Genomic DNA, 272,202 nt, shown 5'->3' with positions numbered 1-272,202 from the left:
GTCTGGCATGGTTTCCAGTGCTTTAAAACTTTCATTCATTTAGTCTATTGTAACTCTTTAAGGTAGGTACTGTGATCATTCTTTAAAGATAAAGAAATTGAGTCTCTTGGGCCCTAGTCAGGGTGCCTGCAGACGGCCCTGGGCCCAAATACTGCTGTGTGACCTCAGGCAAGCCTTCATGCTCTCTGAGCCAGGAAGCCAGAGGACTAAGTGGAGGGTGTAGATGGAATGGAGAAGGCCCTCAAGTTGACAATGGGCCTTCCGAACAGCCCCACCCTGCCCTGCTCCAGGCTGTGAATGGAAACAGATGTCGTCTGGGCCGCCTGTTCCTGGAGAGACAGACCCTGACCTCAGCTCACCCGCCGCCTGTACCGCCCTCCACTCACTGTCCGTCTGTCCCCTGAGCACTCAATGATGCCCTCTCAGTCAGGGGACTCCCAGCTTCTCTCTCTGACTCCAAGGAGCCTGCCCACCTTCTCCCCCCTGACCAGAGGGACAGGCCCGGGGCCAGAACCCCAGGAATCCCTCCCATGCTTCCTTTTGCCGTTTGGCATTGCTGTGGGGAGAGGGGTCCCCTTTCAAACAGTAGGACTCCATGAAGCCACGGTGCACAGCAGAAAGGTCAGGGCTGAAGGCTGGCCTGGCCCTCCGCCCACTTCTCCCCAGCTGAGACCGACACCTTGCTAGCCGACTGAGCGCCCCTCTAGCTGCTGGGCTAAGCCTTTGCTGGGCTTCTCTTATTTTTTTCCCGTAAGACTAGGACCCCCAAAGTAAGGTTTTCAATGTGGCCACTTGTTTTTGTTTCTCCCCCAAAAGCGAATTTGATTGGGAAACCCCCACTCCCGCCCCGTGTCCCACCTCTCAGGCAGGAAGCCCGACTATGGCCCTGTCAGCACAAGCAGGACAATAGCCCAGCCCTTCTCAGCCTGGCTGCTCATTCTTTAGCGTCCACCTCGGCAGGCGGTTTCAACCACACCCACACCCAGGTCTAGCCCAGACCAAATAAATCAGAACTGGGATGAATGACATCAGAGCTGGCTGTTTCCAGAATCTCCCATCTGGTTCTAATGAGAAGCCAGGGCCAGGCCCCCTGGCGGATGGCCTCTCCCTGACCGTCCCCAAGCCCAGACCTGCAGGGGCCTGTGCCTCCACACACCCTCCTGCCTCCCCCACTGCCGCACACTGGCCTTCCCATGGTGTGCCCTGGGCACACTTTGCCACAAGGCCTTTGCATGTGCTGTTCCCTCTCACTGAGGCTCTGCCCTGTCTTCTTTGCTGAGTATACTTGTTAAGGCTTCCTCACATCTCAGCTCTCAGAAGCATTCCCAGCTCTGGGGACCAGCTTGTTCCCCTAGAGCAGACGTTCATGGCCCCGTGTCCCTCTGCTTGACGGGACCCATGTAAGCCAATGTGGAAGTGAGATTTCTTTGTGACAAGGTGTGACTCTCCCAAGATGACAAGGACTCTACAAGCAGGGATTGTGCAATGATGGTTTTTGGTTTTTTCTTTCTTACCTACTATGCACTTGGCACATAGTAGGAGTTCAGTGAACATTCATTGAATGGCTAAATGGATACGCCCACACTCCCCACACAGAGCTCCTGCCCAGATGACTTCGCTGGGCCTTCCTAATGCCAGGGTCATCCACCACCTGGCACCAAACCCCTGGACCTGACTGGACTGATGCCAATCCCTGCAGGAACTCCTGCCCCCATCCCACAGCCACTGCCTGTGCAACAGCATCCCAGGAGCTGGGGACCCGCATACCCCCTCTGCCCGCTTCTCCTCAGCACCCTTGAAATTGGGGCTCTCTGCGCTCTGCAGGATAGTCCCCACCTGCTAGAGGCCAGCTGTATTTCCCCCACCCCACCACCATGACAACAAAAATGTCTCCAGACAGTACCAAACGCCCCCTAGTCTGGGGGCAGAGTCTTCCCCCTGCTGAGAACGCCTGCGCTGAGCATCTTATCGTGAAACAGAGTGGAGCTAGCATGTTGGTTTATGGTTCTCCATAAACTGTCCACATATGTTCAGTGCACTTTTCTGTATGTATAGGAACATGGGACAGATTTACTAATTCACGCACACACGCACACATGGTCATACCACACACACAGGGTTAAAAGAAAACAAAAAACAAAAGACCACCAGCCTGTAATAAACTGCCAAGAAGCACGAACCCCAGGCTAAGGGCTCCGAAGTCTAAGTTTCCTCTCCTGCTTTGCCCTGTGAGTGTTGTGAATCGCTCTGTCTTCTCAAGGCCTCTCTCCTCGTCTGTAAAGCACAGGCCACAGCAGGCTGGGTCACTGAGCCCGTGGTGGGCATAGTGTGACCTGTCCTCAGTGTCACCAGCACTACTCCAATATTGTCAACCATCCTGTCCTGAACATATTGTAGGTGTGGAGAGTCACTGTTCAAACAGAGTAGGTGATGAAACAAATGGGGTAAAATGCAGCGTTTGGGTAAAGAGTAAATAGAAGTTTTACAGTATGCTCACCATCTTTCTCAGCTTGAATTATATCAAAATAAAAGAAGTTAGACGGAGAAGAACCCAGGAAGCCAATCGATAGAGACAGAAAGTAGATGGGTGGTTTCTGGGGGCCGGCGTGTAAGGGGACAGGGAGCAACTGCTAACGGGCAAAGGGTCCCCTTCGCGGGGGCGATGGAAATGTTTTGGAACCAAACAGAGGTGATGGTTGCATGACCTTGTGAGTGAACCAAATGCCACCAAATCGGGCACTTCTTAAATGTGAAATTTACCTCAATAAAAATAAAGCTGAAAAAACTAAAGAGGACCAGGAGAGCAGAAACACCCTGATGCTCTCCGGGCCCCACCCCGACGCCGGGGCAGAAAGTGCGACAGCCCGGACGCCTGCGTGGGGCAGCTTCTTTTGACCGGGCACTCAGCCCCCTGCTTACTGGCTGCTCCTTCGTTCTCTCCTGGTCTTGCGGTCAGGGCGGAGGCTCAAGGTCAGCCTCATGGGGGAGGGTCAAGGTCAGACGATCCAGGGAGATACTGATGTTGGTGCCACAAAACCTGGGCCAGGAAAAGCCACCCAAAATGATGTTTGCTAAGGATGTCACTACCAAAAACACAAAAACAGAGCTCGGACACCAGGACAGTTAGATGTCGGGACATTCCCTTCGGCTGGTACATGGCCTGGGAAGTGAGTAGCAGACTTCACAAACCCTTCCCCAGGGGAAACTCTTAACTTGCCAGGGAAGTAAATGCATCCTATGTTCCTATACACCGGCCTCATCCGGTGTTTTCCTGGGTTACCCTGGACCACAGGTGGCCCTGGTGACAGTCCTGCCGCACAGTAGGGCCTGCGTAACATGTGAGAGAGATCCCCTCTGTCAGGGAGGGGACAATCCCCTGGGAGGCACAGGTCAATGGGGCTAAATGCTGTGAGGGCACAAGAGTCTGAGAGATAGTGGGGTGACACATGGGATGGGGTCACCCTCTAGGGAGGGTGTGAGGAGCAGTGTCCAGTGTCCATATCTAAACCCAGAGGTGAGGAGGGGCCCCACAAGTCCAGGGGAGGGTGAGGTGGGAAGAACCTTCCAGGCAAGTGCCACCAGCCTCAGTCCCCATTCTGCTCGACTGCAATTGCAGGAGGTTCTTGAGGGATAAGAAGAAGGCTCTCAGCTGTATCCCGAGATAAGGGGAGGAAGCGGAGGAAAGGGTGGATGGAGCAGGATTTCTAGGAGATTTCACCTAGTGATCAGGGTGGCTGAGTCCCCCACAGTCCTCACCACCCAGATGATTGACCTAAGCTAATCATGTATTCCCAATCCCACCCCCTTTATTGATGATTGGTTCAGGACTGGGTCTGTCATCTGATCTAGACCAATGAAGTGTGAGGGGAAGTCAGGTAAGGCGCTTCTGAGTGGTCCTCACACCTAAGAGACATGCAGGAAAGTGGTGGTTCTTCCATGTGTCTGGACTTTGCCCAGTCAAAATGCGATGCCAGGATATGCAGCAGCCACTTTGCCACCGTGAGGGGAGCCAGTTGGAGAGTGAGGCCCACACTGAAATGACAGCATGGAAAAAAGCAACACCTGAGTCCCTGGTGAACTGAGACATTGCTGAACTGTTGAATTGGGTCCATCCTGGAGCTATCTTACCTGGGCATCTCTTTACATGGGACAAACCAATCTTCCTTAGGATTTAGCCTACTGAGTTGGAGCTTTTTGCTACTGACCACCAAGCGCATCCTGACTGATATACAGGTTCACATCCACCCGGGTTGATGAGCATCTATGGAGCAGAGACTGTAGGGGAAAGAGGATATGGATACTCACATTTCTTGAGCACCTATTACGTGCCACACTTTGTGCTAGGTCTCGCCACCTTACGCAGGTCTCTCCTTAATCCTCAGCTTTTGAGGCAGCTACTACAACATTATCCCCCACTTGTCAGAAGAGGAAGCTGAGGCTGAGAAGTGAAGACAGCACTGGCCTGATTCCAAAGGCTGGGACCAGGATGTGATCCAGGTCTGGCTTGGCGCGGGGCCCGTCGCCTCCTGGGGAAGCGATGGTGCCGCCCTGGTGGGGGGGCCTGATCGGGATCAGCGTTTTCTGCAAACGTCCATCACTACCTGAGCGCTCAGGGCTCTGATCTGCCCAGTGGCCCGCTGTCCCCGGAGCCAGGGGCTCATCCGAGACTGAGGGCTTGACTGGGTTTTGTCTGACCAAGGGGACACACTGTCAGGACCCATACAATCACTCCACGCCAACCTTCCTTCTCCTCCTTCCGCCCTGAGGGTGGGTGGCTCAGGCCCCTTGGCCAGGGGCAGTCACCAGGGACAACAAGACACCCTGGACTTCCTGGCAGGACCTCGGGGAACACTTCAGCTTGGCAGCAGTTTGAAAAAAGAAGAGAAAGACTCCTTGACCCTTATTCTCAGTGCCTGGTGCAAATTAATTTATCATTTGGCAAAAACAAGCTGTCCTGTTGTAAATCACAGTGTGGCAGGAGTATTAATTCAGAAAGCGATTTCTGCCTGGCTGGGCATGCAGGGCCCTAGCCCTGGAGGTGGGTCGGAGAGGTGACTGCCTGGGGTGCCTGTTGTCCCAGCCTCCTCTCATCCATTCCTCAAGAATCAGCCCCCAGCAGCTCTTCGAACTTTTATTTATTTGTTTTTCATATTACAAAGGCACAGGTTCTGTTTCAGTAGGAAAACAGAAATAATGATGGATATTTAACACAGAGGGACTAATGCAGGGACTTGGTTATAGGGCTATAGAAAGGCTGAGAGAGTGAGGTGACTCAGAGCCTGACAATTACAAGATGCGAATGCCCTGCCCCCAGGGGTTGGGGGGATGATGGAGGGGGGCGTGGTTCTGAGCCCAGGATCTGGGGTCACTAGGAAGAAGCCAAACAACACACAGGAAGGCTGCCTGGTGATGCTGGAGCCACGGAGGAGACACAGCCGCTGTTTGAGGCTCTGTCCAAGTCACAGAGACATCCAAGTGCACAAGCCCTCTGAGCCCCCAGCCTGTCCATCAGATGGCCTCATAGTGGCAGCTGCCCCATAGGCTGCTGTGCAAATTAAAGAGAAAACCCACAGGAAGTGCTCTGCCTAGAACATGGCACAGAATCAGCAGGTTTATTAAATATAAATCATGGTCATCTCTTTATAGGGAACCCAAAGGTGAGTCTTTGGTGCTTATGATTTGGGGGCGCACGGCAGTGACATCACAGAGGCGCTGGGAAAACAAAAGCCAAGGCTGATCGCCGGCTTGCAGATCAGCCAGAAGGAGCCCGACGTCAGACAGGAGCGGGTGAATGACGAGCCCACCTGGGGCAGAGACGTGTGTGTCACTGTGACAGGCACCGGCGAGCAGTCGTGCCCAAAGTTGGAAGCTCAGTGTGGAAGAGCTGCTGCTATGCAGAGGTGCTCCCCACCTCGCCCCCGGGAGGCAGGCAGCAGCCCGGATGCCGAGGGCTTCCAGGGGGAAGACACCAGGGGAGGGGTCCTTGTTGAACACCCGCCTGTTGCTGCCCACACCTCTTATTCCCCAGGGGTGGCTTCAGCCCTCCGGTGGGGAAGCTGTGAACTCTGCACACACTGGGGGACAGGTCAGGGCACAGGACCATGATGGTTACGGTAATGATTACTCCCACTGGGAGAAATGCCAGTAATCGTGCCCACAGGGTCTTACTCTGAGCCGAGAACTTCACATACTCCCTGAGCCCATATAGGTCTATGAGCAAGTACTGTTATTTTCCCCATTTCACTGATGGGGAAACTGAGGCTCAGAAATAGCTTGCCCAAGGTCACCTGGCTGGTTAACCGCTGAGCTGGCTCCATTATAATCAGATCTTGTCGCCCGAGGTGGGGGTGGGGGGTACTGTCTATCATTTGCTGCCCTGACATCTCATCATGGAGATGAGCCCCAGATCACCTGACCCCCAAGACCTGGACCACACACACACACACGGGTACCGTTAATCACCTGGGCTCTGGCTTCTCGAGGGTTCCACCTGGACACAACCACCCAGCTGGGGAAAGCTTTTCCTCCCGGGACTTGGCCGAAGTGTCCCCGCCCCTGCTCTGCTCCTGTTCCGGCTCTCTCTGAGCGTCTTCCCGGTAGTGAGGCCTCCCTGGGTGCCACGTGTCTGATGCCGGGGCAGCGCGGTTCTGCTCGCCGTAACTCACCTTCAATGGAGCCCCGACCTCCTTCCTGAATGCCCTTCCCTGCTCCCCACTAAATCCTGCTTCCCGTTGTCAGGGCCCAGACCCCCTCAGGGTTGGGGAAAGAAGGAGGTGGCAGGACCTGGGAGGACAAGTGGGTGAGGCTCTCAGCCACACCCTGAACCACGGAACCACTTTCTTCAACCTGCGCGGCTTTGCTGTTACCTGCTTCCAGCACCACCTGCTCCCTGAACAGGACCAGCGCCACGCACCTTGCTCCCAGCCCTGCCCCTGCAGCCCGGCTCTCTCAGCTTCCTCGTCCCACCCCGGGATAAAATGTGGCAGTTTCCTTGGTAATAAGAAACAGCCTCATAGGTACTGTTTAACCCTGGCCTGGCCCTCTAGCCATGCAGAAGCAGCATCCCCAGATTCTCAATGAGCGTGTCTAACGTAGTCCTGGAAAACTGGTCCAGGTGGGTAAAGTGGGCACAGCTGAATTTCCAGAAAAACTAAGAGAAAGAGGCAGAAGGTAGGAGGGAGAAAGAGAGAAATGAGAGGAGAGAGGGAAGGAGGGATATTTATCTGAGTTGGAGTTGCCAACAGACACTGAGAAACCTAGGAGCCCCAGGTAATGTCCAGGGGGGACTGGAACTGACCATCAGTCACCAAGCCCGGGCCCTGGTCAAGGGCTGACGTAGGACTGGCTCGCGACGCCCCCTGCTGGAAGCAGCCAGCGCTGCAGTGAAAGAGTCGGGTGTTTAAAGGAGGAATAACACCCGTCTGGTTCCACACTAGGTGGTCTTCATAACTAATTTCTACCTTATTAAACTGAAATTGGCCATTACTTGGCTAGAGTTTGTCCGGCTTTAATCTATTCCCTCCGCCTGGTTTGCTGAGCAATAGCAACAAGGATGCACGCTCAAAGATACCCATCGCCACAGTGCATAATCATAAAACATGGGGTTTTGAGGACAAATGTCCAAGTGTAAGGACTTAGCTAAGAGAATCACATATCTGCAGATAAGGAATTTCATGACCTATTGGAATGATGCAGAGTTCTATTTATTAGCTTGGGGAAAGGTTCATAATATATTGCTAAGAAATAAAAATGTATTCTGCAACAGACAGTATAGTGTATTTAATTTTTGCATAATTTTTTTGTGTGTGTGCATAGACCATGTGTAGAATACACACTAACATACTAACATTGGTTATCTGACGGGTGTCACCATGAATTCCCCCTTTCTGTTCTCCCATGCTTTTCCATGTTCCTACAAATTATATAGTTACCAATGTAAAATGATCAAGTTAAGTCTTTGGTATTGAAAAGGGTGTTGGGCCTACCCAAAGGAATAGAAAATTTTGCGAGACTGTAAAATTTTTTGCTTTGGGGCAGTTCACTTATTCACATTAATCAGCTCCAATTAGGTCCGTGTCTGGAATCAGATCCCCACGAGGCTGGCCATCTGACCAAAGTCACCCCTGACCTGCTGCCTCGTGACACTCAGCTCTCCTAAAAGTGGTGGAAACCAAGAAAGAGAGGGCTGGCCAGGGCAACCCCTCCCGGTCCTGAGAGAGATGTATGCACACCCCCACACACACGGCCCACACATCTGAACAGCTGAGCCAGGTGCCACCTTCTGCCCCAGTGGCCAGGGATGCAGCCGCACAGCAATCCCATTGAGCACCAGTGCCTGCAACGTCACAGGCACAGAGTAAGAACTGAAAATATGGATTTAGTTCAATAAAAAGATGGGAAGGAGTAAATACCTGGGCAAGTGGAGTACAGGGAATGAAAGGGATGAATGAGGATGGGATGCTTAAAATGAAACAGAGTGGATGGCATGAGTAAATGAATGAATGAATGAATGGAAGGAAGTGGGATAGGATGAGTGAATGAATGGATGGATGAATGGAAGGAGGTGGGATGGGATGAGTGAATGAATGGATGGATGAAAGAAGCTGACCCCAGGCAGCTTCTGGTCCGAGGAGAGGGAGGCCTGTAAGCCAGGATTTTCAGGAGCGTTTGGCCAGTACCATCCCCCTAACAGGCCGTGGATGGAGTGAAGGGTGGTCAAGCCTCAGTGCCTCACTTTACCCTCCCAGCAGGTGGCTCTGTGAGGCAGGCTCCTCCTCACAGAGGAGGTTTCATTTTGCAAACCAAGAAACAGAGACTGGGGAAGCTTTAGTCAAGCCCCTGCAAAGCAGCAGTTCCAGCTCAGGTTCCCAGAAGCAGACTTTGGGGGAGCTCTGCTGCATGGGGGCATCAGCAGCACCTTCAGGAACCAGGCCGAGGACAGGAGGTGCGGGCTCAGGACCAGGCAGAGACTCACTGAGGGCCTCAGTGAGACCCATGGGCAGCCCTGAGCTGGGCCGGTCCTTACGGGCTATCCAGGGTTGGGGCCAGGGGGCCCGGCCTTACACACCTTGCATCCCTCTCCCCACTCACCAGTCACGGGCTACAGGCCCTCTTTCCTCAGAGTCGTGAGGGCTTCTGGCCTTACTCCAGGTGTGCCGGGAGAGTTGTTCCTCCTGAGGGCTCAGAGAGAGAACCTGGTCCAAGCCTCCCTCCCAGCCTCCGGTGGGCACATCACCCCAATCTCTGAGGACATTTTCACATGGCCTTCTCCCCATGGGTCTGCCTCTTCATAAGACCGCCTTCTTAGGAGGACACTAGTCATCTCGGACCAGGGGCCCACCTGCTGCAGTGTGACCTCATCTTAACCAACTCCGTCTGCAGCAACACAGCTCCAAATGAGGTCAGATTTAGTCCTGGAGGTTAGAACTTTAACAGACCTTGTCTTTGAAGGGGGAGGGGGCATAAGACGAGCCAAAGAATATTCCAGAGGGCTGGTAGCTGAGCGGCATGCGCCACAGGCAGCTATCCCTCAAGCTCCTCCTGAATCAAGCCTTCTCACTTCCTAGTCTCTCCACCTAGAATGCTGTCCTCCCCCAGGGAAGTGGTTTTGCATGTCTGTCCCCTGGTCATTTAGGTTTCAGCTCCAATGCCCCCTCCTCAGAGAGACGCTGTCCCACCCACTTAGCTAAGGCAGCCGCCCAGTCCCTCTCACCGCCCTGTGTGAATTTGTCTGCCGCACCCACTCTCATATTTTCTCCTTTACTTTGGGCATTGCCTGTCTCCTGCAAAAGGTGTTCAGCTGCATGAGAAAACCCTTGCCTATCTAGTGCACTGATGACTCCGCAGTGCCCAGGACAGGACCTGACATACAGCAGGCACGCACACACAGCAGCTGAATGGATGGGAGACTGAGGGCTAGAGGGGAAGACGAAGGGATGGGTGGGTGGGAAATGGGTGGAGAGGGGGGGATGACAGATAGAAGCATGGGTATAGAGAGTTGGATAGAAGGACAGACAGGTGGAAAATGGATGATGGGAGGAGAGAAGGAAAGGCTGAAGCAGGGATGGATAGGTGGCTGGAAGGATGAGTGGATGGAAGGATTGGTAGTGGGTGAAAAAAAGTACAGATGGAAGGATGTTTGGGTGGGTGAAAGGATAGAAAGATGGTCCAATGGAATGATGGGAAGAATGAGAGAAGGGATGGATGGGTGCCCAGAAGGATGGGTGGGAATGGGGATGAGTAAACAGATGCAAGGAAGAAAAGATGTAAAATGCCAACAGGCGGCTACCAGACTGAGCTGGACTGACGTTGCTGATGCTAAATAATCTCCCGTCGGTGTTTGAAGGGGCCTGGCTGCCCCACCCCTTTCTGACAAGGACTTTTATTGCCAAGTGACAGAAGCCAACAGGCTGTTTGCACCTTTAATCCTCTGAATCAGACTCCATAATCACCTTAACTCATCATCAAATATCTATATTTAATGAACTCCCCACCTGATGCCCAGCTCCCCATGCCCAGCTGCTGATTTAGCTGCTTGATCACAGGGCTTGAAAATCCCAGTTCAAAGCATTAGCATCAGCATTAACTTCTCTCACCACCAGCAGGGGCCCTCTGTGCCCTGGCCTCCTTCCAAAAACAAAGACTTGCTCACATCACTTCTCTGCTTAGCACCCTCAGGAAGCGATCTGGGGCTCACAGGGCAGGTGCAAACTCCAAGACATGCAAAGTCCTTCACAGCCTGGCCCTAGCCTAACTCACCACCCTCATTTTGCAGCTTTCTCCTGGTCCTGTCACTTAAGGCCCCTGTGTTGCCATCACATGAAACTCCTCTCTGTTCTGAGAAGAGATCCTGCCCCCCGAGGCCTCTGAGCACCAGTACATGCCATTCTCTTGGCCTAACATGCTGTTCTCTTATCCCTCCTGTCCACCTAGGGAATGCCCCTCATTCTGAAACCCAAGTGTCACAACATTTAAGCACCACTGGTCTCTCAAAGGCAGTGTCTTCACAACTGAAGCCATCATTGTCTCCTGCCAAAGCTGGTCCTTCTCTATTGTCCATGTCCTTAAAGGGTCCTCCTGTCCCCCAGACCGGAGCCCAGGAGGAATCCAGGATGCTGCCCTCTGCCTCGTCCTTCAACCCCATCAAATGCTGCATCAGCAACTCCGTGAAGCCTGTTCCCTCTGCTCACCCCAGTGTAGACAGCAGGCCTCAGCAGAGCATTAACCTGGTCCCAGTGGGGCTCTGCCCCAGTGCGCCAGCAGACCCCTAGAATAAAGCCCCCAGTACTTTCCGTGCCTTACAGTGGCTTTCTGGTCGACTCCCTGCCTAGCTCTCCAACATCCACCCCACCCCTAACTCTGCCTGCTGTTATGTACTGGTCTCCCTTTAAGTACTTCTGGGCATCAGGTTCTCTCAGCTCCTGGCTTTAGCAGAGGCTGTTCCCTCTGCTTCGGACACTTTTCCTGTCCCTCTTAGCCTGGATAATCCTCTCATCATCAGTATCAGAAGCGAAGCACCCTGCCTGCCACCACACCACTGGAGGAGCTCGCTGGCCTTTCTGGGTGGGGCTGTCCAGTTACCCAGGGCTTAATTGTACTGCAAATTCTGCCCCATTAAGCAACAGTTACTATCTCACCCTATAAAAATTATATCAACCCCAGGCATTTAATAACTGTGAGCCAGGAAGACAACCAGGCCTGACAATATTGAGCTCAAATGGAAATCTGGCTTCTCCACATACACGAGCATCAGAATTAGGCTGTGGGAACCCATTGAATTGCCTTGTTCCAGGGCTACCATCATCAATGGATTCCATAATGAATAGTCCACTTTTTACCCAAAGCAATCGTCTTCCATGTAATTTCTGATAACTTAAGTGTCCCCAACAGTATCACAGAATTTATTTTTCTTTCTAAACATATTTGCAAATGGTTTGAGGTTTCTCAGCCTCAAATTAATATATCATGAATAGAAGAGGTCAGCCACAGAAAGCCTCACTGAATGCTTTCTGCAGTAACAGGTACATCATCCTATTGAACCATCGCGAGAGGAAGAGGGACCTAAAGTCATAGAGACTTTGAACTTGGGTTCCAATTCCTGTTCTGGTTTTTTTGAAGCTGTGTGACCCTGGGCCAGGCTCTCAGCCTCTCTGGGCCTGGGCATCCATATCTGTGTGATTGGAGTGCTACACCCTTACCAGAGACCTATGGAATCCAGCAGGACTGAAGCACGACACGCTTATTTAGAAACTATAATGCATTCTGCAGATGTAGGCTGCAATCCATCTTTGGTGGGGCATGAAGGGCACGCTGCCAGGGTTTGACAATTTGAACCTCCTGGTTTTTAATCTAGGTTTCTTGTCTCAAGTTCCCATGCTTTTCCTTAAGTAATTGCTTTCTCTTCTACTTTCATCTTCAAAGCCCTCCCTACCTGCGGTGGAGGAAGGCAGTGCCACAGAGAGCAATGGAATGCCCACTGCTGCCAAATTGAACTCGACCCACTCAGCCTGGGAGTAGGCTCTGGAGGTGTCAGAATGACGCTCGTGGGAAGGAGCTCCAAACGACGAGGGGCAGGCTGCACACTGGGGCCAGGGCTTGGGGGAGGGCCGCCCCTCTGCCCCTCAGCCCCCTGGGTGCGCCCCTTGCCCTGTGCAGCTGGAGCTCTGCATGTACAGGGGCAGCGGGCGGCGTCTCAGAGGTCAGCCTACCTCTCCCAAGTGCCCATGGGCACTGTGACCTCTTGTGCCTTAGTGATGTAGGGGTCATGGGGGTGAAGGAGGTCCCAGAGGTGCTCTGACATGTGACACAGAGGTGACAAAGGACAGCCTGTGTGCAAGGAGAGCAGAGTCCCTGGAAGAGGTGCCCATCCTCGTCTTCCCAGCCCCACAGTCCGGGCAGTACGTTAGCCCCTGTACTTGGGTCACACGCTCTGCATCGCAGTCACTTTGATCCAGCAGAGCTGTTTCCCAAGGTGACCCCATGCACCTGGTTCCCGGGGTGTTCCAGTGCCCCCCTTGGGCAGCTGGTCTCATCTTTTCAGCCATAGGAAGAAGACATCAGCAGGCCCTCTGCACCCATCAGATGGCCATCGTCCTCACCTTTAATTGAAAAAAAAAGAAAAAATTCACCTTTTAAGACACAAAAAACATTTGCACGTTAACTTTGCTGTATTATGTTGACAAGGATGGAGCAGCGCATCCGGTGTTTAATGGCATGGGCTGGGGTGTCAGACCCTCCCTGTCCCCTGCTGAGTGACCTTGGGCACGTTGCTTCACCTCTCTGATCTTCTGTTTCGGCATCTGTGATAAGATCACACGAAGAGTCCCTATCTGTGAGTTGCTGGAGGGTTGACCGAGGCCATGATGTAAGGCGTGCGGAAAGCCTCAGGCATTTACTACGAAATGTGTGGAAATGGGTCTGGAGAACATGCACCACATGATGGAAAACAGTGATCCATTACTAAGAAGAAAGGGTGCATTTGGATTTTTTTACATCAATTTCATACAGATATATGAAAACACACATGCTCATTGTAGGAAATTTAGGCAATGTGGAAAATTATGGGGAAGAAAACAAATCTTAATTTCTATCACCCCGGAGCCATATGTCCAAGGGAGAGATGATAGATCATTAATAAGTATCCTTACCATTAGCCAGGGGAGCCCTACCTGGAATGTAGAAATGTGAACAAAAACCATTGTTTCCTTTGCATTCTGGTCCGAGCTGCCAAGCACAGTCCCCAGGAGGTCAGAGGTCAAGAAAGTGCCTCCCACTCCATCTAATTCTCTGTTTGTCCATCCATCTACTGCTTACTGTATGCCCATTCCATGCCAGCCCCTATGCCAGGAGCATAATTGAAAAACCTCCAGCTCTGGCCCGACTTTGCACTCTGCAATGGAGCTTGATATGAGCTGCTTCTCAGAGCCAGGCCGGCCCTGCTCCCGTGACCTGACCAAGGGCTGCCATGGTCTGCCATCCACTCCTGCTGGGGTGAGGCGACCATCACCCCACTTCTCCACCACTGTTTGCTCTTCCAGACTTGCTCTACGTAAACCCGATAGTCCTGCGTGTTCCTCCCATTTATTTTGCCATGGAGGTTGTTGAATGCAAAAGCCAGAATTTCTGCTGACAGCAAAACAAGTCAAACAAACCTTTCCTTTTAGGGTAACAAAGGTTTTGCATTCCAGCAGAGAACAAACTTCTGCATTAAAATAAAATCAGGTCAATTACTCTACGGCTTTTAGCATCTGTCTTTCCTGAGTAAGTACTGACTCCAGAATATTGAGGATCCACAGGGCAGCATACTTTTCTGGCAACCTTCTTGCTCCTCTCTAAGGAAAATCACTGCCCTAGATTTTTCAAAATCTTCACGAAGGCAGAATATGTCTGGAGCAAATGGCTCTTAAAAAGTATGGAAGCAAATTATGAGATTTTTTCCAGCAGTAAATCTAGGCTTATTCTCCTGATAAAATACACACATGTACTCATACAAGATGCTGTTGTTAGGGCCTTAGAGACCCAGTTGTCTTTTTTTTTCCTTAAGGGTTCTGTGTGTATTTACAGCTTTTTGCCTTTTTCTAGTGTAATTACATAAGCTTTTCTCTGTTTAGAAAGTTTTTAATAATACAACTAAGAATAATCCCTAACCTTGACTTCCTACTTTATGCCGGACACTATGCTAAAGGCTTTGCATGCATTATCTTACTAAATCCTTACAATAATCCCACCTTTGAGGCAGGTACTATTGTCCTATTATTAGCCTCATTTTACAGCTGAAGAAACAGCTTCAGAGAGTCAAAGTGACTTGGCCAAGGTTACCAAGTTAGAAATTGAAAGAGCTGGTATTTGGAGACAATCTGACTCCAGAGCCTGCCTGCTCAATCACATGATACTTTAACTTTGCACGCAAAATAAAAACATGGATACACGACAACAACATAGATCACATCTAGGCCTTCCATTCAGAGATACGCGCTTAGCCCCTCGACAAATATTTTTACATTTTATTTTTCCCTCGATTTCACTTATCAAATGTAGCGTGAACATTCGCGTCTGTAGGCACATTTTCTGTTGTGTTCTGGGGCCCATGGGCAGACCTGTATTACCAGATGCTCCACCCCAAGATCAGAGGGACTAAGAAAAAGAAGATACCCTGACTGGATGAGGACCCCCAGGACACAGTCAGACCCTCCCCTTCCTGCAAAAATCTTCCTAGGATTCTCCTAATTAGAATCAATTTCTAATTGGTAATAGCGGGGTGATTGGTGATTCCCTAACAGGTTGTTCACCTAGGTGGGAGGGGACACGGGGTTATGCATCCCCTTCCCAGTAACCCCTCCTCCTGAGTTCCGGTATCCTCTCCACCAAAGAATTAGAAGTGTTTCACTCCAAAGAATAAAAAGTATTTCACTCCAAACATCATCCCAGAATACTTGCTAACTGGAAAATGAAAGGCGGTCCCTTACAATGGACACGTCTGCTGTGGCTGCCTTACCCCAGCAATACATCTTGGCGTCACCCACAGGGGACAGCCAGGCATCGGGAACTCCCAGCATGCCCACCTATGAAGCGTGCTTGCCAAAACTATCTAACCTGAGTGTAATCAATCCTTTAGACCTAATTTCCAGAAATAGGAGAGATGGGCTCTTCAGAACAATGGGGTAAATCCAGGGGGAACAGTCTGCAGGCAACCTGGCCTCATCTCTTTAGAAAGTCGATGTCATGGGGGCGGGATGGGGGAGGGAAAGAAAGTTCTGGGGTGGCACAGGAAGACTGTTGGAATTAGCAGAGGAAAGGAACACAATCAGCAAATGTTCATTATGTGTCATCCTTAATTGGATCTTGGTCTTCGAAAAACAACTATCAATTTGGAGACACAGAAATTTGCTTATAGACTGGGCAGTAGACAGCATTAGGGACTTAGTAACTGTTGTTAATGGTGTTAGATGTGGTAATGGTTCTGTGGTTATGCAGAAAATTACTTTTATTTTTCTGGATGTCTGTGCTGAAGAATTCAGGGTGAATTGTCCCAGCATCTTACTGTGTTAACTTACGGTAGTTTACTTTGAAATGTTTCAGAATAAAACATATATATTGATATAAAAGTCAATATGACAAAATTCTAGTAATTAAGAGCCTAGGCAGTGAATAGGGACATTCTTTGTATTCATCTTGCAATTTTTCCATTTGTTTGAAAAATGTCATAATGAAAAGCTATAGGCACTAGGCGGTGGGGGGAGGTGAGGTTTCAGCATGGGCTCCACTCTGTAACCCCCAACCAGAATATAATGACATTCCTGTCTCCTTGGAGAGTAACCCGTCCTTCAACAGAAAGACCTCAGCATCCAAAGGGCCCAGCTGCCTGACACCCAAACATCTCTCCTTTGTAGCAGAGACTGGCCCTGACAGTCCACCACTCCTGCAAGGTCCCTGAGGACAGACACACGTTCAGAAAGTGCCTGCATCTTTCACCGGAGAGTGTTACATCTTGTGTGATATTTTCAAACAGAAAGCTTAAGCCGCTGTAAGTGGTCCACCCATCTCTCTACCCCCTTATGAAAAAGGAAGATAGAGTGTGGTGGACGGTGGTAGGCAGACCTTCACCGCTGACTTCTGTGCCCTCAAGGACCTCAAAATCCCAGGGGGTGGGGTGGGAAGGGGGTGGCACAGTCCAGGGAAGACACAGAGCTGGGCATACACACAGGCTTCAGGGGCCTCTTCAGAGCCATTCACTGTGACCACCGGGTTGTCGCACACCCAAGGCTGAATCCAGCCCGTGAAATGCTTTATCGGACCCTTCATGGCAATGGTTGTTTAAAAAAAAAAAAAGCTTTTTAAATTTAAATACAGATTAAGTGCACACATCATTTGCACGAATTCAACACAATGCAGTCAGCCTCTGGGGGAACAGATCAAGCAACATGATCAGCCCCCAGAATCCACTCTGTACCCCCAAAGGTAACCATTCTTCTGGCTGGAGCATGTGAATTCTCCTTGCTGGACGGCGTTCCACTGTGTGAATGTACAGTTTCCCTTCTCCTGGTAGTGGGTGCTCCAGTGGGGCGCCCAGCCGTGTAGTCCATGCTTTTGGGTGAGCACAGGTGACGTTTCTCCTGGGTGTACAAGTAGGAGCAGAATTGTTGCATCATCAGATATGCCTGAGTCCGGCTCAGGTGCTTTGCAAACTTCTGGGTTCGTTGGCAACATTCAGAATGTGAGAGATTTAGCATAAAAATCAGGATAACAGCTCTTCTTCCCAAAGGGAAAGCGACTCAACATTGGACCCACATTCCACCATAGCACAGCATGCACCCAGCCTGTCTCATGTCATCTCTGCCTGGCTCCTGGAGGCATCATGATGTTGGAACTCTCAGGGGTGAATGATCTGAGTGCCCTTGTACTTCGAGTTCATAATGAAAATTACTGAGTTGCTTGGTACCCCCAGTGAGCTCATGCTGAATGACCCCGGCAGCCCAAAGGCTGCGATCAGGTCTCTCCAGTGGGGTCTACAGCCTTGGCCACCAACAAAATATTCTTGATGGGGTGTGCTTGAGGTTGAAACAGCTGAAGGCAGGGCAGGGCAGGGCTCACGCACTACTGTTTATCCAGCACTTTCCACTTGGTTCCCACGTCCAATGGCTCCTCTCCCAGCCTCCCTCCCCTCCAGCCCCACAACCCCTGTCTGTTCACAGCCTTATCACCTCCTGCCTGGTCTGATAAATGAGCTCTTTTCTTCCAGGCTGTCTCGTCCTCCCCATTGGTACCAAGGTGTCTTTTAATTTAACTTTTTAAAAACGTTTTTTAAATCAATACATGCTCATAATTTTTTTAAATTAAACAATACAAAATGATAGAGGAAATGAAATTTCCCCCTTGCCTCTCCTCAAGACCCCTCAGTTTCCCACCCTAGAGACAAACCTAGTTTCTAGTTTTTTACCCATTTTTCAGAAATAAATATTCTGTGCATACACACACCCTTCTTGTCTATTTTTTACGTAAACTGGGGCATTCGGTCTGATCTTTCTGCATCTTGCTCTTCATGCATCTTGCTGGTCTTCCACATCAGTACATGTAGATTCCTCTCTTAATGGCTGCGGAGTTTTCTCTTGCCTTAATAACGATTTGTTTAGCTAGTCCCTTAAGGAGGGATCCTTTGGGCATTTTCAATCCACTGCCACCACAAACAATGCTGGAATGAATATCTTTATACATATATCTTTGTACACACGCGTGAGCATATATACAGAATAGATTTCCTACATGTGCAATTGTAGGTCAGAGAGCATCTGCATTTGTTATTTTGATCAACAGAGCCAAACTGGCCTTTAAAAGGCTCGTGCACGGCCTCCAGCAATACTTGAGTGAGCTAAAGTGGGTCTGGAACTTGCAGACCTGATCCTGTCACTCCCGGCTCCAAGCTCCCACCCCAGCTGCACATCACAGTCACCTAGGGGAGCTTGTGAAGCAATACTACAAGTGGGGCCCTGACCCTGGAAGTTCTGATTCTACTGATCTGGTTGTGGCCCAGTCACTGGAGTTTTTAAAAAGATCTGAGGTGTGATAGTAGAATATCCCAAGATGGAGAACCGCAGCTTTCATCGCCAGTGGCTCCCACAGCCAGCCCCCAGCGACGTAGAGAGCCCCATCACTTCTGCATCTCTGTTCTTGTCCTTCACAGTCCTCGCTGCTGGCCCATGAGGGCCCACTCGGGGTCCCGCCTTGGGGAGCGCTGTCCTGGCCTATGGGTAGGCTGTGTGCAGTGACGGACTGGAGCCCACGGCCAAGCTGGCCAGAGCCAATCATTAGCATCTCTTCCCAACTCCACGCTGAAGATGCTAAGGGTTAGCAGCATGAAACTGGTCATGGCGGGAGGCACCACTGTTAACCGGCCAACTCTACACAGCAGGGCTTTTTCCCCCGGAAAGCCAGTTGTTACCAATAAACCGCACACCACCAGTTATCTGCCGCCTGTGCTTGCTCACCACCCACTGGGGTCTGGCTGCTCGGGCTCTTCTCATGCTCCGTTGTCAGGAGACTGGAGCTCTGTCAACAATAAATAACAGTGATGATTAAGAATAATTTCGTATTGAAGGTTTACCGGGAGCCAAGCCCTGACATCAGTGCCGCCCGTGGCCTAGCGCATGTGTTCCTTACAATGTGCATGTGAGGTGGGGCTTCATCTCCCCCACCCCGCTCAGGCACACAAGGGAGGGTGACTTGTCCAATGTCACATGGCCAGCAAGCAGCAGCCCCCACAGTAGATGCTCAATAAATGTCTCCTGCATGGCTGGATGGGTCCTGCCTTCTGAATGCAGATGCCGCTGGGAAGCCTGGCTGTACAGATAGGGCAGGACTTTCCCCTCAACAAATGGGGAGTGTCTCTGATGGTCAGTTTGTGACCTGCACCCCCACTCCCCGCATCAGGGCTTGCATGGGTCAGCCATCACTGCCATAACAAATACCATGCACACACTCAGTAGTTTAGGACAGCACTGATTCATTATCTTATACTTCTAGAGGTCAAAAGTCCAAAATGGGTCTCACTGAGTTAAAAAATGTCTACATCTCAATCCCCAGGACCCGCAAATATATTACTAACATGGCTAAAGGAACTTTGCAGGTGTGATTAAGTTAAAGACCTTAAAATTCAGAGATTATTCTGAATTATCTGGGGGGCTCAACGTCATCACAAGGGTCCTTATAAGAGGGAGGCAGGGGCCTCGTAGGAGGAGATGCGAGGACAGAGGCAGAGGAGGTGGGATGCAACCACGAGCCAAGGGCGGCAGGGAACCCCTACGTGCTGGGAACAGATTCGCCCCCAGAGCCTCCAGCAGGCCTCAGCCTGGGCAACACAGTGATTTTAACCCCTTAAGGTCCATTTGGGCTCTGGCCTCCAGAACCACAAGTAACGAACGTGTTGTTTTGAGCCACACTGTTTGTGGGTTTTGTTACAGCCGTGCTGGGAGACATACATGTTCACTGTGGCCCGACCCTTATCAGAAGCCATGGCACATGGCAGTCCATCAGAAAAATCAAGGATGAACTGGCACAGGCGTTCCTGTGTCCCAGACCTCCAGGATACTGGAAAGAGAAGGAGGCTGGGCTACCGTCCCTGGAGAGCTGAGCTCCTGTGTACACAAAAGGGAGGGACCCTGGGGGCAGGAAGGCAGGGCATTAAGCTCAAAGGTGACTGGACTTTACCAAGCCCTGGGGAAGGACTCAGTGAATGCCCTGGGGTGGGGCTGACCAGCCAGGGTCCTGTGGCTAAAGCCACGGGTCCTGGGGCCCAGGCAGAGTGACAGTATTGAGGGAAGACCCAGAGGCTGTGGCAAGGGCACTGGACTAGGAGTCCCACCCGAGCAGGGCCCTGCCATCCACTGGCCGTGAGCGGTCAGACAAATCTCTGCACCTCTCTGAGTCTCAGTTCCTCTTCGAGTTATGTGGGGCTTGTACTAGATCAGTGCCTCTCAATTTTTCTCTTCAAAAACTTATTTAACAGCAGGCTCCTTTCTTCAAATAAAACCCTTGTTGTATGATGTGGACAGAAGTTAAGGTGATGATCTTAATAACAGCAAGCACTTAAGTGGGACCTGCTTTGCCCCAGTCTCTCTTCTCAGCACCTTACATATGAAAATGGATTTGTTTGACAGTCAACAACAAATCAGTAGGTGGGCGCTAGCATCTTCATTTCACAGATGAGGGAAGCGAGGTACAGAGAGGTTAAGGAATTTGCTCAAGGTCACCCAGCCGGGAAGCGGTAAATTCTTGATTTGAAAACATGCACTCCAAACCCCAAGAGAACTGAGAGGCCCAGGTGTGGTGGGGGGACATTTAGTCAGAGGTTAAGGTAATAAAGAGCTAGGGGAGGCAGAGAGAGGGAGAGCAGCATGAGTTGGAAGAAACATTTTGGAGTCCAGCCCTTGAGACGTTGGACCAGCTTTAGGAGCTGAGAGAACTGGGGGGTCAGGGGAAGACGGAAGAGTGTCATCCTCACCAAGGGGCCCCTGGGTCTCTCTGATCGGGCTGAGGGTGGAGACTGGGCCACGTGTGGTTCCACTTACAGACTCACTGTGCAAAACCATTCAGAGCACAGCTGGCATGGTGAGTGCACCCCTGTGTCGCCCCCCCCCCCATTCCAGGCCCCTCCGTTATTTCTGCAGAGACCTTGGATTTCAAGCAAAACCACTACCCTAGATCACCTCCACTCAGCCAGCTCCTCTGCTCCTGCCTGAATTCGCCCCCATTTCCCAGGCCACGGATTGCCCACAGAGACTAGCAGCTCCTGCCTCCAGGTAGCTGTGGATGGCTTGAGCTCAGGCCTTCCTCACTCCCAGATCCTTGCATCACAACTCAAAGTTCTGTGGGTGCAGCTTCCCACCAGCAAGGTGACCGTGAGCAAGCCTCTTCCCCAGACCTCCGGGCCTCATCTGCAAATGGAGCTGATGGTGATAACTCACCTTTGGAAGCCAGGAGACGGACTCAGAACCTCTTAAGAAAATTAAGAAGAGCCAGTGTATGCTGAGCACTCACATGAGAAAACGGTTTTGCAATTTCAGCTATCACAGCCTCGAATGCCCTCACTTGACCAGTAAGGAAACAGAGGCCCAGAGAGGTACGGGGACCAGCTGGGGACACACAGTGAGACGGCGCAGGGCTGGGGCTAGAACCGTGCCTCTCCCTTCCTCCCTACCACAGCAGGAGCCGGCTCTGGGGCACACGGTATGACGTCCCTGAACCCCTTTCCTTCTCATATTTTTTACAAACGAGGAAACTGATGCTCAGAGGCAGTAAGTCACCTGCCTGAGGTCACTCAGCCATTCACATCAGAGCCGGGGGCCAGGTAGGTGTGACTCCGTGCTCACACCTCTCCCTGGTCCATGATGTAGCCCCTGGAACAACCACCCAGCACTCTGACACTGGGATTCTCCAAATCTGTCCCCAGACTGGTTAAAAGCAGCAAAAAGGTCCTCAGCCTCTACCTGAGCACCTCCCCATCCCAGCACACCCCAGGAGCCTCCAGGGTACTGGGGACAGCTAAGCCAGATGCCCTGGCCCCAGAGGACAGAGCGCCTTGCCTTCCAGAGCTGCGGCTACTCCTGCTGCCTGGCTGATGGAGAGATTATTTCCAAGCCCTTCCCACTCCACCCCCACCACCGCTGCTGTCTCTTGCAGGACCACACTGGCTGTCCCTGTGGGACTCCGAGTGCAAAGGCCGTGGCTAAGGCAGGACAGCCGGCCCAGCTCCCTCCTACCATGAACCCCTCAGACCCTCACCTCTCACAGGGGAAAGGGCTTCTGGGTCATTTTAAAAGCCCCACCCCACTCCCCCAGGGCTGCTGTGCAGCTGCTGGAGAGAGAGATGCAGAATGAATGGACTTCTGGTTTCTGGAGGAGGAGAAACAGAAGAAAGGTCGCAAAGTAACTCTGCCAGAACCTGCTGTGTTTGGGATTTTTCTTTTCTTCCCCTTCATCTCTACCACAAACCTGTCTCTTTCCTGGGCATCGAGACATGGGCTCCCCTTGCCGGGCACAGACACAGCTGGAGACGGGCTCCCTGAGACAGAAGGGTGAGTTAAACTTGGGGGCAGGAGTTTGTGCTTGCTGCAGGGGTGGGTGTGTGCTGTTACACAGCCTTGGCCAAAACGCTTTTTGAGTGACTACCTTTCCCAGGCTCTGGAAGGAGTTTTGTGTGCCGGCTATGCTGTCTTGGGGGCAGTGCATTGCAGAGTTGGGTTCGTGCAGGGAAAGCAGAAAGGGCAGTTTGGTGGTCGGGGAGGTTCTAAGAAGAGCCCCAGCTGGGAGACGGAGTCCTGGGTAGGGTCTGGATTCACTGTGTGACCTTGGACAAGTCATTTCAGCTCTCTGGGTCTGGGTTTTTGCAGTTGGAAAATGCGAAAGCTTGGGAAGGACTCCCAGGATTTCAAAGCACTTTTCTCTCTGCAGGCTGCCTGTCTTCCTCTGGCCGTACATTGTAAATGAAGTAATGCATGCGTGCAGAATAACAGAGTGCGCGGTGAGCAAGAGTGAAATGCATAGGCTGTGATTCAACTCTTCACTGCCTGCTGGAATCCAACCGGCTCTGAAATTGAGAGGAATTTTTATTTCCATTCAGCTGCCGATTTTTTCTCTTGATTGGTGTGCATCTTGGAATGTAAGGTTATAGATGCTTTGGAATCAGCTCTGGTTGGAATGAATAACGTAGGAAATGACTGCAGGATGCTGAGGATGAGAAATACTGAGGTGATTTTTGAAATGTGTGGGCTGAATCTGAAACTCTGTTCTAAGTCAAGTGCCCCAATAGGTCTGAAATGAAGAAGGCATTAGAGGCCCCTTCATTTGGCAGATCACAAGAACCAAAGCCCAGAGAAGGGGAGTAACTGGCTCAAGGTCACACAGCAAGGGTTGCTGAGGCAAGCACCCAGTGAACAGGGAGGACCATTGCCAAGAGAGCAAAGTCCTCCAAATGAGGGTTGAGGTGATGGTGTGGAGCTTCTGAGAGTCACTAGACGCTGTGCTAAGCACAATCACATTCCTTGTTACTTAACCTTTCTGTGCCCCAATTTTCTCATCTGTAAAATGGAGATATAATATGCTGCCTCGTGGGGTTCTTCAGATGAGTTAACATAGGGGAAGCATATAGCTCGGTGCCCAGCACTTCACATATGTTAGACTGCATGTACGCGCTCACAGTGCCCAGTGAGGTGGGCACTCATACCACCTCAGGTGTAGACAAAGTGAAAGGCTCCGGACAGCCAGCCTGTTAGGGATCATATCCCGGTGGTGAACTTGAGACCGTCTTACACTCTTACACAGCTTTTACCAAACGAACCTTGCAAAGCTGGCACAAGTCTTGTTACAGGGAAGAATGGTGCTGAGATCAGAGAGGTTAAGCCATATGCCGAAGACCACACAGCCCAGAAGTGGGGTGGCCCTGACTTGTTCAGCCAGGATGGAGCTCCCCCAAGTCCCAGACCACATACACCCGTTCCAGGTGTTATGGAAGAGCCTTCTGAGATGTGAGTAGGTGCTCCACCAGAGAAGGGATGTCATCATCTCCTTTTGTTCCCTCATAGGCCCCAAGGGCATAGCAGGTGCCCAGTGAGCCTGTGTTGGATGGAAAATGCAAAGAATGAAGGCGCAGATGAGGTCGTGGGAAAGCAAACGTGAGGACGCAGCCCTGTTGTCGAGGACTCTGCCCCGACTCTGATTTCTCCCGTGTCCTTGCCTGTTTCCTTCTGGGTGCCAGGAAGTCTTCGGCAATGCCTGTGTCTTTCAGAAGCAGGGGCCTGCTCCCCGGACACCATCACCCTGGCTCCTACAGCCCCTTGGGTCAGTTCTCGCCCGGCCCCGTGGGGCCCCCGTGCATCAAGGGCCTTTACTACCGCAGGGCGCGGAAGGTGGGCGCCCGGGCCGCCTCCCCGGCGGCGGACCTGACGAAGGAGATCCTGGTCAACGTCGGGGGCCGGAGGTTCCTGCTGCCCTGGAGCACGCTGGACGAGTTCCCGCGGAGCCGCCTGAGCAAGCTCAAGTCCTGCCGCAGCCCCGAGGAGATCGCGCAGCTCTGCGACGACTACGACGAGGACAGCCAGGAGTTCTTCTTCGACAGGAGCCCCGGCGCCTTCGGCATGATCGTGAGCTTCCTGGCGGCCGGCAGGCTGGCGCTGCTGCGGGACATGTGCGCGCTGGCCTTCCGGGAGGAGCTGGCCTACTGGGGCATCGAGGAGGCCCGCCTGGAGCGCTGCTGCCTCCGGGAGCTGCTCCGCAGGCTGGAGGAGCTGGCCGAGCTGCGCAGGGAGGGGGCGCTGCATGGGCAGCCGGGGGCCTGCCGCCCGGCCGCCGCCCCCTCGCGCTGGGGGCTGGTCCTGCACTGGCTGCGGGAGACGGTGGAGAACCCGCATTCGGGGCTCCCCGGCAAGGTCTTCGCCTGCCTGTCCATCCTGTTCGTGGCCACCACGGCTGTCAGCCTGTGTGTCAGCACCATGCCCGACCTGCGGGCCGAGGAGGACAAGGTGAGTGGCCTCTGACCCGGCCCGTGTCTCTGCAGGGCCCCTGAAAACACTTAAATTTCCTTTAAAACCAGAAAAACCACGAAAATTACTTATCAAGGATGGTGTTCATTTGTAAACCAATGCAGACATAAAAGATCATGTTTAATTTTGTGTTTTGGAGGAAGAGGCCCGTGAGGGCAGAAGGACCTAGGGCCTGCAAGTTGGGGAACCTCAGATACTGATACAGTCGCCCCTGGTCTCAGTGGGCCCGGCAGGCTCAGACTTGCCTCTCCTGCTCTGTGACCACAGGCAAACTGCTCCCCCCCTCTGAGCCTCTGTCCTCCTCTGTAAAACAGGTAACCTTGCCGTGAATGTTCTCAGAGAGCAGGGCCTGCCCTCATGGTTGCTTGCCTGCAGACTCACCCGCGCCGTGCATTGATCAGTGCACTCCTCAGGCCTTACTGAGCAGCGACCCTGGGCCACGAGCTATGGCAGGCCCCAGACCCCTGCCCTCGCAAGCCAACATCCTCGCGGGCATCCCGCCTCCGTCTTAGATCAGGACACTGAGGCACAGGACGGTTAGCTTCCTTGTGGTTACAGAGCAAAGATGCAGATGATCCAAAGATTCTCAGACCCCACCCCCCAGATCTCCTGTTTGTTCCTTCACTCCTGAAACCTAAGTGACTCTGTCCTAGAACGCCAGAGCAAAAAGATGCCGTGCCCACTCCGGCACTCTCTTTCCAGGGGGCCAGGTGGTCTGAGAAATGGGTAAGAAACAAACGTTTTGTTGGGAAGTCTATCAGAGAGCTTCAACCTGAGAACTGGAGTGTTTTCCAATTTAAAACACTGTTTTTGTCCTGCTCCATATTCCTCTATGGTTCCCCATTGCCCTAACCTATGAAGCCTATATCAGAGTAGACAGAAGGGGCTGATAAATGAAACACATACATAAGATAGTGTGCCTTGTATACGGACCATAACCGTTGTCAGTTGATGTAAGTTCTCTTCCCTTAAGGATATATCCCAGGGCAATATGGTAGGATCAGAGAACTTTCCAGATAGAAAGGGCTTCTTCCGTGGAGAACCAGCCCAGGCCTCCCCAGAGTAGGTTCTCAAGGAATATTTGTTGAATAAAATGTACCTTGTTCAATTTATATATGTTTTGTCCTATAGCAAACTGAGTAAAATATTTCCACTTTCAGCTTTTTTCCCCCATAGAGAGGCATTTTTTTATTCTTCAGCACAAAACCTTGTGATTTTAAGAGCTTGATTATTCAGTTTAATTTACACGTGGACACTGCAGTAAAAAAGGTTAGGACAAAATAAGTGGCCTCTGTCCCAGGCCCCCAAGGGTGCCCTTGATCCCAGTTGCTGAGGAAGCACCCCTGAATTTTCATAAGCCCGTTCCTCTTAGGGGTTTCCAGGGAGCCAGGATTTAGATTATGCAGAGGGACAAAGCCTAATGCTTTGGAAATTACCCAGGACAAGAGCCCAGGCTTGGTTTAATAGGGAATCAGGAAATCAAATCAGAGGTGGGCACGAGGCCCCTGACCCAGGCAGCCCCGAGTCTGAGTGCAGGACGGGTGGCCATTCCTACCCCTGGGTTAAGAGGCGCTGATGCCATGGCCAGTCGAAATCTCTGCTTTGACCTTGTGAGTCCACCTTTGAGCATCTATTTCCATCCAGAGAGTGATTCAGAGAGCCGGGAGGCTGAGGACAGGGCAGTCTTTGTTCCTTCAAGACTGTGTCCTCACATTTACATAAAAAGATGATGTTCTTTCCACCGACACGTGCCTGGTATTCCGTGTTCGCCCTGGGGATGTCAGTCTGAAAGCAGCCGATTCAGGATTCAGGATTCAGCACACAGGCTGTGAACACTGGCCCGCTGCTTCTAAGGGCAGGCTGAGCCGTAAGGCCTGGAGCCTGAGTCCTCCGAGGGGCCTGGTGCATGGCTGGTGGCTCCCCAAATTAATGTCACATGAGGGGACAAACACCCCAGGTCCAGGACCCATAGAACTCCACCAGATAGGGGAGGGGCATGACGGTATAACTCTGGGTTGGAGAATTGCAGCACACGCAAAGAAGTGGTTTGCGCTCTGTCCTTCTTCTAATGTCCTGCAGCAATATCCCTTGGAGTAACTTGGTAATAAAGGTAAACTGAGGTAAAAGGTCTGCACCAGGAGATTGCAGGTTAAAATGGAGCAGGGAGGAGGCAGTATAGACAGAAAGGACTGAGTCAAGTGCCTCAGCACCAATAAGAAGCATTCGGACTTGCTGGAAACCTTAGAAGAGCACATCCCCAGAGAGATGAAGGCACAGATGATTATTAAGCACCCCTCACGACAGAATGGACTTAATCCTTGCACAGCTTTGGGAAGCAGATACTACTGCAAACCCATTTTACAGATGAAGAAATTGAGGCACAAGGGAATTTTATCACTTTCATGAGCTCACAGCGAGTGCCAGAGCCAGGATTTGAACTCACCTCCACTGGACTCTAAAACCTGATGCCTTATGACCACATGACAGCATATTCCCATGCTGGGCCATCTGCCTCTAGTCTGGACCCTTGGCCTGGTGGCCCTTGGGGCTTCTGCGGCAGCTGGACTTCATGAGTGTTTCTCTGTCCAGCATGATCACTCCGAGTGCAGACACCCTGGGCTTGAACCTTGGCCTCACCCCTCGCACACTCAGTCATTCTTGGGAGAGTCCTGTTGCGTCTTTGAGCCTCCGTTTCCTCATCTGTAAAATGGGGATGCCGTCAGCCCTTCCCTGAAGGGGTTATGGTAAGGACTACGAGAGTCACTCATGCGAAGCAGTTGGAGCAATGCAGGCACATTCGAAGTCATGATCAGCAGCAGCCGCTTATTAGGTGCTAATTTACAGCAAGTCACATCATTAGCCTTCCCGTCACCCCTACAAAATAGGCATGCAATTTTTCTAGGTACTGGAGACAAGACAAATTTCTTACCTTCTTGGAGCTTTTATTCAGAGCATATCTGCTCCACTTTCTGAGCTGAAATTCACACAACAGAATTAACAGTCTTAAAGTGAACGATTCAGTGACATATTAGCGCATCCATAATGCCACGCAGCAACTACCTCTATCAGGTTCCGAAACACCCAAAACCCCAAAATAAAACCCCGTACCAGTTAGGCAGTCCCTCCCCACCCCTCTCCCCCAGCCCCTGGCAGCCACCGTCTGCTTTCTGTCTCCATGGATTTCCCTATTCCAGACAGTTCATATAAATGGAATCAAGCAATATGTGGTCTTCAGTGACTGCCTTCTTTCACCCCTTGTGACATTTCCAAGGTCTATCCCCGTTGTAGCGTGTCAGCACTTTATTCCTTTTTATGGCTGAATAATATTCCACTGTCTATATGTGCCACAATTTGTTTATCCATTCATCCAGTGATGAATGGTGTAATTTCCTAGTGCTTTGCTTCCCTCTGCCCGAGTCCTCCGCCATGGTTGTCCACCCTGTGATTCGTCCCTGGTGTCCTTTCCACATGGACTTGGCCGCAGGTGGGCAGCTCTGCTGATCAGAGCACCTTCCCTCCCTCTGGGGGAGGCTGAAGGTCACTGCCAGATGCAGGTGAACACTTGCTTCTCCTCTTCTGACCTCTTTCTTCCTCTTTACTGCTACCAAGATGTCTGCAGACAGTATCACTTCATGGAAAGAAGCCAGAATCTCTAGTTGGCTGCTTGTGGGTTTGAATCCCAGCTCTGCCACTCCCTGGTCCGGCCCTTGGACAGGTCACTCTATTTTTCTGTGCCTCTATTTTGTCATCTACAAAGGTAGATAGAATAGCACCTACTCAGAGGGTGGCGCTGAGGCTGAATGATCCTAGTTACATGTGCCGGCACAGAGTGAACCCTCGCCGTGTTCTCACTCACCCTCTCGGACTCGGCCCGCACTCCTGCCACCTGCTCCTCTGCTTTGCTCATCAGCCTCTCTCCCAGCTCATGGGAACCAATGGCAGCGGCCAAGTCAGAGGCCACTTGGCTCAAATAGAATGTCTTCTTGTCCTTTCTGGTGCCCAGCATCATCCTTCATTCACTTGTGTCCTCATCAGACCTTTCCAGAAGGCCTGCTCTGGGCTGGAGCCCCAGTGGTGACCAGTACAGGCACAAACCAGCTCTCTACCGCTTGCTCGGCCTTTGTTGTGCGTTCGGGGGCGTTGCAGAGGGACACGCCGGATTGCAGCCGTGCAAAGCCCTCCCTCCTGTCCCGGGCTGTGGCTTCAGCATCTCACTAAGGTGCAGGGCTGGAAGGAAGGCACAGGGAGGTTTTGAAAAGATCAGGTGGAACTACTGGGGACACCTCCCAGGAACAATGCCCCCCTTGAGAGGGTGCGGCTCACCTTTTGGGCTGCAATTTCCATCTCCCAGCCTTTAATAAAAAGCCTGGGGCTGGAGCCAGCTTCCCCTCCTCCCGCGTCCCTTTCTTGAATCGTGAATCAGCTCTGCTGTCTCCTCTCTGTAGGTGCTCCGTCTTCAGTGACCTTTGGTAATTGCTCTGGGAATTCTTCTTAACCTGGTGTTTCTGTTTTGGGGGATTTTTGCCCCTCAGCTGAGCCTCCCATGTGCCAGCCAACAAGAAGTATTCCCTGTTTCCTGCAGGGGATTCACCTTGCCTGACTCAGTGTAGTTCCCACCCCCTGTCCCCATGCCCGACCCCTAGCCCTCATCCCCTTAGCTGTACACACTTCCAGAGCCAGGGCTGGCTGGAGGAGGGGGCGGAGGGGCTCAAGGGGTATCGGGAGTCGGGAGAGGATCCTGAAAGGGGCACAGTGGCTGGAAAGACGGCCGAGAGGGAAGCGGCTCCCAGGGAAGGGAGAAGCTGGGGAGCAATGAATCAGCACACAGGCCCAAGAGAGGAGAGAGTCAGGACCGGGACCAGGGCCAGAGGCGCAAGCAGGGGAATGAACAGGAAGGAGGGAGGGAGACCAGAGCTGCCCAGGAGACAGGTGGGACCTGCACGGACCCAAGAGGAGGTGGGAAGTGGCCGAGTCTGGCCATATTCCCAAGGGCGAGCTGGCAGGTGCCGCTGCAGGAAGGAGTGGAGAGAGCTCCAAGGTGAGGACCGTGGCCCCGAGTCCCTCCCCAGTGGGCTCAGCTGCACCTGCAGCCAGCAGCCTGGGCAGACAGGCCCCAGGGACAGTGGCTTTGTCCTTGGAAGCCCTGCCCACCCTCTGATCTGACCTCAGGGCTGTGGGAGAGGAGCAGGGCGCGGCGGTGGGGCTCACTCCCTGCCTCACCCGGATGCACTCAGCCAACTTTGACTCAGACTCCAATTTCTTTTTGATTAAGACAGAACCCACATACCATAATTTTCCCCCTGGTTTCTTTTTTATGAAGCTAGAACTTACATACCATACATGATATTCTCCTTTGTAAGGTTCACAGTGCAGTGGTTTTTCATACACAGTTGTGCAACCATTCTCACTACTTCCAGAACATTACATGATCCCTAAAGAAGCCACACACCTGCTACCAGCTCTCAAATCCCCCAATCCCACCAACCACAGGCAACCACGGATGTCATTTCTGAATCCGTGAATTTGCCTTTTCTGGACATTTCACGTAAATGGTACCAGACAATATGTGGTCTCTGTGTCTGGCTGCTTTCATAAGGTTTTCAAGGTTCATCTACGTCGTAGTGCGTCTCAGGGCTTCATTCCTTCTATGGCTGAGTAATATTCCATTGTTGGATGGAGTCATTATCCAGTCACTATTGGTAGGACTTGGGTCATTTCCACTTTGGGGCTACTGTGAACAGTGCCGCTATGAGCATGTGCATAGTGTTTGGGTAGAGGGATATTTTCAGTTCCTTCTGGAATATGTCTGGGAGCAGAATTGCTGGGTCACACAGCAAATCTATGTTTAACTTTCTGAGGGACCACCGCCCTGTTTTCCAAAGCAGCTGCACCATTTTACATGCCCACCAGCAGTGTTAGGGGGGTTCTCATGTCTCCACGTCCTCACCAACACTTGTTATCTTCAGCCTTGATAACTGCAGAACTCCTAATGAGTGTGGAGTGGTAGCTCATTGTGGTTTTGATTTCTGACTCTGATCTTTTTTTTAACCTGTTCGCGATGGGAAATTTCAGGCATTTACAAAGTAAACAGGACAATAATATAATGAACCTCCAAGGGCCCAGGACTGAGCTTCCACCACATCCTGTCATTCTCATTCTCTCTCCCCACCCCTTCTACCCACGATAGCTTATTATCATTATTCATTTTGTTTTTACGTTACTGTTTTATAGGTAGGATTTAAATACATTGAATGCACAAATCTCAAGCTGTATGGTATGACCCACACTTCTGCTTACTGTGGAATATTCCCGCCCCCAGAAGGCTGTCTCATGCCTCTCATAGCCAGTCCCTACCCCACCCAGAGACAGCTGCTATTTTGGGGATTCTGTCCACCACAGGTGAGGTTTGCCTGTTCTTGGACTTCACATACTAGACACGTACAGCATTGGCTTTTTGCATCTGGCTTGGTTTGCCCCACGTCCTGTCTGTGAGATTGGTCCACGCTGACGGACCATCGCTCACGCTCCGGGCTTCTGAGGCCTGAATCAGAGCAGATCTCATTCCACCTGTGACAAGGCCCATGGAAGGGGTGACCGGCCATTCCAGGCTGCCCAGGTCTGAGGGAGTTCTGGTGACCTGGGACTTTCCGTGCTCGCATTCGGAAGGTTCTGGGCAAGCCAGGACAAGGTGTTCGCCATACCCATGCAATACAACCAGAGACATCGTCAGAGGGAGGAAAAGTAACTTTTTCTTTCCTTCTTTCCTGTTTTTCTTCAGGTATTAGCTGGCCTGGGAATTTCCTCAGCTCGAGCCCCGTAAATCCCCACCGCTCCTGGGCTGGCCTCTAATGGGGCCTTTCTCTGAGGACCAGTTCTGGAAGGTCGGTTAAGGATGCAGAGCAGAGCTGCAGTGCAGGGAGGTAGCCGGCAGGCCAGGCCAGGAGGGAAGTGGGTGGCTCGTGCCTTGAATAGCCAAGCACCAGCACCGGAGGCAGAGGGAGGGCGCACCGAGCCTTCTCTGCCTCTCAGGGGTCACCCTCTTGAGCGAGTGGGTCAAGGAAAGGCTACCCCTGGGCTACAAGAGTGCCTTAAGCCAAGGGGGAGACACTCAGGATGTCAACGATGAAAGAGGCCTTGAAGAGAACACTCACTCTAGGCCCAGGGTGAAAAACTTTCAGGTGCCTCGGGGCCAACTGGGGGGCTTGCCAAGATGCAAATTCCAGGAACCAACCCGCCCTCCCAGGTTTTGATTTTGTGATGAGAGCCCAAGAATCTGCATTTGTAGCAAGCATTCCAGGGGATTCTGATGCAGGAGGTTCTGAATCAGCTTTGAGAAATACTGATTCTGTTCCCACCTATTCATTGGAAACTGGAGCAGAGAGGGGCCGTGAGCACTGCAAGGTCACACAGCAGTTTCATAGCAGGACTGGGGAATCAGGATCCCAAACTCCCGAGTCCTCCAAGATCCTGATGCAAACCCCAGGCAGTCATGGCAAAGACTTCTTGGTGTGCTGGAAAATTTCCTCAGCTTCCTATAAAATCCAGTGATAGGAGAAGGGTATGCCTACCCTTATACTGACCAGGCAGGTTGTGTCTGTGACCAGTGAAGCATCTCATAAAGGTAGCTGCCATGTATCTTGTGCCTGCAGGCTCAGCAGGCTGCTAACTTTTCCATGGGTCATTTCACCACCTCCCACCACTTTGGTAGATCAGAGAAAAGTCAAGGGAGAAAGCTGCCTCGCTCTGGACAGGCAAATAGGGATCAGACAGTCCAACAAGTTTCCCTGCCTCCAACAGCCAGACATAACAAACATTTTAATTCAGTAATTCCTGTGGGCCCAGGCACTGGAAATAATTTCCTTTTCCACTTCAGAGCTTTTTAATCCAAAGAAAACTGCTGTTGTCAACATTTTGCTTTTTCATTCAAGCAGCTGTCTTTGGTCATTCATTCACTCATCCATCATAGATACATATATATATGTAACAGTTAGAATTAGGTTCTCAACTCTGGCTCCACATTAAACTCATCTTTCAGGCTTCTGGAAAGTTCTCCTTCTCAGGTACAAATCTAGATCAATTAAATTAGAATCTCTGGGGTCCTGGCCTGGGCATCAGCCTATTTCAAAGCCCCAGACCAGAGCCTGTCAAGCCTTAATGTGCATGCAGATGATTCGAGGGTCTTGTTAAAATGCAGTTTCTGATTTCAGGGGGATGGGGTGAGGCTCAAGAGTGTGTTTCTCACAGCTCCCTGGGGAGTCTGATGCCTTTGGTTCAAGGACTGAACTCTGAGGACAACACATTTTTGTTGTATGAATGAGTGAAGTATGACAGGCAAAGACATTACACAACGGCACATAGTGGCTGAGAGACCACCTACTATGTGTGTGAGCTCAGGCAATTGCCTCACTGCTTGGAATCATTTCTTGGGCCACAATGAAGTCACACTGCCTGCGCATGGCATCACTTTGTGGCATAAGCAACAGCCCTAGAGCAGTGCATGGAGCACAAAAAGGGCTTCTATCAGTAAAGGTGAAGGTTGGCTGCTATGACAAAGAGGCCCTAAACCAGAACGGCTTTAAACACATTAGAAGTTGATACCTCTCAAACAGAAGGATTGAGGTAAATGCACTGCTCTCATTCTGAGACCCAGATTTTTCCCACCTTGATGCTCCATCCTACCCGGGGGTATTGGTCCAGTCTTCAGGTTCTAAGCTGGGGTGCAGGCCCATAAGGGTTGTTGTGGGTCATAGGGAGAAAGAGTGTCGCATGGAACTGGATGGAACTGCATCACATCTGCTTACATTCTGCAGGTGGGAACTTAGTTATCTGGCCACACCTACCTGCAAGGGAGGCTGGAAAGAGTGGTCTCTGATCTAGATGACCAGCCATGTGCCCAGCCACGACTTGAGAGGTATGCAAAAAGGGGCATTTGGTGGACAACTGAGAGTCCACAGCATAGAGCCCCATCAAGATGTATAAGGTAGATGGATAGATAGGCTGTAGAGAGACTATATTACATATAGACTGTATACAGAATATATTTAATATACAGAATCTATATATGGGATCTGTGTATATATGAGTTCCATCTATATCTATGTCCCCATCAGTATCGATGCAGATACAGATGGAATCGCCTTCTGCGTGGTCCCTTGCGCATTTCCAGCACGTTGCCTGTCCGCTCTCTAGCCTGTATTTCGTTGTCTCCCTAGGGCGAGTGCTCTCGAAAGTGCTACTACATTTTCATCGTGGAGACCGTCTGCGTGGCCTGGTTTTCCCTGGAGTTCTGCCTGCGGTTTGTGCAGGCCCAGAACAAGTGCCAGTTCTTCCAAGGGCCCCTGAACATCATCGACATCCTGGCCATCTCCCCCTACTACGTGTCCCTGGTGGTGTCCGGCGAGCCCCAGGAGGATGGCGAGAGGCCAGGCGGGAGCTCTTACCTGGAGAAGGTGGGGCTGGCGCTGCGCGTGCTGCGGGCCCTGCGCATCCTCTATGTGATGCGCCTGGCGCGCCACTCGCTGGGGCTGCAGACTCTGGGCCTCACGGTGCGCCGCTGCACGCGCGAGTTCGGCCTGCTGCTCCTCTTCCTCTGCGTGGCCGTTACCCTCTTCTCCCCTCTGGTCTACGTGGCTGAGAAGGAGTCCGGGCGGGTCCTGGAGTTCACTAGCATCCCGGCCTCCTACTGGTGGGCCGTCATCTCCATGACGACGGTGGGCTACGGGGACATGGTGCCGCGCAGCGTGCCTGGCCAGGTGGTGGCCCTCAGCAGCATCCTGAGCGGGATCCTCATCATGGCCTTCCCAGCCACGTCCATCTTCCACACCTTCTCGCACTCCTACCTGGAGCTCAAGAAGGAACAGGACCAGGTGCAGGCTCGCCTGTGCCGCCTGCGACACGCGGCCATCGCCAAAGAACACGGCCTCCTGAATGATGCTGACAACCTGGTCCCGGAGAGATCCGGCTCGCCCACCAAATACGTTTATCTCAAGACCCCTCCTGAATACAGGGAAACCCCCCACTGCCCTTGGCTGGCAGGCTCAAGAGCACCAGGGCACAGACGGTGTGGTGGTGGTTTCTAGAGCTCAGGGAGTTTTCCTGACGGAGGAGGGGCTCAAGGCCAAAGGTACATGTTCTTTGTGATTCTTGACACGGTGGCCACGCCAGCCCCAGCTGACCTTGTCTGTGTCACCTGCCTTCCCTCCCTCCCCACCCGTTGCTGAGCCCGTGTGACTTCGCTGGGTCAGAGCAGCCTCCCTGCACCCTCGCCTGCTTTCCTGAAGAATCTCCAGCATCCCACAGAATTCCACTCTTCCCCTAAGACCCTGTTTCCTGGGCCACCCACTACCAGGAACTGGAGGATCCAGGCACTTAAAACCCTTCTGACCGGATCTCCCACCCAGCCCCACCAGGGGATCCGGGAGGGGTCCTCTCTCTGCTCACTCTTACCAATGGCATTTTCCTAACCCAGCTGCCTGCCCCCAGCCCTGGGAGCTCTTAAGCCGAGAAGGCAGAACTAGCCTGTGCATTAAATCCTGCAGTGGGGCTGGTGGCCTGCCATCCCCCCGACATCCCTGGGCCCCGGGCAGGAGCCCCACCTGCCAGCACAGCAGGCCGTCCTTGGCCAATGGATCTTGCTGGAACATTCTCCAATTGTCCAGTTCTTGGAAGTGACAGAGGCTAATCTTGCAGGCACTGCGTTGTCCCTTGAGAGGACCATTCCTGCTGCTGGTTCCTCCAGCCCTGTGGAGACCTCAGCTTCCCACCTCAGCTGCACCACCCCGGCAACAGTGTAGCTTCAGTGCAGAAATGAGGGCAGCCTTAGGCTCTGCCCTTTGCCGGCGCCCCAGCTTAGGCCCTTGATGCCAGAGCATAAGTCCTCGGCTTAGGTTTAGATGTATTTATGTCCTTATCCATTCATTCACTAATGATTCAGCCCTTTGCATCCAACAGAGGCTGAGGATGTAGGACCAGGTCACCTGAGGTAAAGGCAGGGTGTGCTGAGGCCAGGGGGGAAAGGGCAATGAACCTCGAGCAACTGCCACCAGGGGGCTCCACGGAGACGGTGCAGGGCTGGAATGCTGACGGAAGTGGGGCCCCGAACCTGAAGGGGGTCAGGCTGAGAGGGCGGTGGGCTGAGGAGGTTCTGCAGAGGATTTGGACTCTGACAGGTGGAAGGTAACCGTTGGAGACACCAGAGGAAGGCGCGGCATGACCAGGCAGCTGATGTGGACAATGTGCCTGGACGAGACTCCACAGGACTGTGTGCAAGGAGAGTAGCCGCTCTGCAAGCTGTGAGGGCCCAGCAGCTGTCCGAGGCGGGGCCACATCCTGCTGTTTTGCCTTTTTTTCTTAGGCGCCAGGCAGAGCACACCTGAGAGAGGTCTCGATGGCACCTCCCATGCGTGACACGGACACAAGCAGCAGTTCCTTGCCTTCGGCTGTAAATCCCCGGGGAGAGTGCACGGGGATACAAATGGGTGATGGGGAGGGGAACGGGAGCCACGGATCTGGTGTAGTATATGCAAAAGGGCATCTGTGTTTCATCACCGTTCATTCAATCCTCTAGTATTTATCACAGGCCTACTATGCGCCAGGCACATGCCCTCCCCTGACTGTCGCTCCAGGCATCAGCGTGGCCGCCAGCTCTGGCCCAGCGGAGCCCCCCACACCAGCCTCTGGCTTCAAGTTGGCTTTGCCTCGTGGGGAGCCCCCGCTTCTCTTTGACTCCTCTGGCTGCCCTCCCAGCTGACCGGGGTCCATGTACCCATCCCTCTAGACCCCAAAAATCAGAGGAGCACTTCCCCCGAGTCCTTCTCACACTGACATTTCACCCAGTCGGCTCTTTGCAGAGTGGCACAGCGGCCAGGCACACAAGGAAAGCCCCTCTTCCTGTAAGAACCCCGGGACTGCTCCGTGCCCCCAGTGACTAGCAGAGGCTCAGGAGCACTGGGGGCCCATGACTTGGGTGCTGCCTCAGGCCCGGATTTTCAATCCCTGTGTGACCTTGGCCCTTGCACTCTGTCAACTGTGGGCTTTGGCTAGATCTGTGGTTTCTGTTTAGGGGTTCCACGAAGACCCTCAGGACCGCTATGTGGGTAGAGGGCTCAACATCCAGATGTGTAACGCTTGCAAATAACTCTTTTTAAAAGAATATGTAAATTTCCAGACACTCTCCCCACCTCCAGTCAGTGCCCACCCGAGGCCCATTGCACTGAGGTGGTGAACTCACCCTCGGAACCAGGGAAGAGACCTCAGCAACCAGCAGAGGGCCTGGCACCCACGTGGGACCTCACAGCCAGCCCTCCCTCTGCTGGCTGGAGGGCTCCGTGCCGCGCACCTGGGGGCACTAATTCCCCCCTCCAGCTCTGCCCATCCTGTGGCTGCCTTCCACTCAGGCATCTCCATTTTCCTGATTCACACACCAGGCGTCTGGACAAAAATGGGCCAGAACTCAAAGGAAACTAGGTGAGCCCACCACCACCATCACGAGATTCTATAGTGTCTTAACGCCCAGTGGAAACCCTCTGCCAAATTAGAAGTGGAAAATTGGAATTGTTTGTGCATTATGTGGGGCTTAATTAAACGCTGTATTTTTTCTCCCCAGGCATAGCCTGGCAGAGCAGCCCTTCCTCCATGCTGATTGGATGGAGGTAACGTTGCTAGGAGATCTCTTCATACCCATTGGCTGAGAGGAGTCTTGCCATTCCCAGAAAGGCTTTTTTTCCCTGCGGCCAGTGGACATGACCGCAGCCAAAGGTAGACATTTCCAGCTGAAGGCAAAGAGCAAACAGCCTTTAACCTCAAGCATTTTCGTGCTGTGTCACAGATCCCACAGGTAACTTCAGCCCACCCCAGATGCAAGTCTAAGCAGGGAGTTTCCATGAGGGGTTCTGTGAACCTCTAGAGATTATGTGCATCTCAAGTGCACAGCTTTGAACAATTTAATCAGATCTTCAGAGGAATCCATGAGCCCTCAAAAAGGATAAGAAATTTTCAAGCAAATCAAATCCTGCATTTTAAGATGGAGAGCCCAAGGCTCAGAGAGGGAAAGCCACCTGCCCAAGGCCACACAGCCGTTTGGTTTTGTTAGATCTGAGTATCCTGATTCTGGCAGAAAACTCTTCCTAGTTTCATGCCGCAGCTCTTAGACTCATCTGAAACAGTGCTCAAACCTTTGAAGAAAATATTCAAGGCAAGATTGTAATGCTTGGCCATGTCCTCCCAAGCAGAGTAAGCAGGCTGTCTTGAGGTACCTCGGGCACCAGCACTCACCCTCCCCTGGTAGAGCAGTGGATGTGAAAATTGACTTTGCTGGCCCTTCCTTTTTTCATTGATCCCGCGGACAGGTTGGACTATGTGGGTGTTAAGGTCCCTCTGTGCTTCACAGTCTGTGATTTTGGGAAGAAGAGCTCATTTCAGCAATGTAGAAGAGCAGGTAAGAAACAAGAAGAGAGAAGGGAGATAAACAAACCATGGTCCCTGACTAGCCACAGGATTGCTGCCTTAGCAAAGATCGGCAGGTAGTTCCAGTTTGATAGAAGTTCACTAAGATTTCTGTCTAGCAGCTACTGGATACATTCCTACCCATCCCACCTGGGGTCCTCACCTCCACCCTGCAGCCTTGCACCCCCTGTGTCTGGCTGCATGCCTTTCTTCGGTGGCATTAAACTGCCCCCTGCTTTTCCTCATATTGATATGCTAATGATAGGCATCACTTATTGAATGATCACTAGTCACCAGGCAATTGATTTTTGAACATTTTATTTGCAAAAATGTCAAACTCACACACAAAAATTGCAAGAACAAAACTTGTATATAGAATACCTGAATACATCTCTTATTTTTAAACATTTTGTCCCAGTTGCTTTATCATTTGCTCTGTTTTTTGTGTTATTTATACATAGTGTGTCTTCCTGGACCTTTGAGAGCAGCTGGCTATATCATGGCCCTTTGCTCGCAGAACTTTAGACTGTGGGAACTGGAAGGCCCCCCAGAAGACTGTCAGTCCCAGAATCCTTTGTGAGAGTTTCCACAAGGGCTCTGTGAACCTCTGGGGATGATGACAGCAGCGCATGTGTGTGTCATGTGCAGTGCAGACTGTTCAGTGATTTCATCCGATGCTCAAAGGACTCCATGACCCCCCCACAGAAATAAAAGGATAGGAAGCTCTGAGGTCTACCAACTCCTTTACTGTAGATGAAGAGCCGAGGAGACCCCAAATACTTTGGTATTCTAGATCCTAAGAATGAGGAGATTCTCTCACAGAACCACAGTACAGTTATCAATGCCAGCACCTGTGGCTTTGATGCAATATTTTAATATAATCTATTGTCTGTTCCAAGTTTGTCCATTGACCTAATAATATCCTTTACAGCCTTTCCCCTCCAGGGCAGGTCCAGCCCAGGATGGGGTATTGCATTTATGCATCCTATCTCTTTAGCCCCTGTAATCTGGCCCATTGCCACAGCCTCTTTTCAATGTAGTGACATTGAAATTTTGGGTGACTATAGTCCTGCCTTTTGAGTAGAATGTGCTTCATCTTGTGTCTCCTTGTGTTTAAACTGAAACTGTGCATTCCCTGCCAGAGACTGCATCATGAGGTTGTGTCCATCTAGGGATGTCACAATTGGGAGTGCCATGGCCCTCACTGGTGACACACAAACCCCTTGTTTGGGAGGTGACTTCAGGAAAGGCTGGCAGAGTTGTGGAGAATGAAAATGGGAAGGTGAGCTAACAAGTGCCAGCCTGGACATTAGCCCAATCTGATCCACGTAGACCAGAAAGAATGTGCCAGAGGGTGGGCATGCACAGGCCACCCCAGGTGGCCTCTGTAGGGAGGAGGTGTGTCCCCTTAAGGAAGAACTAGTCTCCAAGGCTCAGTGCAAATTTCCAGCTCCAGGCGATTTCCATCTTCTCTGCTGCTAGGGGGCTGGCCCACAGATTCTTAGAGCCACAGGACTTCTATGGTCAGTGGGTGCAACCTGCCCACTTTACAAGTGTGGATGTGAAGGCTCACAGAGGTGATGTAATGTGGCCAGTCACACAGCCCTAGAGGTGACAAAGCCAGCCCAGCCAAGTGCTTCAGCTCCGTGCCGCTGATCCCTGCCCCGGTCTGCCTCACCCAGCATCTGACAGCTAACCAGGGGCACCTCCAGAAACACAATGTCAGTTAAAAATAAAACAAAACAAAGGTCCTGTGGCTGCCACCCAGCCAAGCCCGGCCTCTGCAGCAGACTTGCAGAACAGGCATGACTTCCACAACTCACCTTTGCTCAGAGGAGGACAAAGCCGAGGGCAACTTGGGAATGGAACAAATGTGTGTGCTCCAAGCTAAAATTAGCCAGTCCTGCTGTTCCAAAGGCTTCCATTGTACTCGGCCAATGACTGACTTGAAATAAGCCCCCCTGGACAGCTCAGCGGTTTCACCTGGCACCTTCCTAGCTAAGCTTCAGGCTCTTCCACCCTCAGCAGCTCTGAGAGCAATTAAACAATATTAAGAAGTGATGTTGTGGCTTCTCCGGTGTGTTGGGGCACGTCCAGTCACAGGGCCTGTAGGGGCCCTTGGGATGTGGGGGAAGGTGGGGCGTGGGAGGGTGCCACAGAGGGAGGGGTGGAGGGTCAGGGGTCATCCACCTCTGGGTTACTGCCAAGACCCCCTCAGAAGTCCAGGGGCGGGCAATGGTTGGAGTCTGGGGAAGAACTTCAGTGCCTGCCATGCGCCCAGTGGTATTCTAGCATGGAGGACATGGCCACTTGTGAGGCCGATGCTGGTGTGGGCCTGAGAGGGGTGGGGCGGGGGCAGGAAGGCAGAGCCCTGAAGTCGGGAAGGAAAGGAATGGGACAAGCATAGCGTATGGCAAGTTGTAGGCAGTAAAAGGGCAGCAGAATGATGAAAGTCATGTGCAGACGCAGAGGTGCAGCATTTGGACAGGCTTCTAAGGTCTATCTTGGTTCTCCCAGAAGCAAGCCCTGAGACAAAGACTTTTGTGCAGGTAGTTTATTTGGGAGGAGACCCCAACAAACTCTGGTTGGTGGGAGAGAAGTGAGACAGGGAGGGGAGGGGAGCCAGTCTAGGGCGTGGGGCCCTTCAGTTCTCTGGGAAGCAGTGTACCCAGGAAAATGCCAAGGACTTATTGTATGAAAGCTAATTTCACCCTCATACCAGACTCCCATTCCAGAGTCCCAACAGTAACAGCTCTAAACACTGTCTAGAACACACCTATAAATACATTAGGAATGTTTTGTTTCCAAGTACAAGAAACCTTATTCAGACTTCATTAAACAAGCAGGCAAACAAACCAAAGGAGACTCAGTGGCTCTTATAACTGAACAACCATATAGAGATCAGGTGTGGTTTGTTCCAGGTGTTTGATCAATGTCAAACAAATGCTTGGATTCTCTGCATTTTTCCTCTGCCTCCGTGGGTCTATCAGTTTCACCCCAGACTCTCCTCATGGCCACAAGATGGTTGCACAAGTTCCAAGTCTCACACCCTCATTCCACCAAGCCTATAGAGGAGAGAAAACTTTTGTTCCCCACAATCTCGAGCATGTGCTTTCCCTGAGTCTTACAGGCTCAGAGTGGGTTATGGCTGCCTCCCTGAAACAGCCACTGTGGCTTTACTGATTGGATTATATGAGTCAGGGCTCACCCTGAAGCAGAAGATAGGCTCAGTCCCACCCAATCACATGGCTAAGAACAGGGAGGACAAGGTTTCCCCAAGGAAAATCAGGGGACCATTTCAGAAGAGACAGAAATAGGTGCTGTGCAGTAACTGCATCTATCGGGACAATCACAGCATCTGTGGTGTTGGCTGCATGTCACTTCCTGCCCATCACTTCACAGGCACCTTCCGTGATCCTCACAGACACCTTCTGAGGAAGGTACTTGTGGGGAAGTTGGGGTTCCTATGGCCAGGGTCCTCACTGAACTTAAACCACCTGATGATGTAACTGGCCTGTCTTGCTAGGCTACCGCTTCCCCACCTTTGGGCAATAAGCTATTATTGTGCTATATAGAGAGCTCGGCCCAGGTGCTCTGGGCGGAGGCAGAGATGCTAGCGCTCAACCTACCGCCGGGAGAACAAGCTGGCTAATAAACCCTTTCACCCCAAAGAACATTTGCTGTCAATTTCTTCGGTCACGTAGAATCCATAGCGAACTTGCCTGGGGCTGAAACCCATTGGCAAGGCAGCACTATTATCCCCATTTCACAGATGAAGAAACTGAGGCACAGGGAGGTTAGATGAATATTTCAAGGTCACTGGCTGTCAGTGATGGATTCAGGATTCACATCCAGCCTGTCAGACTCCTGGCTCCTTGCTCTTAATCTCTACTTCCTACTGCCTTTGTGAAGTCCCTGTCCATACACGTATTTTCCCAAATGGGCTCTTTGGGGTTCTGTCTCTCACTACAAAACCAATGCTAAGATCTAATAGTCTCTGTAAGATAGTGTTCTAGAGCTAGAATGTTTGTTTTTTATTAGAAGCAGGCTTCCTGACACAGAGGAAGGCCCTGGCTGACCACTGGCTCTGCGCTGAGTCTCACGCACTCACCTGCTCAGCTAGCCGGTGGGTTTTAAACACCTATAGAATAAAATCCCCAGTCTCTGAGGATTTCCTCCATGTGAGGCTCTGGGCCAAGGCTTTATTCACCTTCTCTCATTTCTATCCACAAAGCAGCTGTGTGAAGGGGGCCCTGTTAGCCCCCCTTTAACCAGCAAGGAAACTGAGGCACTGAACAGTTCCCACAGACAGTAAGGGAGACAGACAGTCAGGATTCCAACTCAGGGGTGCTGGCTCCAGAACCTGTCCTTAGCATAGACTCGAAAACCTGTCCCGTCGGTGCTGAGCCATGGAGCAGGGTGACCATTGGCAGAGCAGACCCTCTTTCTCTAGGTTCTTATTAACCTACGGACTGGCTCTACGGGACAGAGAAAAAGGGCCCACAATACAGCGGGAATGTTCAAAATGCCTCTTAAAGCCATGTTTTAGAGCAGGGTTCCTGTTCTCTCCGAGGAGCCCACTCCTGGAAAAGGGAGTTGCTGTGACTCATTACTTTTCCATTCAGCACTTGTTTGCCAGGCATCTTCCTTGCGGGAGACCCCTCAGTGGGGGAAGGAGAGATGCCCAGAGCCGAAAGCTGCAGGGAGGGAGGAGGGGGTGAGGGCCAAGGTCGCCCGGAGGAGAGGCAGCTCAAGGGGTGCCCAGCTAGATTACACCACCTCCCAATTTAAATATGCTGTTGTTGGCAAAACTTCACCACGGGGGGATTAGGCCCAGATGACATTAACAGACTTCACTTTAAAACAGCGTTCATCAGGGCCCTGCGATATAAATGAGCTGATTCAAAGGAACTGAGCAGGTTTGTGTAATGAGGGCTGTCTTGGGAGGAAAGGACGGGAAGGGCAGATTTATGCAACGTGGGACAAATATTCCTTACTTGGCAGAACACAGAGCAGTTAATGTCATTTTGAATAACTTGTTTACCCAGTGATTATGTGATGAATGAATACCAAAAGGCTCATTGCATAAAACTGCAGTTGGAACGGCTGGTATATTTCTGGACCTGGTTGTCACCAGTGCAAAAACTAAATCAATTTAAATTATCTCTTGGGGAAAACAATGTGTAATAAATGGGCTAATTAATAGGCTGGGGTGTTTTCAAAATCCTGTCCATCTCTGAAAAAAAATAACCATGAGAAATCATTCTTTCAAAGTTGGCCTGAGAACTTAAAAAAAAAACACACACACAGTAAATAACTTTGCAGTTTTCTCAGTTAAACAGAAAAATTAGTGCTTAGCTGGCTTTTGAGACCCTCCCTCCCAGCTCAAATTTGCCTCTCTCTAATCCACTCCCTCCATCACACCTGCTCACTCTGACACCTGTCCTGCCTCGGCTCCCCAGCAGCCACCTTCCCGCCCTCCTGCAGCTACCACTCAGTGGCAAAGATGGCACCTCCCACCTTCAGAGGCAGCACAGCAGGGCTTCCGGGCCGCCAGGAGCATTAGGAGCCCTCCTGCCTTTTCGAGAAGAGCTTGGGAGTTCTGTGCCGGTACAGAAGCCCGTCCAGCGGCAGCCGAGGCCTTGACTGGGGCTGCAGCGCTCTGAAGTCAGAGCCTCCCAGGGACTGCTGCCCTTCCTGACGTTCCCCAGCGTCACCCTGTGAGTTTCCTCACCTGTGAGATGGTGGGGATGTGGGGATAGTGGCCGTACTGTGCACAGCTGGTGGGAGGCTTACATGTAACCGTAGGGAGGGCCCAGGGTGCGGGGCCTACTGGAACCCTCAAACTGTCAGCTGTTTCCTCTACCGCTGCCTCCCTGGGATTTCCCCCTCCTTGGCCAGGGTGTTGGTTCAAAGTCAGAGAGCAGGAGACCAGCGCACAAGTGGAGGGAAAGCCCAGGCCCGCAGGGGGCACACTGCCTTCCATACTTTCCCTGGGTGAGGTGACCAAAGCACATGGAAGTTAGGCTGCTGGCCAGGCCACACACACCGAGAGGCAGAGAGGCGGCACAGAGACATGGAGGGAGGAGGCACCGGGGCAGGGCATCAGCACCGGCCTGGTGTCTTGCCAGTGGGTTTCAGCCCTGGGCAAGTTCACTATGAACTCAGTGAGACCAAGGAATGACAGTGGAGCGTTCTTGGGGTGAAAGGGTTTATACCCAACTTTATTTCCAGGTGGCAGGTCAGTCACTAGAATCCCGTTCACTCAGAGCGAGTCTGCATGCAGCAAGCTGGTCTCTGTCTCTGGGCCTCTCTGTCCCCGCAGCTGTCTCAGTGTCTGTCCTCGGCACTGCCACCACTCCAGTCTCTGCCCTCCATCAGCCCTGCAGCCACGCAGCAGCCATGCAGTAGCTGTGCAGCCCAGAGCACTGGGTGGAGCTCTGTACATAGAGTCAATAACAATGTATTGTTCATACATGTGCAGTGAGCAGGCCAACCAGGGCCAGGTGAGAATTGTGGCCATAGGAACGTTCACTTTATCTACTCCTGGCTGAATGCTGACCCAGCTTCCCAAGGCCCACCTGGGAGAGCAGTCTCTAGTTCTGAACCCCGAAACTGCTGGGGGTACAGGGCGCCTCAGGCCACAGGGTGGGAGCTGGGGCACTGGCAATGGTCCTCGACCACCTGTGGCTTCGGGTCCCCAGACTTCGAAGCTGCCTGTGCCCCTTCTCTGCAGACACTGCCCAGGCTGGGGAGGTACCCAGGTTTGCAGACACGTGCATACGCTGTGTGTGTGTGTGTGTGCACATGTGTATGTGCCACGTACACTGTCTTCTCTGCCCACCCAAGGTCCTCAGAGAGCCTGACAGTCCCCCACTCACCGCAGCCCCTGGAGGAGGCCGGAGAACCACTAACCTGGCCTTGTGAGGCAAGCGCTGGCCTCCCCACACAGGGCAGACAGGCTTGGGCAGGCACGCGACTTACCTGGTACACAGCTGGGGCTGCACAGAGAAAGGGCTGTGTGGATAAAACAAGAGTTCCTGTGGCCAGGATTCTCACCTGGCCCTGGTCGGCTAACTCACTGCACACTTGTGGGCAATACGTTGTTATTGACTCTATATAAAGGGCTCTACCCAGTGGTCTGGCTGACAAGGTGGCAGGGCTGCAGGGCTGCAGGAGAGCAGAGCAGAGCTGGAATGGTGGCAGCGCCGAGGACAGAGGCCCAGAGGATGGCTTTATGGGCAGAGGGGCCCAGAGGCAGAGACTGGCTTGCTGCATGCAGACTTGCTCTGAGTGAATAGGATTTCAGTGATTGACCTGCCACTGTGGAAATAAAAGTTGGTATAACCCTTCCACCCGGAAGGAACATTTTACTGTCATTTTCTTTGGTCACAGTGACCCCATAGTGAACTTGCCTGGGGCTGAAACCCATTGGCAAGACAGGCTGACATCCAAGTCCGGACAACCTCCTCTGTTGGCCTCCCAGGGCCGCCGTGGCAAAATACCACCAGCTGGCTGCCCTGAAGCAGCTCTGGAGGCCACAAGTCTGAAGGCAAGATCCTGGCGGGGCCGGTTCCTTCTGGAGACTCGAGGGAGAGAGCCATGCACGCCTCTCCCCCAGCTCCAGGTGATTTCCAGACTCCTTGGCCTTCTCTGGCTTGTGCAGCCTCCCTCCTGTCTCTGCCTCCATCTCCATGTGGCCTCCTCCCCTCTGTGTGTCTCCCTGTGCGTCTCTTCTTATAAGGACCCACTCATTGGACGCAGGGCCACCCTACTCCAGTGTGACCTCATCTTTACTTGATGGCATCTGCACACACCCAACCCTGAGCGAGGTCACTTTCACAGCTTCTGGGTGGACATGAATTTGAGAGGACACTCTTCACCACAGGCACCTGCAAGCCCAGTGGAAGGGTCTCTGGGCCCTACCTGCTGGCAGAAACCCAGAGGGCCTTAAGGACAGGGGCTGGGGCTGCTGCCTGCCTAGGGCCCTGCCTCCCCTCCTGACTGGGCCCACCCATGCCTGCACACCCCACCCTGCCCCCTCGCCCCAGGGCTGCTCAGACCCATGAGCTAAGCCTCTGGCTTGTCTGCCTGGGACCCAGAGCAGGAGCCACCCTTCCCAACCACTATCCAGGTCTGAGCCCTGGGAAGAGACCTAGAGCCTCCGTCATGCCCAGGGAGGAAACGCTCCACCCTCATTGCCAAGAGCCCAGCCCCAGGACAGCACAGTCCCTGGCAGGCAGGCTGGCAGGAGAGGGAACCAGGTGGGGCAACCATGAGGCAATTCTGTGAGGAGGGGATGCAGCCGAGGGCAGCCACAGGGGCTTCCTTCTTCACAGACCAAAGGGCTCCAGGCTGCCCCATCACCCCAAAAAACCCATGACACAGAGGAACACCAGAAACAACTTCTTTATTGAAGCCCAAATGTGCAGCAGCCCCGACCCCTCCAGGGCCCTCTCCCCTCTCTAGTCCCAGTTCCCCCATCTCTCCCCCACCCCCCGATCAGTACGCCTCCAGTGGGCTCAGGCTTGGCTCGGGGACCCCCACTCTCTGGAGGTCTGCTTTAGTTTCTGAATTTGCCCACCAGGGGTTTCGAGGGCCAAGCACCCAGGCCCTGCTGGTCCAGGAGCAGAGACAGCTGCCGGCGAGCTTCTCGGTAGGACCCGGCCTAGGGTGGGAGAGGAGAGGATGTGGAGGGGGAGCTCCCTGGGTGCAGGGGGAGGAGGGCTGGAGGGGCGGGGCTGACCTTGGCTGCCTCGTAGGTCTCCAGGGCCAGGAGGTGGGTCCTCCCGAGCGCCTGGGCAGCCTGGCGGAAGGCGCTGAGGAAGGCTGCCTTGCAGAGGCGGGAGGGAGGCCCAAGGTCAGCACTGGAGGTGGAGAGAAACAGAGTGGAGACCCCAGGAGGGAGGGGAGGGCTGAGCTGGCAGGCCCGAACCATGACCCTCACCACCTCCTTCCTCGCCAGGACCATCTTAGAGGAGCAACGGGGTGGGTGCCGAAGCCCCAGCCACAGTCACACAGCTGCTAAGAGGCTGAGCTGGGACTGGAACCCAAGCTGGCGACTAGACACGCCCTGTAACCCACGGGGAGTGGGGTGGGACCCCGCCCATGCGACCCCGCCCACCCAGCCCACCCACACGTCCTACTCACTCGGCCTTCACACGCCCGGTGGCTACATCCACAACCTCGACATCTGGGTCCCCCAAGCTCCAGTTGAGGCTCAGGCCGTGGCAGGTGGGGGTGGGGTTGGAGGGGGCCACAGAGGGCCCTGCAAACAGGTGCAGCATGGTTCGGGCATAGGGTGGCGGCACACATGGCCCCGAGACCCCATCTAGGCAGGGCCGGGTGTGGATGGCCCTGCTCAGAGTCTGCGGGTCATGGCAGGGGTCGGCTGTGGGGACAGAGACATGGGACAGAGTGTTGAGTCTCTCCCACACCGCCCAGAGCCCACCTTTTGCCCTCAAACCCCTCAGGGCCCTCACCCAGGACAAGGCTGGTGGCATAGAGCGGAGGCAGGAAGTGGCCCAGCAAGGCACCGCCCAGCCCCAGCACAACCCAGCGGGCCAACTTGTCACTGGCTGAGAGGCAGCCAACGTGGGTGTAGCGAAGCGCAGGTGCCACGTAGCACACGGGCTTCAGGTCCCCCCGGATGTGGGCCTGCAGGCGGCAGGGGCTGCTGTGCAGGAGTTGGCCCTCGGAGGACGGCGGGAGGCTGCAGAGGCAGGTGGAGGGAACGGGGCGCAGGATGCAACTCAGAGCCACCCTCTGACCCCGCCGCACCTGCTCTCCCCCCTCAGCCAAGCCGGGCCCCACTGGGGCTCCCCACATACTAGATGTCGTGGGCAGCTCCCTTGGGGGTGTTGCTGATATAGAGATGCAGGAAGATCCTGGGCTTGAGGGCAAAGGGGGGCCCTGGCCCAGGCTGGGGGGCCAGCACGGACTTCTCCTTGCCCTTGGGGCCCCCCTGTGTCACCAGCAGAAGCTGCCGAAACAGGAACCTGGGGGAGAGGGCAGAGGAGTTGGGCGCTGCCTCGTCCTGCCCAGGGTTCTGGCAGGGTGCCTGCTGTGCCCGTCCCTCACCTCACCAGGGCCCGGCGGGCCACAGCCAGACCGTGGCAGTCATGCAGCTGTCGGCCTGAGAACTCCAGCCGGCCCGTGTAGCTGCCGCCACCAGTGCCCAGTGCCACCAGCTCGTAGATCTCGTGGGCGTGGGCCCTGGTGCCTGGAACCTCTGGAGGGAAGGAAACAGACACGGCCCTCCCTAAGGCAAGGAGCCCACAGGGGCCTGTCGACACGGGGGGAGCAGGGCAACCCCCACCTCTCTCCAGGATGACGGCAGCCACAGTCCCCCTACAGGCCTGGTAGGGCGATGTCTCATCCACCAGGCGGTCAAAGCCAGCACTGACCACGGCCGCGCAGCGCTGCTCATGGGTCAGAATGTTCTCTGCACAGAGGGGAGAGGGAGGAGGTGGGGCACCGCAGGCTGTGCCCCTTCCCTCACCACGGGGATCAGGTCAGCAGGGGCCTACCTACCTATACTCAGGGAGGTGAATGGAGGCCTGCCGGGGGTCTTTGAGGGTTCTGGAAGAGACAGGGGACGGGTCAGGCGGGAGGGGGTCTCAGGGACAGGTTCTGGAAGAGACAGTGCTGGGGTCTGCCCTCCTGTCCCTTGGGAAGCCAACAAGGGCGGGAGGCATCTTCCAGAAGGTAAAAGTTCCTAGGCTGCCTCTCTCACAGTCTCTGCCCCTAGGGTGGGCAGGCTTCCAAGGATATCAGGAGAGGTCAGCCAGGTCCCCTCCACCCAGCTCCCTGCGGGCCAGCTCCTGATGTCCAGATGGTCACTGCAGGTACCCAGCCCTCCCCCCCACCCAGCTGGCACTCAGTCACCTGGGCCACCTGTCCCCCTTACCTAGGCTCCCCAGCTGACTCCGGATGTAGTGAAGGGCAGAGACAGCGGCCTGCTGCTTGGCCTCCAGCTCGCTGTTGGCGGAGCCCGAGGCGCAGACCACCCCGTCCAGTTCAGCGCACATGGAGAAGGGGCAGCAGGGGTCTGCGGAAGGAGGGGGCTGTGAAGCGGCGAGCTGCACCCCCTCCCCACTGTGGGCCCTTTCTAGGAGCGCCACAGCCCCTGCCCCATCTGAGGCACAGCCACTCAGCTACGTTGCCCCAGACCCTGTCTGGTCCTTTCCCAGCCAGAATCTTTGCTGAATAACTAATTGGCTGTGAGGCAATTTTGCCCTAAAAGATAAAATGACAAAAAAATGAGAGGGACATTCATTGAAAAGGGCATAAAGAAACATGAAAACAAAAGTAAGATGACTTTAACATGAATCCAAGATATTTGAATATGTTCAGAGGGTATTGTGTAGCTTTGCAGCAACTCTGGGCAAATAACTGACTTTATTTTGTGCATCACACCTGAGCCCTTGTCTTCAGAGCCTGCCCTTCACAGCATCACATTATATGGTTTTGCTGCCTATTGATGGTCTCCTCTTTCAGCATCGCACTTTCTGTTTTCACTAAAATAACTTTCTTCATTAAGAGGGGTGTTGGTTTCCAAGTACTAGGATGCATATTTGCAACAAGCTTTGTATTGCATTGTCAAAGCCTTCCATGTGGTTTCTTTCTGGTCTCTTGTCCTGTGTCCGTTGATAGACATCCCAGAGTTCTTTGGAAAAGGTGGGTTCAAACTCTGTGCCACTGTACAGACCATTGTGAAGGCTGAGATTTATATCATATGAAATGAGAGCACTGCATCAGTGGAGCAATGAAACCAAATTTTCACTATTTTTCTATCTTTTATGGCCATAGTCATGCGGTGAAAATGTCTGGGGTAAAAATGCTTGCAGCAGAGATGTCTATAGCAAGAGTACCTACCTAGAAGCCCTCCTGACCCCCCCCAGCGAGGACCACCAGAATGACCAGGAGAGTCCCTTCAGGTGGTCCCCTGCACGGGGCACAGCATGTGCCTCTGAGGCCCTCAGCCACTCAGAGATCTCAAGCCCCTCTGAAACAGGTCCATACAACCCCATTTCACAGAGGAGGCACACCAGGGCAGGCAGTGGGCCTGGGTGGTGCCAGGAACCAAATCAAGGGCCACACTATTCCCAGGATGCAGGCCCTGGGCACAGCACACGCCCTACCTCCCCCAGACACACTGCTCCATTTCTTTCCTACTTTGGAAAATTTTCTCTACCAAACACTATCCTTTCCAGGGTAACTTATGACACAAAAGAGACAGGTGACAATCCTGGGCCTAGGGTGACTTGGTCAAAGGGCATCAACTTATTTCAATCCCTGGTGCTTGCAGACACTTGCTGCTATCTGTTTCCCCGAAGGACTGCCCTTTTAGCAGAGGACCCGCAGTTCAGCTCTCCCCACCAGCTCTGAAACTCACCTACTTTAAAAGGGCAAAACGAATGCCGACTAGATGTGGAAGGAACACAGGCACCGGAACACCACCACGCAGCACCCAGCGTGGTGATGCAGTAGTCAAGTCTGGCGACAATCCTCGGAGGGTGCTAAAGCCACAAGCTGACGGCATGCTGGGAACAGTACCCTCACGCTGTCCCTACATGCCCCCCATGGACAACTGATGAGCCACAAAGGGGAAGACACCTGGGGCGCCACCCATCAAGCCCCCGCAGCTAGCACGGTCAGCGGCAGGACAAACACCCCACAGATCTCGGGGGCTGTACGGCCTGGGACACAAGGTTACCACATGCGCTCCTGCCCTAACACGCAACCTGAACCCCAGCCTGAGGAAACAAGCCCACGTGGGAGGCCACTGAACAGAACCACCACCCTCACTCCACAGAAAACATCAATGTTCTGGAGACAAAGACAGACCCAGGAACTGTTTCAGATAAAAGGAGATTAAAGACGTGTGACAGCCAAACGTGATCATCCATGCTGGATTGGGAAAAAATGGTCATTATTGGAACAATGGACAAAATTTGAATGTGAGTGGTAATTAGGTCAATGCTCCATTTCCAGGATTTGATCATTGTACTGTAGTTACATAAGCCGATATCCCTGCTCTTAGGAAATGCACACTGAAATGTTTAAGGGGTAAATCAACTTTCAGATTTTTCAGAAAAAATGGGGACACTTTTACATAAATAAACATACAGGGGGAGAAATAGACACATATGCAAAGCAATGTGGCAAATATTAACTGGAGAATCTGGGTGAAGAGGTTGTAGTTCTTTTATACTATTCTTTGAAATGTTATCAAAATAAAATGAATGATTAAAGACTTTGGTGGTGGGCTCTCAGGGGAACAAGGGAAAGGGGAAGGGAGAGGTGATACAGTCCAGGGGTTCAGCTCTGAAACCAGCCTGCCTGGGTTCACACTGCCGCGCAGCCACACCTCTCTGGCCTGCCTTCCTGTCTACGGAGTGGTGGTAACAACTCTGTGCGCCTCTTAAGGAACGGCTGTGAGCACTCAATGTACTGATGTGCCTGAAGCCCTTCAAACGTGCCTAGCCCATCATCCAGAACTCAGGAATGTCAGCTATTACCATCTATACGAGTCTATTTTCTTACTTTCTGTATTCTTGATGCCTCTAAATTTGGGGCCTTAATCCTGGAGGACTGCTGCTCCCCCAGGGCTAATTCCTAGAAATAGCAAATGACTTCCCTATGAGCACACCTGTGATACCAAAACCAGCCAATCCAGAGATCACACCCCAACTACCAAACTCTCATACAAACCGGTATCTGCCATACCCTAAATCACCCCAGGGCCAGGTACTAGGTGACTAGGGCCACCCCGATAAACCCCTAAGCTTACTCAGCGTCTTCCTTACTCAATCCTCCCTTAATTTACTCAGCCTATTTACTCTGCCTCGAGAAAACCCCATTCCTTCCTGAGAAAACCCCATTAAAGCCTCTGGCTTCTGGCTGTGCTCTCCCCTCTCGTCTGCCCCCTGACCCACTCCGGTCCTTTCCCATGTGGCCCTGCATGGCAGGCTGTGCCTCCTGCTTCTAGGGATCCGTGTGTACAAACTTCTTCCCTCATGCAATCATCTCTATGTCTGCTGTCTTACCATACCTGATTAAAATAAATCCCAGGTACATTTTTAATACATTCTTTCTTTCTGAGCTGTTCATTTGGGGTTCTCTTAGGTAGTTTTACAAATGCTCCCAACAGATGGAGGAATAATTCTCGTGCTATCTCCTTAGAAACTGGGAAGGCTTACAGCTGGGAACCTACATTTTGGACCTGGTGTATGGCTCTGTATGTCTGTGTCTGTCTGAGCCCAGGGGTGGGACGGATGTGCTGAGGAAGAGGAAAGAACATGGTAATCACCACACCTCTATGCCCTGTTGTTATTATTAAACTGTGTTTGACAGTGTCTTTTAAGACAGGCTGGCCCTCACTCAGGTATCTCCAATGCTGGCAAGGCAACTGTAATTGCATATAACTGGACCTGAAATAAACTTGCTGAAGGCTGGGTAGCCTGGGGGCATGTCCTTTAAATTCCCCCAAGCTGGAGATAGTGTTCACCCTGCCATGACCCTGGCACAGTTAGATGCCTGGTGTAGCGAGGGTCTGTCTCAGCCCGAGGGTCACGCCCAGCCCACGGTCCCCCTGCTTCACCTGGGGTAAGCGGGGGGAGCTCTGCCGTCCCAGGGCCCCAGGCCTCACCTGCCGTGTGGTCCTCTCTGAAGATCAGCGAGATGCCCAGACTAACCGCATACTGCGTGAGCAAGGCCACAGCCTGGCCGGGCGGCGGGTCTTTGAGCTGCAGGCCCAGCTGTCTGGCCGCCGTCAGGAAGTCCCCGGAGGGCCCCGCGGGCAGGACAGAGACCCTCGGGGACCTCCCTATCCCCTCCACGGAGTCTTCCTGCTCTAGGGCCGCCCCCAGTTCCCCGACTCCGGGCCCTGCCCCAGGCCCACCGTCCCTCGCCAACGAGGCCTGGGGCTGCCCGCCCGCCTCATCGTCTTCCGCGCTGGGGGCTGGTGCAGACTCCGGCTCCCAGGGATCTTGGCCCAGGCCGGCCGAAGGCCGCCAGGGTCTGGGCCCGGGGCTGATTTGCAAAGAAGCCGCCAGGCGGGGCTTCCTACGGCCACTGTCATCCGCGCCTGGGACCGTGCTGGCCAGCGAAGCCATGGCGGGATGCGGGCAACAGGGGGGAGTGGGCCCTGATGTCGCGCCACCCGTGACCTTTTACACGCACTGGTCTGGCTTTGCTGGAGAAGCACGAGGCTCTGCAGACGGCGCATGGTGAGCTCCGCCCCACCTCACCGCTGGCCAATGAGAGCCCAGAGAGCAGTGGCGGACAGTGCACCCAGCCAATGGGAAGGCTAGTCTCTTGGACAGCAGTGGCCGGATGTAGAGGATGGGTTAAGTGGTCACCTGGCCAACATCACACTTTCTGCGTGGAATTTTGGGTGTGAGGCTGGGGACCCGGAAAGGAGGTGCTCCTGTCAGCCTTTGGTGGTCCTAGGAAAATGAAGACCAGGGAAGGGATGTAGGGTTCCAGATTGAGTGCCTTGCCCTGCTCCTACCCTAGGATGCCCCAAGCCACACCTGTCACACCAGCCTGCCCCCAACCACACAGCTGAGTCTGGGGTCCTCATACCATAAATGAAGGTGTTGTCAATTGAAGCAGCCCCGCAGCATCTTGAGGATCGACATTTAAAAACTGTTCACTGTAGTTTTTATAAAGCCAACCAGGAATGCTCTCTGGCCAAAATTAACTATTTGACAGCCCCCCATTCCCCCTTTTTTTCCCAAATGGGATTTTAAGTTGGCTCAAAAAAACCCAAAAACCAGCAATTCTCTAAGATGAGGGACTGGAGACGAAGGAAAATATGATGAAGTTAGACATGAAGACAATTTAGATACTGGCCTAGTATGAGGCCAAAGGTAATTCAACAGATAATTGCTTGAAGGGGGCTGCATATTTGACTAAGCCTTATAGGAACTGGTGAACAGAAAATACGACCAATCACAGAATTCACAGTGTGTGAAATTCGTTGCCATTGCTGCTGCTGCTGCTGCTAATTATTGCTGCCTCTGGGTCTGATAGTGCTGACCAGGATGGCACCAGAGTGGATGCGGGGGCACAGGAAGAGCAGCTGGTGGAACTAAGAGGTTGAAAGAGAAGATGTGTGCGGGGTCAGGGTAGATTAAACCTCCCAAACGTTTCAAGGATTAACATCAGAAAGAGCAATTCTGGGTGTGGTTAGGAGAGCAGAATTTGGCCTGGTAGGTAGAAGGAACTGCACAACAGGTGTGCAGAAATGGAATGATGGCCGCACATATCCACAGAAAGAGGTGAACAGAATCGCCAATTCCAGGATGTCACGGACAGAAAATGGCATTAATAAATGGTGATAAATTCATACAGTGGATTATCACTCAGTGGAAAAAAAACAAACTGCTGTTATACATGCATAATGTGGCTGAATCTCATAGGAATGATAGGCATGTTGAATGATAGATGCCAGACTAAAAAGAGTAACTTCTGTATGATTCTATTTATACAAATTTCTTCACCTGGTAGAATTAATCTGTGCTGTTAAGAGTCAGAATCGTGGTTACTTCTTGAAGGGGAGTATTGATGGGGAAGCGGCACCAGGGAATTTTCAGGAGTGATGGAAATGTTGTCTTGATCTGAGTCATGGTTATTTATGTGGGTATACATGTACGTAAAAACTTGAGGAGCTGTATGCTAAGACTTGGGTGCCTTACGGCATGTTAAGTCTATGTCAGTAACAAAAGGAAACAGAACAGTTTGTTTAGAAGAAAGAAGAAAGGGAATTGACCTTCCAGTGCAGAAGCCTAGTGGGTTTCTCATAATGGGGATGTAGAACTGTGGTGTGGTAAGCAAAATAATTGTCTCCCAAAGATATCTGTGTCCTGATTCCCAGAGCCTATGACTATGTTACATCATACGTCAGGGGGGAATTATGATTGCAGACGGAATTTAGATTTCTAATCAGCTGAGTTTTAGACAGGCAGATTATCTTGGATTCTCTGGGTGGGCCCAGTGTAATCATAAGTGTTCTTCGATGGGAAGAGGGAGACAGAGTCAGGATCAGAGAGGTGGCATTTTGAGAGAGACTCAACTGGCAGTTGCTACCTTTAAAGATTGAAGGAGCCGTGAACTAAGGGATATAGGTGGCTTTCAGAAGCTAGCTAGAAAAGGCAAAAAACTGGATTCTCCCTTGGAGACTCCAGAAAGGAACACAGCCCTGCTGACACCTTGATTTTACTCAGTGAGACCCATGTCAGGCTTCTGATCTCAAGACTGTACAATATTGTGCTGTCCTAAGCCACTAAATTTGTGGTAATGTGTTACAGCCACAATAGGAAACTTAGATAAATGGCATTTAATTTTTTGCATACATAATCTGAAAATAATGCTTAAAAACTAAGTATCCCCAATTTTTTAAGTCACAAGTTGAAATAGTTAACAAAAGGTGAAATTTATTACAGATTAAATAACCTTTCCAATATATTTTCACCAAAACCATGGAGATGCAGACCTAGCACATTCCATTTATGAAAAACTTGCTCCAAATGATCCAAGCGTCCTCTTAATCAAACCACTCAGCCAAAAGAGAATTACTTCCTCTCAAAACAATCTGAAACAGAATTGAAAATTTTTTTCAATATCAATAAATGTGTTATTTTCTCAGAAGACATCTCGTTTTATTCCGTTTCATTGATTAAAATATTTAGTAAGCATCTACTCCTCTAGTTGTTGGGGATACGACACAGGCAGAAGAATTTCTGCCCTCCTAGAGTGACTACTGAATTCTATTTCTAAGATAGCTGAGAAGGCATGTAGCCTGAGAGGTTGAAGTCTTAGTGAGATAAAGTGCCCCAGCTAGCAGTATTTTCTTCTTTTTTTCAAAAAAAGGATCTTTATTGAAGTATAACATACATACAGAGAAGCAGACAGCTCATTTGATGAGCATTCACACTGCACACCCCCACATAACCAGCACTCAGATGAACATAGTACCGCCAGCCCCCAAAAGCCCCCCCTTCTGTACCCCTCCATCGATATTTTTTATTGAGCATGTTTTTCTTAGCTTTAAAGGGACTGTCTTCTGCAGGAACTCCGGTTTTCGGAATCACTCCTTGTTCAACACCCGTCTTAGGAAATACTCCACAGTGGGGGAGAAAGCAATTGTGGATGGGGGAGATGTTGGAAGAACCATTAGATTCCAGGGACCTCCCAGATAAAAACAGTATAGATGGAAGCTAAGAATTGGGAGATGTACTCTTTCAAGTAATGGTTCTCCAACTGTGGTGATTGGACCACCAGCATCAGCATCACCTGGGAGTCCATTAGAAATGCAAATTCTTGGATCATATCCCAGAGCTACTGCCCCAGAAACCCTGGGGGCGGGGCCCAGCAAACTGTTGTAGCAAGCCTCCCGGGGTTTCCTGATGCACACTCAAGCCGGAGAGCTACTGGGTTAAAGAAATTGTAAGATTTATGACTGCGCAGTAGTTCTTAAAGCGTGGCCCCCAGGCAAGCAGAATCAGGGAATCTGGGAATTTAGGTGTGCAAATTATCAGGCCCACCCCAGACTCACTGAATGAGAAACTCTCTATTTTAACATGCCTTCCAGATGATGCTGATTCACGATGGAATTTGAGTTAACTGATGCCTAAAACTATACTTGCCGGATCACTGGAAAAGCCTCCTACACTCCCAGGGGTACCTGAACCCCATTTATAAAGCCCGCTTCATAGGATATAAGAGCAATCAGTAGCATTTCTACCGACTAATACAGTGCCTGGCTCATAGTATGTGCTCAGTGTTTGTTGAGTGAATTAATTTATTACAACAATCCTATGAAATAGGAAGTTAGTTAAGCAGAGGTGGGTTTCGCACCCCTCTCAACCTAGCCTTCACTACTGTGCCTGGATCTAACTTTACCGCCCACGGCGCCGCCTCACTCCCATTGCCCCTCCGCCCGGCAGGTGGCGCTGTGGGGGGCCCGGGAGGCCAGGCTGGGAGGCGGAACTTCCTGCCTTCGAGGGAGCACTTCCTGCCCGACCTGGAAGCCGGGTAGTAGATGTTGCGGGTCTGTCCCGTTCCCGGCGCCGGATCCCGGGTGCTGCCTTGGGGCTCCTTCGTGGTTCGAGGGTCGGGCGGAGCGTCGTGCTGAGGTCCAAATCCCGGAAGGACACGGCAAGGCTCGGGCCACGTAAGTGCGCGCCGCCGGGGCTGGGGGAGAGCTCGGGGTTGCCCCTCGCGGGTCCACGCGCCGCATGCTGTGCAGCTGTGGGGTAAGCCTTCCAGCGTGTACAGAGTGGGTTATTAGCTCTGAGCTTGATGCCGGGGTTCTTGTTTGCGGAGCCGAAGAATGAGCTTCACAAACAGTCAAGGTAGGAGAGCAAGGTACAGGCTTTTATTTAGAAATAAAGTGAGAGAATGGAGCTCCTGGCTCACGCCAGGAGGGGACAAGAGAGCCCGTAGTGGTGCGTTGTCTAGGGGGTTTTCTAGGCAGCTGAGGATTTTTCAAGAACATGAAAAATCTTAGGGGTGTGGACTTGTTAAGTGGTCCCTGAATATTTAGAATTAACTTAACACAAGCAACTTCTGAGATACCAGCATCTTGGTCTGGAGGCATATGAAACAAGGCCACCTGCTCAGCCCCCAAGGTGGGCTGAGGTATTGTTTGCTAAAGAGTAAGTTAAGAATTTTTAACGTCTTAATTTCTTGGGTATTAAAATGCAATCTTGTCTTTAAGGTGGAATCCTTCCTGCCTTTTACTGTATTGTTTATGCCTGGGCTTACTTGCTAAAGTAGTTGCTCAGTTTGCAAAATCACTTCATCAGATCTGAAGGAGGAAAGACAGCGCAGAGGCCTGGGCTAAAGAGAACCTTACACATGATTATAAATGGTCAGCATAATAAAGCATGTGCTACTCCTCTTTATCTGAGGAACATTAACTGATTTCACTGAAGAATGATTCTAGAGCTCAATGTTTAACATAGAGTTTTAGCAGGGGGGTTTCCTTGCGTGTAGTTACATTGTTCTGGCTGCAAATATCCTGCCCTGCCCCCTCCAGAGGCCCTCACCCTACTCTGACTACATCCACAGTCCCTGTCTCAAGCTGACGGAGGGGTGGGGATCCCACAGATGTTAAGTGAGGCTGCCGCTGCCCAGCACACAGCACCTCATGCGAGGCCTCCGCTGTCGGGCTAAATTCGGGGTCCCGGAGGTGGAGTGAGAAGAGGTGGGTGGGGAGGACCGGGCGGGGAGCTGTACGGGAAACCGTCCGGATCCCTTCTTCCCGTCCCCTGTCAGGCTCCGCTGTGCCCGGCCTGGCATTAATGCAGACCCAACTGATTGCTACAGCCTTGGAGGTCTGAAGGGCCCTGGAGAGCCAGGGTGAGGCGGGAAGTTGAGGTTGCCTTGTCTAGGGGCTTTTCTGAGGTCGTGGGCTCCACCAGTGCCCTCTGCCTGCCTGTGCTTGTTTGAGGCTGTTTGATTCCTTTTTTCTCATTCATTCATTTTCTGGACTTGTTCTTTCGTCTTATATGGGCTAATTGGTACCATGTAGCAAATAGCAAGGTACTAGAGATAAAATTAAGTCCCTTTCCCATGAGGACTGTTAGAGCAATTTTGAATCACACACCTTCATCTTTAAATATCTAATCATACATTGCAATGCCTGCCCTGGAGGAAGGATTCGAAGTGGTGTGGAAGAACTAGGAGCAGCTTCCTGCCTTGAAATCTGAAGACTGAGTAGGATTGTACAAGTGGGGAGGAAGGCCGCCAGAGATGGTTCTAAGTGGAGAGAGAGTGTGCAAAGTTCCCTCAGTGGAAAGAATCTGGTGAGGAAGAACCCAAAGGAGTCAGTGCATTTGAAGCTCAGGCACAGAAGGTAAGCTGGAGATGTGTGCGTGCTCACGTGGCCTGCTGGTTAACAGAAATGCAGCCACATCTGGGAGGCTTAGGTGCTCCTTAACTGCAATCTGGACAGTCTGGCAGAAGCTAGTGTTTTTCACAAGGATTACTGAGCATCTCCTTGGCTCCTGCCACTGCCCTCTCCTGTGACAAAAAAGGGAATGACAGCAGCCGTCTGACACCAGGAACTCAAGGATAAATCAAACAGCCCCTACCCTGGGAGAGCTATCAGCTACATATAAACCACAATTAGAGCTAGGCTGACATGCCATGAGAAACATATTCATTCTTTCGACAAGTATTTACTGGCCTTTATTGTGTGATGGACATTGCGTGGTGCTGAGGGTTCATGGCTATACAGAGGTCACAGAATTAACTGAAAATCCAAGGGAAAAGATTTTTGTTACTAAGACTATAATGCTGGTGTTTGCTTTTGGATGCACAGGAGAGTGGTGGTTCAGAACTTGCACTTTGATTGGATGGAGGCTCAAACTGTTGGCTTTGGGCAAGTTGCTCTTTCCTGGGTCTGTTTTCTGAACTCTAAAAGAGGGGCAGCGGAAGAGTAGAAAATGTAGTGCCCTATCTGGCAGATCCTGGTGCTCAGTAAGTGCTGCTATTTTTTTTGCAGTTAATTAAAAAAGAGGGATTATATGGCCATTTAATCTTCTAGAGCATTTTGTATTCAGAAAAGCCCTTTGACATTAATTTATTGTTACTCAACACACATTCACTTGCATATTCTGAAAGATACCGTACTGGACAGTAGGAAGACAGATGAGTAAGACTCAGTCCCTGGCTTTGGAAGTACTTGAGTTGGTTTTGGGATTGTATCCTGGGGTGCAGCGCATAGTCTATAAATGTGTGATAATACACAGGTGACCCCTTACCACTGTCTGACTTCGTCCCCTACCACTCTCTTCCTCATTCATTGTGGAGCCTGCTGGTTGTGACTCACATACTTTCCTGCCCCAGGACTTTTGTACTTGTTGCTCATTTTGCCAGGATCCCTCTTTTCAGTTGTGTGCATGGCTCTGTCAGGTTGTGCCTAATGCCACTGTCTTGATGAAGCTTTCCCTGGCTACCACTGCTAAAGCTACACCCTGGCCCATCGCTGTCCCCTCCCTCATGGTTGGTTGGTTGGTTGGTTTTCATGTAGCACCTACTACTATCTGGCAGTAGGCTAGTATTCATTTGCTCTTTACTATCTGGTTTCTCGAAGAGAATATGCCCCCCCTTAGCACTCTTCACTCTCCAGGAACCCGGGAAACTTCTCAGATTCATGTCTCTGAGGTGGAGTGTGACGTGTGGTTCTTGTCTTCTAGGATGGACTTTCCCAGCATCCTCTGCCCCACACTGTTTACGACCGGCCCACTTGGTCAGAGTGATGTCCCTGACATGTCCTTCATGTGCAGCTGGAGAGACATGCTGACCCTGCCAGAGCCCCTGCCCCAGATCTCGGAGGTGAGGATGGTGGGGAGAGCTTGGCAGTGGCTCCTTCACTGGCTCTCTTTTCATAGCATTCACATCAGTTGGCAGGAGTACGGGGTGGGGTGGCAGTAGCACGAATCTGCTAAGACAGGCTGAGGCAGAATGCTAGCTGGCTGTGGAGTACAGGGGATGCCTACCTGCCACAGAGGAAAGACTGAGCAGGAATGGCCAGCTCTCTCTCCCCTCCCTCCCCCCCGCCCCATCCTTCCTCTGTGTTCAGTGAACACGATCACCCCTGCGATGTGCCAGGTGCTTATCAGGCCCTGGGAACCCAGTGTGGTAGGTCAGGTGTGATCCCTGCCCCCTGGGCCGCAGACCTAGGGTGAGTGAGAACAGGCAAGCCAATGGAGCAAAGGAAAAACCATCCCAAGGTGTGATAGTAGTTTTGAGCAGAAGCAGAGCATGCCGGAACAGCACAGCAGGGTTAGAGGGGCAGCGGGAGGGGAGGGAGACCTCAGGACAGGAGGAACTCTGGCTGGTCTCTGGATGCCCAAGCCTCTGGCTGCCACTCGAAGACAGGCTGGCTAAGGCTCTGCGAGGCAGATGCAGGTGGGCGAGGAAATGGAGGACAGCTCTGGGAGCAAGGGGCTTCTCTGACAAGGAGGGGTGTAATGTCAAATCAGCCCTTTCTGGGAGCCTAGCTTGATGGCTCTTCTGTCCCCTGAGTGTTGGAGCTGAGTTGTCTCAGGCCAGCCTAGCTCAGGAGAGTGGTGCGGGGTCAATTGACTCCCTGAGTTAGTGACCACAGTCTCCCAGGTGGGATTCAGGGTGGCCAGTGATGGCCCCAGCGGGCCTCCTGAGAGCCAGTGCTTCCTGGAGGTCCGAGGCCCCCAGCCTGGAATCTGGCTGTTGGGTCTAAATCCCAGCCTTCTCTTGATTGGCTGTCCCCTGGGGCAAGTGGCCGCCTGCCTGTACCTCCATCCCTTCACCAGTAGGGGGCTGATGACCATCATACTGACTTAGCGGGCCTCTTGTGAGGATTGAATGGGTTATCAAAAAACAGGTGCCAGCAACAGTGCCTGGCCTGGCATAGTGCTCACTGTGTTGTTTCCTCAGAGTGGGGTGCCACACTCGGCCAAGGACCTGCTCTGGGAGCCAGAGACCCCTGGGCCCCTTCCCTTGCTGCATCCCGGTCCAGGTAAGGGCTCCGGGCCTCGGGCCGCCTCCCAGGCTGCTCCCCTTGTGGCCTCTCTACCCTACCCCCAGTCCTGAGACCTTCCCTCTCCCTGTTGATGACCTCCAGTCACCTGGGACGACACCTGGCCTCACTTCCGGGGCCTTCCCCGTCCCTGGCACAGACCCCTTCCTCGGCCTCCCCTCCCCTCAGATCCCTGGGACCCCGGCATGACTGCCCGGGACCTGGTTTTCCGGGGAGGTCTGCAGTTCCGAAAACAGCCCCAGGTCGTGCTGGATGTGACAGAGCAGGTGAGTGGCCCCACGACGGGGCATGCTTGTGTGGCCGAGCCTGTACCGAGTGACCTTACCTCCTCTCCTCTGCAGCTCAGCCGGTTCCTATGGGACCATGGGGACATAGCCTTTGCACCCCTGGGGAAGCTGATGCTGGAGAATTTCAAAATGGAGGGAGCCCCGGTGAGTAACCCGGCCTGTCAGGGGAGGGCGCTCTGCGCGTCATGTTGGGGTGAGACCTGGGGTGTGGGAGCCTGACCAGGCCTTTCCACACAGAGCCGCTCTAAGACGAAGACCGTGGTCAGTGTGAAGGGGATACTCCAGGACCTCGGTGGACACCAGCCTTGGGGGCAAGTGGCTAGTGAGAAAGCACGAGATGGGGAGGCCTAGCTGGTGGTGGGCATGCGGAAGGATCCGGGGCACAGATCTAGGTTTCCATAACAATCGCTTCTGCCACGTGCAGCCATGGGCCATACTTCCCTATGTAAAACTCTCAACTCTGAGGGGAAAGGGGAGTTTGAATTGACGGATTGCAGGCACGGCTGCATCCAGGAGTCAAATAATGTTAGTAGGGCTCTTTCTCTCTTTATTTTCTCATCTGTTTGGCTTTGCCTGGCTTAGTTCCTAGACAGTTTCCAAGTGGCAGCAAGGTGGCTTATGATTTCAAGGGAAGAGCCAGTGTGTCTCCCGAGGCACCAGCACAAGTCCTGGGAGGGGTCAGTGTGATGTGGCTTGGGTGTCGTGCTCTGCGGCCGGCGTGATGGGATGCGCCGGGTGCCCAGGTCTGGGCCGTGTGACTGCTCTGCAGCACAGGGAGTCGGATAGATTGGTCTCCCAAAGGAAGACATTCTAGGGTGATAAAAATACCTGGCCTGGCCTGGCCTGCCTTGGGTGGCTGTCTGGGCCTCTGTCACTGCTGCGACCTGACCCTCCTGCTGTCCTCTCGTCCCCAGGTGTCCCTGGGCTTACCTCAGCTACCGACAACGCCGGTTCTCCATCCTTGGGGGCCCGATCCTGGGCACGTCCGTGGCGCAGCTCCTGGGAGAGCTGCTGCACGAGGAGCTGGCCCTGCGGTGGGAGCAGCTGCTCCTGGATGATGCCTTCACGGGGGGTGCGCTGGCCTGGGTGCCTGGAAGCACGCCTCAGGTGGGGCAGCTGGTCTACCCTGCGGGAGGCGCCCTAGACAAGCTGTGTATCCTTTCCCAGGGCAGCAGGAGGTGCTCTCAGCATGGTCCAGGGCAAGGGCAAGAAGCTGGGGAACTTGCAGTGACCAGAGTGCATGCATTCATCCTTAGTGAGAGGCCCAGATTTCCAAGAGGTCATTCTGACCCCAGACAGTGACCCCCAGGTCCTCAAGGACCCTGGCCACATCCAGCTCCGAGGACCTGTCCGGCAGGTGGTGACCCGCACGGTGCAGGAAGAATGTAAGGCCCTGAGGCACCCCCCACCACTGCCTGACCTGCTGCCCGACTCTGACTCTCACCCCTCCCCTCAATCCCCTCAGCTCTGCTGGCTGTCCGCTCTGACTACCACTGTGCCGTATGGAAGGTCAGCAAGCAGGGGCGGCCGGCCCCTCTGCAGGTGCTGCAGGTTGGGAAGGGGGCCACCGGGATCAGCCTCAGGTAAGGGGGCTCAGCCGGCTGGTCTGTAGGGAGCTGGGCATGGCGGGGGTCGGGGGGTGGCAACGTTAACCACATTCGTGCCCTGCAGCCCTCACCTGCCTGGGGAGCTGGCTGTCTGTAGCCGTTCAGGAGCCATCTGTCTGTGGACCCCCCAGGATGGGTAATGCCCCTTCCCCATGAAACCCTCCACCCCACCAGACAGCTCCCCTAGCAGTGTGTCCTGGTCCCCAGGCCTAGGCACCCTGGGCTCCGCCATCAGCCCGTCTCTCCCCACACATGGCTGGCATATCTCCCCAAGGCTGCGGCAAGTCTACAAGGACCCTGAGACCCTTGTGTTCCGGGACCCTTCTCCCTGGCGTTGGGCAGACTTCACTGCCCACCCTCGGGTGCTGACTGTGGGGGACCGCACCGGAGTGAAGATTATTGACACTCAGGTGAGGGGTGGGACCGTCCCAGGCCCAGCAGGGGGACAGAGCTACATGAGGCTGGGGTGGGAGACTTGCCCCGGCAGCCTGGCGGGGATGGTGCCGCTGATCTTGGACTGTGGGAGGGCTGACCCTTTCTTCCCTAGGGGCCCCCAGGCTGTGGTCTGCTGCTGTTCCGAGTGGGAGCGGAAGCATCATGCCAAAAGGGGGAACGTATCCTACTGACCCAGTATCTGGGGGAGTGCAGCCCTGCACCCCTGCATCCCACGCTCCATCTCGTCTGCACCCAGGTGAGCCTTGCCGGCGTGCTGACCCGCACGCTGTGTCAGGCGGTTACTGGAGCCGTCCTGGGACTACAGCAGGCAGAACAAGAGTCATGAAGCTGGGGCTTAGTGGGTCTGACGCGCGGGTGAGAAAGGCCTGGCAGGGAGGTGATGTCTGAGCAGGACTCCAGGTGCCACTAGGGACAGACCAGGCGAAGGTGGACTGGCACAGGTTCGGGTGGGGGAGCAGTCTGTGCAGAACTGGACAGTTGCTTGTGTGTTGAGCAGAAGAGGAGGTTAGGATCCCCCAGGGTTGGCCCCAGGATCCTGGGGTGTTACCAGGTGTGTCTGAAGTGTAGCTTCCAGGGTTGGGTGGGTTTGGGGGAGGCTGGTAAAAGCCAGGGGGTGGCTTCTATGTGATAAGGCTCCTCTACTAGTGTGGCTGTCAGGACAAGTGATGGTACCACCCGCTCTGGAATGCTGCCCTTTGGGGCTCGGCAGGTGTAACTGCAGGTGTAGTCAGGGTGGCCAGTGCTGTGACCGCTCAGGGGTTTGCACTCCCCCTGAGAGCCTTTTGGGGCTGGCAAGGGCTATGGGAGCCGCCCAGAGAGACATGTCTCGTCAGACTCTTGCCCCACACCTTGTCACGTCTGCCCCATCTTGCCGCCTGGCCCCCCGCCCCCAGTTCTCGCTCTACCTGCTGGATGAGCGCCTCCCCTTGGTGCCCATGCTGAAGTGGAACCACGGCCTTCCCTCCGCCCCACTGTTGGCCCGGCTGCTGCCTGCGCCGCAGCCTGGCTGCCCACGGCCCCTGCTTCTGGGTGGCCGGGGCGGGGAGCTGCAGCTGCTTCACATCTCAGGTGAGGGTTGGCCGGGCTGGGAGGCACGTGGGAAGACGGGTGGCCTTGGGGCTGGGCAGAGCCTCAGCCGTCTGTCCTTCCTCAGGAGAGGGGGCCTCGACGCCCCGCCTGGCAGGACACCCCCAGTCTCTCCCTTCCCGGAGGGACTCCCTCTCTGCATTCCCCCTGCTGGAGCCTAAGAGCCAGTGGAGGCTGCAGGAGCGTCTGAAGGCCCCAGCCATAGGTGCGCTGGGGCAGGGAGTGAGTTGGGAGGGCTGTACCCCATAGGGCAGGCCTTCAGGTTACTGCCATTCCCGCCCCCAGGTCTGGCCGCCGCCATCCCACCCTCCGCCTCCACACCAGCCCTGTTGCTCTTCCAACTCTCTGCAGCTGGAGATGTCTTCCACCAGCGCCTCCGCCTCCAGGCGGACCCTGGGGCCCCCAGCAACCATGGGCCCAACTCCTCTGCCCCTGCGGCTTCCTGGAGCCCCCAGGACACAGCCTGCTGCAGCCAGTGGCTGAAGGCCTTGCTGGAGGTGCCCACAGCTCCCCCTGTATGGGCTGCACCCACCTTTTCCCACCGCCAGCTGCTGGGCTGCTTGGAGCAGCGGAAGGTTGAGGGGAGAGTGCCAGAGGGTCTGCGTGCAGCCATGGCCCAAGGGCGGCTCCTGCGGCAGAGGGACCTGGGTTCACTTCCTGTTGCCCAGCTGCCCCCTGCCTCTGAGTCAGGCCCTGAGGATATGCTCACTGGGCGCCTGGAGGCGGCCTGGAGAGGGCGGGCAGCTGCCTGGTGGGAGAGGCAGCAGGGCGGGGGCTCGGGGCCTGGGAGGCCGCCCAAGCGGCACAAGCGCCGGACTCTGCTGTCCAGTACCTTCTCCTCACTCAGCCGCCCTGACCTCTCTGACGCCACCCCCGCTCACAGCCCAGACCGGACACCCCCTGAGGCCAGGCCTTGCCCTCCTGTGACCCTGCCCTCCCAGGAGGTGACCCAGGAGCTGTGGACCATCCGGAACTGTACCACTGGGCTGCTGTCCCAAAGGGACACCCCGGGAGGCTCTGAGGTGCCCTCATCCCAGAGCTCTGGCGTCCGGGCCCCATGCTCCGGGCAGCGGGCGCCCGTCCTCTCTGGCTCTCAGCCACATCGGAAGAAGCCCCGCATGGGCTTCTGAGGGCCCAGGGAAGCTGCTCCCCTGCCTCCGGTAAGCCCTTTCTCGTGCACCAGCTGTGCCTTCCGTGACTGGAACTTAGGAAATAAAGAGAGAACAGTCTCCAGGGGTCAGACCTTTTACCATCTGAAGACTGCTGTGACTAGGCGACCCCCAGAAATGATTCAGAACCATGTCAGAGCAGGGACAGCGACAGAGTTGTTTCTCCCGTGGTTTATCCTGCCTGGAGACGTGTTGGAAAGGCCCTGGCAGTCCTGTCCTGGGGCCAGTGTCACTGGGTTTCCTCCAGCCAGGCCACAGGGCTGCGCGGTGCAGGAGCCAGGCCCCGGAGCCCACCAGTGACGGTACCAGCTCCTCCCCATGGTCAGTGACGGTGAAATGAGACCCAGAGAACTGCTGGTGCTGGATGTTTGGTTGGTTGAGCAGTTTCTGAAGTTTTGGACCCACATTTAGGGTTTGAATAAATTGTCAGCTGAGCATGGATTTGAATGATCAAGTTTCTTGGACTGGGCAGTGTCCATGTACAGCTTTTGATGTGTAATGCGTGCTATTCACTGCCTCCAATATCTGTGGCTCCATTGGAAGGCTCTGCCAAATGTCACAGGACATCAGGACCCACCCTAGCTCTAATCACACGTGAAGAGAAGAATAGTTCTTAGGGTACCTGATGAAATGAGTCACATGTGACTCATGGATGTTGAATAAGCCAGTGACACATGGACTCGTGGATACTGAAGTGTTTATCATGCTCAGGGACATTTGCGGTTACAGGTGGCAGACCACCAATACCTGGGGACCAGCTGTGCCCCTGCAGGGGCTGTGGGTGGGGGAGGTGAGCCGCCTGCCGGCCTGTGACAACCAAGTAACCCCAGGTCTTTGGAAGGAAAGGGAGCCCAGCTAAAGGGTAGGCCCGCACCCGCTGGGATCAGGCCTGGCTCGGCTGCCGGCTCCCTGTGCCACCTTGGGCTTCAGTCCAAGCCAAGTGCGATGTCCTCTCGGTCTTCTCCCGCCTCGGGCTCCATCTCAGACTGCACCCCCGTCTTTTCAGTGCTGTTTCCTAAATGGGGGAAGGAAGGTAACGGTTTCTTGAGAAGTGTGATGGGCCTCGTTTCTTCCCACTTGCAGGCCATGAGTCAGCCACGCAAGCTGGTGTTGACAGAATCCTGGTGTGGGATGAGAGCTGGAGTCATGGAAGTTCAGCAGATGCCCTAATCTAGATAGGCAAAGGCAGGCAATTGCTGGAGCAGGTATCCCAGCTCCCCTTGTTACCAGGAAGCGCCAACCAGCTTCGCTACCTAGGCATCTCCTGGTCATGCTTACCATGTTCACGGGCCCCAGTGCCTGGCTGACCCATGTGTCAGCCCCTGGCTTCATTTGTCCCATCCAGCCTGGTGCTCTAGATACTGTTCCTACCAGCACCACCTCGGTCCTCAGCCGTTTCCGTACCTTCAGCCGGTCCTTGTCCCATATTCCCAGCCGGGGTATCAGGTCCTCGCCCTCCCTTAGGAGCCATGGTCTGGAAAGGCCAGGGATCGGGATGGCTAGGATGGGGCTGAAAACTCGGGTCTCCCGGCTCACTGAGGGAGACTTTGTGGCCATAAGCAGCCCAGGGGATGCCGACCTGCCCGCCTGGGAATGGGGCGGCTCTGTGGCTTCGCAGCCCAGGCCACACCCAGCAAGCGGTGGCCTTAGAGACATAAAGTTAGGAGCATGGTCTCAGCCACCTCCGTGGTCTGTCCAAGGACATGGAGTTCTTAGGGCACTAAGGCCCAGCTGGCTACCCTCTGGATCTGGGCAGTCAATGGTTCACTTCCCCAGTGTCTAAGAGTTTCAGCCCCTGTTACCTTGAAGGTGGGGGGGCATTACCTGGAGGGGAGGATGGGAGTCCGGCACCGTCCCTGTCCTTGCTGGAAGGGGCTGGGGTGGCATTCCTTTGGTGGGTGGGGGGCTCGCCTGAGGGGTCCTCGTTGAGTTCCTGGATCAGCAGGCGCGGGGACTTGGTGTCTCTACCTTCAGTTTCCAGATCCTTTGCTGCTGCCTTAAATATGTCTGCAAAGGCCATCTCAGTCTTCTGTGAGGTGTCCTTGGAGATGGCGAATATGTTTGAAAGGGTGTCTGTGCCCGTGTTCTCCTGCCCCTGGAGTGAGGTGTAGTCTGGCTCAGGGTCACTGTCATCACTCAGGCTCGAGATGGCTGTAATCTTTGGAAAACACATCTGGTAAAAGAAAAAAGATGTGTTTGAACATTTCTGATCTTACAAGTCATTCTGAAATGCACAATGTTAATTCTGCTTTTTTTCTCTATCACAAAATACTCCGTTGCTGGGTACAAAAGAGGCCTGAGGGAGCCCAGCACTGTGCCTCAGGATAGACACCCCTTGGCGAGCCGTCTCTGAGCCCTCCAAGTCATGTGAGCGGGACGCCCAGTCTACACTCCTTTCCGCCTTGTGCTGGGTGTCCATGCCGCTCTCCCTGCCCACCCTGTTGTGGCTACACCAACACCCTCCGGGGCCTCAGTCGGCCCTTCCCTGAGCCTTGGCCTCTGGCTGGCATATGCCTCACCCCAGCCCTCTGGACCCAGGCCCCCTCGGGGACGGTTGTCATATGTCTCCTTCCTGTGATGATGCTCCTGCCCAGGGAGTGTGGGACGTCCTCCTCCTGAGTGGCACACAGGCTGTCAGAGGGGCAGGCCGTTTGGGAGAAGTCCCGTCAGGCCCGTGCACTCTTCTCCCTCCTGCTTCTCCTGTCCTGCCCTGTCTGTTGCTATAGTACAGACCTTCATAAGGTGGACATAAAAATACAACGGAAGGATGGAAAACTCTTGTCAGGCACTTATGTACAGCACAGTTATTAAAAACCAGTGATGAAATATCTGTTGAAGAAAACCCAGTGGTTATTTATAAAACCTTAAAGAAGTAAGCAATAGAAAGCATTTCCTTTGCTAAGGTGAAAATGGGGGTGTGTGATGCCTCGTCACAAAGAGCATTATCCTTTCACGTTAAGGAGTCGGACTGTAAATGACAAGACTAGACGTGAGAGCAGAATTACACTGGCAGAATGTGTGTGATCACCTTGTCCTGGCCCTCCAAGGATTCGCCTGTGTCAATATCCTCCAAGTCAGGTAGGTCCTGAAAAAGCAAGCGAGCCCGTGTCAGCAGGAGGCTAATGCTGAATGTCGCATAGAAGGGACATAGGCACCCACAGTCCTGTGAGCTGGGAGAAATGGGGAGCCCCATGCACACTCATGCCACACGTGCGCACACTTCAAGTATCTGGACCTGATCAGTGAAAGTGATCTACAAGGTGTGTTTGAAGAACACTCACCCTGCTTCACACTGTCATGAGACACACAGCCAGCCCGTCTGGGGGACACGATGCGGCCCAAACCAAATGCATCCCTCTGTGCAAATTAGTCTTAGGACTCTGGTACAGAAGGACTGTATTCTGGATCTCCCCGAACAGGGAGGGCTTCTGTGTTGTGTTGTGTCGGTTTCTTCACCTGCAGCAGCGGCCCGTCAGGTGGGGCAGGAGCATTGTGTGGTTACAGGCGTGGACTCCAGGGCCACACTGACGGGGCTGGTATTCCTGCTCCACCGCCGACTAGCTGTGTAGCCTTGGGCAGGTTGCTTAACCTCTTTGTTTATCTATTTTCTCTTCTGTAAATGGGAATGCTAACAGCACCTACCTCTAAGAGTTATTGGAAGGTAAATGAAATAATACGCAACGTGTTTAGAACAGTGCCAGGCAACAATAAGAACAGTATTAGCTATTAACTGTCCTGTATACAGTTGGCTCTCAAATGTTAGAAATTAATTGTTCAGTTTAGAATCCCACTCTGAAAATTGACCACTAGAGAAGCTTATCAAGGAAGTTGACAGAGGCAGACCAGGTACTGCATGTGGGTCTAAACTCACACGATGAGGGCAGATAAGAGGGCTGACCTGGGGGAGCAAACAGCACCAGCTTGCCCACCGGGTGTGAGGCTAAAGGTATGAGAGAAGCCCCCCTACTCCCTGCCCCACACCAAAGTGCAGTTCCTGGGGGTTGTGACAAAATGTGTGAATTCCCCTGGAGCCCATTCCCCTGGGCTAAAGCGTTTCTAACTATTACCAATGCAGGAAGAGCTTCCAGGAGGAGGGACGTTGTCAAGGCCATGATCAGTCATAAGGTCAGACAGCCCCTCACTGAACCACCCCCAGGGAACAGGATGCTGGACAGTCACATCAGGAAGCCGGGGGCAGCGAGAGGCCGGGCAGCTGGCTGTGGACTAGAGGCTCTGATGATAAAATCTCTCGGCGGTTTACATAAGGCTAGCTAGCAGTGTGACTTCTTCAGGGAGAACAAATCAAGAGTTTGTAGACATAGTTCAAGGGGAATCATTTGGGCCAGCACTTCTCAGCCTTGAATGTGCACATGTATGAACCACCTGGGGAAGATCTTTTTAAAATGCAGATTCTCATCAGTAGGTCTGTGTAGGGCCTGGGATTCATATTCTAACCAGCTCCCAGAGGATGCCAAGCCTGCTGTCCAAGGACCACACTTTGGGTGGCAAAGACTGAAGGTTTGGATCTGATAGGATACCAGCTCTAAAGCAGGTAGCTATCTTCGCATGCAGCTATTTACATACATCGATGAAGAGCTTCTCCTTCATCTCCAGTTTAGTGGTTTCCAAATCTCCATCAAGTTCTGCACCGAATGCATGCTCAAGGGCCACACTCAGGGGGGTAGATTCTAAGGAACAATAACAAGAAGTTATTAATCTTGGAGTTAGTTTTATACACAGTGGTCAGACTGTCAAGCCCAAGGCTGAGGTGAATTCCAAAAGCGGAGGAAGAGCACACCCTCCAGGTCTGAGGCCGGCCCCCGTGACAGACGCCGCAAGGGTCCCCACGTGAGGATGGGGTGTGTCTGAAAGGAAAGCTTGGTCCCAGGTGTCCCAGAAGCTGGAGATGGATGGAGCCTGGAGCCTTGGGAAAGGTCTGGCTGATGGGCGGGGAGACCAAGAAAGGCCAACTGGGTGGCTGGCAGGCAGGTGACAGCTGTGCCCAGGAGGGGTGAGCCCACCACTCCCTTGGGTGGCCTGTGCCCTCAGGGTATTCGCCCCCAAACAGGGCCAGGAACACCTGTCAATAATCTCAAGGTTGCCTGGAGACTGGAATAGAGGTGGGGCTCCTGTCCCTCCTCCAGGCACCCATTTTTCAAGGTTCCCAAGGCCGTATCCTCAGGTCCTGTCCTCTGCTCTCTGCTCAGCCTTGCAGCTCCAGCGATTAGGAGTTCATGGCCCAACTCTCCTCATCACACACGGGTCCAGTGTATCTATACGCTGAGGACTGGCCAGGCCACTGTGGGCACCAGTAAAGGATGAAACATGGAAACAGATGCTGTTGTGGCTGAGCTGGGCCCACACTGCAGCAACCCCCTCAACCTGCACCCACAAGGCCCAGTTGCCGTGGGCTTCCGCACGGGGCCTCCTGTGGCCTCTTAAATTTGGAACTTCTAATTACAACCACAGCTGCTTTCCCTCTCAGCAGCCCATCCTCCCGCACCCCTGCCTTGTTCACGGCACTGTGGTCTCAACCTCCCAGTCAGCTGTTAGGAGCTTGTACTTAAGGCTGCTACCAAGTCTGCTTGCTTCCAAACACCCGTCTGCTTAGGCTCTATTTTACTTCGGGAGACGGTGCAGTGGGAAAGAGGTGAGCAACTGTCAGCTGCATTGCTTAGGTTCCCTCCTTCAGTCCCTGTCAGAGATCGTCCCCATTTCAGGGGCTGAATGGGGCTCAGAGAGGCTTGTGGTTTGCCCCGGGGGCATCCAAGGTGCTGGACTTGGGTTTGACCTCCGGGTGCCCGTCTAGAAACTGCACTGTCATGTCTGCACACAGTGTGCTCTAGTGAGACACTGATCATCTCTGTACCATCCTGGCGACCACAGGAAAGGAGCTAAAGCTCTCCCAGAGACAGTGTTATTGAAGAGTTGGAAATGTCTGTTTCCACTGTGGCAAGCACTCACGTGGTGTGTCCTCCTGCCCTGAGATTTAGACTCATTAGAGCATCTGAGTCCTGACTGCTTCTCAGGCAACCATCGTTGGTTCCTGGTTCCATGGCAAGATCTCAGCACTTGCAGAGGAAGTCCAGTGAAGCTGGTCAAACTGTCTCTCATTTTCTCTGTCCTCCACTAAGGTCTCGTTACTTGCAAGGAAAGACCATGTCTCATGCAAGAAAGGTAACTGGGAAAGTAAGTTTTAAAAACATGATTTTTACTGGGATTTGCCTTTCCCTGGGGTTGAGTGCCTTCAGTTGAGGTGGAAGTCAGGCCTCTTGCTCTGAAAACCCAGGACCTGGGAACCCAGTTCACTTCAGGACCTGGGACATGCAGAGGGGGGCTCAGGCAGAAAGGTGGGGGGCAGAAAGCAGAGGTACGAGCGGTAGAGGAGGGCTGATGGCGGTGATGCAAGACTCAGTCCGAGGCAGATGGGCCTCAATCCGCACCTCTGCCATTGGCTTGCTCTGTGGTTTGGAGAGAATTATTTCACTTCTCTGAATCTCAGTTTCCAACTCCATAAAATGGGGTAATGACGATGGCAACTGCCTTTCAGGGCAGTTGCCAAGGCTGAACAAGATGTGGCCTGGAAGTCGGCCCTCTCAGAGCACCCCCGTGTGCTGGATAAACCTCTTTCCCAGCTACAGCCATGCACCAGCTGCTCTGAAGATGAGCCCTTGCCTGGCTGGCGTCCTCGGTGCTGTGGAGAACAGGTTACTTCTCAGTCTCTCCCAGACATGGGGACCTTCGTTCTGGGGACCTTTTGTCCTGGGCCAGGCCAGCTCAACTCCCCAAACAGACCCCAACTGCTGCTCAAGCTGAGGACAACGTTCTCCGTCAGCCAAGGCCCTCCAGACGGCATGGTCCAGGTCTGGCTCACCCTCACCAATAACACAGCAATAGGACGGCGACCCCAGTGAGTCCTGGGTTTATGTTAGTCGGCAAGACCCAAGGAACTTGGCTAGAACCTGCCAGGGGCTCCTTGTCCTAGATCTGTGTCACCCACTATGGCAGCCACAGCCATGTCTGGGCTTGGCTGTGTCAGTGTCTGGCTGTGCACCTGGAGTGCAGCCCAAGCTCCTGAGAACTGCATTTTTAGTTTTATTTAATTGTTTTTATTTTTAATTAATTTAACTTTAAAAACTGAGCAGTATAAAGCAACTCGCTCCTTTTGTGGGACTACACTTGAATGGCTGGGAAGTTAGTTTCCAAATTGAGAATGTGCTGTGCCAAATACACGCTGGGTTTTGAAAACTTAGTGCCACAGAAAGCAAAGCATCTCATTCAGAACTTTACAGTATCTGCATTATTATATTTTGGACATAGTGGGTTCATTACAACAGTGTGTTCTCAGCCTTTTCTTCTCACCTTGTTTAATGGGACTCCGATGCGGCATAGTCGTGGCTCACCTTCCGGGGCGGAAGACCACCGGCCGGCCGCAGGGGGCACAGCAGCCCGGGTGCCGCGGCGGCTTCCCACGCGCCTTACCTTCCAGGGCGGCTGCCGGCTGTGCGGCGCCCGCTGGCTCCGGCCCATCGGCCCCTCCGTGCGCATCCGCCGGCCGCTCCTCCGCCGGACCCGGCTTTTCCGGGAGCAGCTCGTCCCTGGCCTCGAGGCCTTCCTCCACGAACAGCTGCATTTTCTGCCGCCTTCCTGGGTCCTCTCGAGGCCCTGCCTTCCCCGCCGCTCCGGCGTCCCGGTCCGCCTTCCCGTCTGGCGCGGGCCCCTCCCCTGAACGGGAGAGGAGCGCAAGGGAGGCGGAACGTCCCCGGGGACCCGCAGCCAAAGGCTGAGAGGGAGCCCGGGGACCGGCAGGGTCACAGCCAAGAACTGCCCGTCGCGATGTCCATCAAGGTGCGCACAGGCCCGAATGATCGGAGCTGCCTGTCCGCAAGAGGGGTCGCTTAGCAAGTCGTGGGCTGGAACAGGACAGAGCCACCAAGACACCCCGCAGGGGTTCTTAGGAGACACTGGAGTAGGTGGGCTTCGGGACGTCTGCCTGCACTTCCAGATGGTTCAGCACAACGGGAAAGTGTCAGTGTGTCAAAATGTTAAAAACCGTCCCACCTTAGTGGGCACAATACAACTGTTTATCTTACTGTTCTTTAAGCTTTCCTGAAAATTTGAAAAATGTCAAAATAAAAAGTTGGGAAAAAGAAAAAAACATGCTTAGGAGAAAGTCTATTTTATAGAAAATGTATTATGCTAATTCCAAACAGTAGGCAGAAAGCACTACAATTATATCATTTTTCTATTAAAAATGTGTTGCTCTCATGAGAAGCCAGGAGACACCACACTAAATATTGCGTGGTTCCCCCTGTAACTGAGTTATTACTTGGGCATGTATACGTTTTCTGTGTGTGCTGTACGCCACAGAGGAGGCTGTGCAGCCACCCTGAAGAATGAACAAATTGTCAAGGGCGGCCATAAAAAGGAATGAAGACTGATCTTGCTACAACGTGGAGGAAGCTCAAAAACATGCTGAGTGAAAGAAGCCAGGTGCAAAATGCCTCCTATTATATGGTCCCGTGTAAACAGAATGTCCAGAGGATCGGGGAAGTGTGGAGAGGGAGTCACTGCTAATGGGTATAGGGTTTTATTCTGGAGGAATGGAAATGTTTTGTAACTAGAGTTGCTGATTGTACAATATCGTGAATGTGCTAAATGCTACTTTAAAATGGTTGATTTTTATGGATTTTAATGGTTCATTTGATTGATGTGAATTTCATCTCAATGAGAAGAAAGATCAAGGGCCTCCATGCTTTTCTGTGGTGATTTTCATGGAAATCACGCAAATCTCTGGGGCTGCAGCTCCCTGAGACACCCCAAGGGCAGGCCAACCTTCTCCCTCACCTTTATCCTACAGTGCCCACCTCCAAGCTCATGCCACTGCCATGGTCTCCACAACACTCATCTTCTTCATAGCCCATGACTTCCAGTCACCAGCCACGTCAAGGCTGGTTTTCAAGGCCCTTCTTGATATGATCTCACCCAACTCAGCTAAGCTTATATGACTGCCCATTTCACAACTTAATTCCCAATATGGGCATCTGGTGCTCCTCTCTGCCTCCCCAGCGAACTGTAGGCTCCCCCTCTGTCTGGATCCTCGACAGTGTCTGTGTGCTCCACCTGCGTGTATGTGAACAAATTGTGTCTGAATCACTAGACCTGTTCGGAAGCTGCACGGAAGTGTTGGGGCTTTTCACTGATCTTGGCAGGTGGGTGAGGCCAAGGGCAGATGGATCTGCAGGTATGTAAGCAAATGGTCACAAAATGAAAGCTCCAGAGATGAAAGAGAGCGAGTTTGTCAGCCCAGATTTCTAGTCTGAATGGAGCTCTGGGTGCTTATTCGTCTAGGGTGGGGACCTAGGCTCGTACCTCTCTCCTGCCTTTCTTTCTGCTGCCTGATCATCGCCAGGGCCTCGATGCTGTCTCTGATCTTCTTCTGCTCTCTGCTTTCCCACAGCTGCCTCTCCTCTTTCTCAGCCGTGAGCCCTCCCTGAGCCCAGGCCTCTGCACAAGCTCTGTTTAGGAGGATAAAAAAAGAAACAAAGTGGAGAGAGGTTTGCGTTTTCACAAGTAAAAAGTAAATTCAAAACATATTCTATCTGACCAAACTTGCTCATGTTCCCCAAAGTCAAGCTAAAGGCATATGGGTCATGTGACTGCAAGGAGAAGAGTTGACACATGTGCATTTTCGATCTTTAAAGTCTAATAGTTTGCAAAGCCTTCTGGATATGATGCCTGAAGCATAAGTTGACAAAAAAAAAAAAATAGAGAAATTGTACTCCATGAAAATTAAAAAGGTTTGGAATAATGCAAAGAATACCATAAATAATCGAGAAACTATTTGCAGATCATGTACTGAATAAGGGACTTGTATCTAGAATATATAAAGAACTTGTACAGCTCATTGGCACAAAGAGCAAAGACAAGGCAGATTAAATGGGCAAAGGTTAAAAGAACGAAAAGACAAGCTATGGACTGGGAGAAAATATTGGCAAGAAAGATAACTAATAAACAGCTTGTTGCCAAAACATACAGAGATCTACTAAAACTCAAAAATAAAAATTAAAAAACACAATTTTTTAAAAGTGGGTGAAAGATTCAGACACCTCCCCCCAAGGAGATCGGCAGATGGCAAACAAGCTCAACATCACGTGACCTCAGGGAGCTACAAACTGAGACAATGAGACACCGCATTGCCCTATTGGGCTGGCTAAAATCCAAACACTGGCCACGCTGTGTGCTGGTGAGGCTATGGAGCCACGGGAACTCTCATTCATTGCTGGTGGGAACACAAGGTGGTGCAGCCACTTTGGAAGACAGTTTGGCAATTATAAAGCTAAACATACTCCTACCATATAAACCAGCAAGCATGCTCCTAAGTATTTACACAAATGAGGTGAAAACAGATGTCTACATAAAAGCCTGCACGTGAATATTCACGGCAGCATTATTGACAGTAGTAGCCCCAAAGTGCAAACAACCCCAGTGTCCATCAACTGATGAGTAAATAAAACGTGGCATTTCCAAATGAAATATTATTTTCGTTATTATTTTGGAATGGATTAAGGACACGCGCTGCAGTGTGGATGAACCTTGGAAGTATTGTGCTGAGGCAAAGAAGCCGGACACAAAAGACCGCATATTGTATGATTCCATGTAAATGGCATGTCCAGAAGAGGCAAATCCATAGAGACAGGAAGTAGATTCACGATGGCCAGGGGCTGGGGAAGGGCAGGTGGGGAGTGCTCCTAATGAGTAAGGTTACTTACGGGGGTGATGAAAATATGCTAGAACTCAGTGGTGGTGGTTGCATGACTGTGAATATACTGAAAACTTTGAATTGTCCACTTTAAAAAGGCGGACTTGTTCCAGGGGCTGGGGACACAGCAGGTGATGTGAGAGGCGCCACTGCTCACTCTGCTAGAGCTGCCCTTTCATGGGGAAAGACAGGCCCAAGTGAGGAAACACGTATGTCAGAGGCTGATGTGTGCTAAAAAAGAAATTAGGCTAAGGAGACACCAGGGGGAAGAGGTGCTCCTTAGGGTGTTCAGTCCTGGAAATCCTGAGATGACAGGTAAGCAGACACCTGCAAACGCCTGTGGAGAGCACCCCAGGCAGGTGCCCGATGGGGTACAGCTCGTGGGTGGTGGAATCAGGACTCGAGCCAGGTGAACCTGACTTCTGAACCAGAGCCGTGCTGCACTGTACAGGTCAGGGGTCTCGCTGTGAAGGGTATGGCGTATATCTCTGTTTAGACTTTTCTCTCATCAGCACGGCTCTGGGGTGGGGCTCAGAACCTCAGGGACAGCTGTTCTCACCCTCCTCTCATGAGCTCAGTACCTGCTCAAGCCCCACATGTTACTCACAGGTCCCCACAGGGACCCTGCAGTAGATGTGGTCCCCACTTTCCAGGTGCGGAAGGGGAGGTCAGGAGGTGAGTGACCTGCCCAAGGGAATGTAACTGGCAGCCGCAGGGCTGGGCTTTGAAGTCAGTCTGCAGGCTCCACCGGTCCCCATTGCCCCACGGAACTGGGCCCATCTGCCCAACTTCCCAGAATTTTTTCTCACCTTGTCAGAGTAGGGGGTCTCACTTCTATTGGACATATTTAGTAGTCTGACTTTAATGTGTGAGTTTAAAGACATGTTAGCAGCTACATTTCTTTTCAAATGTTGAAAATTCAAAATTCAGATTGCACCTCCCTCTACACAGTCCACATGACTGAGGTTTTATTAGAATAAATAAATCAGAATGAATAGTGACCTAAATTAAAAGTTAACTTAAAAACTGATAAAAGTAGTGACAACACACCCATCGGTCCCTGGTTCAAGATTCTTAATATAAAAGGAGTCTATGAATCAATAAAAACTCTCCAAAGGGAACTGGGAGAAGTCCTGAATGGAGGGCTCACAGAGGAGGAAACACGAATGTCCCACAGCGACGGTAAAAATGACTAATGCCATCGGTTTTCCAAAAATGCAGTTTAAAATGAGTCACGACCTTCACTCATCAATCAACCCGGCAAAGATTTTTTTGCAAGGCTGAGGCTGTGTCTGGTGAAGTTATAAACTGCTACAAACTTCCTAAAAAACAGTTTTAAAATAATTGTAAGTGCATTTAAAAAGGCTCAAACCACAGTCTTTAATCCAATAATACAACTCCTAAAATCCCACCCTAATGAAATACTCAGCAATGAAGTCAGAGACTGAAACACACAGATAGTTCTTAAAGAATTATGAACAAAATCTATGAACAAGTGTCCCAAAATAGGGAGTGTGCTATTATAAACAGCTATGTAGCCATTAAATCTATTTCCTAAGAATTTCATGTGTGAAAATGCTCAAAAATCAGGAATTTAAAAAAGTTTAATATTAAGCGTGCTCAGCTATTGTAAGTTAAAAATGTACTCAAAAGGCTTTTTTCTTCCTTACCTGTCCTTTGGAAAAACTGGTCTGTCATCCAGGTATGTTAAATGTTTTAGCCGAACGGTGACTGTCCTTCGGTAATTAGGGATATTTCTAATGACTGGGTTTCCCATCAAATTCAGCACACGCTGTAAGCACACAGACAAATTACTAAAAATGGATGTGATTAAAATATTTTATATGTGCTGTGCTCTGAGAATAGATAAATAAAAACGAAGTGCCAGCATGGTGAACTGTTGGCTTTACAGAGAAGCTAAGAAGGTTTGCCTTGATTTTGTGTCCTCGGAACTGTCCTGGTAATTGAACAGCCCTTCCGGTGACTTCACTTCTGATCCCAAATCTCACTGTTCTTCCGGAAATGTTGGAAAATTCCCCAAGGCCTTTGCCATGTATAGCGATTGCATTTGTTTTGCTCCCAATCTCTTTTACTGAAATTCATCTCAGTCTGATTGTTTGCTTTCCATCCCAGCCAGGACCCACTTTAAGGAAACTATGTAGAGGCTAGACAGATAAGAAGTAGTGCCTTAAAAGGGAAAAGGGTGGAATGTACAGGTTTATCTAGCCCAAGGGCCTTGCTGCCAGGCTTACAAATCTCCTGGATGTCAGGTGGGGACCAGGAAAGACAAAGGACACTGTGCCATCCCCCTATCTTTAAACGTCGTCACCTCCTCTCCAGCCTGTGACACCCAAAGGAGGTGAAGGGCTAGGCAAGACGTGGATGAGGCCTTTAAAATCAGTGTGACTAAACTGATGAAACACTTTTCATATCTAAAGTGGTTTTGGTTATTGGAGAAAATAAATGCATTGGAAACGAGTTAGTTTAATATTTCGCATCTTCGATCTTGCACAGCCATTGCCATCCTCTTCCTATTGTCCTGTGGCCTATCCTGTGGGGGCTGGTGTGGCAGGAGTGCAATGCCACGGGGGCAGATCCTGCAGGGCCCATTTGTGTGGAGACTTTAAAACCACTAGTTGATGAGGGAAAGTTCCTCTTTGTAGAAGCATTACAGCTAATAAATGCAGAAGGAATACAAAAATCAGAATATGACTGTTGTACAACTCAGAATGAAACAATGCACGCAGGTGATGCTCACCAGTGGCTGCTGAAACAACTGGAGAAAGGCTGATGGGGGGCTTCGTAATGACTGGATCAGGCTGACGACCCCTGAACACCCCAATCAATCTTAAAGTTTGGCAGCCATATGTTACCTACCCCGTGATGTGATGTAACAGCTCACCTCAAAGTTAAACATTGAACCTGGATCCCATCAAGCCTCCAGCTCCACTATCATTTTATAAGAAATATGGGTGCAATGGAACATGTTAAATGACACCATGAGGATGGAACCAACCAAATCAGAATGTGGCCAACACCCAGAGAAAGGATCTAGTCTCTCCGAAAGATTAATGGGGTGGAGGGAAAAGCAGGGAAGGGGAATGTGATGGATCAAGAAATTTGAGAGACGAATAATGGATCTGGTGTGGAAGTAGACAACGCAACAGTCCAAGCCCATTTTTGAGACAAACAGGGAAAACTGTACATGGACTGGGTATGTTAACATGGTTTCATTATTGCAGCAAACTATTATAATAGTTTAGATATAATAATAATAGTATCGTGACTGTGCTAAAAAGGTCCTTATCTGCCAGAGATGCACCCTGAAATATTTGTGGGTGAGATGACATGGCATCTGGCAACTTAAGATATTCCAGCTGAAAATACCAAGAGGAAAGGAGGGAGGAAGGGAGGGAGGGGAAAGAGAAGAGAGATATGGTGTCTAAAGGACATAGAAGAAGGTAAGCTTTGTGTACGTGCGTTTTACCAAGTCAGGCATGCTCTCCAGAATGCTCAGGATTTCGGGATCACTCAGCTTATTGTGGGAAAGGTCAACCACGCAAAGCTTCGGACACTCCTTTAGATGCTGGATGTCCTCCACAGTCTCCAAATGATTGTGGGCCATCTGGAGTGTGTTCAGGAAGGGCAGGCAGGCTGGAAGGCCAGGTCAGCAGAAGTAAGCAGTGATCCTATAAGGAACTCTTAGATCCTCCCCCAAGGGAAGGCCCCTGGGGGCTCTTACAGAGGTTTTCGATGGTCTTGATGTAATTGTTGCTGAGGTTAAGAGCATCCAGTTTCTGCAGAGGCTCTAGGTTCTCAATTTTATGAAGCAGGTTCACTTGCAGGAAGAGACAGCGCATCTCCGTCTGGGCCTCCAGGTTCTCGATTTTCTGTATGCCGTTGCACTCTAGCCAGAGACAGCGCAACCCCGTGTACTCTTCCAAGTTCTCGATGCGATCGAAACCTAGCAGGGGCAGGCAGCGTTCGGTCAGGTCCTCCGCACACGCAGAGGCCCCAGGTCACCTTGGTTTTGCCTACCTGTGTGGCATCCACACCTCCTTCCTCGAGTAGCACTGCTGCCCCTTTGCCTCGAGGAATCTCCCTCTCCTGACCCCACCCTATAGCTCTCTGAGTGGCCAATCAGAGTCACAGCAATTCACGATTCACTCCGGGCTGGTCACAGTTAGCTCAGTAGGGCTGACTTTGCTGAATGCTGGGGAGCTTTGCTGGCTCCACTGGAAAGAGGTGGCCTTTCTGCTGGAATTGCCGGCCTGGTAAGATCGAGCAGGGGCCACCTTCCCTTCATGGCTGAGAGAGGGTGAGGTGAGGGGTGACCCGCCCGAAGTGAGCCAGAGGAAAGCAGGGACAAGAAAAGGACACAGAGAGCCTAGTGAAGTGATGCTCTGAGCGCCAATATCCAGCTAAGCCGGAAGGTCATGCAAACTGTGGGTCTTGTTTTATTTTTCACTGTTGTAAGGCAAATTTAGGATTAGGAAAACAAACATTTTTGTTTCCTTTAGTAACTCATTATCAATTTGTAGTTCATGATTCATCTATTATGAAAACTTAAAATAAGTTATTTATTTTGTCTGGAAAAGTTTTAAGAAATTATAATGTCAGTGGTGAGCCAGACCACTCAGCAAAGTCATTCCCAGATTCCTGGCTGACAGAAGCAGTATCAAATAATGAATTTGTTTTAAGTTGTGAAGTTTGGGGATAATTTGATATACAGTGGTAGGTAAAAAATAGGCACGTCTCCCCAGTTCTTCTGCTTCTCTGACTCTTTCTACTTAGTCCAATTCACTGGGTCCTTTTCTTCTTAAATCTTGCCCTTTTAGGCTGTCTTATTCACTGCTACCACCTAGACATTGAGTGGAGAATTTGGAGGTCAAGTGGAGGTGAGACCAGTCAGGAGTTACTGCAAACCTTTAAGGTATTTGGGTTGCTGGAGCCCTTCACAGACCCTCCTGGCATGGTGTTCCTCACAGGGGCTGCCCCAGCCTGCAGGACACCAAAGGTACCTTCACCATAGCCATCTCCGTATTCAGCACAGAGCGTGTGCCAGGCCACAGAAGACTCTCAGTAAACATTTACCGGCCAAACTAACGACCACACAGATGACCGACCGATGAAGCAGGCTGGCCCTACCAGACTCGGCCGACTCCTCTTTATCATCGCAAGGAGCAGCTCTATGACCCTCAGCTTAAGGTTGTAGGAGTGACTGACATCTTCCCTGAGCCCCAGGATGCCACTGTTCATACCCTCCATTCTGAGAGGCACAAGCCTCCCATCCTTTGTTTTCTACATCAGTCTTCATCCTTCACAACACATTCCTCCCACACACAAAATGTTTACGATGGGCTTTCTGGTTTGAAAAAAATCATGAGTCCTTTAAGACATACCACTGTGTTTCCCTTGTATCTGTCTAGTCAGTCGCTGCCTTTATAAACTCCAGTCAGGTAAGACTTTTTCTTCAAAGGAATATTATTGCTTTTCCATAGATCTCCATCAATGTCTGAAATTCCTGCTCAAATGTAAGTTGAGAACTCTGGGTGACCCATGTAATTTCTTAGATCATGAGGGCATTCCACCTGATGTGAGACATCTCAACTACCAGGTCCCTTACCTTTGAAGTGTAAATACAGTGTATCGTTCAATGCCGGGGTAATATAAAGCTTGTGTTGCTGGCAGAGTTTTTGTAGGAAACTTTTAGTCATTCTGTTAAATGAAAAACATGAGCAAGAAATTTATTTCAATTTGTCATCTATCAAAAATATTCTAAAAATTCTTTACCACTTCCATTCCTTCCCCAGATTCTACAACATCCTATATGCCTGATAGCTATTTTAAGTTCTTAAAATATATATGGCTTTCGGGGCCTCATCCAGTATCATTAGTTTTAGCATTCTTAAAAATTGCAATGCATGTTTTAATAAAAATACTTTAAACAGTTTCATCATGAACCACTGATGTCTCCCTTTCCAGGTTTGGCATTAAAGTTGAATAGGTGGTGGTTAGCTGTGCCATCAGAAGCACTGCTGCCCTGACTCCGCTACAAATTCCCAGACATCAGGCTGACTAATCTCCATAAGCCTCAATTTCCTTCTCTGTACAAAGAGGTGATCACAGCATCTACCTTCCTTGGTAAACGTGAGCTATGATACCTGGGGCTGTGATCCTCCTTGTCATCTCTTTGGTGTGCTAACTGACCATGCGGCCTGCCATCACCGCTCTGTTTCTGCTTGCTTTGGGAGGATGTATCAGGAGGACCTATACACGTTTCTTTAGGGTCATTAATTTCTGTAAGATAAGAGGTTGGTTCTGTAAACATCAAGAAATGTACACAAAAAATTCTCCCAATTCCAACTTATTGCCCACTTTCAGTTTGGTACACCAGTACTGTTTAACTTAACAGTTTTTAAGGCATTGAGAAGGACTACTGAAATTTCATTTCTAGATAGCGCCTCTATAAAAACTCTTGTAGAGGAGCATTAGGAGACATGTACAAAGATATTCCTTTCTGCATTATTTGTTACAGCCAAGAACTGTTAACAATGCAAACATCCACCCATAGGGACTTGGTTAAATTAAATAATGGATTATTCTGCCTTGGAAAAGAATGCCCTGGGACTACCTCCATCAGTATGGACCATTCTCAGAAACATGTATGGAGAGAAAAAAGCAAGTTCCATAATAAGGTCAGTATACCATTTATATAAACTAAAAACACACAAACCAGTGCTATTCATTGTTTAAGGACATGTAATATGTGTGTAGAGAGGAGTGACTGAAAGAATCCATACAGAATTCTGGAGACAAGAATAGGACTGAGAGTTGGAGGGTGGAGGGCAAAAGGAACATCAACGTTATTACATATCTATTGAACTGTTTTATTTCTGTAATTTAAAAAGGACTTCAAGAAATATGATAAAATGGTAATCATTTTCAATTCTTGGTGGTGAAACATGGGTGTTTGTTACAATATTTTCTGTCCTTTCTTCAAAAGAAAGATCACAGGAAAAGAAACAGTGAAAACATCTTTGGTGAAAAGAAAATGAGCCCATTCAAATGCACTTGTTTTTTTAAAGGCCCATTAAAATTGGCCAGTGCAAATGCACTTTATCGCAAGGGCCATTGGCTGCTGCTGAGTGTGCCTGTGGGCTACTGAACTCCGTGTATGGGACTGTGTCTTGCACTTCCCCATTTCCCACTGGAGCCATGAGAGACCAAATAAAGAATAGGTGTTCAATATATACATAATAACTGATTATATTAATAACAAGAACTACCACTTATTCATGGCCCGCTGTATGCCAGAAACTCTAATTATAATTATCCCTGCTTGCAAATGAGGAAGCTGCCCCAAAGGAAGGTTAAGTTCTGGACCAACAGCTGTAAAGCTGGCGAGTTGCAGAGCTGCCAATTGAACCCACCAGGAATGGCTCCAAAGTCTGTCTTTCCAAAGAACATGGCTTCGTCATACAGGGCTTGCCTGGACAGTCGATGCTTAAGATATATTTGTTGACTGGGTTCAAAAAATGAAACAAATCAAGTAATTTATCTAATCATTAAAATATTTCCCTTAGGTCCCCAAGCCGAATGGGAGCAGAGGGTGGAGTCCGTCTTCTAAGCCCATTCTGGGAAACTTTGTTGGGGAGTCACCCGCCGACCCCAGAACCACCAGCTCTTCATTCCCTCTCTACTGTGGTCAGACATTGGACTGGACACTGTGTGCAAAATCAGGATGTTCTGCCCCAACATAGCCTGCAGTCTAGAAAGGGAGAGAACCTTTGATCTTACATGGTGATAACAATAAAGGGTTACATTCATAACATTAAAAAGTTGGGAGGTGGGGAGAATGGTGAGTTAGGTAAGGGCCTGGACTCCGGGCCTCAGAGTCCGGGTGTGAGTCTGTTCTGCTATTGACTGGCTGAGGGTGATCGGTTTGGAGCAAGTTCTACGGACTCTTTAAGTTTCAGTTTCTTCCCCTGTATGAAATAGCGAGAGGAGTGCCCACCGCAGAGGGCGGGCGTATGGCTCAAGTGCGGCGCGTGCTGGGCACGCCTTAGTGTAAACGGTCTGGGCCGCTACCGTTACTATTATTTTTAGTGCCGGCTGGGAAGATCCGTGCGCGGTACGGCACAGCCCGTTGCCCCCTCAGCGTCCCGGGCGGAGGTCCGCACCTTCCTTGCGGGCTCCCAGGCCTGCGTCCTGGTGATCGCCAGCCGACTCCTCCACGCCCTGCTCCTGCGCGCCGTCCTGCTCCGCCGCCCGGTCCGCCACAGGCTCCGAGGCCTCGGGGTGCATGCTTATTCCAGAAACACGAAACACCGAGTAGCAGTGGGGAAGCCCGGTCCTGGGCGATCGCTGCGGCCCACAGCCGGACAAGGGAGCGCCCGCTTTTCTTCCGCGCAGGCCACCTGTGCCTGCTCGGTTGGCGGCCTAACGCTTCCCTGTTTCCACGGCAACCGTCGCGCACGCGCACTCGGGTAGGCAGCACGTCGGGCGCCTGGGCGGATTTGGCCCCGCCCGGGCGCGTGCATGGGTCACGTGGGGCGCGGCCCGCGGCAGCGGCGGCGGCGGCGACGGGGGCGGCGGCCGCGCGGCTCTGGTGGGACCAGCTCGAAGACTGCGCCGGCTCTGCAGGTACCGCGCCCGCCGCGCCTGGCTCGGCCCCCCACACCCTCCGGGCCTCCTAGGCGCCCGCGGGGCCTCGGCCCGGCGCCTACCTCTGCGCCCGCCACGCCCCCCGGGACTCGTGCCCCGCGTCCGTGGGACCCCCGCCCCCAGCACCCCTTCTTCCAGACCCGACCCTTTGCCCCATAGCGCCACCCCAGCTGCCCCCGGCGTTGCGCCCCCCAGCACCCGCAGCCGTGGGGCCCCACCCACCCCGAGCGCGGGCCCCTCCGGGGCCCCTGGCCGGGCGCTGCCCGCGAGGCTCCGAAACCCCCCTTTGTCTTTGCTTCTTTATTCTCATTTCCCAAGCGCTCGGGTTGAGTGGGATTTGTCGTCGTCTTTGTTCTGAATTCAGAGTGACTGAGAATGAGGGCGCTCCTGAGGGAAGGGCACCGCCAGGTCCCGAAGCGGCGGCCGCGTCTCCAGGGAGCCGGCGCTGCCAGGTGCTGGCGGGGAGGGCCCTGAGGCCTGGCCGGCCGCCCTTGTCCCTGAGGACCCGCACGCCGGGCCCGCTCGGTGCTGCCAGCAGGACGCAGCCTGGGCTCTCACGCGGGGCCTCCCCCCAGGGCTCTGGACTTGGATAGACCTCGGTCTGACCCGCCGCTGGCCACCCAGCCTCAGGGTCCCGGCCGTGTCGCTTCACCGCTGTGTCTGTTCCCCGTCTGTAAACTGGGGATGACTATAACTGATTGCTAAGGTTGTTGAGAGAATAAGCAGGGTGACAGGAATAAAGAAAGCCCTTGGCGGCGTCTTGTGCAAAAAGCCCGCTCTCAGCCAATAGCTAACACTGAATTATGGTGGCTAATAGCTAAGGTTTATGAGCACGTAGGTGTGCCAGGCACTGTTCTAAGTGCTTTTATGTGTCGGAGAATTACTGCATTTAATTCTCATTATAATCTTAGGCAGGAACTATTATTCCCATGTTTACAGGTGGTGTAAGGCAAGGTGAGAGGTGAAGTAATTTCACCTTCAGACAAGATTCGGAGCTCCTCGCAAGCAACCTGTCTTCCAATCCAGGAAGTCTGTTGTCAGAGTCTGTGGTTTTGATCATTACGGCAATATTCCAGGGCCGTTGAGTTCAACACATTAAATATATTCTTTTTAGTAAGTTGAAAAATTTTAGGTAAAATCCACAGAACATAAAGTCACCATGTTAGCCATTTGAAAGTGTACTGTTCATAGCAGCTTATTCAGTGTGCAGCCATCTCCACTGTTTAAGTCCAGAACATTCCGGTCAACTTAAAAGAAATCATATCCCATTAGCAGTCACTCCCTGTTCCTTAGCAGCCCTAATCTGCTTTCTGTATCTGTGGATTTGGGCTTTCTGAACAAGCTTTGTCCGGTAGTAATGTATACTTGTGCTTCATCCTTTTTATTGTTGAATGATATTCCATTATGTGGATAGACTGCATTTTGTTTATCCATTCATCTGTTGATGGATATTTGGGTTATTTATACTTTTTACCTATTGGGAATAGTGCTGCTATGAGTATGGCTGTGCAGGCTTTTATTGGAGTGCAAGTTTTCCGTTATCTTGCATATACACTGTGGAGTGGATGTTCTTACTATTTTATCATACCAGCAACAACTCTGTCAAAGTGCTGACACAAAGTTTGAGAAGTTTCTTATATTTTTACTCCTCAAGAGTGAAATTTGAGCTTTGAACACTAAGCAGTATTTGCTTCTATTTAATTAACAAATATTGTATACAGAGCACCATGCCAGGCGTTGAGGAATATTATAGATGGATGTGATCCTAGCCTCACACCATCATGAAGCCTGCAGAAGGAGTAGACTTACATCTGAAAGCAAAATTGTAAAAACTTTTTAGAAAATAATACAGGAAAATATCTTTATGACCTGGGACTAAAACAGGATCTCCTAGAGAAAACATAACAAGGTGCACAGAAAGAAGATTGATACATTTGACTACTTAAAATTAAGACAGTTCATGCAAAGCACTATAAAGAGACAAAATATACAGAGAACTAGTATCTAGAATATAGAAACAGTTCTTAAAATTCTGAAAGAAAAGGAAGGCAACATAGTGGAACTAAGAGCAACAGCTAGAAACAGGCATTTCATAGATGAGGAAATAGCACAGAAACAAAAGAATGCCAGTCAGTCTTAGTAATCAGGGTGATGCCAGGGTTCTTGTTCATGGCGTCAAAGAATGAACTTTGCAAACACTCAAGGTAGAAAAGCAAGGGAGAAGTTTTTATTTAGAGAGAAAGTGAGAGGACCCAGCTCCTGGCTCATGCAGGGAGGGGACAAGAGAGTCTGGGGTGGTGTGTTTAGGGGATTTATAGGCGGTTGAGGATGAGTGTGACAAAGGGCTAGGGAAGCAGACCTGCCAAATGGTTCTAAAATGTTTATCTTTGATGAGACACTAAGTCTCTTTTCCTCATATCAGTTCTTTAGGTAACAGAAGAAATGTATTGCTCTGATTCCTTCCCAGGATAGCAGCTTCTTGGTCTGGAAGCTTATCGATCAAGTCTGCCTGCCCTGCTCCCAAGGTGGGCTGAGTTATTGTCTGTCTGCTAAAGAATATGTTAAGAACCTTACTTTCTAACTTACTGGGTTTTAAAATGTGATCTTATCTTTAAGATGGAATCCTTCCTGTTTTTACTATGTTGTTTTATGGCTGGGCTTGCTTGCTAAATCAATTGCCCAGGTTGCAAATTACTTGATTAGGGACTGGAGGAGGAAAAGCAGCATATGGGTAAAGTTAAAAAAATAAGCTGGGCCTTTTAGCAGGCTAAAGTAAATCTTAGAATGGCATGATTTAATTGACACAATGAAGACATGGGCTATGCTGAGATATTTTCTTACCTGGGGAATATTTGACATTCCAGGTCAAGTTATTCCTGGCTTTTTGAGCTTTAACTGATTAGCTCATTAATTTTGAGTCTTTTCTGGCTCTCTAATTTTAACTAATCTCACCAAAGAATGCCTGTATTCCTAGTTTAATATTTTTACCCTAGAGAATTAATGTGACTGACTTTACTTAATGTTTAATATGGAGTTTTGAGTTTCGGTAGGGGTTTTATTTTGTACCTTGTTACATTGTTTTGACTGTAATTACCCTGCTTTGCTTTACCTGGAGGCCCTCACCCTACTCTATCTAAACCCACAGTCCCTGTCTCAATGGTATGTACACCAAACCTGACCTCCCACTTCCAGCCATCCTGTGGACAGAAGGTGAACTGCTCACACTGCAGTGTTGAGGAGGAGGCATGGTGAACTTGTGCCCTGCTGGTGGGCATGTGGATTGGTTCAGCTGCTTTGGCAGTGTAGTGGAGTGCATGGATGCGCTGCAGCCTGGCAGTTCAACCCTTAGGCATTGATGTTCTTGCACATGTGCCCAGAGATGTGCATGGGATGTTCATGGCAGCAGTGTTCCTCACTGCAGTAAAAACCAGCAAAAACTACCCAGGGTCCCCCAGCAGTAAACGGCGTGTGAATCGTGGTGTCTGTACCCCGAGGTGGTGTGCGGCAGCACTGGTGGGTGGCCTAGGCTACAGGAGCTCTGCCGAGTCTCGAAAACAACGTTGAGTGAAAGGAACAAGCCACCAAAGAATGTGCGCAGTCCGATTGCTTTGTATGAAGTTCAAAACCAGGCAGAACCGAGTACCGCTATTTCAGAACCTGTGCCAGGGGAATAGTACCACTACTAAAAAAAAGGAGGCAAGGGAATAACGTCATAATTTAGGAGAGTGGTTACCCCCAGGGTGGTGGAAGGGGATGCAATCAGGCAGGAAGCACACGGCGCTTCTAAGACTCTTGTCTTCTTTGTAAGGAGAGTGACTATGAGGCTTGTTTTGTTTTATTATTCTTTTAACTGTGTATAACAGGTTTTGACTGTGAATAGTACAGCTTCTGTGTGTTTTTTTCAGTTTTTTTAAATTCCAGGAAAATTAGCTTTAGATATGTTCCCTGCCCTCAAGAGGCCTGTGCTCTAGCTGGAGAACCAGGACAGAGACAAGTTAAACACTTAACCAGAATGTAGACCAGCGTGGTAAGTGCCACATGGGTAAGAGAGAGAGAGGGACTCAGAGGCAGGGGTCGGAGTGCGGCTCTGCGTGTCCCATGACCTGTGTGTCATCTGGGCTTGTCAGCACTGGTTTTGAATTGGGGGAAAACAAAGGGCCTTGAGCTGGTCTGGGGAAGACAGACAGGATCTGGGTGCTGAGAGCAAGGCACCTGCGAACTCTGAAAGAAGAAAGTCCTGAGAAAACGCTGACGGAAGTCAGGGCCCTGGTCCTGCTAGTTGCTGCTGAGCTGGATGGCGCTGGCTGTTGACGAGGAGGGTGAGGGCCACCTCAGGTCTGCCACCCCCGTGACTGGAAGATTGTAGGAGCCTCTGAGGGTACCTGTGGTTCCTGATACATCTGCAGGTTTTGGTTTAAGAGATATGCAGAATTTGCAGCTTGTCCTTTTACTGTCCTCAAAACCAGACCGACAGTTTGTCCATCCGTCATCATCCATCTTCCTGTTGCTGTAACAAATTACCAGTGTGTCTTAAAACAACACACGTTTTCTCTTACAGTCTGGTACTTAGAAGCCTGAAATCAGTCTCATGGGGCTGAAGTCAAGGGTCAGCAAGGCTGTGTCACTTCTGGAGGATTTGGGGACAGTCTGTTTCCTTGTTTTTGCCAGATCCTAGAGGTGATGCCTTCTGTGGCCTGTGACCCTGCTCCCCTTCAAACCCAGCAGCCTAATGTCTTTAAATCTTGCTTGCTCTCTCTGACCTCTGCTCCTTGATCACATCTTCTCTGACCCTCTTACCTTCCTCTAAGGATGCATGTGATGACATTGTGCCCCCCCCCGGATCATCCAGGATCATCTCAAGATCCTTCTGCAAAGTCCTTGTTGCTACATAAGGTGACATATTTAATCAAATATGCAAAGTCCTCTTTGCTCCGGAGGGTGACATTTATGAGGTTTGAAGATTAGGATGTCGACATCTCAGGGCCGTTATTCAGCCGGCCCCACTATCTTTCATCCGGTGGTGCTTTAATGGTCTGTTTCCCATCATACTGCTTTACCTTCTTAAGCAGCATTTCGGCCAGTTTGCCGTATTATGTTCTTTTACCACCCATCCTGGGTCTCACTCATTTAGGTGACTTGGTGACATCTGTGCTCCAGCCGAGACCTTCTCCCAGAACGCTTGATTTGTGGAGGTTTTTATATTAGATTTGGCTGCCCGGTTCCCTGCTGAGTCAGCTAAGCTGGAGGCCAGGAGAGAGAGCATTATAGGCCGCAGCAGGTGCGCCTCGCACACAAGGCTTTGCTCCCTGCAGTTCTGACCATAATTTCCCCATGATGCTTGCAGAGTTGGAACGTTACCTTTAGGGGTTTTTTTAAAGTGTTTTTTTTTTTTAAGACTTTTTCTTTCTGGAGTAGTTTTAGGTTTACAGTAGAATTAAGAGGAAGGTACAGAGATTTCCCATACAGCCCTTACTCCACACAGAGCCTCCCTCATGAACCTGCTCACCAGAGTGGAACCTTTTTTATAAGGATGAACCTACATGGGCACATCGTAATGGCCCAAAGCCCACAGTTTACCGGAGAGACCTTTGAGTGCTCGATGAATTAGCCCTGATGAATATTGTCTTGTAGAAGTAGAAAACACCTAACACAATAGGGACTTGTTCTTTTCCAATTTGGGTTCTGTTTTCCCCCACCTGTTTCTCTCTTGTTCTCTGATGTTTTAGTTTTATGTAGAGGAAAGAAAACAAAGTTGATAATAACTTCTATAGGTAGATTGTATAGGGGCCAGAATTTTGCTGTTTCAGTCTTTCTTTCTGTATAATGGATTTCTTTAGGTGTAGACTCCTACCTATCCAGACAGAAGTGAATCAGTCACTCCGTCCAAGTGCAGCTTGAGATCTAGACATCTCTTAGTAGGCTTCTAGACTTAAAAGTGTCCTTAGCAGCTTTAAAACTGTGTTTCCATGAGCTTGCTTGGAATCTGATGGCTTTGGAGGAAGTCCCAATTTCTTTTTTCATTAGACATTATTTCCACCATGGACCTAAGGGTGGGGAAGAGGATTGAGAGGGTGTGTAATTGCTTGTTATTTTCCACTTACTGTCCACCAAGGTGTGAACAAATGTGGGGAGAAGTCTGGTGCGTCTGAGGAGCAGCAAGGAATCAGTCACAAAGCCACACTCTCTCAGTCCAGCCGAGCCTCATCCCCATCTGGACCCCGTGGGTTTAGCACTCCTCACCTCCTGCCTGCCCTGCTGGGCCACCTTCGCAACAAGCTCCCTTAGCGCCCCCTGTGTGGAAGGGGCTTACCCAGAGAGCAGGCATTTCTCACAGGCGAGACCGTTCACAGTGCTGTGCCCTGACAGGAGGGTCTTACCACACCCTCTTCCACTGTGCCCGCCCTGCTGCGTTCAGTCACTCTGTTTACCTTTCAGGGAATTCTGTGTCCAGGGATGGCAGGGACTCTGGGCTCACTCCTGACAGGTCCTCAGCATCTGACATGGTTGTTTTCTTCATTGCTGTTCTAATGGTTCTGTTTTCCACATAGACTTTCCAGTGACCATCTGTGTTTAGCTTCTTGGCTGTATTGTTTATTACTAGAGAAATTGGCACTTGAATTTATTTAACCAAACCTCTGTGAGTTTGGTTGGTGTGAGTCAGATCTCTCCATGTTGGGCTGCCTCTGATAAAATTGCATTTCTGTACCTCAGGGCTGGGGACCAGACCCAGAACACTGCCAGCCTCTAATTCTCTGTGCTTTTAAGGAAGTATAGCAAAGATACCATATGTTTAAGGTATTTGTATATGGTGGGTGTGTGATGCTAACATACCACCCTGGTCTTCCCCTGGACAAGATGGGGAGGGGAATCTGATGGTGCAGCGAGACGCTGGCCAAACCGGGCTGAAGGCCCTGATGCCTCCGTCTCACTCAGCCCTGAAGCTGGCACACCTCTCTGCGGGACCGAGCGGGAGGGCACTGGAGGGTTTTGTACATGAGGTTTTTCTTCCTGTAAAGGATCAGAGGAGTTTGGTGAGCCTGTCCCGAGTGGGAGAACAAGGTGGTGGGAGCAGGGAGGTCAGCCTTGGTCTGGGCCTGGAGGGACTCAGCCTGCTAGGGGTGCTTCCCAGCTTCTCCCCAGCAGGGAGGGTGTGTGTGTGCCAGTCTCCTCCTCCTCCTCCTCTGAGATGGGTGCGGGCTCCCTGTGCCCAGGTGGGTGGGCGGGCCGCCAGGAATTGGGGTAGAGATGCAGGCAGCTGCAGTAGGGTGGCCGCAAAGTGCTTTGAGCGGGGAGCGGACGAAGGTGGTTTGCAGAGAGGAGGCCCGGAGCAGGCCCAGGCGCCTGGAGAGGGAGGGCTGAGCCGGGGCCCGCCTGTTCCTAGGCGTGGTGTCCTGAGCTGCTGGTGTCTGCGCGGAGCGCCATCACTGTCCAAGCCATTGGACGGGCTTTGTCACATCTCACAGGATGTTCTCTAAGTAAGAAGGTGCAGGAAGGGGCTGTGTTCCCGCTGAGCCTTTCACCAGCCCAAGGCTGTCTCCTTGCTTTATTCTGAGACGAGGAAATGCGTTGCTGCTTATTTAGAGATTCACGACGTGGGGAGTTCTGTTCCTGCGTCCCCAAAACTTTGGTCTTAGTTGTATGTAGGATTTCCATAGCTGAGCTCTGAGGACAAAGGAAAGGAATTTGTGTTGGTTTTTGTTCGCAGATTGGCCTTAGGACGCAGCAGCATATTCGTGAAGGCCCAGAGCTGGCAGAGAGAGGGGAAGAGGCAGCCGTGCAGAGCTAGTGGCCCGAGCCCAGCACTCAGGAAGCTCCTCTGCGCTCGGGCACAGTTGGCTGGGCTTTTCCTTCACAGATGTTGAAATCATTGAAAACAACTGTGTTTGAGGGGGAAGAAGTTCCCTTTAGTACAAGGTCTTTCCATGGGGCGCATCTGACTTGCTCCTTTGAGCAAGAATCTCGTCACCTCGTGCAATTAACTTTTCCACAAGTATTGTTCTCTTCACAACCCATTAGATCTTAATACGTGGTATTTAATTTTTTATTAAAAATGTTGTTTTAACATTTTAGACCTAACACCCACCTGTTACTTAGAACAATAGATTTAATATTCCAAGTTTCTAGTTTTTTTGTCATAGTTATAACTTGGTTATTTCTTATTTTATTACATTTTGCTTGAAAAGTACTAGTGCATAGAATTATTTTTTGTATTCACTTTTCTCATAGCCTAGTATTTGATTAGTTATGACAAAAGGCACTTGTATACTTTTAAAATGTTATTTCAGGCACCTTCAGTTTTGCATGGTTTAGCATGGAATCTCAGTTCTTATAAGAAATTCATGTTTTGATTGTTTGTCTGGGAATCTGGCAATTAGCGCTATTCAGGAATTGCAGCCTGTGTGAACACTGACGCTATGCCAGGTCAGGGGCCTGTCCAGCCAGCCACCTGCCTCAGCAGGACTTGGCTGTGTATTGACATGGCTCAGCAGGGGGCCCTGGAGCAGGGTGACTCAGCACTCCCTCATCTCTGGTGTCTGGAAGCTTGGAGGGTGTTGATGCAGAGCTCAGAAAGAATGACCACGTTGGGACAGGGGATCCTAACTTTGAATGTGTTTCAGGGGGTTTGGGAGCAGCTCCCAGTGGTCCTGCCCGTAGTCTGGCAGATTGATCAGAAAAGCAAGGCATCCTGGGCCCAGATGTCATTTATCCTGAGAGTTCATGATTTAGGGACTCTCAGCCTGTGTGTCCTTGAAGAGAAATTATCCCAAAGGAGTTTATAATTGCTTCTATATTACTAAGTATTTGGGTTCTGTACTTAAAAGTTCATAATGTGGTCTTTTCATGGTCAGTTTTGCCATTCTTACTGTGGGGGTGAGTTTCTATGGACAGAACCCCAGGACATAGCATTTTACCTTTAGGAAAGGTGACCCAACTTCAGACGTTTTTCTATATTGTTACTTGAGAAAAGCATTTCTTTAACTTACCTAAAGCCACATCAACTTAGTTTCTGATTTGGTACCATGAAGAACTTCCCGTGGGGGAGATCATGTCCGTGGGGGGCATTTAGGGATCCTGCCGCCCAGCATTTCTCAGTTTTCTGTCATATTTCTTTGGTGTGCACCGTTGGTTTGTCATGTAGACTGTACCGTCATATATTTGTTTGTATCTATTCCACATACAAATATATGCATATATGCAACAGTTCTCTGTGATTTGGGGTGCCTCTCATCCCGGCATGGTGTAATAAGTCCAGGCCAGTGGCTTATCTTTCTCCTGCTTAGTTTGATTTTTACTCTGCAAAACTTGGCTCAGCTCAAATTACACTGCAGTGGAGTGGGAGGGAGTTCACTTGTTCTTCCTTAAGCTTATGCCAATTTTTGCTGCTAGTGTTGGGGATTTTCTTAGTTTGAGGATTTTTTTTTTCTATTTAAAAACATGAGATTTCTGTAAGAGGAGCCAGTTCCAGGAGTGTTATATATAATTTTTGGCTTAAAATCAATTTTATATAATAAATGTTGTATCCTCGTGTTCATGTATCTCTGAGTTCCGTGTAATTTAATTGTAGTGTCTGTTCTGATCTTTTTGGTATTGTGTCTGTCACAGCACACAGGCCGTCCCGCCTCGGCAGCTCCCCAGGGCGAGTGTGGGACAGAGGCCCAGCAGCCTTGGTCTGCTGGGCCTCTGGCTCCCTCTGCAGGGTTATCTCTGCCTGTAGGCACACAGAACCAGTTCATAGAGCATTTAAAATTGTCTTGTTAAATGCTCATCTCTTCTAGGTACAAGTATTTAGTTCATCTTTGAATCCTTAGCAACTGCCAGTGGTACCTGGAACACAGCCGGTGCTTTGTATATGCTTGCTGTGCAGATACTTAAAAGAGTTGTATAGGATTTGTGTTTCTTAGACATAAGGGGCCAGGCAAGGATTATGATGTCCAAATGATGTTAGTGGGTTGCAAGGGTGCCCACTCTGTTGTTACTTGAGAAAACCATTTTTTCAAGTTTGGGGAGTATCTCTTTTTAAGTGTAGAGTTACATGTATTATACAAAATAGAGTTTATGTTTAGCTTATGTTAAAGTTTATTAAAGCTTAGTTTTATCTCAAATGAATTGTAAGCTCTTTGAGGCCAAGGCCATGGCTTAGTATTTACCTCTGTTTCTCCTACTTGGTCTCTGTGCGAGTAGTGGGCCCTGTGCACTTGCCGATTATGAATAAAAAAATGCCTCTCAGCTGTAATGTGAATTAAACAGTCTGTGCCTGTCGTTAGACTGGGCTGGGAGCTTATTTAGGGCATAGAGAATATTGTGTTTATCTCTGTATCCACAACATGTAGCACAGAACATGAATTTCAGTAGGAATTTGGTAACTCCTGGTAGTTATGTTGACTGATCTCCTTGGAAGAAAAAAGCTTTCTAAGCTACAGATGTTAATGAGGTTATAAGTTTACTGGATCCATGGGCTACATGCATTTGAAAAGTTACTGTTATTTCACAAGGGCAAACTTGTGAAGTTCTGAGGTCCTCACATGTCTTTCCTCACTTAGACTACGCGTGCTCTTTCAACGTACCAAGCAAAGAACGCTTCTCTCTCCCCTTCCTGCAGGCTGCCATGGCTGCCGTTGACAACTTCTACCTCTTGTATAGGGAAATCGCCAGGTCGTGCAATTGCTACATGGAAGCTCTAGCCTTGGTTGGAGCCTGGTATACGGCTAGGAAAAGCGTCACTCTGGTCTGTGACTTTTACAGCCTCATCAGGCTGCATTTTATCCCTCGCCTGGTGAGCAGAGCAGACCTGATCAAGCAGTATGGAAGATGGGCAGTCGTGAGTGGTAAGAAATGAAATTTCAATTATTGCCCAATTTAAAATCAAAATAATCTTTCCTGTTTAAGTTGTGTTTTAAGTTTGACACATTATTCAAGTAGTTACGGAATTTAATGTGATGTTTTCATGAGAACATGCTGATAAAAAATAACATGTCTTGTGATTATGTTTACCTTTTCTTACTGCCCTTGTCTTGGAAGAATGTTTATCTGTTCCCTCTCATTCCCAGTCCTGCTCCAGCCGCTCCTTCCCACCTCTGAGTTTTCCTTTTTGTTTTCTGTTTTGATATTGTCCTTAGAAACTGTCACTGCTTTCAGAGATGCATCTCTTACTGTTTTTAAATATCATTTGAATTTATTTTTGTTTCCCAGGAAAGTACCTCCTTGCACTCATTCAAGCCAAATATAAGTTTGAAAACAGTTTCTACTGTGTCTCACAATGTTTTGAATATGAAACAACTCTTCCTCTGCCTGTCAGGGTGGGAGAGTGACCAGCATGTATTGTTCGTATTATGGATTCGACATTGTGCTTGACTGGTCAATATTAGAACCCAGTTTACTTCTGGTGTGAATCTTTCTCTGAGTAAACCGGAAATGGGGTATTTAAGGTTCATTTTTTCAAAGGTCGCACCATTAAATGAGCGCGCTCACATTTCTTGGCTTGTACTGTAGGTGCGACAGATGGGATTGGAAGAGCCTATGCAGAAGAGTTAGCAAGCCGTGGTCTCAATATCATCCTGATTAGTCGGAACCAAGAGAAGTTGCAGATGGTTGCTAAAGACATAGCTGACACCTACAGAGTGGAAACCGATATTATAGTTGCAGACTTCAGCAACGGCCGTGAGATCTATGACCCGATCCGAGAAGCCTTGAAAGACAAAGACATTGGCATCCTGGTAAATAACGTAGGTGTGTTTTATCCCTACCCCCAGTATTTTACTCAGGTCTCCGAGGACAAACTCTGGGACATCATAAACGTGAACATGGCCGCAGCTAGCTTGATGGTCCACATGGTATTACCGGGAATGGTGGAGAGAAAGAAGGGCGCTGTTGTCACCATCTCCTCTGGCTCCTGCTGCAAACCAACTCCCCAGCTGGCTGTATTTTCCGCTTCCAAGGTAATGCATTCCTGATGAGAAGGTCAAGTCATAATGCAAGAGGACACTTATTAGAACTTATCATGTTTGGTTCAATTTGTTATGCTCTTTGTTAGCAACTCATGTTTGCCTCTGCCGTATTTTTTTCCTGACATGAAAATAAGCCTTTTTCTCTTGAATTTCATTCCATGCTCCTGAAAAAGTAAGTCTTTTCCCCTGCTCCATTTTAACAGGCATATTTAGACCACTTCAGCAGGGCACTGCAGTATGAATATGCTTCCAAAGGAATCTTTGTGCAGAGTCTGATCCCTTTCTACGTGGCTACCAACAGGACCGCACCTGGCAGCTTTCTGCACAAGTGCTCGTGGTTGGTGCCCTCACCCAAAGTATACGCGCATCACGCTGTTTCTACTCTTGGCATTTCAAAAAGGACCACAGGATACTGGTCCCATTCTATCCAGGTAATAGTATGCACTTCACTCTTGTAATTAGGTTAATGCATCTGAGACTTTTCTAAGTGATGCATGGGAATCTGACTGAAGCCTACTGCTCACAAATGAGATTTAGCAGATTCTGATTCTTAAACCTGACACCCTGAATGGTTCTTGTTAGGTCACTAAATTCTCTTTTGTGGAATTATTATATCAAGGACATTTAAAAGTTGAGCCTACATGGCACCAAAGAGATGAAATATGCTGCTTTCATATAAGTAGATGGTAGTAGTATAAAAATACTAAGTATTTATGTGGGTATTTAAAAATTAAAAAGATTCTAGTAATGCTTGTTGGGGTACCGCTAAGCCAAAAGTGTAATCCAGAACATAAACCACAAAATAGGTCAATGCTTCATGTAAGTGTTATGTCCAGTGATACCTCAGTATATTACACTCATTTGTTCAAGAAGCATAGAATTTTTTTTAAGTTTCTTGGCTCAGGCAAGATAAACATTTGGGTCTTTAGTATTTTAAAGAGCAACTTTGTTAAATATTTGAAAATTTGACTAGATGGATGGAGAACTCGCAATGACTTACTCTAATGGACTGTGGTTTCTTTGTCTGCCTAGTTGTAGACGTGTCCAAGTTTTGAATTGTTTTTCTTTAATATGCAAGGTTTTCTTTATTACCAAACAAACATGTTTGGGACTCTTTGAATAAAGATTATTAAAGTTACTTTTACTGAATAAACAGATAAGCAAAGCAACAGTTAATTTTTTACTTTATCAAGAAAATTAGCTAAAAGCTTCTTTAGTAAGGAGGAGCTTTCTTTAAATGGTTATTTCCAGGTCCTTAGTGACTAGTAAAAAGTAGCTTTAGGTGCCCTGACCGTGAAGTTCCCTAAGAAGTGGAGACAGAATGAGGATGGGGTTGAGAGGTCCACTGGATCTGGCCTTGCGAGGCTCCCGCTGGGGGCGGATTGGGGTGCTGTAGGGCCATGCAGAGAGATGGGTGGGGGCTGTTGCTGTAGTCGAGGTAGGAAAAGACTGGCTCTTGAACTTAGGATTGACTGTGGGTGGGGAGCTGAAGAATGAGCTCAACAAGTTAGGCGGTAGAATCAACTGTCTTTGGTGACTAATTTGATCTGGGAGATGAGAGTGGGTATCGGTAAGAGGATAGGAGAGTTGGTTAACGAAGTCATGATTTTCAGGTACCTCTGGGACATCTGAGTAGACTCATCTTATAGCCAGTCACGTGCATTTAGGCCTTAGAAGAGTGATGTGGGTTGGAGTGAGGTGGTGGTAAAAGCTGTGGGTGAGGATAAGATAACCAGGGAGCACATGAGGGAGAAGGCTGAGGCCAGAGCAGAGGGAGGACTGTAAATGTACACGGGTCAGGTAAGTTAGGAGGAGCCACTCACAGAGAATGCTGAGGAGTGACGAGAGACAGGGGAGGCCCAGGGTGGAGTGCTGTCAGTTAACAGGGAATGCTCCGGGTGGATCCAGTAACTCAGGGCCTGGAAAGAGCCCACTCAACACAGCAGCAAGGTGGATTCGGTGGAGGTGGAGGGACAGAGCATGAAGGCAGGCTGCAGGAGTGAGCACACGTGAGAGTGGAGATGATCTGTGAGACCTTTCAGGAAGCTTGGCCATTAAGGGAAGAAGAGAGGCTAAGAACAGAAGCTGGAATGGAAGGAATATGGAAGGAGGTGTGTGTGTGTGTGTGTAATAGAGGGAGAGAGAGGAACGCAGGTGAATGCATTTAGGAAGTCTAGGCAAGGGTGAGATGCAGGAGAGGGAATCCTGAGAACAAGGGAAAAAGTTGGATCCTCCATAACCAGAAAAGGGAGAGAGGTGAATGTGGGTACAGGAGTATGTGCACAGAGGAGCAGCAGTCTTTGAGATCTCTGCCTGTGGGCCTCCATTTGCCTAAGAACCAGGCAGGCCAGGTCTTCTGCTGAGAAGGGGGAGGAAGAGGCAGAGGACCTGAGGAGCATGAGCTCCGTGAGGTGTGCGTCGGGGACATGCAGAGGCATTTCCCAGTGGTGCTGGAGTCCAGGTGCTGTGGTGCCGGCCATCAGTTTGCACAGTGGGGGTTTCTCTGCAGAGCTCAGCCATCGGCGTGGAAGGGAAGAAGTCCACACAATGAGATTGATCTGGTTTGGGGTTTTGCTGAGTGTAGGGGATGGAATGCCAGAGAGAAAGGAAGGTGAAGATAAGGGCTGATGGACATGGAGAAGGTGGAGTAGGAAGTGAGGAAGAAGGTGTGGCAGCGGCCAAGCCGGACAGCACTTCCATGATCGAAAATAATCTTTCTCCACCCAGGTGTGATTGCATTGCGCTGGCTGACAAAGCCTGGCTCTGTGCTCCCGGGCTGTCACTCTGTATTAGGCTTAGACCGTGTCATCCTTAGCTGAGGACTTTCCTAACCACAAGGATAACAAAATAATAATAGACATTGCTGAGCTCTTCAGAAGATTTGTGCTAGGAGCTTCTCATGCTTTACATTATCGAATTCCCGTGACAGTCGTGTCCTTATGTCTGGTATTATCCTCATTTACAGAGGACATTTGGATTCAAGAGTTAATTAACTCCCAACATAATGTGAATTTGGCTAATTTTTAAGAATAACCCCTTCCTCCAAATCAACTACAAATGGGTGTTGGCTTCATCTGTTGGACGTCTACCAGAGTTCCTGACGGCCTCGTGTGTCTCCAGATCACCCAGAGTAAATCCAGAAATCTCAAAGGATACTCACTTAATTTTCATGAACTGAAAGAGTAAGGACAGAAGTGGTCTTTACGTCTGGGGGGACAGGGCGGGGGAAGCAGGGGAAGGACAGGGTGGGCACTACCCTCAGAGTGCTGAGAATCCCCCAGAACTGCAGGTTCCTGACGGAGGTGTTCTAGCAGGAAAGCCCCAGAGTGCCTAAAATCTTGAACCCTTTCATCAGTGGCTTTTCTGAAAATTGTCCCTCCCTCCGCCTGCCTGATACATGAAGGAGTGAAATCCTACCGAAGGCCTTTCAGAAAAGCTCCCTGTGTGGAGCGTCTGCATCCGGTGTGCAGTTCACATGAGAGTGGTCCTGCCCCGGGGGATCCAGCCAGCAGCCCCAGGCTCTGCCGGGAAGACTCGCGGTGAAGGAAACGGATCGGCCTTTTCAGGCCGTGGCTCTGAATCTCATTCCCAGCACAGGCTCCTCTGGTTAAAGTTAAGAAACGGGCTAAAAACCTGCTTGTCGCCTGAATTTGCGTCCCTGAGGGAGGACAAAAAGAGGAGAGTGAGGATGGGTTTAGATGCAGTAGATGCTGTGACTGGATTTGTAGAACACCAGCGTGTTCATTACGGTGGACCTTTGTTCACACTGATGAATTTTTCCTGAGCATGTATGTTTTTTAGCCAAGGAATTCTGTTAAGCTAATTTAACACCTGGAGTAGCTTTGTATGCAAAGCTATTAAAGCCTCCCATTTTTTTCTATTTTTATTTTATTCAAATTATTTTCAACATCATCACTTCTTTTTTCAATTTTACAACAAAGATTTGGTTCATCAGTCACTGTTCCGGCCACAGCAGATTTCTCTGATCGCTCTGCCTTGTGATTTTTGCCATCATTTCTGCTGAGTGCAGTTTTCTCAGGTTGCAAAGATCTAAATTTTGTCAAGATGTCAATCCTCTGTCAGTCATTAGCCTCTGAGAAGTATATTGTATGAAGCTCGATAGGCCAAACAGAAAGTAACAAGTTGTATTTTACGCTGTTTATTCCAGTGAGTCTTCTACATTATGAAATAAGTAAAAATGATTAACTGTTTATATCTTGACAAGATATGGAGGTAGATTGAAAATAAGGGGTTGAAGGAAAGGAAGGAGCAGCCCATATTCTCGAGTCTGGCTGCAGAAACTCAGTGGCACCATTTGCTCAGATAGCATGAGAGATCAGGTTTTGGGAGAAATGAGTTTTACTCTTCTGGGAAATACTTAAGAGGAGTGGGGTGGGCTGCTGCACGGATGGGTGCTGAGGTAGAGGCCTGAATGGAGGTTTACTGATGCCAGGCGGTGGTGGCTCAGGGAGAGGTGGAGCCAGGAAGCCCTGCCCTGCAAAGGCCCTGGGGCTGCTGTGGGTGAGTCTGAAGGAGCAGCTGATAGCGGGATCAGGGGTTAAAGCCCTTCTTTCCTGGCTCCCCGGCAGCTGGGAATGGCACTTTTAATGACATACCCTTGCAGCAGCTTGGTTTACACCTTTGGAATAACTCCAGTTTAGGGATCGACCTCTGTTCTTTGGGATATTCTCCATCCTTTCCATTCCTTTTATTTCTTACCTCTTTATGTCCTACCTGTCTCTGTCCCTGGGGAATGTGTACCATTTGCATTTTAATTGCTAATGCACATTTCCAAGGAGCTGAATGTGTACATTTACTACTGACTCCCTCTTCTCCAGTCAGGGTCCCCAAGTCTTACTACATGGGCTTCCCTGTTGTCAGAACGGTCGATGTCGGCTTTGCTTTTGTGGAGGAGCAGCAACTCCCGTCTTGGGCCTGGACAGATCTGGACTGGTCAGGATCCTTGGACAGGCACCAGGCCTTAGGGAAGCTAGGCCACCCCTCCTCTCCCTCTCTCTGTGTCCCATATACACTCTCCACCCGCCTGCCAACTCACTTCCCTCTGGGTACTCTTCTGCACTTCCCAGTGCTGAGAGACCTGGCACTCCTTTCTGGTAACTGTTGTCTAAACAGGTCAGTGTATCAGCCCCTTTAGTTTACCAGTCAGTACTCAGAGGGTGGTAATCACCCCTCCTCTTCCATTAGCTCCTTCACCCACAGTTTCCACCCTCCTGCCCAGGGCGCTAAAGTCTCCCTGGGATGAGCAGAAAGGGTGTGCCCGTGAGGAGTCCCTGGGCAGAACCTTAGGGAATTGGCTGAATAGGCCTTGAGCCCGGTGCCTCTGCAATAGACAGCTGTTGTGAATGGGAATCAGAAACAGATTTTTAGATGTTGGTCTCTTCTCCACTAAGTAAACACTGAAAATGTACAGTCATTCCCCGTTAGCTGTGGGGGACACCTTTCACCAACCCCAGGGGATGCCTGAAACCACAGATAGTACGGAACCCTTTAGATAACTGTGTTTTCTCCTATACATACACACCTGTGACAAAGTTTAATTTATAAACTAGGCACAGTAGGAGATGAACAACAGCAATAAAATAGAGCGGTTCTAACATATCCTGTTAGAAAAGCTATGTGAATGCGGTGTGTCTCTCTGTCTCTCTCAAAACATTGTTCTGTACTCTTCTTCCTAAGATGGTGTGAGATGATGGAATGCTCGCGCGATGAGGTGGCTGAGGGGAATGACGCAGGCACTGTGACACAGTATTAGGCTGCTGCTGACCTCTGACCAGAGCTCAGGAGGCTCTCTGCTTCCGGACCTTGGCTGCCTGGGGGGAACTAAAACTGCAGAAAGCCAAACCATGGATAAGGGGACCACCCCACCATGAGGGGGAGACCCTGCTGTCTATTCTGTCTTGGAGGTCTACATGTTCGAGCGCCGCCTTACCTACAGGTCCTCCAGGGACCGCAGCTGACTTCTGTTATTTCCTTGGGTTTAGAACCTTTTCTTTTGGGTTAGTAGCTCCAAGGAAGTGTATCCAGGTATTTTTTCCACGAAATCCTGGCTTTTCAAAGAGCTTCAAAGAGACCATAATTACGTCCCTGTCTGTGGCTCTGAAACTGTATCTCACAGTTGATGACACGGGGACCCCTCACTCAGTGTGCTTCCCTCGGGCTGCAGAGGAATCCGGGTCTGTTTATCAAGGAGAGGATGGGTGAGCTCTATTACTATACATCTGTGCAAGGCTAGAATTTCAGCATTTGCCAGGGCCTGCCCATCTCCATTCCTCAACATACAGGTAGGACTTTGTCTCACTGTGGGACAGACCTGCCAGCACAGTACAGGGTTTCTGTACCTTGGTGCTGTGGGCATGTGGGTTGGGCGATTCCTCGTCACGTGGCTGTTCTGTGGACTGCAGGATGTCAGCAGCATGCCGCAGCTCTACCCACTGGGTGCCAGGAGCACCACCACACGGTTGTGACAGGACATTTCTCTGGACATTGCTGTATAGAACACCCGGGTGAAACCCCGGGGGCCGAGCAGCAAGAGCAGGACTCCCTGTCTGGATCCCCAAGCTGGCCTTCATCGTGGCTCAGGACAGCCCCAGGCTCCATTCCCTTGTTTAACCTCACTTCATCCTGTCCCTCAAATCCCAGTGTTCTCACACAGTCCTAACCACCTATGCATTTATCCATTTCAGCTGCCTTTTGTTCTGGCATGGTTTTGTAATTCTTAACCAAGTGAACATATTATTCATATCATGTTAAGGAAAGATGGAATTGTATTACTGCATGTCCGTCTGTCCTCATTATTGAGAGGAAGTAGGTGGGTGGTGATCATGCAGTCTATTCCCAAGAGTCCAGTGTAAGGTCATAGGCAAAAATAGGTGCTCAGTATAGTAGCATCTAAGGGCTTTTCCTTCTTTTATATGTAATGTGATTGGAGACATTTGTTGAATTAAACCATTTCTGTTGGCTTTTGGTTCTAACCTTAAAACCTTTTTCTCTTTAATTTTTAGTTTCTTTTTGCACAGTATATGCCTGAGTGGCTCTGGGTGTGGGGAGCAAATATTCTCAATCGTTCTTTACGGAAGGAGGCCTTATCCTGCAAAGCATGAAACCGGATGATGGTTTGGGAAGTTTTGCCAACTCATGAACCTGCAGTATTCTGACATTTGGAAGAACACATTTGATTTATCTTCTGTACGTTCTCTTATCACTGGTTATGTAGCATACTGCTGACTTATCATTTGCAAAGCAAACATAATACTTTAAGAGAATGCTGTGGAAAAACCTCAAGGGCCACAGGATGGCACAGCATAAATAATGATGAAGGCACAGAAACGGATTGAGGAAACCTAAATTTTGTTGCTTTTTTCTTAAGCTTTTCAAAAGGTGTGTGATTATGTTGTTCTGGGAGCTACAGCAGTCTGATAATGAAATATAATATGACTTTTCAGCTCTTACAATTTCAGATTGTTTTTTAAGGGAAATTATTTCAATAGATACATTATATTGGTTTTCAAATGTTCATCAGAAACGACTATTTAAAAGGTTGTAAGAGCACTGGTATAATTAACAGTAGAAATCTGTGTGTATTATATTGTATAGCTCTAGTTGTTTGGCTATCTGTCTATGAAGATGCTGCTTTTCAAATGGTACTTCATTAGAGAACCATGTATGTATGTATGTTGTGTGCATCTGGCCACTTTATTTATGGGTAATTTACTTTGAAAAAGATTTTTGGTCATGATGGCTTAAGTGGAACCTTTATGGGATGTTAAAATTCTAGTTTATTCCTTTTCATACTGAACAAGCCTACCTAATTTTGTGCTGTAGGTTTGCCATGTGTAATACTGCTTATTACATTCTGTTGTTTTGTTTTTTAATCTGCTGTGGAATTAATTCATTCCTAGATTTGACATGTAATGTTTGACCATTAGTCATCTCTTGACTTACAGTTATTGTGGATAAGTAGTGATTTCTCAGCCTATGACTCTTTTAGTAACTGAAATTTAGCCCATGAGAGCTTGTTATATCTGTTTTTCATACACTTTTCTATGTAATACTGTTCCGTTACAGTACCATTATTGGTGTAATCATCAAGTATTTATGGAATAGTAGTTAAAATATGAACAATTATGTGTGTGATATGCCGTATCTCTTGAAATAAGTTAGAAGCTCATTTTTGGTTCATGTAATGAATTTATGCTTTAGAGTGAATACTTTTATTGGTGTGGAGATAATTGTGCACAACCCCCCACACTATGGGCTAGCAGTGAGGCCTACTGCAAAATGTTCTGATTCAGGTCCTGTAAGCTCAAACGTTTGGAGGCCCATATACCTAGTGCTTTGACAATTGTAAATCACTACATGAGTATGACAAAAATATGCAAATTAAAATTTGGGGCTTAAATATTGTGACACTGATGCAGAGACTAGTGAATTGATTGAAATCAGGACTTCTATGGAATAGTTTTCTCCTGAGATGATACTCCATTATGAGTAGTCCTAAGCATGCATTTATGTTACCCACAATTTTGCCAGTGATGTTGCCTCAGTATTTTCAGATATTGGACTTAGGAGGTCAGTGGTTAAGTTCAGAAGCGTTTCCACTTATAGATCAGGCCTTCATCACATAACAGGAAGACCTTCAGATATGAAAATTTGCCGTCAGTACTATGTAACACTGAAGATTGTGAAGGAGTTAGCCCGGAAGCCTTCATTTTGTCATATGGGTACATTCCCTCCCCCAACAATTAATTTGTGGTCATTAAAACTAGAATAAAACCTGACTTCATGTAAAAATACCATATTTATATCTAAGGTGTTATGTGGTACAGTAATGTCTTATAATTTAGATGTTGAATCGTTATAAGATGAGAATAAGTAAATGATGTCAGTGATGTTTTAAAATTCCCTATGTGGGAGAAATAATGCTGATGCAAAGTTAGTGAAAGATCAAAACAATGAATCTTCCTAGGTTTTCTCTTTCATGAAATACTTGTCCTTAGAGCTCATTTGAGAGTGATTCTGGGGGCACTGTAGACAGGGTTTGTTATTTGGAATGTGAGAAGTAAGAACATTTGAAACAATCTGAACTGTAAGTTTAATAGTAAAAGCACTTGCTTCTGCTTCCTTTGAAAGAAGTTTTGCTCCATGCTTGTAAACTGGTTGTTTGGAATGAGAGTTACCATTTTATCCCAAAGAAACAACATTAAAAAATCACAAAAATTTAATCTATGAAACCTGAGGTAGTAATTTATTAAAAACTGGTAATTCATCAAGAAAATTACAATAAAAAATTATATATATGATAGTTGAGTACAATGGCAGGGTGGTTTGATCATTGACTCTGGCAACGTGGAAATTGCTTGCGTTCTTGCCGTGAGCCATTTTGTCTCGTGGGGATGAAAGGAATGTTGTCCTGGGTTCGAGAGAGTGGGAAGGAAAAAGGAAGACAGCAAGTAGACACAGCTCTTTTGAGCAGTCTTTGTTTTGTTTTGTTCTAAGCCCAGGTACTTGTTACATTTGTGAACCAGAGGGATAGGTGGTATCCTCAGTCTTGACATTGTGTGCCCTCTGAAACCAAGTCCAGTCTCTCTCTGTCATCTCAGTTTTGGCTCTGCTGTTACAATTTAGACAAGTATTTGGTTTGAATAAAAATTTACCTTCCTGTGGAATTGTGAACGCTTTATTACACACATGAAGCATGAGTTTTTAGGATGATATCTTAGAATCTGGAGTCGTGGAAACTGGTAGACCAGGATCCTATGGCTCTCAGCCTTTTTTGGTAGATTTCCAAGCCACCTCTCTCTCATGCCTCAGCCCCCTGAAGCTTATGGGTTTTCAGGGGCTGGCAGCATTCTCCCCTTCCAGGCTTTGGGACTTCAGTGTCACATGACAAGGATGTTTGCAGTTCCCCAGCCTACCCCAGTTCCTAGTAGTTGGGCTGTGTATTCAGTGGCATAGTGACTTTAAAGGGCTGTTAAAAAGAACCTTGGCCAAGACCGATTTACCCCCAGTTGGAACAACACAGTTAAGTTTAAACTCACGTACCTTACTTGGTAGCATTAGGGCGTGCTTTAACTTTGAGGATTTACAAATGCAGGAGTCAAGAATTCTCTTTAAAGTTCCTAAGGTTATGCAGTCTCAACGGGAGACTTCCGTGAGGTGTGGGTTGGTCTAGATAAAACCACCACAGCTTATGAACACGGGAAAGTCGAGCTTTGTGTTTGTGTTTCCTTTAACCCTCATGATCGTGTTGCTGGGCAAAGTTCCAACGAGGTAGAAGCAGTTTTATCTGACTCTATAGCACATCATTTTTTTTCAGCATGAACTATAAATCATGCTTTCAGTCCCCGGGCAGAGCCCAACGCCCACCTGTCAGGGTGGGACTGAGGTGAGGATTCGAGGCCCCGACCAAGCAGCGCCGAGCAAGCAACCCCGCCCGCCCGCGTGTCCGCGACCGCGCGGGTAAAGCGGTTGGAGGTTTGTAGGGCGGTTGCCCGGTGCCGCCAAGACTGGCTCCGGGTCAGCGGCCCCGGAAGGCCCCAGGAGGAGCGCTCTGGAGTACGAGCCTTCAGGCGTTTACGGTCGGTGCTGGCCAGGCGGGCTGTTCCGCCAGGCTCGTCTTTCGCGGGTTCCGCCGGTTCCCCGGGCTCCTGGCCCTGTCAACCCGCGCATCTTACACCCGCCCATTCCGACAGTCTGCGGTGCCCCGCGCAGCCCCAGCCGAAACAGGCTGGCCACGCCTCCGAGCCCACGGGCCGTAGATGTCGCGAGATCTCCGTCCGGCCTGCCTCGGGCCCGGCAGCCTTGGGCGCCCAGAGCGCGCACGCAGGCGCCGCGCCGGGCACGCAGGGCACGCAGGCGGCCGGAGAGGCTGGCGCCCCTAGCTGTGGGTCTCCCCGCCCGGTTCGCGCGATATCGCGAGAGTTAGGAGTAAACAGCCCCCGAATGGAGGCGCGAGGCGTGTTAGCCGCTGAGGCGCCGTTATCCCCGGCCCGTCGGAACTGAGCTTGAGGCAGCTGCAGCAGGTAGATGGGCCGGGCGGCCCCCGGGAGCCGCCGCCCTTCCCCGGCGCGGCCGCCCGCGCGCTCAGGTGCGCCCGAGGCTCCCGGGGCCGGGGTCTGCGCGGGCGGCGGCCGGCGGCCGGGCCCTCCTGGACCTGGACGCGCAGGGAGCGGCGCCGGGCCCGAGGGCGAGGGTGTCTCAGGGTGTGAGGCCGGAGGGCGAGGGCGGCGCGGGGGCCGAGGAGGACGCGGGACCCGAGGACACGGGAGACGAGGGCGCGGGGGCCCGAGGGCGAAGGGGACGCGGGGTGCGGGGCTGGAGGGCGAGGGAGGCGCCGTGGGCGTGGGGCCAAAGGCACTCGCTGCAGACGCGCGTCCCCTTCATTCGCCCCGTTAGCGGCCCCCACTTTAGTCATTGTCGCTTGCCGGCCCTTGGACGTGTTTACACGGTGTAGTAGCCTGCTCAGTGTCACCACGTCCTCCCTGTGAAATGAGCTGGAACGGAGTGGATAACGTGCCGGGCTCTGGCGCTCGGGCCCCGAACATTCTCGTGGTTATAGGTCTGCTCCCCGAGGCGTGGCGGTATCAGATGTTAAATGACCTCAGCCTTCGCCGTATCTGTCTGTACACACCGCTCCACTGATTTTCAGAAACGCAGTGTAAGGAGCTCGCCGGCAAGTTGGGCCCGTGAGACTTGGTTTACAATCAGAACCCGAACGCCTTTCAGACCTGGTGCATCTCAAAGTCTTGCCTTGCCCAGCCATGATTGTGCCACCCGAGACTGTTGAAGATCAGCTGCGTTTTCATTGAGATGTTTACCCCTTGATTTGGTCAGAGGCCCCCTGAGAACCGTGGCCTGTTTGTGCAGATTAAATCAAATGCTTATTTACTTTAGATTCTCAACACTTCCAAGTTAAGTAGACTGGCTTGGATCTCAGAGTTGAACGCTGGAGAACGTAGTTTCTTATGGCCCTTAACCTATTACTGTGCTACTAAGTCGCCCTCTGACTCCATGGTCTGAGTATGGGTGAGTATAAAATGACGGTCTGGGAGAACTGTGATTCTTCACAACTTATGTGCAGCACCCACTATTTCTTAAGGGTTTTAAGGTAAATTTTACATTCCGTAAATTCCACTTGTTTTACGTGTACTTATCAGCGATTTTTAAAGAAGTAAATTTACAGAGTTGTGCAGTCTTCACCACTACCCACCCTTAGAGCATTTTTGTCACCTGGGAAAGATCCCTGGTGCCCATTTGTGGCCACTACCCATTTCTAACCCCAGTTTCAGCCAACTACTTACCTACTTTCTGTCCGCCTAGATTTGCCTTTTCTGAGTGTTTCATGTATTCAGGTGAAATCATATGTGGCCTTTGTGTTTGGCTGCTTTTATTTATAGCACAACACTTTCAAAGCCCTCATCTACCTCATAGCAGGTATCAAGGCTTCATTCCTTTTTATGGACCAATAGTATTCCATTGTATGGATATGACATATTTTTGTTTATCCATTGATGCAGAAGGCTTTTTGCAAGTAAAACTGTATGGTCCCCCTATCGGCTGTGCTGGTGGCAGCTGCCTGATTGGGACTCTAGCCCAGTAGGCCTCTTCATTGCACTCCCCAAGCATCCCTTATAATCAAGAGTTGGTCAAATCTTTGAAAAAATAGAAGTTCTTATTTAGTGCTTGCAGAGCCATTGACAGTTCTAAAGTTCCATGGGATCTAAAAAGATTACTTCTAGTCAAGAGGTTTTTAGCATTCCCTTCAAATTCACATTTTCTTTGATTCCATTTTCTGTCAGCCTGCTGGTATTGCCCTGCCCACTGCCCCTTATTAGTGTGGCAGGCACAGTGAGTGCCACAGATAATTGGAGTAACAAAAGCTAGGAAGGCTGCAGGCTTAGGTAAACTGCCCAGGGCTCTCCTTAGTGTTTTAAGTGGGGTTTTTTGGGGGAGATTCGGAACTGCCTCTTTGCACCAGAAGAGTAGTTACATTTTATTGCAAAAGCTTGGCAGCTCAGACCTGTGGTAGTTTGAAATACCAAGAGGAGGCGGCTTGGCCCTGTAGTTGGCATTTGGCTAGGGGACCTAGGTCTCTTCCAGTGTTTGCCTGAGGCAGGTTAAGGAGGCGGTAGAAAGAGACTGAAGTTGATTTCCCCTTCCCTGTGACCTAGTCAGTTTTGATGTGCTGCAGAACTCTGCTAGATTTATTAATCTTGACAATGTCTTTTTCCTTAAGGAATGAATTGAAAGTAAAGTGAGGGAAGCAGTCAGTTTGGAGGTGCCTCATATGTGCCTTATCTAGCCAGCACCAGATGCCTGAAGGATAAAGAGAATAAGGAGGCCGGAGCAGCATGTGGGAAAGAATGGACAATACGAGACAGTGCAGACCACATTTCTTACCTTTGGCGCTGTTGACTCTTTGAGCTCAGTTATTTGTGTTTTTCCTCTACAAAACTAATGGACACAATGTGCCAGAAGGAGTGATTCTGTCAGGCTTAAGAGTGTACCTTTATTTTAAGGTAGTGTGGTCTGGCTTTGCTGAAATGGTAGCCTACGAAGCAGTGGTCATACAGCCAAGTGTGCAATTAGCTACAAAAGTGGTATTTTTACAGCCAGATTTTAATTGAACCAAATGGTACCCTTTTGTGGCCTAAACACAATTCAGTTTTCTCTGGAGTGATTTCAGTAAAGGTTCATTAAAAAGCAAGGCATATCTGCATAACTATAAGACTGTCAGGTGATAAAGTTAATTTCTTCTCCCCTAAATTGTGTTCTTTAGTTGTTTGCAAAGAAATCATTTTAGGCGTACTTTAGCTATACCCAGATTTATTATCTTAGTTGTATTCTTGTATAATGTAAAGTTGAAGAATCTCAACTCCAAGGACTGTTAACTGTCAGCTAGACTAGTTGCTTGTCCAAGTGATACAGTTCCTTTAGTTTGTCTCTGTTTTTACACATTTCTTTAAACCTTATTCCTGGCTTGCATTATTGGAACTACTTATTTTCCATTTAGCATTTAATGTCAGGTTTTTTTGGTTAAAAAAAACACCTCTGTGAGGCATAATTATGCTTATTTATGGAAAATCCATAATTTGTAAATACCATTTTTCAGGGCATACGTTTGTGTGGACAGATAACCAGGTCTTCTGCATGAAGAATTTATAGAAATTAAGTCCGATAAAGACTTAGTGGATTCAGTAACAGCCCTAAGTAGGCCCTTTGAGTAAGTGATACCACAGATGATAAGCCTGTTCAGAATGAACTAACAAAAAGCTCAACCGTAAGCTAGAAGGTAGACAGAGACAGATATTTGAAAACAGTTCCTAGGAAATAGATCCCTTTTAAGCTCAGCTATATGTGCAAGTAAAATTAAATCTTTAACATATTTTGCATCTTTGTGCCACTGTTTTAATAGAACATGTTTTTCTATGAATCTTTTAAATGTTTATTAAAGTGCTATATTTCATCTAATTACAAAGCTGCAATATATCCTTTAGTAAAAATATAAGTGAGAATTAAGAAGAAAATAACTACGTATAATCATGCCATTGAAAGGTAGAGCCGGTGTCACCATTTCAGTAGATACCTTCTCATGGTCTTTCTTTCCTGTGCATTTAGGTACATACTTAAAATCAAAACTTCGGTCTCACTGTACATGAATGATTTCACTTATTATTTCATTAGCATTTTCTCATATTCTTTGGGAAATACATTAGTTTCCTGTGGCTGCTATTAACAAATTTCTACAAACTTAGTGGCTTAAAACAACACGAATGTATCACCTTACAGTCTGGAGGTCAGTAGGCCGAAGTCAGCCTCACAGGGCTAAAGTCAAGGTGTCAGCAGGACTTCCTTCCTTCTGGAGGCTCCAGGGAGGTTCTCTTTCCTTCCTTTTTTCATTTCTAGAGGCACCTGCACTCCTTGGCTCCTGATTACATCACATCTGCTCCCTGCCCAGAGCTTGCACATGACAAAGACTCTAGTAATTCCATTGGATTTGCCTGGATGATCCAGTATGCTCCCCGCTCTCCAGATTCTTAGTTTAATTACATCTGCCAAGTCCCTTGGTCATATAAAGTAACATGTACAGGTTCCAGGGAAGAGGATAAGGGTGTGAACATCTTTTGAGGACATTATTCAGCCTCCCAAAGGAACATAATCCGAAATTGCTGCATAGCATTTCATGGTGTGGATGAACCATAATCGTTTAGCTGTTCCTCTCTTGCACATTTCGGTGGTCTCTAATTTTCCCTGTTAGAATCCTTAGACTTAAATCATTGTATGGTTTCAGATTCACACCTGTGTGGGATGAATTTCTAGGGGAGATTATTGAAAAGCAGGGAAGCCTGTCTCTTAAGAGTGTGGCCTCTCAGCCAGATTACCCAATGTCCCAGACCAGTTTTCCATCTCTGGGCCTTAGTTTTCTTATCTGAAAATGGTTGTAACAGGTTGTTGGGAAGATTGAGTTCATACATGCAAATTACTTAAAATAACGCCTGTCCCTTCATAAATGCCATGTTAGTTTTTGTTGTTATTACTGGATTTATTAGACCAGAAGAGTTTTTACATTCATTTTTAAGGTTCTTAATACATATGGCAAATTACCATTGTAAAAGGTTGTAAGAGTTTTTTTATATTTACTAGCAACATATAATAGTACCCATTTTATTGGGCTGAATTTTTAAACATAATTTGCATTTTATTCTGGTGGCTCAGTTTATGTCTGTGAAAATGTCACTTGATTTTTGTGAACAAACAAAACAGAAACAGACTCACAGACACAGGAAACAAAACTGTTGGTTACCAGAGTGGGGGTTGAGTTGGGGCAGACCAGATAGGTGAAGGGGATTAGGAGGTACCAACTTCCAGTTATAAAATAAGTCATGGGGTTGTCATGTACAGTGTAGGGAATACAGTTGCTGATACTGTGATGACTGTATGTTGTGACCGGTGGTGACTAGCCTCAATTGTGGGGATCATCTCATAATGTATATAGATACTGAATCACTGAGATATGCCCCTGAAACAGGGTATTGTGTATCAGTTATATACTTCAATTTAAAAAGTTACTTGGTTTTTATGATGTAAATTATAGAAACACTGGGGTTAATTTTAACAGAAATTTACTTTGAACTTTTTCAGGTGTTCTCTTAATGCCTTGGACTGAGAAATACTTGAAATTTCATTTTGACTAGTTCAGTCCCAGCTGTTGGGATGTTAGGATGTCATTCTTTATAATAGCTATTGCTGTAAATCTGTTTAACATGGTGTATGGTCTGGTTATGCACAAAGCGGTCAGCACAGACTGAGTCTAAATACAAGAGGCTGTAATTGGCCCCCAACCCACCACTTCTTAAAACTTAATACTCCTATCCTTCTCCGTGCATTCCTAGCAACTGAGACTTAACATAGGACTTTGTGTGTGTGTGTGTGTGTTTTGGAAGCAATTTCAACTTACTAGAAAGTTTCCAAGAACAATACAGAACCACTTTTCCTCTGAGCCGTTTGAAAGTAAGTTGTAGATCTGGTGCCCATTATCCCCAGGTACTTAGTGGGTATTTGCTGCAAGCAAGGACTTTCTCACATAATCACAGCACAACCTTCAAAATCAGGACACTTGTCCTAATTAATAATCATGGCTCCCTAATCACCCAGGTTTTGCCCCTTGTTCCAGTAATGTCCTTACAGCGAAGGATCCAGTTCAGAAACTTGAGTTGTAGTTAGTGGCCATGTCTCAAGTCTCCATCTGGAGCTGTATCTCAGCCTCTGGCTTTTAGGACCTTGGTACTTAAGAGAATTTCTAGGTCAGTTACTTTGAAGAATGTCCCTTGATTTGGGTTTTGATGTTTCCTCATGATCCGTTTTGGGGTGTGCATTTTGGCAGGAGACCCACTGGTGATGCTGGGCTCTTCAAGAGCACCTGCTTTGTGGCCAGGGGTCCGCTTGTGCCATTGTTGGTTGACTTGGTGAAGCTTCTCTGCTGTGAAATTACCTTTCTCCCTTTGTAAATCAGGGTGTTGTGGGGAGGCATTCTGAGACTGTGTAAATATCTCATTCTTCTTCAAACTTTGAATTTCTTTTGTTACATATTTATCTTATTTACATATGAGTCATTGTGACCTCATGTTTTCCTGTTGTATTCAGTGGGCTAAGATCTATTACTTTCATTACTTTTCTGATGCTCAGATTGTCCCAAGCTGGCCTCTGTGTCGCTCTGACACAACCCCATTATTGAGTATGTCCTCACTTTCTGGCACAAGATTTTTCTAGACTCACCTGTTCTTACCCTGCCCTTTGAGGAGCCTGGTTTCTTTGAGTGGAGAATGGTATTTAGAAAACCAGGGCTGGGCATGGGGTGTACTCCCCTCTGTTGGGACATTGCTGCTTCTGCGTCCTTTCAGTAGACAGAAAGTGTGTGTGTGTGTGTGTGTGTGTGTGTGTGTGTGTGTGTGTGTGTGTGTGTATGCGCGCGCGCACACGTACATTCATACACATGCACACATTTGCATATATTTGTTTCCATATCTCTCTGTATATGAAGAATGAGTTCACACCAGTCCTTCCAATTTCAGTCTGGTCCTTCATGGTGCATCCACGTGTTCCCTTTTCATATTTGTTGCTTCCCTCTCTGACGGTGAGAAAGCTGCCTCCCATTATCCATGAGGTATTTGCTCAAATCAGTTTCCCTTTGTCTCTTCCCTCACCCCCACACAGGCTCTAATACCACTTCCCATGTGTCAGACTCCATCCCTGGGCCACTGCGCTGTCCCCACCTGCGCCTGCCTACTTGGTCCTTGGCTGAGTTATTCAGCAGGGAAGAAGAAAAGGAAGAGTTACAACTCTTTTTAATAGTGTTTTTCGCTTCATGTTTCTATTTTCTGTGCTCATCTTACACTGGTTGCCACGTACCTGCTTGCCACTAGGTGGTGAAGGTGCTCACCAGGTTTGTGGTACGAGTGAGCCAGGAAGGATCTCTCCTAGACACGGGTGAATAGGGGATTTAGGTAAGGGACGGTGCAGTCCTTGCCTTTAAAGCCCCAGTAGAGGAGTCAGTGGGGACTGGTCATCTTTAAAACAAACTGGCTAAGGACGCAGTCTTTTGACCCCATGTGCCCATGTCATCATTCCCCAGCCACTGTCCCTTGCTGGTATTTTTGTTTCCCTTAGAGCAAATTTCTGATTTGAAGCCCTCTTACTCTGGGATTGGGAAACCATAGACATGTCAGTTAGTATCTGTTGGCATATTTTTATGAGCCATAGGTCTTTGAAAAGAGTATCTTCCTAGAACGCAAACTTTAGGTCACCTTTAAAGGACACAGCAGGTCAACCAGATCTGAAAAAACAGGGAGGTGTCTCCTTGTTCCTGTCATTTCCAACTTTATCATTTGGCCCCATGGGATTTTTCTCCCTGAGGGCATCTTCTTTCATCAGGAGCCTGCTGGGTTCACTACTGTGGCCCTTTTCTGGAAGGAGTCATGATCTTTAAATTACTAAACCAATTATCTCAGCTGGCCACCACCCTTCATTATGGAAATCTCTCTCACTGACTTTGGGGGTTTTTGACTTCCCCCTTCTTCTGCCCTGAGTGATGCCCTCCCAGCTCTGGTGCTCATCCTGAACTTCCCACATTCTGAACTCGGCTCCTGCCAGTTTCCAGACCAGCTTTTTTGGTAGCTTTCTTCATCTCAGGAGCAGATGCCACTAGGGTTTGGGGAAGAGGCCTTGTGTTGCCCTTGACGACTCACTTGCACGCCGCCACATCTGGTTGTCAGCAGATTCTGTCAGTTCTACCTTCACATCCTCAATGTGACTACATTGATTGTCTTTCCTGCCCCACCCTGACCCAAGCCGCCATCTTTATGGACCTTCCAGTTGGTCTACTGCTTCTGCTGTGACCCCTTCCACACAGCAGCCAGAGTGAGCCAGTTAATGTGCAGGCCCGTTGGGGTTGCTACTCTGCCCAGCGCCTGCCCTCCCTCCCTCCCTTCACAGGGAGAACTGAGGCCCCTCCTCTGGCCTGCCCACTGCCTCCCCAGGTCTCTCTCATCTCACCTGCGAGTTGCCTTCACTGTGCTCCGGCCACTCTGCTTCTTTGCCTTTCTGGACGCCCCAGGCGCGCTCCTTACCTTAGGACTTTGTCCTTGACTTCCCTAGCGCCTGCAGTACTCCTCCTGGAGGGCTCAGTGAGCCTCCTGCTTCCAGCGGTTCTCGCTCTGCTCAAAGTCCCTTCTCAGAGGCCTGGGCAGCACTCTCTGCAAACTCCACCCTTCCCCTGGCCTGTGAGTCCCCTTCTTTCTTTTTCGCTTCTTTCCAAATACAGCGTTTATCACTACTAAATACCATAAGCCTTATCTTGGATATCACCTATCTCCCTGCCCTGGAAGGGCAGCTCCTTGCAGAGATCTCCATCGTATTCTGTTCTCTGCTGTGTTCCTGCCTCCTGGAACAGCTGTGGCTGTGTGCTGGGTGAGTGGGTGAGCAAAGTTTGGTCAGCAGTCCCACCTGGCTGTGTATTATCTCTGCGCAGTTCACTCCCATTGGGTGAAGAGGGTCTGTTTTTCCAGTTTTTTGCTGGAGTTCTGCTCAAACTCTTACCTGCTTGAGGTCCTTGTCCCCTGCTTTCTTTCATCCTCCAGACTGGCATCTCGTTGCCTCCCTCCTCACACAGGCGACTTAGTGACACTGTGCACACTCTGCATTTTCTGTCTGTGACGCAGCCCTGCTCAGGATGCCCCCCCCTTATTGCTCCTATTTCCACCCTTCCAGCCCTGTTGGCTCAGATGCCGCCAGAGCTGGCTGCCACCCCCTCTAGTACTGGGGCGCCTCTTTACAGCAGGGAGCATCCTGTCGCAGAAGGTCCCTGGCCCTGTGCATGTGCCCTGCTGCGTGCTCTTCACCTGCGCTTTGTCTGGCTGTTTGCAGTTTTGGCCCTCTGTCTTCTGGATCACGCCTGGAGGGCTGGGTCCCTCACTAACAGTCTATGTTTCCTCTGCAGCACCTGACACTGTCTTAACCTTGGTCAGCAGATCTAGAATTGTATGATTTAATGAGTAGAATGTCTTAATGTTATTGCAGTGTCCTATTTTCCGAAAACATAAAAAGTTTTATTTTTCTATTTGGGAGCGAACCGATTATACCTTAAGCACTTTTAAATTTAACTGCCCCCTAACCTTTTCTTTCTTTTTCAGTTACACAAAAGCTTGCCTTAATTGAGTGAAAGACTGATTTAAATCTTCTGACTAAAAGTTCATTTACTATAACACTAGAGCTCTCTTCACCAGTGACTAGTTTTATCTTCTTTGACCAGTAATATTTAAGTGAAGTACATGCTTCAGGTAATTGTATTCTTTGATACCCCATGCCGGCAAATATCAAGTATAAACCAAAGAAACTGGGGCCCATTCCCAAGCAGGTTACTATGAAAGATGTTGACATAGTTCCTGGTTCTCATTGTTTTTCTTCATGTTGATACAGAAATAACTTTAAAACATGTTTTGGAGGATAGCTGACATTGTATTGGTTTTAAGTGTATAGCATATTGATTAGGCACTTACATGTATTATAAAGTGCTTACCGTGATAAATGTAGTTACCATCTGTCACCAAAATTACTATAGTATCATTGGCTGTGGTCTCTACAATGTACTTTTCATCCCAGTGACTGATTTATTTCATAACTGGAAGTTTGTAGCTCTTGATCTTCTTCAGCTATTTCAGCCATCCCTCCACTCCTCTCCCCTTGGGAAACCTCCAGTTCTCTGTACTTATTAGTCTATTTCTGTTTTTTTTTTTTTGTTTGGCTTTTGTTTGCACATTTGTTTTGTTTTTTAGATGCACATGTAAGTGAAGTCATATGGTATTTGCCTTTCTCTGCCTGGCTTATTTCATTGAGCATAATGCCCTCTAGGTCCATCTGTGTTGTTGCAAATGGCAAGATTTCTTTCTTTTTTATGGTTGAGTAATATTCCATTGTGTATATGTGCGACATTTTCTTTATCCAGTGGATACTTGCGTTGTTTCCATATCTTGGCTGTTGTAACATGCTGCAATAAACAGGGGTGAATATACCTTTTCAAATAAGTGTTTATGTTTTCTTTGGGTAGCTAACCAAAAGTGGAATTACTGGATCAAATAGCATTTCTGTTTTTAATTTTTTGAGGAACCTGTACATTTCCACAGTGGCTGTACAAGTTCACATTCCCACCAACAGTGCACGAGGTGTTCCTTTTTCTCAACATCCTGGCCAACACTTTGTTATTTCTTGTCTTTTAGATAGTGGCCATTCTGACTAGTGTGAGGTGGTATCTCATAGTCGTTTTGGTTTGCATTTCCCTGATAATTAGTGATGTTCAGCATTTTTTCATGTGTCTGTTGGTCATCTGTATGTCTTCAGAAAAATGTCTACTCATGTCCTCTGCCCATTTTTATATCAGATTATTTTATTGTTCTGGTGTTATGTTATATGACTTCTTTATATATTTTGGATATTAACCCCTTGTCAGATAAATCATTTGCAAATATCTTCTCCCATTCAGAAGGCTGCCTTTTCGTTCTGTTGATGGTGTCCCTTGCTGTGCAGGAGGCTTTTGGTTTTATGTAGTCTCACTTGTTTATTTTTGTTCTTGTTTCCTTTGCCTGAGGACACATCCAGAAAATTGAGAAGATCAGTGTTTAAGAGTTTACTGGCTGTTTTCTTATAGGAGTTTCACAGTTTCAGATCTTATATTTAGTTCTTTAATCCATTTCAAGTTTATTTTTGTGTGTAGTATAAGACAGCAGTTCTGTTTCATTGTTTTGCATGTAGCTGTCCAGTTTTCCCAACACCACTTATTGACGAGACTCTTCCCCACTGTATATTTTTGCCTCTTTTGTCATAGATTAATTGACCATATAAGCAAGGGTTTATTTGAGGGCTGTCTACTCTGTTGCATTGATGTATGTGTCTGTTTTTGTACCAGTACCATACTCTTTTGATTACTGTAGCTTTGGGGTATAGCTTGAAATCAGGGAGTGTGATACCTCCAGCTTTGTTCTCTCTCAAGATTGCTTTGGCTATTTAGGGTCTTTTGTGGTGCCATACTAATTTCAGGATTATTTGTTTTAGTTCTGTGAAAAATGCCATCAGTATTTTGATAGGGATTGCAATGAATCTGTAGATTGCTTTGGGTAGTAGGGGCATCTTAACTATTAATTCTTCCCATGCGTGAGCATGGTATATCTTCTCATTGTGTCATCTTCAGTTTCTTTCATTACTGTATTATGGTTTTCATAGTACAAGTCTTATACATCCTTGATTAAATTTATTCCCAGGTATTTCATTATTTTTGAAGAACCTGAAACTGTAATGGGATTGTTTTCTTAATTTCTCTTTCTACTAGTTCATTAGTAGTGTATAGAAACAACATATTTCTGTATGATTTTTGTATCTTACAACTTTACTGAATTCATATATTAGTTCTAGTAGGTTTTTGGTGGTCTTTAGGTTTTTTTACATGTAGTATCATGTCATCTACAAATAGTGACAGTCTTACTTCTTACCAATGTGGATGCCTTTTATTTCTTTTTCTTTTCTGATTGCTGTGCCTAGGACTTAAAGTACTATGTTGAATTAAAGTGGTGAGAGTGGGCATCCTTGCCTTGTTCCTCATCTTAAAGGAAAAGCTTTCAGCTTTCACCGGTGAGTATGATGTTAGCTGTGGGTTGTCATATATGCCCTTTATTATGTCGAGGTTTGTCTTGTTTTGGTATCAAGAAATGCTGGCTTTTTAGAATGAGTTTGAAAGTTTCCTTCTTCAGTTTTTTGGAATAGTTTGAGAAGAATAGGTGTTACTTTTTAAAATGTTTGGTAGAATTCTGTGAAGCCATCTGGTCCGGGACATTTGTTTTGGGAGTTTTTTGATTACCAGTTCAATATTGTTACTGGTAATCAGTCTGTACAGATTTTCTATTTGTTTCAGTCTTGGAAGAGTCTATGTTTCTAGGAATTTACTCATTTCTTCTTGATTTTCCAGTTTGTTGGCATACAATTTTTTGTAGAATTCTCGTAATCCTTTGTATTTCTGTGATGTCAATTGTAACTTCCCTTTTGTATATGATTTTATTTGAGTCCTCTCTTTTTTCTTGGTGAGTCTGACTGAATCAGGTTTATCAGTTTTGCTTATTTATTCAAAGAACTAGCTTTTCATTTCATTAATCTTTTCTATCTATATATTTAGTCTACTTCATTAATTTCCTCTTTGATCTTTATTATTTCCTTCTACTAACTTTGGGCTTTGTTCTTCTTTTTCTAGTTTCTTTAGGTATAAGGCTAGATGTTTCTTGTTTCTTGAGGCAGGCCTTAGAACTTCCCTTTTAGAACTGTTTTTTCTGTGTCCCAAAGACTTTGAACGATTGTGTTTTCTGTTTTTGTCTGTCTCCACACATTTTTTTGATTTCCTCTTTGATTTCTTGGTTGACCATTGGTTGTTTAGTAGCATATTGTTTAGCCTGACACAGAAATTACTTTTAAAATTTCGTGGAACACATTCCACCAACTTCAGTCTCCAGTGCCAGAGATGGGCCCGCTTTTCTGGGTTTATCACCACAATCGAAAGTCCTATAAACTTTAAAATATTCTTTTGACACCCTCCCTATACTTTTATGAGTGTTTTCCTGTTTATAGAAGCACATGTGCATAGTTCCAGAGTCCACAAAGGCCTTGTTAGTCTAAAGCACCATTTTGACCAGAAGAATGGGTTTAATGACGTGGCCTGCCTCTCTCGGCAAGGGGCTAACTCCTTGTCCCGTGTGTTCTTTTTAGAGATAAGTAGCAGTACAGGGCCTACCGTGTTTCCGGGATCTGTCATTCCCCTGCTGGATTATTTATGCTCCTGGTGTGATCTCTACAACGGATTTTTCTGGGCATGCTGCAGCCAGCATTGCTTTTTTATTGCTTCTCTGTTTTTCATTGTGAAGAATGGTTCTTTTTCCTACAAGTCAGATTATTTTGAAAGATATTTATACCCACATGTGATTTAACTCTCAAATAACATTTCTTTAGCAAGCTTACCTCACAAACTTCTCCTGTTGCTTCCAGTAAAAAAATAATCTGGTTTTGTAACATTTATTAGCAGGTTAAATTTCTGTATGTTGAGGCTTCAGGTAAAATTGCATGACAGTAAAAACCCTTCTATGTTCTTTTCGTAGAATTGGTAGGAAATATCAAAATCTGGAAAGGCATACTTTGAATAATTTTAAAGCAGTGTCTCTTAAAGAAGATGTGTTACGAACATGATTTCTATGGACATCAGTTCATAGGTATTCATTTTACAGTAGAAAATAAAGATGTATACCAACCTTTTATCTGAAAAATGGGAGAACTTTATTGGGAGTTAAAGTGCTGATTGGGGAAGCACCCTAGGGAGGAAAGCTACAGATGACGGGAAATAGGGAATATGACCTAGAAGCAAAGCAAAGGTTCATGAGTGGACAGTCATTATTCCTCCTTCTCTTTGGCTGCTAGGATTCTCAGGACCAGTATGCTTACAATCCCTGGTGTTGTTTGTGGTCCTTATTTTTCTCATTTATTTTATCCTTTCTTATTTCTGAAGTTGCCTTAAAACTTTTATTTCCCTGAAAGAAGTGAGGAGTAACTAAATAAAAATGAAATAAGATGTTTTGTGATTGTGTCAAACATTCATTTTATCTTATAGCAGGGATGTTTTTTGACCTCTTATTCAGATTGCACATGTCTAAATCCCACTTGGCGCTGTCTCTGTGCTGTAATGTCTCCGTGTGCTTGTCTTGTTTTGTAGAGTGGCTCACAGAGTGAGTGCTCCTTCCTGCTGGACTTCAGTTCTGTGGTGCAAATGGAATATAGGACTCAGTTGTCTGGCCCAGAGTGAGAGGAGCCTGAGGTCCAAGATGGAGAAGAAACGAAGAAAGAAATGAGAGCCTCTGTTCAGGCCGACCACAAAAGGCCATGAAACTGCACTTTTATTTACGTTGGACAGACTGTAGAACAGCGGATCAGTAATGTTTCAGCGTTTAGCTGAAACAAAAATTAACTTATAATCAAGCAGGAAAAAAGTGTGATTTGAATTTATGCAATTTTATGATCACATTCACTTAAGACCATGAAGCTTGTCAACATCTGGCTGCTTCTGCTAGTGGTTTTGCTCCGTGGGAAGAAACATCTGGGTGACAGACTGGAAAAGAAATCTTTTGAAAAGGCCTCTTGCCCTGGCTGTTCCCACCTGACTGTGAAGGTGGAATTCTCCTCAACAGTTGTGGAATATGGTAATGGTATTATTTTGAATGTCAGGGATACCCACCCCACCATACATTTTTTTCAAACTTACTTTAAACATTAGCTTTTGCCAAAAAAACATTTGTCTTTTCTGTAATAAATTTCAAGTGGAGTGAGCGTGTAGTGCTTGGCTGCTAAGTTGGCTGAGGTTTGTTTTCCCAGCACAGTTAGCTGATGCGAAGCAAGGAAATCACACTGAGTCCATTTCCCTAAGACGCAAGTCTGCAGGGCAGATGCCAGTGTGGCTGGCGACGGGGAGTTCGAGGTGCCGCAGGTTACTCTGATGTTCACGCCAGGTGTGACTAACCAAGCAAAGCATCTTAAGTAATCTGCTCTAAATTGTGTTATTCTTTTCTGTAAAATAAAACTGAGCCTTCACTTCTCTGAATTCCTTTTTCCTGTTTGAAAAACTTACATACGTTTCTTTGCCATACATTCAAACTTCTGTTAATATTTGCTTTTTGATAAATAGCACAGATAACTGACGTGGAGTGAGGTGTTCTGTTTGGGGATTCATGCGGATCAGTTTAACTCACAGTTTTCACAACTGCTGCCCAGGGTATTTAAACCGGTTTTTTTGCTTACCATTTCCACTATAGGTTTTAAGATATGTAAGTTTTCTTCTCATGGGGAAATTTTAGATATTCTTTTGTTATGATGTACGTACATAAATTCTTATTTTTTATTTGTGGTTGTTGATTTCAGAATACATTGTGGCGTTCAATGGATACTTTACAGCAAAAGCTAGAAATTCATTTATTTCAAGTGCTCTGAAGAGCAGTGAAATCGACAATTGGAGAATTATACCTCGAAACAATCCATCCAGTGACTACCCTAGTGATTTTGAGGTGATTCAGATAAAAGAAAAACAGAAAGCAGGGCTGCTAACCCTTGAAGACCATCCCAACATCAAACGGGTGACGCCCCAACGCAAAGTCTTTCGCTCCCTCAAGTGCACTGAGTGTGAGTACCAGGGCCTCAGGCTGATCTCTGCGGGTTCCTGCTTCCCGCGGGCTTTGAGAGTGAACGTACATATCACACCTTAGGTGCTCTGCCACCCTCCCCGCCCCCAACCTGATTTGGAAAAATTTCAAACTGGCGGAATAGTTGAAAGATAGTACAGCAAGTGCCCACATCCCTTCATCTGGTTTCATCATTGTGAACACTTTCTTGTCAGGGATTCAAAAAACACAAAAGCGGCTTGGCACTGTCCTGGTAGGAAGAAGACCGGGAATCTGGGATGGAACTGATAGTGAGCTCCGTTTCTGGGAAGTGGTGCCCCCCAGCTCTGTGCAGAGCCGCCATACTGTGAGGCTGTGACCCTGACACGCTGAAACAAGACTCTTTGCTGTGGCATCTCCATGCACGTTTTGCTTCTGTCTGTCATTTTTCAAGGCACCTTGCAAGGGGTTGTTCTGTTCCATTTAATTTTGTTTTTAGTGAGCCTTCTCAGGGCTTGTGAAGTCGTAAGCTGTGCAGGTGTGAGGGTGGAGGAGTTTGTTCTCTTTTCAGCTGGAAGGCTTAGTCCTTCCTGCTTCTTTACAGTGTGTTCTTGTCAAGATTGAGTTTATTTTAAAGTAATAAATGGCATATTTATTACATAATAGTTTCCAAAGCATATGCATTACCATAGGAAAAGTCTTTTTTCCTGTTCTCATAAACTGGGGTAACAAATAACTAGTTCTGTTACATTTACTGGCATTACTTTCATTGGAAGAAAAAAGTTTTGCTTTTCTTCCTTTGTCTGTCATATACTACACCTGAGAACCTCTGAGGTTTAAAAAAACAGCCAAGGGAAAATGCTAACTAATTTGCATTGTGTGAGAATCCAGTTTGCGAGTCACCTTAGACATCAGGTGCCTGACTTGAGAGCTCTTTGGCCCAGATGTTCTGTTATACTTTTACTCTAACAAGCAGCAGCCTCAGAGCAGTCCAGGAAGAGAAAACAAATCAGACCTTGTACAGTTAGCCAAAAATGTACACTTGGCCTTTTTGTTTCATTTTATTTTTTATCTTAAAGACCTCTAGAATCAGAAATCTGGAGGTGCCTGATTTTACCACAGCAGTCCTCAAATCTCAGGGTCAGGCCTCCTTTCCATATACTTGTGGTTGTCGGACTCTGTGCTTGAGCCTGTACAGAAGGAAACAGTTTGCTTCTGACAGGCCAGATCTTTCTTGTTATTTGTGACCTTGTGTGGCAAACAGCTTTAAGTTTCAAGTTTTCTCATCCCCAAAATGGAGATAATACTACCTGCCTCATACAGCTCTTACGAGGTAAAAGAGTGTATATGAAGAGAGCTTCGCAGCACTTAGGATGTTGACAGTAGACATTGACTATTGCTGATTTCTGTGGTGTTACTATTATTTGCTTCATTTGGGGCTGAAACCTGTCTCCCTCTGGATCCTGTCCCTGGCTGTATCCGTGGGCCTTAAGGCAGAGATGACTAGTTTTTCTATAAGACATTATGTAAAGGTGTTTGGAAGATATCCATGGTGTCCCCCTTGACAGACTCTTCTCTCCAGGAAAGTGAAAACCTCCAGTTCCTTCAACAGGTACTCTTAAGACTTAATTTCAAGTCCCCTTGTCATTTGATTACTTTCCTTTCAATCCTCTCCAGTTTTTCTAACTTCCTCTTAGAGCACAGCCCAGCACTGAATTCAGTGCCTCAGGTATAGTCTGGTCTGCCTCAGATGAGGTGGACCAGACCCTCCCTCCCTTGTTCTAAATATCATTCTCCACTGAGCCCCTCCAGGCCTGTCCCTTGCACTTGACTTAAAGAACAGACTCAACACAGGAAGTTCAGTGCAGCATGATTTCAGTTAGACTGTGCAGATAATTGCTAAATGCAGATATTTCCTCAGGTCCCTATCCTTTCATAGACATAGCCTGTAAGACAAGAATAAAAATGATAGTAATTTGCTTTAGAGACAGAACTTTATTAGTCTTTACAGATTTGTTTTTCTTAAAACTGATTTGAAATATGATTTTTCTTCAGTGTAACATAATCTTTGAATAGTAAAGGGACAACTTTGGTGGTATTTCTTTTGCTTTTTCCTCTATTTTTAAAGAAGTAAGGTATTTACAGATAATAAATTCATGCTTTCTAGTGCACAGTTCATCCAGTTTTGATAAGAGTAAGGTCAGGTATTCACCAGCAAACTCAAAATATAACAGTTCATCGCCTTCGGAATCCCCCCAACTCCTTCATAGTTTTTTTTGCTTTTAAAAAGGTGACCCTCTAGTCAATAAGCACATTGCAGAAATCGAGCAATATACAGTGAGGAGAAGGTCCCGTTGATGTTCAGCCAGACGTGGGGTAGTGGGACAACATGTCTTTTCTGTTGGAGAAATCCAGTGTTGTAAACTTCACGACTGGTTAGTGGCCATTTTCTTTTTTTTCCCCTTCTGGTTCAGTGAGAACAAGTTGCTGATGCAGAATTGGACATTTCTTCAGTTTTAGTATCATGATTGCCTTTATTTCTTTAAAAGTGGTCCTTTTACCAGTCTTTCTGTGCCTTACATTGGAGCTAAATGGTGTCCTGTAAAGCATAACCACCTTGAGGAAGCCCCGCTGGCAAAGGCAGACAGTCCCACTTTCTGTCAAGCAGGATCTCAGAGGGCAGCCCTGCCTGTTCATAATGTTGTCTCCCCACCGGGTATCATGACATGGGGCTTTCCCTCTCCTGACCTTCCTCTCCTTGGCTCTAGCTGACCCCGTGGTGCCCTGTAATGGAACCCGATGGAGCCAGAAGTGGCAGTCGTCCCGTCCCCTGCGAAGAGCCAGCCTCTCCCTGGGCTCTGGGTTCTGGCATGCTACAGGAAGACACTCGAGTAGACGGTTGCTGAGAGCCATCCCGCGCCAGGTCGCCCAGACGCTGCAGGCAGATGTGCTGTGGCAGATGGGCTATACAGGTGTGTGCTGTGAGCCTGGGCGCAGTGGAGGCCCAGTGTCCGTGGAGTCTCCCTCTCTCCAGTGCCCAGTGCTGGAGCCAGGTGGCCGCGGGCATCCGCCCTCACTGTTGTTTGGGCTGGACACATTCAGCTGCCTGTAGTCCTTGACTCCTGTTGTGCTGGGCATCTGTTTCTTTGGCTTTTCTAATTGTTAGGTCTTGTTCCCCTTTTGTGTCTTATTTTTCTGTATCGTTGCTAAGGTGAGAAGGGGTAGACTGTGGAGCATTTCTCTCCTGTCGGCTTATTTGGGCAAACACAGCACTGCTTGCAGCCAGAGCCCGCTCGCCATCCAGCGAAGTCGCGGTTACTCAGAGAATGAGAGCAAATCCGAAAATGGTTACCGTGATAGGCAATAACACAAAAATGAGTTTGCCACTCGAGTGTGGTGCTCTGCATGCAGAACGGCTACATGCTAGACTGATGCACTTGGTCCTTGTGTCAGAACAGGAAACAGTAGTAATGACCAACCATATCCTGTGAAATAAAACTCAGGACCAGTACGATTTTTCCCTTACTGTTTCATCTACCCTAGTTTGTCTAGGTGTCTGTACTTACTTCTCCAAAACTTGGAGACCTTCTCCATTGATTTCCTCTGCCTCCCACCCTTCAGAATGTTTGATACACTGAAACTTTAACACCAGGGAGACTGACATTTTATGGAAATGATTGCCACCCCTTGGTTTTATCTTTTTAGGGTGAGACCTCCTTCATGAAACAAATTTTTTAATCATCAGGAAAGCATTTTTCATTCCCCCAAACCAAATGGTTTTCAATTTTATGTGTGCATTTTTAAAAAGTAAGCAATATGTTTTGATAATTATCTCAGTATATTTGATTATTTAGTACAGTATTGATACATAAACACAACTTCTATACCAGAAAGACATTACCTTCATTATGTGTTAGCTGTTAAGTAATACAAGTGTTTTGTATTTTTCCTGCATGTTTTGCAGGATTTCTTGATCTGACATCAATTTTATTTCACATTGGTGCTGATGGCTTGGGCCAGTATCTGAAATAGACTCATTAATTATAGAAAAGTATTAAGGACAGTGGTTTCACTGAAAGTGTGATTACCCCCATGTGTTGTTGATAGCCCCTCCACAGAGCTGTTATGACTGAGCAGCATTTGAGTACAGTCCCCATCCTCATCAGGAACAGACAAGCTTCCCTCCGTCCTGGAGGTGTGTTCTTCGTGGATGCTCATAGCCCTAGAGGCCTCTCTCAGGCTACGAGGGGATGGAGGCCTGGGGGACATCACCGGGAGAAAATGAGTCCCCGGTGGGAGAGTGGGAGGGGTGGTTTGGAGGGGCATCCTGAGAGAGTCTCGATCTATGCTCAAGTTGAGCAGCAGATGTTGCCTCACCCGCTGTCCCCTCTTCTTGGTCTCAGCTCGTCCAGGGTCCCCGGGGCATTGGACCTGAGTTGTGTGTCCTGGCAGGCTTTGGCTTTCCGTGGTCTATCATTCTTTTTGGGTCCCAAGGAGGAATGTACTTCATAGACAACAACCCAAAAGGAGGCCTTCTGTGAACATGATTATGCTTACCTCCTTTTGGATAAGGTGCTAACGTGAGGGTTGCCGTTTTTGACACTGGGCTGAGTGAGAAGCATCCACACTTCAAAAATGTGAAGGAGAGAACCAACTGGACCAACGAGCGCACGCTGGACGATGGTGGGTTCCGCACAGGCTGTGGGTGTGAGAAACACCCCTGGTCTCCGTGGGCTTCGTGCCACCTCCAGTCCTCTTTTCTGTGGTTTGGAGTATATTTTCTTGTGTGCTACTGATTAAGTAGTCCACGTACAATGGTTTTTAGACAAACCCAAGTTTTTATTGCACCTATTGGCAGAGAGACCTAAGTGCCTCAGAGGGTGTTGGGAAGCAGCGTTTGAGGAGGGGGTGCCTTGCAGAGGGGCACTTGTTCTCCGTCTTGGAGAGAGCTGGAGCGCTGGACCTGTGGAGGAGCAGGGGCGTGGGGCTCAGGGGGCAGGACAGTGGCCGCAGCTGAAATTCTTGGTCTGGGATGAGGAGGGTAAGTCGTTTGAATCGATGGTTTGAAATGTGGGTGTTGGTGCCCATTATCAGCTGTGTTCTGTGGCTTTCCTTCCTTGTGGACACAGGGCTGGGCCATGGCACCTTCGTGGCAGGTGTGATAGCCAGCATGAGGGAATGCCAGGGCTTCGCTCCAGATGCGGAACTTCACATTTTCAGGGTCTTCACCAATAGCCAGGTGGGTGTTTTGAGGACCCCTGAAACTTAAGGATTGATACTGAAATGTAAAAAGGAAGAACTCTAGAAGGCACTCATTCCTTTAGAAGCAGTGCGAGTCAGCGGGCTGGCTCAGCACATGCAGCCCCTCCACCGTCCCTGTGTGGCTGGGCTCTCCTACCACCCCCGCATGGGCTTCACTTGACCCTGGAGGCCGCACTCCCAAGTCACTGAGCACAGCAATTCCTTGACTTCCCATTTCTTCCTCCCCATCGGGCTTGCCCAGGGCTCTTGTATCCCCAAGTCTCAGACACATTTCTTACACTTTCTTCATGAGAATAATCATGTGGGTGTGTTTTGCCCCCCTACTGGGCCGTGACTGCCTGAGGGTCACTGGTGTGTCCCAGCTCCTTGCCTCTGGTGCCATGGGTTTCTAAGCTTGTTCCTCACTCTTCACATGGAAACTAGTCATAGGAGAGGGAGGGTCCTATGTTTATTTACTTTGAAATTTTAATTTTTGTATAGATAATACATATTTCAAAAGTATCTAAAGGAACACAGGGAGAATCCTCCCAGCCCCGTCCCCATCAGGCAGCCGTCTGCCTTCCTCCCCACGTCTCCCATGTGATAGTTTTCTAGTTTCTTTTGTCCCTCCTCCTAGAATTTCTTTGGCATATATAAGCAAATATAAATATGTAGTCTTATTTTAAAAGCCTTTAAAAAATAGAATTCTTAATTATTACAGTGATCCTATTTCCAGTTTAAGTTTAATCTTGTTTTTCATAAAAACATCTAAGCTGTGATATGTAAAGTAATTTAACTTCTATCAGGAAACAGGAGGAATTGAACATCAGAGAAATAGTTCTGTGAAATACCTTTTAGTGATGCCATTTATCCTTTGGTCTATTTAGGAATAAAGAATACTCTACAAATGCATTGAACTATTTAGAAACATTCAATAGAAGCATTTTAGGGTAAACCATTTTATAAGAGGGGCAGCTAGACATCTGGTGTTTTACCTAGAGGGGCACACTAATGTCAGGAGCTGTACCTTAGGTGGGGGTGGGGGGGGTCAGCTGCCCTCAGAACATAGCCCTCCCTGGGGTCAGCTCTGGAGGCTGAGGATTTATGGTGTGGTGTGCTAGTTTATATTTCAGGGCAGGTTCTTGGGATTTACTTCTGAAATTTAAGTTAGTACTTCATGCTGCTAAGCGTCTATACTCTTGAAAATAGAAACTGTGTTGTAGCACTAAGGGACTGTTTTGAAATGAACCAGGTATCCTACACCTCTTGGTTCCTGGATGCCTTCAATTATGCCATCTTAAAGAAGATGGACGTGCTGAACCTCAGCATCGGAGGCCCCGACTTCATGGACCATCCCTTCGTCGACAAGGTTGGTTGCTCTGCACAGAAGGATGTGTGTTTGGTGACAGCACCTGTTCTTTCACGTGCTTCATCTCCTGTGTGCGAGGCGACTGCTTTGTGAGGCTGGGCAGACGACGATGGGGACTTTGGTGACTGCATCAGGAGCAGCACACGGGGCCTTGTCGATGCCTTCTCGTTGAAGCACAGAGCCCATCATGGCCGAGCGTCCCCCAGAAGCCAGGGTCTGCCTGGCTCACTGCCTCATCCTAGAGCCAGGATATTACAGGCCCTAAGCAGGCTTGTCAACAGACACCCTGCTTATAATAGCTAGTGTTACATTTTCAGGGGGATCTCTTCTTTAAGACTAATTAATCTTAGAAGTTGTTTTGGACAGTTATATGTTGATAATTTAAAAGTGGCACGCTGTCGTAAATAAATGTGTGCTGATTTTGTAGGTGTGGGAATTAACGGCCAACAATGTGATCATGGTTTCCGCTATTGGCAATGACGGTCCTCTTTACGGGTGAGTATCCCCATGGGGATGACCTTAGAAGTGTTTTTTTCTGTGAAAGAGCTGCAAAGCTGTTGCCTATCTCTGTATCTATCTGTACCTGTTGATACCTAGTTAATTTATGGAGTTTGCAACATACAAAAAAACAGTGTAATGAACCTCTGGTTACCCATCGCCTACTTTAGCAGTTGTCAGTTCAAGGCCAATCTTGTTTCTGTTTGTTTGTTTATTTTTTTGTCAGTGACAATTTGGAGGTATAAAGTTTTTATTGTACTTTTTTTCTCTGCCAAAATCAGTCAAGGAAGTAAATCTGTTAGAGATGATATGTGGATTCCGCAGTATTTATTGAGACCCACTCTGTACAAGCAGAGGGCTGAAGATGTAGATAAGACGAGGTGCTGCCTGCCTCCTTTTTAGGAAAGATGAGATACAAACACAACAAAACTAGCTCAGGGGAGAAAGTGCAGGGTGGTGTAATGGAGTCAGATGGTGCTTTGAGGTTTGCTGAGGGGGATCAGGGAAGCAGAATGGTGCTGGGTTGTGAACTAAAGCAGCGTGAGGGGCAAATGTGAGCTTATTCAGAGTTGGGGGCACGGGGCTTGCCTTGAGTGGGGATATCAGAAACCGGAGAAGTGGCAAATGGGAGGAATATATAAAGCGCAGGCGAGAACCTGGTGAGATCACCTAGTCACTGAATCACAGGCAGTAAACTTCCTACCAACAGCTCTGGCTGTTACTCTTTAGGTCCTGGACATAAGTGACCTTGTGCTGAACCCTTCGTGGTAGGATGCTCTTCAGCCCCCTTTACTGGGTGCCCAGGATATGTGCATTTTGGTGCTGTGACCAACAGTGACCACAAAAGAAAAGAGAAAATACAGAGTCTGCCCTTGCTGCACCGTAATTCATTAGAGGGAGAGTCGAGCACGTGCATTCCCTCCCACATGCATGAGTCTCTGGGGCCCATGGCGTGGATGTGCGCTCTGCCTTCAGGAACACTCACTGCATCTTGCGGTGCCAACCCAGGAGCACATGCTGGGGAGGCAGCGGTCTCAGGGACTGGCTTATTCAGAGTCAGGGCCTAGGATCAGGCTGAATAGGAAACGACTGTCATTATAGATCAGAAGCCGTGAATCTTGGCAGCCATGTTTCCACCCTAATAGTGTGTCAGTCAGTGATCCTGCCTCCTTGGGAGGGGCCTGGGGTTCTAGCAAAGTATGTTGTGACTCGTGGGTGTAAGTGGCAGAAACACCCTAACTGTAGCTCTGCTGGGAAAAGCAGCAGTGGCTTGGTGATCTTCCCGGGGTTCCTTGTCTGCCCTTTCAAATAGCCCTCCTGCTTGCCCCCTCTCCCGTGTACAGCATCCCCACTCAGGCCCAGCCCTCATCAGTTCAGAGGCACCAGGCTGTGCGTGGGTTTCATAGCTGTCTTCCTGCCTGGGCAGCATTGGGTTGTGGGAAGAGTGCAGAAGTGAAGCCAGGCAGCCCCACGAGGGCTGTGGGACCTGTGGTCCTGAGCCTCCACTTCCCTGCCTGTCTCGGGAGGGTGAGGCTGCCTGCACTTCTGTGCCCGGAGGAAGCAGTCAGTGGAGAGGAAGCACGCAGGTGCCAGGTGGCAACTGCTTCTTTCCTTTGTTCTGCGCTTCTCCTCTTAAGGCGATTTCCTTATTCAGGAATCTACAGTGGATCATTATTGCCTGATCAAATTCAGATTTTTCTTCTTGGTTTTCAAGATCCTCAACATACCAACCTGGAGTTGGCAAACTTTCTGTAAAGGATCAGATAGTAAATATTTTAGGCTTTGCAGGCCATATGGTGTGTTCGTTTCAACTACTCAGCTGCGCTTGTAGTGTGAATGCAGCCTCGGCTGTGTGTGAACCAGTGGGTGTGGCTGTGGTCTAGGAGAAGGATCTACAGAGACAGGTGTGGGCCTGTTGTGGCCCATGGCCATCGTTTGCCAGCTGCAGCCTGCAGCTATTGGCCCAGCTGTTGTATCCTCTGCCCTGTGCACATCCTCCTCACATCTAGTCTCCTGGGTCTCCTGTGGTAACAGTGTTTACCTCCTCCTCTACCACCTGTTCCTGCTGCTGGCCCTCCCAGCCTGCCTGCTCTGGGGAGCACCCACCTCTCTTACCAGCTCTTCCACTGCAGTTCTGATTGCTTTGCCACACGAGTCAGCTTCTGAAATCTGCGGCCTCTCTGGGCAGTCACATGCAGTGGCTCCTGTCAAAGCATTTTTCATCTTCAGTGGGTTAGAGGAGAGTCCTGGAAAGCACGGCCCTGCATCCAAGCATCCAAACCGGGTCTGCCCATAGAGTCCCACAGAGGGCTGGCACCTGCCAGCTACTTGGCAGTGCGGGAATAGCTTGTGCCGTTACAAGGCACTGCCTGGGCATCACATAGGGTTAGTCAGACAGCGGTGACATGCTCAGATTGTGGAGCCATTTATCACAAGCCTCACACCACCAGTCCTGCAGATAATGCTCCCATCCCCAGATGTACGCCCTGCTGCGAGCTCTCTGGGGTCCTGCACCCCTGATACACTTAGACTTCATGGTGCTGGGGAGTCTGCAGTTTCAGCTTCCCTCCTTTTCCGCAACAAAGATTTCTTATGCTTTCCCTTATGTTTTAAGGGTTTGAAACACACTTAAGTATTATAGGGACTGACAGGTGGAGGGTGGGAAAGTGGCATTTTTTGTGTGTTAACTTCAGTGGGAAGTTTTGTCAGTAACTTCTATACTAATCTCTGATCCTTGATTTCATAGAAATTTATGACTTTCCAGCATTAGCCAATAAGAAACAGTCACTTTGGTGCCTCTGAACAACCACCTAGTAGCATGTTGGGCCAGTGAGCTAAGAAGGCAGTTTGGGGGTGACTCATTGTTGTTTAACATAGTTGGTTTAAAAGCACACGTTCTAGAATCTTGCTACAATATCACTGAAGTCACTTGAAATCATTTTGTGATCATCGAATTGTCAGTTTTTTCTGTTACACAGCCGTAATAGATAAAGCTCAGAAATGCAATTTTAAGGCTTGGCATTTTCTACTTTCAAATAGTTCAGCTTCTTCCTGACTTTACAGCAGAAGCGTTAGAGTATCGTTCTTCATTCACTGTAACTTCTTGGCAGAGCTAGTGCACCTGAGGCATTGAAGAGAATCGTGTAGTTGTCTTTGGCGTCTGCCAGAGGGCTCACAGTGATGGCATGAGGCAACCCCACTGAGGGCTCATGATCACGGTCGTGGGTCAGCCCCACAGTGCCCATGAGGGTGGTAGCACACCCTACAAAAGACTACTGAGAACTGCCACCTCTTGGCGAGGCAGAGGTCCCTGTGAGTGCCACTTGCTTCCTGGAGAATGTGGGATGTGGCTAGGGAGGCCCTGCGGGTGCACCTGGAGCAGCCTGAGAGTGAGGGTGTGTGAGTAGGCGATGAGCCCTGACAGTGTTAAGTATTATGAAGTTCAGAGAAAGGGGTGAGAGACCAGGGAGTCTTGGGCCAGAGTACCCCAAGTTAGCAGGAGAGGAAGGAGGAGCGGGTGCTCCAGGAACGAGGGAGTGGCCCGGGCGAGCGTGAAGGCAGCAGTGAGCAGCCCTTGCACGGGGCGGACAGACAGCCGGCCGTGAGGAGCCGCACAGCTGCGCGTACCTGCTCGCAGGAGGGCCTGGGACCTCTCAGACTGTTCTGGGAGTATTTGCCTGTATTTGAATTACTTGTTTAAAGTGATTTCTCTGCCTTTGTGTTTGTGCCTCAATTTAGCACCCTGAACAACCCTGCTGATCAGATGGATGTGGTTGGCGTGGGCGGCATTGACTTTGAGGATAACATCGCCCGCTTCTCTTCAAGGGGAATGACGACCTGGGTAGGCTTTTCGTCATTAGTCAGATGTTCCTCACGGAACCACTGGAGGAAGAGCCTGGGGTGTATTTCCACATGTGTAGAAGCGCCGTGGCGCTCACATGTGGAACAGCCTTGAGGACGCCTGCTGGACTGCGGTGCGCTGGGCAGCCCTGGGGTCTCAGTGGTGCTCCCCAGTTCCACTTCTTAATTTATTCTGAGTAAGTCACTCTTCTGGTCAGCTGGATTCATGCCCACTGCCCTAACCAGTAGGAAGGTGAGCAGCCCTCGTCGGTGTTGGTGGGGTGATTCTTCGGCCTTCAGAAGCAAGAGAAGACAGCGAGAATGGCTGAGTGCCACCTCTGCTACCAGGGAAATCGCGGAGTCAGCTAGACATAATTGAAGTGTCTCGAGCAAGTTAATTCATTCAGCTGCCTGGGGTTTAATATGCAAAATCCATCTTCCTTTATCCATCAGAACAGCATTAGATTCAAAATTAGATGCTCCCCGGGGCAGCACTTGGGTACCCTGACCTGCCCCTCTCGGCCCTGGAACCAGATCACCTCTCAGGACCCATGGTGTCATGTCTGGCATTTTGATAAATGATCCTGCATAATCGGCACAGCTGCAGTTGGGGGTACCTTCCGTAACCTCAGTGTCCCCCAAATGGATCCAGCATCCATTTATGTTGGATTCATAGGAAAGCCTTTTTCCACTTCAGATTGGTATACTTTTTTCTTAGAGTGTGAGATCCTACTGTAATTCTCATTTTGCCCCAATTGCCAGGAAATTTAAGAGAATGCTTAGCCAAAATCTTACCTCAAGTTACTTGCACAGTTAGAATTACCATTCTAAGTGGTTTCACCTAACCCCCTAGCAAAAATTAAAAAAAAACAAAAACACTTTTATTTTTTATTTTCTGATTTTTCTGACATATTTCTAATTTTTAAATTATCTAGAGATAAAACAGTTTCCAGTTTCTAGTCTTGCATGTTAGCAGAGTTTAAAATATTTACTTTCTAATTGATGGCATTACTGTTATACTGGTTATAAAATATACCAACAATAATTTTATTTTCTGCATTGTCATTTAAGCTTGTTTTCTTAATAAGTAAACATTATAGTAAATGTCAGCCTAAAACCATTCCCTCACTGAAGTTATGCTGCATTTAAATAACCTATATTTCTCTTTGGGTCTCACTCATTCCTAATTACATGGAGCGGTGTGCCTCGGGTGCTGTGATGGACACCAGGCTGCTTTCACCCACAGGAGCTGCCAGGAGGCTATGGCCGGGTGAAACCTGACATTGTCACCTACGGTGCAGGAGTGAGGGGCTCCGGTGTGAAGGGGGGGTGCCGGGCCCTCTCAGGGACCAGCGTGGCTTCTCCAGTGGTCGCCGGTGCGGTCACCTTGCTTGTAAGGTGAGTGTTGCTCAGCAGAGAGAAGGTGGTGCCAGCAGACCAGGAGCTGAGTTGCTTGCCGCTGAGTAGGTGTGAGAGTTCAGGAGCATGTCACACACCTTGCTCCGTCTTTATTTCTATCTCCATGGAAGAGGTCAAGTCCCTTCTCTTATAGAGGATTCTTGTGAGTTAGGTGGTGTACGTGTGAACACACTGCACCGCAGACTCTAACTGTAAAGCACATTGCGGAGGCACAGTACCTCTTAACTATTTTTTGGTTTGAGTTCTGTTTCTGTTTTGGTATGTTTTGTTTAAAGACTTTATTTTTTTAAGAGCAGTTTTAGGTTCACAGCAAAATTGAGGAGTGCACAGAGATGCCCCTGCGCCTCGTGCCCCCATTCGTTTGTCTTTAATATACCATTTTTGCAGCACAGTTGTACTTGTCACATCCAAACAAGTGTGTGTATCAGGTAAGGAACAGAAAGTGAGGTGTGCTTCCCTGGGGAGTCAGCCCTTAACGGCCGTTAGCTGAGGAGCTGTCAAGCCAGGCGGTGGGCCTGTTTCTCTGTGTAGTTTGTTTTTTCTCTTGGTCTCATTGAGTCCCATTTATAGTCAGAATGGAGGTTAGTGACCGGCCCTTAATTTTGCAGATAGTGAGAAAAGAAAGTCCTCTAAGAGACTTGACCAGAATTGATCCTTATATGCTCTGTCTTAGTCAGATGAGCCATGGCGTCCTGTGTCTCTGCAGCTAATGCTTATTTTATATTTTCTCCCCAAATAACTCTTTCTGTCTAGGTGTGCTTTAGTTGAGCTTTTGTGTTGTGATGACAAAGTCAATTTAAGTTGATTTTAGTTTCTAGTGCCAGGGATTTTTTTTTATTAGTGATTTTTGATAAAGGTAGATATCTGCATCTTCCTTTTCCCATCCTTCCCTTATGATTCAGAGTGAAATTCTTGAAAATGTTTACACTGTCCAGAGCAGTCCCTGGAGAACAGCCATAGCCTTTAGAAACACTGTCTTTTTCTTCCAGTTTTCTCATCTCTGTGTTACATACACTGAAGAAAAGGACTGTGGAGTTCGCTGCCTCATTGAGGCTTTCATATTTGCCAGGAGGAGAGAATTTGGTTGGGGCTTCCATTTCCTGCCTTGTTGATAATGGAATCAGAAACATGGTGCGCTCCTCCACTCGCCCTGGCTCTGGGCAGGACTGGGGTTTCAGGCTCCGTGCCGTGCCCCTCAGATCCCTCCGTGTCCTGTAGCGCCCCTCAGCTTCCCACCCTGCCACCAGCTGTGAGGCACTGGAGCCTGACCTTTGATTTTGCTGTGTCAGCAGGAAGGGCTGAGCTTGTAGCCATTCTTTTATCCTGTCATTCAGACTCAATCCCACTTTACCTCCGCTTATTTCTCCTTATGTCAGATTTTGTATCTAGACCCATTAGAAAAACCTGCATACCTCCTAAGACCAGCCACCACCATAGAAAATATTCAGGAGCTTAAGAGAATGTTTCTTTTTCGCTTACTGGATTTTCTCCCCTGCATTTAGGGGTTAAGATTTACTTGTATTTATACACAGATAGACAAAAATGAATGTTTTAATGCTCATGTTCTTGAGCAGTTGGTAATGCCTAAGTGTTGCTAAGTTCCTAGCCAACCAGAGCTGTGTGTTGGGGTTGGTCCAGATGCATTCTGATGATGAAGCTCTCAGGGTGGCCTGTGGTCTGCCTGGCTCTACTGGGCTTTATCCACATGGGCACCCAAACAGAGGCAGGTGGAGGCGGTGGCTTCACTCCAGTGCTGTGCCTCCAGCCCGTGTCACGTCCCACGCCACTCCCTCGCCAGGACACCTGTGCTCCTTTCCTTCGCCTACCAGGTGTCCCCTTCCTTTTGCCAGCAGGCTTCCCCTCCCCTGAGAAGCCAGTAACTCTTAACCTATCTTGCCTCCAGCAGCCTCTAAGGTCTCTTTAGTTTTGAGTTACTGGAAGAATGTGTTGCTGATAAATTTGGTATGAAGAGACATTAGCTCCATGGAGCACTGCTCACATGAGCTGTGCGGAGGGCTGGTAGGCGGTCAGTCCTGAGGCGGCTGCAGGAATGAGCGCACATTCCTTCTCATCTCGCACAGACTGTACCAACGAAGCTCCCAGGAGGTACACAATGAAGGCAGGTCATATGTTTGCGCATCCATGGGTTCCGGGTAGTCTTCTTTTCATTCTTTAACTGAGGAAAAATGAGTAAATACTTGCTTTTCCCCCCAGCACAGTCCAGAAGCGTGAGCTGATAAATCCGGCCAGTATGAAGCAGGCCCTGATTGCATCAGCCCGGCGGCTTCCTGGTGTCAATATGTTTGAACAAGGTCACGGCAAGCTGGATCTGCTCAGAGCCTATCAGATCCTCAACAGCTACAGACCACAGGCAAGGTCAGTGTGCCTCCCTTGGAATGGGCCTTTTTCTTCTTCACTGGGCTCCTTGGGTGTTTTTCCCTCTGCTCAAAATACTACAAAAACAGAAACCCGTCACTGACGGCACCACACTCGGCCTGCAAGGAGAGGGCGCTGCCCACGGCTGCCGCTGGGGCTTCTGCTGCCAAGACCTCACCTGCGTCCCTCTTCCTGATGTTCTGCTGTTCGTGATGTAAATGTTTTAAAATAATTCCCTATTTAAAAAAAAAAAGATTTTAAACAATTTTTCTATTTTCCTTTTACTCCTTAAAACTTTGTTTTCAAGTGATCTTAGGATTACAGAAATTTGAAGGAGTCTAGAAGTTGTCTTGGCCCAGCTTCCCCTAATGTGATACCTTAGCTGACAGTAACTCTGCTGTGAAGCCCGCCGGGGAGCACACTGGCCCTGCAGACCGCTCGCAGCCCGCCGGGCCCCCATGTGTGCTGCCCGGCGTGTGGCCAGGCCTCATGTGGGTCCCTTGTCATCTTGGCCTCCTCCAGCCTGTGGCTGTTTTGTCTGTCTGTTGTCATTTGTGACTCTGACTCCTTTGGCAGTGATGATTACTTATTTTGTAGCATATCTCTTGATGTGAATTTATCTGATGTTTTTGCACAATTATTTTGAGGTTGTGTATTTTTTTTTTTTTGAGAGGGCATCTCTCATATTTATTGATCAAATGGTTGTTAACAACAATAAAATTCTGTATAGGGGACTCAATGTACAATCATTAATCAACCCCAAGCCTAATTCTCAACAGTCTCCAATCCTCTGAAGCATAACGAACAAGTTCTTACATGGTGAACAAGTTCTTACATGGTGAACAGTGCAAGGGCAGTCATATCACAGGAACTTTCGGTTTTGATCACACATCATGAACTATAAACAATCAAGTCAGATATGATTATTCATTTGATTTTTTTTTTTTTGAGAGGGCATCTCTCATATTTTTTGATCAAATGGTTGTTAACAACAATAAAATTCTGTATAGGGGAGTCAATGCTCAATGTACAATCATTAATCCACCTCAAGCCTAATTCTCATCAGTCTCCAATCTTCTGAAGCATAACGAACAAGTGCTTACATGGTGAACAAGTTCTTACATAGTGAATAAGTTCTTACATGGTGAACAGTACAGGACAGTCATCACAGAAACTTTCGGTTTTGATCACACATTATGAACTATAAACAATCAGGTCAAATATGAATATTTGTTTGATTTTTATACTTGATTTATATGTGAATCCCACATTTCTCCCTTATTATTATTATTATTATTGTTATTATTATTTTTAATAAGATGCTGAAGTGGTAGGTAGATGCAAGATAAAGGTAGAAAACGTAGTTTAGTGCTGTAAGAGAGCAAATTTAGATGATCAGGTGTGTGCCTGTAGACTAAGTGTTAATCCAAGCTAGACAAGGGCAATAAAACATCCACGGATGCAGAAGATTTCTCTCAAAACAGAGGGGCTGAGGTTCTAAGCCTCACCTCTGTTGATCCCCAATTTCTCACCTGATGGCCCCCCTGCGACTGTGCCTGTCTTAGGTTGTTCCTCCCTTGAGGAATCTTACCCGTCTCTGGCTAACCAATCATCTTCCGGGGCCATACAGGGAAATGTTAAGTTGGTAAGTGAGAGAGAGGGAATATTGTTTGAAAAGGTTAGCTTTTTACTTCTTTGCAGATTTATGCCCTGTGGCTTTTATGCCCAGTATTTGTCTTGAGGTATCTTTACCACTTGGAAGAATTATGATACTCGGTAAATTCGATATGGGGCACGAATTCTATTTAAGGGTTGTAATTAGGAAGGAAGAAGAAAAGCTATAGAAGTAGCAGATGGAAGAAAACATGGGAAGATTGATTATTTCTTTGACATATCTTCTTGTAGAGTAACTTAAGCATGTATAGGTTTTAAACTACTAATTAAATTGCGTACACACATTAACATAATAGGAATACAGTTACATAACCAGAGGTTGTGTATTTTTGCTAAGAAATTTTTCCACTTTTTATTTTGAAATAATTTTAGTTGGACAACAGAGTTTCAAGAACAGTTAATGCGGGCTCAGGTCTGTCACCCAGCTTTCTCTAATGTTAACATCTTACCTAGCACAGCACAACCTTCAAAGCCTGGAACTTAGCACTGTGTGCCAGCCACTATGCCACAGACCACACTCCAATTTCCCCGGTGCCCCGCTCTGAGCTGTCCCTGGTGCAGGATCGCATGCGCCTTTAGTTGGCATGTCTCCTTGGTCTCCAGCAAGGACACCTGCGTGTTTTTCCTTCCTCTCATTCCTGGGGATGTTGATTTAGGGGATGGATCTGGGTTCTCTGGGAAGCAGTTGCCAAGACGAGGTGAGATGTCCAGGAGTCTGCTGGGGGAGGGACCTGTGAAGGAAAAGGGGGAGAGGGCAGGAGACAGGAAGTCTTAGCCACTGATTGATGTTGGGGGAGCCCTTGAGCCGAAGTGTGGCCCACAGGATGGGCCTCTCCTAATGCCCCTCTGCTCAGTCATTGGCTCAGAGCAGTGGGGGCCAGCCTGGCCTTGGCACAGACGTGGAAGGTGGGGGCAGCTGCTGGACGGGTCTGTCGGCTGTGGTCCTGCAGCTGCAGGTCTGAGGGACGTGGCTCATGGTGCCGTGGGTGCATAGGCCAGGCTGCCCTCTGTAGTTACCCTTTGGCCCTTTGTGGCTACTGAGTGCTGTGGGGATGATCTTGTCTGCGCATACTTCCACTCCCTGAGTTCAGCTTCCATTGGTGCTTCTCACCTGCCGTGATTCTGCAGTGGGGATCACCCCTTGTGATTGTCTGTTTCTCTCATTCTTTCCATATTTATTGATAGTGATTTTGCTATAAGGAAGAGCTGTCCCTTCTATCTCCTTTATTTATGGATTTCCTACATTATTTATATCCATGCTTACATATGGACCTAATTTTATCTTTTTGCCAGTGGCCACCCATTTGTCACAGCTCCCATCTATTAAGAAGTCCAGGTTTGTCCCACTGACATGACTTGCTGTGATTTGAGACTTTGAGTCAAAGGTATTCATTGGGGCTGGTCACATCCTCATTTTTTGCCAGCCACAACCACCAGAGTTCCAGACTCACAGAAAGGGAGAGGTGTTCCCACATGTCCTGTTTTTTGTACAGTCCAGGCCAGCCAGCCCATGGGCCTTCGCGGTGACGGAGCCTTCCGAAGCAAGGTCTGGGACACCACCGAGTGCCGCCCTGCGCGGCCTTAGCTCAGGGCTGCCATGTTGACACTCTCCTGGGTTCTGTGGCTCCATTGTCGTTTCCTAGTGCGCCTGACTCTCGTGCTGTATTCTCTTTTCTAGTCTGAGCCCCAGCTACATAGATCTGACTGAGTGTCCCTACATGTGGCCGTACTGCTCCCAGCCCATCTACTACGGAGGAATGCCGACAGTCGTCAACGTCACCATCCTCAACGGCATGGGCGTCACGGGCAGAATTGTAGACAAGGTGAACTGGCGCTCTGTCTTGTGCTGAGCTTAGGCGTGGCCCAGGCCTTGGCACCCCGGCTCTTTCTTGGAGGTTAACATAGGAAGGGTCTCCTCCCTCCATCCAGGGTGCAGGGCGTGGTGGCGTGGCTTGTCCCCCCTACCCCTGCCCCGGTCCCGTCACAGATAGGTCAGGGATAAATTAACGAACCAGGCTGCTGCTTTTTGACTTTGGCATCATGAGTTTAGCTTCTGAACTGATTACGTTTCATTCTTCATCTTTACAATTTCTCACATATAGTTAAAGCCCACTTGTATTTCTGCATCTTGAATGAGCACAAATGGGCCTTTGAGTTTAGAAGGTATGTAATGTCTTTATTTTAATTTTATATTTTTTCTTAGACTTATTGAGTAAACATTACAACAGCAGGATAGGGAAAGAACAGAAAAATCACTTCCAGCCCTACCACACTATGGTAGTCACTGTCTTCTAAAATATTCTTTTCCAGACTTTATCTGAAATACACTTTTTTTATTACCTTTGTTCAGTAGGCAAACTTTAGTCTTTTGGGTTTTTTTCATTTCTTATTATGTTGCAGACATTTAAAGATGTAACTGTATTTGTGGCACCAGTGTACTTTTTAACAGTTATTTGATATTACATAGAATTATTAAATCTTAATTTTCTTACTATTTCCTCTTGCTTGAACAGGTAGGTGGTTTTCAACTGTAACTATTTCACTCAATATCTTTGCACATTCATCTGAATTAGTTTCTTAACATACACTCCTTAGGTAGGAGTCCTGCGTCAGGGGGCACCGACAATATTATGACCCTTGGTACTTAAAATCAAGCCCTTTCCAAGAGAAGAGCCACATCAGCTCAGGCTGCTGCCGGCCGTGCTGCCAGTGTCCACAGAGGAGTGGTGTACCCACTGCCTGCAGTGGGTGGTACGTTTTTAAAAAATTCCATGAGGCTCCTAAAAATTGAGACAAAATTCACATACCATAAAATGCACCCTTTTAAGTTGTGCAGTTCAGTGGTTTCTAGTGTATTTACCAGTAGTGATGCCGCCATCATGTACATAATCCCAGAGCATTTTCATCACCCCAGAAAGAAACTACTGTTAGCAGCCACTTCCCATTCTCCCCGTGCTCAGTTCCTGGCAACCACTCATCCACTTCCCATCTCTGAGAACCAACCTGCTCTGGACATTTCGTAGGAACAGAATCACACCGCACAGGGTCTTCTGTGACCGGCCTATTCCACGCTGCATGGCACCTTCAGGGTTCATCCATGTGGTCTCGTGTCAGGGCTTCGTCCCTTTTTGTGGCTGAGAGACCCCTTTTTGTTCATTCGTCCAATGATGGACATTTGTTTTATTTCTGGGCAGTTCATATTTTACTTTAAATTTAGAGGAGGGTGTACTACGGCTTGTTTGTGAGTTGGCTGTCCACAGGTTCATGACCTCATTGTATCAACTTCATTGTGAATTAGCTTTTCGTTTCTTCGGCCCATTTTTCTGCTGGAGTTTAGGATTTTCTTACCGCTCTGAATGGGATCTTTATATCATAGAAAATTAACCATTGTTTTATACAAAACGTTCTCCTAGATTATTGTTTCTTTTCTCTTAAATATTAATGGTGATCTCAGTTTTAGTTTTTAATTTTGTAAAACTTTCACATTTTCATGTATTGTGTTGTCTTTTTAATCTATTGTTTTAAAAATCAGAGAACTTGTCCCTCTGGAGATATAATGAAATCTCTATTTTTTGCTACTTTTCCTTTTATGCTTGTTAAATACCTGATTTTTTTTTCATCTGTGATAACTTGATATGTGGAATGAGAGACAGATTGAAATAGACTCTGCTGAATTGCTGACCAGTGGTCCCAGGGGCATTCATTAAGGACCCCCTCCCTTCCTCAGTGTTCGTGATGCTGCGTCCTACCAAAATTTTTCCTTTTTTTTTATTTTGCTGACTCACTTGGGGAGTATGTTGTCACTCTGTCTTGTGAGGGAAAGGAGTGACCGAGGTTAATTTGAAGTGCTGGTTCATCATGAGAGCTGCCTTGCATTTCTCCCAGCTGCCTTTCGTGCTCCCCTTTCCAGTCTCCGCAAGCCTGGGAGAGTGTGAGGGCCACGCCTGCACTTCTGGGTGCCTCATAAACCTCTGCCCGCCCTGTCACCAGCCTCAGAATCTGGGGACCATTTGCATCATGCCACTTTATTATTTTATTCCTTTCAGTTAATGTGAGTTGTTAAGCATACATCTAATTGGGATCTAACCTCAAATCTGACTGTTTTTGTTCAAGTTCTCTATCAGAGAATTTCTTTGTCAGAGCAGGTATCCCTTTTTTATTTTAATCTTCAGAAAAAATTTCTCTTTAAAATTGGAGGCTGTTAGAAATAGTTTGTAGACTTCTCCAGTGGACAATGTTCTAGACATTCCATAGGCTACCTTGCTCATAGGTTGCTTAGTACTCTGTATACATTTAATTTTGCATTTAATGAATTGGTTCTCAAAAAATGACGCAGGTAATTTAGGAATTGAGTGTTTCCCCTTAACCATTGTTTTTCTCCTCCAGCCTGACTGGCAGCCCTACTTACCACAGAACGGAGACAACATTGAAGTCGCTTTCTCCTACTCTTCCGTGTTATGGCCTTGGTCAGGCTATCTGGCCATTTCCATTTCTGTCACCAAGAAAGCAGCTTCCTGGGAAGGCATCGCGCAGGGGCATGTCATGGTCACCGTGGCTTCACCCGCAGAGGTGGCAGTAAGTGCGTGCAGGCAAACAGGCCTGTGTTTCTTGGCCTCTCTGTCACCTGCTGGCAAGGGCGAAGCAGGCCGAGTGCCTCGGGCTCTGAGGTGGAGCACAGGTGACTGGCGTGATGAGGCTTGGGGGCGTGAGTGACAGTTCCAGGGCCTGTGGAGCTGCACTAAATGAGGGGTGGCCTCCGGGGCTGTTGTGAGCAACAGCAGATTGGGTTCTCTTGGGCCAGATTTCAAGCTCAAGGTGATTGCAAAAAATGGGCACTCTGGAAGGGCAGGCAGGGTCAGTCCTGCGTAGCCCCGTAGTCTTGAGGAGCAAGGTACCCTAAATGTTAGGTCTTAGACTCTTGGGTGGCATTAGTTGTGATCTGTGCATGTTCTTCCCTGTGTTTGTTGTTATTAGAAATTCTTGTGTTCAAATTATGTGAGTTAAGTTGATCAGTAGAAGTGACTTTTTAAACCAGAAAATGTGAAAGTTTCTTCTGGGCATGATGGGCATTTTGGGTTTCTTTTATTTCAGTCCAAAAATGGTGCAGAACAGACTTCAACAGTGAAGCTCCCAATCAAGGTGAAGATAATTCCTGCTCCTCCTCGAAGCAAGAGGGTCCTTTGGGACCAGTACCACAACCTCCGCTACCCACCCGGCTACTTCCCCCGGGATAACCTGAGGATGAAGAATGACCCTTTGGACTGGTAAGCACAGCAGGGCGAGGGGTCACTGTCCCTTTGGGGGCAGGCTTTGCTCCTTGCTGGCCCAGACTGGCTGACGCCTGGCCTTTGCAGGCCCTTGTGCTCTGGAGCCTCCGCTCCTCTCCTCTGAGGCTTCCGCAGTGTGTGGTGAGAAGCCTTGAGCTCATCCTTAGGGCTCCCCCCTCACTTCTGTTGAATCGGCCAGCAGATCCAGTCCCTCCTGCCTCTGAGACACATCCCGAAGCCTGCCTGTCTGGTCGCTGCCGTGCCCCACCCTCATCAGGCCATCGGCGTGTCCTGCCTGGGCAGCATTGGAGACTTCAACAGGCCTCACTGCCCCCAAATTCCAAATTCTCTACCTCACAGCCCTCCTCCCCTTCAGACAGCTTGAATTCTGTCATGGTTTGCTTACAACTCTCTGGAGGCCACCTGTGCAGACTTCCCACCATGCTCTGCACAGCCCTCCGGCTCTGCCTCCGAGCAGCCCCTCACCCAGCCGTCCCTGGCTTTCCCTCCAGGGCAGAGGGTTAGCTTTCCCTTGGCCCATACCCCAAGCTCAGTGCTGTCTTTGTGTAACTAACGGAGTTTCAACTTGAGCATTGCAAGGTTGAACAGGACACCTACCAGGTCAGATCTGTTCTTTATAACAATGTCTCTGGAAGGCCACTGGAGAGACTCAGACGAGAGACAGGCAGACAAGAAAGAGTGAGGAGTTGGTAGACCAAGGTGATGGCCATGGACCTGGACAGGGGCCTGTGGGTCCAGCCCAGTTGAGGAGGTAGACTCTGGAGGGCTGTGTGTAGGGTGGTGGGTTGAATGCCCCCTGGCTGTTTCCATGGCCATTTGGTGGGTGACTCACAGGGAGCGCACAGTAGGAGGGACAGGGCAGGAAGGTGACCGGCAACAGTGCTGCAGGCTCCCTGTGTGCTCATCCTGGCTCACTCCCCTGCATCCCTTGTGCTGGCATGTCTGCCTGCCCATGCCTATATGGGGTGATTGCTAGCTGTTTCCATGTGTGCCGCCGCTAAAGTGTTGGTTCATGGTGTTTCGCAGAGCATTTCTTTGGTTATTTCTTCTCATCCTCTTACCCGCTCCACACCTGTGCCATGTGTACAGTTCTTGTTACTGCCCTTTTTATTTGTGAGCACAGAGAAAGCTGGGCTGCAAAGGCGCTTTCTGTGCCATGGGTCCAGCCCCCAGCCCTGTGCTGGTGACAGGCTGTGCTCCTCCAGATGCCACCGGGGGCTAGCTAAGCCTTGGTGACCTATGGAGAAGGATCATTTTAGTGCCGGGTTTACTGTTTTTCAGGAATGGTGACCACATCCACACCAACTTCAGGGATATGTACCAACACCTGAGAAGCATGGGCTACTTTGTCGAAGTCCTGGGCTCCCCCTTCACGTGCTTCGATGCCAGTCAGTATGGTGAGTGGAGAGGTGCCGACCAGGTGTTCTTTCTGCTCAGTTGGGTGTTGGTGAAGCTCACAAGGTGAATCCAGGGCTAAATCAGAGTGGAGGGAGCATGTGTAGGGGCTCCTGGTCCTGGTGGAGGCTGGAGCAAAGCTCCAGTACAGAGTGGCGTGTGCTCCCATGTGGTGGGGGTGGTGAACCTGCAGCTGAAATTTGGAGCTATCACACCAGCGTCAAGGACATTGGTGCTTCTGAATGTACTTCAGTGAAGAATCCGTAGCACTGGATTTGCTGCTTCTCCAGTAAGTGAAGTAGCCTCTGTCGGCATCACAAATGAAGGGGAAGGCCACCCAGCCGTCCCGTCCTCGTCCGCCCACTTCTGGAGCAGTGTGGGCACCCAGACAGAAACAGTAGGAGCCAACAAGCCGAGATGCGGGTGCCAGAAAGCATGTGCTCCTGACACGCTGTCCTGTGGCTCAGGCTCAGTTCAGCCTGCAGTGCTCACGGCTCGGCCCTTTGTCCTGCAGGAACCTTGCTCCTGGTGGACAGTGAAGAGGAGTACTTCCCTGAGGAGGCCGCTAAACTGCGGAGGGACGTGGACAACGGCCTTTCGCTCGTCGTCTTCAGTGATTGGTACAACACGTCTGTTATGAGGAAAGTCAAGTTTTATGATGAGAACACAAGGTACTGACCTGAATTAGTGTTTGGATAAGAAATTTAGCTTTTGGGGAATTAGATTCTACCCAGCAAATACTGAGTAGCCAGCCTGCTGGCGGTCCTTCCAGGGGTCAGAGACAGGTTCAGACGCCCGGCAGGAGGAAGTTTCTCATGTGATAGAGATGAGAGATGGTCTTGAAAGTGGCTTATAAAGGTAGTAAAGTGCCTGATTCCCAGTACTGGGGACAGGGTTAATGGTCTTACTTGTTGATCTTAGATACTTGAGTTTTAAGTTTCCGTGGAGTTCTCTTCCATTCTCCCATCTACTGCCGAATCTGTGCAAGCGTCATGGCACCAAAGCGCTGGTATTTAAAGAAGGCTTCCAGTGAGCTAGGTATCGACCAGCGATTCCTGGTGCGCCACATCAGCCTTAAAATTTGAACTTTACTTTTAGAGCCTGCCACGTGAACTTTTAAGTTCTTATCTCTTTTCTTCTCACTGACCCCCTTGAGGTCTCAGCTCTACATGCAGTGCATTTATGTCATATGTGGTATATTCATGAAATAAATGTAGCTTTGATTTTTCTGCATACCTGGCTGAAGCATTTACATGATAGTATTAGCCAGACCCAGACAGCGTTAGCTGAGACCTTAGAGTGCATAGGGTTTAGTTATGGCATGAGAAGACTGGGTGTAGGAGGGCGTCTAACCTCCCCGCCCCGTGCCCCTCTGTCACTTTGCAGGCAGTGGTGGATGCCGGACACCGGAGGAGCTAACGTCCCAGCCCTGAATGAACTCCTGTCTGTCTGGAACATGGGCTTCAGCGATGGCCTGTACGAAGGGGATTTTACCTTGGCAAACCACGACAGTAAGGTTTTGCATTTGTTCTCTAGTAGGGCACGTTGTTCCAAGAGATGTGAGAGTAGAAGCCATGTGTCTTTGAAGTTGAAGTTTCAGAGACAGAATGAGGTGTCTCCTAAATAAGCAGGTCTGTGGTGAGACCTATTCAGTGTCTTCAGAAAGGACATTTGTGAAGCAGGGTGTTACCACTCTAGTTCTCCCCAGATTTTCAACATGAAAATATTTTGTGTAGGCATTGCTAACTTAAGGGTCACCCATAAAGTTCTTCATGTCCTATGTATTCCCACATAGGATATACCTTATAGCTCCCTGGTTATTATAAACTTCTCTCTGTGAAACAACTTTGCATATCTCATTTAAGAAGTTTCCCCACAGATTAGTTTTGGTAACTAGTTTCTAGAGCAACATCCTGAGTGTTAGCGTCACTAATTCTGCTCATCCTGACTCGGGTGTTTCAGGTCTCTGACTCTGAAGTGTATTCAGAAACCTTGTATTAATAGTATTCCTTGGCTTGAATTTTGACATAATCGCTTGTAGTTTTAAGTGTGACCAGGCAATGATAGCAGCTCCTCTCTTAAGATTAAGAGCAGTTTTAGGAAATAGATAATGTCTAAAGAATGTATTTTAGGTAAACTTGTAGCTGTGGATAGAGTCCAGTGTTTCTGTGTTGTCGTAACTCTTTCCTAGTGTATTATGCATCTGGGTGCAGCATCGCTAAATTCCCAGAAGATGGCATAGTGATTACACAGACCTTTAAAGACCAAGGTAGGAATGCTCTTAGTACACTTTTTGGTTTCTTTCTCTCTCTCTTAAAAATAAATAAATAAGTTTTATTGAATGTGATTCATATACTGTAACATTCAGTCTTTTAAAGTGTACAGTTTAGTGATTTTAATGTATTCACACGGCTATGCAGTCATCCCCTCTCTCTACACCCAGAACATTTCATCACCCCAGAAAGAAATCCCTTACCCATGTAGCAGGGTTTTTCTTTTTTCAAGTTTGTTGCAATATTATTTGACTAGTTCCTACTTTGGGCTGGACTGTGGCTAGTGCCCCTGGGGGATGCAGAGCCAGGTGAGATAGCCCCTTGCTGATCATTTAAATGTTTGCACTGACTGCTGCAGAGTAAGTCAATTTCTCGCAGGAGGGAGGACTGTTGAGTATTTATATATTTTTTAAACTACCTTCAAAGCTGTTTGAGATTTTTGTTAGTATTTGTGAATTGTTCTCCTTTTATGATCAGATTACTAAAACTTTTGGAAAATACTGACTGTGTTTTGAGTTGTTAACTATGTAAAGGTTATTATAAAGGACATTATAGAAGCATTTAGTGTAATATAAAGAATATTAACTTCAGAGTCAGCTCTTAAAATTGCCTTCAGAATTCCAAGGCAGAGAGGCCTTCTGTTTCAGTTTTGCTTCTCTAACAGCAGAGGCATCACCCCTAAAGGCAGACGAGGCCAGTATCCCTCCCGTTGGTTCCTGTGACACCCCACTGACTGTGCTTAGCAAACCTGGGGCATGGGAAGGAGCTGAGCGACCTGGGCTGCCCTGCCCTCCTGAAGGTGGGCGACTGTCCACCTGCCTCCGTGGGGGACACTCTTGCCGCAGCCCAGCGCACCAGCGACTTTGCCGTCTCTCTCCCGCCTGTGCTGAGAGTCGGGAGGCTCCTTCCACGCCAGCGTGACGGGTCCATGGAGATTAGGGGATGGATCTCTATCCTCCTGCAAGTGGATATTTTGTATTTCAGAATGGAAGTTCCCCTTCATTTTAAAGTTTGCCGTTTCTGTAATCGTGAAGTTAGGGACAGTTTCCTTGGAAGTGACAAGAAGGCAGGATTCTCACTCATCTATTTGCAGCTTCAAGGTAGAATTAATTTTTGTAATACCTGGAAGGGATTTTTCCCTTCATCAAAGCAAGGTCAGGCAGTAGATAGGCCTGCATTCCTAGGGTAACACTTTAACGCAGAGGACACGGGGGATCGGGCCTTCCCAGTCACTTGGCGCAGCTGACCGTGGACTGTGATTCTTCGGGGAACTGGTTTCCCCCAGCGCGGCGCTGTTTCTGGGGTGGGCGCCCGCGGTGGGGGCAGCAGGCTCTGCGGCTCGTTGCCGCCTTCGAGCCTCGCTTTGCGGGGAGAGGAGGCAGTGGGGCTGCTGCGATTGGTGCATGCTTTGCTTTGGTATTCTGCTAGACTGAAAATAAAAGTTAATCACCTGGAAAGCCTTATAAGGGGCTTTTTATTTCCAAACAGGTTTTATGTTGAATAATCTTCTGGGTATAAAATAGGAATTTGAAAATCTGGGCTATATGGGATCAAAAAGAACCATATTGTCAGAAACCACAGTCGAACCACGAGGCCAAGTGACAGTGTAGGGTGCCCACTGTCCCCATTTCATCTGTTTCACTGCTCTGTCTTTCCCTTCCAACATAGAAAATCTTGTTTTCTTTTCTGCTCAATTCCTCATGGGATTAGACTAGAGAGCAGGAAATCTATATTTTTATAGCCACAGACATCTTAGATGATACCAACACAGTGAACACTGGATTCTGGTGAAGATGTGTGTCAGCTCCTAGTGCTGGGGGCAGTGTTTGCTTCAGGGGTAGAGACTCAGAGTAAGGTGATGTCGTGGAGCTCACTGCCTGTAGCATTTACATATTATTGATTTCTTGAGTCCTTAAACATTTATAAATTGTGTCATCTGTTTGGGCTGTTGGAACATTTGTGTTTGTGAGATTAATGTAACATATCGTATACCTAAATTAAAAATATGTGGGCATGTGTTTTAAAAATTATTTATGTTTGTCCTCACTTTTAATAATGAGACTGGACACCCAAGTATCAGAACGTGTAACTGCATTCATAGTGGTATCTCTGTGTTTAGCCTGGTTGGCTGACCCTTGTGTATGCAGTCCAGAAACATAACCCTTTCAAAAGGGTGATAAGGGACAAAGATTTGTGTTTGTAGGATAAAAAGGGAGAAGTGACATCCTAAGATCATAAATACATGTGCCGCCATTTCAAGTGAGAATGAATGAGGATTGAGAATGGAAGTGCAGGTGTACGTGTCAGTGAATTTTACCAAAACCCTGATGAATGGCACTTGAAGCATTTCCCTATCCTAAAAGTTTGCACTGTTGTGATTGGATGTTAGATTTTGATGTAATTTTTGTTTGTCATATGGACTAAATGTCAAGTTAAGTGGCAACTAGAAAATGATTCATTCCTCAACCAAAATTTCATGGTTGTTTTTGTTGCATTATTTCAGGGTTGGAGGTTTTAAAGCAGGAAACAGCAGTTGTTGAAAATGTCCCCATTTTGGGACTTTATCAGACTCCCATTGAGGGTGGTGGCCGGATCGTGCTGTATGGAGACTCCAATTGCTTGGACGACAGTCATCGACAGAAGGGTGAGAACTGGTGGTGTGGCGGAAGGCAGGTTGGGCTTCCTGAGGTAAACGCACAAATCCTTCCTCACTCTTATCTCTGAAAAGGCACCGATGAGGTGCTGGTAAATAAACAGAAACCTGTTCCGGAGAGCCAGGTGCAGCTGGGTGATAGGTATCTAAGTGCACAGGACGTTTAATAAGCCAAAAACCTTCATTTACAGGCTACACTGGCCCCATATTCGTTGTCCCAAGGCCTGCGGATGCCAGGACCAGCGTGTTTCAGTGGAGAGGGCCTTTGCCCATTTCTGCCCTCCCTGTCCCACTCTGGAGTCTGTAGGTCATGGGCACCACCACGTGGGCTGCCTGTTCTTGGGTCAGACTCAGTCTTTTCTTGGAAGGCCAGCACTTGGCTGTCTTCTGGGCTTGGGAGCCTTGCTCTCGGGAGGCTTTGTCAGCGGGAGGCTTTGTCAGCGAGGGCCCTTTGGTGTCGCCGCCAGGTGTGCAGGGAGGTGGGGAGTGGGGAGCTAGGCCCCACCTCTCCTTTTTTTCAACGTCTTGCGATGCAGCCTCCAGATTCAGGGGTCACAGACTGTTCCCATTTTGCAAGGCAGAAGTGGGATGGTCAGAGTGTCACACATGATAACATGACAACGAAGCCAAGACTGAAGCCTGGTCACCTTGCTCGCCAGGGAACTGGGTGGGTGGGAAGGGAGGTAAGTCAGGTCCTCACGTGGGTACAGCGAGCGCTGGAGCTTGAATTGGATGCTGTGAGGGGCACCTCTCTCTCATTCACAGTCGGAGTTGACCAAATTCCTAGCATTGTATGTAAATCTATAGATTATAGTTGGTCTTTTTAAAAATGATTAGTGACAGGTAAAGACACAGTTAGAAGATTGTTTTATTTCCACATAGATTTTTTTTTAAGACAGAAATCTCCTGGTATGAGTCTATTACAACTTTAAATGCCCGAGAGGACTGTCCTGGTCCTTAAAGTTCCAGTGGCAGCGTGGAGGACCTTTCAGGGTCTTTAAGCACATGACCGGCAGTGCTCTGAGTGAGGGACGTGCCTCCTGGTGGCCCATTTCTCATGCGTCTCTAGTCCAGGCGGGTGCTGGTGAGCTGCAGTGGCAGGCGTGGGGAGAGGCGGTGTGTGGACCTGTGATCCAGTTTAGACAGTCAGCATCGCGGCCCCTCGTGGGAAGACTCTGCACCAGGAGCTGTTGATCGCCCCCACTCCCTGCACCTCCCTGAATGTCCCCCAGCGTGACTGATGATTTCCTGCTTTCCTGTGTCTGGTTGGGGCCCACTGACTCAGAGGGCAGCCCGAATTGCCAGACTTGTGCACTTGGCTGACCTTGGGCCCAGGTTCCTGAGGAGTGTGCATGGAGGGCGGTGAACCTAGGTCCTCCCTGAGGACAGCCTTTGGGTGGTGCCTCTTTCCCTCTCCTCTCGCCTGGACCCCCACTCTGCATGGTCCTCCATCAGTGGTGCCACCTGGTCTCGCTCTCCCGGCATGAGCTCCGAGAGGGGCCTGGAGCCGAGCGGCCCTTGGGCAGCTTGTCCAGCCCTGTGCACCATGGTGCGGCCCTGCCCCAGCCTGGGGGCTGGAGTGAGGCTCAGGCAGGTCATGTCTGTTTTGTAGTCTTTGTGGACCGTTGCTGACCACAGAGAATGCCGTTTCTCAAGAATAAGGGTCCACTTTGACCTACTCTTCTCATTTCCCCTTCCCCCTCATTTGGGGGACTAACTTTTATTTTCCTGAAGAGGGTCCTTTAAAAACAGTTCCAAAGCAGCACGCTTGTTGCCCCGCAGACTGCTTTTGGCTGCTGGACGCTCTCCTCCAGTACACGTCGTATGGGGTGACCCCGCCCAGCCTCAGCCACTCTGGGGACCGACAGCGCCCTCCCAGTGGCGCCGGCGCACTTTCTCCAGAGAGGATGGAAGGTGAGTGGGCCATAGGCATTCCGGGGTGTCGAGGCTGCTTGTGTCCGGAGGTAGTCATGCCTGCCCCCAAACGGAACCTGCTTGACGGTGCTCCCGATGGTTTTCTTAGTGACTGCCGGCAGCATGGCAGCCAGCGGCACTGGTGCAGACAGCAGCACAGACGTTACTAGGGTTCCCATGCTTGCTCCCCATGTCCCCACACCACCCTCTCATGGGGACACTGGCTCCAGGATCTTTGGGAAGGACAGCTAACATTTTGGGTACTCACTAGATACCAGGCAGCAGTCTGAGGTGCTTTACATGCTTGTTTCCCTAAGTCCCCTAAGAACCCTGTGGAGACAGGTGTTAGTCTCCCCACATCACAGGTGAAGAAGCAGGAGCTGAGGGAAGAAACTGCTCAAGGTCACCAGGTGGTTAGGCAGTGGAGCCAAAGGGAAGGTTTGGTGGTGACCTGTGGCCTTGGCCACCTGGTGTGCGCTGGGCAGGGCTGCTGCTGCAAGGCCTGCATGTTCTATCCTCCCAGCGTTGTCCACGGAATTAGCCACATCAAAAAGAATAAAAAGAAATGGGTGAAATACATTTTAATGAAATACTTCAACCCAGTACACCAAAATGTTACTAAAATATGTGACATGCACCCCATTTCGGTTGCTCGGTGGCTGGCTAGTAGCTAGTGTTGGATAGCACAGATCTGAAAAATAAGTTTTCAATTTAGAAAATATGGATTTTTTTTTTGCCTGAGAATTAAGTGTTTCAAAAGAGAAAGGTTTTTCCATGAAGCTTATCTACAGGTTAGGCTCCTCAAGTGTATATAGCCTTGCACGTGTCATTGTGAGTGGTAAAGGTTGCCGAGCTTTACAAACGGAACAGCCGTTCTGATCTGTTCACTCACCTTTAGCAGTGGGTCTGCGTCAGCCCCAGCCAGGCCTCTCTCCTGAAGCACTTGGAAGACCCAGGTTAACAGTACCTATTGGGCCTGTCAGCAAGATAGCAGACTAACGAGGCCTCGTTTTTCCCCTCGCGTCTCGCGCTGACGGCTGCCTGTTGCTGGGTGGATGCTGCCCAGGGAACCACCTGCACCGGTACTCCAAGGTCCTTGAGGCCCGCCTGGGAGGCGCAGCGCCGCGGGCTCTGCCGGCCTGTCCGCACCTGTCATGGGCCAAGCCACAGCCTTTAAATGAGACGGCTCCCAGGTTAGTGTCTTCTTGTGCTTTTCCACTCCTGGTGCAGAGTTTATGGTTCATAACTCTTTTTTACAAGAGAGAATGGAATTTTACTGACATCACTAATCAGACCTTCTAGCTTGTCATTTTGTGATGGTTATTTAAATTAGTGAGCTCCCATTTTGACCTTTAGAACCTGTGCTCTTTGGTGGTATCCTGCATAAAGAAATGCTTCGGGTAATTAGCGTTTTGTTAGGTTTGGCTGCTTCTTGCTTAAAAAGCTGTGTTCTGACTGTAATGCCACTGAACAGAAGCTCTGACTCCTTCAGTTGGGGTTCCACAATTGAACACTCCCTATCTGCACTTTTGATACTGAAATAGACACAGGCCCTTCTGCTGTGCCTGAGAGGCTGAGACCGCTTGGAGTAGATCTGGGCTCTTGGGCACAGCCTGGCCCAGAATGTGCTGTGCCAGGAACCTGCGCCTGCACCCTTACCCCAGGCTGATTGCTGTCTCTGGTCAAGCGACCTTGCACCAGTTAGGGTCACAGTAGTTGGGCATCTATATGTGGTGCCCAGACACTGTTGCTCTGCCTGTTTTCCATCTCATTAACTCAGCCTCTGAATTTGTAGCACTGACTTTTGGAAGCCAGAACTTGAGCTCTCCCTGTGGCTCCCTTCGGCGGAACAGTCCCCTCTCCATGCTGGTTCCTGGGTTTTCTCTAGGTCGTGCCTCCTCCTCTCATTGGCATCCCTGGCCCTGCAGGACAATGTCCCGTGCTGGCCAGAAGGCTGGGAGCTTTTCCCGATTTGGGGTCCTGACATGGTGAAACTGGGGCCCATGTCCCTGGGACAGCTCTGGGTCTGGGGGCAGGCCTCCCACAGCAGAGTGCAGGCCTCTCTTTCAAGTGGTGCTTCAAGAAACCGTCTGCCTCCCAGGCAGCATGCCTTACACCTCCCAGTGGGTTGGCAGTCCCCTCACCCCTCTGGCAGCAGGCTCTGCTCTGTGGAGGCTCCTGCTTTCTCTCCCCACCCACATTGGTCTCAGGTGCTGTGTGACTGCACGGGGAGGGCTGTCGTGGGGACAGAGGCCACCGTCTGTGCTGTGAGCCATGAAGAGGAGGATGCCGGCAGGAAGGCCTTGAAGCCACCCTCAGCCTCACCATCCCATAAACAGACATGCACTGACCCCTAGTCTCCTTTAGAACATTCCCAATGGAAAACAATACATTGTGCAATTGTCACATTGTCTTCTCATCAGCTATTTCCTTTCTGAAACTCTTAATTACTGAGTACTTTCCATTTCAGTTAGCATCCCATCATTTAAAAATTTCTGATAAGATTCTATTTTTACATTCCACTTATTTATGACCTACCATTATCCTAGCCCTCAAGCCAGACTCTAATTCCAGCCACCGTCAGCAGTTCATACGCAGTGGGCAGTGTTGGCTGACGCTCCCAAAATGCACTTCGTCTCCAGAGCGCTGCTGAGGACTGGAAACGGTCCTTGGTGTCTGCATGTCCACGTCAGACAGTCCATCCAGGGCTGCCCTGGCTATCAGGGATGATGTGCAGCTCCTGGGTTTCGATTGTCACCATCACTCTCAGGAGTCCTTCTTGACATACCCACCAGGCTTCACCTTTATCTCACATTTCACATCCTGTTGAAAATTGTTTGCGGTCCTCAGAGACCCAGAGCGAGTGCCAGGTTCTGAACCCCTGAACCTGTGTGAGGCAGTGTCAGATGGCTGCAGTGTCAGATGGCTGCAGATGGCCAAGGGTTCGTCGCCTCAGTGCTGCGTGTAGGTCTCTAGTCCCTCTGCAGCAGAAACGTATCCCTGTTTCTTTGTTGGGCATCCGATGTCCCTTTGGAGAGCAGCCGCAGGAGCATCCCCCACAGAGGAAGCCCTTCATCCTTCCGTCAGCATGTTGGGTAGTTCCCAGACAATGGTGTGGTTTACAGTTGCTTAACTGGGAGGGCTGCCGCCAGATAAAAGCCAGAGGGTGTCACCAGTGAGAATTAAAGTAGAGCCCCGTGTGTGTTCAGCTACACAGAGCTGCGGTGTCATGAGTGTGACTTAACATTATCAGGTTAGTTTTCAGCCTGGTTCAACCTGAAAGGTAAGGTTAAAGCACATACAGTAGAACAGGCTGTCATCCTCCCTGGCATTTTCCGAGCAGCCACCACACTGGAGCTGGACGGAAGCAGTCTGTCTCCTTCCCACCCATAAAGTCTTCAGAGACCCCCCGTCACCTGGCAGCTACTGACCTTCACCTGCCTGCTGAGAGAACTGAGTATCTTTGCTTTCACTTGGCCAAAGTAAGAGAAAGGCTATTTCCAAGAGAATAAGTAGAAAAATGGGTAATTCATGAGTTGCAGACATGTTCTCTCCCTTCCCCCACTTGAACCAGAACAGACTTCAGATCCCCATGGCATTCTGTGCTCTCATCTCGGTGTCTTCCCAGACCAGCTGCTGCTCTCCGTGGCATAGCAGCAGCCCCTTCTCTTCAGGCGTAAGTTGTGGTGGCCTGATGAGCGCTCCAGACCTCAGGACTAGCCCCGAAGCACTGCTGTGGGAGCCCCGCACATCGCAGAGCGCGTGTCCTCGCGCCCTGGCCCAGCCGAGGCCGGTGCTTCTTCCCACCTCCTGTTTCTTGACTGCGGGGCCACTTGTGCATCTGCCTCATCTTCCTCCTGACGGTGGTGTCCGAGGACAGAGACCACAGCCACCTCTGCCACGCTGGCCCGTGTTCCTCAGAGACCCCATGGCAAAGTCCTGGTGCACCTGGCAGCTGGCCTGCGTCCCTCAGCTCTTTCAGGGGGGGACGTGTGGCTTCCGGTGATGTTCCCAGTTTAGGCAAAACTAGGCTTATGTTGGCGACATTGTAAACCATGTAGAACTGCTCAGTTCTTTCAGGCTGAAATTTCTGGGAATAAACCATGACCCTTGTTCAGGATATTCTGACCTAATGCATGTGGACGGGATTTTGATTTTTCTGTCTGGGACCTGGAGGTTGTTGCTACGGCTGTTGAGCACTTGGGTGTAGGTAGGTGTAGATGAGACATCATTTTACTGTTCTCTATAAATCACTTTCTGTTTCTTAGGTATTGGCTAAGCTACCCAGGCTGTACAATTGCTCATGTTTATTTTGTTTTAACCCACTTTCCTGAAGTAATCTTTGGAAACATCAAAAGTTGCTCTCCATCGACCTGGACAAAGTGGTATTACCCAACTTCCGGTCAAATCGCCCTCAAGTGAGACCCTTGTCTCCTGGAGAAAGTGGTGCCTGGGACATTCCTGGAGGTCAGTTCTGAGGGGCTTTACTGTGCTAATCGTACTGTTCCTCTCCCTCGCTCCTCCAGCAGGTGGCCGGAGGCCCCGTCTTTGCCGTCCCGTCCTGGGAGCCGTCGTGGTCCGGGTGGGTTTCGTGGTACCAGTCCACAGGGCCGAGAGGGCAGCACTCTTTTGGATATCTCAGAAAATTCTACCTGGGTTTTGAATTCTTTTATGATGTCCAGGTGTTAACAAACATTTTTCCAACTGAGGAACCTGTGCCCACTCCCTCATTCTCAAGTGTGTGTGCACCCCGGGGGCTCCCATCGTCTGCGGTTTGGGTCCCAACCAGTGGCTGTAGCCACCCCAGTCCCTAAACCTTCAGCCCAGAGGTCTCCACTGATTCCCTGCCTGGGCCTGCCTGGGACTTGACCAGGCTAGAATTCTCCATTGAATGCGGGTGTGTCCCCTTAGGTGATCTGAGTCTGTCCCCTCCACAGGTAATGCCTTTGGCATGATTGACCATTTGGGACAGATCCTCTCTTAATCTGGGGTGATAGGTATCAAGTCATCCTGGCAGACTCTGGGTGGCTCTTTCTGGAAATCCTGGTGCTCTCCCAAAAGGTTACAGCTCCCTGGGCTGGGTTTGGGGTTCTCCTGGCTCCAGGAATTGGTTGAATTTCTGGGAATCAAGAACAGTGCCACCGTCTGTGTGGTCCAACCCTGGGAACTTTGTGGGCCTTGCTGTAGGTCATGGGGCGTGCTAATGAAGCTTAGTTCTGAAACTCCAGCATTGCTCAGTTACAAAGTCAGACTGACAGTGCGAACCAGGGGACTTTCAGTGGCCTCCAAGCCCCTGACCACGTGTCCCACCCGCACAAGGCTTTCCCAGAAAGGTGGGGGCACTGCCAGCCATCCAGACTCCCCGCCTGGCCTCCTTCCTCTTGTTCACCCTCAGTGAGTGTGACACCAGCACCCTCCCCTCCCCAGCATCCAGCCTGTCCATCTCCCGGTGTATTTGGGGAAGCAAGAGGCAGCTCTGGGCAGCCCTGGTGTGGACTGGCTCTGATGGGAGAGAGGCCACAGGGAGGTTCAGCCCCGCCCTGGAAGCACTAATCTGTGAGCAGGGCTGCAGGCTCCTCCCCTCCCCACTTATGGCCTGGGTTTAAATCGGTGTTTGCCCGGCAAGTCCAGCTGATGACATGAGCAGCATGCCCCCCTGAGGGTCCACCTCCGCTGGCAAACAGGCGGTGGCTGGACAGCTCTGCGGCGTGACTGACCATTCACCTCTGCCCCTTGCAGGGATCATGCCTGGCCGCTACAACCAGGAGGTGGGCCAGACCATTCCTGTCTTTGCCTTCCTGGGAGCCATGGTGGTCCTGGCCTTCTTTGTGGTGCAGATCAACAAGGCCAAGAGCAGGCCAAAGCGGAGGAAGCCCAGAGTAAAGCGCCCACAGCTCATGCAGCAGGCCCACCCACCAAAGACCCCTTCGGTGTAACAGACCGGCAACCGTGAGCGCACAGAGAGCCTTTGTGACGGCCTTGGTGGGCGGGTAGGAAGATTTCCCCGGGGCCATCTGTTTAAAAGGGATCAAGCCTTCCGGTGCGGGTGTTTCAGAGTCTGCTCCAAGCAGGCCACCCCATGTGATGTGTGGCGGCTCGTGGCACCTGTCGAAGTGTCTTGTGGCCGGGGGCCCACAGGAGGGACTCAGCAAATCAGCCTTGAGTAACAGTTCACCCAGCCGCTGCATGCACCAAAGCCTGGAGGACTTCAGAAGGCCCCAGGTCTCCTGACCTGAGAGGATGTACTTTTAAACAAATGAAACAACTCTGACCAAGCTAAAATATGCTCGTTAAAGGCTATTTTCTATATTTATTGTTGGGAAAAAGTCACTTTAAAGACTTGTGCTATTTGGAAGCAAAGCTATTTTTTTGTTTGTCAATGGAACGCAGTTTTTTACTATTTCATTGTGAAGAGTAACACAGATTCCGTAACCTCCTTTTTGGTGAAAGGATGGACTGGGATTTGAAGGAACTTGCACAAATCTGTGAAACAGACCTTCGCTTATTTTTATAAGTACCAATCGCCATCATGCTTTGTAATTTGGGGTATTTGATTTCACCATTGTCGGTGAAGAAAATTTTCAATAAATACGCGTCACCTGTATGAAGCTATAAGAAACTGCGCAATGGGCTTTTATCCTACTGGTCCCTCTTCTCTTTGATGACAACCTAGAATGGGTTCTTCATCGGTGTGATTTCTTTTTTGGAGGTATCATTCATATACTATAAAATTCTCCATTTTGAAGTGTACAGTTGAGTGGTTTTAGTATACTCACAAGGTGGTACCGCCATCACTCCTGTAATCCCAGCACATTTTCATCACCCCCAGAGGAAACCCTGGCCCCTTAGCAAAGCAGCCTCTGTTCTGTCTCGCAGGCCAAGGCAGCCGCTAGGTGCTGGGTCCATGGACTTGCGTGTTTTTGGATGTCCTGTCCATGGAATCCTGCTGTGTGTGGTGCCTGTGACTGGCCGCTTTCACTCCGCATGTTTTGGGGCGCCTCCATGTGTAGCGGGTCAGGACTTAGCACCCTCTTATGGCCCCTGGTGTGGGTAGACCTCATTTTGTTTATGGTTCTTCAGTTGATGGACATCTGCGTTGTTTCCACTTTGGGCTGTTGTGGAGAGTGCTGCTGAGAATTTGTGTAAGGGGTATGCGTGGACAGTTTTCACTTCTGTTGGGTGTATACCTGGAAGTAAAATCATCCACTCTACATTTCACTTTTTAAGGAACTGCCAAACTCTTTTATTCCGAAGGAGCTGGACTGTTCTAGTCCCCCCAGCTGTGTATGAAAGTTCCAGTTTCTCCACATCCTCACCAGTGCTTGGCACTAGCCATCTTCTTGATTATAGCCTCCAAGTAGGTGTGAAGTGGCATCTCTGTGGTTTTGATTTCCATTTTCCTAATGATGTTGAGCATCTATTCATGTATTAATTGGCTATTTGTATATTTTCTTTGGAGAAATGCCTATTTATATCCTTCACCCATATTTTAATTGGATTATCTTTTTGTTATTGAGTTGTCAAGAGCTTTTTATATATTCTAGATGTAAGTCTCTTATTAGATATGTAATTTGGAAGTATTTTTTTTCTTTCTGTTGGTTATTTTTTTCCCGATGGTATCCTTCGAAGCATAAGTTTTAATTCTGATAAGGTTTATTTTATGTACTAGGCTGGGCCCCAGGACTTATCTCTTAACTGTGCTGTCTCTTGAGAGCCAGTCAGCCAGAGACCCTGACTATAGGAATCTGGAAGGTGCTGCGTGGAGATGAGCCGAATGAGGACAGCCGGGAGCCCCACCCCTGCAGCCCCAGCTGTGTGAGGGACGTAGGGGCCTGAGGTCCGCCTTGTGCTTGTGCTTACCCGTCCTGTGCTCTTAAGGCTCAGGCCCCGGGCTCGCTGGCCCCGAGGAAGCCTCCCATGAGGAGAGGCCCTGCAGTTGGTGAGCGTGGCCCAGCAACCATCGCACTGCATCTGCTGAGTGCTCACCACCTGCCCAGCATGCATGATGCTGTGGGAGTCTCAGCCACCCCGTGATGATCTCACCACTGTTTCTCAGATGAGAAAACCAAGGTGGGACCAGCATTCCAGCCCAGGTCTGGCCTGGGCCTGAGCTCTGAGCCCAACACCAGGCTGCTTCCCTTTCACCTATGGAGAGAAAGATGCCCATTTTCTGGTAATAATGGGGGTGATACTTAGATATACTGAACACAGAATGAAGCAGGTTAAGGACTCTTATACATAGATCAAATAGAGGTTTCCAGATGAAGAATAAAATTCTTGATTTTTTTCCCAATGACTGGAGCTGCCACATAAGCGGGTATTAACTCACAGGATGTTGGTGTCATGTGCTGGCAACATGAGTGAAGTGCGGTGAGTGTCCTCGGCATATGTATTCCTGTGCCTTGCCATGGACTTACCAAGTCATGTGCTCTTTGGAAAGAGCCTAGAAATCAGTTTTAAAAGCTCCCCAGGGTAACCAGAGCTGTCATATGACTCGGCTATTCCACTGCTTGGGGTAGAACCACAAAAATTGAAACCTGGTGTTCAAACAAAATCTTGTATATGTAGCCGCACTATTCACAGTAGCCAAAAGTTGAAAAAAGCCACATGTGCATGAGTGGAGGAATGGATGAGCAGGACGTGGCCTTGCCCTGTGGCGGAGTATCAGCCCTCAGAGGAGCAGCACCGATATGCTGCCGGGTGGGCGAGCCTCAGGGACCTCCTGCTGAGGGAAGGAAGCCAGACACACAGACCGCACAGCGTGTGACCCTGCGTCAGTGGCCAGAGTGGGCAGATGCGGGGACAGAGCAGGTCAGTGGTCGCTCAGGACTGCGGGTGGGACGGGGGTGGCTGCAGTGGGATGAGGGTGCTCTGAAACTAGACGGAGGGGTTGTTTGCACACCACTGTCAGTGTGCTGCTACTGAACTGTGCGCTTCAAATGGTCAATTTCATGTTTGACTTTTGCCACCAAAAAAACTCTAAATCTCCCCAGGGGATTCTTAAGAACAGGCAAGGTGGGAGCCCCCGGCTTGGAGACTAGGAGAGGCTCTCTGGCCCCTCGCCAGCATGGACCTGAGGGTCCGGACCAGGTGATGAAGGCCCTCCAGGGGCCCATCTGCTGCCCTGTGACACAGCCTCCCTGGAGCTGCTTCCTGTCACGGCCAAGGTGCAGTTCCCTCTTTCTCCACCTGCAGCAGGACTCTGATCCTAACTCGGGGTGACTCTCTGCCATTTCTCAAATGAGAAAAGTTGCTGTTCAGGCACAGGCACACTGGCTTCTGAGATTCACCCTCGTCTGTTTTCCAGAACTTTCTAATGTGAGCACACAGACCAGGGGAAAGGGGCTGAGGTTCACAGAATACCATGTGATCCATAGAGAAAGGGGGAACCCTCAGGGATGACTCCTGGTGACCGGTGCTCACTTCTTGGGGCAATTCAGGAGGAGGGATATGACTCCACATGTGGGGCACCAGGCTGGGCCTCTGCCTGCCTTGTCCACGAGTGCCACCTCGCTGTCCTCCCTCTGCCCCCAAGCCACCAGCCTGCCCACCCGCCCACACAGATGGGGCCCTGCAGGGTGCCTCTCCACAGCTTGGGAAAGGTCACATAGCCCTGGGATGCCTCCGAGAGTGGATATCAAAGCTCCTCGGAATTAAGAGTTTTTTCCCTGTTGAGTGGAATTTCACAGCCCAGTGGCCAATTTCTAAGTCATGCACGTTAATGGGCAGCTAATGAGGGACCCAGGCAGGGACAGGGAGGTGCCCCAGGAGCCAAGATTAAGGAGTACAAAGCGGCGGCCGCATATGGGGGCCCACTGTCTTCTGCCACAGGAGTGGATTTGGAGGAGTAAGAGCCATGTGACTCTCAACTCCTGAGTGAGCCAGGGCTCAGTCTGCGCCCCTTCGCTTGCTGGGGCTGCTGTACTGCCTCTCCCTGCTGCCCCACAGCCTCTGAGGTGCCCTGACCTGGGTCTCTACCCTTGGGAACCCCAGAGCACCAAGGCCTTCTGGGGAGCACTTGCATATCCTGTCTGAGCCTTCACATGGGAACTGCCCACTCCCCTTAATGCTCCCCTCTTCCCCAAAGGTGCACAGACGTCTCACCTTCCTCCAGGAAGTCCCTCCGGACTCCCCCTCCCTCCTGGAGCCTCATGCTCCACTCTTCCTACCACTGGACGGTGCTTACTTGTCTAATTTTGATCTCCCCAGGGTTTTATCCCCTCCTCCAGAGCAGAGATCCCTTTCACCTCTGACCCCTAGGGCCTGGCCTGCAATAGGGACTCAAACAGTGTGTGTTGAATGACTGACAGAATGATTGAGAACACAGTCAGACCCTGGATATGTGGGGTGTAGTGTGCTGAATGGTGGCCCCTAAAATAAGTCTGTGCGCTGGAACCTGTGGTCTTTGCAGGTATAATTAAGGATCTCAAGACCCTCCTGGAACATCTAAGCAGGGCTAAATCCACATAAGGACCAGTGTCCTTAGGAGAAAAGGAGAGGATATAGACACAGGGAGAAGCCTCACAAAGGTGGAGACTGGAGTGCTGGACCTCCAGCCAAGGATGCCTGGAGCCCCCCGGAGCTAAGCAGGAAAAGCAGGAAGGACCCCCCCCCATTGGAGCCTTCAGGGGGAGTGGGGGGCCCTGACTGGCCACCCAGCAGGTTGCGCATTTATTGAACACTGGATGAAACCTGCTACAGTGTAAAAGGGAGTTTGCCCAAGGAGGTGACAGGGTCAAGACCGTTACAAGCTACGTGGAGAAAAGCCTTCGGGGCTGTGATGGACAGACAAGGCCTTAAGACATTTAACTAAAAGCAGTGGTTCACGAGGGACCCAGGCTAGCAGCGTGTCAGCATCACCTGGGAGCTGGTTAGAAATGCAGATTCTCAGGCCTCGCCCCAGACCCCTATGTTAGAAACGCTGACTGGGTCCCCACAATCTGTTTTAATTTTGCCCTCGAGGGGACTGTGCCTGGGTGCCAGGAATAAGCAGGTTTACTTTGGTTTAAGATCTGACCTTCATGGGCTTGCATTTTCCAGAACGGAACCCTTCCCAGTATTCAGCCATCTTAACTGATGGGTTGGGTACTCAGAGTGTAGTGGGGGGCCCAGCAGCAATCACCTCTCAGAACTTGTAGAAATGTGGAATCTCGGCTCCACCCAATATGGAGTGAATCGGTCTGCATTTCAAGGCCCCCAGGTGACTGGTGTGCACGCTTGCCCGTGGGAGCATCTCCACGAAGCACCTGCTAATAGCCCGAGTGTTGCATGCACAGGGCCTTAGCCTCCCAGGCCCCTGCGAGGGGGCACACGGACCCCTTAGGCTCAGAGAGATGAAACACTGCCAGCACCTAACGCTGACTTCCATGCCCATCCCCCACCCCCAGACAGGCAGCCTAGGGAGGCGGCATTAGAGAGCCGACTCCAGGTCACTGCGTGCAGTCAGGTGCAGGCGCTCCCCTTGATCTTTCCAGCTGAGCGCCCTCTAACCCGCCCTCTAACCCGTGGCAGCAGGAGGGCCCTGCCCCTAGGGAGGGGCCTACTTCGGAGTTGGGGGAGGGAGTCTTAAGACCCTTTCTCAGGCCAGAAGTCTCAGAAGTTGCGAGATCTGGGGACAGAAGGCCTTGACCTCTTGTCCTGTTACTCTAGGTTTGGGGACTTGAACCCCAACACATGCTCTGTAGGGCTCCTTTGATTCATGACTCAGTTACCGCCCCCCCTCCCGAGCAGAGCTAGAATCTTCCTTCTTCCACCCCTCCTGGCCCAAGAAACGCTGCTGAACCTTCCGGTGCCAGCTCCAGTCCCACCCCGATGGCCGAGGACTGTCTGGCTGTGAAGCTTGGGTTTGGTGGTAAGGAGCAGGGGCTGGAGGCTGAGGGGCGAGAGCAGGGTGGGCACTCTGGAAGGGAAAGAGAAGGAGGCAGGGGTCTGGTGGCCTGGGGGTCGGGTGGGAGGGCAGTAGGAGGACAAAGGGGTTCACGTTGGAGTGGGCACATTTCCTGAGGGATTCTGGTGAGGACCAGCAGTGAATGGGGATCACACAGGAGCAGAAGCGTAGGAAGTGGTAGGTGGGGCCTTGGGGCTGGGAAGGGGGAGAAGTCCTGTCCCAGCCGGGGTGATCCGTGGCTGGGAGGAAGGTGCCACCACTCCCCTTTCCCGCCCTCTGCTGCTTCTAGCCATGGAGGAACAGACCGGGGGAAGCAGAGGCCTTTTGGAGGAGCCCACCCCTGCGGCCGCCAGCCCGGGTCTGTCCTCGCTGGGCGCTGTCTTCATTCTTCTCAAATCTGCGCTGGGGGCTGGTCTGCTCAACTTCCCCTGGGCCTTCCACAAGGCGGGTGGTGTGGCCCCTGCCTTCCTGGTGGAGCTGGTAAGGCCCTGGGAAGTGTTTTGAGGGGCCCTCTGGGGCAAGTAGCAGCTGGCTTTTGTTTTTCCGGCAGGACCCTTAGCCTTGCTCTGCACAGCAGTCTATCTTAGAAACTATCCCCTTGGGGTTCTGTTTTCTGTCCCATTCAGCTTGTGAGGGAAGGTAGTCCCACTGCAGACTGAGGTGGAGAATATCCCACCACAGGGTGCTATGCGGCCAGGCAACACCGAGAACCCCCCTTGTCTGTAGCCACCTGCAAACGAGCCTGGCCTTTCCGCCGTCTCTGAGCAGCTGCCCGGCCAGGTCAAGTCCCATGTGCAGAGATCAGCTGGGCCAGGCCCTCTGCGGGGTCAGAAGTGTTCAGTCACTTCTGCATGTTGAGTCCAGATTCTCTTCCCCAAAAGCCAGGGGCTGAACATCCTCAGTGAAGAGCTGCTAATTAGCACAGGTTCATCCTATTTGCAAAGGCTCCTTTCCCCCGGCCGGCAGGAGCCGCTGGGTCTGGTGGGAAGCTCTTTGACAGGCATTATCACAGACACTTCTGTATGGCAGCCAGCTGATACCCGGTCCTAACCGTCTGTGGGCCACAGGACCTTTCATGTCCTGGAAACTGCTGAATCCTGCCCTGTGTAGTGTCCCCAGTGTGGGCTGAGCACCTGCTGTGGTGTTGGATGGCTGCTATGACTGTGGTCCCCGGCCTCATGAAGCTTGTTCTAATGCAGAACTCAGACGAGATGCAAGAAGTCAAATAAGATAGTCTTGGGGTGGGTGGTGCTCGGGGGCCTTGGGACAAGGATGGGATGACATGGCACACAGGGTGGTCAGAGAAGGCCTCTCTGAGGACGGGATGTTGCACCAAGCCCAGCCGAAATGGAAGAACTCGTGTAGATGCATGTGAGGGGCACCACAGCCGGGTCTGGGTGCTTGCTTGGAAGGGCTGCCCACCCAGAACAATGAGGAAGAAGCCGGGTCTCCAGCCACAGAGTCAGTGATAAAGCTGGTGGGGCTGGGGGACAGGGTCACGGTCAGGCACAGACGGGGTGAGTCCCAGGGCCACAGCCCGGCCGTGAGCAGAGATGCGGATCCCCTCCACGGGCACAGGGGCTCCTGGCTGCTGGCAGGAAGGCTGATGCCGATTCAGCAGGTCTGGCTGGGCCCGAGCACATGCATTTCTGATGCGCTCCCTGGGGGCACATGCTGCTGGTGTGGCTCGTATACTGTGTGCAGTGTTATCCCTGCCTTGAATAGACTTGAGGAGAGGGGAGCCCAAACACGCATAAGCGTTTACTCCCGACAAGGAAAGGATTGGGCTGGTAAAGGTGACCCCCAACCCTGCCCTTGCCCAGTGACAACCCTCCCCTCTGCTCCCCTCTCCTCCCCTCCCCTCCCCTCAGCCTGTGAGCCCAGCCCCTCAACAGTGTTTAAAAATCTGTCCTACCAGGAAGCTCTGGGTTTCCGATGCCTCATTTGTCCAACCAGGGCTGAACGGTATGAATCCCAGATTCACAGACTTAACGCCCGGGAGGCCTTGACAATCTGCCTGCTCTGCAGCTCCGGGTTCAGGGTAGGCCAGGGCTGGTGGCATGGCAGGTAGAGGTCTCTGGGCTGTAGGCTGTCTCAGTGACAGGCCCGGGGGTGCGGGGAGCCCTATCAGAGTCCCAAGGGGCAAGTGGCTCGGGTGGAGGACTACGGGCTCCCCCTGGCCACAGTTCCGTTCCACAGGTCTCCTTGGTCTTCCTGATCAGCGGGCTGGTCATCCTGGGCTATGCCGCCTCCGTCAGCGGCCAGACCACCTACCAGGGTGTGGTTGGAGGGCTGTGCGGCCCCACCATCGGGAAGCTGTGTGAGGCCTGCTTCATCGTCAACCTGCTCATGATCTCTGTGGCCTTCCTCAGGGTGATCGGGGACCAGCTGCAGAAGTGTGAGTTCCTGTGCTGGAGTCCGCTGTAGCCCCGGGGTGCGGGACCCTTCTGACCGCAGGGGCTTCTGGTTGATGAGAGGATGCAGACACTGGGCCTGGCCCTGCGGAACAGCAGAGGCCGAGACCTCCCCTGAGGTCCTAATGCTGTGGGAAGGGAGACCCAGAGTTAGGAATTCTCTGCACGATGAGAGGTGTGGACAGAGGAGCTGTGCTGACCAGTTCAGAGATGGGGAAGCGAAGCCAGTGTGAGCAAGCCCCTGCAGAGGGAACCGGCAACACCTCGATTAACACTAGAGCCCCCGGCGCCTTGGCATCTGGGCCTGCTGTCGGTGTCCCTGTAAGCCCTGCTTTAGCTGCTACCAGTTTTGATATGTTGTTTTCATTTTTGTTTCATTCAAAATATTGGCTAATTTTGGCTGTGATTCCTTCTTTGGCTCATAGGATGTTTAGAATTGTGTGGTTCAGTTTCCAATTATTAGGGGATTTTCCACATCCTTTGGCATTTCTACCTTAATTGTATCATGACCACAATATGCTCTGTGATTTCAATCTTTGACATATGAGACTTGCTCAGTGACCCCCAACATGGTCTGTCATGGTGACCCCATGTGCTGCTCTTAAAGGATATGTATTCTGCAGTGGTTGGGTACAGTGTTCTAGAATTCTCCATTAGGTCAAGGCAATCCACAGCTTCGATCAGATCTTCCATAACTTTACTGATTTTATTTGGGGGGGAGGGATCTAGTTACTTTATCAGTTTCTGAGAGAGGGGGTGTTAAAATAGCCAGCTGTGATGGCAGATTTTCTGTTTCATCCTTTAATTCTCTCCATTTTTGCCTGGTAGTTTTTGAAGCTCTGTTATTAGGCACATACTGTGAATTGCCCTTTTATTTTTTTTTTGAAATATTCTTTTTTTGTCTCTGGTGATACTTTGGCATTAAACAACCTGCTCTGCTATGAATGTATCCATTCCAGCTCCCTTAATAGTGTTTATGCGTTACTTCCTTCCCCATCCTTTCACGGTGAACTTAACTGTGGCTGGGGATTTTAAAATGCATTTCTTGTAGACAGCATATGGTCAGGTTTTGCTGTTTATCATCTTGATGATCTCAGGCTTTTAATTGCAATGTATTTATGGATGAAGTTGGATTTTGGTCTGCTATTTTGGTATTTCGTTTGTTTTCTGTCTCTTGAACCATGAATGAAAGGTCCCCAGGCACTGAGATATTGACAGTAAAGGCTTCTATGGTTCGGGAGGCACTTGCACCCCCAAAACCGACAAGGTCGGTAAACCTGAAGCTTCCAGTGGGTGAATAGGCACGAGAACACCCTGCCTGCCAGGGGCAAGTAGGGGTCCTGTCAAGGTTCAGCTCTGGCCATCTGGGGGTGGTATGTTGAGATGCATGGTGACTATGTTCAGACCTAGTAGTTGGCCCCCTGGAGTGGTTGGTCATTGATTAGAATGCATGCCACCCTGGCTCTGGGCAGACTGACTGGGAAGACAGGGCATTGTGTGTTTCTGGTTAGATATTTGGGGGGGTGTCTTTCTGTAGGCAGGCCAGGCTTCTTGCGAGGAGGGCTGAGTAAAGATTGGGGTGCTTGGGGGTGTTATTGCATTCATGGGGCACAAATAATTTGACCGTGAGTGGCTGTTGCTGAGGACGTCAAGGATGTCCTAAACTAAGGGCTCAAGAAGGCACTGGTGGAGCCCAGATGTCAGAGCTGGGGCTTCCCGGCTGCAGGAGATCTAGATGGATGCGAGGGAGGGGCTTATGCCACTGCTCCCAGATCTCCATGCACCTTTGGGGGTGGGTATTCCCTTGGTACCTCTGTCCGCCGTGCGGGTGCCTGAATAATGGCCTCTGAATGGGACTCTGCCCTTGCGCCTGCTCAGTAGAAACAAGCTGTCTGATAAGGCATTTATTTCCCTGCACGGCTGGCTTTACCAAGCATTGGGCAACAACAGAGAAGGGTTACATTACAGCAGCGTGAGCACCCCCAAGCGGCCATGACCTAGTTCCCAGCCTGCCATGGGACTGTGGGGGCCGCCTCGCCCCAGCAGTCGCAGCCCTAAGCTGTCTCTCTGAGCTCTGCCCTCCCCCATCTGTTTTGCCTCTTTCATCAGCTCCAAATTCTGTCTTATTCTGGCAGATAGAGACAGTTCCCGGGTCTCTGGTGTTCCCTCACTGAGAGGTCGGGGGTGGGGTCTGTGTTTCCTCCTCTTGAACCAGAGTGACAGCCTGGCTCGGCGCATGTGACACTGTTGGCTCAGACCCGGCCTTTAAGAGGTCTTGGTCTCCAGGAGCCCAGCTGTCGTGGACTAGCCTGCCAGTGGGTCTGCAGGTAGGGGCCCCGAGGCTGCAGAAAGGGCCCCCGGAGCTCAGGCATCCCCGCCAGGCACCCAGTGTGGGTGGAGCCATCGAGGACCCTCCAGACCAGCCCTCCCGCCAGCCAAATGCCCCCAGGTGACCCCAGCTGATCCCATGGGGAGCAGAGTTGGCCAGCTCAGCACTGCCCTGATTCTTTACCTCAATTCGTGACACACAGTAAAGTGGTGGCCCTAGGCCACTGTATGGGGAAGTTTATTGTACAGCAGTGGCAGAAACGTGGCTCTGATGCAGAGCAGCTCGGCCTCCCAGCACTGCCACCAAAGAGTCGCTGCAGGTCCCCGCACGGCCCCATGCGCCCCTGGGCTCTGGGGCAAAAACAAGGAGGCTCCGTTCCCAGAGCAGAAGGGCCCAGGGGCCTAAGGGCAGCCTCCTCATCTGTGTTTGCCACTGGATCTGGCACTCAGACCAGTGCCTGGGCACGGAAGGGGCTCCGTGCATGTCTGTTGGATGAATTTGTGCAGGCGGAGGCCTTTCTCCTTAGTGGCATGTGACAGGAACCCCATCAAGCTTGTCACCCCCATATCTATCTTTAGGCTCGGGGGGCTGAGTGGTGCCCATGCAAACCCCACCCAGGGATCAAGAGCCGGGAGTCCTGTGGCCGGGGCTCTAACAGTGGCCGAGGGCCACGCAGGGCTTCCGGTAGCTCCTGCCCTCCTTCCTGCCAGTGTGTGACTTCCTGCTGCCCGGGGGTCCGCTGGCCCCGCAGCCCTGGTACATTGACCAGCGCTTCACCCTGACCCTGCTCTCTGCTCTGGTCATCCTGCCTCTGTCCATCCCACGGGAGATCGGATTCCAGAAGTACACAAGGTATGGGGCTGAAGGAGCTTCTGGGCAGGGTGCTGGGCCGGGGGGAGAAAGATTAAAGAACTACCCAAGTAATGCACAGGTGGTGGGCCGCTAAGGTTTTGTGACTTAATTATTACAGACTTTTCTGCACATGCATGTGCACCTACAGGCAGGGAGATAGGGTCACAGACACACATACTTCCTTCATCTTATAGTCTGAGTCTTAAAGCATACTTTTGGAAAAAGTATAAAGTATAAAGTCTGGCAAGATACTCAGATGAGTCTGCAACCTGCCCGTCCCTGTTACGTCCTGACAGTAGACTTCTCACCTTACAACAGGACAGAGGAACAGCAGGCAGGGCAGCGCCCCAGCCCGTGCTGGGCTCTCTTGTCCCTTCCGGTCATGTCGGGGTCCTCCTCCCTGCTGTGTGGCCGAGGGACAGTGCCCTGACTTAGGTGCCAAATCCCAGCGGCTGCAGCCCCCACGGCCTTGTGGGTTCCGGCCAGTTAGGAACTCGACAGATGTGACCTCTGGGCCTCAGAGCGGCCCTGCCAAAGTGGCCATCCCACCGTCGCCGTGCATGGACAAGGAAGCGAGACCCAGAGTCCTGAGCACTTTGCCGGACACCTGGCTGGTGTGGGGAGCTGGCATTCAGACCCCACTCTGGCTCCCCAAATCCTTAGTGGTGGGCTGGAGTCCCATGCACTTGCGCTCACTGACGGCAGAGGCCCCCTAATGCACACTGTGTGTCAGCATCCTAGGCACCCTGGCTGCTTGCTACCTGGCCCTGGTCATCACGGTGCAGTACTACCTCAGACCCCCAGGCCTCATCAGTGAGCCCCGCTCTGCACCAGGGTGAGTCTGAGGGGCTGGCTTTCTGAGGCTCGCAGGGGTCAGGGGGCTACTCGGAGGCAGGGCACCTATGCTGCCCTCCATGGCCTGCACAGATCTCTGGCTCCCCCCATGCAATCCCCTGTGTCTCTGATGCAGTAGAGTCCAACAAAGGCCCTTTCCTGCTTTCAAACTGAGGTGGCTCTTTTCGTAAGGACCAGGGACAGGCCGAGGGACACACAATCACCCCCTCCCCTGAGCCTGGGCTCCTAGGCTTTGCAGTGTGTCCCCCTGACACCGTGGAGGCAGCTAACCATCAAGCCACAAGCGCCCGGGAAGAAGGACAGGGAAGCAGGGCGGCCGCGTGACCGACTGCCTGAGCGAGGCCAAGTGCATGGGTAGGGTGGGTGTCCTGTAGGGACGCAGAGCTGTGGAGAGGATTTCATGTTTGCCAGGAAGCCACTGCAGGGGTTGAGCACAACAGGGACTGGAAGTCATATCTGGTGCTCACAGGGCCACCAATGTGGGCATGTGACCTGTGCAGTGCCAAGGGCCCTGTGCCCAGGTTAATGCCCAGTGTTGCCATCCTGAAATTCTTAATCACTTTCAAACAAGGGGCTGGCATTTTCCTTTGGCACCAGGTCTTGCAAATTATGTGGCTCCTCTTGGCTGGTGGATTGGAAGTGGATCATAAAAGAGAGAAGAGTCCAGGGCGGCTCTGAGCTTTGGGCTTGATCACTGGGAAGGACGGCCATGCCTTTTCCTGGAGAAGTGCAGGGGGCTGGGGGAGGAGTCAGGTGGGGATGTGTTCAGTTGGAGATGGCTTTGTGACACCTACACAGAGGTGGCAGGTAGCCGGTCAGACCTGTGTGTTTGGAGTTCAGAGAGAAAGGTCCAGGCTGGAGGGAGATATGTTTGTGTCGGCCCAGAGATGGCATTGAAGGCCGCAGCCCGGGTGAGGACTGTCCCCTGAGCCAAAGGTACCCTGTGTGGCACCAGGAGGTCAGGGAGAGGAAGAGGAGCTGTTGAGAGACGGGGAGGGATGGTGAGTTAGCAGGATGCCTGCTGCCTGGAGCTGCTGTAACAAATGACCACAAACTGGGTAGCTGAGAACAGAAAATTTCTCTCTCAGTTCTGGAGGTTGGAAGTCCAAAATCAAGGTGTTGGCCGGGCCAGGCTCCCTCTGAGGGCTGCGGGGGGTGAGGGGGGATCCTTCCTGCCTCTCCCGCTTTGGTGGCTGCCAGCAGCCTTTGTATCCTCGCTACAGGTGCACCGTCCCCCTGTCTGCCTCTGTCTCATGGCCGTCTCCCTTGACTGTGCGTCTGCTCCCTCTTCTTAAAGGACACCAGTCATTGGACTAGCACCCAGCTGACTCTAGTATGACCTGATGTTAATGTAACTAATGACATCTATTTCCAAATAAGGCTTCAATCTGAGGTTCCCAGTAGGTGTACATTTTGGGGGACACTATTCAACCCAGGATAGATGATAATTAGCAAGTCAGTGAACAAAATGTAAAGAAATTTGGAGTGATTGCCACCATATGCTACTCCTGAGACACGTAGACCTGAGCCCCAAGTGTTGGATTTGGCCATGGAGGCTGCTGGTGACGTGCTGGGCTTTGTCAGAGCAGGAGAGGGTGTGAAGGCCCAGGCAGAGGGGGTTCAGGAGAGAGCACAGGAGGCAGGAATGAGCAGGAGCTCAGGGGAACAGAGGCCAGCAGGTACTGTGTATGCCCCACTGCACTGTATGTTCCCAAGGTGCCAGATGCTGGCACCTATAGTGACTTGTCCGAGGAAGCTGGAGGGCCACCGTTCAGGGACCACCGAGAGGCCCTGACCCGAAACCTCTGCCCTGTGCCCCTCTCAGCCCTCTTGAGAGCGTGGGTGGAGGTCAAGCCATCCTTGCCCTACTGGGGATCCGTTTGGTGGATGCTGTTTGTGCCCATGAGCCCCTGACTTCCGAGGGAACAGGCAGCTGGAGAGGGAGGTTGGGAGCCCCTTCTGGCTTGCCCTGCCCAAGTTCTTCCTACGTGCAGAATGTCGGGGTACCAGATGTCAGCACAGGTGTATTTATAAAGTGTAGCATTTAACATGGATCCTTTCCATCCCCCCAAACCTGGTAGTGACAGTGATGATTAAGAATATATCTTACAGTCAAGCTTAGTTCATCTTCTGGGTATTGTTTAAAACTCACCTTCAAATTTAAGGCTGTTTTGAGTTTAACTTCTTGTAATAAACACCTCTTCTTGTCTGTTTACAGTCCTTCCTCGTGGACCTCCGTATTCAGTGTCTTCCCCACCATCTGCTTCGGATTTCAGGTAATCTGCACGTCTGGATTGGAGAGCGTGGCATTTGCCGGCTGTGGTGATTCCTGGCTCCCCTGGGAGAGCGTGGCCTCCCTGGCAGGAGAGAAGGTTGCAGACTTGTTCTAGGAAGACATGGGCTGGTTCTGGGAAGGGTGCATGACTGTTGAACTTGGGACCCCAGCCGCACCGACAGCCCACGGCAGCAGTGGTGTGTTGGGTCCAGGGCACAGTGTAGGGATCGGGGACCTATCCTGTCCTCTGCAAAGTCCCCCAGGACTGTCACCACCACGGGAGACCTAGAGCCGCCCATAGGTCCACAGGGGCCCTAGAGAGGCTTGTAGGCCAGGAGGGCCGGGAGGGGAGCAGGCGGCTGCATGGTGGGGGTTCAGGGCAGAATCCACAGGGTCTCTGATGGAAGGCCACCGAGGGAGGACGGGTTGTGTGTGTGGAGTCCAGCAGAGGGCTTTTGTTGTAGCCCTGGGTGGGCAGATTCAGACACTCCCTTTTTCAGGCGCTGATCCCAAAAGGAATATTGAAGAATGTGTGGGAGGCGGCTGCGCGTTGGTCCAGCTAGAGCAGCCAGTGAGCCCCAGTGGGCGGGGCAGGGGCGAGACTGGCTCAGAAGGGCAGCTCCTCCTTGGGCCGGGGGTGCAGGCGTGGGCTCTGCTCCCTGCCTTCTGGTCTCTCGGGGTTTTCCAGGCTCCTAGCAGGTGGCGGCTGACTCCCTCCTCTCACTTTATTTTAGGAAAGATTTGCCTCTCTCCTAAAAACAGCATCTACCCACCACCACCACCACTACCACCAAAATATCCCAAAGTAAAGCCCAGTTTGCAAGGGGAAGTGGTCCCAGGCCAGCAGCGCCCTCTCAGCTCCCAGCCTGGGCTTTTCTTCCCCCTCCATCAGCTGGCTCCTACTTCTTGTTCTTTATGAACCAGTTTTGAAAGATCCTGAAACATTGCCATTTTCTCTGCCTTATAAATGAGTTGATGTATCGCTCCTGGGACTTAGCAAGCTGCTTACAGGAGTTTCTCACATTTCTTCCTGCACACGCAATATTTTGAAAGGTCTGAAGCAATGATTTGGCTGTCATCCGTTGTCTGGGTGGAGCATCCGCACCCCTCTCTCCCAGGCCCGGGCACCATATGGTGTGGCCGGCTTGCGCTGGGGGGCCTGCTTTCCAGATGCTCACAAGGGGGTGTCCCTCACCTTTGCCTTGGCTCCCACGTCCGATTCTCCTAGCAACCGAGGCTGGGCTGCAGTTTCCAGGGACACGGATGCAGAGAAGGGGAGCTGGGCAAGGGAGCATGTGGCTTGCAGGGTGGAGGCGGGGCTGAGGACCAGTTGTCAACTGTGGGGACAGAGCAGGGCTGCGGGGGCCAGCTTGGAGAGGCGGGTGGGGCTGGGGAAGGGTAGAGGTGGGTGAGGAGGGCAGGGGGCAGGGTGAGGCGTTGGGACAAGGCTGGAGGCAGCATGGGGAAAGGGAGGCCACGTGTGTCATCAGGAGCTCTGACCTGGTTCAGACATTGCACTTCTCCCACATTCAGCAGTGGGGTGCACCCCACACCGCCCCACCTGTGCAGGGTCAGTACATGGGGCCTGGAGGGGCAGAGTGGGGTGCAGGCTCTGCTCCCAGCCATGCTGGCCACACTTGGTACTTGTCTCTGCTGTTCCTGAGATATAACTCCCAGCCACCAGCGTGACCCTCTGGAGGGTGTGACTCTGCGTTTAGTCTGCTCAGAGTCATGCAGCCGCCACCCAGCAGCTGAGACCACTGCCCTTGCCCCAAAGCAAACCCCTGCCTGTTCCCAGGTGCTCCCCATCCCCCTCATTGCTCCCCAGCCCGGCAAACGTGACTCTGTCTCATTTCTGTGGGTTTGCTGGTTCAGGGCATTTCGTATAGATGGAATCGCACAGCATGTGGTCCGTGTGACCGGCTGCTTCCACTTGGTTTTCAAGATCACCCATTCTTCTTCGTTCCTTCTTACGGGTGAATGATACTCCTGTGCGTGGACAGACCAGCTTGCTTATCCATTCCTCCCTGGTGGGCTGCCTCTACTTCTTAGCTGTTCTGTGCCCTGCATTCTGTCACTGAGAATGGGGAGCCTGCACACGGCCCGCCGCCATCCTGGGCGCCGTCCCGGCAGGCACCCCAGCTCAGGGGACGTGCTTTATTACCTCGTATGAAACCAGGAGAAACGCGGCCCAGGCATGTGGGACAGAGGGGCAGGACTCCCTCCTGCCACCCCTGGGTTCTTCTCCTGCAAGGGCACTTCTGCTGGGTCAGGAGGGAAGAGCATTGGTCCCCTGAGCCCCGCTGCCTGTTGGTCAGGGTCCCTGCGAGGTTAAGCCCCCACGACCTGGCCGAGCCTCCCTGAGGTCTCTGGCACAGAAAGATAAATGTGCATAGGGACCCTGAGGCTGGTCTGTCAGGGAAGGTGTGTGAGGTCACCTGGGCTGGACGCCCCTGTGGCTGGAGTCAGGAGGACTGAGGCCGGGGTGTGCCAGCCCCTCCCCGATGTGCAGTCTGTGAGGGCGCACCTGCGTTGGGCTTGTTTATGTGGCACCCCAGACTGGCACAGAGTAGAACTGAGAGTGCCCCAGAGCTGGCACTGGGTGGAGGGGGGCCTCCCGCTGCCAGGTGGGCTAACGGGGTGGGTGAACGAGTACCCCCTGGTACGTTCCGCAGCTGTGGGCCAGGCTCTGTGCTCTGCATGGGCCAGGCCGATGCGGTCCTTGCTGCCACGCGGATGACAGATGCTGAACGAGCCAGCTGAGGTGTGCTTACCTGGGCTGTGGGGACATGGGGGAGAGCCACCTGGCCCAGTTTGCGTGGCTTTCCCCAAGGAGGAGGAGGAGCTGGCAGGAGCAAATCCCAGGCCGAGGAAACAGCATGAGCAGAGGCCCTGAGGCAGTGAACAGGGACGGAGGTGGAGAGCATGGCTTTCGAGCCTGGAGAGGGGGCAGGAACAGACGATCGGCAAGTCTGGTTTTGGTCAGAAGTGAACGTGGTGGTGGGCACCCCTTCCAGGAGCCCGGGAAGACCCTGGACCCCAGAAGGGATGCACGGAGCTACAGCAGCACCTCCCATCCTGGCCGCTTATGAGGTGCCACAGTCCGGGGCCTGCCCATGTAAACGATGTCCCCGTCTCAGGGGGACTCCTGGCATGGGCTGTATGTAGTTTATTTAAAAAATTTTTGGTAATATATTAAGTCCCCATGAACCATGTTAATCCTAAGTATGTGTGCTCCATGTCACTGTCACCCCAGTCAGGGTACAGAACACTGTCAGCCCCCTACGCTCTGGGATCCCTCATGACATTGTCCATCAAAGGCACCCACCCAACCTACACTCTTCTCCCTGCTGTCACCATAATGGTTGTTCTTAGCTGGGGACGATTGTTGCTTTGCAAGGGACATTTGACAATGTCACAATTTAGGGGTACTCCTGACATCCAGTGGGTTGAGGCCACAGAATGGTCAGCCTTCCACAGTGCACAGGACCCCCATGTGGTCAGTAGTGCTGTGACTGAGAGCCCCTGTCCTGGCCTGTTTGGTGTCTAACTTGAACTTCACATACATGGAAACATTCTCCGTTGTCTGGCTGCTTCTGTTCCACGTGACGGCCGCGATGCTCTTCTGTGTTGAGGCGTGTAGAGGGCGCATCCCTTTTCAGCGCTGTGTGGTATTGCACGCGTGTGTATCTGGTGACGCACCTACACCTTCTGCTGTTGGTGGACATTTGGGTCATTCCCCATGTTTAGGGACACTGGTGCTTTCTAGATGGCCCAGGTGATTCTCACAGCCTGCTGGCTCGAGTCCCACCGAGGCTGCCCTTCCTTGCAGTGTCACGAAGCTGCCGTCTCCGTCTACTGCAGCATGCGCCACCAGAGCCTCGCGCACTGGGCCCTGGTCTCCGTGCTGTCCTTGCTGGCCTGCTGCCTCGTCTACTCGCTGACAGGTGAGGCGTTGTTGTGTCGGGCACCAGGCGCTGGGGAGAGAGCATCCAGGGGAACAGGAATGAAAAAGAGTGGCGAGACCTTTGCCCATCGAATCCTTAACACCCCGTAGGAAAGTCCCCAGTTCGTGGCTGAGGAAGCTGGGGCTCCGGGAGCTTTCTCGGCTTGCCAAAGGGCTCCTAACTGGACGGGCAAGGCTGAGCCCCAGACCCTGCTCTTCCACGCTGCTCCCTGCCACGGCCCGTCTGCCTGCTGACGGACAGCCACGGCCATTGTAGTGTTACATCAGGGTAGCAGTTTATAAAACTATCTTGGAGTCAGTGGATTTGGGCACTGCAGGCAGAAGGTCTTCAAAGGTGATGAAGTGTGGCTCAGAGAGGGCACGATGCGCCCGTGGTCACACAGCTTGCCACAGTGCAGCCCAGCTCTCAGACTCAGGCTGACTTCTAGGTGGCCACCATCTTCCAGGCCAGCGGCAATTCCTTTCATCCACCTGTTGGGGCCTCTGACTCAGAAAACTCTTGGACTGCTGCCAATGTGTCTGGTGCCTCGGACTCCCAGGATCACCCAGTAAGCTTGTGGGTGACCATTCCTGGTAGGGGAGTTCCCTGTCGGTCTATGGACCTTGGGCTGGAGGCGATTGAGAGTCACCTCCAGACAGGCCAGGCCTAGGGCCAGCAGGACCACGGGACCTCAGAAAGGGCCTGGAGAGAAGCCCAAGCAAGCCACCGCCCTTGGCCAGAGATGAATGTCTCAGGACAGGGCAGGTGAGCAGGATTCTGGGTGCAGTGCTGGCAAAGGTGCAGGGGCCTGGTGCTCCGGCCCAGGGCTGCTGTTCCCAGCTGTGTGGTGCTGGTGGGGGCCGACTCCCTGGGTCTTGGTTTTCCCCAGCAGGAACACTGCCGGCTGCTCGTTAGGTACCGTCAGAGTGGGACGGATAGGGCTTGGGGGGCAGGGATATGGTTCCCAAAGGGCTGCATGCTCTCCAGGAAGGCCCAGCCCAGGAGCAGGCCCCTGGCGCCAGCACTGTGAGGGGTTTGGAAGATGGCTAAGCGCTGGTTCGGCCCAGCAGGAATTTTGAGTCAGAAGAAGATCACGTAGGCTGAGGACAGGAAGCTTGGGAAACGCCAGAACAGAGAAGCCTTCCAGAGCCTGCTGTCGGCTCCCTGGGAAAGCCCTGGGGGCAGGAGGAGCCGGCTGCTGTCAGTGCCTTGCGACTGAAAGGGGTTCGCCAATCGGCTCCCCTGGCTTCCACCCTTTCTACCTCCCAGGAGCTTACGGCTTCCTGACCTTTGGGACAGAAGTTTCTGCTGACATCTTGATGTCCTACCCAGGCAATGACGTGGTCATCGTCGTCGCCCGGGTCCTCTTCGCTGTCTCTATCGTGACAGTCTACCCCATCGTGCTCTTCCTGGGCAGGTGAGGCCTGGCTCTGCCGGGACATCACTCAGCCCAGGGCGTTAACCCATACTGTGGTTTGGCGCATGCTGGGCGCTGTGCTGCCGTCGTGTCCACTTCACAGAGGACAAAACGGAGGCAGAGAGAACCTGGGTAGTTTACCTGGAGTCGCGCTCCTGCAGGGCTAGAGCCTGGCCCCCTGCGTGGCTCCTCTCCGTGGGCTGCCTGGCGTGGACTGAGCCCCTGAGGGTTGGCGCGGTCCCTGGTGTGGAGCCGGAGCCCTTGTCAGTGTACAGGGTGATTGGGAGGGACTCCGGGCACCCAACAGCAGGCAGGTATGGGCCAGGAGCCTGGGAGCCTGTGTGTGGCCTCCAGGTTGGTGATGCAGGATTTCTGGAGGAGGAGCTGCTGCCAGGTGCGTGGGTCTGGGGGGCTGACCGACCCCTCAGGGCTGAGACCCCGGACGCTGCTGACCGTCGTGTGGGTCGCCGTGACGCTCGCCCTGGCCCTGGTGCTGCCTGACCTCAGTGAGATTGTCGGCATCATCGGTGGCACCAGCTCTTCCTTCATCCTCACCTTCCCAGGTGAGGCGCCCCCTCTGGGCCCCACCGCGTGGCCTGCATGCAGCCCTCTGTGGGCATCCTGTGCTGCAGGTCAGCATCTGAGGGTGGGCATCCTGCGTAGGTAGGATGGCTCTAGCCCCGTCTACAGCCAGACACTGGCTGGGGACTTGCATACCTTCTCACACTAAACATCTCGGGGTGCATCGTGGACATACTCATGGGGCACCGTAGGCCTCCCAGGCCCCATGGCCAGTGCACGGCAGGGCTCAGTCATCCTCACAGCGCTGTCTACCCTCCTGCTGCTGCTGCTTGCCAAGGGATTTTGTTTTATTTTTTAAAAATGTTTTCAATTACATGAAATTCATGTGGCTCAAAGGCGTCCATGACAAGACATCTTCTCCCACCTTGTCCCCCAACCTGGGAGGCAAAGACGGTTTCTGGGATGGACGGTTTCTTACAAAGGCTTCCTGGTATTAGTGAGCCATGAGGAAAAGTCCCAGCACAGCCGGCTGGAGGGTCGTCCTGGGGGGAGGCCTGGGGGCCGAGGCTAGAGGGTACTCCCAGGGAGGGGCGCCGAGGGGCCGCCTGGTGCGGGACCCCGGAGGGAAGTGCTGCCAGGCTGAGGGCTGCGGCCAGACTGCCTCCTTCCCCGCTGCTGGTCCGGGTCTGCTGGCCTCAGCCTCGCTTATCTGGAGCCTTAAACAGTAGTGAGTCGGGCTCCTGGGTGGTGGAGCCTTCCACCTCCAGCTGTGCCCCATGGACAGGTTTGGGATGGCGCAGTGCCGAGAGACCGCTCGTAGAGCTGTCTGGCCCCAACTCCTAGCAGAATTATTTTAAAAGAAAAAAAAAGACAGCAATAATGGTAGCTCTGTGATTTTGAATGTGTCCCACGTGTCGGGTCCCATGTCGCATCACAGAGCCCAGTGTGGAGGTGTGCTGTCAGTGTCTCTGGAAGACAGGCTTGGAGGGGCCTGGACACTAGTGGGATGCTGGCTGGGACCCCACAGTCAGGCCCCTATTCACTGGCCTTTTGCCAGGGGTGGTGTGGGCCAGTGGGGCCCCTGGGAGAAGGCCTCATGGGCCTCTTGGGTCCCTGGAGGCTGCGGGGTATTGACTGAGCTCTCATGAGCCCAGGGTTGCCTTGGGTTCAATAGTGGAGAGCTGGGTGACCCCGTGTCTCCTCTGCAGGTCTGTGCCTCCTCTGTGCCATCAACACTGAGCCCATGGGACCACGGGTCAAGTAAGTGGTTCTAAATGAGGGTGGCAACGTGGGCATCTGCAGGGGCTCAGCTTGAGGAGAATGGAAACACTGCAGGCCCCCAGGGACCCTGTTGCCTGGGGGATGAGAGCTGCTGGCCACAGGCTGGGGCCTTGTCTGCACAGCATGACGGTGTCTGAGCCCAGACTCGAACCCAGGCCAGCCAGGATGGGTTCTGCACTCGGTCTGTGCACGGCCCTCCCTCCTGCTCTGAGGTTTGTGGTCTGTGGTTGGAGCTCTGTGTGGGTTTGGGGTCTTCCCAGTCTCTGGAGGCCCCCCCCAATGCACCCTTCCCCATCCTGCCCTTAGAGGGAGGGTGGGCTGGTCCTGCTGTCCCACAGCGCCCTGGGGTATGGAGGCTGTGCAGTCCCCCAGCACGAGGGCAACACATGCCACGGTAGCAGATCCTGGTGGGGTGCCTCCTTGGCACCAGCCGCATGCCAAGCCCCCGTACTTGCTCATCTCCTTACAATACAGAGGAGGAGGGGGCGAGGGGGAGGCAGGACCGTGCCCAGAGGCACGTGGCTGCTCAGGGCAGAGACGGGCCTCCACCCAGGCCTCCTCCTGGCTCCACTTTGCTGGTTAAATGGGAGAATTTGGATGGTCCCTTTTTCCATCAAAGTGCTGTCTTCCTCTGGGTTGGCCTGTGATGGGCCTGGAGCCCTGTATTTTGCCTTTGATGGGCCCAGTCTGACCCCACTGGCAAAGAATACGTATGCACAAGATGACGCTACATGCCCCTGTGGGACCCCAGGGGAGCTGAGAGGGTCTGAGCAGCTCTTATTCCCATTTCACAGATGTGAAAACTGAGGCTGAGACAGGTTAAGAGGCACATATGGTTTACCAGGGCTGCTGGGGGCTTAACGTAAAAGAGTGTATTCTCTCGCAGCCTGGAGGCCAGATGTCCAAAACCTAGGTGGTATCAGGCCGTGTTCCCTCTGAAGGCTCTCAGGGATTGTTCCTTGCCATTTCCTGCTTCTAGTGTCTCCAGGGTTCCTGGCTTGTGGCCCCATTGCTCCACTCTCTGCCTCTGTCTTCATGTGACCTCTCCCTGTGTCTCTGTCTTGAATCTCCCTCTGTCTCTTACAAGGACACTGGCCATTGGATTGAGGGTCCACCCCAAATCCAGGATGATCTCATCTCTAGGTCTTTAACTTCATTACAGCAAAGACTGTTTCCAGATAAGGTCCCGTTCACAGATTCTGGAAACATGAATTCTGGAGACCACCGTTCAGCCCAGGACAGATGCTGCCACTTAACTGCGGCCACGGACTTGCAGTCCAGTCCTGTGCCTCTGCCTACCCCTTCCTGGTGCCACGTTGCGCCCCAGCTGGGTGTTCCCAAAGCATCGGGCACGGCTTGTCTCCTCCTGGGTTGGGAAGACTTTCTCTGGATGTCATTCAACCAGGCTTTGGCTTCGAGCTGCCCTGGCTGGCTGTGGCCCCTGTGTGGTTCATTCCCGGCAGCCCTTTGAAGTTCTGCTTTTGTTTGGTGCCTTGATCCAAGCTCACGACATTTTCTACCGATGGGCTTTCAAGATATTTTTAATTCCAGAACTGCTCTGAGGCCTCCTGATCCATCCGAGCTGCTCCGGGGGGGCCCGCAGCCCGGGTCACGTTCTCGCCCCCCCTGCTTCTGATGGGCGGTGTTCATGGCAGCAAGGTGCCGCTGTGAGATGCTGCTAGATCAGAGACGGTCTTCCCGTGACAGTACACCCTCGTGGCCTTTGTTAACGGGGCCGGGAAAATGTCCCTGGCTGCCCTGCCACTTTGTGGAGTCTTATTATCACTGTCCTCAGCTCATTGTCTGCACCGTCTCTTCCTGGTGCGTATGAAGGTCACAGATGTGGCCTTAGCGGCTGCCTGTTAAATCCCTCCGCCTCCTGCACTCTTGTCCCCCGGTTGTGTGTGACTTAGGGCTTTCTTCTCCCTCATTTTCTTGCAACTTCACCCCCCACCCCCAAAAGGAAGAGAGTTTAAAACTTCCATGTCTCTCCTCCCCATTTCTTTGGCTTTGATAAAACATGGGGGAAGAATGAGGTTATGAAATAATAATAGGAGTGGGTTTTTTAATTGCCTGGGTTATTTCTCAGATACCCATCCCTATACGTAAGGGAAAATACTCTGAATTATTTCTGAATCGGCGACTACTGGGCTTCCAGTCATGTTTTCTGAGTGTGCTGGGCCTGTCTGGTGAAAGCTCAGAATGGTGCGTGTTGACGTGGTACACTGACTCGCAGGTGCGGCTTGGAGATCTGGGGCGTGGCCTCCGTGCTCCTGGGCACCTTCATCTTCGGGCAGAGCACAGCCGCAGCCGTCGTGGAGCTCACCTGAGGGGCAGCCTGCGCCTGAGCAGCAGACTCCTCCGCGGGCCAACCGGGGGCGGCTGTGTGAGCAGCTGTGAGACGGGTGTCCTTTCCCCATAAAGACGCTGGAGAAACAGACACCTCCTGCCTTCCCGGGCTGCTCATTTGGGCTTCTGCTGGTTCAAAAGGTCTCTGGGACAGTGGTGAGGAGAGCGTACCGGTGTCCCCGGGGCTGCCCTCACGAACTGGTGGCTTAAAACAGCAGAAATGTCTTCCCTCTGGGCTCTGGAGGCTGGGAGTCCAAGATCTAGGGGGCAGGGCTGTGCCCCCTCTGAAGGAAGGAGGGTCCTTCCTGCGTCTTGCAGCTTCCCATGTTGCTGGCTGTCCTCGGTGTCCCTTGGCCTGTGGACACACCCCCTCCACTCTGCACCGTCTCCCCGTGGCCTTCTGCCTGTTTCTGTGTCCAAGTTCCCCAGTCATTGGATCAGGGCCACCTGAATGCAGTATGACCGTAACATAGTTACTTAATTAGGGTCTGCAAAGATCCTGTTTTCAAATAAGGCCACATTCGTAGATTCCGGGAGTTGGGACTTCAACTTAATATTTTCAGGGGACACGATTCAACTCAGAGAAGTAGGGGCTGAGGATCCTGAGAGAACCCTGCTTTGGGGTGTCAGGATCACAGACAGGAGGTGAGGGTCCGACACGGTGCATCAGGGACCGAGGGGAGGTGGCAAGTGGCATCTACTAGGGACGGTGGTGGGTTCAAGCTGGTCCTCACACAGACTTGCACTTGGCTCACACTCCAGCGTGGGACCCCAGGGGGAGCCCCTTTCCCTCCTGCCGGCAGGACCTGCCCGGCCTGGAAGCCAAGTGGAAGCCTTGTGCTGCAGCTCTCCCCACCCCCACTGCAGTCCGGGTTGGGGGCCACACCTGCAGCTGCCGGTGAAGGGACAGGGGGCCTGCCCAGGGCCGGGTGTGGAGGAGAGCACGGCCAGCAGCAGGGTCCAGCCACTCACTGGCTTGCCAGGGCTGAGCCAGCACAGGGCCTGGGCGTCCTGGATGGGGCTGGAGTTGGCCGCTCTCCCTCCGCTGTGGGATGCCTGCCAGAAGCCAGCGCTGCCCCAGCCAGGACAGGCCCTCGCTGGAGGACACGTCCCTCACGGGAGGTCTCAGGCCGGGCCGTTACACTGTGTGGTGCCTCCCTCACTGTGGGAGGTGGATTGGAATAGACTGTTGTGTGGTTTTTTTTGTCTGTGTTAATTTGTTCGAGATCCAGTTCACATTCCATGAGGTTCACCCTCCTCACATGCAAGATGCGGTGGCAGTAGATCAGAGCTGTGCAGCCGTCACGCGTATCTGACTCCTGTGTTCTCATCACCCCTGAGGAGCGCCGTGCCCCTCAGCATTGCTCACAGCCCCTCCCCGGCCCCCATAAACCTGTCCTCTGCCTCAACAACTCCCCCTGTCCCAGCCCTTCCATGAGTAGCTCGTGCCTGTGGCCTTCAGTGCCTAGCTGCTGTGACTTGGCATGTTTTCAAATGTGCCACTTTGACAGGTGAAGCAGCTAAGGCTTGGGAAGGCCAAGCTCCTGTCCTGTGAGGTACAGAGTTGGTGTTGGGACTGGTGTTGAAACTCCGTAGTCCATCTCCTTTCCATGCTGTACCCCACTCTGCAGAACAGCTATGGGTGGGGCCTGGGCACCTAACCCCTGGGGCAGGGAGGGCCTCTGCCCTCTTCCCCCCTGGCTGCAGGCGGAGACTCTGAGGGGGGCACAAGACCCTTCTCTAGGTGCCCCTGGCCAGCCCACCATGACCTGCCATGCCCACGCTCAGGGGCACGGTGTCTCCCCAAAGGCCTCAGAACCAGGGTGTGTCTGGGCAGAATGGCTTTGAGGAAGCCTCTCCCGCCCCAGAGCCAGTGGTGAGAATGGACAGTCATTTATTATTTGCACTGTGCTGTGATGCCAGCCGGGAGGGCTGCGCTGTGGTAGGACTGTTCACAGAGTCCTAGGCAGAACAAAACACGGCAGGTAAGGGGTGTGCCGTAAAAGGAGGCATGTGTGGATTAGCTTTGGAGGGGGACCACTGGTTATGAACACTGGCTCTGCCATTTCCTGTCTCAAGATCTGGGAAGTTTATGAACCTCTTCTAAGACTCAGTTTCCCCATCAGTACAATGGAAGAGGCCATTGTGTATGATGGGATGTGGGGCTTACTGTGAGTATTAAAAGTGATACTGTATCTTCTGCAGCTGGAAGGGGAGGCAAGCAGTGATAGTTTTATTTCCAGAAAACCTAGGTTGAGATTAGTGGGCAAACACTGAGCTTCCTGGCAGCCAAGAGAAAATGGAACATGAGGACCGAGGCAGGAAAGCACCTCAGGAAGGAAGTGGATGGCATTAAATGCAAAGAAGAGACCAGGGCAGGGCTCTTTAAGGGGTGACAGATATCACCCTGGGGACAGGAGCTTCCACCTTGATCTGTGACAAGTACAGATGTGATCCTCATAGGACAGAGCCTCCAATCAGCCCCCATAACACAAGGACAGTGCAACCAGAGACATGCAGGCTGGGCCGTCACCCTGATGCCTGTCCTAATAGAGGGGAGTGTGAGCTTTCTCCCAGCTGTCCTCTGATACCAAGTGACTCTCTCATGTTTTTGTAGGGAAGGGGGGCTGAAATGGTGTCCTTGAGGTCAAGGTGGCATCGTGTAGGGCTTTAGCGTGGGCCTTGGGTCTGGAAGAGCTGACTTGGCCTGCCTCCTACCAGCTGTGTGGCCATGCCAGGCCTGTCCCCTCAGTTTACTAACACAGGAGAACCTCCGCTAGTGCTGTTCGTGGCTGTCCTCCCTCGGGCCTGGGACAGCAGCAACCCTCTGCCCTTCCTCCTCTGGCCCTCGGCTCCAGTCCTCTTTGTCCCCCTCTAAAACGAGGCCGAGGCCAGACCCCGCCCAGGATGGCCGTGAGGATGGGCTGAGCTTCTCCCACCAAGCCCTGGTGCAGGCCTGTCCTGTCCTGGGTTCTGGTCAGCGGTGACCCCTGTGCGTGAGTGTACAGCCCTTGTGTCTCAAGTAGCAGCTGCTGATGTGGCTGAGTGACACTTTGGAGCACAAGGGACCCATTCTCCTGCTAACTTGGGGAGGTGCCTTACCCAGGCTGGGGCGCCCCAGCCAGTACCTGTGCAGCCCCATGTGCTGCTGACCCTGAGCGCTGAGGAGGTGCCCACCGCCCCCCAGGGTGGCCTCTGCGTGCCTCCCAAGGAAGGCACCGGGTTCGGACTGGATGTAAGGATGTGGACTGGCTGTTGACGTACATGGCGAATGTCTCTATTGGGTCGGGTAAGTTGATGGAGATTTTGTTTTTGAGATGAAATTCACAGAACATTAACCATTTCAAAGTGTAGAATTGGTGGTACTTCCACAATGCCACGTAAACACCACCTCCATCTGTTTCCACAAAGTTTTCACTCCCCCAGGAGGCACCCCAGTGCCCATCACCAGTCTGCACAGCCCCCAAGCCCTGGCAGCCACCACCTGCTTTCCACTTGCACTGGTTTAAGTGGTGACGGGCGTCTTCCACTGAGCGTGTTGTCAGGGTTCATCCGCGTGTGTGTGGCCCTGGGCTGCACTCCTCCCAGCTGAGTGCTGCCCCGTACGGCTAGAGCACATTTTGCTGTCCATCTGCTGGTGGACGTGGGAGCTGTTTCTACTTTTTGTTATTGTAAATAAGCTGCTGTGAACCTTTGTGTACACGTAGTTATGCTCATGCGCGTCTTTGCAGTTCTGGGCATGGGTGAGCCCAGGAGTGGAACTGCTGGGTCACAGGGTAATTTTGTTGTTCGCTGTTAGGAGAATTGACTGGGCTCTGAGGTATTAACCTGGAGCTGTGGCTGCCCACGTGTCTATGCTGTGGAGTATGGCGAGCAGGGCCCAGGATTGGGGGTGGGCAGCTCTGGGTTTGGGTATAGGCAGGGCCAGCTGCTTGCTGTGTGACCTCTGGTGAGTTACTTGCCTTGCAGTGTCTGCTTTTCCCTGCCTGCCCATCACAGGATGGCATAGCCGGCATCTCTAAGGTGGTGCCTGCAGTGCCTGACTCTGCGCCTGGCATTAAGTGGGAGCACTGGTACCTTTTAGGGGTGAAATCTGTTCTCTTCAGAGCCTGCTCCCACCTACTCAGAACCCAAGGAGGCTCTAAGTGCTCGTGGGCTGTGATCAGCAGAGATGCTACGACCCAGGGGAGCGCTGGGGTGAGCGGCTGTGCTGTGCGACAGAAGTGGAACAAGATCAGCTAACAGGGCTCCTCAGCTGCACCCCAAGGGCCTCAGCTCCCTGCAAATATTATTTCTGAAATAGTTGAGCTGATTGGATGAGTGCCGGGGTGGGGCCGGGGCAGCTCTTACTCCTGCTGATGCTGCCAGCAGGACCCAGTTAAGTGACGTTCTCGCACCGGCCAGTTCGTCTCTGATCTTCTAAGTAGGGGGGTTCTTTTCCTCACTTTACAGACAAGAAAATAGAGCTCTGAGAGGCTGGTTGCACAGACTTCAGCTCAGATGTACAGCTGGGATGTGCGCCTGCACTGCACGCCTCCTACAGGCCCACTGTGTCTCACTGGTTTTGTGTGAGTGGCTGGCATCAAACCTCACGAGGAAGTACAGGGCCCAAGGGGGGACAGTGGGTCTCCCAGGAGCAGGGAGCCAGAGGGGGCAGGGCAGCGCGGGCAGGCAGAGACCATGCCCGGTGGCGATGCCTTTAATAACTGTCACATTCACAGGCACAGGGGGGCCGCTCCAGGCTTGGAGCAGCAGGTGGAAAGATGCGCATCCTGGGGGCCGCGTCCACCGGGCCTGACCCACTGCTGCCTGTGCAGGGCCCCTCCCTCCTCCCCAGGCCTCGGCTGCTCCTGGCAGCCCTCCACCCACCTGCTGTCTTGTCCTTGGAGGCTTCTGTGTATGATGGCTATCCTGCTAACCAGGACAGGGAGACGGAAGTCAGAGTGTCACCAGGCTTCTAGAAGAGGACTTAGCCATTATTTCAACTCTGGTATTGGTCTGTCTCGTTGGAATAGTTCAGTTACTGGTGCGCAGTGAAGGGTCAGCAGTGCCCAGAGACGTCTTCCCTTTGCCCTCGGCTCCTGGGAGGTGATCGGAATGTCCTGCCTGATGTGAGTGTCTTTTTTTTACCTGGGGCCACATGGTATCAGCTCCACCTCCACGGCTACATGACTGGCCCCCAGGGAAAACTCTGATTGCTGAGATCAGAAAAAACTCCGTGGTGAGCTTCCCTGGTTGGCAATACTCTGTATAATGTCACACTTAGTGCCGAGAGAGAGACAGGTGCCGTCTGCATTGCTGCTCTGGGCATGCAGTCTCCCCGTCCCTTCCTGGCCATAATCTGTAACCATGCATGCAATGGCTTTGCTGAGTTCCATGAGTCCCTCTAGCAGATTATTGAGCTTGAGGGTGGTCTTGGGGACCCCTAGGATGTTACAACGGGTGCGAGCTTATTTGTCAAAATACATACCTCAGTTATCTCCATTTTAAAGATAAGAAAACTGAGATTCTGGCTGACTTGCTCCAGGTTCCAGAGCTCATTAGGGGGTCCAGGCCCCATGCACCTTGACAACTTCACCCCACCAGCTGTCATCAACTAGAAAACAGGAACAGACACACACAGCATGCAGCTGTTCCCAGCCAGGTTTATTTGGTGCCTGGCCCGGCAGCAGCTGTTTGCCCGTGGCACAGGCCGAGGCTGGGCCTTACAGGGTCTTGGCTCCTACCAGGGAGAGGAATGTCAACCAGGGCAGTGAGAGGCAGTGGCGAGGAGCGTCCTGCTGAGGCCAGGGCAGGCGGGTGATGGGGGGCTCGTCATGCGTGGACAGTCAGCCGGGGTGGGGGTGGCGAGGAAGAGGTGGAGGGTGGGCTCCAGGAAGCCTCCCATCCCCACTGACCCCTGGCTTCAGCAGGGCCCAGCAGCTCAGACAACAGAGGTGGGGGCTGCCGGGGAGGGGTTCTCCTTCACCTCCAACAGCAGGGAAACACACTCCTATTTGGAAATATATTGAAAAGACAGCCTGTATACCAAAGTTTCTAGAAAAGAGGGGACGTCCTTTATAAGAAGAGGGTTGGGTGGCAGGTTCATCCTCAGGGCCTGGGGGATGGTCAGTCATGGCCCACCGTGCACCAAGCAGCTGGGGAGGAGAGAGACACAGTAAGCAGAGAAGATGGGGCAGCACCGTCCCCACATCCCGTGGAGGCTGCATGGAGGGGCAGGTCCACTCCTTCTCCTGCAGGCCTCTTCTGCTGCTCAGGGCAGGAGGGCAAGGCCTCTCAACAGCAGAGGGTGAGGGCTGGGGGAGGGAGGTGCACAAGGCCCTGGCGGGTCCCACGCCTGTGGAGGTCCTGTCTGTCTGGCTCTGGAGGGCTTGGTGGGGGGAGGGTGGTGGGTGCACGTCCCCGGTATCCTGCCCTTCCGTCTCACTGAGGCTCTGCCCTGTCCTTCCATGTCTGGGGTCGCCTCCCTCTCTGGCCTCTGGGCTCCCTGCCTCTAGACCCTCTGCACACAGGCGCTGGCATTGAGTCCTCACTGTGGGCTCGAGTTACGGCAGCCAAGGGAACTGAACAGGGGGTGTTGCAGGCATGCGCCTTACCTCTCCCTTGCCCACCTCTGCCTGGAGATGGTTGCTTGTCCCGCCGGCGCCAGGGTGGCCCCACTCCCCACACATGCTGTCTAGGCCCTGCCTCCTACCTGGCACCAAGATCCTGGAGAGGGCCTCGGGCTGGCTCAGCGTGTCCACCTTGACGTGCCGGAACGCCCGGCACAGTGGGCTCTGCAGGTGCCTGCGCACAGGGGCACCGGTCAGCTCTGGGGCCGCGCCTCCGGACAGCAGCCTGGGCTGCGGGCGGCTGATCCTGGCTGTGCCCGAGACGGGGGGCTCAGACACCAGCCAGCCAGTTCTGAGGCTGAGCGTGCCGCGTGGAGATGAGAAGGCAGGGCCCCGGGAAGGCTGACGCTGGGGCCCCGGAGGAGCCGCAGGTTTGTGGGGAAGAGCCTGGTTCATGCCTCCTAGTGAGCCTCCCCGGCGAGAGAACTCTCTGCACTTTTACCCCTCAGGGGCGGCCATTTTCAACCAGGGGCAGCCTTGGCCTCAGATCCCAGGGCTGGCCAGGAACCTGCATTCAGGCATGTGGGAGCCCACTGGGACCTGGCTATTCCTCTCCCCTCCCCTTCACGCCACACCCCAGGGGTACCCTAGACAGGTACCCCTGAGAGGCCTGGAAAGGCTGCCAGGGGGCTGGGGCAGCCCTGCCTGCCTGCCACCTGGCGCTGGAGGGCACAGCCTGCTCACCTCTTCCACGCCTCCTCCGTGTCCCAGAACTCATAGACCACGAAGGTGAGGCCGTCCGACAGCCTCACGGCCGCAATGCTGCACAGAGAGGGGCAGCAGAGTCAGCAAACATCCGACCGTGTTCCCCCACCTCTCCCCCTCCAGCCCGGCCCCTGTCCCCAAACGGGCTTGATGCCGCCCGAGGCCACTCGTGATCACTCCTGGTGACACTGCTGCCTGTCTGATCAGGATAACACAGGGCCCCCAGGACCAGCCGCCTGGTCTGATCTGTTAGCGTGCATCCCCACCACCGAGAGCAAGGCTGGACCCCTCAGAGGGACTGATAAATATTGCTTGAATGAATTGACATTTTCAAAGGCTTTACATTCATTTAGAAGACGTTACCTGCCTTGGAAAATAAAAGCATTTTCCTCCTGCCACACTGTTCTGGAGCATTCTCCTGTGATGCTTATGTAATAAGGCCCAGGTCGCTCCTATCTTACCTGGGCGATGGTGGCAGGCCCCTCCCCTCATTTACATAAGACTTAGGCTACCAGGGCTGGGGCAGGAGGCAAGGGCTTCCTCCAGGCACCCCTAATGTTGCCCCGGGCTGGCTTCCCCTGGCTGCTGCTTTTTCACAGGCTCAGCAGAACAGAGCAGGGGCCTGAGCAATCCTCAGGGAGGAGATGCTATTATAGGAGGCATGTGCTGTATAATCACAGGCAATTCCAGGTTTTGCTGAACAGGATGGAAGCAGAGAAACAAGGCCGCTAATGGGATCATTAGTTCATTATACTCCAGACTAAAATTATACATGGAGCTGTGGGCTCGTAAATGGAGAGGGGAATGCGCGGTGAGCGTGCGGGCTGCCCACTAATCAGGCAGAACCCACGGCCCTTCACCAGACGTGGGGGGTGCTGCTCCTGGGCCCCTTTTGACAAAGGTCATCAGAGCAATTCGGTTCACCTAAGCATAGTTGTTACAGCAAGATGCAAGCCATGATGCTGAGCGCGTTTGCTCAGCTGATGATACACTGATTGGTTTTGGTGGGAAGACACGAGCAGGCAGGCTTGGGGTACAAGCGAGGACAGTCACTCAACAAACAGGCCTGGAGCCCTACCCGGTCCTGGGCCCTCCTCCTTCCACGGTCTCTCCTGTGGGGAGCATGCCACTGCCAGCCCACCCTCTGTCCCCTCAGACACCAGCACCTCAAGCTGCACGTGCACGCTGATGCACCTCTGCCCTTCTCCTGCCTGCTCTGGCCCCGCGTACAGCACCTGGGCTCTTCATTTCTGAGCCGAGGAACCTCTGATCCTGCCTCGCCTCCCCTCTGCATGACCCCCCATCCCAGCCACTGGCTCTGAGCAGACCGCTGTGGGCCCTGGGCACACCAGGGCCCGGCTGCCTCTCCGGCTGGCCGCAGGGCCTCTCCCTGGCTGCCTGCCGTCCCCACCCAGCCCTTCTCCACACAAGGAGCCTGACCAGTGCCCCCCTGCTGCTTGAGCAGCTCTGACGCTTGGATCGTGCAAGATCCGCAGGGCAGGTGAGAGCCGGTCCTGCTGCGGCCCCAGGTCTTCTCCCAGGGTCACCACTGGGCCACACCAGCTGCTCGCGTTTTCTACCAGCACAGCACCCTCACTACCACCCCAGGCGGATCCCCCTCCCAGACTGCCCTTCCCCAGATTCCGTGGGTGGGTCAGTCTGCTCATCGCTCAGGCCTCAGGGCACACAGGACCCTGCTCCTGGCCTCACATGCCCGGCACTGTCAGCACCCTACTTGCCTTTCTGTCCCTCTGCCCCCTAGAACATCCAGCACGAGCAGCAACCTGAGTCCGGCTGTGCCCTGGGGCCTGGCCCACGACAGACCCCCAGAAGCAGGGTGCGGCCACATGGGCTCTCGGGGTGGAAGAAGCAAACCGGAGAGGGAAGGAATCAAGGGGGGTACAGAGGCTCAGCTGCATGTGTTGGGCACTGATGGGTGGGCCTGCAGAGGGGAGGGCCGGTGGTGGGTGCCAGCAGCCCTCTCGGACTGCTGCTACCAAGTGTGAGGGCTGTTGTCTTTTGTGCACCACTCATTCGTGGCCACGGCTGCCCCACTCAGCTTCAAGGACTGGCACAAGGCTCAGCAGCACGCACCCGGGTGAGAGGCTGCAGGGGCAGCCCACTTGGAGCACTGCCTGTGCACACGCCCTGGCCCAGGGCCCTCGTGCTCTTTCTTCCAGTTTCACCTGCTTCAGCCCCAACGAGTGGGCCCTGTTCAGGTCCCCCTTTACAGACAAGCACGCTGTGGTCAGGGAGGTGCAGTCACCCCGTGCCTACACAGCGGGGAAGGCCCCAGCTGGGACTTGAACCAGCAGCTCTTCCAACCACTCACTGTGTGCCCCCCTGGGCTCTGGTTTGTCCTCACGGATGCAGCCTGTGCTCCCAGCCCGCCTGTGATGCCGCCCTCAGGGCCCCGCCCTTGGCTCACTCACTGGAAGCAGTTCCCGGCTCCAGCGGTGCCCCGCAGGTACTGCCGCAGAGAGTCCACAAACTCGCTCAGCTGCTCAGGGCTCACGGCCATCTCCTGCCGGACCAGCTGCAGGTGCTGCGGGGCCACAGGGTGAGTGAGCGTGGGTGCCCGTGGGCTGGGCGGCCTGCGCCCTGGGCTGCTTGCCAGGCCTCTCCCCGCAGGGCCCACCCAGCCCTCTGGGCACAGCCCAAGACCCAGCCTCCCTTCAGAGAGGCCAGGACAATTGGGTCAAAATAAAACCAGAAAAACCCCAAATGCACACACACGTCTCATTCTTACACATGAAAACTGGCTAACAAAGGGCCCAGAACTTAAGAGGCCAAGTGCAGGAAGTAGCCCCACAAATGCTGAAGAGCTCCATGGATGGGGGCAGCTGCCTGTGAGGTGTCCCGGGCCGAGACAACAGAATCGGCGACCAGCCAGATCCGTGTCTGAGCGAATCAATGTTTTGATGTCCCTGTCCTGCTGGTCACTGCTCCAGGCCAAACTGCTTTTGATCAAGGCTCTGGAGCCTCAAAGGACGCTCCTGGGAGGGGCAGGTGGCCAGGTGCTGCATCTCCCCTCACGGTGTCCCAGGCTGGGCTGGCGGGGACATGGAGCCCCCGCACCTGACTCCTGACTCAGGCAGGGATGGGGCCACAGAATAGGGGTTGGAAGGGGTGCCTCCAGGCCACGAGCCTCACCATGTTGGTGCCTTCCTCATCCGAGAGGCGCTGCTGCAGGTCAAACCAGAGGGTCTGAAACAATAAAGCACAAAGAGATGCTGGAGACAGGCCACCTCTGTCAGGGAGGCCTCCAGGACCACCACAATAACTCCAGAGTCCCCAGGTTGGTGGAAACCCCCTGGCTGAACAGGGCTCAGTCCACCCTCCATATATAGGGCTGGCTCAGCAGGGTCCTGGGAAGCCAGGCTGGGAGACTGAGCACAGGAAGTGGCAGACATCCCTTCTGACCTTGGCACCTGGGAGCACAGGGAGCCCCAGAGGCCAGCCGGATCTACTGCATCGGGCACAGAGGGGGCTCTCTTTTGCTGAGGGCAGGGGTATCAGGAGAGGTAACAATGGGGACTCAGTCCTAAACCCAGGGCACTGCTTCTTGCCACAGCTGGTGGTAACAGCCCTGAGATTCCCCATCAACTTATGAGTGAGTCACCCCCGGTTATAACCCCTGGTGCCTCATTCATGAATCTAATGGTCTGGATGGGGTGGTCTGTTCTCACTGGCCTTCCACAGGCCCTGGTCTGGATGTCTGACAAATTCATCTTCCATAACTTTCCAGACTGTCTGAGGCAGGTGCTGCCCCACTGTAATTAAGATCCAGAAAAGTAGGAACCCCATGCACGCTGTTCACAGCCATATGTTGGTGTCTAGAATAGTATCCAGCACCTGACGGATACTCAGTGGTCACCATTTCATAGCTGAGAACCCCAAGGCCCCAAAGGCCACAATAGCTGGTCAAGGGTCGGAGCCTGTGTTTGAACTTAGGTCTCTCTCCTCCCGACCCACTGAATCAAAGTCTTTTTCCTTTAACTTGGCACCCCAATAAAGCCCGCCCTGCCCATCCTCGTGAGGACAGCTTGTGTCTCTGGTACAGCTGCACACCCAGGTCTCTCTCACACAAGCACCTGCGTGAGGCTCGTTGGCTGGTTGGTAAGAGTGGCAAGCGGGTGTGGCACCGCCCTGAAATGCTTAATAACGTTTGAACAAGGCTCCCTGCACGCTCATTTTGCACATACCCAAAATGGGCCCCGTAAACTCTACAGCCAGTCCCGGAGGGGGTCCTGACTTCCCATGGGCAGGCGGCGCGGACAGGCTTTATAGGTGAAGGTGTGCCTGGCAGGGGCGAGTCTGTTTCCATCATTTTACAACCATGTGGGTTGGTTCCTAGAGGGCAAAGCCTGCAGCTGGTTCCCTCGGCTCCTCCAGACGGCGGGACCACCGAGAGGGAGGTGGGGGGAGACTAGGGGGCACCCACGTCTGCCCCGCCCTCGCCCACCCTCGCGGGAGAGCCCCCTCCGTCGGCCCCGCAGAGCCTGCGGGCTCAGGTGGGCGTGCGGGGGGCGGGGCCCGGAGTCGGCCCCAGGTTGGCCCTCGCAGCCTGGACCAATCAGAGGACGCCCAGGTGCTCTGCGCCGGTTTCCAGCCAGCTGGTTGTTAAGGCGACTGGGGCGCTAAAAATAAGCTTCAAAGAGCCTCCCTCTGGAGGCGCGCAGAGTTGTTATGACAACCGGGCCTCGGGGGACCGCCGAGCCTGCCTACCGCTCCCGCAGCCGCGGGCTTTAGGTGGGGGAGATGCCCCCTCGGCCGCAGCCCTGCAGGTGGGGTCGCCGCCTTCCCCGACTCCCCACCACGTCTCCGCTTCAGTCTCCCTCTGCGTGGGGAGACCCGCCCCCTGCCCCCAGGAATCCCTCAGAACCCCCAAACCCATGAAAGTACTAACTTTTTGCCCTTTTGCAAAAGATGTAAAAAATTCATTAAAGCAGGAAAAATGTAAAATCTCCCCAATCCACGGCTTTGAGATGCCTGCTGTCGTGGTGTAGGCAGGTATGCGGTATGGCGTGGGGGTATGGGTGTGGTAACAGAAGGTCTACTAATAATTGCTACTATAAAATGCTAACCACACAGCAGGCTCTGTGGTAAGCTATTAGGACGTCTTTTTAATCCTCACAACTCCGCAAAGGGTATCATTCTAGTTATTTTCTCATTAGAGGAGGAATCCGGGGCACGGAGAGGGTAAGTCACTAGCCCAAGGTCACACAGCTGTGAAGCAGTTCAGCTAGGGTTCCACAGGCCGTTTGAAACCAGGGCCCACTGGTAAACCTTAGGGCAACATGTTATCTTCCTTCCTACAAATGGCCGTTGTCACAGGCTGAACTGCCCTCTCCAAATGCCTATGCTGAAGATCCAACCCCCAGCGCCTCAGAGTGTGACTGTATTTGGGGACAGGGCCTTTGAAGAGGCGATTCAGTAAAAATGAGCTGATAAGGATCCTGGCCCATGTGACTGGTGTCCTCATAGGAAGACATCAGGACGCAGACACACACAGGGACGACCTTGCCAAGATGGAAAGACAGCCCTCTACAAGCCCGGAGGGAGGCCTCAGAGAGACGGCCCCGTCAACACCCTGGCCTCAGACTTCTAGCCTTGGACAGGAGGGTGCGTGTGCCAAGGGCCCTTCCGCTGTGCAGTCGCGGCAGCCCTGAGCAGCTGAGAGTCATTTGGTGAGTACCCACCGAGTCACAAGACGTTCTCTGAAAACACAATGCTTCGCAGGCAATGCCATTGTCTATCACTGCCTGCGGACATGCCACAGCGAATTAAAAGTGTTCAACTGTTGACCACTCAGGTTGTTTCTGCCTTCTCCCTGGGCGTCACTGTCCCTCACTACCACGCTGAGTCCTGGCGCTGCCTGCCCAGGCCAGCCCCGCCTTAGAGCAAAGCGTCCTTGAAGCTGTGTCCCTTTGCCACCTGTGACCCTGCCACTATCTGCTCCTTGAGCTGCTCCTCCTGGCTGCCTGCCCACCACTCCAGCCTTTCCCCTTCTGCCCTGGTACCTCTCCTCGGGCCTGTATGATGGACACACCCCTTCCCAGGGCTCCTGACCTCCCTCCTGAACTCCCCACCTGACTCTGCACTCCCGGGGGCTCCAGGAGGGATGGGGTAGACGCTGGGGTGCAGCAGGCTCACCTTGTTCTCCAGCCGTCCTATCAGCTCTGCCAACCGGCTGATCTGGGCTTCCAGGCCCTCAGTCTTGGGGTCCGTGGTGACTGGGAAAAAGGAAGGGTTACTGATGGTGGGCAGGGCCAGCCCGGGCAGAGTGAGCCGCCAGCTTCCCCAGGGGAGGGACCTGCCTCAGCCCTGCCAGTCCCGCTTGGAGACCGAGGCCCCATCTGGGCCGCTGTCAGAACTCCTGTGAGGGCCCCCAGCCCCTGCTCCCCTCCCCGGGCCACTGCTGTATCTCACCAGAGAGAAGGCTCTTCCCTTGTTCCGTGGCCACGGGCTTGTGGCTGGGGGCATAGGGGGAAGTGGGGCTTCCATACCAGGTCTCCACTGCACCGTGGCTGGGTTTACTGTGGTTCTGCCTGTGGTTTGAGTGGGGGGAACACACAGTAAGAGACGTGCAGGGCCTGGACCACTCTTAGCTCTGACAAACATTAAGCCCTGACTGTGGGCTGAAATGTGCACGGCTAATTCTCTGGAGCCCCAGCCCTGTGAACCGGGCATCTCGGCCTTTGTTTTAGAGGAAAATACAAGACCTCCGGGCAGGTGAGTTGGCCATGACCCCACAGCTAGCAGGGCAGAGTCGGGATCTGAGGGCTCTCAGCGGCGTTCTAGGGCTCCACGTCCTGGGCCCTGTTCCTGGAGGTCCAGTTCCAGTGCTGGGGCGATGCTGAGCCAGGCCCCTACCCCACTCCATGGTTCCCTGCCTCACTAGGAGCCGATTTCATGTTTGCTGCCCCCTGGGGTAGGGGGCCTGGGTTTGTATCAGCTAGACAACCCCCCTTTCCAAAATTGGGAGCCCTAAGACACAGCTGAGAGTGGGCTTATAACAGGACAGAGAATCTGTGATGCTGGATGCAGCTGGGCCTGTGTCCTGTCCTCGTAACCCCGCATGCGCACTGACGGGCACACGCGCAAAGCCCCTGGAACGCCCCAATAGGCACACGCTCAAAGCCCCTGGCACCCCCCATGGGCACATGCGGTTCCAAGTGCTGTGCCTGGAACAACAGTAGGGACCCAGCCAGTGCTTGGTCAGTGCCTGAATCCCCCGCGCAGAGATGCCAGAAGATCACCAGACACATGTGTCCACATAAAACACGCGTACACTCCTGTCCCCAGCCTCCTCCGCCTTCGGGTGTCACTGCCTCAGTGTTCTGCGGCTTGTCTCCCTCGTACCTCAAAGCTCAGCAAACCTCTCACCCGCGCAGAGGGGCAAACCCAACTTCCCAGCCGGGGGGAAAGCTTGGCAGAGTCTGTGAGGTGTCAATCCTGGCGGCTCTGCAACCCAGTGGCAACTTAAATGTGGCCCTCAGACCACGGACAGGGGCAGCTGGCATCTCCTAGGGACAGTGGGGTTTGAACTAGGGTCTTGGGCCTGGAATGGGGCATCCCCAGGGCTGGGAAATAGGATGGCGTGAGGGGACTTGCAGCTGCAAGCCAAAATAGCTGAAATTTGGGTGGTTCAGGGAGGAAATGTGTGTGGAACAGTTGCGTCTCCCCACGAGGACCTGCCACTCCCACCAGCAACATCCCCAAGTCAAGTCCCAACATAACAGCTGGCAGGTGGAATGCTGACCCGTGACGGAGCTGGCAAAGCACAGGAAATCAGCTACAATAGTGCTCCGTCTTATCTGTTCTACGGCAGGATAAAAACAGCAGGTTTTTAATCAAGATAGATATCCCTCGGTTTTTCGTTGTTGTTGTTAGAGTCAGCTTCCAGAACTGTGGCTGCTAACTCTGGGGACCCTCAGAATCACAAGACTGACCACAGACGCAGAGTTCTGGACTCAGTTCCCAGAGATTCTAACCCTGCAGGCCCAGAGATCTGCATTTTATATTTCCCAGGTGATTTGGCCTCAGGTGCTCAGAGCAAACACGTTTTGGGAACAGTGGCATCAAACGCGATTGGGACCAGCACCTCACCAACCCAAACACATGCTCAAATCCCTGCTCCACGGCGACCGACACAGCAGCCTGGCCACGCCGCCAGGCACAGGAGCTCCGGGCTCAGGAATGCTTGGGCCCCACCGCCTGACTTTTGCTCCCTTCTGTCTGCACGTCCCTGTTTCCCCTTTATGCCATGCACACGCACATCGGCTGTTCTAGAAAGAAGAGGCAAAAAGGAGTTCATCTCAACTTGGGACAGCAAATGCGAGGGCTCATGGTCCCCAGGCTGACACCACCAGGCCAGGAGGAGACCCGCTCCTCTCCAGGCGCCAGGCTCACCTCTCGACTCAGCACCCCCACCAAAGAGAGGGGACCCCACATGCTTTTCCATGCTTCAAGGACACACAAGGAAGGCCTTAAATAACACTAAACAACCCTGAGGAAAATCACTGCATTCCAGTGCTTCTGAGAAAGACATGACTTGGCACTACCCTGTCCTCGATGCCCCTCTGCAATCTCCCAGCCTCTCTTTGTAACAAATAAGGAGCAGGCCTCCAGAGTCCAGGTGCTTACCTTTACAGTTACTTCATTTACGGCATGCGATAACTGTTTTCCAGTGTTGGTAACCAAGTATCATTTCCTGTATTTAGTTCCAGTTTTCAAAAGTGAGTCAAACAACAGACTAATGTGAGTGGTATAGGCACGTGGCAAAACTGATTATGGTCTAGGAAACACATGCATACCAGGATCCTTCTAAGCACATACTGTCTCATTCAATCCTCTCAGTCACCAAGGAGGTAGGGATATAATTATCCTCATTTTACAGCTGGGGAAAGGGAGGCACAGAGAGGTGCAGCAGCTTGCCCAAGATCACCCAGCTCCCAACTACACAGTGGCCCCACCAGGGAACAGGTTGGTGCGAGCACATACTCCCACAGGACCTTGCCAGGTCTCTTCGACGCACCGGATCTGGCTGGTCTGCTCTTCAATAGCCTCCACTGCACTCTCCACGGAGCTCAGCAGCGACTGGATCTGGTTGGCCGTCTCCTTCAGGAGGAACCGTGTCACAAACTGGTCCACGCTGCTCCCACCCTCATACACCTGTGGAGGGAAGGAAGGAGCAGAGGGCAGAGGGCTCAGCGCTCGGGGGGACACCTGGGGTTGGTGTGTCTGCCCTGCAGGAGGAAGTGGGGACCTTCCCCTGGCGTCTCAGAGGCTGTAGAGCTCCTACATCAAGGCAGGGGCTGGGGATTCAGCACCAAGGTGAGCCCTTCACCGTTTATTAGCCCTGACCTCTACGGCCATAAGAGGAGTCACTGGGGCATCTATTTTCAAGGCTGTACTGACGAGCAAAGGACACAATGTATATAAAATGCTCAGCACATTGCCTGTCCCATAGCAAATTTTTAATGGACAGTCGCTGCTGGATGAAGATATAATAATGGAGCTGGTGGTGATGGTGATGGATCTGAAGGTGATGAAAATGACCAGTGGTGGTGTTGCCATGGACAAAGTATTTGGGGAGAAGAATGCACAACCTCCTCTCCCTCCTTCCTCCTCCGAGGAGTCTTTGGGCCTCTGGGCCTCCATGTAGCTACTTAGAGAAATGATAGAATAGTCAAAAACAGCTGGAGAGGTTAAATTGGCTCCCCAAAGAAAGCACCTGAGGCCTAGTGCTCAGAGGGGAGGGGCCTGGGCAGGCGGAGAGGGAGGGGGACTGGAGTGAAGAGCGCTTTCCAGGAAGTTTGCTCTGCAGTGTGAGACAGAATTTCCCCTTCGGTCAGGAGTCCGCAGCAGACCTCTGTCGCGGTCTCTGGACCCCCCGGAGTTCCCTTTGGCTTCAAAAGCCTTTCCCATGGAGGGAAGAGGCTCTGCCTCACCGGCGCCACTCAAGGACGAGACTGACAAAAATGCTGCTGGTCCGCCAGGCTCTGCGCTGCTCTCCTGGCCTCCTCCGCCAAGACCCCACCCTCCTGCACCACCTGCTCCGGCACCTTAGAATCCTGCCCCGTCCCTGGCAGGGCGAGGGAAAATGGGGCTCTCGGGGAAAGCAAATTAAACCACGCATCACCCTGACTGGGAATTAATCAGCAATAATTGCACAAGGGAAACACAACTGGAGATAGAGAGACTTAGAAATGGAGGCAGGGGTGGGTGGGTAGCAGGGGACAGGGGTGAAGTGTGGGGAGAGGCTGAAAGCAGAGGCCCACAGACAAGAAGATGGGTGGATGCACTGCAGACAGGCCTGTGGGAGTGTGCAGCTTAATGCACCGCAGCGATCGATTAGCCTCCTAGCAGAGAGCGTAGACCACACACCCTCCAGTGATCGGTGGGCTCTGGGCAAATGAACGGCCAAAACTGAACAAGAAGCTGTAATGTGGCAAGAAATTTAAACACAAAGAGAAAGCCTTGCTAAAAGCCATCAGGCAGAAAAGTGAGCTGACCTGTGTTAAAAGCACCCAGATCACAGACCAGCAGGCAGGGGTTAATAAGTGTGACTGGGTAGCTGAGTTCCAAAAAGATAAGTTATTATTAAAGGAGTAAAAAGGCAGCTTTTACAGATTTCTCCTCCACCACAATTGAGGCCTCAGCCCAGAGACCATCTCCATGGATTCCAGAGGGAAAGGACCAGATTTAGGAATTTTGTATCACATGGACAAATGACTTGTTTGCAGGATAATAGGGAGATATTGAGAAATCTGCAAATCTCTGCAATTTTACCAGATGAGCAGTTTTCCTTCAAGGAATGTCTAGGAATTTCTTCTAAATTATGTAGTGTTGAATCAGAGAAAGAATTCTTGAACAGAGAAGTGAAAAGAAGTGACAGTGATCACTCAAATACAAATTAAGGTTATGGAGGTCAGGAAATAAAAACATTAGCACTAATAGTTTAATTTTAATCACACTGGATTAAGTCAACAGAGTGTGAAAATATGGGGAAAAAATAAATAGCTGAAAATGTCAAAAATTCCTTCAATTCCATAAAAGGGATTAGGAATGGGAAGTGGCCTATTAGCTAGGCATAAAAATAGGATTAAGAATGTTAATGTGTGTCTTAGATGTCACTGGAATGTTGACCTTTGAAATATATTCACTACTATAAACAAAGAAGACCATCAAAAGGTACAGTGTCCAAGAGACAAAGGAGGCATAAGAAACAGAAGCATGAAAGATTAGGATGCCAGTCAGGCCAGACAGAGCATCAATAAAGAAAAGCAGCCTCTATTCCCCATGTAAGACACAGTGTCAGATCTGATTGAATGAGATCCAATTCGAGGCCCATCTACAGCAAGGAACAGCCCCAAAGTACAGAAAGAAATTTGTGCAAAGATTCTGCAACCAACTTTGATCAAATGAACAGGACAAGTTGCAATATCACTACAGGGTCGAATTTAAATGAGAAAGCATTACACAAAAAGAGTAGGAATATAATGACGGAGGGCAAATGCGTAACAAGGACAGGGCATTATTGAGTCTTTATGCAATGGGAAAGCATATTGCTATCCTCGTGGCTATGGGGATGTAGATGGATAAACCGCTTTATAAAGCAATTTTGCTTAATATCTAGAGCCTTGCACAGCTCATATTCCTTGACCCAGTAATTCTCCACTTTTGATAATCTACCCTTAAGAAATAATGCAAAATATGCACAAATATTTATGTCTCAAGGTGTCACAATTATTCATAACAGCAAAAAACTGGAAATAATCTAATATGCACAACAGCAGAAGAATAGTCAGAAACTTAAATAAGAATACTTAAGATAATGCTTCTGAGCAGTTTTAATGACCTGGGAAAAGTGTTAAAATATTATGTGGAAAAAGCAGAAAATAAATTTTGTACACAGAATGATACTAAGTGTATTAAACAAATAAACATGGAAGAAAAGGCTCAAAGGTTATAAACTAAAATGTTAACAGTGGTTATGGATAGTCGGAATCAGAAGTGACTTGAAAGCTTTTAAATATTTTTCTGTACTTCCTAAATTTTGCATATTGCCCCTTTATATAATAAAAATATTACAACAAAAGTCTATATGTATCAAACAACATGACTAAACATATAGGAAGGGAAAACATTAAAAATATAGATTAAATGGCAAAACACAATTTAATGTGAGAAATTAGCTCATCATTGTCCTGTAGGACAGATAAATCAGACAATAATAGGAATGTAAAGGGCATTGCCAGGAATGTGTGAAAGTCTTTAAAATGAGCAAAGAAAGATTACTGGGTTTCTTGTCTAGTACATCCTCTGGATTAACTAAGTCTTTTCTTGTTTTGGAGCTACTTCTAAAACTCTGTTAAATGTATAAAATTTATCACAATGCAAATAATTCCCATACACAAAAATGCATATGAATTTTGTCTGGTAGAATGCAACTGATTGTTGCTCTGTGGACAGTGGCCCATTTTGCATATATACACAACTTCATTACAGAATTCCCGGTTGCTTAGATATATGATGTGCATTCCTTGAGTTTTCCTTTGAGCCAGCTGAAGCATCTCACTGGTTCTCACATGAGTTAATGAGTTAAATAAAATCTTTGACATGTGTGCATTTTATGTTTGTACAAAAGACACAATTTCACCTATTTCTAATGTCTTCTGACAGCATATATTCCATAACAAAGAAAGGATGGTAGTTATTTTCAAATTTTATATCCACATCATCTCAAGCATCTGTGAGATAATTACAAGATAATCAAACACTTAAATAATGAAGAAATCTCAACACATTAGAAAAGTGGAGTGGAAACCTTACCAGTTACTTGGTTTTCCCTTAATACAGCGAAATAAGAAATGAGTGAGGCTGTAACAGATTATTAGAGAACATTGAGAGAGAAAATGATACACATTGAAATCTAAGGTTGCAGTGAAAATATCATACAAAGGGAAATGTTTAAAATTTCAAATTGTATTATCAAAAAAGCGTGAGCATTCCATTCCACCTTTGAAAAGGGATAGTACTGTCAACAAACCTAAGAAAACAGGAAGAAGGAAATAATGATAAAAGAATATAGTAGAAAACCTATCATGAAATTTAAAGAAACATGTTAAGGACTGGTTATCAGAAACAATGAATTAAAGTGCAACAATGCTGTCAAATAGAATTCTTAAAATGTAGCAAATAGGACAAAAATTAAAACCCAAGCTTCAGCAGCAGATGTTTTATTGAATTTAATCTGCATTAAGTTCCTGTTTTGTGTCAATGTTTTAGATTAAAACAAAATCATAAGAACTTACTATGAGTAATTGATCGTGAGACTCAACATCTCCACAGCAGTTTTGTTTAAAACGGTATTAAAATGCACATGAAAAGTTAAAAACTTTACTAGAAGTAAGCTTGACCTTAAAATAACTAATAAAATAACACCCCTCCCTGTTTAGTATCTTGACCTAAGCCAGCCTTATGGATAAATTATATTTTGGAATAGAAAAATAATTCTATGTTAGAGAAGCTGATTCATACACAGAAAATATTCAAACCACCTACGATTCACTTCCAAACTAACATCCCATCTCAATTCCTGATAGAGAAACACTCAGTGAGAATTCAGCAGTGTGATAAAAGAATAATGTGCCAATTAGGGTTTGTCCCAGGAAGCTAAGGATCATTCAACAGGAGAGAATCTAATAATAGAATTCACCCCATCAATGGCTTAAGAAAAATCATACAATCAAAAGGCATTTGAAAAAAATTCACTACCACCTCCTAAGACAAAATTTAACAAAGGGAATGCAAAAACACTTTTTTTTTAAACAAGCTGAAGAGGATTCTAAAATAAGACCGGTTATTAATATTGTACTTAGTGGAGAAAGGCTAGAGATGCACTTGAAAATTAGGAGTAAAACAAGAACGCCTGAGACAGCAGCAGTACAGGGTTTAGAATTTGGGGAAGATGGAAGGGGACCCAACAGAGAAATAAGAGAAACGCGCATCAGAGAGGGAGAAGATGGCTAAACTAGCGAACAGCCTGCTATGACTGCGCAGCAGCAAGAGCGAAGGAGTCAGAGGAAAGCAGCGATGGAAGAGAAGCATTTGAAATTATCAATGACCTGCATCTCTACAGTCAAAAATCAGAAAACATGCAAGAAATGCCAGTCACTGCGGCATTTTTAGCCTTGCTGCTAAAAACGCACACGGAGCATCGCACACGCTCAGTATCTGAGAGCAACATCTCCAGACTGGTCTGAGTTGGACAGGCAGACACTGAAATCCTGTCCTGGATGGAAAATGAGGTCGCATCTCAGAAGAATTCTCACCACAGACCAAGAAGCAAGTGCACGTTATTAATGCCCCGAGACAACACTGCCGGAAGTGGCCCTGTTCAAATATGGGGAAACCGAGGCTCAGGGAGGTGGTTTCAGTTGCGGCCACCCGTTGGGTGTGGAACAGGGCTGACACCCTGGTCTATGCAAGGCTTCTGGGTCTGGGGTCTTCCACACTCCCTTCTGAGGTGCTTGCCCGCCTTATGTTTTCAGAATGTCAAACAACAGTATCTACGAGGACGAACAGCAAGACCCAAAACAGCGTGGCCGCAGGACAGAGGGGAGTGCAGATCGCCGGAGACTCCGGACTAGGCCGGCTATTTGTGCACGTAGGGGAAGAAAGGCGTTCTCTGACACACGGCAGAGCAGGAACCGAGCAGCATTGGAAATAGACACACAGGATGGATCTTTGGGCACACAACAGGGGCCTACTGATAAAGACTACGAGTTGCCTTTGCTCTGTGCCAGGCCCTATGCTAAGCAGCCTAGAGACTTACTCCACTCAGTCCTCGTAAGGACTCTATAGGGTGAATGCTCCCATTCCACAGATGGAGACACTGAGGTGCAGAAAGTGAAGTGACTGGCTTGGAGTCCTTCCACCAGGTCTGGCTGACTTGGTCAGCTAAGCTCCTGACCCCAGCCAGCAGATGGAGCTGGCCTTTTCTGAGTTCTCACAGCCCAAGGTCATGGGTAGGCTGCAAGCCCTGGGCATCTGTGAGTCCCTCCCTGCATGGCCCGCTCCCAGCTCCTCCCTGCGTGCCTGGGTCAGTGTGTCCAAGCAGCTGCCCTCACGCCTGGCAGACCCTCCAGTCACCCCTGGCCACCATGCAGTGGGGGGTCACCCTTCTGTGCCTGTTTCCATGGCTGTGAAGTGGGAGGAATGGTAGCAGCTCCCCAGAGGGTGGCTGTGAGGACCACACTGAGGTCCTCGGGAAATTGACGGTGCCTCTGCTCTGTGCATGCAGAGACGGAACACAGTCCGCCTGCCCCTCCAGGCGCGCCTGGCCCCCTCTCCCTGCCTTATAGCAAAGGTGCTGACGGGCCTGCTCTCTAGGGCATGGCAGGGTCTCTGCGCTCAGGCTCCTGCGGCCTGGCTCATGCCTCCTGGCTTGGACGTGGCATTCTCATACGAGAGCCCATCAGATTGCTCTGCCAAGTTCAGCTGCACGAACTCACGCCAGCCTCTCATCCCATCCCCGGACTCCACTGTAGACGGGTGCTGCCAGGTACGATGCCCGTCCAACGACCCTGGAGAGCTTGCAGTGGCTGCTGCTCCTTTTCTAGAACTCATCCCAGGACCACACCCGATTCAGCGAGAGGGTCTCATGCTCCAAACCAGACACTGGCTGGACAGGGCCATTCACCAGGCCACCCACTCACTCCACAGTTTATCTCAGCTCCTTCTTGGAGCCCAAAGCCCACCCCAGAGCCAGTGCCACCCAACCCTTGTTATCACAAACCTGGGCACCCTTGGGTGAGGGTGCCCTGGAAACAATCTGGAACCAAATCAGCACTCAGGCGCTGGCCCCCCAGGGCCCCCCATGCCTGCTGACCTTCTTGGTGTAGCCCATGGCCTTCAGGACAGAGTGATTCAAGGTCTCCAGTGAGGCCAAGACGTCCTCATAGTCCCCCATGTGGTCCACAAAGTAATCTGGGGAAGGGAAGACAAGGTCAGGGGTCACGGGAGGACTGTGCCCCTCCTACGAATCCCACCTCTCCCAGTTCCATGCCCCCCACACCCCACCTTGGTTCCTGCACAGCTGGGCACTTACCACACAGCTCCTTGGTGTCCACGTGGCTGCAGAGAGATAATAGGGAAACTGAGGCAGGCCTGGCCTGTCCCCTCTGCCCCCCACCCTCCTTCTGCAGCAGGCTCAGCCCCGCTCGGCTGGTGAAATGCCTGCCATGCCTTCTCTGTCCTACGTCCACTTCATGGATGAGGCGGCAGCAGGTGAATGATGGCCCTCAAAAGACCCCAGCAGGGACCCATGTCCATATGTCTGTCCCACCCCCTCTCCCAAAGTCTGCTGACTACATCATGAGCATAAGGGACCACGGACAAGGGGCAGGAAGGGCCAGAGAGACTGCGATGGGTCATCAACAAAGCTGTCCGTTGACACGCAGCCCCCCAGGCGTCCGCGCCTGCTGGGTCCTAGGCAGCCCTTCTTGTTCTCGCCAGGGGTCCCGCATCCCCATCCCTCCAGGGGAGAAGTCCTGTCCTTCCTCGGATTGAGCATGAGGAGGCCCCCACGCTGGAGGGGCACGTGGCAGCCTCAGGCCAGAGGCGGCAGAGGGGCTGGGGCTTCACGGAGGCAGCGGGCGTCGGTGCAGGCTCTGACCCCCTTGCCGGAGCTGGCCCCATGCCCTCGCTGGGAGAGGAGGAGGTGGGCCTGGACGTTCAGGACGCTTCTGGGAAAAGGCCCTGGGTTCAGAAGCTGTGCATGGGGGTTCCCCCATTTCTCTCTGCATGTTAAAAGCCCTGCCGAGAGGTCGCCTGTTTAATTGTGCTTAAACTAGCGTGTCATCAGTCTTTCTGATCCATGTGAACCATGGCCAGAAAGCCTCCGAGCATCCCAAGGAGCGGAAGCTTACAGCTCACCCTGGGGCGCGGAGGGAGGAGCCCCAGAGACCTTCGGGGTTGGGCCCCTGTGCTGGCGAGTTCCGGCCCGCGCACTGAGGTCAGACTCTCCAGCCAGGACCGCCGCCCCCAGTGCTGTCCCAAGAAAGGCCCCGCGGGAAGGACGGCACCCCTAGGCGCCTGCCTTGCCCTTTCAGATCTCCCCAGGGGGCTGCAGGGACCGCTCAGAAACTGCCCTCTGGCTCCAGAAACAAAGCCCTTGGCCGGAGTCTGCAGCAGGAAGCTGTTTCTTTCAAGTGGCCGCCCCCAACAAGGACACCACTCCACCCACCCCCCTCTGGTCCCCAGGCCGCTGCGGTCCCCCCGTGCTCCCCCTGGTCCAGGCCTCCGCCATGCCTTCAGATCCTTGGGATGCGCCTGGCCATAGCGCCTCGTCCAGGCCGCCTCTAGCCTGTCTTGGGGGCCCCGAGCAGTCCCTGTGAGCTCCGGGCCTCATCGGCTGAGTGGGCCTGAGGAGGGTGACCGCGGTGGGGGTGAGGGGGCCTGGCCTCCTCCCGCTCGGGGTGAGGGAGGAAACGGCGAGGTGGGGGGGGCTGGGGCTCAGTGAGCAGAGCGCACACTTTGCACTGGACTTACAGATGGGCTGGGGCCAGAGTTTTGGTTGATTTCTGGGGTGCAGGGTAGGTCACGGTTGGGTTGGAGAAAAGGCTTGTTAGGCACCGAGACAGGAGCAGTACTGAGGTCAGAGTTGGGCTTAGTATTTGGTCAGTTTGGCTTCTGATGGGATCCAGTGAGGGTCAAGGGCACAGGGTCATTTCGGGACTGGGAATAAGCACAAGGGGTCCGAACTGGGCTGCGCTAGTGGAAGGCGACCCATCACCAACTCCCCTTCCCCTCATCCTCGTACATCTGTGAGGTCCAGGGTCTGTCCCTGCTCAGCCACGTGGCTCAGGACAGAGCAACCTGCCCGCGTCCCGATCACCCAGCCAGCGGGGCCAAAGAGAGCTGACTTTGGGATTTGCGTGACTGGGAATTTTCAGGCCGCCTGCTGCTCCAGGGGGCCAGAAATGGGGACTGGCTGCTGGGTGGGGACAGGCTGCCTCCGGCGCAGACCCCGGCCGCCCCACCCGGGGCCGGGCTCACTTGGTGTTGTCCGAGTCAATCGTGTGAAAGAGATCCTCCAGTTCTTTCTCGTCGAGGACACCGTCTGCAAAGAAGAGCTGGAACTCCTCCAGGGACAGCTTCCCATCATCTGCAAGGCAGGGAGGGAAGGGAAAGAGCAGCTGGTGTCCAACAGGCGGGACACCCCCAATCCAGGCACTCCCCAGATGAGTGGAGAGCTCCAGACGTACTTCCAGCCCGCCCAGGAAATTCCCAAACTCCACTCCCAGAGAACCACTGACCAGTCCAGCTAATCCCAAACCTACAGGCCACCTCCCATTTGCAGACAGTCCCCCAGGCCAATGGGCACAACAAGCCGCCCTCACCTGATCCACCGGCCCCCCCAGCTCAGGTGGCCACACCTGTGAGATGCGGGGCCGAAGCGGGGCAGTCTGATGACCACCCTCTCTCGCCTCCAGATGCCCAGATAATCTCCACACGCTTAGATCCTCCCGGGCCCCAGCACCCAGGCCCTGACTCTGGGGAGGCGAAATGACCTCTCTCCACTCTGCTCCACCCACACGGCAAACTCCTTGGTCTGACGCGCAACAGCTGCCACCAGCTGGCACAGAGTTCTCACCATGCCACGGAGGCAGCATGAAGACTTAAACACCAAGGGAAGGAGGTGCCAGACCTGGCCTGGGCCCGGCACTGCCTGGCCCTCCTCTGGGCTGAGGGGCTGTGGTTCTGGGATGGGAGGAGCCCCTGTAGGTGATGCAGGCCACCTGCCCCTGCCCTGGGCCCTCCTCTGGGCTGGGGGCTGTGGTTCTGGGATGGGAGGAGCCCCTGTAGGTGATGCAGGCCACCTGCCCCTGCCCTGGACCCTCCTCTGAGAGGGGGGAGGCTCCCAGCAGAGCACCAGGGGCCCCAGGGAGCAGGCCCCAGGCTTGCACCCTCAGCTCCTCCCACCTGGGCACATCTCCTTAGCAAACTCCTGAAAGCTGAGCTGCCCTCCCACCCTGCCCCCCTCCTCCTTAAAGGAGCTGGGTCTGTGGGAGGCAGTGGAGGTCAGGGGGAAGGGAGAGCCTTTACAGCTCTGGGCCCCTCCAGCACATCCCCTTCCATTCCTTCCAGCCAATCAGAGCCCCCATGAGCCACAGGGCATCTTTGTGTAGATCAGGAGATGCCCCTTCCTGGTTGGGATGGGGGATGGGGTTGTAGTCCAGTGTCAGGATACATGGGGTGGGAGTGGAGTGCAGGATGGATCTGAGGCCCTCAATTCTCTTGTGCAGGGCCCAACCCGCCCAACCCCACAGGGCAGACCTACTTGGGCTCAGAGCAGAAGTCATTCTTACATGAAGGCTCTGGAGTGTCTATCTCTGCCCCCAGCAGCTCTGCAGGGACACGCTCAGGAGAGGGAGGTCCTCCCCCTGTGCCACGGCCCCCTCCACCTGTCTTCCCTCTGGTGCCATAATAAAGTGTCAGGGTCAGGGGTGGGAAGAGAGAGAATGTGAACAGGTGTGTGAAGGGGCAGTGGAGGGTCTGGGGACAGGTGCGAGTGTGCTTCCTACATCCCAGAGGGAGAACAAACCCCTCACTTTCAAAAACACAAGCCCTTCCAAAAGTAAAAACAAAGGACTTCCCACCCATGTGCGCACACGAGACCCTGAACCGACCGCGAAGGCACAGGGTCCCGCCGTGAACCGCGTGAGCTCTAAGTGGCGGCTCTTCGTTTTCTGTGATCCCCGAGGGTTCCGGGCTTCCTGTGGCAGGACGGTGATAAAACCGGGGCAGCTGTGCAGGATCGCGGCTGACACATGAGGCTCTTTCCCACGTTCACGCATTCAGGCCTCACAAACACCCCCATTTTAGAGACAGTAAACCAGGGCTCAGGGCGGTTAACAGACTTTCCCAGGTCCCACAGCTGGAGCTCAAAGCCAGGCCCTCGGGCTCCTGAGCCCATACTCTCAACCCAGTCAGGGGCAGGGTCTTGTGGAGAGACCCCCAGGCACAGGGCTACAGGGAAATGCCGAGGCTCAGTCTGAACTCAGGGGCAGCATTCTGTGGTCGATTAGCCATGCCTGCCACGGGCACAGGGCGCGGAGTGGGGGCAGGCTGCCTCCCTGCCTCCATCTCCTGCCTGCCCAGGCACCTCTGTCCAGTCCGCTCTCAGGAGAACAGGCAGGAAGAGGCCTGCTGGCCTCCTGCGCACAAAGCCTTCTCGGCTGACATTTACCTTGCCTGTCCCGCCACAGCCCTAATGAGCCTGAATCATCTTAATGAGGGAAGCAACACTCCAATTAGACGAGTGGGCCTGGCACCTCTACTTCCGGCAAGGACCCCCCCCACCCAAACAGGCTGTTTGCAGGTGTTTTCTCTAATTAGCGTGAGCTTGGCCTCTGTCGCAGTGACCTTTTAAATGCCAGGAATTGGCTAGTGTCTGCATCCCTGCAGAGCAACGCAGGCTGGAGCTCATCCCTCCCGTGGCTGCCAGGGTCACCCTTCCAGGCGCACAGCCCAGGCTGCCAGGCAGCCCCTCACTCTCAGCTCCCCTCGCAAGCCATGCCTGCCCTCCTCCTCCACGGAGAAGTCTGTCCTGGGAGCCAGCAGGACAGGCCGGCGCTGAGCCCGTGCTCCATCACCCCGAAGACTTATCCCACGCGCCCACGCTCCCATCTCCCAGGCCCAGGCATCTCGCTGTGCAGACACCTGGGGCAGGGTCAGCATCGGCCTGCGCTGAACAGCGGTGTGCACGTGGGGAGTGCAGCTGTCTCTGCTTGGGTTCACGCCCGCACTCATCCGTCCGTACCTGCTCACGCCACCCCTGCCCACACAATGTGTTCAAACTCTGCTAGGCTGGGCCAGGACTGGCCTACACCACGCCCCGGCAGAGGGCCTGCAGCGGTGTTGGCCGCTCCGAGCCTTGCTTTCGTCATCGTCCCAGGCAGCTGATGCTTTTTACCCCAGTAGGCGCAAAGATAGACCCAAAGGAGCTCTGCTGGTCTTGGAGCCTAACAGATGCTCAGTGGTCGCCAGCAGCCTCCGCCAGATGGTAAAGCACAGCGGGGTGGGATTCACACACCTACTGCCCAACAGCCCCTGTTCAAGGCGTTCAGGGCTCCAGCTGGCATTGCCTGGGGCTTTCTGGTTCCTCACAGCGGGCCAAGCCTGGAGCTCCACTTTCTGCCTCATGACAGCCCTCTGAGGTGGGGACCAGCATGGTTATCTCCACTCACAGATGGGGAAACAGAGGCCCTAAGAGTGTGGTGACTGACCTGTGGTCACACAGCTGGTCTAAGCGGCTGAGCCAGGCTTGAACCCAGGCAGTCCCTGTGACGGAGGAGGGATCCTGCCTGCCCACAGGCCTGGGAAGCTCCCCAGAACCGGCATCACCTGCCCACACAGCCCTGGTGACAACCCCCATGGGGCTCTGGGTGGCTGGAAGATGGGAGGCCTGCAGGAGGTGTGGCCTGGCCCCATGGGGGCCAGTGAAGGCCAGGGTCCCCACAGCCAGGCTCAGGGGGTGGGATGGCCTCTGATGGGAACAAGCCCTGAGGATGAAACCCCATCTGCACTGAAGGAGGCCAGGGCGCCACCACCCACCCACACATGCACGTGCACACGCATACTTGGGATGGACGGCAACAGTCAGGAGGCACGGCCATTCACACCCACGCTCCCTGGAGCACGCGTGCAGCCCGGGGACGCAGACTCTCATCAAGGAATAAATCCACTGCCTGTAAACCTGCAGGTGTTTACTGAGGACCTACTGTGTGCTGGGGACAGACCCAATTGCCAACCTCACAATCAGCTGGGGAACCTGGCCAGCACAGGGTGATGACCACATATTCCCAGGCAGCCACATGCTGAAGATGCTAGAGGGGCCAGGGTCAGGGAGCACAGCCCCCGGTCCTCTCTGGTCCTTAAGGCAGTTCAGGCCACGATGCCACGACCAGTGCCCCACGTCCCTCTCCCTCCTCCTGGCTCCACGTGGGCTTGCTGCCAACCCTTCATCCCAAGAGGCCCAGGAGGGGCCACTGTCACACCCAGGAAATGGGTCAAGAGATGGGGACCCCTGGACACTGACTTTCAGCCCAGGCCTCTGTACTCTTCCTGTCCCCCAAAGACTCATGTCCTACCCCTCAACACAGGAGGGACAGTAACTCCCAGCGGGGGGCAGGGGTGCTGAGCACCCAGATCGGCACTGCCATTGTGAATGCCAACCTGTGCAGCAGAGGCCCCGTGGGGCCAGATGCTCTGGGGGACCAGGGCAGGGGCCATCCGGGTTGTCTGTGGCCCACTCCTTCCCCAGCAGGACCTCGATACTCATCATTTTTCTCAATGAAGGAGCAAATAAACACTGAGCACTGCTCGACTCTCTTAAAAAGTCCGCCACCCACATCTCCCCGCGTTGCCCCAACAGCCCAGGGAAGCAAGCAGACAGGCCACCGCCCCCCTTCACAGGGGAAACAGGCCTGGAGAGGGACTGAACCTTCCTTAAAGTCCACGGAGAGTTGCTTCAGGCCCAAGAATAATGATTAAGAGATTGATACATGCGTGAGATTAACAGCCTGTTGCCCCTGTGAGGCTCAGGTGGGCCTGGGGAAACTTTGCCCCCCTCCAGCCCCTGCCCTTCCCCATGCAGCCTGGGCCCTCTGTGAGTCAGACGTGCAGTGTCATGAATTTGTTGGCAAGAACATGTGCTGCTGGTGGGGTAAAGTGCTGGGGGTCTGCAGCACAGCCTTGACTCCCTTTATGCAGCTGGGTGATATTGGGCAAGTCACTGAACCTCTCTGGGCCACTGCTGAGTTGATAGAACAGGGCACCAGCCCTGACTGCATCTGGTCGCTGGGAGGAGCAGTGTGCCAGGGCTGTGAAGGGCCTACAGTAAGGCTGGGGGCTCCCTTACGCATGGTCTCTGGGGCCCCACCTGGGCTGCTCTGAATCATCCTGGCTGCACAGGGGCTAAAAACCTTAGCATGCACCAGCTTCTCCACGTCACAGGCATCAAGTCATGGAACCCTCATGGCATCCCCACTATGTAGGAACCGTGGGAGTCCCACTACACATGGGGAAACTGAGGCACAGAGCAGGGCCAAGATCTGGCCTTCTGACTTCAGAGTCCTACACTTTAACCCTTAGGTTCAAAGTTGTCCACATCCCTAACCCTGACCTCTTTCCTAGAAGCATCAGGAGAGAAAGGACCAGGTCCTCATTCAGGGGACAGCCTGGGAGGGAAACTCACCATTTTTGTCCGCACGGCGGAAAATCTGCAGAGAAGAGATGTAGAGTCAGCCTGGGCCCTTGCGCAGCTTCTGAGCATACTGAGGTCCCGGGCCTCCCCAGGTGGGCCTGGGGGCCTGAGCCCCCTCTCCCTTCCCAGGAAGGAGACCCCGGTGGAGACCCAGGGGCAGGGGAGGGGTGTTTCAGGCAGAGGCCGTCCCAGCCACCCACGAGGAAGCAGCCGCCTACCATCCCTCTGTGCCGCCAGCCTGCCCATGGCCACGTGACAGACACATATACACACACACACACACACACACACACACACTCACACCCATCCACGTGCTCGTGCATGTCCTTCCAGAGCCACCGGTCCACGGGGCCTTATCCACTGTCATATGCCAGCGGCACACTCAGAGTCTGTGTCCAGTGGACACAGCCACACTCCGTACACCACCGCACCTGCCCCTGCACTCCTCGGGAGCCCCGGTTTTCTCCAGGGAGACTGGGTTAAGTCTGATGGAGGTGTCTGCTGCGGGCCCCTTGGGGCCTGGTGAGCGGGCCCACTCAGGGAGGGCTATATCTTCTGGGTGGGGAAGCAGGCCGCCAGGAGCTCAGAAAACCAGCGGCAGAGGCAAGGCTCTGGCTGCACTGGTGGGGGTGGAGGAGGGGATGCAGGGAGAGGCCGCCCACCCTATCCCCCAGGCTGAGCTGAGACCAGGTAACTCCTGGCATTTTGGGGACCAGGTAAGCCATGCTGCTGGAAGAAGGAGGGGAGGCTTCACCTGCTCTGACCATCACCCCTTTGGCCCTGTGCCAGGGACAGATGCTCCTCCCACCTCACCCCTCCAAGCAATGGGGCAGGCATCTGTTCCCGGGCACCTGGGCCACTGCAAATGCACGGCAGCTGAGAAAGGGCTTCTCAAGACATCACCCCCTCCCTTAGCTGAACCCTGAGTCCAGGGTATGGGGTAGGAGCCCCTGAGGCTGGGCAGAAAGGGGAGCAGTTATCAGAACACCTCAGGCCATGAAGCTTGGGCCTGGGTGCCCCACATCCACGCTCCTGACTGCCCCGTTTCTGGAGGCTGGGGTCCCACCCTCAGGGGCTTGCATTGGGCATGAGTGTTAAACAAGTAACGACAAGACCATGCTGGGGCTCCTGGAGTCTAGGGGAGTCTACACGAGCCCCCAACTCTTGTTCATCACCCCATTTCCCACATCAGGAAGTGGAGGCTCTGAGCCACACGAGGGGGGCTCCAGAGCCCCTCCTGTACTGTTAGGGAGAATCAGGGGGTCCGCCTGGGGCTTCCATGCGGGGGTGGGCTTAGGTCTATGGATCCCACAGCCCAGGAAACCTGCTGGGGTCCTGATACAGAGTCCAGCTGTGCAGGTGCGTCTGTGCGTGCACTAAGGCCACAGCATGCACAGCATAGCACGGCATCCCCTTCACAGCCCAGCCCCCTCCGCCCAGAGCCACCTATGGGTTCCCAGAGAGAGGAGAGGAAGGGGGCAGGAAACCCACGCTTCCCACACAGAGAGTGCAGCAGGCACACACCCGTGTGCACACACCACACACACCCCTCCCTCCCAGAAACCCGGGATGCATATGTGGGGCACCTCCATTCCCCACCACCACCACATAGGACCCTTCTGGGACATGCACATCCCACCCTGAGCTGTCATTGGGGGAACCCTGGGAGGAAGCCCCTCAGCCGACTCCCAGAATTCGGCAGGGGAACCCCCGACCCCAGCCCTCCATGCATGCAATCTCCCTCCCATCCCCGGGGGTGGACCTCCCAGAGCTGGTGGTTTGGGTCCCAGTGGGGAAGGGAATGGAGGACAGACGGGGCTCAGAATGGGGTGGGAGTGGTTGGGGGGCCCATAGGGGTCCCGGCTCAGGGCGGATGGGGGTAGTTCCAGATCTACTGAGAAGAGGGAACAGAGGTGCGGAGAGGGCTACACTTTCAAAGATATGGTGGGTGGGGCAAAAGGGTCTTCGGGGAGGAGAATACAAGGGCTCAGGGTCTGTAGCCAGGAGGAGAAAGGTGGCTGGGAGTTCAGAGGCTCTGGGGCGGAGAGGAGGGGGGCTGGAGGCAGCGAGGGCTCCTGTCCCGGAAGGGTAAGGGAGGGGGCGAGGTGCAGGGCTAGGGAAAGATGAGGGTTTGGCCAGGACAAAAGTAGGGGGGCAGTCCTGGGGGTAGGCGCTGCAGGGTCCTGGCTCCGAGAAGGTGGGGGATCCCGAGAAGTGGAGAGGGGAGTGGGCGGAGGGGGGAAATCTTTCTGGTCTAGGGACAAAACTGCACCGGGATGGACATCAGCTGGGACCGGGAGGGACTGGGGGCGAGCGTCCTGGGACGCAGAGGGGCTGGGGGCCGGCTCTGCTGCGGGCCGCCCGGGGAGGCGGCGGGGGACAGAACGGGGGTCTCCTGCTCAGGCTGGGTGTGGGGGTGTCCCGGCAGGGACCGAGGAGGATGGCGTCGGGGGCGTCCTGTGGGGAAGGGGCTGGGTCTCCAGCCGCGCGTACTCACGTCCAGGATGACAGCGGTGCCCCCGCGCGGCGAGGCGGGGCCCCGGCCGGGGCTGGGGTCCGCGGCGGGGACTTCGGGGACCAGCGGCGCCCGGGGCTCGCCCATCCTGGCGCCCACCCAGCGCAGAAGCCCGCCCAGCGCCCGGCCCTGCGGCGGCGGCTCCCGGAGCAGCCTGTGCGCGCCGGCCCTGCACAGGCGCGCCGCCCGCTCACACATCGCGCCGCGCCCGCCGCCGCCGCCCGGAAGCCCGCCGACCCCCGCCCGGCCCGCGGCCCGCCCCCGCGCGACCCTCCCCGGCGCTGCCGCCCGCGCCGCCCGCCCTCCCTCCTCTGCCCCCGCGGCCGCGGCCAGCGCGGGGACGGCCGGCGCCGGGGGACAGGGCGGGGGCGCCGCTGTGCCCGGACCCTGAGCCACGTGCCTCGCGTCCCCCCAACCCCTGGTGGCCTGGGCTGGACGCGGGGGCTGGGGGCTGGACCCAACTTCGCCTCGGAGGTTGGCGCGGGGTTGGTGGGGGTCTGGGTGTGGGGGGAGCGACTCGGGGAGGGTCCCCCGAAATTTCCCCGCTGCCCCCCTCCCGAAGGCAACCTCCCCCAACCCGTGGCGACGCCGCAGGGGCCGGAGCGCGGCTGGTCGGCGGGCTCCGGGCGCCCTCTGCCGGCCCGCTGCGGGCTCCGTGCCACGAGCCGGCCGCCCCCACCGCCCGCGGGCACCGCTCGCCCTCCGTGGGTGTGCACGCGCCCAGTACACAGCGTCCAGAGCCAGTCTTCTCCCCAGAACACCTCTTGCCTCACACTCCGCCCATTCACCCATCACCCACCGGCCCAAAGCATCGGTTTAGTGGCATCTCAGCACTAGGTCCAACGAGGGGCTGGGTGCCAACAAGGTGCAAAACAGACGTGGTCCTTGGCCTTCCGGAACTTACATCGAAGCGGCGGAGCAGGATGCAGGAACGATCGCACAGATTAATGAACCGTTAAACCTGAACTGCTTGGAAGAGGTGGCACCGCGGGCCCAGTGGGTGAGGGCTTGCCCTGGTGGCCACGAGAGGAGGCAGGGGAATGTGCCCAGGGCTAGAGCTCCGTCCCCCACCCTCAAGCACAGAATCCTCAGACACGGGAGTGAGGCAGGCACTGGTTTTATTTGAGACACGATTCTGGAAGGAGCGGGGCCTGGAGTCCTGGCTGGCTGCCTCGGGGATCCCTGCTCTCACTGGCAGCTTTCACCCCAAACTGCAGCCTGCCCTGGCCTGCAGCCACTATTCCCACCTGGGCACGGGTCTGAGTCCCCACGGCCTGGGTTCCCCACTCCTCTTCATCTAAGAGGCCTATTGCAGGGGCTCATGGCCCTTCCTGGGTCCTGCTAGGAGAGGCCCCCTTTCCTTACTGGGCATCTTGGGCTGGGCCTAGCCTGCAGCAGGGCTGTGACCTCCCCTTCTCTTTAGGGTCTGGGTGCAAGCATGTCAGGCCAGGTGCTAGGGTGGCCTCCTGGCCTCCTTCCTCAGCAGGGAGCTGGCCACAGCCAGGGCCCCACCCTGCACAAACCGTACAAAATTGTCCCCAGCCAGTGGCCCCACTGCATACAGGCCCTCTTGGCGGGTGCTTTGGTAGGTGAAGGGGTCCACATCAATGGGGTTCCTCTTGGCGCTCAGTGGCTGGTCAGGGTCCACAGCGAGGTTGGTGCCCGCCCCCGGGAGGAAGGAGAGGTCAGGGTGGGAACCGATGAGGACCAGCACCAGGGCGACATCGAAGACCTTCTGGAGGCCTTGGGGGTCCTGGAATACGGCCTGGCGGTCCTCCTTGAAGAGCAGCGGTCTGTGCTCCGGGAGGCTGCGGTAGCCCTCGTAGGGGCTGGGCGACAGGATGGACTGCTCACGCATCATCTGGTGCACCTTGTGGTACTCAGGGTACAGCATCTTGGGCAGCTGGTTGAAGACCAGGCCGGGGTCATCCACCGGCCGGCGGAAGGCGTGGATCACAGGGATGTTGTAGTGGCGGGCATAGAGGACCGCGTCGGCCGCAGACAGCCCTGCGCCGATGATAAGGACGGGGTCCGAGGCTGGGGTCACCGTGCCAGCCCGTGTGGCCGCCTCCAGGGCTGACAGCTCATGGTGGACAAAAGCCAGGGTCTCCCCAGGGATGCCGAGGCAGGTTGGGCTGTCAGACGTGCCTGTGGCTAGAACCACATTGCGGGCACACAGAGAGAAGGGCCTCTGGCTCTGGCCCTTGGTGGTCAGGAAGCCGCTCACCTGGAAGAGCGGGCTGGAGTCCTGGGCCCCAGAGCTGCTGGGCTCAGGTGTCCCCCACTCCACAGCTGTGACCACAGCACCAGACACAAAGTTGTGGCCCAGGCCCTTCTTGGTCACATAGTCTCTGTAGTAGTGAGCAATGTCCCCGGCTGTGGCCCGGCTGTTGCGAAGACCCCTGGGAGGAAGGATTTGGGAGGGTGAGTGTCAGTGGGCTGGGACATGGGGCAATCAGGGGTTCAGGGGCAGGCAGATGGCCTTGGGCCTTGGAGCTGGGCTGCAACTGTGCATCCCATTGATCGGAGTACTTGGCCAAGTCACCCTCTCGGACCCTCAATCTCCTCTTCAGTGAAATGAGGCTGAGGAGGGTGGGGTGGAGAGTGTGGAGCCTAGAGGCAGACGGCCTGGGTTCAAATCCTGGCCCCGCGGGTGAGCTGTGTGCTGGACCCCTCCATGCCTGCCTTCTCATTTGCCAGATGAGGATGACGGCGGTGACAGTACCTAGTTCCTGAGGTTGCTGAGAGGATTAGATGACAAATGAAGAGCTGAGAGCAGAACCTGACAGGTGGTAAGTGGCAGTAAGAGTCGGCCACTGTTATTACCTCAAAGGACTAAGTAATATCCTAGGTAAATATGGGAGGATTCCATTTCTGTCAAGTTCAGAAACAGGTAAACCTAATCTGTGGAATTATACGTCAAGAGCGTGTCCCTGTGGGGCTGTGACCGGAGGAGGATGGGGATGGGGATCGGCCTTGATTCTGGGCAGCTGAGATGCAGGTGCGTCCACCCTGAAGCTCACCCACGTGTAAGCACAGGAGTGTGTACTCCTCCTCCATAGGCTATGCTCAGTACACGAGCTGGTTAAGAACTGTCCCATGTAAGGCACTGAGCACTGTCCCCTGCACACACGGCAACAGCGGGGAATGCTGTCGCTTTGTTAGCACCCTTTCTGGGGCAGCGGAGGTTTGCTGGAGGCCGAGATGCTAAGCCTGCCCTGGGAGTATTATGTGGCCATGTAAAAGGATGGTACAAATACTGTGCCATTGCCATGTGACACCCTTATGACATGAGGGTGAATTTTAAAACTAGGCTATGAAGGGGTGTGTCTATAGTTGGAATTTAAGTTCCTGTCTGTCAACACATCATTACTCCTGCCTGGATGTCCTCCTACCAAATCTGCAGGGACAAAAAGTCTACCAAAGAGACAGACAGAGAACCTGGGAGAGGCAAGAATGGAGTTGCTGACCAAAAGCCTGCTGGGTGGGGGTGAAAGGCCCCGTCCCAGCCACCAAGCGTGGAGGAGACAGGGCTTCCCCCCGAGGTGTGGGCAGGTGCTGGAACTCCTCTGCTCAGGGACTCGACTGCTCCTCTGGGACGGTCAGTGTGGTCATCGCGGGGCAGGAAACAAGGTGAGGGGAACCTGCCCCAGATGTGACAGCCATAGAACATGTGTCTCTGCGTATTGGACTGAGCGTGTGGCCTTGGGGCGAGTCCTTTCCCTGTCTGAGCCTCACCTTCTCCCCGGGAGGAAAAGGAAGGGCAGTGAGATGGGCCCGAAGCGCCTGGACCTCTAGGTCCCGGGCTCACGTGGGGCGAGGTCTTCCCTGCCCACCCTGGGCTCTCCAGGGTGCCTCACCTTCGCTTCCTGTGCATCCAGTCCTTGACCTGCAGGTCTGGCAGCCCCATCCACTGGCCTTGGCTCAGGGTCACCATGGAGCCTTCAATGGACTGCATGCAAAAGGAACCCACTGACCCAGGCACTCAGGTAGGGGGGGCACAGGAGGCCTGCTGCAGATGGAGCAGACAGGAGGAGGGCAGGGAGGAGGCAGAGGGTGGGGAGGGAGGGGCAGGAAGCGGGGGAGCCCTAACTTAGGGAGGGAGGGAAGCCCCCTAGGATGTCCCATCAGTTTGGCCCCAACCCCCTTGCGCCCACTCACATGCCAGGCTCCCCCAGGCAGATGCCGGCCCAGGACCAGGTGGGGGATGGCTCTTTCCTTCTGGTGCTTCCAGGTGAGGACAGACTCTGTGTTTCCCCCGAAGTCTGTGTCTGGGCGCAGGAGGGCATCAAAGAGCAGGGCCACAGGGCTTTGGCACCGGCCTTCAAGGCCTTCAGACAGGTAATCCAGGTCCTGGGGCCAAGGGGGGCAGGTCAGAGGGGCCACTGGAGCAAGGCCACATGGTCCTGCATTCCCACCCTAATACCAGGGTGGTCAGATAAGCCTGGGAAATGCTGCCTCTCAGAGGGACATAATGCACATCAGCATATTAAAGGCTCTGACAAGTCATGTAGCTGTTATTTCCCTGTTTAATTTTGCCAAATCCAGCGTCTCTCAGACTTAACGGAATAGGAACGTTTTCTCTGCATATTATACTGAGGAACTAGTCTCACAGAAAATGCTGATCCAGCCAAATGCTGGCTTACTTCCTCATCTGCCAACTTGAGGGTGGGAGGGGCCCGGAAGGATGGACGCTGCCTGGGGGGAGGTGGACAGTGAGAGGCCTCCTGGAAGGCCCAGTGCCTGGAGGACCGTCAAGCCCTCTTGGGTGGGGGTGGTGGAACTAAAACGTCCCGAACAGGACCTCTAACTCTGGCATTCCCGACTTTGGGCCAGACCATGCTGCATAGTGACCATAGGTATTTAACAGCCTCCCTGGGCTCCCCACTCTTAGCCAGCAGAGCCCTGCTCCAGCTGTGACGACCAACCCTGTGTCCAGGTACTGCCAAGTGTCCCCTGGGGTCCAGAGGAGGCAGGACAAGCTGGCGCACTGTTTGTGGTTCTCAGAAGACAGCCTCGGTTTCTCTCACAGTTTCACCAGCTGGTGTCCTGTTCTGTGTTCGATCTCATGTCTGACAAATACCTATCTTTGCTTCTTGCCCTGGGACAGCTGGGGGCAGTTTCCACAGGGTGGGCCTGTCCGCCCAGAGCTCTGGCCTACCTGGTCCAGGATGGAGACGCCCTGAGCCTCTGTGAGCTTCCTCTGCAGCAGGGGGTGCGGGTGGGTGGAGTCAGGCTTCACGTAGGGGGTGTAGCCGGAGAGCAAGTAGGACAGGCAGATGCCCGAGGGACCATTGCCTGGGGAGAGAGGGGGAGTCAGGGGGCCAGGCTTCGGGGTACAGAGAACCACAACCACCCAGGGCTTCGGTTTTGACTGGTTCACTGATTTGCTCTTCATTCATGAAAATAAAACAAAATATTTATTAAATCCTTAGCACGTGCCCAGCGCCGGGGACAATAATAGTCAATTAGAAAGTAATGGGCAATTCCTGGGAGCCTACCACGGGCCAGGGGCTGTACTGCTGTACCCTTTCACCAGCAATAAAGTAGAGGCAGTGACTCACGTTACGGAGTGCGTACTATGTGTCAGCATCCTGTCAAGGGACTTTAGGAACAAAATGCTAAGAAACCGACAGCTGCTGATGCTGTACCAGGCCCCACATGCAGCCCTGAATGCCCCACTATCCCACTGAGCTCCCCCGATAACTTTAGTGAGGTACATGCTACTCTTTTTTCTCCTCTTATACATGAGGAAGCCGGGCACAGAGAGGTTAAGCTGCTGGTGGTCACACAGCAACACAACTGAGCTCCCGAGCTCCCAAAGGACAAGTACCGTCTCTCAGAGTCTGGTCAGTCTGATGGATGAGTTAAACACTACAGTGCAGATCGTACGTGCTCTGGGGGTCTGGGGGTCAGCTCCAGGCCCACGGCGCTCAGGAGGGTGCTTAACCACCTGAAGGGTCACGTGTCCCATGTTTGCACGAACCACACAGCTTATCCTGTGATACTTCTGAGGCAATTAACCTCATGATGTCACCTCTATTCTTATCTGTTTTTTCCCTTCTTATCTAGTGCTGTTCAGAATATTACAATATGCAGAATATTGTGAGGGCGAACCATGTGGAGTCAGCCGGGTTCAACTGTTTTTAACTTACAAAACCGGCCATTTCAGATGGTTCTGCCTGATGCACAGGGGGAGGGCCATCTGCCCCCCAGTTTTGCAGACCTGAGGACAGGCACCACATGCTTCAGCTGCATCCCCCCTCGCTCGGGCACCTTGTACAGAGCTGGGCACAGGGAGACTGGAGACTGGCACGGGCTTAGGGCCGGGCCCCTCCCCCCTGCTGGACGACCTTGCAGATCAACTGCTCTTGCCCAGTGGGTTCTTGGAAGGCCTGGCTCCTGACCTCTGACCCTAAAGGCTCCTCCTGACCACACACTGGGGGCGCTCACCAATGATGAGGACTGTAAGGGGTTCCGGGCTGCTGGCGCCAAGGTGGTCGTTCCAGTTGCTCATGTCTGCAGCTGGCCAGGGCCGGGAGGTCGGGGCTGGCAGTTGACCTGGGGCGGTGCGAGAGAAGGGCCACTCGGTAAGGCTTGGGTGTCATGAAGTCCCTGCTCAGCTACAGGGTGGTGTCCTAGGGCCCTCAGGTTCAAGTCCAAGGTCTTTCCTGAGGCATATCCGGGTGCCACTCCTCTCTCCCTTCTCCTTCCTCACACCTGCTGCATTCCAAACGGGCCCAGCTCCCCACCTGTTACGCGGGGTCCCCTGCCCCAGCCTGGTCATCTCCGTCTTTCTGAGCCTCACTCCACTCTCTGCATCTCACCACGGGGCAATAGCAACCCCTGAAGCTCATTACCCATCTTCCATGAGGCTCACCTGCCCAGCCTCGGGGGTAAGCCCTGCCCAGGACGCCTGTGACAGCTTCAGCCCCCACCCCACAATCCAGCCCCCAGGTCTTTGGTGTATCCTGTGGGCTCTGGAGCCATCGCCTGGCCCTGGCAGGGTGCTTCCTAGCTGGTGACCGCGGGCCTGTCCCTGGGCCTCTCTAGTCTTGGTGTCTTCATCTGCAAACCAGGGTAATAACAGGTCCTACCCTGAAGGTTGTGGGTGAAGCATCTGTCTGGAGCAAATGTATCAGTGGGGACAACAGGGCTCACTGCCTGCTGCAGGGCTGGTCTGGGACAGTGGGCTTGGTCAAAGTTTGGAAGCCTGAGTAACTTGGTTTGGGGAAAATGCCTGTAAACCTGCTTGTCTCTGGAGCATGAGCGCCCCCTGCTGGCCACAGGCCCAAATAGCTCATAGGGACCCAAACCCACTTCTCAGGGTTGCTGATGTCAAGAGTCCAGACCCACCATCGCCGCCCCGGCCAAACCCAGCTACCAGAGGCCAGGCCTAACACTGAGGGCCACCAGGCAACATGCAGGCGAGTGTGTGAGGAAAGGGTGGGCATATGCCACTTACTATGTACTGGGTATAGGACGTATTTTTCTCATGCCCTCCTCACACTGACCCTGAGCAGAAAGTACTGTTGATGTTATTATCACACTTCACAGTTGTGTAAACTGGAGATCAGAGATGTCACACAAAATGCGCAGTGTCACGCAGACCACTTCTGAGTCCAGGGCTAACTGGTGCCAAGGTTCTGTCTGCACTGTGTGTGTCCTTTGGCCTGTGCCCAGGGAGACCTGGGGCTCATCGCAGGGTCTAAACGACTGCGTGGGTGGACCCAGAGCCCGGACCCCCCAGAGCGCCGAGGGATGGGAGCCCAGGGTCACGAGCCTTCAGAATTCTTCCACAGAAGGCAGAAATCCAGATTTTTATGTGAATTCTCTGCTTTGGAAGAGTGGGCAACTAATTCACATTTTTTGAAAATCTTGACCTGGCAGACAAACAGGGCCAAGTCCAGCCGAAGACCTCTGACATGTGCAGCGTGGAGGACCTTGGCGTCACTCCCACAGCGACAACGGGTCTTCTCGCAGCACTTTACAGAGGCGTCTGCACCCAAGTGACAGCATTCGGCTCTCTGGGCAAACCTGAGAGCTGAGCCGTGTCACCTCTGGCAGGTGAGGAATGGGAGGTGCAGAGGGCAAAGGACACACGCAGGCAGTGGCATCTCGGGGACTCCGAGAGCAGCCCTCATGGCCTCGGCTGGGGCCTCAGGCCCGCAACGGCCTCCTCCTGTCTGGGTAAGTCCTGTGTGCCTGGCATCTCCCTGCGGAGATGGAAGGTGGCACCCAGCTGACCCTGGACACTGCATGGTCTTCTCCATGGCTGGTTCCCTGCAGGGACCTGTGCTGTTGGCCCGAGGAGAGGGTTTGGGGGTGCAGCCCTAATAATAATCATTCAACAACGTCAACAGCAGCAAAATAAATGGCTGACATCTCCGTACTTCCGTGGAGTTGGCTGGGTGCCAAGCACGTCCTAAACACTTTATGTACATTGACTAATGTAATGCTTACTTAATTGGGCTGTTAGAAGTGTTCTTACAATCACTTCCAAATTACACATGGAGAAACTGAGGCCCAGCCTGCTTCTCGCAGCCCTGAATGGTTTGTGAGGTGTTTGTCCTGGAATGCATGGGCTGAGATGGACTCTAGCCAGGCTGCCCCCCAGAGCCCTCTCTGCGCCCGCCACCTATGGTGTGACAGCTCCGGCCACAGGCCCTTCCCAGCCGGGCCGAAGGTGCGGCACACGCATCCGTCCCTGCCCTGCCCACACTACGCCCCTGTCCCAGCCCTGTGGGCAGGGAGGAAGGCCATGGAGCCAATGTCCCCAGCTGGGGGGTGGGGGGACAGGTCCTCACTAACTACTGGGCCCCGGGTGTGCCTGGGAACTCTGGGGAGTAGGACTGTAGCTCCCACAGCACTGGTTCCCAGCACCTGCCAGCAGCCCCAGGAGCCTCACGGTCCCCAGGAATGACAGCAATGGGGACGCGTGTGTTGTTCTAGTGGAAGGCTTGCTAAAGACAACCCACTTTTCAGACGAGAAAACCAAGGCTCGGCAGGTAAGGCCTCACCCGCAAGGTCCGGAGGAACTAGAGTTTGATCCCGTAGTGGGAAATGAGCGTGCCAACCTGCTCCCGGCACACGACACTTGTCACCCTGGCCACGCCCCTCCCCTCCCTGTCCCTTTGAATCCTCCCTCCTCCCCGAGGAAGGTACTTGCAGGAGCCCCGGTTTGCAGACCAGAACTGACCGCCTCTTACCACACTTTGCAGGAAACGGGGGTAGGGAAGGGACTTTACCACCAGGGTTTTTGGGCTCCAAGTTCAGTGCTCAGTCCCAGAAGCCTCTGGATGCCACACACATGAGGTCACCACCCAGAGGCTGACCAAGAGGTCAGTTCCTGTGCAGCCATACAGATGTCCTAGGGTCCCGAGCAGCATAAAGCTCTCATAACCTTGGGGACACACACTGCCAGCTTACAATAGATAGCTTGACACTTCAACTACTTCCATTTTATTTTACACTTTTTAGTTTTATGAATCTGGATTGATCAGTTTTTAATGTTAACTTTTTGTGTGAGTCCCTGTGGTTGAAGACAGCAACTGTCGACTGACAAAAAGCCAGCGTCAAAAGAGGATTCAAATTCACAAAAGCAGATAAGCATGAGAAATGGAAATAATTGCACCTTCAAAAATGTCATTTCTTTGAGTTTATAGCACCTGTACTTCCAGGGCTATTAAAGCTTATACATGCTCTGAGGCTGGGGCACCTGTATAGCTGCATTTATTGAGCACCTATGGTGGCCCTTTGCCTACTTGGCTTGGATGACCTCCGACACACACTCAAGCCCAAAGTGGGTTTTCTTATCCCCATTGCACAGAGGGAGAAACTGAGGTCAATTATATCTAAGACCATACCCACGAGTGCAAATCCTGCCCTCTGACACCTCTCAGAGGAAGGGGAGTCCACTCTGAGGAAAAGAGCACAACGGTGCCACCAGGAAAGTGACACGAGGCCATGGTGGGTGAGGATGAGGAGGCGCCCGGTCAAGCCAAGTGCTGCCCGCCTCAGCCCCGGCGCCTGCCCATTGCATCACCTCCCTCCAGGGCCTCCCCTCCCTGGAACCCCAAGAGCTCAGAGGCTCCTCAACTTGCTGGGGTCCCACCCCTCCCTCTCAGTGCCCCCAGAGCCTTCTGTGAGAAGCCAAGTCCCTGGGACCCCTGGGGTGGGTCCTGTGGGTGGGCACCTGGGGGCTCTGCCCAAGCTGAACAGGAGGGATACCCAGTGGCCTCAGGGGCCAGGCAGCATGCCGAGGCTGGCCACCTCTCCCTTGCCTGCCGAGACAGCATCACGCCGGCAGGGGCGTGCTCCGGGCAGCAGAGCATTGCCCGGCGGAGGGTGCTAGGCACCTGGAGGTGGGCATGGCCAGGAGGGGTGGGGGAGGAATCTGGGGGCTGGGGGAGAACCAGGCTGGCCCGGGGAAGCAGGTGGACCTTCGCCCAGGACCCCTGCCGGTTCCAGGGCCCTACTGGCCACCTGGCTCGGGATGTGCCCCGTTTCCCACCCCTTGCCCTGCCCAGGTTACTCACCTGATGGGCAGGGGATCGAGGGAGACTGGCAAGCCTGGCCTGGCCGGGCACTAGGAGCACCAGGGGGGTCACTGGGCGCGGGACACCCACTCCCCGCGGGGATCCAAGGGGCAGTGAGAGGCCGGGAAACCAGGGTATTTCTCTGGCTAGGAAGAGGCGGGCGGTAGGCGGTGCCAGAAAAATCACTTTCATAAGCGTGAGTCAGCACGGGCCCCTGGATGAATGAACTTGCACACTCGGAGCGGAGCGTGATCACACTGCTGGCTCAGGGCCGGCCTTAAAGGGCCCCCGCTGGGTGGTCTGTGCAGCGAGCTGGGTGGGGGTGGGGACTGGGAGTAGCGGGCTGGCCCCCTTCCCCGGGCTCAGGCAGTGAACCGGGGGGAACCAGGAAACCCTGAATGAGGCAACCTGGCCCTTTCCTAGTGAGGCAAAGAATACTGTGCCCAACACAGGAGGCGGCGGCCCCTTTAAGTGGAGAAAGCCGCTCCTTGGTGTCTCCCCCTTCCCCCTACTTCCCAGTAAAAAGCCCTCTGGCGCCGACCTGCCCCGCTGGGAGCCCAGCTCGGCCACTTCCCCGGCAAGCCTCCTCGGTTTTCGCATCTGAGAACTGGGGCTAAGTACACTGCCTCCCTCCGGCTGTGCCCCCTGCTTGGGGTTGGGGGGCTGTCCAGGCAGGAAGCCTGCTCCCCGTCCCGGGTTCCGGTCTTCCCTTCTCGGTTCGTTTTCCCCTCGGCACACCTCGCATTTGCCGGTTCTTATTTTATTACTTTATCGCCTGTCTCCCCAAACCGGGATGTGTGCGCTGTATCTCTGTATCTATGTCTGCTTTATCCTGTGTCTAGAACAGCGCTCAGCACACAGTAGGCGCTCAAGAAGGGACAGAGCTGGATCGGTGTTTGGCCGTAGACTTCAGTGCGTGATAGCTGCTATTTTCATTATTCATGTGACTGTCACCCTCCCCATCCTCCCTGGCTTGGGGACATCTCTGCCCATCCTGCCCCATGGCTGGGGGTCCTGTGGACAGCAAGTGAGAGCAAAATTTAAGGAGGTGCTAACAACAGCGATCAAGAAAATATTATTTTAGTGCAGAATTTAAAAGGAAATCAAAATTAATGCAAAGATCCAGGATAAAATATTTACATTTCAGACAAAGACAGGATCCGCAGCAGCAGGGGCGAGCCCGAGCCTCATCGGGGCCGATGCAAAAAGGAAGACGAGAATACCGATGCCGCCTGTGCACTCTGCTGTTTCGTTCATCCTGGAGTTTTGGCATTACTTTTCTTTTAAAAATGTTTCATAAACACACTGTGTCGATCACGGAGCACTCCTGTGCCTGTGCTGGTACCTCACCCGGTCACGGGCCTGGTGGCCCCAGGGGACAGGGCCCTGCCCAGCAGGTGCGCCAGAGCATGCACACAGGGCGGCAGGGGGGACAGGAGGGTGAGGCCAGGCCTGACTGCAGGGGCCTTTTGGGGATGGGGTGGGGGCGCCCTGGTGAAAGATGCCTCTGAGGATGCAGTGACCCCCTGGGACCTCTGGAGAGATGCAGGGAGAGGGGGAGAGGGATGCTGGCCCAGGGGGGAGGGGCGTTGGTGGCTGTGTGCCCTGAATGGGGGGCAGCATGACAGGCTGGGCTGCAAAGGGAGCCCCTGGGCTGAAGGCGGAGGTCAGGAGCCGTTGAGTCCCTGGCCAGGGTTTGCAGGGGATGAGCAGGGAGGGTGGCTGGCAATGGGCCAGGCCTGAGTGCAGCCCCTCCCTCTGCTTGTGCCCCCGACCCTGGGGATCACAGTGTGTATCCTGTGCCCAGAACCCCATTGTCAGAAGGGCCCTGTACTTGGTTTGATGCTCTGCTGTCACCACATTAAAATCCTAATTAATTTTTGAACAAGGGTACCCTTCTTTTCATGTTGCACTGAGCCCCACAAATCACATGACTGCTGTGGGCTGGTGGTGAGAGCTGGTTTCTGGGCTCAGCCCTACAGGCAGAGGGGGCTCAGGTGAGGCACTACCCACCCCTCCCTGGGGCATCACTTTACCCAAGGGAAAATGTCACCCACTGTCCTTTTCTCTGGGGTCTTTGGCACCAGTGACCCGTGCGGTCATAGCCTGTGGCAGAGGGGCAGAGGGGCAATGGGAAGCCCACTGCTCTGGGCCTCAGCTCCCCAGCTGGCTTCTATCCTGCTGCCAGGTGTGCTGTGTGACCCCAGCCAGTGGCCAACCTCTCCGTTCCAGCCATGGCCTTGGTACCAACACTCCATGAAACTCTGAATATACCCCCTCTCCCCCACCCCCCATGACCTGGCCAGGGGCTTTGGACCCACGGGAGCCCAGGGAGGGCTGGAACACGCAGACTCTGAAGGGCAGACCTACCTCCCGTGCAGGCTGCAGCCTTCCCCAGCAGCCGCCCCTCTGTGTCCACTTCCTCATGCCTGGGCTCCAGTCTGTAAGTTCCCGGTGTTTTCAGATGTGTAAACTGAGGCAGAGAGAAACACCCCAGGGTCAGAGATCCCCCTCTGAGTGTCTCGGCCCAGGCCTGAGTGGTGGAGGGACGAGGCTGAGGTTCAGGAAGGCAGTGGGCTCCCTGGACCCCCATCTCTGGGTGGGGCCCATCCACCTGCCCCTGCCCAGCCTGCTCTGTTACCCTCACTGTCTCTGACCCCTTTTCTAGCTTCTGAAGATTTGCTGATATGGAGCCTTGAGGGTGAGACCCGGACTTTCTTCCCTGCCACTGTTCACCTGCCAGGAGGTGACTGGAAATAGACTCTGCTGAGTTGAAGACAAAGACATCAGGGTCCAGGCAAAGGGGCGATGGATAGGGGGCCGTGGAGGGGGGAGGAGAAAGACGTGGCTTTGGGGGTTGCCTCCGGGTGGCCAGCGATCTTGGTCTCCACGAGGCAGATTTCCTCTCAGCCAGCTCTGTCCCCTGCCCCGCCGGGAGTTCCAGTGGCCATTAAGTACCCGAATTGGAAGCCTCTGAATCCAGAGGTGCTGGGAGTCAGCATACAAGGTGGAGCAAATAAAAAATACAGGCACCCTGGGAACTTTGAATTTCAGATAAACAAGAAATAAACTTTTAGCACAAGTATGTCTCATACAATACTTGGGATATATACTTTTACTCAAACCTTTTTCTGAATTGTTTATCTGAGATGGAGAATTATCCAGGCAGCCCTGTATTTTATTTGGCAAATCTAGTTGTATATGTAAAACACACTCTAGATTTTGATAAGGTAGTACGAGAAAAAGGAAGATAAAATACCTCACGAATAATTTTTATATGAATTACATGTCGAAATGAAAATATTTTGGACATCTCGGGCTAAGTAAGATATTAAAATTAACTTCACCCATTTCTGTTTACTTGCTTCACGTGGCTATTGGATAATTTAAAGTCACACATGCAGCTCTTATCAGGCTTCTGTGGGACGCTGGCAAGCGTGGCCCATGCTCATGCAAACTGGGACATTCCCAGGTGTAGTGTGGAAAGGCCCCAGGAATCTGCTCCGTTCCAGGGAAACCGGGCAGTGGGTCACCGTGAAGCGCTGCAAGTGGCTGGGCAGCGGGACTTGGGAGAAGCACTCCTCTGAGCTTCAGTCTCCCCACCTGCACACGGGTACTGCCCACGTGGGGCTTGCAAGGAGGTGGCAGCTGATCAGTGCAGCTGGGGGAAGGGGCCTGACACTTGGCGGCTCAAACAAGCAGCCTGTGATGCTTGATGTGGCAGCCCTCTGCCCCCGAGGGTTTCCCCAAGCCCTCTGCAGGTGCTTGGGACCTGGGGAACCAGGCAAGAGACAGCCTCAGCGTGACTGCCTGGAGGTCCAGTATTGAAACAATTCCCCCACATCAAAACTACCGTTCCTCTGCCTACGAAATCCCAGGACCCTTCAGAGGGGCTACTCCTGGCCGCTCTTCCCCCCTTCTCCCCTGCGGGGGCTCCCACAGCTCTGCCACTTGCTGGGCACCTCCAGGAGCCAGGCGCTGTGGGATGTTCTTTACACGCATCTGAGACTCAGAGAGGCAGATCTTGAGCCTGAGGTCACACAGCATAAGTGACAGAGCTGAGGCTTCAACCCAGTGCTGTGGCCACAGAGTCTGGGCACTTCCAGGACAAAGACAAAAACCAAAACCTCTTTCCTGTCTCAGGTGCAGAGGCTTTGACCTGGCACCACTCCTGTCACCACGGCCAACCCCTTACAAGGTGCCCACACCGTGGGTCCTTGCACGGGATCCGGAGCCGGCCCTGTGAGGAAGGCCCAGGGCCATTATCCTCCCATTCTGCGGGTGGACACTGAGGCTCTGAGACTGTAAGACGTAGCCCACGTTACAGTAAGTGGCTGACCGGGGACTGTGAGCAGGTTCTGCCTGCTGCCCTGGCACGGGGAGACCAGGCCCTTCCGGCGTGTGACATGGGAACCAATATTTGCCCTGATCCCCCGCTGTTTACAGAGCCTTGTCATCCGCCTTATCTCATCCATTCTCCTGACAACCAGAGAGGTGGGCAAATATTTTCAATAACAAGTTTAGTTTACAGATGAAGAAACCCAGAGGGACTTGCCCAAGGTCACTGTTGGCAGTAAAGCAGGAGGGGGGATTCAGACTTCAGTCTGCCTGGTGGCAGAGCCCACATGTCGCCCCAGGACAGCCATGGCAGCTGCCAGGGCCGGGCCCAGAGGAGAGAGCAGTGCGCAGCCTGGGCAGTCGCCACGGACTCCCTGGGGGTTGGGGGGTGTCAAAGCTGGGAAGGCTGTGGAGAGAACCGGAGCTCAGGAGCCTGGGGAGTGGGGTAGGCCCCAGGAGGAGGGCCCGCACAGGGGTGGACCCCAGCCCTGTCCTGCACAAACCTCCACATCACCTTACTCATGTATGGTGCCCTGGCCTCCCCAGCACGGCTCTGTGACGCTGACTGACTTCCAAACTCCAGGAAGGACTTTATTCTGTCACTCTCCATTGCCACACTCTGAGCCTGGAGTTCCAGTCCTAAGGGAAAACCCCCACACGAGAAATGGGCCACGGTCACCACCCGGGCACTGGTATTAGCAACCACTGCTGTCAGCGGCTTCCGCGCCCAGCGACCGAGGACAGCTGAGTGAGCCGCGGCGAACGCTCAGAGAGGAACATCGGGCAGCCTTTGGAAATGGCAGTTACAGGGCCCGGAGGGAATGTGGGAGCTCCTTATGAGCACCCCGCGGGAGAAGCTGGCCATGAAGCTGTCGATGCCATGCCCGGTGTGTGGGCCTGTGGGCAGGAACTGGAGCAAAAAATATGTAAATAACAAAGCTAGACTGATTGTAGGGCCAATAAATTTTAGACAGATGTTTCAATTCTAACTTCCATTACCTTTATATAATAAACAGTAGTCATCATCGTAAGTCAAAGCAATTTGAGACAAGGACTACTCTGTGTTTTGTTTTGATCTTTGATGTGTCGTGAATGCCTCGCACATTGGCACATGGAGGCAGCTCAGTGACTGTTCACGGAATGAGTGAACCTCACCGCTTTTTGGCTTTTCTGATAGACTCTTAAAACTTTTGGCTCACGGATGGCCTCTCTCGGCTTTAGATCATATGTGTATGGATTGGCATGCCTTCCATATGTTTAAATCTTTGATGACAATTTTGAATTGGCCAAGACAGAACAGGGTCCTGTCTGTGGAGTCAGAGACTCTGGGTTGTGTCTCCGCTCTGGAACTTACTAGCTGTTATGTCCTTGGGCAAGTTAGTGCACATCTCTGAGCCTCAGTCTCCTCAACTATAAAACAGGGATGATAATATGGCCCCCAGGGTAGCTTGCTGCCTGGCACGTTGTGGGTCCTCAGTAAACAGTGGATCCCCCTCACCTCTGTCTACTGCCACCCGGACATTGTCACTCTGGGCAGAGTGGCCCTGGACCGGCCGGCCTTCCAACCACCCAGATCACATCTCCCCCAGACAGACGTCCCAAAAGGCAGTGGTTCGCAAAGTGCGGTCCCTAGACCAGCAGCTTGAGCAGCACCTGGGAACTTACTAGAAATATAGATTCTCGGGACCCACCCTAGACCCACTAGATCAGAAACTCCTGGCGTGAACCCAGTGATCTGCATGCCCACAAGGCTTTCAGGTATTCCCTCAAGTTTAGGACCAATGCTGTAGAAAAGGATGAGACACTCCATCAAAGGCCTGTTGAGCCCTGTGGGTGAGGCAGTTGGTCACCTGGCTTGAAAGCTCTTGGTGAATCCACGCTAGGCCCTTGGGGTGACCGCTTCTTTCTCCCTATAAGCTCTCAATCCTAAGCACTGCCGACCCTTGAACAACATGGGCTTGAACTGCATGAGTCCACGTACATGCAGATTTTTTTCAATATATTTGAAAAGATTTTGGAGATTTGCGATAATTTGAAAAAGCATTTTCTTTTCTCTAGCTTACTTACTTTAAGAATGTGGTATATAACACAGATAACAAAATTTGTGTCAATCGACTGTTCATGTTATCAGTAAGGGTCCTGGGTCAATAACAGGCTACTAGTAGTTTAAGTTTTGGGGGGGTCAGAGTTACATGGGGATTTCCCACGGTGTGGAGGTTGGCACCTCAAACGCCGGCATTGACTGAGGGTCAGCTGTGAACCGGGGCTGGGGCTTCAGCACGTGCCTTGTGTGGCCCTCAGAAGACCCCACCCACCTGCTTGTCCTGCCCTCGTGGGTCCTGCTGGTGTCCTGTGAGCCCACCAAAGGCGTGTCTGGGGCCCCTCAGGACACCGAGAGGTGGTTTGCAGTGTGAGGAGGCCTGTAGGCTCTGGGCGGCTGGGGGATGTCTGGCCAGCCTCTCCCCACACTTCCAGGCCCTCCTAGCAGACGTGTGACCCAGTTTCCGGTTTAGTCTGAGTGCGTTGCCCTGGACAGAGAGGTCAGAGGCCGCCAAGCTGTTTTCTCTCTGGCACCCATGGCTGTTGCCCCTTGGCCCCGGGGAGCAGGGGCATCATTTTGTTCCTTTTGCCCCACATGCAGCTAAAAAAAGCTGTTTGCCGCTGTTTTGGGGTTTATAGCCCCCTCCCGCCGCCTTGCCTTCTGGGACAGGTGAGGTCAGGGCCTCCGTGATCTAATTTAGTGGCATGTGAGCTCGTCCTGTCCCCAGCCCCAGGATGGGAGAGCAGCCTGGGGGCTCGCGCACGTTCCTCTGTAGAAGAGCGCTGTGCCCAGCGTCCGGGCCCTGCCGTCTGGAGAAGAGGGCTTGGCACTTCCAGGCCAGCGGGCACAGCAGGGGTCCATGCTCAGAGCCCCACCTGTCTCCAGAGCCCCTTCTAAACTTATGAAGCGCAAACTGGAGCCTGCACTCCCATGCGGGACCACCCCAGGGCACTCCCTACTGCCCTCAGGCCCTCCCCGCCTGCCTGCCCTGCCCTCTGGCTTCCCTCGGCTCTGGGCAGGCCCCTCTAGCTCTGTCTCCAGTTCTCTGCTGCTCACACGAAGCGGGAACCGGAAGCTGCCTTTCCTGACCCACTGCTGTGTGGGGCTTACCAAGTGCTTGACAGACATGCCCTCAGTTAACCGAAGGGGCCCTGGCCCTGTGAACCAGGCCAGACAACTAACAAGGGCTTCCCACCCCAGGGTCTGGAGTTAGAAGGGAGAATAAGAGGGGGCTTTGGAGGGAATTAGGGGGTTGGGGCAGGGGATGTCCCAGGAAGCCCCTCTGGAGAGGTGGAACTTCAGCTGAGGCGGGCACGGTCACTGGGAGAGCTGGGGTTGGGGACATGCGGCGGGCAGGGCAGAGGGTCGCAGAAGCCCCGGGGTAGGAGCTAGGTGGCTGTGTGAGGACCTGGAGGAAGGCGGGGAGGGGTGTGGAGAAGCCACGTAGAGCCCTGGAAGGCCGAGACAACCTGGGATGTAACTTGGGCTGCAGCCGAGGCCCTGTAGGTGCCGAGCGGGTGGGCAGGCCTGAGCAGAGTGGGAGCAGGGGAGTGGCGGCCGTGGTGCCGTCCCGCAGGGCGCTGGCAGTGTGGCAGAGAATGGGTGGGCTCCTGATCCAGTGTCAGCAGGACTGGGAGATGGCCTAAAACTGGAGGAAGAGGAGGGGAGTCCTGCTACCTGTGAAACTGTCCCCCAAAGAGAAGAGGCCCAAAGTGTGGCCTCTGCCAGTTCCTGTGGTGTGACTATTCCTGCCACACCTGGTCTCAAGCTACCAACACGACCAACAGGGTTGGGATGAGGTGTATACAGCTGCTGTCCCTGACGCGGGCCCCTGCAGCCACCATGGGGGGTAGGCGAGGCGTCAGGGGTGCCAGCAGATTCCTGATGTGAGCCATGGGACGGACGGTGACAGGGCACTTGCTGGGCAGACAAGATGGAGAAGGAAAGAGATGGGGAACCAAGCATTGTCCTCCTGTGACCTCTCCGGCTGGGCTCAGAAGGTTAGGGTGTGGGGCTGAGAGGCTGGCGAGATGTCGAAAGCCTGGGGATCAGAGGAGGTCACTGAGAGGGAGAGAGAGAGGGAGAAGGAGAGAAGAGAGCAGGGGAGAGGCCTGGACGGCGCCCAGAGAAACGGCAGGAGCGAGCAGCCTGCTCAGGTGCCCCTCACCCCAGCACAGCTCGGAGGATGCTTCTCATGGGGCTGGTGACTTCCCCCTTTTGGTGGTGATCCTGGAGCCCCCTGTACCTCAGGCAGACCCCATGAGGATCTTGCAAAGCAGCTTAGGGGCCCCCCGGCTTGGGGCCAGGTAGTGCACAGCCCAGGGGAGGAGAGCCAGAGAACATGGGAGGCTGGGACAAAATGCAGATAATACAAGCTCCAACTCAGCGCGCCCTAACCGGGTGCCGGGCCAGGACTCGGCACATGGGGTAAAGCGAACCGTCGCATCACCCCGCGAGGCAGGCATGTTATCAGCCACAATTACAGATGAGCCAATCAGGGGTCACCCTCCCTGCAACCCATTCTCCTGACTTTGCCTGATTCCACAACACAGAGCCTTCTTCGTGGTTTTGGTTTCTGAGAAAAAGAGACCTACCTGGTCTCCTTAGACCCTATTCTAGTTGAGACCAAACTGAACCAGCGCTGGCTTCTGCCGAGTCGCCATCACTGCCTTCAGCAGCGGGATCGGCAGTGTCACCAGGCAGTGGGGTAACAGGGTTTCTCCTTATCTGTGTGTCCAAGGTTTCTGCCGTGATCAGACACTGCTTGCACCTTTGGGGAGAGGGGCGGCCCAGGGGAGCTGGGGCACTGTGGCGAGCGCAGGGGTGTGGAAGTGCTGGGACGAGGGGATGCCTGTCGGAAGAGGCGAGAGCCCTACTTTGCTCCGGGGGCTGCAGCCAGCAGGACGCGACAGGCCCTGGGCTCCTTGCTCTGACTTCTCTCCAGCATGCCGGGCAGCCTGCCCTCTGCAGCTCTGGGCTTCGGCCAGGGGCACAGTCAGGTCTGGACAGGGCCCTGGAGGCTCTGCGTGTCTGGTGCACGGCTGGAGGTGGAGCTGCAGCCTGGCTGTCTGGGCTTGGCTTGGCGAGAGCTGCTGAGCTGTCTGTGGCATGAGCAGGGGGCCCTGGCCGTCCGGACAATTCCTGCCCTCCAGGTGATGATGCTCGAATGGTGGGATCCCAGGCATCGGGGCTGAAATATCACCAGGCTGGACCTGGACCCACTACCCCCAGGAGTCTGCAAGGGTGCTCTTGTCCACCTTTGGCCATCAAGGGCTCTGGACGAGACTCCATGCTGCCATGGCCTCCCCATCCCCCAGGACCTCCACCTCCATCTCCCACTGATGGGGACGGGGGCAGTGCGGTCGCCCCGGTGGTGGCGGGGGTCACATCGCCCTCTGATGGCCGTCTTCCTCACCCTGAGATCACTGTGGCCCGCTAAAAGCCGAGATGCCCCCTTTCCCAGGTGGAGCAGGTCGGGTCCAGTGAGGGGACACGGCTCACCCAGGGTCACGCAGCAGGACTGTGCCTGGGGGTGCAGCTGGGGCTGAAGGGCTGTGAGCTCGGGGGAGCGGCTCAGCCCCCCAACCCTCACTCCCTCCAGTGACTCAGTCAGCGGGACTCTGTGTACGGGGCACTGGGCTGGGAGGTGGGCATCTGATGGTGGAGAAAAGACACAGGTCTCACCCCCAAGGCGGCGGTGACCCAGTGGGGAGGGGAGCAGACAGTGAGTAAAGGAGGGGATGATCACGGCCCAGCCAGGGCAGCCAAGGTTGGAGCAGCAGCCCTGAGGGAGAAAACTGGGGTGAACAGAAGGGTGGGCTAGGCTGGGAAAGGCCTACCAGGTGAGGCCAACAGCCAGTGCAGAGGCCCTGGGGGTACAAGGGGCTTCTGAGAACCTGCAAGGGGCATGTGCCCGAGGGAGGGTGCCAGCTGGGGCTGGGCGGCCTCGGGAGGAGTCATGCTTTCTCCCAAGAGCAAAGGAAAGCCTCAGAGTGATAGGATCAGGCCTGCAGTTTGGAAAGGTGGTGGGGAGATGAGGGCAAGCATGGGCAGGGGCTGTGACAGCAGTCCCAAGTGGCACCAAGGGCATGCCTACTTTCTATCTGCAGGAGGAAGCTTACCTTGGGACCAGCCAGATTCCAGGACATGGTGTGTGTGTGTGTGCATGTGCGCGTGTGTGCTTAGGGGTGTCAGGGCAGATAGGAGGGGCGGAAGTCCCTGCAGCGGGGGGCATTTTATGGGGATAAAGGTCACAGCGACTGGCATGGTCTCTCCTGAGGGTCGGACATGTGCAGGGTCTCTCCCTCGTCCCTGAGTCTGTGTGGCCCGTCCTGTGGGGGGCAACCACCTCCATGCACTCCCCCCTCCTCTGGGTGTGCAACTTCTCCTGTGGGAGCAGAAAGGTCTGGGTCTCTGGCCAGGGTCTCAGGCTGGGGAGAAACAGGCTAAGCTCCTGAAGTCCGGCCCCGGTCTGCAACCCTGCAGGAAGCTGCGGGCCACTGGGCCTGCTGGTATCAAATGCCCCTTCATCCCCATGCTGGCATCTCCTCTAGGGACCTCATGGAGAGGAGACCAGTCCCGTTCCCGGCAGGATCTGGTCCTTGGGGGTCTCCTCCCCCAGTACCACCATAACCACCCCTGAGCCTCCCCACCGTCCCTGTGATGCCAGGGCCGCCTGTGTGTCTGGAGCCCCAATCCTCCACACAGCTGTTCGGGGTTCCGTCCTGGCATCCTCAGTGCTACCCCAAGCTGCCCAGAGACCCTTGCTCCACAGCACCGGCTACAGGGCATGCAGGCCCGGGGCAAAATGAACTCAGAGCTTTAAACCCAATGGGGGTCCTTCTGAGGGCCAAACGCCCACAAGCCAGCCCCAGCCAGCCCATGTGGAAGCATAGGAGCTGGGGCCCACCAGCTGGTCATTTTCAGAGGAAGATATGCCTCACAGCAAAGGCTTTACCAGGAGTCTGACCCTGACCTTTGTCCTGCACCCACGCATTTGCTGGTGCCATGCCCAGGTTCCAAGCTCCCGCTGGGCACCGAGTTCCCTTGAGGCCCTGAGCCTGGAGATGCAGTTGGTCCCATCTGTGTGCTGTGTGCCGACCTTGGATGTGTGCCGCATACCCAGGGCTTCTGTGGCCCCAACTCACCAGGCTCCCCAATGCCCGCCTAGCCGGGGATTGCTGGTGGCTTCACCCAGCACACCCAGGCGCCTGGGATGCAATAGCTGGGGAGGGGCCCCCAGGGCGACGGCACGAAGTCCTGTCACTTCCCTGGCCTTTGTGTCCCTCCATCTGTCCCTCACCCCAGGCCCCTTCCTCTTTGGCCTGCATTATCGTCATTTTATAAAAAGAGGTATAACTCAGCCATAGTACAGTGCACACTTAAGTTTGCAGATCAAGGTCACGATGCAGAATGGGCCCTGGGAGGCTCCCTCGGGGCCCCCTCTATCCACCCCCCTCCGTCAACCCCTTTCTGATGTTTGTCCCCATACGTGAGTGTCGCCTGGTCTTGACTGACTTCAGTGGGATGACACAGAATGTTCTCTGGTGAGTCTGGAGTCACTGGGCCTTGTGGCCCTGGAACTCACCCGCACTGACGTGAGGGCAGCAGCTCCGTCACATTATCCTTGAACAGAGGTCCAGCACCTGCACGCCCCACAGCCTGTCTGTTTCCCAGACGCTTGGCTGTCTCCTGCTTTATGCTGAGACCCTCCCCATGCAAGCCTCTGTGCGGACATCTGCTTTCATTTATTTGGGGTAAATACCCGCCAGTAGAACCACTGGGTCATAGGGAAGGCGAGTGCATCAGTTTATTAGGAACTGCACCTGGCTTTCCTGAGGGGTGCACCCCTTTATCTGGGTTTCTGCAGCTGCCTTCTGGCGGGCCCCCTCCCAGCATCCTGAAACCAAGCATCTTCCTCCACTCAAAGAGCTGGCTACGTCATTCTCTAGCTCACAAGGCTTTGAAGGCAGCCCCCGCTTTTAGGGGAGAAGTTCAAACTTGGCAGTGTGGCAGGGCCCTCCCCAATCAGCCCTGCTTATCTCCCCAGCTGTGTCTGTGGCCTTCTCTCACCTTGAACCTCACATTCCAGCCATATCGCAGACCCACAGCTCCCCGAATGCACGTCATTTCTGTTCTGCACGGACTGTCCTCTCTGCCGGGAGCACACACCCCTCCATCACCCTCCTTGTCTTCTAAGATCTCACTGGAGCATCTGGCAACCTGCTGGCATCTCCCAGGCCCCGACTGCCTTCCTGGCCCACCTTCTCCCGTGTCCTTTGCGCCCCCTCTGTTAGGGCTCTTCTGAGCACGCTGGCTTCGCACCGAGGCGGGCTGCCATACGGTCAGGGCAGGAATGTTTTTTTTCTCCCAGCTATGTCCTCACAGCCGAGCAGGATGCCTGGCACCCAGAAGGCCTTGGTAGATGTGCAATAAATGAATCCATGAGGCCCAGTCTGGGTGGACAGGTACAAAGGTGTAATTTCTGGGCGGTAAAGCACACACATCTTAAGTGTGCAGCTCCATGAATTCCTGCACATGTGAGCATCCCCAGGTCAACATGTGCAACATGCCTGGCTCTCCCTCTGCTTTTTGCCCCCATAGACTAGTGTTGGCCGTTTGTGAACTCACTATGGAAGGAAACACACAGAATGTTCTCCCTGTGCCTGCCTCCTCCGCGTGCTGCACTCCTGCTCTGGGAGGCAGATGCCTCCGGCTGAGTCCCTTTGCCTCCATGGCCGTGTCTCTGGCAGTCCCTCTCTCCCCAGATTTCCCACTTCTCCTTCCTGTCCTCAGCCGGGTAGGGGCTTTGTCTGCAGGCCCCTGGTTCCGGAGCAGGCAAGCCTCTTCTTGTAACCAGCAACTTATCCTTGAAATTCAGGGGACCCAGGCACGGCGCTGCCTGGCCCCCCTCACAGAGGACGCCCAGCACCTGTCCAGGCCTCCCTGTCCCCTGGGCGTTTTGCAGCCACCTGGCCTTTCAGTCATTGCAAACTGGCCCATGTGTGTCTTGGGGCTCCACCTGGCCACACCTCTGGGCTCGTGGGTGTGATAACGCAGTGAGACACATCATATTTGTGTGTGGGGGTCTCACAGGCCAGCCCACTTAGAGCAATGAATTGTCAGAGCCCAGAGCAGCAGCATCGGCACCAACTGGGAATGTAAAAATGCACATTCTCGGGCCTCACCATCCTGGAAAACCTCCATTTCTTTGCTTTCCTCCCAGACTCACAGTAAGGCTCACACCAGGGGTGTGCTTTCCCACACTGACAGTTTTGACACCAGCTGGAAGGTCTGCAATTCAACTCACTTCTGACACTAACCTAACCCGGCAGGTTGATGGCTCTGCCACACGAGTGTGCAGTGGGCCCCCAGGTTACCCACACTTTCGTCCAACCTAAGCAGAGGTTCCCACAACCTCCTCCTGGGCTCACTGACTCGCTAAGCAGCTCCCAGAGCCCAGGAGACGGGTCCTTGCTGATTGCTGCTGTATCACGAATCACAAAGGATACTGGCCTCCACACTCAGCGGCCAGAGGGGACCCACTGCGTGCCTGCAAGGGCCCTGAGCACAGGAGCGCCTGCCCCGTAGAGCTGGGGCATGTCACCATCCTAGCATACAATGTGCTCACCCCATCCCGGCGCTCTCTGAACCCCAAACTTCAGGAAGCTTTATGGAGGCTTCATCACCCAAACATGATCCATTCACAAAATCTCCAGCCCCTCCCCTCAAGCCTCTAATCGCAGTCTTCCCGGGATGGGACCCCACCCTGAAGCCTCTGGGAGCCCACCGGAGGTGCCTAGTGAGAACAGAGGACCCTCTATGGCTGGAAATTCCAAGGGGTTTAGGAGCTCTGAGTCAGGAACTGGCGTCAAAGGTCAATTATTAGAATGAAAGATACCCCAGGGCACTTTATCAGTTAGGAAATTACAAAGGTTTTAGGGGCTCTGGCCGGGAGCCAGGGATGAGGCCCAACAGGCGTATGTCCTGGGATATCACTCCCTGGGTCAGAACCTCAGGGGGTGGGGCCCAGCCATCTGTGTCCCCACAGACCTCCAGGGCTTCCGTCGCAGCCCAAGTGTGAGAACCCCAACTCCAGCCTGGGGATGGGTTGGCGACGAGTCAGTGCAAACGGGCTAGTCATTATCTTTTTGGGGGCAAGTATGTTATGGTTCCTCTAAAGGCTCGAAAGGGTTCTGGTGCGTGGGGCTGGCGTGGCTGACGGTAATCAGAGCCCCAGCCTGAGGCTCCCAGGGCCCTGCTCGTTCCCAGCTGGCTGCCTGGGGCAGTGCTGATGAATTTAGACGCAGAACAAATGCCTCCCCTCCCACACAAGGGTCACGAGGTGTCTCTGGGCTCCCCAAAAGCAGAGGCATGGCAGGTCAATTCTTCTCCACCTGCTTCTGCCAGATCCGTCCTCCCCCTTCTCTGTCCTGCACTGAGCCCCGGGAGGCTGGCGCCCTGACCAGCTGGCTTCTGGTTGGGTCTGATCGATGGGAGACTGTGGCAGGAGGTCAGAGGGCAGAAGGAAAGAGGAATTGGGGCTGTGGTGTGCTGGCAAATGTTTAACAACCAGTTTTGGGGGGCTCTGTGGAAAGCCCTGATTTGCAGCGCCTACCGATTTCTGTGGTGTGAATGCTCCTACCACGGTCAGGTTCAAGCTGCCGCGGTGACAGCCCTGCAGGGGAGCTGGGAAGAGATGTGCAGAGCATTCCCACCACCCAGGAGGGAGGATGTAGATGACCGTACGGCCACGGCTGCTGGTGAGAGGTCCCCAAGTCACTAGGAGGTGATAGGGTCTCAGTGTGAGTTCTCTCTGCTTTGAATGCATTGTGTTCATTTTGCTTTACATGATTTAATGTTTAGTGTTGGGTGGGTGTAACTCCTGGCTCACAGAATTCCTGAAAATTTAAGTCGGCTGTTGCAAATGCCAGGGCTGGTTCAGGCACAGCCCTGGGCGGGAGCCACTTGCCTGGTCGTGCCTGTCTGGAGGCTCCTGGGGGCCTGTCTCCAGTCCTCCAATCCCTCTCTCTGGCCTGGCTCTCCATCGCCTCTTGTCCCTGCAGCCTGGGGGCAGAACAGTGGACCTGGCTCCCCGGCTTGCTGTCCTCAGCATGCCTCAGTGTCTCTCATTATCTCCTTGTTGGGTACCCCAAAGGTGGCATCCTGGGCATGGGAGACCACAGAGCAGATGCCCACCCACACATGAAGCCCAGCCTGCCTCCATTTCTGTTACTTATCACCCTTCTGCGTAAGATGTCATTGGAAGAAATGTTTCTGAGACCAGAAGCCAGAAACCCACGGGGCCTGGCAAGCTCCCCAGGACATAACGGTACTCAGTAAAAGTCGCTGTGACCCTCGGGCATCGCGGGCGGGCCTGGCAGGTGGAACACCCTCTTGGGAAGTGCTCTGGCTGCATCCATCACGATCATGGTGCACATGGCCTTGGACCCAGCGATGCCTTGGGAAGTGCCTGTCTTAGAGCAGACGCACACCTGTGCAAGATGATGTCCGCCTCAAGTTACTCATTGCGGCATTGTTTTGGGAAGCGGAAAATGGGCCACAACCCAAGTGTCAGTCATGGAGAGACTGAATAGGCTCTGGCCCAGTCTTGCTGTGGGATTCTTTGCAGCCATTCTTCCTGACATGACGTGACGGCTGCCCCATGCCTGTGAGTGCAAACAGAACTCAGGAGGTGGGCAGCTTTTCCTCACGTGGTGGCTGCCGTCCCGGTGGGGGCCCGAGGGGCTGGGCACTGCCCCTGCGAATCCCTTTGTGCTTTCTGAATGTCGCCCCACTTTCACGGTTACTGAATGTACACAAGGTGAGCATGAATGAATAAACGTCATGGGATTTAACAGGCGCCTCCTCCTCCTCATTCCCAGCTCGGCTCCCTCGTCACCCTGGACCCAGGAACTCAAGACAGGGGCCACCCCCACCCCCACTAGCTGACTGGGATAGAAGCAGCCAGTCGAGGGCCCCAGGTCCCCCAGCTGGGCTCCATGGGGACGGGAGCCTAGGGGCTCCATGGAGGACCCTGGGGTGGGGACTCTCTCTGTCCGAGGGGTTCACATCTGCGGGCTCAGCCCGTCCTCTCTCTGCTCTGCTCGGTGGGCCGAGCAATGGGCATGCCCCCTTGGAAAGAGGGGACTGAGCACAGAGGGTGGGGGGCCCGGCTGCCTTGTGCACCCAGCGCCCAGCTCAGGGCACACCGGCCATGTCGGTGGACCAGCTGGCTGGCTGCCGGAGAGGCCGCTGCCCTTGCTGAGACGGCCGTCCCAGGCAGGGCTAAGGAAGCTGCTGTAAGGGGCTTTGCCTTGCCCTCTGCGGGACGGGGTTTCCACCTGACATCTTCCACCCTGCCTTTCTCCCTACGGCTGGTGACCTGGTGCCTATAGTGTGGGGGGATGGCTTTAGACGGCATGTCTACGACTCCCTGATTACATCCGCTTCCTCCCTGGGGCTGCAGAAGCAGGGCACGTTGGGAGCCCTGGGTCAGAGGTTGGCCTAAACAACCGCTGTCACCCTCTAAAGGCCTGGAGACAGGCATTCAGTGAGGCGGAGTGATGTTTGGGGCTCAGAGGACACTAGGAAACCAGGGGACAGTAGTACCTCCACCTCTTAGTTTGGGTCCCCCATGATGTTGATTCAAAGGTGGGAGCTGTGGCCCAGAAACAGGAAGTCTACAAAATTGCCCAGGTGCTTTCCAGGTTTAGCCAGGGTTGAGGACCCCTGCCCCTCAGCCAGGATCCACAGTAGGGCCAGAGGATGGTCCTTCCGTACTGCAGTCCAGGTCATGCTAAGGGGTCGCTTCCCAGCTGTGTCATGTGGGGCAAGTGGTTTAACTGCTCTGCCCTCAGTTTCCCTATGGGTAAAATGGAGATAAACATAGCACCACTGCACAGGATTGGAGCAGCACAAAGCATGGAGAACTGTGCCTGGCACATGGTAAGCTCTGCAGAAATGCCAGCTGCTGTTATTATTATTAACAACCGAGGGGCCCAAGAGACAGAGCTGAGCCTCAAAAACCAGGCCAGCTGGCTTGGGTCCTGGGTCTTCTCCATTCTGACCGCCCCCCGCCACCTCTCCCAGCACACACTCCTGACTTGGAAGCCTGCAGCTGGCAGAGGCCCAGGGCTTCTGGCTCCTAGTTGGCAGCTCTAATACCCTGGAAGGAGGATCTGCCTGGCCTGCCCAGCACTCCTGCAGCCTCTGGTGCCCTGGCAGGCCTGTCGCCTCCTGCTCTGAGTGGGAAGGAGCTAGCAACTGGGGCGAGAAGCAATGGCTACAGGGCCATAGGCAGCCTTGCTGGGGCTCTGAGGGCAGTGGGGTAGTGTCCCAGGCGCTCAGAGACTCAGTATCCCTCTGCACAATCCTCCTGGCTGTGGCGGGGACTGGGGAGGGCTGCGCCTGGGGAGGGTGCCTGACTGGTCTCCTAGCTTGGGGCAGGCAGCAACTGGCAGAGGGAATGTGCAGCCAAGTGGACTTTGGCTGGGGAGCGGGCACAGCTGGGAGGCAGGGACTGCCTGGCGCCTCTGCTCCCTGTAGGGCCTGGGACTGCTCCCTGCACCAGGAAGCCCACTCCTGCCGGGGTGCCAAAGCCTGCGCCCCGCCTGCCTGGCTCCCCTTCCCTAGAACTGTTTCTCCTTCCTTCCTGCTGCTCGGAGTCAACGTTGAGTACCCAGTTCATTTATACCCCAAGCCGTCAGCAAGTCTCACCAACTCTACCTACAAATGCATCTGGGGTCTGACCTCTTTGCACCACCCCTGCTTCCTCCATCCTGGATGCTGCAAAGCCTCCTAACCGAACGAGAGCCCTGCAGCCATCTTGCTCTGGCCACAGCCAGCCCCTGACACAGCGGATGATCATACCACCCAAAGCCAGGTGGGTTCCCTCGCCCCTGGCATCTTGCCTCTCACCTGGGGCATTAACTAGCTCTTTCTGTCCTGCCATCAGCTGTCCTCTTCTCCCACCTCTCAGGCTTCCCGGCTGTGTGCCGCTTCCAGCACGTGCCCACCACAGGCCTTTGCATTTGCTGTTCCCTGGACCTAAAATGCTTTTCCCTTGGACATCCACATGATTTGTTCCCTCATTTCATTCAGGTCTCTGCTCAAATGTCTTCTCAGTGAGGCCAGGGCATCCTGTATAAAATAGAAACTGCTACCCTCCCTGCCCAGCTGTGCCTCTCTACAGAGCCCTCACCCCCACTCATGTACTACACACTTACTTCTTCATGTGTTTGCATTCCCGTGCTAGGATGCGAGAGTTCTCTGCTCTGTTCCCTGGTGGACCTCAAGCCTAGCACAGGGCTGAGCATACAGTGAGTACTCAATAAATATCACTGCATGAATTAAGCCTATGAGTGTTCCTTAAGCCAGAGACTACTAGACCATGCTCTTCTGGGCTCCTTCCTCTGGGACTGACCTTCCTGGCCCTGGAGACACGTCAGAGGGGCCAGCTCCTCTAGGGCACCTTCAAAGCCCCGGCTCCTTGGGAGTGGCACTTAGCTTTCCCTCTGACACAGGCCAAGGAGAACAGTTGAACAGAAGCCAGCAGGCTGGAGCTGGGTTGCCTCTGGAATCAGGGCAGGCCGCACGTCATTCGTTCAGCCAGATCCAGCGGGATTCCTGCTGAAGCTCCCACATCAGAGGGGGGGGACGGCGAGTGAGCAGAAGGCAAGGGCCAAAGGACTCAGTGCTTGTGGGTGGGCACGGGGGAGCCTCCATCCCTGCCTGTGAGAAGGAGTGAAGTCTGGGAAGTGACAGCCGAGGAAGCTGGGTGGGAGGCAGGCTGCCTCCAGGGGAGGGGACAGTGAGGGCAGCGACTGGGGAGCCAGGGGCTACGGCTGAGGCAGGCGGGGGCAGGGCAGGCCCGACCCACACCCTTGTGAAGGCCGCTGCAGTGGCCAGCGAGAGGCCCTGCTGGTGGCAGGGTGGCCGAGGACAGTGGTCTGAAAGCAAAGGCTGAAAAGGAAGCGTGGGCCTGTGGTCTCTCCACGGGACTCTCCGTCTCAGCCTCATGTCTGGCCGTCCACCAGCTTGTGCTGGTTTGTTACGGCAGCCCCAGCACACTCATGCCAGAGGGCATGAAGCCTACTTGTAAGATGATTTTGCTGAGGATGATCCTTCTGCCAAGATTTAGGTTTGGCTTTAAGCACAGCTCCCACCCAGCTGCGCACCTTGCTTCCAGTTGGGCCTGGGGACATCGAGGCAGCCAAGGCAGGTCCCCCGCCCTGAGCCAGGCACCCTGGTACCCCTGGAAGGGCACCCCGGTCTTCAGGGCTGCCCAGGGCGGGGTCTCCTGAGGCTTGGCTCTGCCTGAGCTCACCTGGCCATGGCTGTGGCCTCAAAGGCCTGGGAGCTTGGCTGTCAATCTTGGAGGCCGTTTAGTTCTCAGAAGCGGACAGCACGAGAGCGGTGCCCTCCCACTCCTGGGCACGGGCCCCAGCGTGAACCGGAGCAGATGGAGGCGCGCTGCTCCCAGGAGGCGCGCAAGCCAGGCAGGAAGCGGGGCACCAGCCCCGGACCCCTCCCTGCGCCCGCAGAGCCCAGCGCTTCACAGGCATCCTGTCCCAGAGTCGCAGCTTCCCCACCTGGGAGCTGCAGTTACAGGCATTTTACAGACAAGGAGACGGAGGCAGCAAGACCTTCCCAAGGTCCCCCCCCACCACCCCAGTAAGCGGCAGCTCTAGAGTCAGAAACCCGAGGAGCTCCATCTTGGCCGAGCAGCTAGAAGGCACTTAAGAGGCTCCTGACCAACTCAGGGGCTCAGGGAGGACAAGAGCTGGAGCAACCGGCAGGGACAAGGGACACCTGCCAGCCCAGTGCCTGTTCCCCAGGGTGGACCTGGGATGACACGACGGGCGCAACGCCTACCCGGAGCCTCTGACTCAGGGCCGGGTGGGAGCTGGGCCTCCACAGGTCGAAGCTCCAGGTGGTTCTCGTGGGCAGCCCGGGCTGTGGAGAAGGACCCCCAGAGACCCGGGCTCAGATCCCAGAACCTGCCCTTCCTCGCAGGACAGGGGAGGCCGTGAACGGGATCAGCTGGACAGGGAAGCGTGAGGGGCGGCCAGGGGGGAACCCGGAGACTTGGAAGAAGCCAGTCTGTCTGGGTTGAGGCGTCGGTGAAGAGGCAGGACAGGGGTCTGCGGTGTCCTTGCCAGATCGGGGGTCCCTCCACAGGACTCGAGGCCCACACAGGCCCCTGGGGACCCTGGTCCACTATGCCAGCCCCTGGGCCGACCCTAGAGACGCCAAGTTGGAAAACCTAAGGCCTACCTGGGTCATGGTGGCACAGAGCCAGTGTGGGAGCTGCACAGCCAGGAGGCCAGAGGCCCGAAAGAGACCTGACCCTGGCTGCCCTCTCCCTGGCCCAGCAGAGCCGGCGGCGGGGCAGCTGGCGAGGCCCCTGCCATGACGGTGTGTGTGGGGGAGCTGCTGGCGCCCCTTGGAGAGCCCCTGCACCCAGCCGGGGGCGCCTGACCACTGGAGCGGATGCTCGTTTGAGCACGTCCCCCACGAGGGGCTGTCCTGGGCCTCCCCTTGGGGGCACTCCCTCCATCTGCCCAGCAGCTGGGTCGGGGGACCAGAGTCAACCCATTTTACTGCTGGGAGCTTGAGGCTTAGCGGTCACAGGACAGTTCATCCAGGCCCCATGGTTCCTGTTTCATCCAGAGGTTCCATGTTTCAGGGCCAGAGGGCTGGGCTGCTACCTCTCTGGAGCCTCTGTCTCCTCTCTGTCCAGGCCAGGCCCCCACGCGGGCCCCACAGCTTCCCTGAGAAGGCCCTGCCCCTCCCCACCAAGGCCCCCTCCTTACCTGACGACAAGCAGGCTGGGTGCTGTGCGCCTAGCAGGTGTAGCAGGTGACCTGTGCCGGGGGGGAAGGCAGCACAGGCACAGTGGAGCAGACCCTCCCCCGGGGGAACCCCTGCCCCCAATCTGGATGTGGCAACAGGAGAGCTTGGGGCCAGGTTGGCCTGTTTGTCGCATCACAGAGTCCTGCCGAGGTCAGCAGGGGGTAGGCCTTGGAGAGGCTCTGCCCCAGGGGCCCGGCCTGGCTCCCTCCCTCTGCAGCAGCCCCACCACAGCTTCTGACGCAGGCAGGTGAGGAGGCTCCTTGAAAATGGATGTGTGTGGAGAGGAGTCCAGGCAAGGAGGCGGGTGAGCGTCCTGCAGTTGGGGGCAGGCACCACCCCCTGCTCGCAGAGCAGCCGGGGCCAGGTCCGGGCCTCTGCGAGACTCGGCCTCTGTCTCTGTAGTGGGGGCCAGGCCCAGGAAGCCGGGCCGTGGGCCGACTGGGTGCGCAGGTGTGCTCCATTGACTGGAGCTCTCCGGGAGGGGCTGCAGAAGGAGGAGGGAGGCTCCCACTCCATTCTGAAAGGGGAAGCTGGGAGCTCCATCAGCACCCCGTAGGCAGCCGCCCAACCGCAGGAGTGGGAGTGGGGGAGGGGGAGCCCGCTACCCAGACTGGCCCCCAAATCATCTTGTCCAGCACCCTCCAAACTTCTCTCCTGCAGCCACAGAGGCTCTTAATAAACAAAAGAAATATCACTTGGAATGCCAATATGAAAAATTTCAAATTAAAAAATGAGTTTACTGGCTTACATCTGTTTTATAAATTAAAATGGATGCATTATTTACTTACTTGCTCAACTCAGTAGTAGCCACACAGCTCTTAAGTGATGACACCAGGATTAGGACCCAGACCTGGGTTCAAATAAAATCTCTAGCCTCTACATCATGAGCGGTCCTCTGCAATGACAAAAACTGAAGACAAAGCCGTGAGAAGCTGTGGCGTCCGTGTGTGTGAAGGTCACTGGGATGATGAAGGTGGCTGAGTCCCGTAGCGCCAGGTTCCCCGGCCGGGCCATCCGTCTGGGCGGGTCACAGAGTGCAGGCATATCGACTCATCAGCTGCGTCGCGGGAAGCAATACTCTGTCCTGCAAGAACCCCCTGGGTTTCCGCTCTCAGGAAGGAGGGACAGACTGATGAACGTGTCGCCCCTCACAGTCTCTCCCACAGCCCGAGACCTCCGTCCCGCTGAAGTGTAGTGTCTCACGGCCGCAGCACAATCCACCCACCTGCATGGTGTTCGGGCCCCATGGTCTTTTGATTCAAGGGTGTGAAGCAAGAGGTGTGACACCTGGGCTCAGCTGGTGTCGGTGCAGGAGTGGAGGTTTAGTGCTGAGGGACCGAGGCACCACGCTGACTTCTCTCATGCGTGTGCCACACGCAAAGGCCTCCGGAGTGCAGGCCTGTGGCAGGGCCCCTCCTGCCCGGGTCTAAGGCCAGTACTGATGGTTACCGGTGCTTGTATACGTGACCCTCTCCTTCAGAAGACAGTTAGTGATCAGCTCCTTCGCTGGAGGGTCATGGCAGAAGGATCCTCAGGTCTTGGGTAAAAATCTTAACTTTCGGCAACAGGCTGTTTTGAGAATCACAGAAGTTGGTAACGAGGGCTGGGGATGTCCAGGGCTTGTCTGGCCTGCTTGCGTGGGTGCACAGGACTGAGAGCGGGTGGGGCCCCCAGGTGAGAAGCCGCCAGCTGTCATCGGTTCAGGTGGTTCTCTTGGTGTGAACCTCACCTCCGTGGGCTCTGGGAGAAGCCGGCGTGTCCTGCGGGCCTAACGATGCTGAGATCACCTGGCGCCACAAGCTGACAGTTGTTGGCTCCAGTGAGCTAGTATTTGATATATCACACTTACAAATAGGCTGTTTGCTGCAGGTAAAAATAGTTACAAATAAACAACTTTTAAAGGAAAGCTTAATAAGTATTTGCAGAGCTCCGGCAGGTCAGAGAGCCCGGACAGCCCCCAGCGTCACTGTGCCAAGTGGTCGCCGGGTCGCGCCGGGGAGCTGCCTGCCTCCTGGCCACCGAGAGCAGCTCCTGTGGCCAGGACGCCGGGTCCCTGGCTCCGTTTGCACGTGGCGTCCTTCTGGTCCTGTACCTGGCGCTGGGCTCTCAAGAACACATCTGAAGAACCTGCTGTAGATCAGCTCCAGGGAGAAGGGCACTCGTGTGCTGAGATGTAAGCCTTCCGAGTGCTCCCCCAAGGCACGATGTGCCCCCATCTGGCGGCTCGTGTACCTTGCAGTCATCTCAGCAGGCCCTTCTCTAGCTCTTGTTCTTTCAAAAGTCTTTTGAGGACCTTCTGAGAATGCCTGTGTTTGCAGAGTGTCTTCGTGTGTCTGAAACACTCCCCAACATTTACTCATCTTTCTTTATGAGTGAAGACAACCATATCTATTATTTGATAATACTGTTTTGTTTTTATTATATTGTTTTACTCTTAAGGTAATTGACAAGAAACACTCAATTTTCATTTATGGCAATGACATAAAAACTGGCAATGGCAACAAATGAACTGAAGCCTGGGACTGTGGCTCCTAAATTTAGCAGGATTTGTGATCTGGGACCCATGCCCGAACCAGAGCTGTGTCCTCAGGCAGCCTGAGTGGAGACTCACCCAAGGGACCGAGAAGGGCCTTTGGGACAAACGACCCCACTCCTCCTCCACGGTAGGTGACCTCCAGCTCTGACTCGGGGAGCCCCCAAGAGGCTGTAGGGGAAACTCTTGTGCTAGCCGGGAGAGCAGCAGGCTTGGGCAGCCCCAGCTCGTGGCAGCGGCCCTGAGCCTTGTTACTTGGTCCCTGTGAGTCACTAAGGAGCCTGCCGCGTGGCATCTGGGTACAGGTTTAACGCCTGGGTTGCTCCCTTACCTGTTCAGAACTTAGGTTTAACGTCCAAATTCAGGAAGATGCAACACCGCCATCTAGTGGCAGACGGGATGGGCTCTGCCCGTGGCGCAGAACCAGCTGTTGAGGCTCCCAGCCATTTATAGCATCAGAATGGGATGCTGACCCGTGACAGTTGCCCAGGGCAGAACGGAGATTTGCAGCTCTTTGTCTCTCCAGCCATGGCACTGCCATCACCAAGGAGCCACCCCATCTCTTAAGGGCTCGCTGTGCGGCCAATACTGTGCTGGGCTCTGGACTGACTCCTCGTGTCAAACCCTCTCTCATACCCCAGGAGGGGCCCGACGTCAGCATTCTCAGGGCAGGAAGCAGACGTGTAGGGAGGCGGCGCAGACCTCCACATACAGCCAGGCTGGCAGCCGCGCAGAAGCCAAGGGGTTTGGGGACACTGTCCAGTTCAGTAGAAGTGGAAGGGGGCCATGGAGAAGTGTGTCTTTCTAACTTCCTTTTTTGTGTTTAAAGGGAACTTCCCCCGATAGGGTCACAGCAGAGCTGTGAAAGCGGTACTCTGAGCCAGTCCCTGGGTCTCGCGTCTCAGTGCCCTCACTGTCCCATGGGAACAATGGGAACAGTCCAATGGGTCGGAGGCTGCAGAGGGGGGCTTCCTGAGTTAAAGGGAGTCAAGGCCCAGATCACACCCACGGGGAATGGCACTCAGTCCAGGGCAGCTGGGGCAACGGTGCCTGGGCCAGACCTGGGTTTGGAGGAAGTGGGGTCCTGGGGGCTGGGAGGGAGCTGTGCCCTGTGCCTGCACAGTACCTCCTGGGGCGGGACTCTGAGAGAGCCTGGGCCACAGGCCAGGCCTGGCAGGCAAGGCCCTGCCTGTAAGGGGCTGTGAGGCTTTGGGTGAGGCGCTGCCAGAGTGAGGGGCATGCTCAGGGCCAGAGGGCCCTGGGTGGGGGGCAGCTGGGACTCCTGTGGGACCTAGAGCTGTGCCGCGTGGATGGAAAAGCCAAGCGGGGTGCCCTCAGGGAGCTTCTGTCTCAGGGGAGACACACATGCACAGACGTACAACTGCCTCCCTGAAAAGGCTGCCAGGAGGGGCAGGTCCCTGAAGACGGGAGGACAAATAATGGGGAGCCCATCAGGGAGTCAGGGAACCTCCTTAGGAACAACGGATGGAATCTGGAGGATGAGGAGGTCTTCCTCCCACATGTTTTCAAGTAAGGGGATGAGATTCCAGAACCTATATCCAGGTGACCTCGATGGGTCCCTATCAGTCCAGATGTGTGAACATCTGTAATAAGGACTGTAACTGGTGCACTTTAGATGCTTCATGCACATTGTCTCCTGAACTTCTCAGCAGCCCCCAAGGTAGGTGCTGCTGTTCCCACTTAAAGATGGGGACACTGAGGCAAAGCAAGGGGAGGTGGTGTGCTCCAGGCCACCAGGCTGAGAAGTGGCGGGGCTGGGATTTGAACAGTGTGTTGGCCACTGGCCAGAGCCCAGTCTGGTGGCCTTAACCACTATGCCCCACACTGCCTTCCAGAACAAAGCGGGGCCATGCCCAAGTCAGCATGGCAGCCCCACATCCATCAGCGCCCCCGAATCAGAACCAACCTGAATTCCAGCAGAGCCCAGGACTGAACCCTTGTGGATGGGATGGACAGATGGGGGCTCTGTCTGAATCAGTCCCCAAAGCGAGAGATGAGGAGAGTGGAATGTGGATGGCAGAGCTGCCCGAGAAGGGCCTGGGCGCTGAGGAGAACAGGCTCTGTGGCTGGGGGTGCCGGGCGCAGCGTCACCTTGAACCTGGCACACGGGAGAAACTAAAGACAATGATTTATGAAGCTCCTGTGAGCCCGCCACACTGTGGACGCTTGTTGTGGTCAGAGTGTTGCCCAGGGGTCCTGAGGGCAGGTGTGACGGAAACCAGGTCTGGGAGACAGTGCCACTGTGTCCCTCTTGAGATGATGTCACCTGGATGTAAATTTGCAATGACAGGATCCAATGGGTGACCTTTTGCTGCCTCCAAACCTGGCCGCTGTCGTAGTCGTTTTGTGAAGGACGACATATACACACCTAGGTAGTGTGATCACCCCCCAGAGGACATGGGGTGCCCAGCTGTTGGAGCTGGGGGCAGAGGTAAGAGGTTAAGTGACCAATGTCACATGCACGAGGTGGCTGGATTTTGGCTCAATGCGGTGTAGCGGGCTCCTTCCCTTCAGTGAGCAGGACTGAGGCATGGAGAAGGGACAGCCAACCATCTGTATCCACCGATCAGCTATCGACTGGCTGCTGTAACAAAACGCCACAGATGGGTGGCTTATAAACAGAAATTTATTGCTCACAGGTATGGAGGCTGAAAAGCCGTGATCAGGGTGCCAGCATGGTGCGTGAGGGCCCTCTTCCAGGCACAGATGTTTAGATCTTCACATGGTGGCAGGGGTGGAGCTCTGTGGGGTCCCTTTGAGGAGGGCTCCACCTCATGACCTCCTCACCTCCCCAAGGCCCCAGTTCCTGAGACCATCACCTTTGGGGGTTAGGCTTTCACATATGAATTTTTGGGGTACACAAACATCAGGCGAATTGCACATCCATACCCACCCACCCACCCACCCACCATCTGTCCAGGCGGCCTGCCCGTCTTCACGGAGCACCTGCTCAGCGGAAGGCACAATAGAAAGTAGGAAGGCTCGATCAGAAGGGGAGATTACTGGTGATTATGGAGCTGGGTGGTGAGGACACAGGCTCATTGTACTGTTCTGCCCACGTCTGTGTATCTGATTTGAACATTTCCATAGCAAGCGGTTACACACAGAGGTAAGGTGTGACTGTGGGGAGCAGGGGCTGCGGTCCCAGCGCACGCCTGCCGTGCGGAGGCAGCTTAGGTGCTGACTTCTCCTACACTCCTCGTGGGAGGCGACCTCGGGCCTGCAGGTCGTGCCAGAGCTCAAGGGCCTTCAGAATTAGCTCAGAGCAATGCAGGCCAACACGAGTCTGCCTCCGCCAGGATTCGGAACAAGCAAAATTTCTAGTGGTGACCGTCATGCTGCTAGTTATCAGGCAACGTCACAAGCAGATGGCAGACGGGAACTGGTGGGTGGTGGGTGGCGGCGGGGAGATCTGGAAGAGGAAAAGCATGGAGGGCAAGGGGTCTGTCTGTGCAGCTGAGGACACAGGGAGCCCCGGGAACTCAGACACACACACATCCTCCTGCCCCGTGAGTGGCCACTGCCTCCTGCTGCTTCTCGGTCCTCACGCCATGCACCCCGGCCCTCTGCAGAGCACCCAAGTGTGCCCACAGGCTGGCTGGGACACTTCAGAGCAGATTCCAGCTTATGAGGTCTCAGACCGCAAAGATGACCCCCGCGCAATCCTAACCATGTGTTTTATGCTGCACAGAACAAACTTGTTCTTTACTATTAACACTATGAACTTAAATCCCTGAGTTTTTAAAGTCTGTAATCCAGTTTAAGCTCCAAGTAACACCTTTTGTGTTGAGTGATTTAATTTAGTAAACTTTGTACAAAGTCATGAACCTTGTCATACATGTGTGACCTTCAAAATTTAACTAGTAAACTCTACCAGTGCCCTGTCCCTTGCAGTACGTGGAGGGAAGTGGCGGAAGCAATCACGCTGAATCACGCTCTAGGCTCGAAGAACAGTGTTCTCCACCTGGGCCATCACCCGGGTCCCTGGAGGCTGAGGGAGCCTCCCTGGGATGATGGCCGACAGAGGTTCCAGAGCTTTCTGAAGACGGAGGTGCTGCGGCACCAACCAACCCCAGCAGGGAGCCCGGCGAAGACAATGACAGACATACCCCGTCCCTGCCCACCTGTGACCACCTCTGTCCAGCGTCCGAGGCTGCACCTGCTCTCGCGTGGTGCTGGTCAGGGACTCCCAGGGTGACCTGCTGGGCCAGGAGAACAGTTTAACTTGGCCTTGCTGAGAAAGCCCCTTGTGATATGTAATCTCCGACCCATCCAGACAAGGATCCTTTTCTGATTCGGGGACATCTGCTGTAGGGCAGGTTCAAAGTCTGCTGTTCTTCTGAAACTGGGCCACCAGGCTGAGGACCTGCTCAGAGGCCTTGATGCTCTTGGAGCTGCGGTAGCTGGTGCTGTTGGCGGCCGTCTCCTCCAGGTAGTAGCGGTAGTTGACCATCAGGCCACACGAGCTGGTGATGCCCTTGAGGCTCACATCGGCCATCCAGTTGATGCGCCACATCACTGCCCCATTCTGCAGGTGGAAGTTTGCCACGGGGTTCAGGGCATAGCCCCGGTGCTTCTCTCCGTATAAGTACCAGGCACAGAGCCTCATCAAGGGGGCCTGTAGCACTCTGACCAGCTCCTCAGACTTCACCCATTCGTTGCTGCTGAGAAAGGCCTTGAGGGTCTCATTAATGGGACCATCTATGATCTCAGAGATTTCTTTACATTCAGAATCTGTAAATAGTTCATTCCTCCCATGATCCTTTGCTTGTGAGTTCAGGAGCCCCAGAAGCCACTTGGTGAATCCAGGTATAGGAGACAGACTTGAAAACGCCCCGACGTGAGGAAACTCTTTCTGTAAGGCAGGGGTGGGTCAGGAAAGGAAGGTGGAGAAAACACATACACGATTCAGCAGGCATGTCACTGACACAGAAACACCTCTCCACCTCTCACATATGTATCATCAGCCTCAGAATGATGCTTATGGTTTACAAAATGATGTCTGATGTGTTTTCTTCTCTCAAGGAATACTTAGAAGAACCTGATGTGTGCCAGGTCTGAAAGGTGCCCTGAGTCCACAGGGCAAGGATGCCCCCATCTGCACCATTGATCACAGTGGCCAGCCGGGCACCTGGCCTGCAATCAGGGTGGTGGGCTGCTGGGAAGTGGGCCTTGGGGTGCAGTCTTCTGATATAGATCTGGTCTCTTGAGCACACCAGGCCATTCCCACGGGATTCTCTGCAGCCACAGGACACAGTTTGGTGCTTGGCAAACAAGGTTCAATGACTGTTCAATGAAAAATCATCTGCCCAGCTCTATACAGCGGGTGCAGAGATGGGACAGGAGGAGAGGCAACAGGGATTCTCCTCCAGCAGATGATACAGTTCAGTTGCTACTGTTCGTATTAGAGCGATCTCAATGATCGTTTAAAAAAATCCAGTATTTTCTGATTAAAAATGTAATATATGCTTAATATTGAAAACTTTTTAAAATTTATGATGGAAGCAGAGAAAATTATCATACTCCACCTCTCTGAGAAAACTGCTCCCAGGTTCAGTAAGTGTGACTCCTTCTGGTCTTTTCCTGGCAATATCCAGAAGGCTGAGACATGTACTTTATAACCTGCTTCATGAACTTTTATTGTAATTCTCATTCTCCTTCAAAATTCAGAAACAGAATCTCACCAACAGAATATTACAAGAGACCCGACCGCGACTTTCTTGACCACAGCCTCCTCGACGGGCGTGTAAGGTGGCTCCCAGGTCTGCCTTTGCAAACCCTGATGAACGTGGGGCGCGCGGGTGAGCCCCCAGGGCCGGATGCCGCTCGCCCACTGATGTCTTTCTCCCCCTCCTGCCGCCCTCCCTGCCCCCCTGCACTGACACGCTCAGCAAAGAAGAAAGAAACGAGCAGGAATTTTCAGTTGGATGTGGCTTCTGATCACCACTGGGGAAAAAGTAGCAGAGTGTGATTCTAACGAAGCTGATACCCAAAGGAACCCCGAGTTCTCACATTAAAATTCATTCTGAATTTAATAAGAAGTACGTAAATAATTCCAGCTTGGCATTCTCTGAGGAGGAGCTTCTGCTACAGCTGTCTGTATCGAGACCAACCACCCAAAGCTGAGAACACCATTCTCAGAGCCAAGTATTATCAGTCTAATTATTTCACCTAATAATTAGATTCCATACATTATAGTTTGCTGAAGCCCCCCATGAGGTAGTTTTTAAAAGCGGAGACCCAGGGTGAACCTGAACATTTCTGCTGTGGGATGGGTAAAGTGTTCTTCCCAGGGCAACAAAGAGAAGGAAGATACATTAAAAAAAAGGCCAGCAACATCCCTCCCAACTGCCTGGTCCAGCCTTGACTCGCCCTCAGAGACTGTGAGAAAGCCCCAGGGGGGAGGGGTGCGTCAGGGCCCAGCAGCCCTGGGGGAGGGCTAGGCAGGTGCCTGGCTAGGATGATCACAACGTGTACTGTCCAAATGGGACACTGGAGGGAGGGGCAACACGTGCATGTCGGGGGTGGCAGGGAGGCTGGCGTCCTCAGGGCACAAGCCAGAGGAGCTGGTTTCCGGGCACCTCTTCCCAGCACTGCTTCCCTCCCTGGGCAGCATTGGGCTCTGAGGAAGCGCTTTGGGCGTGGGTGCTGTTCTACACCCGCCTCCCTCCAGCTCATTCCTCACCCGTGGAGATGGGCAGGCCTCAGCTCCAACCACAAGGCTCGGAAGGCCTGGGTCTCCCTTACCCTGGCAGGGTGAGAGCCACTTACCTGCAGCTCCTTGACGACCCGCTTTATGAGGAAGGTCCCCAGCTCCACGCCCTGCAGGCCTTCCTGGGTCAGGCTGAGGGAGTAAAAGATGGCAGCGGAGATCCGGTTCTTCTCCTCGGTTTCCGACGGGGGGCACTCCTTCACGATGGCCTGGAGGACATCAGAGGCGGGGAGTGGGCCTGGGTGTGTCCTGCCTCCGGGCGGCCCTTCCACATAAGCCCAGAGGCCTGCCCTCTGTTCACGGGCCGTAAGGGCTGCAGGCCGTCTGTCCTGAGCTGAAGTCTCTCTGGAGGCGGCTGCTAAGTACCAGCCTCCTGGCTGCTTGCTCAGCGTTGTATCATTTCCATCACTGGAAGTTCTTGTGCAAAAACTGCTGAACAGCAAATTTAGGTCCCCTTTTGTCTTTTTCAGGCATGTGTGCAGTCTGAAACTTCATTACCTACTGCCCACACGCCTGGGGACAGCACGCTGAGCCCCAGCCCAGACCGCCCGGCCCAGGTTCTGGGCTCTTCCATAAAGGCTGCCCGTCCTGCGCGTGGTGCTTTCCTCCCTCATCTCTGAGCTCTGGCATTGGATTTCTCAATGGCCATATGCAGTCCTAGACTACTTGCCTTTTAGGAAGTCTACTTTGTCATGCCGTATCTATGCACCTCTGTGACTTTGTGCCGTCTCCCTGCTTTCCCTCAGCCAAACACACCCGTCCACAAGGCCACACACAAGGCAATGTAAGAAATGACAAGTACTGGGAAGTCCCTGGCTATTTCTCATTTTACTGCTCCAAGTGCCCACCTCGGGCTTTGGAGCCTTCAGTCTCTGGAGGCCTCCTGGAATGGTGGAGTGGCAGGTGGCTGCCCCACAGCCTGCTTTCAGCAGGAGTGCCACTCTGCCCTCACCAGCTGCCCCTACTTCTCACGTAAGAGGGCTGGGCCCAGTGCATCACGGGGTCTGGGAGTCCACAGACTTTCTGAGAGCGTGTAGGGAACATGTCCTCTGCTTTCATCCCTTCAGACGTGCAAAGGGTTTTTTCTGTGACTCCCAGGAAGTTAAGAACTGCTGCCGCAGGACATTGTGTAGATGGTGAGCAGAGTGACCTCTCCTGGGGCTAGTGCCAGGCCCTCACCCCGAGGTGGAGGGAAGAACACTGTGGTTCAAAGAGCAGAGCTCATCTCCCATCTCCTGGTTCCAACCTTGTTTATTATCTCCTTCGTTTTGCAAGAAGCCTATAGATGAGCCTGTGGTTCTTTATTAAAATATTTCCAGCAAATTTTTCTTTAAATGTTCTCAAAAAACATATCTCTGGTTATACAAATGAGATATGCATAATGTTAAAAAGGAAAAAATAAATGCACAAAGTAGGAATCACAAATCACTCCAAAACCTAACACCAAGTCCTGATGTTAACCTTTAGATGAACACCCTTCCAGGCCTGCCTACTGGCTAGGGGTATGTACACACTTACACATAAATACACGCACAGCTGTGCACACGTATATTCCTGTCCAGCCCAGATGCTCAGTTCTCCATATACAGAAGCACCTGCTCTAGGGCTAGGATGTGGGCTGGGTGAGAACAATACTACTAATACACCAAACTCACAGGGCGCTGTGAGTAGTGACACAGGGAATGTGCTCTGTGGGCTGGCAGGCACACAGCAAATGCTCACTCAATATTATTGATTATACATGCTGTTATGTGACCTGAGTTTTTACTCAATAGTAAGTTAAGGTTGGCTTTCCATGCCACAAATATAAAACTAAATCAACATTTAAAGACACTCATAAAAATCGAATTGTCCGTGTGCATGTACCAGATGTATACGCCTGCATCTGTACAGATGGACAGTTATCATTTCCAGCCTTTCTAAACTAGACATCGCTGCCATGAGCAACCTTCAGAGCTCAGGTCTGAGTATCTCCCCAGGAATAAATCCCTCAGGGTGGAATTTTCAGGTCAAAAGGAACACCCATCTGTATGTTAACAGACATGGCCACAGTGCCTCAGAGGGGGGTGATGACTCCCGGTGCGTGAGGGTGCCAGCTCCTTCTCACACACAGGGCCTAAGGGCGTTCCTGGCGATCGGGAGCATCTGCCCGTTTGCTTCCTCTGATAGTAGGAGACATCCCAGCGTGCTCATCCTATGAGTGGTTCTCTCTCCAGCTTCCTGAGAGGCTATTCTGGGCCCAAAGCCCTTGCCCACTGTGCCTCGTGGCCTAGGCAACCCTGCCGTGGCCCGGGGGCCCTGGCTTCCCTCACCTGCCTTTGCCTTCATGGGGATCCCGAGCGCCCGAGGGAACGTTTCCCACTCTCCCGTCACTCCGCTGCAGGCAGGCCCCTCAGACAGGTGCCGCCGCCTCGCTCTCCGGGCGCAGCTCCGTGCCCACATGGGGCCCGCAGCAGAGTCGCTCAGCCACATCTTCTAAGGCAACTGACAGGCACTCGACAAAGGCTGGGAAGCAGAACCACATACGCTTTCATCCGTCCGTACCTCATGACTCTTTCTGCCTGGCAAAAATGTCTACGATAGACTTCAAGCAGGGCTCAGTGTGAGTGGGTCTGCCCGGGACGCTCTCCTCCTCCCACAACTGCTAGTACTACGCCTGCCTTCTGGGGCTATAAATTAGGAGATTTTATCTAGCCAATTCAAAGTTCCATAAAAGCCTAAAGCAATTTATTTTCAAAAACAGGATAAAACCAATTTAAAAAGCCCTAAGAGACCCCAGGGTACCTGCCTTGTCCTAGCCGCCCGCCGTGGGTACCTGGATGTTGCTGGAGATCTCACTGGTCAGGGCCACGTGCAGAACGACCAGGGGCTCCTCGGGGGTCGAACAGTGAGAAAAGAAGTAACACCTTCTATATGGCCCGACGCGCCGTTTGATGTCCATCCAGTTCTTTACAGGATGCACAGCTTCAGACCTGTTGTAAAAATCATAGAGGTAAGACAAATGTATAATTTATAAGTTAAATGACCGGGGCTGTTCCTATCATTTAAATACAGCTTCAAAGGACTCCACAGGAAGATTCAAAGAAAACCATTTTAATGCGAAACAGCACTCACAGAGAGGAGCCACAATTAATGACCATTTTACACACAAAATTGTGCACTCAATTAATCTTAATACCTGGATACCTGGTCTGAAGACTAGTTTGTGAGGCTCTCGGGAAGCAGTCAGCAGATTTTAACACAGTAACGCAGCCAGATGCTTAGTGGTTGAGCATCCCACGCCTTTCCCTTCCTTCGAATCCACGGTTTGGAGTCAGCGCTGCACATACGCATCCCCCGGTCCCGTCTGTCTAACAGCCTCATCCACCCAGTACTGCCGATGTGTGAGATGGCAGCAGGCGCTGTTGGCCCCTCGGATTTGTTACACTTCAAACAGTACAAACCCTGGACTCCCTAAGACAAGGTGGGATGTGAAGCTCTGAGGCAGAACGTGCTGCTCCTGTCTGTGAGGACAACAGTGACATGCTAGCCCGTGTCTGGGTCGGGTTGGGATTATGCACGATACACTTAACTCAGTCATCTGAATCCAAAGGGGAACTTCTAGCTAGGAGAGAAAGATGCCGTTTGAATTATTAACGCAAACACGTACAGCTCTGATAACGGGATCTTGGGAAAAGTGGGCCCATGTGCTTCAAATATGAGGATATAAATGAGGCCCCACGTGTAGATTCACTGGCACAATGACCAGTTCTGTCTGCGCTCTTTCTTCCCTGTGATTTCACAGAGCCACACAATTTCTGAATATCATGTTTGGGTTCATCAGGCTTGGGAAAAAATGTACACGTGAATGGAGACTGGCTTTCAGCTAAAACACTGGAGAAGCGAAAACCTTAATACTTACTCACTGATTTTCTGAAGCACTTCACATGGAGAGTGCCAGGTGACCCGCTCTAGGTTGAGGAACCCTGAAGAAAACCACTCCGAGAGCATGCCTTTTAGCACCCCGTTCATTTCCTGGAAAGGAGAAGTGTGTTGGCCTTCCAAGGAAAAGAGCCCGAGCCCTCCTCCGCGTGGCTGCCAGCACCGCGAATTAAACACTGAAACATGGGAATGAAAGAAGCCTCCACAAGGTGATGCTCCACGTGCTCTTTCAGAGGAAGCTCTGCTGAACTCTGAACTGGCTACACGGAATCTAGCTCTCTACTTAGACTTTACTACTTTAATCCGTAAGGTGCCTGGATGGGAGCCTGCAATTTGAATTAAGTTGCCCCAAATCATGTTTCAGTTCATTCACCAAGTGAACACAACTGACAACATAAAGTTCCTATAGCATGAAGGGTCCATCATAAAGGAAATGCTAACGGAGGCAACACAGAGCTGAAGTCCTCATCCTCTCAGATTTGCTAAAACACCATTTCTTGTTTCCCAAGAGAAATAAGGACTGGGTCCAGGTACCATATTTCATCAACTCTAAGATGCACACTTTGGTATTTTAACATCTCTGAAGTCAGGATGCATCCTTCAAAAGATGGAGGGTCGCAGTTTAATTGGGAGCCTTTATTTCTTCCTTAGTGGGACATAAAATAATAGTATATCTGTTAATCAATGCTTTATATTTGATTATTCTGATTTCACATCACTTATCTATATCTAATCTACTTTCAGAAATATTTGAATGACTTTACCAAAAAAGATGCATTTGCACCAAAACCTTTCAAGCAAGGACAGAACAAGAGGTGCACAAGGAAAGAAGATGACCCAGGAACTCCACCACCTCAGGTCAGCCAGCCGGGCCCCCAGTGGACGTGTTACCGCAGTACACTTCCCGACAGAGAAGATGCCCAGGGCAGCAGACATACATGGCTTGTTGTTCCTCAATAGCTGTTTCCCTTTCTTTCAAATGAACAGAAGCTTCATTTCTTACCTTGGCACATGGCTGCCCAGAATAAAGACGGCATGGCAGCTAGGGGAGTTCATGTGACTGAATTCTGGCTATCGGATGTAAGCAGAGGTACCCTGGAGTAGCTTTTGGGAACCTTACAGATGGCAGGAGCCGGCCCTTTGCCCACTTTTCTTTTGTCTTTCCCAGTGCAGACTGGAAGGTGATGTGATGGTTACAGTTGGAGCAGCCATCTTGGGCCATAACTCAGGTAACTGAGGATGGAAGTTACTTGCATGGGAAAGCAACAACTTTTGGACTGCATACTAACAGATACACTGAATATTCTTACTGGATAACGGTAAGTATCTTGGTAATCTGGTGCAGCGCTGACCTTATGAATCTGCATGTAAGAATCACGAAGACCCTGATGGATTGCACCTGAAAAGACCAGTTTTACAAAGGCTGTAAAACCATTAATAGGAGCGTTTCACATTTTATTCCCTGGTAAAAAGCTAAAGGACTCAGAATTTTGTCATGTGAGAATAAGCTGCAGTTATGGGGTAGGTGGCTCAGAATGGAGATCCATCTTTAAATATTTAAGGCCTGGGGCACAGAAGAAGCCCTAAGTTTAAGTTTGTTCTGTGTAACCCCAAGCGGGGTGAGGAGAGGGGAGAAAGTCTAAGACCAACTGGGGGAGATCACAGACAATCAGGCACAGAATATAAACAGGAAGCAGAACTTCTGAAAGGCCATCCACAGATGTCATCCTGGCAGAGAGTGAACCTCAGCACACGGGGTGACTGCGCACGGGGCTGCTGAGAACTCAGTGGAGCTGTTTTAAAATGAATTTAAGGATCAGATAGGCAGCTGACCTTTGCAATTCCTTTGACCTCCCATAACTAGTGTCTTTCCCTGGTTCTAAGCTCTGAAAGGGCAAGGCCGCTTCTGATTCACTCCATGAGTTCCCCAGGCACTCAGCATGGTCTCCCATGTGGAGGGTGTTTAACAGATGGGTATCAAATGAAAATCACAAGAAAAACTGGACACTGGTGATGAGGAAGGGCCAGGAAGAGGGGATCGCACGTCATTGGTGGGCCACCAGAGTGGCTCCGCATAAATCTGTGTCCCTGCGCTTGACAGCACTGCTTCTGAATCCTCCTGGGGGCCGGACACACTCGAGTACATGCTAAATATCAGGGGCCCTTTCTGCAGGAAAACGCACACACATTAACAAGATTTTGCATGTAATATTCTAGGGTTCGTGAAGCCCTTTGAAACTCATCTATGGACCATCCCCATGGGTTCAAGGAGCCCAGGTTAGGAACCTCCACACTGAATGGTTAGGTATGAATTAGCCGGGTGCCATGTGAGATATACTGGCACCTCTACTACATTCATGATAGGAAAAAGCCGGATATATCTAGTTTCAGAATCAGTTCCTCTTAATTCTGAAGGGCATGGTTTGGCTGCTGAAGATCCCCCCCGAGTCCCTTCATTCTATTCTGGGCTCCTGACAGCTGTGGAATGTGATGCTGGTACACGAGCCGGGAATCTAGGGTAAAGGTGACCGTCTCCACTCACACCACAGCCGTGGCGCGCAGCAAGGTTCCTGGCCCACAGACAGCGGCAGGCCAAGGACGAGGTTCTGCTCTCTGCTGGTTAATTCTGCAATCCTTTATCAACAATCCCAGACGCAAAGCCCCAACTGCTGGGAATACTGTGGTGGTGCCGAAGCAGTGCTGGGCTTCTGCTCTTCCGTCCTGGAATCCAGTTACCTCGGAATACTACGTTTAGAAGGCTGGCCAGCTTCCCCCTGCAGCAGAGAAAAAGCTGCCTCCCACCTCTCTTCTGAAACTTCTGGCCATCAAGATCTCCCCGTTTTTGTTTGTGGAGAAAAGTGACTTTTTGTTGCTCAGAAGCCCTGAGCTGGGGACGGGAGCTGAAAGCGATTGGAGAAGGTCACAGGGCCAAAGCTAAGACACTGCAGGAACAATTCTAGTTGACATAAGCTGCTACCCCCAGGTGACTGGGGCACACTGTCCTATCTACAAATACGTTCTTTTTTCATCTAGCTAAGTGCAGAACTCAGTAGGGCCAGCAAGGGCTCCTGTAGTAACTTAAAAGTAGGACAAGCCACCAAAAGAGGCTGTACAGCAACGTGTCTAGCACAGTGGGGCACTGCAGCGCTGGGATGCTGACAGTGGTGATAGGGATCACGTCCCTTCTCTGCTGTCCCACCCATGCTGCTGTTAACGCCTGTATACCTCTCATTCCACCATGATTTCTATGTTCAAATTGCCCATCAAGCAACCCTTCCATTTCCTAAATGCCAGCATCCCTCTGGGGCCGGACAATGCTCAGACCTCCTATAACGGGATTCACCTCAGTTTTACTGGGGATTTTATCTGTAAGAAACATACCTCTTCAGCCCAAATGGACCTTTGAAAATTTCCCTGGGAAGAAAACAAAAAGCCCATGGACCCCACAGATCCCCGTGCCACCGCCACCCCCACCTCCACTCCCAGCCCTGTAAGCAGAGCTGGACACACCTACAGATTCACAGGGCATTTGGTTGGGGAGCTGTCAGCACGGGGCATTCTTTCTCTTGCTGAAGATGCTGGTCCTCTCGAGGGAATCCAGCTGGTAATGTGAGTCATCCTTACCTACACCCCACCCAGGGCACCACCTGTTGCATTTTAGAGCAAGGACGGAAGACAGGTCCACAGAGAGCAACTGGGGGGCGACTGCTGGCCTCTGGGAGCCCAAAGCCCTCACACCCCGCCTCATGGAAGAACACGCAGAAGTGGACTTTGTCCCACAGAAAGGCCACATACCCAGGAATGATAAGCCTCTAAACTCACTTGGAACTCTGACAGAGGAAAACAGCAATTTTTTCCAAAAATATTTTATCTTGTAACCGAATGGACTGTGTCTCTTCTTGGTGTGATTAAGCTCTGTAATGGATTTTATATCACTCCCCATATCGCATGATTCATTTATTGTTCCATTTTCTGCAGGTTAAAACAGAAATCAAGGATATTGAAAAGTACCTTTGCAACAAATTCCTTAGTTAGGAAAACAACTAAAATTCCTTGCTTGGAATAAAACCAGTAAGATCAATTCACTTGCTATAATCCATGAAGTTCTACAAAACATCACATGAATATACTGTGGGGTGGAGACTTGATATGGAACAAGCCGTCCCAGGCTTGCTTCCAGGATACTTAGGCTTCTAATGACCTTTTAATTGACACTGGGCGATGCCCATCCCCTCCATGCTGGATCTGCCATCTTGAAAAACACAGCACAGATACACGACCTTTGCCAGGTAAAATCTTTCTTCAACATAGCACTTGCATCTTTCCAGCAAAGAGAACTAACACAGACTCTGAACTTGATATCAAAAAGGATTAAGAAGCACCAAGGGAGAGAAAAGAAACCTTATCTGACTTAAAATAGCCAAGGAAAGAGATATGCCCCCTCCTGGCTTCAATCTGTGGTGTCACACTAGCTGTGCTCTGTCAGTCTTCCGGATTCTTCCCATTTCCCAAAACCACAACCCTTGGTCAGGAACCAAGATCCTGACAAACTTATAAACTGAATTTTTAGCAAAGCTCCACAGTACCCTTCAGGGCACCTCTTAGAAGAGAAGCAGGCTGACTTTGAGAACACCTGTCACCAACCAAATCTATCACCTCAGCGCATAGCCAACTGGCCTGGAGCAGTGAAATGACACGGCTAAGATCACCTAAAATCATGCCTCTCACCAGGGGATGGCAGATAGGACTGGGGAGCGGCTTTTCCACAGTAACCACTACCCCATAAAAGACAGAAAAAGCATTCTTTTTGGACTCACATTCACCAGTTATTCTAAAATTGTCTTTTTTAGAATATTCAGTATTCAGTAGATGGGGTAAAATTCAGTAGACAAGGCTGCGTGGTGGGCGCGAGGCGGGTGAATCCATTGCAGCAGCATTCCAGGGTAAAGCTCGGCCATGCCCACAGCCGCCCCAGGGGCCCACTTGACTTTCACCAGCAAGTCCAATGCCAACAGTGGCCAGGAGGTGAGTGTTATAGGTGCTATGTGCACACAGTAAGGGGCGCGCAGATCTGAGGCAATGGTGGAGTGAGCGCCCCGTTCCCCTGTGTCACAGGGCCTTGCAGGCCTGGAAGTCTAGGACTCCTGTTCTAAAGCTTCACATGCCAAGCTTCTGGTGCTTTCTAGAACTGAATTCCTAAAAGCAAAGGGTCAGGGCTGGATCACCTCTTTAACTTGATTACAAAGTCCAGAATGAGGAAGAAAAAATGGAATCAAAGTAGATGGTACACATTAAATGATTCTGGTGATGGATTACAGATCAGATCCCAGTGACAATTTCTATGGATTAAAAAACTATGAATGATTTAAATGACAGGGACTTAAAACATTTTTACATTATGTAGAGCAAAGGAGAAACGAATCAATGGACTTCGCTACTAAGTTCCACACACTGGATGTAAGGACTGGATTTACAGGCAGAGGGTTGGGACACTGGTGACTGAGTAACTAGCAAAGGCTTCTTGTGCCCGTCATGTCTAGACCACGTACAGAGACACAGGTCAGGCTATGGTTGTTCAACCCCTGTTGCGGAAATATCTATTCCACAGGACTTTCGCCTGTCAGGCTGTGTTCTCCCCTTGTGTGTGTGGATGGCCTTGGTTAAGGAAACATTTGAGGACCTGTCACTGCTGACAGCATGGGTGTCCCTGGGGCCAGCTCCTCTACCCAGTCAAGTCCCAGTGTCACAGATTTCAGCTGTGTCTATATTCCTTCTTGACGGTAACAAAGAGTTTTCTTGTTTGGGGGAGAGCATGGGGACATGTGCAGTGATGTCTTACAGAATCAGAGGATTACAACTGGGGGGGACATCAGCAATGACCAAGGGCACACTGAAACCTCCCGAGGGCCAGCAAATATGGCATGATGTCTCTGCTGGCCCTGCTGAAGCCTTCCAAGCCCTCTGAGCTTCATTCCAGGCCCATAACTCTGGGAGTGGAGCAGTGTGACCCCAGGATAGCGGCAATGATTAGTGTGCCGGCTTTGTCCAACAGAGGCATTGGGAGACTATCTCGTGCTTCAGCCATCATTTTGCTATGCAAGAAATTAAGGTTCCCAGTTTTCAAGGAGCTGATCTAGTTTGGGGGAATAACACACTTCAAACACTAACTTCTGTGGTTAACGCATAAAATCCAAGTGGTGGGCCCAGAAAATAGTGTGTTATGAAGCTCAAAACTCAGGTGAGATCACCCTGAGCTGCGTGGTTGGAAAAGCTGGGTGAATGAGCTGGGAGGGGAGGCAGCTCCTATTCTAACAGGCCTCCCAAGCAGGAATCACACAGTGATGCGGGTTCAGAAACTTACCTTCCAAAAGCAGGCTTGGCTGGAGAAGAGAGTCCATGGGAAGGAGCAAACTGTGGAGGTAAACCTGGGAATGTCCAGGATAGTTTTGGGTGCACCGGAAATGCCAAAGCAAAAGCACTGAATGCAATTCTTCTGGCCACGTGAGGCTTGATGATTTTTCAGCAAAGCCATAAAGACTGACCCGTGATTTCAGAGAAAGAGGGACACGAGACTGAAGTTAAGATGGAAGGAAGTTCATGCAAACCTTGTAAAGAGTAACACAGTCACAGCTAGGGAAGAGTAAACTCCTGTTTCAGTGAAACCGAATGAAACAAAGCCATTAATTAATTAGCTGGGTGCTTTTACCTTGCCCTTGATTTTAAAGAAAAAGGCAAATTCTAAGAGAACAAATTCATATTAAATCTAGTTAAATCATTGACTCTAAGAATCAGTGTGTACTGATGAAGTACACAACTCTGGAGCCCCTGAGGCCGGGTTCAGCTGCCACTGGCTCTGTGCTCTAGGCGCTGCACTTGACCTCCATGAGCTTCAGGCACCTGATAGCAAATCAGCTCCCCACGGCTGAGGATGAAATGAGCAGGCGCAGGAGGAGCACTCGCACCCACACGCGTGCTGACAAGTCCCCCACACCAGAATGGAGGCAGGGGCCCAACCTGAGAGCCTAGAGCATGTCCGGTACAAGACAGACACCAACAGCCAAGTGCTGGCTGGCTGGACGGGGGGATAATTGCATCCTGGGACAGGTAACATTCTACTTAATTCTCCAGCCTCCAATGCAATCAGAAGTACGTTTTGGAAGAACCACTAAGGGGCACTGATCCCTTTTCAAGAAAAAAAAAAGCTTGCTTGGATTGTTGACTAAACCGAAGCCTCCTGGAGAGGAATCAGATAGGGGTGCAATGCACTTCCGGACACAAAGTCTCTGCCGTTCAGTCTGGGCATGAGCCAGAAACAGGCTCAATTCAGATGTGGCCCCAGGTAACATTTATCATTGTAAACCAACCAGCTGGCATGAGCAATCAAATCAGAGCACTATTATCACTGAGATTAATCCCATCCTCAGCTGTATTCAGTGTTGAGGCACCTAAGGCTAAGTTGTCAAGAAAGAAGAAAGGCTCTGATAAATACCGTAACTCACATCGCATAATGGGGTTGTCAAGTGTAGTGCAAGGAACCCCAGATTTGGATTTGTGTGGGTGATGGAGACACACATATTTGCTCTGAGTTCTTGGTCAAGCACACAATCTCAGCATCTGTCTCCTTTACTCTAAAAGGGGACATGCATATGACCCACCTAAGAATGATATGAAAACTATTATGCTAGCGTTGCAGGTCTTAAATGAGTTAGGGCATAATCGCTCAACTGTTCATTTTAAAGCCAACTGCACCTAAAATAGTTCTGAATGTCAGAAAGTTTCTGAAACACATCTTTGTTCACTAAAAGGGCAAATTAGTGGTCCCTTCATATTTAATGCCAGTAGTATTAAAGGTGTATATTTAACTATCAGCACTCTTTCAAGTCATCATGGCTTAAACCTTATTTATTTGCATGTACCATGAGCTCACTGAGGTTAGCACCTTATTACCTCAAGAAGCCAACTCAGAATCATATTTGAGGGCAGGACTCAGGAAGGTAAAATCCCCTGCTCAAAGTTATGCGAGAGAGCGGACCAGAATCTCACAGGACCTCCTGGGACCCGGGCTTACACACAGTGGGTGCACAGGTAACTTGCGCTAACACCCTCCAAGTTTTCAGATGGCTGCCTGATGCTCAGTCCACGACAGATGAAACCTCTTGGGACTGAGGGGCAGGTGAGGATACTCAGGGCGTGGGGCGACCGCCAAGGGCCCGCGGCCAGGGGTCGGGCCCTTACCCGGACGTGCGGCCCCTCCACCAGCTTGAGGGCCTGCGCCTCGAGCAGGTCGGCGCGCAGCCCCACCAGGAAGCGCACGCCGCCGTCCAGCTTGCTGATGTGGTGGAAGAGGCCGCGGTAGCGCGGCACCAGCGCGTAGCGCAGCCGGTCCTCGGCCTGCAGCAGCACGGCCGTCTCCCGCGGCTGCTGGCGCAGCTGCAGCACGCCGGCGCTCTGCTCGGCCACCTGGCCGTGGTCCACGCCGAAGCCCCGCGCCAGGCGGCTCAGCAGCTCGGCGCGCTCGGCCCCCGCGGCCAGGCCGCCGTAGAAGCTCACGAAGTCGGCGCACTGGCCCTCGGCCGGCGCCGGCGTCTTCTCGCGCAGCTCGTAGGCCGGCGTCGCGGGCACGGAGCGGCGCAGCATCTCGTCCATGGCCCGCTCCAGGGCGCCCGCCACCGGCCCGCTCGCCAGCCGGGGTCCGGGCGGCCGCAGCACCGGGAGGACGCGGCGCGCGGTCAGGCCTGGCCCGAGGCCTCGCATGGCGACGGGCGACAGCTGCCGGGACTGCAACCGCCGCGACTCCGGCTTCCGGCTTCCGGAGCTCGCCAGGCCCATTGGCCGCGGCCGGGCGACGGGCGGGACGGCGGCCAATCGGAGGGCGGACTGGGCCGGGGCGGGGCGGGGCGCGGCCGGAGGCCAAGTGCGGCAAAGGTCCCCGCGGGTCGGAGCGGCAGTGTGTGTGGGGAGGGGCGGGGGGCGGGGCGCCCTGCCCGTCACCTGGCCAGTGCGTCACCGTCTCAGTCCCTCCCCTTTCCCCCAGCTCGTACCCGCCTGCCTTCTCCAGCCTAGCTCTCCTACCTGCAGGTGCAGCAGTCACCTGGGGAACTTGTTACGCGTGCAGATTCCTGGGCCCTGCTCGCGGAGACTGGCAGCGTGTGTCTGGGGAGGAGCCGAAGAATCCGCCTACGAAGTGTTAATGGTGGTAATTCTCTGGCAAGATAATTCGAGACTCGTGCCTGGGCGCTCTGGAATCTCATTTTGCAGATGCTTCCCTGAGCTGCCGCCCTGCTTTCTCGTGCTCTCCAGACGCAGTTTTGCAGCTGCCTGCTGGAGAGTTTTGCGTGGACGCGACAAGCGGGCTCTCCTAAGCATCTTGTTCCTTCTTTCCAAGTCCTCATCCATTCATTCAGACACCAGGGTGTTTATTACCTGCCAGTTATGTGCCAGGTCCTGTACTAGGCACAGGGTAAAATAATGAACCAGACAGACCTGGTTGTGCACCCATGGAGTAAGAAAGGAGACAGGATAACATAGCTACAAACTGAGAAGTGCCATAAAGGAAATAAACAGGGTGGAGTCTCTGGTATCTCAGGGCAGGGGTGGAATTTTATAACTCTGGGGTGGTGGTGGTGGTGATGGTGGAATACGTTCCTAGCCCTGGGCAAATAACCTTTGAAATCGAAGTAAGTCAAAGGCAGAAATAAAGTTGGAGAAACCCATTTATTGCTTACATGCAGTTGTCCACTTCTGCTCACCTGTGTCTCTCCCCACCCGGCTGCAAAAAGGGACCCACCCAACCTCTCAGGTCCAGATAGACCCTCGCTCCCCCAACA

General features: G+C 52.3%; 10 protein-coding genes and 1 long non-coding RNA gene across 33 annotated transcripts; 6 read left to right on the top strand and 5 right to left on the bottom strand.

Annotated features, from left to right (window-relative positions):
- The first annotated feature begins 24,119 nt into the window (after window positions 1–24,119).
- KCNG4 (potassium voltage-gated channel modifier subfamily G member 4) lies at window positions 24,120–35,545 on the top strand. Its single transcript, XM_017644400.3, has 2 exons — window positions 24,120–25,007; window positions 34,241–35,545. The coding sequence occupies exons 1-2, from the start codon at window positions 24,258–24,260 to the stop codon at window positions 35,105–35,107; spliced, it is 1,617 nt and encodes a 538-aa protein (XP_017499889.3). The 5' UTR covers window positions 24,120–24,257; the 3' UTR covers window positions 35,108–35,545.
- Window positions 35,546–46,863: 11,318 nt separating this feature from the next.
- On the bottom strand, window positions 46,864–53,679 carry ADAD2 (adenosine deaminase domain containing 2). Of its 4 annotated transcripts, XM_017644396.3 has the most exons (10): window positions 53,125–53,679; window positions 49,381–49,521; window positions 49,005–49,052; window positions 48,790–48,915; window positions 48,552–48,702; window positions 48,302–48,469; window positions 47,954–48,183; window positions 47,622–47,862; window positions 47,218–47,338; window positions 46,915–47,139 (listed from the first exon to the last, which is right to left on the bottom strand). In XM_017644396.3, the coding sequence occupies exons 1-10, from the start codon at window positions 53,588–53,590 to the stop codon at window positions 47,035–47,037; spliced, it is 1,797 nt and encodes a 598-aa protein (XP_017499885.3). In that variant the 5' UTR covers window positions 53,591–53,679; the 3' UTR covers window positions 46,915–47,034. The 4 variants fall into 4 exon arrangements, with proteins under 4 accessions (XP_073082018.1, XP_017499885.3, XP_073082017.1 ...); XM_073225917.1 differs by lacking the exon at window positions 47,218–47,338 and having other exon boundaries at window positions 46,864–47,139; XM_073225916.1 differs by lacking the exon at window positions 49,005–49,052.
- Window positions 53,680–57,504: 3,825 nt separating this feature from the next.
- TAF1C (TATA-box binding protein associated factor, RNA polymerase I subunit C) lies at window positions 57,505–67,054 on the top strand. Of its 6 annotated transcripts, XM_073225813.1 has the most exons (15): window positions 57,505–57,654; window positions 60,686–60,824; window positions 61,908–61,989; window positions 62,179–62,276; window positions 62,352–62,441; window positions 62,535–62,608; window positions 63,212–63,450; window positions 63,566–63,682; window positions 63,763–63,880; window positions 63,969–64,040; window positions 64,179–64,314; window positions 64,452–64,595; window positions 65,254–65,428; window positions 65,514–65,651; window positions 65,732–67,054. In XM_073225813.1, exons 2-15 carry the CDS (start codon window positions 60,687–60,689, stop codon window positions 66,574–66,576), a joined length of 2,466 nt encoding a protein of 821 aa, XP_073081914.1. In that variant the 5' UTR covers window positions 57,505–57,654; window position 60,686; the 3' UTR covers window positions 66,577–67,054. The 6 variants fall into 6 exon arrangements, with proteins under 6 accessions (XP_073081914.1, XP_073081913.1, XP_073081912.1 ...); XM_073225812.1 differs by having other exon boundaries at window positions 62,179–62,441; window positions 65,798–67,054; XM_073225811.1 differs by having other exon boundaries at window positions 62,179–62,441.
- A 241-nt stretch (window positions 67,055–67,295) lies between these two features.
- DNAAF1 (dynein axonemal assembly factor 1) lies at window positions 67,296–85,869 on the bottom strand. Of its 3 annotated transcripts, XM_017644412.3 has the most exons (12): window positions 85,561–85,856; window positions 83,542–83,677; window positions 83,004–83,095; window positions 81,120–81,341; window positions 80,865–81,031; window positions 79,048–79,169; window positions 75,988–76,133; window positions 74,098–74,340; window positions 71,200–71,303; window positions 69,644–69,700; window positions 68,440–68,788; window positions 67,296–67,630 (listed from the first exon to the last, which is right to left on the bottom strand). In XM_017644412.3, exons 1-12 carry the CDS (start codon window positions 85,682–85,684, stop codon window positions 67,542–67,544), a joined length of 1,851 nt encoding a protein of 616 aa, XP_017499901.3. In that variant the 5' UTR covers window positions 85,685–85,856; the 3' UTR covers window positions 67,296–67,541. The 3 variants fall into 3 exon arrangements, with proteins under 3 accessions (XP_017499901.3, XP_017499902.3, XP_036849723.2); XM_017644413.3 differs by lacking the exon at window positions 83,542–83,677 and having other exon boundaries at window positions 85,561–85,869; XM_036993828.2 differs by lacking the exon at window positions 69,644–69,700 and having other exon boundaries at window positions 85,561–85,857.
- Window positions 85,870–85,888: 19 nt separating this feature from the next.
- Window positions 85,889–107,675, top strand: HSDL1 (hydroxysteroid dehydrogenase like 1). Of its 3 annotated transcripts, XM_073225818.1 has the most exons (6): window positions 85,908–86,023; window positions 88,467–88,569; window positions 96,645–96,870; window positions 97,535–97,980; window positions 98,193–98,420; window positions 105,012–107,675. In XM_073225818.1, exons 3-6 carry the CDS (start codon window positions 96,651–96,653, stop codon window positions 105,108–105,110), a joined length of 993 nt encoding a protein of 330 aa, XP_073081919.1. In that variant the 5' UTR covers window positions 85,908–86,023; window positions 88,467–88,569; window positions 96,645–96,650; the 3' UTR covers window positions 105,111–107,675. The 3 variants fall into 3 exon arrangements, with proteins under 3 accessions (XP_073081920.1, XP_073081918.1, XP_073081919.1); XM_073225819.1 differs by lacking the exon at window positions 88,467–88,569 and having other exon boundaries at window positions 85,889–86,023; window positions 98,291–98,420; XM_073225817.1 differs by lacking the exon at window positions 88,467–88,569 and having other exon boundaries at window positions 85,890–86,023.
- A 1,198-nt stretch (window positions 107,676–108,873) lies between these two features.
- Window positions 108,874–160,794, top strand: MBTPS1 (membrane bound transcription factor peptidase, site 1). 4 transcript variants are annotated; one of them, XM_073225809.1, is made up of 24 exons: window positions 108,894–109,031; window positions 118,197–118,343; window positions 122,801–123,284; window positions 124,000–124,257; window positions 127,004–127,207; window positions 128,808–128,918; window positions 129,365–129,474; window positions 130,729–130,845; window positions 131,273–131,340; window positions 135,082–135,184; window positions 136,430–136,581; window positions 138,817–138,978; window positions 142,331–142,475; window positions 145,039–145,227; window positions 145,744–145,916; window positions 147,222–147,337; window positions 147,850–148,006; window positions 148,722–148,846; window positions 149,527–149,604; window positions 152,112–152,252; window positions 154,044–154,175; window positions 155,242–155,368; window positions 158,512–158,642; window positions 159,915–160,794. In XM_073225809.1, exons 3-24 carry the CDS (start codon window positions 123,122–123,124, stop codon window positions 160,109–160,111), a joined length of 3,159 nt encoding a protein of 1,052 aa, XP_073081910.1. In that variant the 5' UTR covers window positions 108,894–109,031; window positions 118,197–118,343; window positions 122,801–123,121; the 3' UTR covers window positions 160,112–160,794. The 4 variants fall into 4 exon arrangements, with proteins under 4 accessions (XP_073081908.1, XP_073081911.1, XP_073081910.1 ...); XM_073225807.1 differs by lacking the exon at window positions 118,197–118,343 and having other exon boundaries at window positions 108,874–109,031; XM_073225808.1 differs by lacking the exon at window positions 118,197–118,343 and having other exon boundaries at window positions 108,912–109,096.
- Window positions 160,795–161,821: 1,027 nt separating this feature from the next.
- On the top strand, window positions 161,822–185,501 carry SLC38A8 (solute carrier family 38 member 8). Of its 4 annotated transcripts, none has more exons than XM_017644399.3 (11): window positions 165,745–166,026; window positions 166,352–166,542; window positions 168,262–168,460; window positions 171,516–171,657; window positions 172,391–172,492; window positions 174,731–174,788; window positions 178,620–178,734; window positions 180,004–180,151; window positions 180,506–180,714; window positions 181,882–181,933; window positions 184,191–185,501. In XM_017644399.3, exons 1-11 carry the CDS (start codon window positions 165,987–165,989, stop codon window positions 184,282–184,284), a joined length of 1,350 nt encoding a protein of 449 aa, XP_017499888.3. In that variant the 5' UTR covers window positions 165,745–165,986; the 3' UTR covers window positions 184,285–185,501. The 4 variants fall into 4 exon arrangements, with proteins under 4 accessions (XP_073081904.1, XP_017499888.3, XP_073081905.1 ...); XM_073225804.1 differs by lacking the exon at window positions 184,191–185,501 and adding an exon at window positions 183,042–184,184; XM_073225803.1 differs by lacking the exons at window positions 165,745–166,026; window positions 166,352–166,542 and adding an exon at window positions 161,822–162,986.
- A 4,408-nt stretch (window positions 185,502–189,909) lies between these two features.
- NECAB2 (N-terminal EF-hand calcium binding protein 2) lies at window positions 189,910–217,647 on the bottom strand. The gene is made up of 13 exons (XM_036993742.2): window positions 217,398–217,647; window positions 214,892–214,916; window positions 209,689–209,797; window positions 207,740–207,765; window positions 207,521–207,618; window positions 200,660–200,796; window positions 198,052–198,170; window positions 197,776–197,855; window positions 194,773–194,826; window positions 194,052–194,164; window positions 191,599–191,676; window positions 190,998–191,089; window positions 189,910–190,440 (listed from the first exon to the last, which is right to left on the bottom strand). Exons 1-13 carry the CDS (start codon window positions 217,611–217,613, stop codon window positions 190,412–190,414), a joined length of 1,176 nt encoding a protein of 391 aa, XP_036849637.2. The 5' UTR covers window positions 217,614–217,647; the 3' UTR covers window positions 189,910–190,411.
- Window positions 217,648–218,516: 869 nt separating this feature from the next.
- Window positions 218,517–249,290, bottom strand: OSGIN1 (oxidative stress induced growth inhibitor 1). 3 transcript variants are annotated; one of them, XM_073226487.1, is made up of 8 exons: window positions 249,149–249,290; window positions 230,324–230,426; window positions 229,094–229,211; window positions 223,869–223,976; window positions 222,577–222,713; window positions 221,577–221,768; window positions 221,276–221,367; window positions 218,517–219,817 (listed from the first exon to the last, which is right to left on the bottom strand). In XM_073226487.1, exons 2-8 carry the CDS (start codon window positions 230,378–230,380, stop codon window positions 218,869–218,871), a joined length of 1,653 nt encoding a protein of 550 aa, XP_073082588.1. In that variant the 5' UTR covers window positions 230,381–230,426; window positions 249,149–249,290; the 3' UTR covers window positions 218,517–218,868. The 3 variants fall into 3 exon arrangements, with proteins under 3 accessions (XP_073082588.1, XP_036849763.2, XP_017499883.3); XM_036993868.2 differs by lacking the exons at window positions 229,094–229,211; window positions 249,149–249,290 and adding an exon at window positions 232,806–232,916; XM_017644394.3 differs by lacking the exons at window positions 229,094–229,211; window positions 230,324–230,426; window positions 249,149–249,290 and adding an exon at window positions 227,954–228,111.
- Window positions 228,432–232,787, top strand: LOC118967544 (uncharacterized). 2 transcript variants are annotated; one of them, XR_005054664.2, is made up of 3 exons: window positions 228,432–229,001; window positions 229,101–229,350; window positions 230,622–232,787. It is a non-coding gene; the product is annotated as an uncharacterized lncRNA (long non-coding RNA). The 2 variants fall into 2 exon arrangements; XR_012126858.1 differs by having other exon boundaries at window positions 228,434–228,865.
- A 5,060-nt stretch (window positions 249,291–254,350) lies between the features above and the next one.
- On the bottom strand, window positions 254,351–271,184 carry MLYCD (malonyl-CoA decarboxylase). 2 transcript variants are annotated; one of them, XR_005054636.2, is made up of 6 exons: window positions 270,611–271,184; window positions 262,356–262,468; window positions 261,270–261,426; window positions 258,514–258,663; window positions 255,867–256,597; window positions 254,351–255,154 (listed from the first exon to the last, which is right to left on the bottom strand). XR_005054636.2 is itself a non-coding variant. In XM_036993793.2 (5 exons), the coding sequence occupies exons 1-5, from the start codon at window positions 271,127–271,129 to the stop codon at window positions 256,064–256,066; spliced, it is 1,473 nt and encodes a 490-aa protein (XP_036849688.2). In that variant the 5' UTR covers window positions 271,130–271,184; the 3' UTR covers window positions 254,351–256,063. The 2 variants fall into 2 exon arrangements, 1 of the variants encoding a protein (XP_036849688.2); XM_036993793.2 differs by having other exon boundaries at window positions 254,351–256,597.
- Between the last annotated feature and the right edge of the window lie 1,018 nt (window positions 271,185–272,202).

Source organism: Manis javanica, chromosome 17 (genome assembly GCF_040802235.1).
Source record: "Manis javanica isolate MJ-LG chromosome 17, MJ_LKY, whole genome shotgun sequence".
In the NCBI taxonomy this organism is placed as follows: Eukaryota; Metazoa; Chordata; class Mammalia; order Pholidota; family Manidae; genus Manis; species Manis javanica.
This window is presented reverse-complemented; position numbering and strand designations above follow the sequence as displayed.

What these genes read in the sequence shown, in the direction of transcription:
- KCNG4 (XM_017644400.3), top strand. Translation starts at nt 24,258, where the DNA reads ATGCCTGTGTCTTTCAGAAGCAGGGGCCTGCTCCCCGGACACCATCAC. An exon ending in TGCGGGCCGAGGAGGACAAG is followed by an intron (nt 25,008 to 34,240) that starts GTGAGTGGCCTC and finishes TTGTCTCCCTAG; the next exon opens with GGCGAGTGCTCTCGAAAGTG.
- ADAD2 (XM_017644396.3), bottom strand. Translation starts at nt 53,590, where the DNA reads ATGGCTTCGCTGGCCAGCACGGTCCCAGGCGCGGATGACAGTGGCCGT. An exon ending in CAGAGAGGACCACACGGCAG is followed by an intron (nt 49,522 to 53,124) that starts GTGAGGCCTGGG and finishes CTCCTTCCGCAG; the next exon opens with ACCCCTGCTGCCCCTTCTCC. An exon ending in TGCCGTCATCCTGGAGAGAG is followed by an intron (nt 48,703 to 48,789) that starts GTGGGGGTTGCC and finishes CCTTCCCTCCAG; the next exon opens with AGGTTCCAGGCACCAGGGCC.
- TAF1C (XM_073225811.1), top strand. Translation starts at nt 60,687, where the DNA reads ATGGACTTTCCCAGCATCCTCTGCCCCACACTGTTTACGACCGGCCCA. An exon ending in CCCTGCCCCAGATCTCGGAG is followed by an intron (nt 60,825 to 61,907) that starts GTGAGGATGGTG and finishes TTGTTTCCTCAG; the next exon opens with AGTGGGGTGCCACACTCGGC. An exon ending in GGTGGACACCAGCCTTGGGG is followed by an intron (nt 62,609 to 63,211) that starts GCAAGTGGCTAG and finishes TCTCGTCCCCAG; the next exon opens with GTGTCCCTGGGCTTACCTCA.
- DNAAF1 (XM_017644412.3), bottom strand. Translation starts at nt 85,684, where the DNA reads ATGCACCCCGAGGCCTCGGAGCCTGTGGCGGACCGGGCGGCGGAGCAG. An exon ending in GAAAGAAAGGCAGGAGAGAG is followed by an intron (nt 74,341 to 75,987) that starts GTACGAGCCTAG and finishes TCTCCCGTTCAG; the next exon opens with GGGAGGGGCCCGCGCCAGAC. An exon ending in CCTTGGAGGGCCAGGACAAG is followed by an intron (nt 68,789 to 69,643) that starts GTGATCACACAC and finishes TTCTTTTACCAG; the next exon opens with ATGTGTTTTCCAAAGATTAC.
- HSDL1 (XM_073225817.1), top strand. Translation starts at nt 85,919, where the DNA reads ATGGGTCACGTGGGGCGCGGCCCGCGGCAGCGGCGGCGGCGGCGACGG. An exon ending in AGACTGCGCCGGCTCTGCAG is followed by an intron (nt 86,024 to 96,644) that starts GTACCGCGCCCG and finishes CCCTTCCTGCAG; the next exon opens with GCTGCCATGGCTGCCGTTGA. An exon ending in CTGTATTTTCCGCTTCCAAG is followed by an intron (nt 97,981 to 98,192) that starts GTAATGCATTCC and finishes CCATTTTAACAG; the next exon opens with GCATATTTAGACCACTTCAG.
- MBTPS1 (XM_073225807.1), top strand. Translation starts at nt 123,122, where the DNA reads ATGAAGCTTGTCAACATCTGGCTGCTTCTGCTAGTGGTTTTGCTCCGT. An exon ending in GGGTCTTCACCAATAGCCAG is followed by an intron (nt 129,475 to 130,728) that starts GTGGGTGTTTTG and finishes GAAATGAACCAG; the next exon opens with GTATCCTACACCTCTTGGTT. An exon ending in CGACAGTCATCGACAGAAGG is followed by an intron (nt 152,253 to 154,043) that starts GTGAGAACTGGT and finishes GTTGCCCCGCAG; the next exon opens with ACTGCTTTTGGCTGCTGGAC.
- SLC38A8 (XM_017644399.3), top strand. Translation starts at nt 165,987, where the DNA reads ATGGCCGAGGACTGTCTGGCTGTGAAGCTTGGGTTTGGTG. An exon ending in CTGCCTTCCTGGTGGAGCTG is followed by an intron (nt 166,543 to 168,261) that starts GTAAGGCCCTGG and finishes TCCGTTCCACAG; the next exon opens with GTCTCCTTGGTCTTCCTGAT. An exon ending in ATCGTGCTCTTCCTGGGCAG is followed by an intron (nt 180,152 to 180,505) that starts GTGAGGCCTGGC and finishes TGTGGCCTCCAG; the next exon opens with GTTGGTGATGCAGGATTTCT.
- NECAB2 (XM_036993742.2), bottom strand. Translation starts at nt 217,613, where the DNA reads ATGTGTGAGCGGGCGGCGCGCCTGTGCAGGGCCGGCGCGCACAGGCTG. An exon ending in GGAGCCGGGAACTGCTTCCA is followed by an intron (nt 191,677 to 194,051) that starts GTGAGTGAGCCA and finishes CTCTCTGTGCAG; the next exon opens with CATTGCGGCCGTGAGGCTGT. An exon ending in CTCCAGGATCTTGGTGCCAG is followed by an intron (nt 190,441 to 190,997) that starts GTAGGAGGCAGG and finishes TCTCCTCCCCAG; the next exon opens with CTGCTTGGTGCACGGTGGGC.
- OSGIN1 (XM_036993868.2), bottom strand. Translation starts at nt 232,901, where the DNA reads ATGGAGAGTGACAGAATAAAGTCCTTCCTGGAGTTTGGAAGTCAGTCA. An exon ending in CCTTACAGTCCTCATCATTG is followed by an intron (nt 222,714 to 223,868) that starts GTGAGCGCCCCC and finishes CTCTCTCCCCAG; the next exon opens with GCAATGGTCCCTCGGGCATC. An exon ending in GCGTCTCCATCCTGGACCAG is followed by an intron (nt 221,769 to 222,576) that starts GTAGGCCAGAGC and finishes CCTTGGCCCCAG; the next exon opens with GACCTGGATTACCTGTCTGA.
- MLYCD (XM_036993793.2), bottom strand. Translation starts at nt 271,129, where the DNA reads ATGCGAGGCCTCGGGCCAGGCCTGACCGCGCGCCGCGTCCTCCCGGTG. An exon ending in AGATCTCCAGCAACATCCAG is followed by an intron (nt 258,664 to 261,269) that starts GTACCCACGGCG and finishes GATGTCCTCCAG; the next exon opens with GCCATCGTGAAGGAGTGCCC. An exon ending in GGGTCGTCAAGGAGCTGCAG is followed by an intron (nt 256,598 to 258,513) that starts GTAAGTGGCTCT and finishes CCTGCCTTACAG; the next exon opens with AAAGAGTTTCCTCACGTCGG.